General features: G+C 44.4%; 1 protein-coding gene across 1 annotated transcript; it reads right to left on the reverse strand.

Moving 5' to 3' along the window:
• Nucleotides 1–56,828: 56,828 nt before the first annotated feature.
• Nucleotides 56,829–231,509, reverse strand: Wdfy2 (WD repeat and FYVE domain containing 2). The gene is made up of 12 exons (XM_004660042.2): nucleotides 231,373–231,509; nucleotides 155,824–155,891; nucleotides 140,305–140,378; nucleotides 111,147–111,201; nucleotides 98,703–98,853; nucleotides 87,703–87,815; nucleotides 77,614–77,740; nucleotides 64,701–64,806; nucleotides 62,111–62,212; nucleotides 61,228–61,358; nucleotides 59,437–59,545; nucleotides 56,829–58,193 (listed from the first exon to the last, which is right to left on the reverse strand). Exons 1-12 carry the CDS (start codon nucleotides 231,507–231,509, stop codon nucleotides 58,164–58,166), a joined length of 1,203 nt encoding a protein of 400 aa, XP_004660099.1. The 3' UTR covers nucleotides 56,829–58,163.
• Nucleotides 231,510–288,358: the final 56,849 nt, after the last annotated feature.

The raw sequence follows: 288,358 nt of genomic DNA on the forward strand, positions 1-288,358 counted from the left end.
TGTTTCCTGTCGGAGCCCGGGGGGGGCTCGCTCCCGGCTCCGGGCTTCGAAGCGTGAGGATGGGTTACTAGTCGAGGCTCAGCGCTCTGTGATGTCCCCAATGTGCTTTCTCCCTAAGAAGATGCGGCGCGTGGACTGTGACTGCCCCGAGTGCGGGTTTCAGGGCCGGTGCCGCCTGGGCACGCAGCATGTGCGCCGGGGCTCGTGTGTTTGATGGGACGGTTCCTCCAGCTCGGGACCGGCCGCTGCGCTGTTCCCTAGTGGCTCCACAGCCTTGTGGGCGTAAGGGGTGACAAATTCCGGTGGAGACATGGAGGGCTTTTTTTTTGTTGTTATTGTTTTTATCTGAACTCAGTTAAAGGAGGGATTTCCATCCAACTTTCCGCAGGCAGAATCACTGGCAGAGTTTAAAATTCTGCGTGAGAATGAAAATACTTAGTAGCAGAGGCCAGTAAGTTAAAAAGGAGACATAAAGGGAAGAGAAAGGAAGGGAGGAGGATACTTAATAGGTTGATATTGTATATATGTAATTACAATGATTGTAATGGGGAGGTAATATGATGGAGAATGGAATTTCAAATGGGGAAGTGTGGGGGTGGGGAGGGAGGGAATTACCATGGGATATATTTTATAATCATGGAAAATGTTAATAAAAATAAATAAATAAAAAAAAATTTTTAAAAATACCACTTTTGGACTCCCCCCCCTCCCCAGAAACTATACACTGGAGCCTAGAAGGGGCAATTCGCAGGCATCTGAAGTGATTTTTTTTTTCATCGCTGGGAGATGTCATTTTCCTTTCTGAGCTAGGGTTTTATCAGTTCCTAGGGCGACCTGGGCAAGCTTTCTTCCTACCAAGAAAAGCAGTGAGGCCGAACTTGTAGGAGGCAGGCCCACTGCTTCCTTCTCTCCATCCTCAGCTATTGGAAACAAACACAGAGTGGTGGAAGTGTAGCCTTCAGCTCGGCTTCTCAGGTGGTCCCTCAGTCCTGTTCCACTGGATTTGGGAGAATCTTGCAACCACTTTCTTTCAAAGAGGAAATCCCTGGCAGGAGCCGTTACTTGCTGGATCTTTCCATGTCTCCCCCAGAAGGCAGTGTGGACACTCTAGTGAGCTTGCCATCTTGGAACCAGTCCCAAAGAAAACAGACTTGTAAAAGTCTCTCCCTCAGACTCTGCACTGTCTGGATATTGCCACCTTGAAGTTAGGAGTCAGTTGAAGGCAACCTGTCGTGGTTTGATTCAGGTGTCCCCCATAAACTTAGGTGTTCTGAATGCTAGTCTCCCCAGCTGATTGAGATTTGGGAATTAATGCCTCCTGGAGGGAGTGTATTGTTGGGGGCGGGCTTATGGGTGTTATAGCCAGTTTCCCCTTGCCACTGCTTAGCACTCTCCTGGTGTTACTGTCCACCTGATGTTGGCCAGGGGGTAACGTCCACCCTCTGCTCATGTTGTTGTTGGAACTTTCCCTCGAGCCTGTAAGCCAAAATAAACCTCTCTTTCCCTCAATCTGCTTTTGTTTGGGTGATTTCTACCAGCAATGTGAACCGGACTGCAACAGAGCCCAACCACAACAAGTTGAAGGAGGGGAGGAAGTGGAGGGAAAGGCAACTTGATTTGATCTCAGTATAAGAGCTGGTAGTTGAACTTAATGTTTGTCTTCCACACCAAGATTTTTACGATGTTTCCCTGTGTTGGCCTCTGGCCGCACAATCTAGTCACCGTTTCCTACACTTGTCAGAACCTAATAATTCCCTGGTGCACTTTTAAGAGGATTCCTTAGTTCCCAGCTCTTGGGTGGGACCTAAGCCACTGCTGTATTTGGGAAAGCAGGGGACGCAGATGCCTGCAAATTTGCCTCTTGTCATCTGGGATGCAGGAAGCACATGACTCTGCACAGAGAGACTTTTCTAGCAGGTTTCCAGGTGAAGCTGCTTGCTGCTGGTGGTCTGGGAGCCCACCCTTTCAGTGCCCTGGCTGGGGGTGAGATGTGTGGGAGACCTTCGGTTTTATCGAAACCTGTCATCTGAATGCAGAGACCCCTAACTGGTCAACTGCTGAAACTAAGTAACAGGTTGCTCAGCTCTGTATGGATCATCTGTGCCCTCCCCTGCCCTCCAAGATTCAGAGAACATCATGGAAGATGGGCTTGGAAGGATGCTTAAGAGCTGGAGGGGTTGGGAAGAGTTCTGTAGAACCCGGCTCTGGACAGGGCAAGGCCACTGGGTTCATAAACTCAAAGCAACTGTGGTTATCTGCCCAAGTCCTGCCCAAGATAAGGGCCAGTCAGCCCTCCACCATGGATGGAAAAGAGGCCTGTCTCTCAGGAGCTAATGGCAGTCAATGATTGCTAGGGAAAGTGGAGGGGTGGGGTTCATTCTCTGCTGGTGTTCCTACCACTGGCAAGTGGTAGAAAAAAGGGGATTCAGTGGAGGTAAGAGGGGAACAAGTCAGGATAGTAGTTGGTGGGGGGAGGCGTCTACTAAGCAAGTCATTTGCAACCTTCTACTGTGATGTGCAAAATAGAGACTGTATCAGTAGTTTCTGAAGAAAACTGCCTCCCCGAAAAGGGGCAGAATGTATGAAAGCCAAGTTTTACTATTAACAACAGGCAGGAGTAGAATGGAATTCTGGTGTGGAAGGCAAAGATCCAAGGTAGAGGACAGAGGGCGGGAAGGACACATCCTGCCAGCCAGCCTGGCACTGCCAGCTTGGCAAGGCTCCCAGATTTGAGTTTGAAGAATAGGACCTGCCCTTGGCCATATTAGTCACTAGTATGTGATAGCCTAGAAGTAATGTCTCCTATAGCTAGGTGCTCCTGACAGGGGAAATCTTGTGGGCCAGTTTCCAGAATGTTCCCCTGGCCTGCTCCTTTTCTACCTACTGTGATTTGAGAACCTCTTACTCATTCCCACAACACCTTCTGGTCAGGCCCTGATGTATTGACTTGGGTCCTTTGCCTCTTCCGGAAAAGCCTTGCCTGTGAAAGACTATCACCAGCCTCCATTAGCAGGGGAAAAGTCACTTTCCTGCTTCATCTTTGTTTATAATTTAAAATGCTCCGGAATTTCCCTCTGATTTGAAGGGCTTGATTTTAAGTTATTTTACTTTCTTTATGAGAGAGAGAAAGAGAAGAGATCCACTAGCCACTACAAACAAACTCCAGACACGTGGCATCACCATGTGCATCTGGCTTATATGAGTCCTGGGGAATTGAACCTAGGTCCTTAGGATTTGCTGGCAAGCACCTTAACCTCTAAGCTATCCCTCCACTCCCCAAAAGGGCTCAATTTTAAACTTGAAAGTTATTGCCATTACTAATAGTAATAATGACTACTGTTTTTTGAGCACTCACTGTGTTTGGAATGCTGGGCTGAGTGCCTCACACACCCGATCTTGTTCAGACTATCCAAGAGGAAGCTTTTAGCCCCTTTCTGCAGATGAGAAGTGGACCTCAGAAAGGTTTTGTCAACACACAAGGATAATATAGCTTTTTAAACGGCAGGGCTGTAATTTAAGCCCAGGTTGTTCAGTCTGAGCTTTGTTTAGTTTCACTTGATCTTAGCCAAAAGGCTGAGAAGCAATTTTGTTTAGTTTCAATTCAGATTTTCTGGAAGGGTTTGGAATAAGTCTTATTTGTCTCACCAACTGGCCACTCAAAACACTGAGCTGCCCTGTATGTTCCAGTGAACGGTAAATGGTTGGACTGAGACAATAGGCCAAGCCTGTTCTGTGACTTCCAGACAACCAAACCAAGTTGTTTTTTTCTTTTTTTTTCCTCCCCGAGGTAGGGTCTCACTCTAGCTCAGGCTGACCTGGAATTCATTATGTAGCCTCAGGGTGGCATCGAACTCGTGGTGATCCTCCTGCCTCTGCCTCTCAAGTGCTGGGATTAAAGGTGTGCGCCACCACACCCAGCTCCAATCCCAGTTCTTAAATTTTTCTGGCCTTATCTGAGTGTCTAGGGTAATAACAGTAGTTGTGCTGGGCTGGGGTTTAAGGCAGAAAGCCAGGTGCTGGCGGTGTGTGTCAGCAGGGCTGATGGCATGCTCTCAGCCTCTTGTGGAAAGCCTTCAGTTTAGAAGCCTGTTCTCCATTCTGTGGAGAACTCACTTGGTTCTGTGGGTGAAACATGCAAGCTCTCAGATGTGTTGGCCGCCCGGGCAGGGAAAGAGTCCACCGTCATGGCTACCTCCCCTCATTCTGCCTCCACTGACTCCAGCCAGGAAGTAGCAGGGAGGTCAAGGTAGAGGACTCTAAGGCAGGGAGGGAGAAACAGCTAAGGTGATCAGGGTTGCAGTTACCTAAGCTGACACCTTTGTGTAAATTAGAAAAAGCAGCCCTGGGCTGGAGAGATGGCTTAGCAGTTAAAGCACTTGCCTGCAAAGCCTAAGGACCTAGGTTCAGTTCTCCTTTACCCACATAAGCCAGATGCACATGGTGGTGCACGTGTCTGGAGGCCCTGGCACACCCATTCTCTCTCTCTCTCATATAAATAAATGAATAAATAAATAAATAAATGAAAAAAGCAGCCCTTCCTTAGCCTGCATTGCTGCCATCTGCCACCACTGACCCCTGGGCAGTTCATATCAGGTAGCTTCCAAAGAGCTTTGTCTTCCTCTGAGGAGGCACAGAGCTCAGTAACTCCAGCTTCTATCTTCCTTCCCTGCTTACAAACCCCCACTTCTTTAACTATGTGCACATAAGTGCTGTGATGTAATAAGCATGAAGCCAATGGTCCCCCGACTTTCCTGTCCAGAGGACACAAGTCTGTTTTGAAAGTTTTTTTATTTTTACTTTGTGCCACTTCCCCGTGTTAGAGATAATCAGTGAAAGATAGCAGAGATGCTGAAATGTTGGAACTCACAACTATTTTCATTATTTATTTATTTATTTATTTGAGAGCGATGGACAGAGAGAAAAACAGAGAGAAAGAGAATGGGCGTGCCAGGGCCTCCAGCCACTGCAAACAAACTCCAGATGCACGTGCCCCCTTGTGCATCTGGCTAACGTGGATCCTGGGGAATCGAGCCTTGAACTGGGGTCCTTGGGCTTCACAGGCAAGCGCTTAACCTCTAAGCCATCTCTCCAACCCTCACAACTATTTTCAAAAGTTCAGGAAGATAGTAGGTCAGGAAATATATGCTCTGAGAGGATGTTGTAGTTTAGAGATTGGCAGAGAAGCAGAGAGGCCAAAGATGGCGGTGTGAGATGCACTGAGACAGAGAGCAAGAAAGTAGACCCCAGAATTAAGCTTTCTCCCCAAAGAGGTTATATTTCAGACCACTACAGCTGTCCTTTCTATGGACCTATTGTTTTCAGAAGTGACTGTGGATTTTCACCTAAACACTATGTCGTCACCCCCCGCCCCCATTTCTTGGAGGCCAGGTCCTGGAAGAGGTAAGAGTGGCACTGGAAAAGAAACTGTCATTGAAATGGCCAGGTATGGTGAGCAACCTGCTAATCCACGTGTCCACTGTGTCACGCGGCCAGTCTACACTGGGAAGAGTCAACAAGTCCTGCATAGTGACCCTATGGTGACGGGCACAGTTGCTGGCTTTCTGAGCCTCATGCAGAGCTAGACATGGATCGAGCAGGTAACTGGAATTCCTCAACCATTAACAGGAAAGCTTGGGTTCTGTCCACATGCCACCGTGTTTTGTTAAAAGCAGGAAGGGGCTCCAGCTGATGCAGGTCATCAGAATTATCAAAGACATTTTAAAATGTATTACCCAGGCCCCAGTTTGTGTCTTTTCAATGAGAATATCTGATAGGGGAATTAAGGGAGATAGGTGTTGGAAGTTCAATGCAAATTGGAAGTGAACCCTTGTTAAAAATAGTGCTGGAGAAAGAAAGCGAAACGTCCCCCTTTGCTGGTGACTGGCCTCCAGCCTCCGAGCAGCCACCCATCTGCAGAACAGACTCTAGGGGACCTGTGATTGTTCCATCAGCAGAAATCTTGCTCCTGGGAAGCGCCAGAATTTCCTGCAGGAACTCACTGCCCTGGGTCAGCAAGTGGTGCCGTGCTGGCTGGAAAAGTTTGCTATGCCTCTCAGGACCTCTTCTCCAGGAAAAACTGATGTTCCCATAGAAGTTGGAGGACCAGGTTAGGAATTCATCATTTTATTTTTATTTTTAATTTATTTGAGAGAAAGAGGGAAGGAGGGAGAGAGAGAGGGAGGGAGGGAGAGAGAATGGGCATTCCAGGGCATCCAGTTGCTGTAAACAAACTCCAGACACATGTGCCCCCTTGTGCATTTGGCTTATGTGGGTCCTGGAGCATCAAACCTGGGTCCTTTGACTTTGCAGGTAAGCACCTTAACTGCTAAGCCATTTTTCCAGCCCAGGGATTTGGCTCCTTGGTTTAGGTACTTTCCCGCAAAGCCTAATGACCCAGGTTTGATTCCCCAGGACTCATGTAAAGCCATATGCACAAAGTGGCACATGCATCTAGAGTTTATTTGCAGTGGTTAGAAGGCCCTGGTGTGCCCATTCTCTGTGTCTTTGGCTTTTCACTCTCTCTCTGTGCAAATAAATAAATCAATATTAAAAATAAAATAGGGCTAGAGAGATGGTTTAGCAGTTAAGGTCCTTGCCTGTGAAACCTAAAGATTCAGGTTTGATTTCCCCAAACCCACATAAGCCAGATGTACACGGTGGCACATGCATCTGGAATTTGCTTGCAGTGGCTGGAGGCCCTGGCATGCTCATTCTCTCTCTCTTCAATAAATAAATAAAACATTAACAATTTTTTAAAGTTTTTTTTTTAAATGACACTTTTAAGGATGTTCTCTGTCCTTTCTAGTCTCTACAACCAAGGTAGGCGTTTTCCAGCGGAAAGCCCTATCATTTGGAGCCTTATTTAATTATGCACCTAGTCTACTAGAAGATTAGTTGGATCTCAGCAACTGGGCATCACAGAAGAATTGTGGAGAAGAGGAGCCGGGAGGGGGCTGGTTTTCTGGGCCAGCCTGGATTCTCCCATGAAATAGGTCCAGTTTATAAAGTGAGCTCTCTCAGCATTCAGAAGGCTGACCCAAAAGGGGGATTGTAAGCACGAGGCCAGCCTAGTTTACATACATGATGAACTTCTGTCTCAAAAACAAAAACCCAAACAATAAAAAGCAACAGATAAATAAAGTCATCTCTTTTTAGTGAAGAAAGCTAACTCTAACAATGACACAATGACTTCTGAGCTCCCAGGGCCATAGCAATCCCCTTTGATGAATTTAATTAATGAAAGTATGACATCTGACAGAGAAAGCATGAGGGCCACTTAGGCACTCAGCATCCAATAACTGTTTTTTATTAATTTATTTTAGGGAAGAGAGAGAGAGACAGAGAGAGCATGCCAGGACCTCCAGCTGCCGCAAATGAACTCCAGATGCATGTGCCACCTTGTGCATCTGGTTGACATGGGTCCTGGGGAATTGAACCTGCATCCTTAGCTTTGCAGGCAAGTGCCTTAACCATTAAGCCATCTCTCCAGCCCCCAATAACTGTTTCTTGAGTCCCTTTACATGCTAGGCCAGTGGTTCTCCACCTTGCCTAAACATTGGCTCACAGGGGGCCTGGTCCATCTTCCAGGCTGTTAAAAGACAGCTCTACAGCACAGCCATGGTCGCACCCTCTGAATCAGCGTGTACTGGAGATGCAGAAATGCTCAGACATGGCTTAGCCTTCCTTGACACACTAGGACCCTTATCAAAATCAGGATCTGGTCCCAGATGCACTTAGTCAACCCAGAAGAGAGGGTCCCAGTGCCACCCTCAATATTACCCTTACCTCTCTAACTATGGGGACCATCTGGATTTTTCTAGAATACTTGCAATCTTAGATGTTCTTTTTCTGATCCATATGTCAGTCTTTCATTTGGATGAGCTGGTTTCTGAGCTCCGGTATAATTCATAGATGGTTTCACCGAGTTCCACCAGGTGGCACAGTTCACTTGGTTTGTGGTCATGAACATGGAGAAGGTACCAAACGTGAGATCACCAATGAGCTGTCACCAGGCGCCTGCTCTGCGCACTTGCTGCTTGGTTTCTTGCTGTGGTCAGCTTCAAGGAGGCTGGACTCTGGCCTGCATTCTCTGTGCTTATGTTTGAGCTTCATACCTGTTATGTTTGGAGGCAGCTTCAGCCCACTTAGAACGCACCCCTTCTCTCTCTCTCTCTCTCTGTCTCTCTCTCACCTTTTGAGGTAGGGTTTTGCTCTAGCCCAAGCTGACCTGGAATTCATGATATAGTCTCAGGCTGGCCTTGAACTCACAGCGATCCTCCTACCTCTACCTTCCAAGTGCTGGGATTAAAGGCGTGCGCCACCATGCCTGGCTTCATCCCTTGTTTTCATCTTGGGTTTGACCCCATAATCCTGGGATGCCCAGGGAGCCCCAGAAGCTGATAGGCAAGGGCCAATACTTGCTGCAAGGGCAGAATGTTGGGCAATGGCCCAGTTGACTTTTTTGTTGTTGTTGTTGTTTTACTTCAGAAGGAGGTAGTGAGACACATCAAGGATGACACAGGTACCACTGAGCTGAGCCGTACATTGACTGACCCAGTGCCCCTCTGATGTTGAGGAACAACCAACAGCGTTTTGGTCTCAATAACAGTCACTTTCTAGTGAGAGCTTTCAGACCTGGCTCACATCTCTCTTCTGAGAGCATGGGAACCAGGACTAACTGTAGAATTTCCAGGGCTCAGTGCAAAAGGAAAATGTAAAATGTGGGGCTCTGTGTAAAAGTTATTAAGAAGTTCCAAATGGAGAAAGCAGAGTACTAGTGAATGTGGGGCCTGGGTAGCTGTGTGGATGGATCCTGGATGGAAAACTCTCGCCCTCACTGTGAAGTTGAGCAAAGGACCCCCAGGAACAACTCTCGGTCACCATGGACGGTCACTCATCACTCCAGTGCCCTCATTCAATCCCCACTTCTCTCCTGTGAGCCTCCTATAGAACCTGTGGGAAGGAAACTGCGGAGGGACAGAGAGCACCCCCAAACCTGGACAGATGCCGAAAAAGAAGATGCCTTAATCTGCAATGAAATATTTTGCATTGGCTCCTGAATTGATTTTTCTTTCCAATAAACCATTTCAAAGCTGGTGGCTCTTCCTCTACCCTTCCCACAGAAACCCTAACGTCATACCATTAAGGCCCTAGAAGATGTGCCACCTTGTGACAGTGGTGAGGAGGAGGAGGAGGTCTCTCAACCTCCCTCTAACGCCTACAAGGGCTGCCGGGCTCTGCGGGCCGCAGTTCTTGAAGCTGGCTGCCTGCCTGTGCTAACTTTCATCTGGGCAGCCGCAGATGCACAGGGAATACTAATCTCAGGCTGTACACAGAAGGCTTGCCTGGATTCTAGCTCGCTGAGGTTTGGGCAGCATGGATTTTTTTTTTTTTTTTAGTGGGTTTACATGGAAAATGACGATAGTATTGGTCTGCTTATAGTATGGAGCCATTCTTATATCCGACTCCATCTTTGGAAGAGATGTAGAGCTGAAAAGGGAGCCAGCATCTTCCCCTGGGGAACAAAAGAAGAACGCTCTTCTTTTTGTGCCCATCCCACCAACCCCCACTTTGTGTCTGTAAGTGGCCTCCAGTGCCCCAACTCTAGGGATTCCATGACTGAGGACTAAGGGTGGCCGTCTGTTTATATGCAAGTGTGAAGCGTCCCTGACTCAGTGTCTCCACCAGGCTGTGCCAGGAATTGGCATGCCTCCTCCCTCCACAGCTTTATCTGGCTTCCCACTGGTAGGCAACACTCCTACACAAAGCATGGTGCGCGGGACGGAGCTACGCTTTGTTGAGTCCCACATGCTGTCTGCATCTCATCACCTAGCAGCCTTCTCAGCCTCTCTAAACTTCAGTCTTCTTTGACCCCATGATGCATGTTTCCTCAACTCCTACACCAGCCAGAGTTTGGCCAGTGGCTGTTATGAGAGAAAAGTTGATAGGTGGAAGGAAAGAGAAAATGGACTATTGGTTTTTCTGGGTAATGGCTGAATATCTCTGGCTTCTTCTTCTGGTTCCTGGGCTCTGGTCCCACTGCATTCTCCCATTTTTCCTTGAACCTAAGGCTGGTGGTAGCTTCCTGTTGGTACTAATTTCTGGGTTGCTTCAGAAATCCTCATTGAGTTCTCACCCTTCATCTTCACCTGCGAAAGCAATCCTTGGACTCAGCTCTTTCGGCTGAAAGGGACCTCTGTTACCCCCTGACTGAAGCATAGTAAACCCACATGAAGTTCGGGGTCACCCAAGAACACATCCCTCTCAGTCAAAGGAGTAACTAATTATTTCAAGTCACATATCCCTTGTCCTGCATGCCTGGGACAAGACATATTTTGGATTTCAGAATTTTTAAAATATGTTTTATTTATTTATTTGAGGGAACTAGAGAGAAAGAGGCAGGGAGAGACAGAGAGAGAGGGAGTGAGGGAGGGAGAAAGAGAATGGGTGTACCAGGTCCTCTAGCCACTGCAAATGAACTCCAGACACATGTACCATCATGTGTGTCTGGCTTATGTGGGCACTGGGGAATCAAACCTGAGTCCTTAGACTTTGTAGGCAAGTGCATTAACTGCTTAGCCATCTCTCCTGTCTCAGATTTCAGAATTTTTGACTTTAAAAAATTTTTTTAAAATTATTTTTATTTCAGAGAGAGAGAGAGAAAGAATAGGGGTGCCAGGGCCTCAGCCACTGCAATTAAATTCCAGACACTTGTGCCACCTAATGGGCTCATGTGACCTTGCGCTTACCTCACCTTTGTGCATCCGGCTTACATGGAATCTGAAGAGTTGAACATGCATCCTTAGTCTTACAGGCCAAGTCCCTTACCTGCTAAGCCATCTCTCCAGCCCAATTTTTTATTTAAAAAATATTCTTTCTGAATACAACCCCAATTGCTCAGGCAATAAAACCACAGATTAACCACTGGGACCTAATGAAATTACAAAGATTTTGCACTGCAAAGGACACAGTGAAAAAAGCAAAGAGGCAACCTACAGAATGGGAAAAAATCTTCGCCAGCTATATATCTGATAGAGGATTAATATCTAGGATATACAAAGAACTCAAAAAGTTAACTAATAAGGAATCAAACAGGCCAATCAAAAAATGGGCTAAGGAGCTAAATAGAGAGTTCTCAAAGGAAGAAATACGAATGGCATATAAGCACCTAAAAAAATGTTCTACGTCACTAGTCATCAGGGAAATGCAGATTAAAACTACATTGAGATTCCATCTCACTCCTGTCAGATTGGCCACCATCATGAAAACAAATGATCATAAATGTTGGCGGGGATGTGGAAAAAAAGGAACCCTTCTGCACTGCTGGTGGGAATGCAATCTGGTCCAGCCATTGTGGAAAACAGTGTGGAGGTTCCTAAAGCAGCTAGAGATTGATCTACCATATGACCCAGCTATAGCACTCCTAGGCATATATCCAAAGGACTCATCTCATTTCCTTAGAAGTACATGCTCAACCATGTTTATTGCTGCTCAATTTATAATAGCTGGGAAATGGAACCAGCCTAGATGTCCCTCAACAGATGAGTGGATAATGAAGATGTGGTACATTTATACAATGGAGTTCTACTCAGCGGTAAAGAAAAATGAAGTTATGAAATTTGCAGAAAAATGGATGGACCTGGAAAGTATTATACTAAGTCAGGTAACCCAGGCCCAGAAAGCCAAGCGCCACATGTTCTCCCTCATATGGGGATCCTAGCTACAGATGACTGGGCATCTGTGTGAGAATGAAAATACTTAGTAGCAGAGGCCAGTAAGTTGAAAAGGAGACATAAAGGGTAGAGAAAGGAAGGGAGGAGGATACTTAATAGGTTGATATTGTATATATGTAATTACAATGATTGTAATGGGGAGGTAATATGATTGAGAATGGAATTTCAAACGGGAAAGTGTGGGGGTGGGGAGGGAGGGAATTACCATGGGATATATTTTATAATCATGGAAAATGTTAATAAAAATTTAAAAAAAAAATATTCATATATGAGAACTTGAGAAAAATTGAATTTCAAGTAATATCCTGACGTGCTTGACAGAAAGTGTTGAATAGAAAAAGATAAGAAAGATATACAGTTTATCACAAAAGGCAATTCAAGAAAGTTTGAAGTTACCAGCACAGAGACTGGTTTTAGGTTACTTAAGCTGCAATCGTTAAGGAGAGTACCACCATTAAAGGTGGACCAATTGTCTTGCATTAGGACAATGATAAAGATGCCCTGAGGATGAAACCCTCTCATGGAAGTCTCAAGCTAGTAGGAATGCAGATTCTTTTGCAAGAAGGGGCTTGAAGAAATAATTCTAAGGGAGTATGCTGGGGGCTGGAGAGATGATTTGCAGTGGCTGGAGGCCCTTATATGCCCATTCTCTCTCTCTCTGCCTCTTTCTCTCTCTGTCTGTTGCTCTCAAATAAATAAATAAAAATAAAGGAGCATGCCACTGTTTAAGATCAAGCTTTATTCCCTCCTGGATTTACAAATTTGGCTATGCTGTCCACCTGGTATTAGTTTTGGAAGCATGAACAATACTGGGGACAGGTAATGAAGTCCATGTGGTTCCAATAGCTATTAAGATGCAGCAAAGTGAAACAGGGTTGAAATCCTTGTACAGAGACCCAGGAAGGCCATGGTACGGAGCTGTGAAGATACACCATGGGTTGCAATGGACACCCAAGGAATATGGAGGTGCCAGCTGCTGAAGAGGACTGCCAGCTCGAGATGGAGTTTTCCCCAGGCTGGGAGCAGCCAGCCCAGCTGGAGGGACACAAAGGGAAATTAGAGACTTCACCACTGGCTACAGATGCCAGATTTGGATCTGCAGATGTTTGATATTTGCCTGCTGGTTATTGATCTCACATTGGTCCAGTCTCTCCTTATTATACCTTCTTTTTGCAATGGGCATGTTTACTCTGTGACATTATGTGTTGGAAGTATATAACTTGTGTTTTGATTTTACAGAGCTCACAGTTAAGAGACATTCTTGAACCTCAGATGAGACTTTGGACTTTTCAACAGTGTTGAAGTTGATAAAGACTATAGAGACCTTTGAAGTTGTACTGAGTGCAATTTGCATTGTGAGATGATCATGAGTCTATGGGGGCCAGGGGCGGAGTGTGATGAATATAAATGGTCACATAGCCTTAGGTATTTTACAAAAGTTATTTTCACTTATTTATATGAGAGAGAAAGAGGGAGAGAGAAAGAGAGTGAGAATGGGTGTGGCAGGGCCTCCAGCCACTGCAAAGGAACTCTACATGTGCCACCTTGAGCATCTGGGTTACGTGGGTCCTGGAGAACCAAACCTGTGTGCCTTGGTTTTGCAGGCAAGCACCTTAACCACTAAGCCATCTCCCCAGCCTGCCTCAGGTATTTTTGATTAAGCTTTCTATTTAGTCTCCAGCAGGTGGTGTCCTGCGGAGGACATGGTGTATCTATCTAGATGGTGTATCTGGACTTTGAGTCCAGTCCCAGGAGTGAGTTCAGAGTCCGCTCATACTTGCTGGTGCTGACTGTTGTCTCTCTGCTGTGGTTGTATGATGAAACTCCCCCTGGAATCTGAAACCTGAACTAGACCCTTTCCTCCCATAAGCTGCTTCTGGTCAGATGCTTGTCCCAGCAATGAGATGGTAACTGCAACAGGGGTGCTCAACCTGCATTACCAATGTCATTGCTATCATCTCTGTGACTATTATTGCCAGTTACAACCTGACACTCTCTAATTTAAAGCCCTCTATTCTCTTTAATGAGTTCTCACGCCCTGTTCTGTGGGAGCTGGTAGGCAGGAAATGTGTAACAGAGCAGTGAGGGATTGGAGAGCTGATCCTGGATGCACAGTTAGGCAGATGTCAAAGACTGGAGGTCCTAGAATGGGAATATGCAGCAAGCCAGCTGATTCAGGTGCCCACAGGGAAGCTGAGCACCAGGTAAGGTTCCTGGGTCATGTGGGAATCTCAGTTTCTAGCATACAGTGGCTTGGTAAAGCAAGGTAGGTGGACATATGGTGAGATAACTACCATGCCAAGGTGATGGCTGTATGAGACCCAAGCTTGGGGGAAGGACTGCTGCTGATGGACAACAAAGTCCCTGCTCTCTGTCAAGTCAGCATGATGAAGAAGACCTGGGAGAGAAGGCCAGGTGGACCTCCCTTCTTAGGTTTCTGAGTAAATTTCACCAGTTTCTTGCTGCCTGTACTAAAGGGCGTCAGACTGTTGTTTGAAAGTTCCCTTCCTGAGTAATATTTTGTTTGTTTTGAGACAAGGTCTCACTATGTTGCCCAGATGAGCCTAGAACTCACAGTCTTGCCTCAGCCTCCTGAGTGCTGGGATTAAAGGCATGAACTACCATGTCCAGCTAACATTTATATATATGTGTGTGTGTGTGTGTGTGTGTGTGTGTGTGTTTGTGTGTGTAATTTATTTGAGAACAAGAAAGAGGCATAGAAAGGGAGAGAGAGAGAGAGAATGGGTGCACCAGGGTATCCAGCCACTGCAAATGAACTCCAGATGCTTGCACCACTTTGTGCATCTGGCTTATGTGGGTCCTAGGGAATCGAACCTGGGTCCTTTGGTTTTGCAGGAAAATGCCTTAACCACTAAGCCCTAAGGGTGGTTTTTAAATAACCATTTTTAAATTTTAGAATAGTTTTCAAGGTACTGAGAAGTGAGAACAGTATAGAGTTCCCATGTACCACACAGCCAGCTTGTCCTTTGTCAGTGTCTGACATAAGTATACTCCACCTACCACAACCAATGACAAGTACTGATAGGGTAGTGTTAACTTCACTTGTCATTCAGATTTCCTCAGTTTCCCCTAATGTCCTGCCTCTGCTCCCAGATCCTATCCAGGATCCCACATTGCATTTAGTTTATGTGTGTTTGGTTCCTTTTAGTTTTGACAGCTTCTCAGACTTCATAAGTTTCTAGGGTATTGCCAGTTCTGAGGAGTGTCAGGTACTGTGTAGAATGTTTCCCAATTAAAATCTGCTGTATGTCCTTTTATGATGAAACTGGGTTTTAGAAGGAAAGCTCATAGAAGTACAGGTGCCTGGGCAGCACTTTAACTCCTGCCATTCCTTCATGTGGCTGGAAGGTGCTGTCACAGTGCCATATGGCTCTTGGAAGACTGACTCCACCAACAGCAAACACCAGGATGGAAAACAGCCTTGTACTCTACGTTTGTTCTCTGTCAGCATAATTTCCACACCTTCCCCAGAATGCTTGCTTTAGTCTCCCAAGTGGTCACCATTAAAACTAAATAAGACCTTGTCCCTGCACAGTGATTTCTAGTTCTTAAGAATATATTCATCCACTGTTTACATTTGCTTACCATGAGCTGGGTGACTTTCTGGCACTGTGACAAAGTATCTGGCATAATCAGCTAATTGAGGGAAAAGGTTTATTTTGGCTGACAGTTTTAAAGATTCCGGTGTATGACCTGTTGGTCTCATTGCTTTGAACACGTAGCACATGATGATAGGACCACATGGCTCACCTTGTAGTTGGGAAGCAAAAGAAAAATCCAGGAAGAGGTCAAGGTTCCACAATCCCTTTTGAGGTCATGCTCCCAAATGATTCAAAGACCTCCCAAAGGAGCCCCTTGCTTAACAGCCCAACCACCTCCCATTAGTGACACTCTGGGGTCCTAGCCTTCACACGTGGGCCTTTGGGGACATTCAAGATCCAGATTATGCCAACATGGGATCTGCTGTGACATAAGTTGATCAGTATCCATGATGTCACCTAGATAGTTGCTCAATCACAGGAAGGGTCCTAGTTGAGTTTTGTCCATTCCAATAACCCCTACCTGGATCCCAGGACTTCTTGGAGGAGCCTTTTGACTGTGTGAGTTTTCAGATTGAGATTTCTCCATGAAGACACGTGTTCTCAGTGCCTTCTCCTGCTCCCAGCAGAAGAGTGGCCTCTTTTGGGAGCTTCCTGACTTCCTCTTTTGTTCCCAGAGGGACATACATGGGCTCCTTCAGCTTTCCATGATACTTCATTTCCCTGGGCACCATGATTGTTTGGCTAGGACATGGATACTCTCTTGCTGCTCCCTTTTCATTCTCAGGCAGCTTCTGGAAAGCTCCGGGAGCTTGTGGAATGTTCAAGACAAGGTGATTTCACTCACTTGAATCATGTGGTGGTGGTTTCCAACCCAGACTTTGGATGAGTGCTGCGCATCACTGTGGGAAGAGAGTCGAGGGTGGTCTCAAAAGGGAAGGTTTCCTTGTCTAGACACAGGGTGAAATCAATGGCTCAGGCTCACACCTGCCCCGGGGATAAATCAGCAGCTTTGTGTCTGCTCTGGCTGGGTGAGGTCCTACATGGGCATTCCTTTTTCTTTTTAATTGACGCATAACAGTCGTATATATCTATGACACAGACAGTTTAAAGGGCCCAGTCCTGTGCAGACAATACACAGCCAGTCTTTGAAGGTAGAGAAATATGCAACACTATCAGCCTGCAGCTGAACTGGTAGTTAAGCTGACTGCAGACTTTCTGAATCATGAAAATATAGGCTTGCTTCTGCTTTGTTTTTCCCTGGGCCTTTGTCTCGGGGTGAGAAAACAGAGTATCTTAAGATCAGTAGAAAGGAGTGCTGTCCCCAGCCTTGTGTTCTATGGCTCAAATAATGAGAAAACTGAATGCTTTACTAAAGGAACAGTGGCATTTTGCTTAGCTTCAATGTTCTGGTCTCCTGTTGCAGCAGAAAGCTCAACACTGGGTGGGTGATGCGTCACATGTATCTGCTGACGTTCAGAGGATAGTCTTGTTTACTTTGGTGTCTTAGATGCAAGTTTTGATTCATGTACTAGGCACAAAGTAAAAGGTTTAGACAAACTAGGTACATTAATAATTTACCATGATGTAGGTGGACCCCCTTCGGGGAGAAGGGGACACTAGACACTTTTCCTCTAGCAAGGACTTCCATACTTCTTATCTGTATGGAGCAATGCTCATAATATAAGGCATCATAAACAAGACTGAAGGTCATCTTACGTTTGGGATGTGTCTAAAGTACTGTTTTAATGGTGGCAAAACCCCTAAATGATTGAGAGCAGGAAATGATGGCATAGTCACGCAAAGGTATGTTATGTAGCTATTAACAAAGAATAAGGTAGATTTAACTGCAACAAAACATCTCTGAGGCCTATTGTCAATTCAATAATTCAATAGTAAAAACCCAACCAAAACAAAACAACACCCCCTCACCACCAAAATCAAATTTAAAAATGGTCTAGAGGCTAAGAGATGGCTCAGTGGGTAAGATCACTTGCTGTGTAAGCATGAGGGCCTGATTCTCCCTGGAGTTTGACTCCCAGCACCCTTATAAACAGCTGGGCATGAGCACACACATGTGTACCCCAATCCTGTGGGGAGCACAGACAAAAGAATTGATTGAAAATGGCAGCTCCAGGTTCAGTGAGAGACTGTCTTAAGGAAACATCCAGATGAATGGTCGAAGCGGTCACCTGAAAGAAACTCTTTCTTTTTATCTTATTTTATTTTTTATTTTTTTAAATTTTTATTAGCATTTTCCATGATTATAAAAAAAATCACATGGTAATTCCCTCCCTCCCAAGAAACTCTTTCCACTGGTGTACACACACACACACACACACACACGGGATGAATGCATCTGCATGCACACACATGCATGCCAACTATGGTGTAATAATTTGAACAGATATTTGCAGCCATCACCTTCTCATTGTCTTTCAGTTTCAAGAGGAAACATCATTTTGGCAGAGAAAGCGTGGCAAAAGCAGACTGACTGCCAGTGCTACATCTATCTCCACAGCAGCAGCCACGAAGCAGAGGGAGTGAGCCAGCTGTCACTGGCGAGTGGGGCTGCACTATAAAATCCCAATGCTGGCCTTCTGGGACTCAGCTCCTCCAGCAAGGCTCCACCTCCCAAAGGATCCATCAGCTGGGGAGTAAGAGTGAGACTTAATTACCCATCTATATATTTTTAGAGATATGTTGTGGTGGTTTGAATGTAAACTGTCACCCATAGCCTCGCATGTGGGTAATTCAGAACACCTAAGTTTATGGGGGACACCTGAATCAAACTACCACAACCTCCTTCCCTCTTTCTCTCAAATAAATAAATTAATTATTTTTTAAAAAAGAAAATGTCATGGAAAATGTCAATAAAAATTAAAAAAAAAAAAAGAAAATGAATATTTTGTTTTTAGGGCATTAGAGGAGTTGGTGAGTTGTGTTTTACCTTTTCAAACATAGGGTTTTTTTCTATTTTTTTTAAACTAGTTTATACCTTATATTTTATATAGGAGTTATACCTTTTTGTTTTTAAAAGTTCTTCATGTTTCAGGTTTTTTTTTTTTTTTTTTTTTTTTTTTTTTTTTTTTACTTTTTAGTTTAAAACATGTTACTGTGCATTGGTGACTTGTCTGGTCCTAAGAAATATCTAGAAATGTGTTGAAATTTCAGGCAGGAATATAAACTCACTGTGTGATAAGCTTCATAAACGTAAGTTGTTTGTACACTTGTTATCCACATAGGCACACAGTAAACATGTAAGCTCGTGTATTTAGGCAAGAATCTCAGAATCTTCTGGAGTCACTTGTGCTCAATGTATCAGGTTGACTTATTGGATTCAAGAGGAGGCCGAGCATGTGGGTTAGATTTGTAGGGAAAGAACCTGGATAGGTCGCACAAGAGAAGGAAGACGTTCTGTTTTTCATGAGTAGTAATTTGTATATCTATATTCCTCTGTTCTGTTGATGTGGGGCTTGGTGTACAAGTTAAAGGCTAAGGGAAAAATAAAAATATTAGTCTAGGGCTGGAGAGATGGCTTAGCAGTTAAGGCGTTTGCCTGCAAAGCCAGAGGATCCCGGTTTGACTCTCCAGGACCCACGTAAACCACACGCACAAGGGGGCGCATGCATCTGTTGTTAGTTTACAGTGGCTGAAGGCCCTGGCATGCTCTCTCTCTCTCTCTCTCTCTCTCTCTCTCTCTCTCCTTCTTTCTCCCTTTCAAATAAATAAATAAAACTATATTTAAAAAATCTTAGTCCAGAAGATTGCCTCTTGCCAATAAACAAATCTTTTTGGACCGTCATCTGCATGAAGCCGCACGGAGAGCCTGCAAGGACTCAGGTGGTTCCCAAATACTCTGCTAAGTGACCCTCCTTTCCCTGCATATGGTTTCTAGTGGTGCCTGGGTCTGGACCTGTGCGGTCCATAATGGCTATGGAACAAAGTGTAGCTCGTCCAAATTGAGATGCACTGTAAACATAAAAGCCGGAAGATTTTTAAAGACTTAGGATGAAAGAAATAATATGTTACCTCATTCATATTTTACTTTGGTTGCAGGTTGAAATGATGCCGTTTTGGATATGTTTGGTTAGATATGTGTAGGTGTGTGTAGTGTTGGGGTTCCAACCTAGGCTCTTGCACGTGCTGAGCAAGCGTTCCACTCCTGAGCTATACCCCAGGGCCCTTTTTCTGTTTTAATTTTTCATTTTGAGACTGAGTTTCACTAATTTGTCTAGGCTGGCCTCAAGCTTGCAATCTTGCCTCAGCCTCCTGAGTAGCTATTATTATAGATGCATGCCACTGTGCTTGGCTTGAAAAAATATTAAAATTAGGCCGGGTGGAGCAGGGTGTGATGGTGCACGCCTTTAATGTGAGCACTTGGGAGGCAGAGGTAGGAGGATGGCCGCGAGTTCAAGGCCACCCTGAGACTACATAGTTAATTCCAGGTCAGCCTGGACCAGAGTAAGACCTTACCTCAAAAAAAAAAAAAAAAAAAAAAAAGGCCAGGTGTGGTGGCACGTGCCTTTAAATCTCAGCACTCGAGAGGCAGAGGTAGGTGGATCACTGTGAGTTCAAGGCCAACCTGAGAGTACATGGTGAATTCTAGGTCAGCCTGGGCTACAGAGTGAGACCCTACCTCGAAAAACCAAAACAACAACAAAAGTATTAAAATTAATTTCACCTGTTTCCCTTTTTTTACTTCTTTATTTCTTTTCCTTCTCTTTTCTCTTGTGTAATGGCATTGGAGACAAGCCCATGGCCTCACACATGCTAGGAAAACACTCTACCACTGAGCTGTAACACCAGCCCCTCTTTTTTTTTTATTAAAAACATATTTTGTATAGATACATCATGTGTTGGTACCATCTTTAAAAAATTATGCAGAGGGCCCTAGCCTCTCTTCTTACCTTTTGAACATGGCACTATAAAATTGACAGGTGATTCTATTGAACAGTATGGGTCTAGAGGAATTCCCCGAGCACTTTCCTGTGAATTGGGTCGCCCAGATATGCCCTGTTCACTGGAGATCTTTGCACATTTCTGTGACTGAGCCAACTCCACTACTGCTTTTTTACTGCAAGGGGTTTGAAATGAAGGGTCAACTGAGCAGGACCATCCTTTCACTTATATGTCAGCCCTCAGGGCTGGGGCTGGAAGTTTGGCAACAGGCCACGCAGCCCTAGTTTTCTTTGTTCTGAAATGGGCGCGAATGGGGTTTCTAAGACCAATGATACACGTTGCATGGTCAATAAAAGAAGTGGACTTGGGAAAACTAACTTTGCTATTCAAACTATACAAGTAGTTTCCTTGTTTCTTTTTAGCAAAATAAGTACAGACATGGATGAACCAGAAAAGGGTAAAAAAGTGAAAAATAACATTGACCCACTTTTTGGAATCTTGAGCCTGTGCTCAATTACATTTGCTTTAAGCCTGTCCTTTTGGGGGCAGTTGGTGTGTGTGTGTGTGTGTGTGTGTGTGTGTGTGTGTGTGTGCATGTGTACCCTTTGTTCTTTGAGACAAGGTCTCATGTAGTCCAGAGTGGCTTTGAACTTGTAATCCTCCTGTCTCCACCTCCAAAGTGCTGGGTTTACAGGTATGCAGCACCATACCTGGCTTAAACTCATCCGCAGTTACATTTATTTTTCCTCATAACACATTTCTTTTTATATTTCTGATAATGTATGTCAGTGCCAGAAATTCTTAGCATGGTTAAAGTGGATTTTAAAAATTAATTAATTAATTTTTTTTTTTAAGGAAGCTTAAGGCTCAATGCAGACAATGTTTTGAAGGGAGCAAGTTCAGCTCCAGTGAGGAGAATGAAGATAAAAGAGCTGCAGTGCAGGCACCTTCAGCCAGGACTGAGGCAGGCAAGACTGTGAGACAGGAGGATGGCATTCTACTGGAGCACAGGGCGCTGGCACTCTGTTTCCTGCTCTGGAATAACGGGCTGAAATCCTTTTACGTCACACTAGTGTTTCCTAAACAGGGTGGTCCCAGACCAGCAACGTCATCATCACCCAGGGCCTGGGTAGAAATGCGCATTATTGAGTTCTTCTCCCGGATCAACTGAACCTAGACCTCGGGGATGGGGCTGAGAGTTAAATCCATCTTAATTCACCTCCCAGGTGATTCTGATGCTCTCTAAAGCTGGAGAACAAATTCACCTTTACGTTTTTTCTCTCTCTTTAAAAATATTTTTATTTTGTTTATTTATTTGAGAGAGAGAGAGAGAGAGACAGAGAGAGAATGGGCATGCTAGGGCATTCTCCAGACACATGCACCACCATGTACTTCTGGCTTACCTGTATTCTGGGGAATCAAATCTGGGTCTTTAGGCTTCACATGGAAGCATCTTAACCACCAAACCATCTCGCCAGCCCCTGAAGTGTACTTTTGGGCCTGGGGCTATCCAGGGGTTTGGATTTATCATGCTAGGGATGACAAAGATTCTAGGGAGTCACGGCTGGCCTCTGAGGTGACCTCTTAGCAGGAGTGGCTGTGTACTAGCAGAGCCCAGTGCCTAAGGAAAATAGAGTGTTCCATGTGACAGTGCCATAAAGGTTTTGGATGCAAGGACAAGTGCAGGGCTTTGGGTGACTGTCCCCACACACGTCACACAGCAAGCCCCGCTGTGTGTGTGTCCTGTGTGCCATGTCTAGTGGTTGTTGTCTGTCAGCACACTGCATCATTTGACGCTCATGCACCCCTGAAGGTATTCCTACCCCTATGGAACAGACAAGGAAACTGGGATAGGGAGAGGTTATATAGCTTGGCCACGGTCAAAGTGGAGGGCCAAAACTGGAACCTAAGTCCATCTGCCTCCACAGCCCATGTTGACAGCCGTGTACAGTGTTGCCAACCCTAGGAGCACTCACCCATCACTGTGTCACCCCTAAGTAAGTGCTAAGGAGTACCAGGAGAGAGGGGGTCAGCCTTGGCAGGACAGGCTGGGACTTGGGGGTTCTTCTCAGGGTTTTGAAGATGAAGAGGAGGTTCATTGAAGGATTTCTGTATTACTTGGAAACATGGGTAGACATGACAGACTCTGCGGGGCTTGCCTTCTTTTTTTTTAAATTAATTAATTTATTTATTTATTTGAGAGCGACAGACACAGAGAGAAAGACAGATAGAGGGAGAGAGAGAGAATGGGCGCGCCAGGGCTTCCAGCCCCTGCAAACGAACTCCAGACACGTGCACCCCCTTGTGCATCTGGCTAACGTGGGACCTGGGGAACCGAGCCTCGAACTGGGGTCCTTAGGCTTCACAGGCAAGCGCTTAATGGCTAAGCCATCTCTCCAGCCCAGGCTTCCTTCTTGATTCGATCGCTGTCCTACTGCATCTCTTTGTGGGGTTGTATTTTTCTCATTGCTGGGACAAAACACCCAAAAGAAGCAACTTAAGGGAGGAAGGGTTTGCACTGGCTCACAGTGTAAGAGGATACAGTCTACCACATACGGAAGACATGGGAGCAGGACAATGGTAGTGACTTGGGATGTGGCAGTGGGACCATGAGGCAGCTGGTTATATCAACCCAGGAGTCAGGAAGCAGAGAGATCACAGGAAGTTGGATTAACTTTTAAAACCCTAAGGCCCACCCACCAATGCTCCACTTCCTCTGGCTAGTCCCTCAGCTTTCCAAACAAAGCCACCAGCTGAGGGCCACGTGTTCAATGCGAGAGCCTCCAAAAGACATTGAACATCCAAACCATAACAGTAGTTGTTATTTGGCTTTTTTTTTTTTGTTTTGTAAATATGTGTATTTGTGGGCACATATGTGTATGTATATGCATGTTGGCCAGAGGACAACTTCAAGTGTCCTCAAGAACACCGTCCACCTTTCTCTTCCGGCACATGTGCATGTGTGTGTGCATGGGCGTGTGTGGCATGCGTGCTTTCTGTTTGGTGTATGCATGTGGGTGTGCAGGAGGAGAACTCAGTACTTCCTTGAGATAGGGTCTCTTCCTCAACCCAGGCCAAGCGGCCGTTTTCGGTCAGTGAGCCCCAGCAATTCTCCAGTCTTCGCCCCTCTTCCCTCACCATCCTTGTGGGTTAGGGTTATATATATGTGGGGCCATACTCATGGTTTTTAAAAAATATATTTTAATTAATTAATATATATATATATTTGAAAGAGGGAAAGAGGGAGAGAGAATGGGTGCACCAAGACATTCAGCCACTGTAAACAAACTCTAGACACATGTGCCCCCTTGTGCATCTGGCTTACGTGGGTGCTGGAGAATTGAACCGGGATCCTTTGGCTTTGCAGGCAAACACCTTGACCGCTAAGCCATCTCTCCAGCCCCATACTCATCTTTTTATTTGGTTTCTGGGAAGCTGAACTAGACGGTTTCAGTCTCTCCCAGGTCCTCACGATAAAGCAGCAAGCACTCTTAACTGCAGAGCTTCTCCTGAGTGCCTACCTTTTAGTTTTCATTTTAAGATGTTTTATTATTATTATTTATTAAGAGCATAATTTGTGTGGACACATCATGTGTCGATACCATCTTTTCCCTCCTCCCTGCCCCCATTCCACAGGGGGCCCTCCTCAGTGGGGTTGCTGGTATTCCCCATGGGGTTGTGGGTTATGTATTGTGGGAGAAGCAGTCAGTTATTTTGGGGAAGAGGGACTGCCTCTGGGCATGACATCGCAACCTATGGCTCTTACAATCTTTCTGCCCCCTCTTCTGCCAAATTCCCTGAGCCATGGTGGGTGAGTTGTAAGTGTACTTCAATGATGAGCAGATCTTAGAGGCCTCTGGATCTCTGCTCTGGTAAGTGTTGAGTGTCCTCAGCGTCTGTCTCCTTCACCCTGGCACTGATTGTCAGGCTCACCGTGGAAGCAGCACTCTCCCCACTTCCTCTGTGGTTTCTTCTGGGTCTTGAATGAGATGTGAAGGGTGGCTCATTTCTTTGGGTCTCCTTACCTTCTGTCTAAAAAGGAAAAACAGATTTCTGCATGTGTACCCTCTGGAGCAGGGAATGCTAGCCCCTACCTTTGTTGAGAGAGGGGCTCTCCCTGGCCCGGAGCTCACTGACTCCACGAGACGGGCTGGTCAGCAGGTCCCAGGGATCCTCCTGACTCTGCTTCCCCAGCGCTGGGATTACAACTGTGTGCCATCATGCCTGACATTTTCACATAGATCCTGGTGATCAAACTCAGTCATGCTTGGGAGAAACGTGCTTTATTGACGGAGCTATTCCCCCAGGACTTTTGTTGTTGTTTGTTTGTTTGTTCTGAGACATGTCTGACGGTCTAGCCCAGGCTGCCACAGAACATAGACATCCTCCTGCCTCAGCCTCTTGAGGGTTGGCATTACAGGCCTGTGCTTGGCTATGTTGTATGTGTGTACGGGGCCCACAAGCTGCTATGAACCTTCATATCTCTTCATTTTCATTGCCTATTTATTTATTTATTTATTTATTTGAGAGTGACAGACACAGAGAGAAAGACAGTAGAGGGAAAGAGAGAGAGAATGGGCGTGACAGGGCTTCCAGCCTCTGCAAACGAACTCCAGACGCGTGCGCCCCCTTGTGCATCTGGCTAACGTGGGACCTGGGGAACCGAGCCTTGAACCGGGGTCCTTAGGCTTCACAGGCAAGCGCTTAACTGCTAAGCCATCTCTCCAGCCCTTCATTGCCTATTTATGTTACAAAGACATTTCATTAATTTTGCCAGCCTCTCAGAGAAGCACAATTCTTGTGCTTTGATACCGTGAAAGGCATAGTGCAGAACACAGGGGCATGCGAGTCATGGAGGGAGGGGCAGCTTAGTGTGTCTTTGCAGAGAGGTTAAGACACTGTCATTCTCAAGTACGTACAAGCCAAGTGAAAAACCCACATCCGAGACTTGGGTAATGCTGGCTGCGGCTCTGATACGAAACATGTTTTCCTGTCCGATTATGTAATATGGGGCAGGTTGTTTTCTGTTTTCCAAGATTCCGCTGGGCCTCTAGGAACAATTTCAGTCCCCAGCCAGGAACCAGTAATTCCTCCTATTCTGAGGGGCTGTCACAGAGCAGTGCTTGCTGGATCCATCACAAGAAGCCCAAGGCTTGGCAAGCTGGCACATTAGATAAATGCATGGTATCCCTAGAGCCCATGCCTCACCGGTGGAGTGCAGTGCATGCATTAGATGAAGTGTGAGAAGAATTCTTAACATCTTATGGGGGTGTAGGGATGGGGAGATGTTTGTGGTTCATTCTACTGGAGGATGCGGATGAGCTGTCCCGAGTAAGTGGAGGTTAATGCAGCCGCAGGGGAAGGAAGGAGGTCGTATGAGGGAGATTGCGTTTGGTTGCTGGGCTTCTCCTGGGATGTGAGTCCTCTCCATTCACCTACACTGACCTGCCATCGTTCAGTGGCATTAAGTGTGTGAGGACGGCAGACAGCTAAGTGTCTGGTGGCGTGTCACAGGCTGGACTTGCAGATCAGAACTCCCTCGCGCATCTTGGCTTCTGTCACACCACAGGACACGAGATGAGGACACAAATTCCACCTCTACCAAGGCAGAAGCAGAGCTAATTAATTGACTGCAGGCTCCTCGCTCTTCGGCAGGTGAGGAAGTTCACGTTAGGCCATTTGAGAAGGACGCGCGTCAGGAAGGGGTCTCCTCTTGGCCATAGCCTAGCTGTCTGCTGTTTCGGTTACCTGAAGTCAACTGTGGTCTGAAAGTGTTAACATCTGTCTTTATTCTTTTAAGAAAGTGCTCATTCATATAACCTTCATCACAGTATATTGTTCTGATTGTTCTGTTTTTAAATATATTATTTATTTATTTATTTGAGAGAGGCAAAGAGGGAGAGGGAGAGAATGGGTGCACCAGGGCCTTCAGCTACTGCAAACAAACTCCAGATGCATGCGCCCCCCCCCCCCACTTGTGCATCTGGCTTAAGTGGGTCCTGGGGAATCGAACTGGGATTCTTTGGCTTTGCAGGCAAACACTTTAACCACTAAGCCATCTCTCCAACCCCAATTGTTCTACTACTGTTGTTAACTTCTTACTTGTCTAATTTATAAATTCAATTTTCTTATAGTTTTATGTATAGGGAAGAAACGTAGCGTATATAAGACCTGTTACCTTCCACAGTTTCCGGCATAATTTAGGGTCTTGGAATGCATCATTGTCACAGGTAAGGGAGGACTTTGGAATACAGCGAATGTGATCACTTGGCATTCTGTCACGCAGAGCTCCTCCCTCTGGCATATCCCCACACCCAGTGACAGCTGCTAGGAGCCAACACAGGGGCCCGAGGTCTGGAAGCAAACACTGAGAGCTTTTCAGGTGCCACACACAGTGCTTTTCAGACTTTTTAAGTTTGATTATTACAACAATTTTATAGTTCCTTTATTTTTTCTTTCCAAGGTAGGGATTTGCTCTAGCCCAGGCTGGCCCGGAATTCACCCTGTAGTCTTAGGCTGACCTTGAACTCAGTGATCCTCCTACCTCTGCTTCCTGGGTACTTGGATTAAAGGTATATACCACAACACCTGGCTAATTTTAAAATTTTATTTATTTATTTATTTATTTGAGAGAGAGAAAGAGGCAGACAGACATACAGAGAGAAAGAGAGAGAGAGAGAGAGAGAGAGAGAGAGAGAGAATGGGCGTGCCAGGGCCTCTAGCCACTGCAAATGAACTCCAGACGCATGTGCCACCTTGTGCATCTGGCTTATGTGGGTCCTGGGGAATTGAACCAAGGTCCTTTGGATTTGCAAACAAACGCCTTAACCGCTAAGCCATCTCTCCAGCCCAATACCTGCCTGATTTTATAGTTCTTAGAAGCAAAGGAACTGGGGATCAGAGATAGTCTGAAACCAGAACTTTGCTTTCCCTTCTGAAACAAAGGACAACTAAATTATAGTTGGGCCTTTTCAGTCTAGGGTCATATCTGTCAGCTGTTACTCTACAACAAACACCTCCCAGGGGAGCATGCAGTACTGAGCAGTAACTTTGCCATATAGGTTTTCTGGGCTCATTTCATTTCTTCTGGGCTCAGCTGGGTGTATCTGACCAGGTGGTTAGATCTGGTGTATGCTCCAAGTATCTTGTATCCTCTTTGGGCATTTTGTCATGGTAGGTACAATCCCCAGAATACAAGAAAGTCCAGACCACTACCTGCTGCACATCTGCCTGTTAACCTGTGCATGGCTCATGCAGGTCACTTCACAGAGCTCACAATCGAGTCACAAGGAAGCACGTGTCGCTGGTGTAAGTGTCAGAGGCGGTATAAACACTACAGAACAGTAAGCTACCACAGGCACTTATTCTTTTTAAAAAATTTTTAAATTTATTTTTATTTATTTACTTGAGAGTGACAGGCATAGAGAGAAAGAGGCAGATAGAGGAGAGAATGGGCACGCCAGGACCTCCAGCCTCTGCAAACGAACTCCAGATGTGTGCACCCCATTGTGCATCTGGCTAACGTGGGTCCTGGGGAATTGAGCCTTGAACCAGGGTCCTTAGGCTTCACAGGCAAGCACTTAACTGCTAAGCCATATCTCCAGCCCAATTCTTTCTTTTCTAAAAAATATTTTAATTTTTATTTATTTATTAGAGTCAGAGAGAGAGGGAGTGAGAGAGAGAATGGGTGTACCAGGGCCTCCAGCCACTGCAAACAAACTCCAGACATGTGCGCTCCCTTATGCATCTGGCTAATGTGGGCCCCTGGGGAATTGAACCTGGGTCCTCTGGCTTTGCAGGCAAGCACTTTAACTGCTAAGCCATCCCTCCAGCCCCATTTATTCTTTTAGACCCTAATCTGCTGGAAGTCAGCTTCCCGAGTTCATTGTGATATCTATTAAACAAAATATGTACTGAACAAGAACAGCTGACTTGTTCTATAAATATTTACAAAGGGCCTGCTCTGTGCCAGACATCATGACCAGTGATTGGGGAGTCAAAAATTAAGGGGACTCCTGACTTGGCAGGGGAGTATACCAATCAAAGATTTCAGGACCAATGTGTAAGTTACCTTTGCACCCACGAAGGGAGCTAGGGTATGAAGTCTCAGAGGGAAGCAGGGCTCGGCACTCTCAAGGTAGAAGACATCCTTAGTCACGGGATGAGTTTCATCTAGGCATCTTTGCTCATGAGTAATTTTCACCTGGGCCTTTGTCCACAAGCCATTTTCCTCTTCAGACCTCCTTTTAGTCCATACAACCAGAGAAGCCTAGTGCCTAGGACATAGTAAGTGCAGCCAAGGATGAACCGCATATAATCCCCTATGAGCCCAGCAGAGCTGAAGATTTCCTACAGCCTTGTACTTTTCCACTGCTTTTCTACGTTTAGATATGCCTAGATCCAAAAGCACTTGCCACTGTGTTACAGATGCCAAGGGCGGTAACACTCTGTGGGGTTGTAGCCTGGGAACGACAGGGCATATATGCCACATAGCCCAGGTCTCCAGTAGGTGTGGAGTGTGTGCGTGCGTGCTCCATGATGCTACCTGGATGATGAAATCACGTAACATGTTTCTCAGGTCCTGATGGCTCAGCATCATCGCAGCGCTGCAGAAACGAAAGCTTCTAAACCTAGACTTTAAGTCCCTTGTCACCAAACAGTCCCAATGCATTTCCCATTGTTTCCCTGACATGTACCTTCTATCTAGCAAGCAGTCCGTTAGCCCTGGAACATTCTGCCAGTAGCACCACCTCTGTGCTTCTGGCCCTGCTGCTTCTTTGCTGGGAACAGCCTCACCAGGTGAGCTCCCGTTGCTCCTCCGGGCGCTGGATAGGTATGCTGCCCTGCCCACAGCTGGCTCAGGGGCTCTTCCGCTGGGCTCCCACTGCGACTTCTGTGTCCACTGCCAAAAGGCTGGTTTCTTGCACATGGCCTGGGTCCTCTCAGGAGAGTACAGGGTCTCTGGTCAGCTTCTTCAGGTAGGTGAGTTAATTGCTTAAACCTTCCCAAGCTTTCCTTGCCCAGCCAATGAAACAGGAATAATGACACTTGCATGGGTCACAGGTGAGGATTAAAGAGCTGTGCAGAAACAACGTGTGTTTTTACAAAAACATGCACCCCAGTGTTACAGCAGCTGTATTTGTAATTGGCCCAAAGTGGAAACAGCCTCCCAGATGTCCTTCCATTGGCGAATGAGACTATTTCCATACAACTGAATGCTATTCATCAACACAAAAGAACAAAGCATGGGTATACAAAACAACGTGGGTGAATCGTAAGGGAATCAACAAATGTCAGGCTGGACTCAGAAGGGTGGAGATCATATGGTTCCATTATATGATGTTCTGGAAAAGAGCAGATTCCACGGATGCCCAGTTGGGATGTTTGGAGGGCGTGGCTCCAAAGGGAATGTGACTATGAGGAGGGGCTTGGGCGGTGGCATTGTTCAGAATTGTGCCGCTGCCCAGTGCACGGAGCTACCCAACGCTATACATTTGTCAGAACGAGTAGAATGGTGTCCACATGCATGTGGGATTTTACATTACGTCATCAGTGTCTACAGGAAGAACAATGCTAAAAGAAAGTGTGATCTCAGCGGCTGGCCCACAAGTCCTTTCTCAGTAAGAAATGGGGTTATTTATCATGATCATTTCTTGGTAACTCTCCTGCTAACAAATTCTGAATTTCTGTTTTGTTAATTTTTAAAAAAAATATTTTATGAGCTGGAGAGATGGCTTAGCGGTTAAAGCGCTTGCCTGTGAAGCCTAAGGACCCCAGTTCGAGGCTCGATTCCTCAGGACCCACGTAACCAGATGCACAAGGGGGCGCACGCGTCTGGAGTTGGTTTGCAGTGGCTGGAAGCCCTGGCGCGCCCATTCTCTCTCTCTCTCTCTCTCTTTCTGCCTCTTCCTTTGCTTCTTTCTCTATGTCACTCTCAAATAAATAAATTAAAATTAAAATTAAATTAAAAATATGTTTTATTTATTTGAGTGACAGAGAGAGACAGAGAGAGAGAGAGGCAGATAGAGAGAGAATGGGCACACCAAGGCTTCTAGCCACTGCAAACAAACTCCAGATGCACGCACCACCTTGTGCATCTGGCTTATGTGGGTACTGGGGAATCAGACCTGGGTCCATAAACTTCGCAGACAAGTGCCTCAACCACTAAGCCATCTCTCCAGCTCCCCCCCCCCCACCCCGGGGTCTCTTTAGAGGGATTAAAAAGCTGTGTGGGGCTGTGTGCTCTTCAGTTTAGGGGAGGATGGGTGAAGTGTGGAGTTCCTCAAATGATAAGTAGGTGTCCCTTGGCTCCCTCGGGCCTCCCATGAAGCTAACAAACTCAAAGGTCATTGCCTTTGGCTTTCTGCCAGCCTTCAAGACTGCTTTGATATGGCTCCACATCCTCAAGTTGATCTCCCAACCATGCAATGCATGCTCCTCTCTGTCTAGTTCCTGAGCGGATCCGGCCTCTCCCTGAGCTCCGTGGGATAGCTTTTCTTCACCCAATAAGTTATTCCATGGCAGGGACCTTGTCTGATTATGTGGCTGGAACTTGAAGTGTGTGTGGGGCTTTTTGTTTTGTTTTGTTTTTCAAGGTAGGGTTTCACTCTATCCCAGGCTGACCTGGAATTCACTATGTCGTCTCAGGGTGGCCTCGAACTCACGGTGATCCTCCTACCTCTGCTTCCCGAGTGCGCCACCACGCCCGGCTGAAGTGTGTTTTCAAAGGAGTGCCGGGTGGGCTTACAAAGTTCCCCCGGCTGAGGCCCACATGCCCTCCCAGGGTTGCCTCACTCCTTCTTGGATCCAAGTGTAGGCCGCAGAAGACCCCCCAACCAGGGTGCAATCCGATCACCTGACACCAGAAATGGGCTCGCCAGCCACTGCAAGGCCGATGCCCTAGGCGGCCGCAAGGACAGCCACCGTGCTTCCAGCGCAGCCTCTTGCTTGCCCGGCAAGGCCGACTTCCCATGGACGCTGCTGCTGCAGCCTGGTTCTCTTGCTGACCCTTGTCCACTCTTGCTGAGGACCCCGTGCCCCTGATGTTTCAGATCCCTCCCCATTGTCACCTTCCCTGTCCCCTTAGCAGTGCTGCTGGCTCCCTCGGGGCCTCCCTCTGCGCACCCTTCGGGGCCCAGCTTCTTAAACTGTGGGCCAAAGCTGTATGTGACTGACTGAATGTGCTAAAAAAAAAAAAAAAAAAAGGTCTTCAAATGTGCCACGGCCAAAGATTAATTCGAAATCAAACACGTGACGGGTCAGAGGTGTTTCTGGCAGATGCTCACCTGTTCTGAATCACGTGACTTCACGGCAGCCTGGGTTCTGAGCACACAGTACACGCCCATCACACAGTGTCAACGAACACCGCCTGACACGCCCTGGCTCACATTCAAGTCCTACGCTGGGAACCGCAGGGTTTTTACTGTCTACATGTTTTCTACTCTTCTACAAATGTAATGTTTAATTATAGAAACCAGAAACGTTCAATATTTCCCTACTACCATTCCTTAGCATGTGAGTATCAAGTTAGACTATCTTTTGATTACACTGTGTTTGAAAATTTATTTTAAAAATCGGTGTTTGATGGGCTGGAGAGATGGCTTAGTGGTTAAGGTGCTTGCCTATGAAACCTAAGGGCACAGGTTCGATTCCCCAGAACCCACATAAGCCAGATGCACATGATGGCGCATGCATCTGGAGTTCGTTTGCAGTGGTTAGAGGCCCTGGTGTGCCCATTATCTCTCTTTCTCTCTATCATAAATGAATAAATAAACAAATAAATAAAAAAGAGAGAAAAGAACAATGATTTAAAAAAGATTGTTTGAGGGGCCAGGCGTGGTGGTGCATGCCTTTAATCCTAGCACTTGGGAGGAAGAGATAGGAAGATCACTGTGAGTTCAAGGCCACCCTGAGACTACATAGTGAGTTCCAGAGGTCAGCCTGGGCTAGAGTGAGACCCTACCTTGAAAAAACAACAACAAAAAATGTTTGAGGGGACTTGAGATTGATACTACAGACCTAAATTCAATCCTCCTCAATGTCCACATAAAAGCCAGGTTCAAAGTGGCCCAATTCACATACAGCAATGAGAGGCAGAGCCAGGGGAATCTAGAAGCTCACAAGCAGCAGTGGCAAGAGAAACCCTGTTTCAAAAGCAGGCAGAAGGAGAGGAGAAACACCTCAAAGTTGTTCTCCAATCTCCACACACACACTGGGGCATGCACTTGACCATATGTGCACGTATCATGCACACACATATAAATACACACACATGTGAAAAAAAATAGAATAATGCTATTTGAGTTGCTGAGTTGAATTTCATAAAAATTTGTTCAGAGAATTTTGGTTTTGGAATAGGACAGAATTTCCAACGATTTCTGAAATGGCCCTAAACATACTTCTGCATAATCCTATGCATATTTGTGAAGCAGCATTTTCTGCACTGATGATCATAAAATCAAAACACTGATAACTTGGACAAGCACTGAAGATGCTCTGTATCCTGAAGTGGTTTAGCCAAGCTCGAATTCTTTGTGTAAAGATGAAAAAAGCCCGGGCTGGAGAAATGGATTAGCAGTTAGGTGCTTGCTGGCGAAGCCCCAAAACTCATGTTTGAATATCCAGATCCCGCCTATGCCAGACGCACAGTGACGCAAGCGTGCAATGTTGCACATGAACACAAGGGGGCGCATGCACCCGGAGTTTGTTGGAAGTGTCCATTCCCCTCCCTCCCTCCCTCTGTCTCTCAGAATAAATTAAAATAAATAAGTAAACAAGCACGTCCATCTCAGTGTGAGATCTACTTTCGTCTTTAACGAATGGTAAAATTGTTACGTACGCCGAATAATTGTTTTAAAATAAATTTATGTGTGGTGTATTGTCAGTAAATGTTTGATTTGTATTACACCGCTCCTCCCCTCCTGATCTCCCACACTCCATCAGTGATCATACCTTTTAGTGGCCTCCAAACCTTGACTCTAATCTGCCCCTTCCCTTTAGCTTCACTGGTCCCACTCTGCCCGGGCCACCTGAGTCACCATGATGTAAGGTAATAGGAGGCCTCTTTGCCCTCTTGTGCTCGCTCCCACCAGAGGCGTCTTCCACGAAGCTCACAAAGGGACCACGAGCACAGAATCATTTCGCTTCAGTTCACCTCCTGGGTTCATACAAGTTGGGAGTCTTTGCTGGTCAACAACCTTGGAGGCTCCACCTTATGTGCTGCTTTTTTTTTTTTTTAATTTATTTATTTGAGAGCGACAGACACAGAGAGAAAGACAGATAGAGGGAGAGAGAGAGAATGGGCGCGCCAGGGCTTCCAGCCTCTGCAAACGAACTCCAGACACGTGCGCCCCCTTGTGCATCTGGCTAACGTGGGACCTGGGGAACCGAGCCTCGAACCGGGGTCCTTAGGCTTCACAGGCAAGCGCTTAACCGCTAAGCCATCTCTCCAGCCCTGTGCTGCTTTTTTGGCAGCAGCCCCGGCTGAAATCTCCTTTTTCACACTTCTTCCCCTGCAAGCCTTCCACCTGCTTATTCTTGCCTCTCCTCTACGACTTAGCTGAAATGTCACTTCCTTGCTAGCGAGAGCTCTGCCCTCCCCCCGCTCGCCTCCAGGAGTCCCTCACTCCGGGTCCTTGGTACCCAGCACTGGGTCGGGCATTTAGCAGGGCTGAGGCCGGGGGTTAAAAGGAGGACCTCACTGTCCCCCCATCACTCTGATCCTATACCCCGAATCCAGAATGGGAAGCTGGCGCCTCCAATGTCTGTGCACAGATGTGAAAGAGCAAGTTCCTCCAAACCGCAAGATTCCCTTCGCGAAGAGAGGAAGAAGGCTCAGGAGACTCAGGTCAAACCCACCTGGGGAAGCCCGGCGTGGTGGCTCACGCCTTTAATCCCAGCACTCGGGAGGCAGAGGTAGGAGGATCCCTGTGAGTTCGAAACCACCCTGAAAGTACATAGTGAATTTGTGAGACCTTACCTTAAAAAAAAAATCTGGGGAAAAGGTTGCAAGGCTCCTCTGTAAGGTTATATGAAGGTCAAACAACTGCTTGAGAGAGACGCTCCAACTTGCCAGGCTGAGCTGCCTGCAGGTGTGTGCTTGGGGCATGGGGGATCTGAGCCCTATCTGGGAAGAATAGCTGTGAGTTCTAATCTCCTCAGGGAAGAAGTTTCAAGTGACAGTGCGCTTTCTAGTGAGACACAGTCCTCTCCTGCTGGCTTTCCAGGTAAGATGATCTTTGAAATCATCTGTTTATGGTTTGTAAGTCTGTGAGTGCCCAAATGGTGTTAGCCAGTGCAGCCATCTGTCCTTTAGGTCAATAACAGTAACTTCCATCTGTCCGTTAGGTCAATACCAGTAACTTCTCAGAGGCAGAAGGACAGTACTTTCCTCCTGCCAACAGTAGAATTTGGGGAGTGCAAAATCCTTTAGCCAATAGCCAAAGTGAATTTTAATTCAAAATAGCTTTGAATTTTCTTATGAAACTTTCTTTGAAGTTTCTTATGAGAAGTTCCAATGTTAAATTTAAAAATTGCATTATATATATTTTTTTTTGTAGAAATTTGCTTTAGCAGGGCATGGTGGTGCACGCCTTTAATCCAAGCACTCGGGAGGCAGAGGTAGGAGGGCTGCTATGAGTTCCAGGCCAGCCTAGGACTACACAGTGAATTCCAGGTCAGCCTGGGCTCGAGCAAAACCCTACCTCAAAACAACACAAAACAAAAATGAAAAAAAATGCTTTAATACTATTAAAATTGAACATGCCCAAGATAATATATAGTTTGCTGAGTATTGTGAATTTAGTGTTTGCAGGATGCGTCTGTGGTTTCAGAATTGTTTTAAGAACATTTCCAGGGCTTGACACAGTTTCACATCTCTTCTGAATCAGTTTATTGAGAGAGACTCGCTCCAAGTCATGTACCCATGTAATAAAAGCCCTTATAGCCATGTTTAGAAGGCTGTGTCCAACATAAATTTTACTTTCAAATCTCTTTCTTATAATGAACCTCCATTGGCATAATGAGTTCCTCAGAAGGAAGGCGTTGTGTAAATTAAAAATACTAATGAGTCATAATGCTGAATGAATTATTTTCCTTATTACTGGGAACAGGGCTAGCCTTGGGCAAATTTTCCAGTAGCTGAAGGTACCTTCCATACTCCAGGCATGCCCTCCCTTGGGAGCTTATACCCTAAATATCCTTTATCCCCTCTCTTGAAATCCTCCAAGATTACTTGGAAGTCTTGGGGGAAAGGAAGTTCCTCGGCTGGTTTGTCCTAAGATAGGAATGAATGAACACAATCAGCCATGTCCAATCATTCCAGACCCATGTCTTTTCTTTTTTGTTAATTTAATTTTTTTTCTCAATTTTAAAAACATTTTCCATGATTATAAAAAATATCCCATGGTAATACCCTGCAATTCCATTCTCCATCGTATCAGGCCCATGTCTTTTCATTTGGAAAAGTAACAGACTATTTCAGAAGGACTCACAGATGTTCTAAAACAAGCAGCCAAGTATCTTAGGGATTGTTTGGTTTCAAATAGCAGGAACCCACTCAAGTAGAATGAATGTTATTAATTTATCAGTGAGGGGTAGAAGAGAGGCCTCAGAGGCACAGCTGGCCTTGGGGAGGGTCAGGCCTGCACAGGAAGGAAGTCAGCAACTGGGGACAAATTCTGCTTCTCTGAGACTGTTGTCCATTCTTTTATCAAACTGCTTTATCATCTCTCTCTTGGGAGGAGGCTTCTGAACATTTCCAGGTCGATTCCCATGTCAGTCCAAGGGTCTCATTTCTACAGTCTTGTGAGAAAGTTCAATGGATACAGCTTGGATTAGGTGTCGTTCCCGGCTTAGTGCCCTGTGCCTGTGGGGGTCAAGGCCACATGGGACAGACACAGCCTCTGATCCAGGATAACACGTCCGATACGTAGAGGTTATGAGTAAGATGTGGGGTCAGGATGAGTCACTTTGGCAAAGGAAGTCGGGCTGAGGGAGTTTCCTCGCTTAATTCACGGAGGAAGCAGTGTCGAAGGACTCTGGTGGCAGGAGAGTGACCGGAGCTCATATGCTAATGACTGGCTGCAGTTGGAGCTTAGGAGCTGAGCAGGAAGTAGTAAATGACAGCGGGCTCACACAGGGAACAATGACTTGCAAGCCATGGGACAAATCCCTACTCTCAGCCATGGTGGAAGTCTACTGGTTATTGACTCAAGGAAAAGGAGGTTAGACATCTGTTTTCCACCCTGTGGGCACTTGTGGGTATCTCAAGTCACTGTCCTCTGAGATTCTAGGATTGCCATGCTTTTAGTAACAGATTATCTATACAAACATGAATTTATCTTCCTTTTTTTTCTTTCTGGCCCAGGCTGACCTGGAATTCACTATGTAGTCTCAGGGTGGCCTCGAACTCACGGTGACCCTCCTACCTTGCCTCCCGGGTGCTGGGATTAAAGGCGTGTGCCACCACGCCTGGCTATCTTACATATTGTTAATTTTTAAAAAATTTATTAAAGAGGAAGAGAGAGGAGGAAAATGGACATGTCAGGGACTCTAGCTGCTGCAAATGAACTCCACCTTGTACCTCTGACTTTATGCGGGCACCGGGGAATCGAACCCCACTCCCTAAGCTTTGCAGGCGAGTTTGTTAACCACTGAGCTATCTCTCCAGCCCATATCTTGCATCTTTTTAATCTTTTTTTTTTTTTTTTTTTTTTTTTGAGGTAGGGTCTCACTGTAGCCCAGGCTGACCTGGAATTCACTCTGTAGTCTCAGGGTGACCTTGAACTCATGGCGATTCTCCTACCTCTGCCATGTTTTAAATCTTATTTCAGCAGGTTATTGTTTCCCTTGTTTTGCCTGAAAAGTCTCCAAGAAAGGGCCTCCAAAGGAGGCTGGCAGGTGGATGCTTGAGCTGAATAGGAGCTGCTGGCTCTCCTTAGGGAGGGGCAGCCCCTGTCTGGGGGCAGCAGGCATTCCACGGGCCTGTCTTTCCGGGAGGCAAAAGGCAGACAGAAACTTGTGCCATCATGAGCTGCGGTGCAATTCAGTGATAGAGTACTTGCCTGCATTTACGAAGCCCTGATTTCTGTCCCTGGCACCAAAATTATTTTTCTAATAATAATAGTCCAAAAAAGAAACAAGCTCTCCTGACTCTGAAGGTATAGAAGGGTCCTTTTATGGACTTAAGATTTAATTTTTTTTTTTATAATTATAGCTGGGCCTGGTGGAACACTCTTTAAAATTTTTTTTTGTTGTTCATTTCAATTTATTTATTTGAAAATGACAGACAGAAGGAGACAGAGAAAGAGAGAGAGAGAATGGGCGCGCCAGGGCTTCCAGCCACTGCAAACGAAATCCAGACGTGTGCGCCACTTTGTGCATCTGGCTAACGTGGGTCCTGAGGAACCGAGCCTCGAACCGGGGTCCTTAGGCTTCACAGGCAAGCACTTAACCGCTAAGCCATCTCTCCAGCCCAGATTTTAAATTTTTGTATATATATCACATTATTTTTTTTTAAGACAGGTTTTTACTATCTAGCCCAGGATGGCCTGAAGGTCATGTCTTCCTGTCTTGGATGCCTGAGGGCTGGGCTCACAAGGGTGTGCCACCATGCCTGGCCTGGGCATGAGAGAAGGGAGATCTGGAGGGCTTTCTGCCAGCACCTTTGCTTCTTCCCCAGGGGTTTAAAGGCACCTGTGACTTTGGCTTGCCCTCCTGCGGTGTTTGGCAGGGAGGAACTGCCCAGCCAATCCTCCTACAGGGACTCAGCATGCGAACTGGGACAGGTACAGGCCCCACCAAGGAGGAGGGGAAACACAATTGCAGCGTTGTCTCCTAGGCAAGGAAGAGAACAGGTTGTTCATCCCAGCTCTCCCAAGCCTGCCTTTGTAAAGAGGGCAGGGAAGCTAGCCCAGGCAGGCAAGGAGAGCCAGCCCTGCCTGCTGGCCTTCACTTCCCTTCTTTAAAGGTTTCATTTATGGTGGCCAGTGGAAGTCTCTTCTAAGTCTTTCAGCTTAAATCACTGAGAAGCCCACCAGCAACAAAGATAAAAACATATCCAAGACCACCGAATAGAGATTGAGAGCTGTTAGAGATCATAGGTCCAGGAGGAGTTAAAAACCCACAGTGAGGGCTGGAGAGATGGCTTTGTGGTTAAGGTGCTTGCCTGTGAAGCCTCAAGTTTGAATCTCCCGGTCCCACATAGCCAGACACACAGTGACACAAAGCACACCATGTTTCACATGTGCCACAAGGAGGTGCATGTGTCTAGAATTTGTTTGCAGTGGCTGAAGTCCCCAGTGTGCCCGTTCTCTCTCTCTCTCAAAAATAAATAATAAAAAAATTATTTAAAAAATCCACAATGGAGCCGGACATGGTGGCACATGCCTTTAATCCCAGCACTCAGGAGGCAGAGGCAGGAGGCTCGCTGTGAGTTCGAGGCCACCCTGAGACTACATAGTGAATTCCAGGTCAGCCTGAGCTAGAGTGAGACCCTACCTCAAAAAAAAAAAAAAAAAATCCACAATGGGGCTGGAGAAATGGCTTAATGGTTAAGGCACTTGCCTGCAAAGCCAAAGGACCTGGGTTCAATTCCCCAGGACCCATGTAAGCAAGATAAACAAGGTGGTACATGCATCTGGAGTGTGTTTGCAGTGGCTGGAGGCCCTGGCTTGACCATTCTCTCTCTCTCTGCCTCTTTCTCTCTATCTTTCAAATAAATAAAGATAAAACATTTTTTAAAAGTCTACAATGGACAAGGCAGGCCCCTCCAAAGCTAAACTGGGTCTGGGCTACTTACACTGGTCTAGGAAGAAAGTTCCAACCCAGGTACAGTGATAAAACAACCATGCAAATGACATCCGACCTGCCCGGAGAACTTTTCAGAACTTGCAGTATATAGATATGTTTTTATTTCACCACAAACCCCTCTGTTTTGTGAGGTGGGCTGTCTGACTATGAGTTCCCTTTCATTAGTAAAGAACCTAGGCTAAAAGTGCTTGCAATATTATTGGGGGCTGGGCTGCAGGTCCAGCATAGCAGGAGAGCGCTTGTCTTGATTTCCTACAGTCCTGGGTTCAGTTCCTAGACACACACACTGCTTGTCTATAGTCACTGCTGGTAGTTGCCGGAACCAGGGCTCAAATATCAGCCCCTGGTTCCTCCTCCAGCCCTGAGCTAGGTGCAGCTTCACTGATAGCAGGTGATTCATGAAGCCATGCTAGAAGCTAGAGTCCAAAGTCACAGTCTGCAAACAGCCCAGCTCTGCCTCCAACCCCTCAGCTGACTCTGCCTCATCTTGGGCAAGAGGATTTCATTCCCACTACTATAAAAACAAGGCAATATGGTAATGTCATTAATTGTTAAAAAAAAATCACAGAGTGGGCTGGACAGATAGCTTAGCTGTTAAGGTGCTTGCTTGCAAAGCCAAAGGACCCAGGTTTGATTCCTCAGGATCCACATAAAGCCAGATGCACAAGGTGATGCATGCATCTGAAGTTCATTTACAGTGGCTAGAGACCCTGGCATGCCCATTCTCTCTCCCTCTCTCTCTCTTTCTGCCTGTTTCTCTCTCTCAAAAATAAATAAATATTTTTAAAAAAATCACAGTGTCTAAGAAGAACATAAAAGTAATCCTACAACCCATAGATAAGCATTTTTAAGTAAGTGCACCAATATATCCTCTTTTAGGTATTTTCCTTCATTTTGACTCTTTTTTCCTTAAAAAAAAAATAGAATCATGTTATTCCCATTGTTTTGAAACTTTGTACTCCGTATAATATAATGGATAGCATCCTATGTTGAATACACTACAGCATTTTCTTCATTCCATTAAAAATGTTAAATGTAAATTTCATTAAAAAACATTTTATTTATTTATTTGAGAGGGAGGGAGACAGAAAATGGGCATGCCAGGGCTTTCAGCCACTACAAACCAACTCCGGATGCATGCGCCACCTTGCACATCTGGTTTACATGGGTCCTGGGGAATCGAACCTGGGTCCTTTGGCTTTGCAGGCAAGCGCCTTAACCGCCAAGGCATCTCTCCAGCCCTATATGTACATTTTTTGATTGTAGAAACAATCATAGAATGAACTGCTCACTGTAAGAATACTCAAATCCAGTCAGCATAGAAATGCATATGAAAAAAAGAAATGCAAGTTTACTTAATCCAACCCTTGAGATAAGCAGTGTCGCTGCATTTCATATTTTTCTATGCATGGACCAGATGCATACCTATACATTTGCTTTGCACAACATGAGCTGCTGTGCAGCTTGCTTCTCCTCTCCTGGTGTTAATGAGTATGGCCACCTCCTCCTCTTAGCACATGAGGCTCAGAGCATCTTTCCTGGTATTAGGAAAAGAAAAGCGATGTGACGGGAGAGGAATCAAAACGTATGCCACAGCCCACAACTCATTCCTACGCTGATGGAGAAGCCTTGGGGGGCGGGGGAGGGAGGGAGGGAGGGAGGGAGGGAGGGAGGGTGGGCGGCCGCAGCTCAGCCTGCTGCATGCTTCTGCTCCAAGATGCTCATATTCTAATGTCTGCAACCTGTGTCCACATCTGTGATGCGGGCCAAATGGACCTGGTGGTGGTGGGGGGGAGGGGTTAAGGACCCTGAGATGGGGAGGGCATCCTGGATGCCCCAGAAGGACCTGATGCAACCACAGGGGTCCTCCTACTAGAGAGGATGAGGGTCTGGACCGGACAAGGAGAAATGATACGTAGAGAGCTCTGCCAGGAGTGATGTGGCCACAAGCTGGGGGCGGGGGAGTTCTGTAGATTCTAGGAGCTGGGGAGGAGCTTTGATGACATTTGAATTTTATCCCATAACCCTCATCTTAGACTTCCAGGAGAATACATCTTTCTTTCCTTTTTTTTAAAATTTATTTATTTTATTTTGTATGTGGTGTGCATGCATATCTAACCTATGTCTGGGTCTACACATAGAACAAGGCAAGGGAAGTGGTTTTCCCATGACTGCATTTTATTGTTTATTTTTATTTATTTATTTGAGAGTGACAGACACAGAGAGAAAGAGGCAGACAGGGAGAGAGAGAGAAAGAGAGAGAGAGAGAGAGAATGGGCGTGCCAGGGCCTCCAACCACTGCAAATGAACTCCAGACACATGCGCCCCCTTGTGCATCTGGCTAACATGGGTCCTGGGGAATCAAGCCTCGAACCAGGGTCCTTAGGCTTCACAGGCAAGCACTTAACTGCTAAGCCATCTTTCCAGCACCAACCCCCCCCCCCCCCCCACTGCATTTTGTTAAACTCTTTCTTGTGCAAGAAAGGTGGGCTCTTGGATGTGGACCTGGATAGGTCACAGAGGTACCTGAACAGAGGCCCAGGCCAAGAGGGAAGTCTGTCCTTGCACCCCGGGGGGTATTCAGCTTTCTGGAACAGCCATGGAGACTGCTGCCTCTCTTCTCAGTGTTTCTCACCCACACAGTCGTGAGGACGCTGGAAACCCTGTGGCAGCCTCGTGGGGGAATCCATTGTCTGTAGCTCATTGGGAATGGGGCTCAGTGGCTGGACAGATGCCTCAGAAACCTCTCTGGGCTCTCACTGTGAGGGGCATACACACTTAGTATGAAGAACTGAAAATCCAGATCTTATGTCTGTTATTAATGGCAGTAGAGCTACATATTGCAAAAACCTGATATACTCATTCCTCTTGTCAATAGAAGATCTGCCCCAAGGCCCCCAGCAGTAGCCCCGAACAGTGGGTAGTACCAGCGCCATACAAACTCCTTTCCCTATGTGCCCTGCAACGCTGCACATGCTACCCTAGTTAATCTGTCTCTCCGACTTATGCGCTGTCTCCAGTGCCTTGCCGTCCTTGGGCTTGGGAGACATTGCTAAGTAAAACAGGGGTTATTCAGCATAGGTATTGCAACATGACAACAGTCGAGCTGATAACCAAGATGGTGACTGACTAGAGGGTAGGGAGCAAATTACAGCAGTTATATGCTGAACCAGCAGGTAATTCACATCTGATGAAGGTGGAGTGGAATGGCATACGATTTCTTTTTGCTACTCACAGTTCGAAGTATATGAATTATTTCTGGAATTTTCTATTCAATACTCTTGGACTGCAGCTGACCTCGGCTAACTGAAACTACAGAAAGCACAAGCCGTATGTCATGGCCACACTTCCCGTTCTTGACCTTACGTTGTTGCTGTGTGTCCTATGCAGGTTGTCCTGACCACCTCCATCCCTTATCTGCACTGTGGGTGCCACACTTTTGCTCACTGACCAGGCACATGGTATTTCTTATCTTGAGGTTGGAAAGACCATAGTCGCAGTTACTTTCTGGTTGCTGGAACAAACACCCAACCAGAAGCAGCCTATGGGAGGAAAGGGTTTATTTTAGGCTGACAGAATCCAGGGCAAGCTCCATTAGGGTAGGAGATGCTGGCTCACTTCCAAAGATCCACAGCAGAGAGAAATGCCAGCAAACACAGACAGCCTGATCTCAAACCGGCTCTGAACACACCTTAGGGCTGGACAAGATCCGCCCCAGGGTCACCTACTCTAGCAGGCTGCTGGAGGCTTAAGCAGGAAGCTTAACCTTAATCCAAAAAAAAAAAAAAAAAAAATCCCTGAGGATATGAGAGAACATACATTCACATTCAAACCACGACAGCCATATTGCTTAAATTTTCCCAGAAAGAACATGGATACATCAGTCGGTCCTCACAGTAAAGTCCAGAGCTGGACTTCTCTGCAAAGCATGGTCAGCTGCCCTGGGACAGGACAGTCACGTGAATACAGCTGAGGTCTCCTGAAGCAGGTGGGGAGCGCTTGATGACGTGTTGTTTGTGACTGGAGTCTTCTCTGAGTGTCTCCGGGCTGTTGGCTGCCCTACAGAGAAGGAGCAAACTCCCATGTTAGTTGGCCACCTGCTCCATGCCAGCCCTTAGGAAAGACAGCAGCCAGGCCAGACACCACCCTGCCCTCCTTGAGCAGCAAAAAATAGTCACAGAAGTGATTGAGAACGAAGATGTGGGCGCTGAGGGATGTACCTTCATCCAGGCAAGTGGGGCTGGGGAGGTCCCCAGTGTGCAGTAGGCAGTTTGCCTGTTTTGCTCACTGATTATTCTTGCCTCTTACAAAGGCAAAATCCAGCACTGTGTCCAGCAACCTTGGTGGGTGTATTAGTTAAGTTTCTCATTGCTATGATGAAATACCTGACATGAGCAGCTTATAGGAGGATGGCTGATTTTGGCTCACGATCTGAGGGGTTACATGCCACCATGGGTGGACAGCTTATGGAAGCAGGTGGTCACATTATGTCTGTAGTCCAGAACCAGCAACGAATGCTTGCGCTCAGCTCATTTTCTCCCTTTGATTCAATCCAGGACCCCAGCCCATAGAATGGAGCTGCCCGCTTTTAGGGCAGGTCTTCCTATTTCACTCCATCTAGAAACTGCCTCACAGACATGCCTTCAGGTTTATATCCCAGGCAAGTCCATGAAGTTGACAATATTAACCATTACACTGGGCAAAGTGTACCAGTCCTTGCCAGGCTGGGTGAGAGGATGCCCCATGCCAGCTACCTGCTACCAGCCTCCTGGTCCTGCCCCTCCGGGAGCTTTCAGTCTCCTGTTCAGCCCTGGCTCTGGACAAAGTACGGACCTGAGCGTCCTTGGCCAGCCGTCTCTCCTTGCGCTCCCCAGCTGGTTGACGCTCTAAATGTTTGCAATTGCCAAACTGCTAATGTTTTATCTAAAAATATTTGAGCAGCAGCAGCAGGATTCAGTCTCCCCAGGAATGACCTAAAACCAGCGTAATGAGGACTGGGGAGCTGCTCCACTCCAATCTGAGTGGGAGCCCGCTGGGACAAGGTGGGGGACCCTCATCCTCACACAGACACTCGCCCCTAGTTTCCCTGTAAAGCCAAGAGGGGATACGTGGAGTGTGACAGAAAGCTCCTTCCTCCCACGGCCTCCTTACTCAAAGCAGTGGCCCCTGAGAGAGGGAGTTGGTGAACGCTGTCACTCTTAGAATGAATGACCAGGGTCTGTGGTCAAGTCAGCAGGGGAGAAAAGGGGTCACGCTCAAGTCACCTAGGTCACCTCAAATGCCAGGATTTTGTAAATGATGAACGCACAGATGTAAATGCAACAGCCAGAATTCTCTGGAAGCACCTGGAAGGCTGTTGGAACAGCAGTGAAGGACAGTGAAGGATCTCTTTTGGATGTGCCCACCAGCTGTGGCATCTCGGGGGACTCGCTGGGGATCCCTGAGGTACTTTTCTCCTCTGTAAAAGGAATGAAACCCAGCAGCAGATGCCATGAAAATCCCCTGCTGGTCTCAGTGGAGCCCATAACTCAGGCATTCTCCCAGCCCGTGCGCTGGGCACCACTGTCTGGCATCGCACTGCAGATGAAGAAACTAAGGTACGAGAGGCTGCCATCTCGCAGCTGGCACTGCCACAGCTGTGGGAAAGCCCGAGATTTGACAGTCCTTATGTTAGCAGCCTTAATGCCTGCAGAGACATTTTGGAATTCATCCTCAGAGATGGAGGTGTGGAAGATGGAGATGAAATTATCATGTTATGGAGTACAGAAGAAATCTGTTTAGTCCTGAATATTTTGTCACTGATAAATCTCAATGGCAAAATAAAATTACTATACTATTAAATGAACATACCAGGTTCCAATCTCTCTCTCTCTCTCTCATCTATCTAATCATCTATTTATTTGAGAAGAGGTGGCCAAGTAGCCCTGGCTGGTCACATATCTGTGAGGATCCTGCCTCAGCCTCCTAAGTGCTGAGATTGCCAATGACAGCTGTCAGATGTTGCCAGGTGCAGTCAGACATCAGGTTTCAATAGTCTTAGGATCTTCTTTTTGCTCCAATCACACGCCTCTGTGGAGGAAGACATGCCCATTGGTGCTGTTGGCATCCCGTGGAGATCTGGTGCCCTGCGATTTTTTTTTTTTCCCCTGGGAAGACATGAACAAACATTTACCTCTGAGAGGGAACAGACCACAAGCAGAACTAATTCCACTCCAGCCACGTTAGTGAAGTGGTGGTTTGTGGTCACTTACAGGAGCACGGGTGACTCGAAGGCAGCCGCATCACCAGAAAGCTCACCAGGGGGGATGACTAAGGAAAGCTGCAACCTCGGAGTGCCCAGAACAACCCGTGGGCAGCTCAGCCAATAGGAGGTCTTCTCTCCCCAGCAATTATGGCTTTTGTACACTTGGGGAGAGGCCTCGTGAATCATGACTCGCTGAGCATCTTGAGCCTGTAAATTGCATGAGCTTATCTCCGTCCCCCAGGAAGAAATGCTTCAGGAAATAGCTACATCTGGTTTAGGGACAAGACAGAGACTCACTGCTGCACAGACCCAAGGTGTTGGTAATCTCCCGTGGCATGTACAAAGAGGGAATTCTTGCCAGTCAGGGAGACATGTCCTCTGGGCATGTCATTACTGTTGCCATCTTGAAATCAGAGTATCTGCCATTTACCTGTGTGAGAGCCTCACAAGATTGGGAAGGAGGGAAGGGCTCATGCGGCATCACCCCAGGATCTAGAGGCTGTTAACAGTTGCTGGTGGGGGAAGGCAGGCGGCTCCTTGATGGCCTAAGTGCCCAGCATGTTGCAATGCTCCTGTAAGCTAACCCCCCATGAACTTACTGGTTCGCCAAGCTGGGTTTGGGTATTTTCTAGAAAATGACAGCAAAGCTGGGGCTTTTTGGGACTGTGGGGTTCTCAGTTCTTGCCATTTTTCTAGTGGGAAACCTGCTTGGTTCCTACTATTCATGTCCCCTGCCTTTTATGCTCCCCAATTTACCACCCCGAAAATGCCAACATCAACTCATGTGTTTACATGCTCTGTATCTAGCCTTGCCAGGATGTAAGGTATGGGTTAAGGTGCACATGACCACTTGCCCTCCCTCAGCTAGCAGAGTAGCTGACGTTTTTGGTGTAGGTGGCCTGTTTGTGGCCAGATGCCCCAAATGACTGGGTAAGCCTGAGCATGTGGCCAGCTGTGGTCTGAGGGGTCAGGCAGAAAGTTTCAGATTCCTTCTTCTGTTTTTTTTTTTTTTGTACTCACTAACATATGTCTATTTTTTTCACAGCAAACAAGTATTTTTCCTTTAGTTTTAATTTATAAAACAAGGGCCTCAGCTTGGAGTCCTTCTCTCAAGTCCTTTGATCTCTATCGGGCCCTTAAAAAGTATTGTCCTTGGTTCTCTTGTGTCTTGCCTTCATGTGAGAACTATTTTTTATTTCATTTTTATTTTTTATTTTTTGGTTTTAGGAGGTAAGGTCTCACTCTAGCTCAGACTGACTTGAAATTCACTATGTAGTCTCAGGGTGGCCCTTGAACTGTAATCCTCCTACCTCTGCCTCCCAGATGCCACCACGCCCGGCTCATGAGAAAACTTTTTTGTTTCCAAACATGCTCCAGGTAGAGATACTGTGCTCTGAGGGGGAAAGGTGTCACTGGCAGCCAGAGGACAGCCAGGTCCCTCGAGCATGCAGGCAGGGGGCGGGTGGGTCCCTTGGGTCTCAGTGGTATAGCCATGGGTACAAGGCCAGATGAGGGAGGCACAGTCAGGTAAGGGTTGCCTCTGAGAAGCCATGGGGCACAGGTGCGCAGAGGGAAAGGCAGAGGAAATGAAAAATTCTTTTCCTTCTTACTACATTGCTCTGTGAAAAAAAGAATAAGATACGAAAACCGTCCAAGAAGCCCACAGGTAGGACCCTAAGGAGGTTGGGGCATTAGAGATGGCTGAAGCAGGGACCCCAGTGTGACTCCCACACAGTACAGCCCCATTCAAGCTTGGCGAGTCACTGGCAGTTCCAGGAATAGGGGGTGGTCACGCCCAGACAGGCTGATGCAGGTGCCTTGGAACGTGGGGGACGCAGGACACACTCTCAGGCTCTGACACGCAACATTTTCCACCTAGCAACACCTCAGGAGCTTAGAATGGGGCTCTTTAGAGTCCGCTGTGAACAGCTTGGACAAATGCTACTTTGAAGTAGAAAGAGCAGCTTATGATCTCACTTCATTTTCTGTCTTTTTTTTTTTTGGTATTGAAAAGAAGTCAACCATGCGAAACCCCTTCATCTGAGGACAGATCCTTATGAGATCACCTTCTCCTTCTCCCAGATGGGGGGCAGTGGGCCCATGCCAGGCACAGGGGTGGCTCCCCTTTTCCTGAGGCAGCCTCACAGTGGCTTCCTCCTGCCTATGAAAGTAGTTAAGGCAGGGCTGGGGCAGCGGCCTGACCTTCTCCCCCCGCCCACAACCCACAGTGGAAGTGTGACTGTACCTAGGCTCCATTGGAGAGGACTCCTTCATCTCTTGGGGTTTAGTCTGAGGAAGTGCTTCATCCCTTCATTCAAAAGGGATTCTGAGTGCAGTTTAAAAAGATTTTTAATTTCTTTATGAGAGAGAGAATGGGCACACTAGACCTCTAGCCCCTGCAAGCAAACTCCAGACACATGCGCCACCTTGTGCATCTGGCTTATGTGGGCTCTGGGGAATCGAACCTGGGTCCTTAGGCTTCGCAGGCAAGCAACTTTAACTGCTAAATCTCTCCAGCCTTGGATCCATTTTTCACTTCTCATGATGAGCTCGGTGGGTCCCTTGAAGGCTTGTGTTACCTCTGATTCCTACTTGTAGTGGAGGCGGTCTGGGAAGCTTACGGAGACCCAGGGGAGTGGGAAGTGGCCAGAGGAGCAACTCCTGTTTTGGAGGCATTTGTCTATTCTAAGCCTAGCGCTTTTCCTCAGGGAGTCCTAAGGAGGCAGGTTCAGGACAGGCAGGAGGGAGGACACAGAGTCACAAGAGCACACTTGGCCTCAGGCGTAAGCCAGCCCCTTCTCCCTGGGGCTCAGCCCATTACTGGCAATGGCCATCTGTGTGAGAATGCTTGGAGGTGCCAGGAGGGTAATGAGGCCTTTCAGTGGCAACCTATAGTCCCACCCGGCCCTAGCTGCCACCTACCGATCCTCAAACCCCATTGTTGCAGTCAGGTTCGCATGGCTGGCAGAAAACACCTGGCCAAGAGCAGCTTGTGGGACAAAGGGCTTATTTTAGCTTACAGACTCGAGGGGAAGCTCCATGATGGCAGGGAAACGATGGCATGAGCAGAGGGTGGACATCACCAACATAAGGTGGACAACAGCAACAGGAGAGTGTGCCAATCACTGGCATGAGGAAACTAGCCATAACAACCCATAAGCCTCCAGGAGGTGTTAATTCTCAAATCTCCATCAGCTGGGAACCCAGCATTCAGAACCCCTAAGTTTATGGGGGACACCTGAATCAAACCACCACACCCACTCAGCTATGGCGCTGTCTGGAGAACGTCTGGAATCCCCCTCTGCCATTCCTTCTTCCTCCCGGGGGGGGGGGGGGGGCCCTCTCCTGTAGGCTTCACACAGTGATCCTGGTTCCTACCGTGGGATGGCATCTGACGCCCCGGTGGGCCTCTCCACGGGTCTTCATGAGTCACATGGTGGAAGGAGCCCCATACGCAGCAGCCCCCACACCTCTGCATTTCTCTCCCTTAGACCTGAAGTGAATTTCTACACACTTCTTGCGAGAACATCCTCAAGGGTGAAAGAGGAAGCATTCACTGAAATCCTGGTTCAGCTCAGAGTCTGAGAGAAGCCAGGCCACCTCCAGCGTGGTGCCATAAACACTTGCAAAAATGCCGGAAGTGGGCTGGAGAGATGGCTTAGTGGTTAAGCGCTTGCCTGTGAAGCCTAAGAACCCCGGTTCGAGGCTCGGTTCCCCAGGTCCCACGTTAGCCAGATGCACAAGGGAGCGCACGCGTCTGGAGTTCGTTTGCAGAGGCTGGAAGCCCTGGCGCACCCATTCTCTCTCTCTCCCTCTATCTGTCTTTCTCTCTGTGTCTGTCGCTCTCAAATAAATAAATAAATAAATAAATAAATTTTTAAAAAATGCCAGAAGTGTGGATTAGGGGCTCGTGAACAGGTTCCTACCTGCAAGGCCACCACAATGTGGTACCTACAAGGCATGGGCATTTTTATTTGAACACTGGTTCTCTGAGTAAGCTAACCTTGATGGTCTGATGCAGGGTTTTCTTTATGCTGAGTGTAACACTACCCAACACTGTTGGTTTAGGCAAACTCAGGGACAGGGCAAATGCACTTCCTGTGGACTTCTCCCCTCTGGATTCCCAAGTGTACAGACTGACATTAGGCAGCTGCTGTGTGCCCAGGAACAGGTGTGCACACTGCCTCGGGATGCATACTTACATAGACAACTTCTTTGTATGTGGAGTGCATGCATGTGCTGTGTCTGTGTGTGTGTGTGGGGGGGGGCACACACGTGTGGGTGCACATAGGCAAGAGAACAACCTTGAGACAGGGTTTCTCACTGGCCTGGCCAGGGATGCTGCTGTCTCTGCCTCTCCAGGGCTGGTGTCACAGGTATACACCAGCACCCCTGACGTTTCGTGTGGGTTCTGGGGATCGAACTCATCCCTTCATGCTTGTGAGGCTAGCACTTTACTGACAGATAACTGAGTCTTCCATGCCCTTTTACAGACAATTTCGATAAGGTCTAGCTTGCATGAGCATAAGGTATAGCTTCAAGAAAACACCTGGAGTCCAGGGGCTCCACTCCACATTACACTAGCCGATCTCAGCGACTCCAGAGTCGTAATAAAACCAATGGATGGATCAGTTATCCACACAAGTTCAAGGTGAATTGAACATGAGTACTCATCCTCCACCACAGAAGAGAACCCGGATGGCACTGGCTCCTCAGTGGCGTTTAAAACATTCAAAGCCAAGGATCACGAGCTAAGGACCTAACTGGAGGGGCACAGTTTGAAAGTAGGCTCTGTTTTTCTGTCTCATTCTGTTTGCTTTTTTTTTTTTTTTTTTTAAGGAGGAAGGTGGGACTTTGTGTGGTTGTGGACGTGGGTGAGGCTGTGTTAGCAAGATCCAGAATAGAAGCCTTGGAAAGCTGGGCTATTCCATATCCGAGAAGTCAGTTACCTTTTGTATGTACTCTTTTCCATAGAGCGAACCACATGGATTTGTTTGTTTGTTTTTCCGAGGCAGAGTCTCATTCCAGCCCAGGCTGACCTGGAATTCACTATGTAGTCTCAGGTGGCCTTGAACTCATGGTGATCCTCCTACCTCTGCCTCCCGAGTGCTGGGATTAAAGGTGAGTGCCACCACGCCCGGCTATTATTTTGTTGGGGGGGGGGGAGCCACATGAATTTTGAAAAAGTCACTTTGTCTCTATTTCCCTGAAGTGCGTTGTCTTCCCTTGGAAAGTTTACCAGGCATGGAAAAGTCAGACTTACGAAAAAGGACCCTAAAGAGGACCATGCAATTGCAGCCTGTGTGTGTGTGTGTGTGTGTGTGTGTGTGTGTGTGTGTGTGTGCGGCCCATGAACCGTGTGTCTCTAGATAGCAGCTTTCCGTGGGGTCTACACAACCAGGGTCAGGGTGATCTGGAAACTTCCCCACTCGTCTCTGACGGGTCAGAACCCAGAAAGGTACGCACCAAGCACAGTAACATAACTGATTGTATGTAGTGAAATGTGACAGTAATGGGACCACAATTGTAGGCAGGTGTTCACAGACATTTATTGAGGCCACCGTACTGAGAGCCCGGCACTGGAAGTGGCTACGTGTACATTAGAGGTCAGAGAACAATACAGTGGGAAGATGAGCACTGAAAACATTCACGGGGCTCAGCAGCGTTTGGACGGAGGACAGGAGACAGACGTCTTCATGTCAGAGGACGGTTTTGCTCAGTGCCACCTTATCACATTCAGGAGGTCAACGTCAAGACTGGCGGGTCTGGTTGGTGGAACGCAGTGGCATACAGCATGACAAATGCCAGACGGCTTTGGCGAGAACCACCCTGGAGGGACCTGTTCCCGCTTCAGGCTTATGAGAGTCTAGAGCTGAGCCTTACAGGATCTCCTCATGCTGGATTTTGCTGGAGATAGGAACCGATCCATTGCATCGCATCTAGGTGTGGGCCGCAGGCGGCCACTGGGCCACTGTGCAGAAGGGAAGAGCCTGTGTCCCTGGCTATGAGCGGGCACAGACGTGGGCCCAACACCGTCCCTGCTATCCAGTTAAGTAAGAGGTTTTTTTTTTTTATACTTGTCAGATATTTTCTTTTTTCAAAGTGATAGTACCTTGAAAAACAAAGCCACTTAAAAAGCAAGGCAAGTGGCATAAGACACAAACATACACAGAACAATGGTAACAGTAACACAGCCGTGTTGGTCCATACTATGTAGTGGCACATGCTACCAGCAAAAGGCTGCCATCCACTTAAATGACAAAGAGTGCACATGAGCAAGGGACTCTTTAACCACTCCCCCTCCCCCCCTTTTTTTTTTTTTTTGAGTTACAACTCACCCACATATCCCAAGGAGCCAGGAAAAAGTATCATAAACATCAAGGTAACAACACAGCAATCTAACCTTTGATCTAACACGGTAACTCCCAGACATTTCATCTCCCAAGAAAGTTGGGTACTTTTGACTCCAAAGGGTGAACTGTTTGAGGTATCTTTGATATGAGATGGTTATATGGTAAAATTCCACTTTCAGCATCTTTTTCTAAAGTCATAAGCCCTAAATGGAAAAACCCAGAGAGTAATTACTTGTAGCAGAAACCAAAAAAGGTAAGGCAGTGTGCTCTCATTTGTCTGAGTAAAGACAGTCATGTGACTGGTGACCATTTGGGTTGGTCCAGTAGTAATCATGGAATCATAGAGTCACAAATCTTAGAAGGGATCTTGGGCCTACCAAAGTCATTGCTCAAACTCTATTCTCCTTGTCAACACCTTTTACAAATTTTTTATGTATCTGAGAGAGAGAGAGAGAGACAGAGACTGAGAAAGAGAGAATGGAGGCACCAGGGCTTCCAACCACTGCAAATGAACTCCAGGTGCATGTGCCACCTTGTGCAGCTGGCTAACGTGCGTACTGGGGAATTGAACCTGGGTCCTTAGGCTTCAAAGACAAGCACCTTAACCACTGAGCCATTTCTCCAGCCCCATCAGCATCTATGATAATAGGCTCTGTCTTGTCTATTGAGAAAGGTCCCAGGCATGGGAAATCCAGAAGGGCTCCAGTCCAGTGTGGGGCCGTCTGATTGACAATGCAGCCACATGTCAGACCTACAGGCTTCTCGTTGGACAGCAATGTAAGCAGGTGAAAATGCATGCTTAAATCCCTGAAGGCCGGTACGTGTTCTTGCTTGTTAGCTGAGCTTCAGTTTACACAAACACACAGGTGTTCGTGAAGTCAGGATTTGGGTTTTGAGAAAAAGGTAAGTAATTTAACAGCAAATCACGTGCTTCCAAATCTTGCCAGGTGGGGTTCTTGCCTTGGCACAACCACATCTCCTGGATGGTGGATGCCTAGAGCTCTTTTTAATCTAACTGCATTAAAAAAACAAACAAACAAACAAAAAAAACCAAAAAGCTTTCCCTTTCACTTGGCAAGTGGCCTTGTGACAAGGGCTCACCACAGTTACCACCTTGTACTGGAATGCTCTGTTACTTTTCACAATGCTCCAAGGCCAGGGAGGACAGGGACAGCAGCGGCTGCCTAAGTGCGGTGTGAGTCTCGAGCAGAAAATTCTCCTCCGGCTCCATGTACAGCCTCCAGCTAAAGATGGTGTACTCAGGAAGACCCCAAAATTAGGAGCTGGGGGTTTGGCTCAGTGCTTGCCACGCAAGTATGAGGAAACTGATTTCTGATCGCCAACACCCACGTAGAAAGCTGGGTGTGGTGGCACATGCCTGTAATCCTGGCACTGGGGAGACGTAGACAGGAGGATCCTTGGCGTTTGCTGGCTAGTCTAGCCAAATTGGCGAGTCCTGAGTTTAGTGTGAGAAGCTGTCTCAAAGAAAAAAAAACAAAAACAAAAACAAAAACCAAAAAGGAAGAGCCATTGAGGATGAGAAAGATACTTGAACTCTGGCTTACACACATACACACCTGCACACTCACGTGCACCCACATATGAGCACATGCACACATAAACACATGCAAAAAATTAGATACTGGGGGCCATTTTCAGAAGTGAATTCTTGGGATTTTTTTTTTTTTCTTTTGAAGAAAAAGAAACACTGGTATTGGTTACAGTAAATGTCTGATAAATCTGTCACAGGGAACTGTGTGCATCCTCTCTGAGGGACACTGTGGTCCCTCAACGTCTGATGGCTGCAGGGACTGGAGCTGCAGATCTTTAGCTGAGCCACGTGATATCTCTTGGCAACAGCAGCCCTCTTGAAGTCCTCAGGCACGGACTGCAGCCAGATCACAGCTGCCAGCTTGTATGTCCTGCTTCTGTCTGGATTTCCTTTTGTCCTAGTACGCCACTCACTTGTCATCCTGTCACTCAGCCCAGAAGTCCTCTCCTTGGCCAAATCCCTTCTGCCTAGTTTAGGGACACCCTGGGGGGTGGGGGGAAGAGTCCAGGTGACATTCCAAGGAGGCGTCTATTATTACTTTAATCATACGGTCCTGAAATGGCCTATCTGCTCATCTGGGTGGCTGTGCAGAGCTGGAGAGCGATCTCAGGACCCAGTCCAAGGCCAGGCAGATGGTGGGCCCTCAACAAGAGCTGCGTGCAGCTGAGCTCAAGTGGGGGTGCACATTTGCAATCTCGGCACTCAAGAGGCTGAGGCAGGAGAATTGTAAGTTCCAGACCACCTGGGCTACATGGTGAATCTAGGTCTCAAAAACAAACATGAAAACAAAAGGCAAGGAGCTGTTTGACCTGGACTAGAATCTGAAGGATCATGCAGATAACAGCGTCAACATGAGCTTTCGTTTGTAGCTCATTTTGGGTTCTAGTTGGCCTTTAGAGATTGTGGGGATCACTCATTCTGGCATTTTCAAATGTGATTTGTTTGTGTTGACTTCCATTCCCCCTCTTATGTCTCTTCTGTCTCATCAAGTTGCTAGCTATCCATCCACTTTCACACTAGGTAAGACTGAACCTAACATTATTATTTTTTTGGGGGGGGGAGTTTGAGGTAGAGTCTCACTCTAGCCCAGGCTGACCTGGAATTCACTATGTAGTCTCAGGGTGGCCCCGAACTCACGGAGATCCTCCTACCTCTGCCTCCTGAATGCTGGGATTAAAGGTGTGTGCCACCACGCCTGGAAAACCTAACCTTATTTTAAGAGAAAGAAGCAGGAACATTTTGCCAAAATGCTCTTTCACATAGAAATATAGATCTAAGTGAACAAGCTCACTTACATACAATTAACTACTATGAAAAGGCAAAACCAAAAACTCTCATTTAATGAATATTTATGTCTACTAATTGTGACGCACTGTTTAGAGTGATTCTTTTGCTTCGAAGCCAAAAATCAAGCTTTAAGGATGGATGTTAAACAAAAATATATTATGCTTCTTAAAATGGAGCCTGAGAAGATGAAAACACAACGTCCCACAAGGATGGCAACAGCCCTAAGCTCTGGACTTTGCTTCAATTCTGTTGCTGGGGAATGGTCAGGAGGGAACAGTGTGGGAAGGAGTTTATGAGCTGAGGAACTGCAACAATTGCCTCCTGATGTAGCAAGACCCACTCATAAGTGCAGGCAGGGGCCAGGAGTGATGTCAAACCCCTCAGAGCAAGAGGATCAACTTGGTTCCAGAGACTCCCTGTCCCCAGGCAAGGGAGCAGTTCCTCCTGCCTGTTCATGCTGTTACTAGGTAATAGTCACAAACAGTTGTTCCTTGAATATTCTTTTGAGATTCTGTTTATACCTCAGCTCTATTTAACTGTCTGGTATGACTCATGTGTTTTCTGCCTGGAACATTCTAGATTTTAAAATCCCTTCCAGTTTTATGATTTTATGATTCCATGAATAATTCAAAAAAATCAAATGAGAAACACATTATGGTTGATTGATTTCAAATAAAAATCACACAAAATTCCAAGTTCTTATTCCTAAAACTACTTTTGCTGCCATGGAGACACACCCAGGCAGTTCACTACTCTGCTAATGTCATTCCTTTGGAGGAACCAAGAGCATGACAATGGGCTTCTCTCACCAGACAGGGAGCAAGTCTGTGCACATGTGCAGGTTGGCTATTTCCCAACCTAGCCACATCAAGCACCACTAGAACTATTGTGTGCTGGAGTAACAGAGCAGAAGCCTAAGCAACGTGCAAATCCAGCACGGTGGAACGAGACCTGTGATTTTTCTGCCTAGAGAAAAGTCTAGCCATGGGCTGGTGCCGTCTCTCAGGCCTGATGGACGAAGCCTCTATTTCCACACAGTTGGGAGACACTCAGCACCAGCATGTGTTTCTCTATATTACCAAATGGGTGGGGACACTTCACGCAAAATGCAGGAATTCACAGTATTACAAACACAGCTATTCTGCTAAATTCCTTTCCCCAAATTCAAGCATCCACACAGGCAAGGAGGAAGAGTACCTTAGTGTTTCTGTCATTGTCAATCATGATTCTTATCACCGGTGAGGTGAGGTTTCAACCCAAGAGGTTCTGTGGGCAGGGCGCTGTAATAATACTGGGGGGGAGATGGACGGAGCAAAGTGTAGAGCCGTCCGACAGAGTGACATAATGTACACATGTGATCTCATGGAACAACCGGCTCTCCCAGTGAGGTCTGAACTCATGTATGTATAACCGGGAATCCACGTCAGGCTTGCAGGGTGCCTGGGCTCCTGCTTCCCTAATATTGTGTTTCTTCTCCATGTAAGTGCTGAACTCTGAAGTTCAGAGTGACTCATTTCTGTTACTTCCAACACACAATTGTCTATCACATGCAGCGTATTAAGTGGCTGCAGGTTATAGCAATCAATGAAAGGTAGATTATTTGACTAGTTGAACTCTAATTCCCCCCTCAAAGCTCTGCCACAGGGCAGGCATGCAAAAGAGCGAATGCAGGCAGACATTCTGTGGATGGGGGCAGTTAGGGGACAATAGAGTGGGCCTCCTGGTGCATGTGGATTGAGGTGTGTGCATATCCCTGGAGCGCAAAGGATGTACACATTGGCCCTGCACCCCAGTGCCGGCCAGCAGGACCAGCTTCAAGAAGTCCCATTCTGGGAAGCACTCTTGACCAGGTTAGTGTTAGGGCTTCTAGTACTTTCCACAGCAACAAAATGATCATGGGAGTAAAAATATTTTCTAGGAAAAGAAGACAAATACTATGAAGGACTACAGTTTCATTCAGCTACTACCTGGCATCAAAACTTGTTGTCAGAGGAGAACAAGACATCATGGAGGTATGACATGGACAGGGCAGGGCAAGCAACTGGCCCTCTTACCTGTCAAACTTTATTGATCTGGTGATCCTCAAGAGTCTGGGTGACCCCCCCCCCAATCCCTGAAAGGTGAGGATTGAATGAGGCAAAATAAAGTGCATAGAGTGGCAATCTCAGCACATGCTCTCTGCTCACTAATTCTATTTTGATGGGTGAAAAGATTAAAATTTCTAAAAATCTTTATTTATTTGAGAGTGAAAAGGAGGCAGGGGAGAGGGAGAGAGACAGAGAAAGCATAAGAGAGAGAGAGAGAGAGAGAGAGAGAGAGAGAGAGAGAGAGAATATGGACATGTCAGGGCCTCTAGCCATTGCAAACAAACTCCAGATGCATGCACCACCTTGTGCATCTGGCTTATGTGGGTCCTGGGGAATTGAACCTGGGTCCTATGGCTTTGCAGGCAAATGGCTTAACTGCTAAGCCATCTCTGCAGCCCGAAAAGAAGATTTTTAAAAAAGGTCTTCAATATCCTGAGGAGTCACTTATTTTCATCTCATCAAGCTTGATTAGAGTTCCTCAGAAGGAAGAATTCTTCAGGCTTGTTCTCTAAAACACTCTTTGAGGTTCCCCACAGAAACACAGCATGAACTGCAGGATTTAGTACCTTTGTGTCTCAGATCACATGCTGGCTGAACACAGAACTGTGCAAAAAGTTCTGATGTAGACATTAAGATAGAGATGTTTAAATACCTGGTTTTTTGAGGGCGAGAAACTACAGACTGTCATCTTAAAGTAATAAATGTTCAAGTCCCGAGAAGCACACATGGGAAGAAACATCTTTAAAGACATTTTGGGAAGCTTTCCTTTGTTCTTTATGTAAGAGAGCTATGCAAAAACCAGCCAAACAACCAACCAGACTGTCCCCCCCCCCCCGCCAAATCTAAAACCTAAAAGGCTTGGGCAACCCCAAGTGAATTCTAGAAGATCCAGGCACTGATGGTCGAAGCTCTGAGTTACATCACCTATGTGTAGGCTGGAGATGGTAGAAACCATTTCTCACATTTTCTAACGTGGGAAGACAGAAAACTGAGGCAGGAACGCAGTAACTTTCTACTCAGGAAGAACATGTATGCGTTGGACAATACAATTGGATCATTCCTCTCACGATTCAAGAATTCAGCAACAAACAAATGGTTTTCCAACTCCCTCCACTGAGGCCATGAAATCAGAAACACTGGGAATAAATGGGGTGATGGTGGATTCTCTGCTGCGAAGCGGGCGGTACGGCAGATGAAGGCTGAAGAGCAGAAAACGATGCTGGCCCCATGGAGTGAAGCCAGCATGGAGGGGACCACTGAGAATGATCAAAATACCCTGAGCGGGTCTTTCTCTCACTCTTCTGACACGCAAAACAAGAACAATGGAAGGCTGAAAAATAGAAAATCAAACATCCCACACAGACTAGTATTTTTTTAGCATACTCAAAACGACATCGCATAGCCAGACTATATAAACCATTTGATAAAAAAATATCTTCTCTTATGTTGTCAGGACAGGTTAAGAGTCCTTGCGGGTGCTCTTCTACCGGCTCACCGGGGACTGCTCGGGAAGACGCAGGTTCACCTCAAGGCTTGGGTTTCTCCTCCAGCTCTCCAGTCTGCGGAACTTCTCCAGTAAGGGTTCAAACTCGAGCAGCGTTAGTGAGATGGATCTTTCTGACTCCTGGGAGTGGCGTCATGACACTACTGGGGTCATGTCCCACAACTGAAAGGGAGAAGCAGAAGATACGGGCTGAACAAAACCAGGCTGTGCTGAGAGACACACGCCTTATGGAGGTCGCGCGAATGGTGTTTTCATTAACAAGCAACTGCAAAGTCCACCAACCGCATTTCTAACCCTAGAAAGCCCAGAAACTCCACATTCTGCTCCAGTTGAGGAGTATAAAGGCAGGTCAGATCCATTTAGCAGGGAAGGGCACAACACACCCCAAGAACGAGCTGCTCAATCGTCCAAATTTCTCAATCGTCCAAATCTACAAGATGTCAAATACGAAGGAACCAAGGCTCCTGGAGTTTAGTTTGCCTGCTCCAACACACAACGGGGACTTCAAATGGGGGTCACTAACCACTTCATCCTACTACCTCCAAGAACAGGATGGCATGTCTCCGTGGTGGCCTCTTCTAGTCCTGGGCCTTTGCTATGGCCCTGAATCCATGCGGTCTACCATAGTCTTCAGAGGCCTGAATGAATGCTCTTAAAAGACCTTGTTTCTGACCTGCTGGCTTATTCAGGTCTGTTTTTTCATCCCGTGCCCAGCTCAACCCCACCTGCTTCCTGAGGCCTTCTCCAGAAGCAGCGCCGCCTCCCTCTGCCTCCCTTGCCTGTTAGTTACTTCTGTCGGCAGCACATGGGACCTAGTATCATCTTTCGAAGATCAGGTCCCAAACATTACTTTGTAGGCTGGAGCTGTGAGTTCACCAGGCTCTCAAATATGCTCACTGCCAAGGATAAGTTTCTTTTTCAGCAAACTGAGAGTTCTGCCCCCTTCTTCTTCCTTGAGCATTTGAGGGCATGGTAGAGATGTCTCATTTAGTGCTGAACTCTCAACAGCCTCTCATTTCTGCACTTTGGTGAGTTTTGAGTCTCCTCAGTGTCTATTGCCATCTCCATGGAGAAGCTTCCCTGGCTCATAATGAGAGCAGCACTCATATACCCTCTCTCCATCTCCCTGCAGTGGTCCCTGAGCCCTGGTGGGCACGTTAGACGTGACTCATGTAGTGCTAAGTCCTGGACTTCTCTTCTTTTCACCTTCGTGAGTCTTGTTTCTACCATCTGCAGAAAGAAGCTTCTCTAAAACCAGACATAAGCTATGAGCAGAACCATAGTCATCTGGGGGGGGGGCGCAACTTGATGGGCAAAATGTCAGGGGTGAACTTCTAAATGCAGGCTCACAGCTCATGGCCTGCCTGTGAGTTTATTTATAAGGCTTCATAAGATAGCATCTTACCTTAATCACTTTGTCAGTTCCAGAGGTCAACAACCACCCCCTGGTTGCATCAAAATGCACATGCACGATGTTGTGCTTACTGTCGTGGAAGGTGGCTGTAGGCGCTCGTCTGGAAGGAGCAAGACAATAGTAAAAGGCGAGCATGTGAGCGGCCAACAGCCAGGGAGACACTAAGCTCTAATGTTGAGTCTAATGGCTGGAAATGCTGCCTAGGCCTGCCTTCATTCCCTGGTGATCTGGGATATGACTTTGAAAAGAGAATAAGGCAACAGCACCCTTCTAGTCTCCAAAATAGGCAAGAGATGGGATCTCCCAAGGTTCCTTCAGGAGCATCTGCTGCTCTGATGGAGTTTATGACAGTCTCTCCCTGTGCTTTGGTGAAAACTTTTGAAAAACCCACAGTGACTGTGCCAAGTTTGCTCTCAGAAGCACTTGCCAGGAACACAATCTACACTGGCCTATTTAATTAAAAACAACAACAACAAACATGCTTGTTAAATGCCTAAAATACTGCTGTCATTCTAAATGAAGACCATGTATTTTTTTCCAGTTCTCAATGCTCTAACTGCAAATGTGAGTTTGTTGTATCAGTCTGTAGCTTTAGTGAGCAATACACACCACACACACACACACACACACACACACAAACACACACACACAGACACACAGACTCTCTCTCTCTCTCTCTCTCATCATCATCACTTGCTTTGCGTTTTTGGCTTATAGATTTGTTGTTGTTATTGCTGTGTTTAGTACAGAGGGCCTGGGTGGCTGCCCAGGTGCTCTCAAGGCAATGTGAGTCTTTCTATAAGAGAAGAGGTGGAAAACTAAGGGAGGCGGTGAAATGCTCTCCCATCGTGCCTCACTGCGGTGGGCTCACAGCAGACAGTTTCTTTTTTTTCCTACAGCTAGATTTTAGAGAAGATTTTCAGCGTATGAAGAATGCTCACTGTAAATATCCAGAACTAAGGATTTAGGCTTCACTTGCCAGTGCCTTTGGCTCTCTGATCTGTCTCTATAAACGAAGTCTTGAACTTGACTATTTCCAAGGTCCTTTGCAGCTCTCTTCTGTGATTACAACTCTCATTAATATCACCATGTCTGGTGAGTGGAAAATAATCAATGAACATGAACGCCTACTTAGGCAAGAGCATCTTAATTTGTGTTTGACGGGGACAAACAAGAGCACCTGACCTGACGTGACAGTACAAGGTCTTGGGAGGACAAGGGAGGCAGTTATTCTCCTGTAGCTCACGGAAGGGGAAATGTTTCAGAGTATTCATTCTGCTGGCTTCTGGGGTAGTTTTCAATCGGCTAACAGTAAAGAGACCATATAGACTCACTCCCCCTTCCAAAAACCCATCAAAGGTCTCAAAGACACTGGGCAGAGGGACCATTGGCCAGGAGAGTAGGGGCGTGTGGGACCATTTGGGTGTGAGGTATAAGGGGTAAGTCCAGAAAATGAAGCCTTCCAGAGCCCTCAAGCTGATTCTTCAGTAAAGACTAACAGCCCCTGGTTCCAAGTCAAGCCCTAGGCTCCTGCCCTCGTGGCCAGTCCTCAGTGAATGGGCAAGCGGGTTTATTTGTAGGAAATTCCTGTGAATAAGAAGAGTGCTCACACGAGTTCTTTGAGTGTGCCCTCGCTTTATACCCACCATGATCACACAAGCCTAATGGCAAGGGCTTTTGCCACCCAGTCTATACTTGGCTCTGGCAAGCCAGGGCTGTGGGAGCCGCTGCTGACGGGGCTCTCTCTGTAACCTGGAGGACCTACAACGCTCGAGAACTTACTCTTCATCTGTGATGGCCTCGTGGCAGCTGTCACAGACCCTCACTTCGAACTCGAAGCCCATCAGCGGGATGGAGGAGCGCTTGGAGCTGCACTTGCCGCAGACGGCCTTCCCACACTTCCGGCAGTGGTGCTGGGGAAGGAGAGCGGAGACAGACCGTGACGCAGGCTGCCCCTGGGCAGACTCAAGGGGAGGCATCAGGCAGGGGTTCCCTGGAGCTGAGCGTGGGGGCACGTGCCTACTGTCAGCACTGGGGAGGCCGAGGCGGGAGGATCACAGATTCCTATCCACTGACCTCTTCTACCCTCACTGAGCTACACTCACAGGAAGCATGTGGTGGGCAGATTTTACAGCCTGGTGAGCTGAGGCAGTGCCACCTCTAGACACGATGCTTCTGGGTGACGGAGAAGGTGGGCAAAACCCGATTCAACCCATTGGGTCTAACTTTGGCCACGTTGACCTGAATTTCCTTGGGGAAGACCAAACCAAGCCATAGAACCAGACTTTGAAAAATGTCGAAGTACAAGCAAATCTAAAATAAGTTAAAAACAAAGCAGAAGGAGAGGATGTACAATAATTAAGGAGAAGGAATAAATATCGTTCATGGACTCAGTGTGAGCCAATGTGATGGCCCTCATGATAAGGTATATTTCAATAGACGCCATTAGAATTTTAAAGCTGTGTCTCTCGAATGCTTTCTGAGAGCAAACCGCTGCGGAAGTGGGACTTAGCAGGAATGCACTGCGCTGCACCAAGGGCGCATTACGGTAGCTACGTGGCACTATGGTACAGCCACTCACTCCGCGACACCGGCCCGGGTGTGCGACTCTACAGATCAGTTACTTCCAAGCGTGACACTGTCACGAAGCACTCATACCGCCCACCTGTCTCAGGCCAATTTTCTTGCTGTCCCACATTTGCTTGAAGTTCCAGAAGAAAGGCTGATCACACTTTTGGCAGGAATCACTGTCCAACCACTCCGGGGTCTTGTCAAATAGAGCACACAACAGGTGACAGTGAGCAGGGGTGTGGACCAAGGAGCCACTGACGTGGGGACTCATGAAATCACGGCGTCTTTATCAGAAAGAGAGGTCGGATTTCGGGCTGGAGAGATGGCTTAGCGGTTAAGTGCTTGCCTGTGAAGCCTAAGGACCCCAGTTCGAGGCTCGGTTCCCCAGGTCCCACGTTAGCCAGATGCACGAGGGGGCGCACGTGTCTGGAGTTCGTTTGCAGAGGCCGGAAGCCCTGGCGCGCCCATTCTCTCTCTCTCCCTCTATCTGTCTTTCTCTCTGTGTCTGTCACTCTCAAATAAATAAATAAAAAATTAAAAAAAAAAAGAGAGGTCGGATTTCTCAGCCATTAGGCAAGTATTACTGAATCATTAAGCAAGTATTTCAGGCCCTGGGGATGGAGAGAGTGATGAATGAAATTCTAGCACCCTGGGGCTTATAATTTATTAGGGAGACCTGAGCATGAAAATATTCATCAATAACTATTAATTAAGCATCAAGACATTAATAACCATTGCACGTGTCTTGAGAGTGCGAAGGCTGAGGGGGAGGAGAGAGCTCTGGTGGGGCATCTGACCCAGGCTGACGTTCTCTGCAGAGGGCCAGTCAGCAAAAACCCAAGGATGGACAGGAAGAAACCAGGCAGTGGGGAAGGGAGCCAAGGATAGCTCAGGATGGTTGGAGGGAGGGCAAAGGAGGAGGGATGACGTTCTTGACAACCATGCAGAGGATTTAGACCTTAACTCGCTACCCGCTAATTACGTACAGTGATATTTAACTGTGCATTATTACATATACATGTAGCCTACCATGGGTAGTTACATTACGTCAGTCAGGTCTTGAAAGTATGATCTGCTCAAACGTATTCTTTAGCCAATTCTCTCTCTCTCTCTGTCTCTTGATCTGTGTGTGTATAGGGGGTGGCGGGGACCGAATCTAGGGTTCTGTGCATGCTAGGCAAACACCCTACCAGCTAAGTTATATCCCCAGCCATCCCCACTGCTTATTAGAGCTCTGACTTAACATTTTAAATTCATCAACAAGTACTGAGTACCCATAGATGTGACATCAAGAAGCATGACTTAAGCAAGAAGGGGCAAGATGGCTCAAAGGACTGCCCCCAAACACTGTTTTCACCTTTGAAAACAACACTGTTATTTTCCTTTGGGTTTCTCTTTCGTCAAACAGTGATAACCACCACAGAATCCCAGCCAGACTAAGCGTGACTGCCTCCAACCCAGAGCAAACCACTGTGTAGTACCCCAGAGGTCCCAGCAGAGCCTGATTGACATGACCGGCACCAACTGTACTGATCCCCTGCCTGGACATGGATGGTGCCAAATGTATTGCTTTTCAAAAGCAATATTCTACAATTCCCCACTTCCATCCAGAGACAATCATTTTAATTAGTTACTAATGGGGGGGGGGTTCTGTGGACTTATTGTTTCAGCAAATAAAGCCTTAATCTTCTTAAGCAATTAATTACTGGCATTTGAAAGACATTACATTGTGGGTAACAACTTCACTCTGGAAATGAGACTGGGGGTGAGGGCATGGTAAAAAAAAAATTGGGAAACTGCTTTTGTCTTTGTAAAGTGTTCGCTTTCTATCTAATCCTTACATCCTGCACAAAATAAGAAACAGGGGCTGGAGAGAGATGGCTTAGTGGTAAAGCGCTTGCCTGTGGAGCTTAAGGATCCCGGTTTGTGGCTTGATTCCCCAGGACCCACAAAAGCCAGATGCACAAGGTGGTGCATGTGTCTGGAGTTTGTTTGCAGTGGCTGGAGGCCCTGGTGCGCCCATTCTCTCTTTCTCTCTCTCTGCCTCTTTCTCTCTCTGTTACTCTCAAATAAATAAATAAAAATAAACCAAAAAGAAAATAGGAAACGACAAATTATTCTAGGGCAATAGGAAAATGTCTAACTTCAAAGTGCTTGTCAAAGGGGATAATCAGTAAAAATATTAGCCATTAAAATGCTTGAAGAATAAAAGCAAAACTCATTTTAAATTTAAATATGTGTTTAAAAACAGGCAAAATATGCCTATCTGGGGGAACTTCTTAGAACACGACAACCACAAATTCATTATTTCTAGTATTTCTATTAATAACAAACTAAGGATTCTTATTCCTTCATACCAAGCATGAGAGTTTAGCTTTCACAGTATATTACACACCAAAGGGCTAACTGCCAGAAAATACACAGGTACTTTTGCTAAGAATGTATATAACATATATAAAGTCTAAACAGTTTAGTTTCTGTCAAAATCCTCACCAAATCTTATTACATCACTGTCACTCTCCACCTTATGATGGGTAAAAAAAACCCACGAAAACTCCTTTTTACTAAAATTTTAAACTTTCTGAGACAAGGCAACTTATTTCATCATTAAAGAAATAAGAAATTAGTAGGAGGGCAGGTAGGGCCAGCATGCAGGGCCCAACCCAGCCTGCTGCGACACCCACCTCCTGCCTCTCCACATCCATGTTCCAGATGACGATGCCGCCGTCCCCACCACACGAGATGAGCTGGCGCGTGTGCTGCGCGTAGGAGAGGGCTTGGACTTTGTCGCTGCGAAAGAAACCAAGGGTTGGGTCCAGTTCAAGACAGCAAAACACAGGCCCAATGGCAGAAAGCCCACCCCAGTCAGCCAGTGACTGAGTCCCCAGTGGAGATCTCAGAAACGCAAGGACTCTTCGACATGCTAATGGTCAGATCTATGGTGAGTCTAACTGCTGTTTTAACCCATTCAGGCCCACGAGAAAGTGGTCTCTGTCAGCCAGTGACAATTAAAGAAAAGCTGACTGCTGACCTGGTTTTAACATCTTATTGATTCCCTCTTAGTGGAATTAAAACCTGTGGCGCACGTTGATTTCAGATTTTTTCAAAAATCATGATTTTATCTTAAGTAAGCATTGCCCTATGAATTTCAGAGCACACCCAATGGGATGCCTACTGGGAGCAGCTGACAGAGCCTGGCCATGGCACTACCAGATACATCCCTCTCGGTGGGGCTCATGCCCAGGCCTAGGTTTTTTGGCCCTTAGGGTGACACAAAGTGTTAACAACACTAACTCTTGTTTCTCTGGTTTTTATTTCCTCTTGACTTTTTGTTTTCTTTCTAGTTTGTACGTGGCTGACAAGTTATTCCTCCTTGGTGGTAAAAATGATGACAAATTCAGTTTTATGGCTTGACATTTGGTGATGACTATCAATGACTTATTGAGCTCCATTCTCCTTTGAGTGAAGGAAAACAGGATATCTGGATTCTTGGTCATTTTTTGTTATACATATATTTTAATAATTTATCATTTATTTACTTGAGAGAGAGAGGAGAGAGACAGACAGACAGAGAGACACTATGTGAATGGGTACATCAGGGCCTCCAGCCACTGCAAAAGAATTCCAGACGCATGCGCCCCCATATATATCTGGTTTACGTGGGTTCTACCTTGGTCCTTTTGGCTTTGCAGGCAAGTACCTTAACCATTAAGCCTTCTCTCCAGCTATCTAGTCTAGTGTAGTCTAGTCTATTTGACCTCAAGTCAATTAGATATCTACACTGGTAACATAAAAGTAATACAGGTCACAGTGGGAATATTGGCATGTGTGTTTGCATGTTTTGTTAGTCTGCTAAAAATACTTGCACTTGACATGTCTCAATTATCTGTGTGTGGTGGCATACACTTTTAATCCCAGCACTTGGGAGGCAGAGGTAGGAGGATCACCATGAGTTCAAGGCCACCCTGAGACTACAGAGTGAATTCCAGGTCAGCCTGAGCTAGAGTGAGACCCTACCTTGAAAAACCAAAAAAGAATGAAAGAGAAATACAAGTGTGTATGCAATTTTATTTTATTTTATTCATTTTTAAATATTTTATTTATCTGAAGAGAGAGACAGCATGGGCATTCCAGGGCCTCTAGCTACTAAAAACAAACTCCAGACCCATGAGCCACATTGTGCATCTGGATTTATGTGGGTACTAGGGAATTGAACCTGGGGTCCTTAGGCTTCACAAGCAAGTGCCTTAACCACTAAGCCATCTCTCTAGCCCTGCAATTTTATTTTTGAAAGAAAAAAATGATTTTTTCTTAAATTGGTAGTTACTAAATTTTTGGTCTCAAGAATGTTTGTTTACTTTTAAAATTTGAGGACACCAAATAACTTTGGTTTAAATGGATGCTAACTATCAAGATTGACTGCATTTTAAATTGAAAATGAGAATAAAAAGTTAATTCATTTGAAAACTGCAACAATAGGTCCATTCCATTTGAATATCACACATATTGTATGAAACTTTCCCAAACAGAAAAATGTCACTGCTTAGTGTCTTTCTATGTCTGTCTTAATAGGATATTCACAGCCTTCTGCATCTACTAAAATATCCCCGAAGCTGGGCGTGGTAGCACATGCCTCTAATCCCAGCACTCGGGAGGCAGAGGTAGGAGGATTACTGTGAGTTCAAGGCCATCCTGAGACTACATAGTGAACTCCAGGTCAGCCTGAGCTAGAGTGAGACCCTACCTTGAACCCCCCTACACACCAAAAAAAATCACCAAACACTTAGCCTGTGGAAAATTCCATTGCATTATTTTCTTTCTTTTTCTTAAAAAAAAAACATTTTATTTTATTTATTTGAGAGAGAGATAGAAAGAAACAGAGAGAGAGAGAGAGAGAGAGAGAGAGACAGACAGACAGACAGACAGACAGACAGACAGCATGCGAATGGGCACACCAGGCCTTCAGCCACTGTAGGCAAACTTCAAATGAATGCGCCATCTTGTGCATTTGGCCTATGTAGGTCCTGGGGAATCAAACCTGGGTCTTTTGGCTTCACAGGCAAATGCCCTACCACTAAGTAATCTCTGCCCTACCACTAAGTAATCTCTCCAGCCCTCCACTGCATACTTTTGAGGAAGAAGATGCAAATACAAATTTGTCCAGGATATGAAAGGGCAACGTGAAGGACACATTTGGAAAGAAGTCTGCTTTGCTTTGCTTTGCAATATCTGCAAAAAGCCTGGAGAAAGTACAATGGCCGATGGCCCTCAGCTATGGCTGCCTCTGAGGTCCACTCATTGCCAGCTCTGACCACATGGAACAGGATCCTCTACTCTTTCGTGTGTTATCAGAATCATTTTCAGTGCTTTATGTTAACTTTACTAATGTTCTTGATTATTTAAAGGAAGGAGAAACAAAGAACACTCCTTGTGAAAAAGAGTCTTTAAATTCATTAAAACTGTGTTATTTTCAATGGTCACTTAAAAAATATTCACTACTGCTTTGTGCAAGGCAGTGTTCCTGTCTTAAGCAGCTACCCCAGACTCCTTGACCATATGAGTTTTGAACAGAACAAAATGCGATTTAGGATGCGTTTTGTACCAAAAATCTCTTAAGGCTTCCTAGAGAGGACTTGGAAGACTATTAAGAGCTGCTCTATACACAATTGCTCCCCACGTGTTACTATTTTACGAGTTAAGGCTGGGGCTGGGGCTTGGGGACAACCCTTGCCTGGCATGTGTGAGGCTATGGGTTCAACACCCAATGCTACAAAAAGAGAAAGAAGGCCCAGGCATGGTGGCTCATGCCTATAATTCTAGCACTTAGAAGGCAGAGGCAGGAGGACTACCATGGGTTCGAGGCCAGTCTGGGCTATAGTATGAGGCCTTCCCCTTCTCTCTCTTTCCCTCTCTCTCTCTCTCTCTCTCACACACACACACATACACACACACACATACACACCAGAGTTTTTTCCAAGGTTACACTGGCACTGGTAAAATGGTATTAATATATTTCAGAAATTTATTTTTTATGGCCGACCTTGGGGACTTGCTAATGCCCTCCCTCATGTTTATTAGGAAACAGTATCTCAATAGAGAATTCACTTTCATCCTGATATTATTGGTTATAGTGATGTGTTAATAATGAAGTCACCAAGTCTCTGTAAGACACAAATATCCTATGCATTACTCTGACGCTCGCCTGAAGGCTCTGCGAGAATAAACTCAGGGAGGGTTTGTGATTTCGATGAAGGACAGCCCTGGTGTTTTATGGAAAGGACTGATCACATGTCCAGGTATTTGAAAACACTGATTTTTTTAAAGAACAGACTCTTAGCCACAGGCAACCGAGAGTCCCAGCATTCTCAGACAAGGCTTACGCTGCGCAGTGGACGGAGTTAGGGTTCTCTGGGTGTGGGGCTTGTTCTGTTGCAGGCCACACACACACTAAATTAAGGATTAATTACAGCTCACATCTAGGATGAAATGAATGGAAGAGGGAAACTGAATATCTGTTTGGCTGATTTTTAAAAAATGCTCTATTTCTCTATTTGCTGGATATGTAAGGATGCCTTTTCTCTTTCTAAGCCATCTCTAACCTACAGTCTAGTAAGCTCTACTTTTATAATTTAAATCAAAGCATTTTAAAAAACAATAGCCAATTTTCATAGATTGCCCATAATTCAAAACTGTTTCCTGGGCCGGAGAGATGGCTTAGCAGTTAAGGTGCTTGCCTGCAAGGCCAAAGGATCCTGGTTCAATTCTCCAGGACCCATGTAAGCCACATGCACAAGGGGGAGCATGCATGTGGAGTTCGTTTGGCATGCCCATTCTCTCTCTCAAATAAATAAATAAAATATATTTTTAAAAACTATTTCCTTAGTTATCATAGCAATATAGTTATTTACATGGATTCAGCAATAAATGCCCATAATATTTGACTGAATGAACTAATTGCCCAAAGCCCTCGTCATATTTGAGAATGATGTTCACTGAATAAAAAAAAAGACTTGTCATTTTTCAGAATTCATAAAGCCAAGGCCTGCAAAGCTATCATGGAAAATATGACCTGGTACCTGGTGTGTGTGTGTGTGTGTGTGTGTGTGTGTGTGTATGGTCCATAAAGGTGCAAAGGGATATAGCAGACCAGAAGCCTAGCAAATGCTGGGAACTTCCAGCAATTCACTCATGGACAGTCTTAAGTGCTTCTGGAGATTTGAAGGTGAACTGCCCTCACTGGCTCAAGTGTTTGTGATTAAACCTCCTACTTGTTGCCCAGCTGGTGGAGCTTTGGGGAGGTGCAGCCTTGCTGGAGGAGGCATGTTGGTGAGGGGGGACCTTGGGGCTGCTTAGTGTGGCCTCCTGGCTGTTTGGAGCCAGTTCATGCTTGCCGTTCTCTCTCTGCGCCTGATGCATGGGCAAGTGATGCACCAGCCGTCCACTCCGTCATGTTGAGCCTTCCCCTGGAAACTATAAATCTGAAATAAGCCCTTTCCTCCCACAAGCTGCTTTGGGTGTTTTGTCCCAGCAGCAAGAAGCTAACTGCTACAGTGCTGTGGGTGAACAATTTAAAAAACACTTTTTGTTCATTATTTATTTATTTATTTGAGAGCTATAGACAGAGAAAGAGGCAGATAGAAAGAGAGGGAGAATGGGCGTGCCAGGGCCTCTAGCCACTGTGAACTGAACTCCAGACCCGTGCGCCCCTTTGTACATCTGGCTAATGTGGGTCCTGGGGAATCAAGCCTCGAATTGGGGTCCTTAGGCTTCACAGGCAAGCGCTTAACTGCTTAACTCTCCAGCCCTGAAGAATTTTTCATACTTGCTTTCCTAGTCTTGGGAAAAGCAAACAGAGGTTCTGAAAAGCCCAATCCGACAACTTTGTAATGATTTTTAGGCAGAGGTTAACTCTGAGGGTGTGACCAGAATACTGTGTGGTTCAAGCTATGGAGAATCATGCGGTTCACTGACACTTTCACTGCCCCAGTGTAAATTAGGCCAAACCTTGTGAGAACAGCCCCGTGTGCGTGCGTGCGTGCGTGCGTGTGTGTGTGTAATAAAAAAATAATCCTCAGCACCAGGATTGTGGCATACAACTGAAATCCCAGCACTAGGCAGCCTGAGGTGTGAAGATCTTGAGTTTGATAGGCTACATAGCAAGACTATTTTGTTTAAACAAACAGCTTTAGGATTTTTAAATGAATTACTATAATCACATGGTGGAGGGGGAAATAAATGCCATGTAGATAGTGGTAATGTTGAAATAGGTAAGAACAGATGGCTGGGTAATCTCTTCCATGTAGCATTAGCTGTTATCTAGCACAGCCTTCTGGGCTGTATGCCGCCACTAGGTCTGTACTATTCCATACCTTTGTAACTGAGCTACTTCAGCTCTGTGCTTTGGAAAACTAGCAGTACTGAAGTTAAATCTTGTTTGATGAACACACTTCTCTCTCCAGCTCCCGCTCCAGCCATGGAAGACGCCAACTGTGCACATACTTGGAATTTCACTAGCATGGTCTACCTGTGTTTGGATCCAATGCGGATTTTCCTTTGACTAGCTGTAGTATGTAACTGCTTCTCTTACAATTTGATGAGTGAGATAGTGATGTAGTCACTGAAAAATAATCATGCTTTATAAAGCATGGAGTGCCATCGCTCTGACATTCAAGGGCAAGAAGGGAGATTTATCGAGTTGAACAGCCTCAGAACTGATTTGAACCACATTTCATTCATTAAGTGTCCTGATATGTCAATGATCTTGTAAAACCAAAATGTGCTTCAGAAGGAAGCGCCTCGCCACTCATGGCTGGCAGCAACATCCAGCAACAAACAGATTATTTATGGGACTCCAGGACTGTTCATATTTCCAACACAGAAGCGTGGGACAGTGATGAATGCTGCCTTCCAAGCATTATCATAAACCTGCTCAGGGACTTCCTGATTTAAGAATTCAAAATACAACCACCTCACAGTTAAGAACTAGGTGAGGGATTGTCCCCAGGCTCCTAAATTGAAAAAGACACCTTCCTACGTTCATGTTTCACCTGCCACCACTGTAGCGTTTATACTAGGAAGTATTTCAGAGCTGACTGCGACTTCACGGGTGAGTGCATTCCACGTGCCGCACTGCAAGTGCTCTGGGGAGTGGGGCGACCCTCCCTGTCCAAAGCTGGGGGCTGTCACCCCAAGACTATGCTTGGAGGAACGGCTTCACGCTCTCTCAGGTGCACAGCAACAGAGATCAGATCAGGCCCAGCTCTGGAATTTGGGAGTACGAGCACAAAGTACAACTATGGAGCCCCTTGTTAAGAATTCATTAAGAATTACAAGGTGGGGCTGGAGAGATGGCTCAGCGGTTAAGCACTTGCCTGTGAAGCCTAAGGACCCCGGTTCGAGGCTCGGTTCCCCAGGACCTATGTTAGCCAGATGCACAAGGGGGCGCACGCGTCTGGAGTTCGTTTGCAGTGGCTGGAGGCCCTGGTGCACCTATTCTCTCTCTCTTTCTCTGTCAAATAAATAAGGAAGAAAAAGAAAAAAAGAACTACAAGGCAGTAACAGCACAGCATTAAATTAAGTATGAGCCCTTCAAAGAATGAGGCCTTGCGTGACAGTACAGGGCCACACAGCCATGTCTGAATGCTTTCTGGGGAAGGGTAGAGAAGCCTTTACCCACTACAGAAACAGACTTTTGGTCATAGGCCAATGTCAGCCCAAGGGTCATTAGTCCTTGAGAGTAGGAGGCACTTACACAATAAAAAGTCCAGGTGGCATCAAAAATTGAATTACAAGCCGGGTGTAGTTGGGCGTGGTGGCACACGCCTTAAATCCCAGCACTCAGGAGGCAGAGGTAGGAGGATCGCTGTGAGTTTGAGGCCACCCTGAGACTACATGGTGAATCCAGGTCAGCTTTGACTAGAGTGAAACCGCACCTTGCAAACCACTCCCCCCTAAAAAACAATTGAATTAAGCTAGGTGGTATACACCTTTAATCCCAGTACTTGGGAGGCAGATGGAAGAGGACTGCTGTGAGTTTGAGGCCACCCTGAGAATAGTGAATTCCAGGTCAGCGTGGGGTACAGCGAGACCCTACCTCGAAAAACCAAAAAAAAAAAAAAAAAAAAAGCAGACAAACAAAAAACGGTTAATTGTTTACACATTTGCTACCAGAGAGCTCACTCTCCTGCAGTTGTAACTCTTCCAACCACCCAGATAAGAGAAGGCTGCTAAGCTCTGCAAAGTCTCCTGGATGTAGCAATCACATCACAGAGACTCTACAGACGCTTTGTTTCCCAGGGAGCTGTAGGCCACAGGCGGTGGGCACTGGGGCTCAAGGAGAGTCACCAAGGGTGATGGTGACGGCTGCAGGAGGAAGTTAGCTCAGGTGCGGCTCCTCTGCCTTTGAAGCCACAGCCCTGGTCTAATGCAGGTCTGTCTTGGAAACCTCCTGATCCTGAGAATGATGAGAAGCGCCTCACCTCCCCAGGTCCAAACTGAGGCTGACTTCTCCTTTGTCTCTGCTGCGGCCGTCATCCTTCAAGAAAACTGCCCAACGAACGGTCCAGCCTTTCCAGTTTCTACTCCCAGCACAGCTCTGTGAGGGTAGGGGCTGTTTTCTTCCTCACTTTTGTGCCTTAAGTGCCTAACAGAATCTGGCTTTTAGCAGGACACAGTGCATCTACAGTCCATTTGGTACACAAATTCTGAATACAGGGTTAAACATATGGCAACATCTCCCTGGAATATGCTATAAACATTAGCATGAAACACAGTTTTACCCAAGTATGATTCTTGACTCATACTTTTTTTTTTTGAGGTAGGGTCTCACTCTAGCTCAGGCTAACCTGGCATTCACTATGTAGTCTCAGGCCTTGAAATTATGATGATCCTCCTACCTCTGCCTCCTAAGTGCTGGGATTAAAGGAGTGTGCCACCACGCCCAGCCTTGACTCATACTTTTTATTGACAAGGGCACTTTTAGTTTTTTTTTAAAATTTATTTATTTCAGACAGAGAAGGAAAGGCAGATAGAGACGGATAGAGAATGGACACGCCAGGACCTCTAGCCACTGCAAATGAACTCCAGATGCATGCACCACCTTGTGCATGTGGCTTATGTGAGGAGTCTTGAGGAATTAAGCCTGAGTCCTTTGGCTTTGTAGGCAAGCGCCTTAACTGCTAAGCCATCTCTCCAGCCCAGACAAGGCCAGTTTTAACTGGTCTTTCTTTAGACATCTACTCCTGGCTGAATTACTTTACATGTGCTATATTATTTGCATATTGAGTAAGTTTTGAGGGGGTCTTCCTGCCAATACTACTCTTGTTTTCAAGGTGAGGAAACTGAGGAACAGAGAAGTATTTTGTTTCAGACTACAAGGCTGCTAGCAGAAAGGCTGGCACAAGGATAATAATCTGCTCTGCATAAAAGCCCATGACCTAAAGGGACACATTATACTGATGCACACAGTCCCATTCTCTACAGCCAGGCTTTATCCTCCATGGAAACTCTCGTATGTAGTATTTTAACCTATTATGTGTCTGGCCAAATAGTTAGAAATAAGAGACATCTATTTCTTTCCCTCTATCTTATTGTTCCTTAGCACCAAAGTGGGAAATGTTCCTAAATCCCAGATTTGCACAAGAGGAAACTGTTGTGCACGGTGGCCTTGCATCTTTGTCTCCTCTAAACTCCAAATGCAGTGCAAGAATCCCCTTCATAGCTTCAAGTGCAATTCACTTGATATGTTCAAACCCTTAATGCATACTTACTTGCAAATAGCCCATTTCTTTACAAAAGGGGTGAGTGGGTATGTATGTATTTAATTTTTTTTTTTTTTGCTTATTTTTATTTATTTGAGAGCAAAAGACACAGAAAGATAGAGAGAGAATGGGCACGCCAGGGTCTCCAGCCATTGCAAGTGAACTCCAGACGCATGTGCCCCCTTGTGCATCTGGCTAATGTGGGTCCTGGGGAATTGAGACTCGAACCAGGGCCCTTAGGCTTCCCAGGTAAGTGCTTAACCACTAAGCCATCTCTGCAGCACGCATGTATGTATTTTTGAGACAGAGTTTCATGTAGCTCAGGCTGACTTCAAACTTGCTTTGTAGTCTATGATTCTTCTGCCTCCACCTTTGAAGTGCTGTGATTACAGGTGTGTTCCACCACACCTGACTTCAAATGGTTTACAGGATGCTCATAGCAAAAGTCTCACACCTGGTAAGAGAAGTAGTAAAGAATATCGAGCTGGAATTCTGCAAAGGGAGAGCACACAAGCCGAGGGAAGGCGTCGTGGTTGTGATCCACACTCATCCAGCCTACTGGTTCGTCTCTGCAGAGCGTCTCACATAAGGTACAGCACAGATCTTTACCAGTGCCGTAAGTCAAGTTATATTCAATTGCCCAAAAGTTTTATGTCTAATAAAAAAAGAATCTATCCAGGCATGGCAGTGCTGTAATCCCAGCACTTGGGAAATCGAGGTAGGAAGATCAATGTTGAGTTTGAGGACAGCATGGGCTCCACACTGAGTTTCTGGTCAGTTTAGGCTAGAGTGAGACTCTGTCTCAAACCAACAAAACCCCAACAACAACAAACTTCAACAATATAATATATAAAAAAAAATCTATAAAGACAAGTGCCAGTCAGGCCTAGTGGCATACACCTGTAATCCTAGAATTCAGGAGTTGAGGCAGGAGGACTGCTAAGAATTTGAGGCCATTCAGGGCTACATAGTGAGTACCAGGCTATATGTAGCAAGACCTTGTCTCAAACAACAAAGAGTAAACATGCAAAAAAAAAAAAAAAAAAAAAAAAAAGGTGGCCTGATTAAATATGATGTGGTGGGCACCACACAGTACATGTCCAGCTTCTGCGCCTATAATGTCTACAACACATGGCTGACACCTGGAAACAGGACTGGCCCCCCTGAACTCAGCGTTTTCTTTGTTTTTCTTCCCACAGAGCTAGCCTGGCACACAATTGCATTCTGTGTGCCACAGTGAACCAAAACACCAAAATGGGAGGCTCTTCTCTGAGAAGCACACATGATGCTCTTGGCGTGTCTCGCTTCACAGCCCCTCACCAAGTGCCTCTCTCTTAACCCTTGGGCTCCTAGCCCACTAACCAGTCTGCCCGCTTGCCCACCTGTGTGCTTGTGTAAGTTTGCAGGATGGGATCAGACCAGCAAGGCCACAAGTAGGGTCTGCTTGCCCACCCTTCCTCCCTCTTTCTTCTGCTTTTTTTTGTTTTTTTTTTTTTTGAAGTAGGGTCTCACTTCTGGCCCAGGCTGACCTGGAATTCACTATGGAGTCCCAGGGTGGCCTTGAACTCACGGCGATCCACCTACCTCTGCCTCCCGAGTGCTGGGATTAAAGGTGTGCACCACACCAGGCTTCTTTCTTAAATTTAGAAAGATTATAGAGCAATACAGGGCTCTGGCCCAAGTAGGGACAGGAGTGGGGTTCCTGGGAAATGGGAACGCTCCAAGTAGGGTCTATTTTATAAAGCACAAGTGTGTTTGTTTTAGAATTTGGAAGATGTATTTTTTTTTCTTTGTCGGATTGACACACTGTACCCCAAACTTTGTTACTTCAATTTTCTCAACAAATCAGAGGTAGAAGTTTCCCAGAACCACGTGGCATGCCAGCCAGGGGTCTTTTGCACACTAGTGACGCTCAGGCTGAGCACTGCCACGCTTAATGATCTTGTGGATGAAATCATAACCACTGCTTGCAGTCTTACCACATGTGAACATAGTAACAGAAGCCAAACAGAGTAAATCCAACAAATGTTATTAACCTTACTCAAAATCTGCATCTGCTTTCTCTGAGAGAAGCCAGGTTGGCAAGGAGTCCCTGGCTGATTAGACGATTGGTGAGTTATTAAACAGAACCATGTCTGGCTTCTCTTTTTCTCTACTTTATATGGCTGATGTCAACACCTTTTATGTGTCCCGGAAGCTGTCATGGAGATAAAGTTAAGGGAACAACTCCTCTATAGAGTGGACAAGGCTCTTATGGTCTTCGGACCTCTGTGCCAGGAGAGGCTCCAGATTACCATGTGTTCTCTAAGGAGGGAAGCAGGACTTAAATAGGTATTCATGCTAGACCTTAACTGATCATTCTGCCTGAAGCCTTACTGACTGAGCGACTACTGGAATCCAGCATTTTCAGGCAGATCTACAGAAACTTGTTTGCTCCTGGAAGCAGTACTGGCATTTAATGGGTGCCCATAATTACTTGTACCCAAGTAAAACTCAATTCAGAGACGCTCTGGCATTGTGAGACAGGTCTAGCATCACTTTCTTCTCTAGGCACAGTGGCAGCAGATGCTGGGCAGCTCGGAGTGAGGTCTGGGCATCACCGACAGTTGCCTAGGTGGCTTTATCACAACATAGGTTCCCACAGCTCCAGACCAGCAACGAGACTCCTAGTCTGGAATTTGCATTTTAATAAGTTCCTCAGTGACTCTTTATGCAGAGCAAAGTTTGAGAACTGCTCCAAGGAAACACCAGGCTTCCTCTGCTCTCCTCAGCCCCTCTGCCCACCCCTGTGGAGGAAGAGACTGGTGAGAATGAAGGTAAGGAAACAATAAATGTGTGGTGAGGTACAAAATATACTATTTGTTCAAAATGTACTTCCCAGCAGGGTGTGGTGGCGCACGTCTTTAATCCCAGCACTCGGGAGGCAGAAGTAGGAGGATCGCCGTGAGTTCGATGCCACCCTGAGACCACATAGTGAATTCCAGGTCAGCCTGAGCTAGAGAGAGACCCTACCTCAAAAAACAAAAACAAAAACAAACAAACAAACAAACAGTACTTCTCCACTCCCTATAGCAGCCAGGAAGTGAGAAATCATATTTGAATCAAAGAGATTTTATAAGTCTTCCTGGCTTGTCTTTTTAGTTCATTTTTTTTCTCTTACTATCAAATTTTCACTTCTAATACTCTGGTTTTTCTTCAGATCATATAAGTCTTTCGCCTTTTCAAAACATTCACTTATATTCTTGCTTTCCTTTTCACACGCGTACATGTGTAGTGTGGGCGGTGTGGCGTGTGCGCATGCGTGTGGAGATCAGAGACCATCAGGTGTCCTCTGCTGTCACTCATTTGCATATTGACTCGAGACAAGTCTCTCTCTGAACCTGGAACTGCAGTTTTCATAATCCCCAGTGATTCTCCTGTACCCTGCCCCCCCCAACAAGGACTGGGTTCACAGGTGCCTGTGGTCACACCCAGCTGTTTATGAGTGCTGGGAAAGAGAACTCAGGTGGTCTCAGGGCCTCTTAAATTCTCATGTCTGTACAGCAAGTATTCTCACAAGCTGAGCTCCGCCCCCTTCTATCTTATATTCCCCATGGCTCTAAGTTTTACCCTTTATTTACTCACTGCCATTATTTTGCTTTATGGTTTTTGGAAGCACTCTGAGATCCCCAGTGGAGTACAGCAACACACTTTTTTATGGACATAAATCAAGATGGCCATCACTGTTAAGTTCCCACCATGTTCTTTCTGGTGGAAAGCTCCTCCCAGAGGCTCCCCTGCCTGCCTCTCAGCTGGGTGTCTGTTCTCAGAGATTTTATTGAAGTACCAGCAGGCTTACTTGTGTCCTTGAAGCTCGATGGCCGTTCCTTTTCTTCCGCCAATGTCCCACATGATGACAGAGTGGTCTGAGCTGCCGGAGAACAGCACCCTCTGGACTGGGTCCCAACAGAGTGCCGTCACCCCTCCTGAGAGAGCAGACAGAGGGACGGACTTTAGTCACAGGACAGATTCCTTGCCATGAAACGGAACACGAGGCATCAGGATCCATACACTTCCTGGATTACAATAAATGTAGGTTGAAAGAACAAATGAATAAACCTCAGAAAGAAAAGTCTATTCCAAAAGTAAACATGCCACCCTTAAGTATCTTTCCCACTTAAGGTGCCATAAAGTCTATTACAGAGACTAGAGAAATAAAAACAGGCAATTCACTGACCTTCAAAAGTAAAGCATAATTCTAAGAATGGGAGATTTTTTATTATTTGGAAATATGAACCATATTTTCTTCACTGCTACCTACTTCCCACTCCAAAAATAAAAGATGAGAAGTAAATGGTTTTTTTCTTATTTCTTAACCATAAAACTGTACATATTTATGGGGTACAATGTGATGCTCTGATTGAGGTATACATTGTGTAATGATCAAGTCAAAGAAATAATTAGCATATTTATCCCATCAAACATTCATCATTTCTTTGTGTGGAAGCCTTCAAAATTCTCTTTCTCTTCCTCTCAAATAAACAATTTAAAAAATATTAAAAGTATATGCTAAGGGAGATGGAGAGATGGCTTAGCGGTTACGGTGCTTGCCTGCAAAACCAAAGGACCCAGGTTCAATTCCCCAGGACCCATGTAAACCAGATGCACAAGATGGCACATGTGTCTGGAGTTTGTTTACAGTGGCTAATGGCCCTGGTGTGCTCATTCTCTGTATGTGCCCCTCTCACTCTGTCCCTCTCTTTGTCAAATAAATAAATAAATAAATTTAAAATATATATTCTGGGGCTGTACAGATAGCGTAGCTGTTAAGGTGCTTGCCTGCAAAGCCTAAGGACCCGTGCTTGACTCCCCAGACTCTATGTTCGCCAGATGCACAAGGTGTTGCATTTACAAGGTTGCAATGTGCACAAGGTGACGCGCACATCTGGAGGTCAATTATAGTGACTGGAGGCCCTGGCATACCAGCTCTCTCTCTCTCTCTCTCTATCTCTCTCTCTCTCTCTCTCTCTCTCACTCTCATAGAAAAGGCCAGTCTGATGGGTTTGCCTCAAAAAATATACATCTTCTGAGGACATAAAATATATTATTTGTTGGAATCTGACATTTAAAAATTTTAGATTATCAGCCTTTTTCTTTTTTGGTTTTTAGAGGTAGGGTCTCACTCTGGTCCAGGCTGACCTGCAATGCACTATATAGTCTCAGGATGGCCTTGAACTCACGGCGATCCTCCTACCTCTGCCTCCTGAGTGCTGAGATTAAAGGCGTGTGCCACCACTCCCGGCTTCAACCTATTTTAATGAAGTTGTACTTTACAAGCTTTCAGGGCTGTTTCTCTGATAAGAAGGTTTTTGTTTCCTAAAATAATAGGAATACAGTCCTCCACTCTTGTTCTGGATTGTGCCAACTAGCTCCCTCCTGTCCCTGCCCACCACGCTGCTTGTCCTGCTCCTGTTCTTGGCAGATAAACCTCACTTCCTCTAGTACCCATGTACCCATGTGGTCAGCAGCCTTGCAGCTCCCGGACCACAGTCCTCGACAGCACTGTGCTGGGCAAGCACAGCACGAGGCAGATAGGCTCTGGGATCAACTGGTCAATGAAAGAGGAACGCAGATGAATGGAGACAAAAACTCTTTTAGTCTCTACTTCACAGAAATCCTTGCCGAAATGCTGCCCAAGTGGAAACCCTCCTTCACTGCTCTCAGCATACACGCTCTTATTCCTCTCCCAAACTAGTTGGTTGATCACTATCCTAATAGACTACAAGCCGTAGGAGGGCCAGAGCTATAGCTTGTTTAAGTGTCCCCAGGATGGAAAATTCTGTTTTCAGTAGGTATTCAATACGCACAGACAAACGAGGAAGTGACTGAGTAATGAGTAAGAAGGGGGCAGCAAGGTAGGTTTTTTTTAAAAATTTTTTTAATTTTTATTAACATTTTCCATGATTATAAAAAAATATCCCATTGTAATTCCCTCCCTCCCCCCAACACTTTCCCCTTTGAAATTCCATTCTCCATCATATTACTTCCCCATCTCAATCATTGTACTTACATATATACAATATCAACCTATTAAGTACCCTCCTCCCTTTAGTTTTTTTTTTTTTTTTAATAGATAATCAGCTAGGGGCATGTGGTAGTTTGAATCTGAATGTATGAAAGGGGACCAGCTTCTGCTGCCATCGATGAAACTTCCCCTGGATTTGTAAACTGAAATAAGCTTCTTCCTCCCATAAGCTGTGTATGGTTGGATATTCGTCCCAGCAACGTGAATCTGACCATGTGGATTTTGGTATTTTGGAACTTGTGTGCTGCAGGAATGTGCATGGTCTTCGCACTTGAGACTTGGGCTATTCTTGTGAGAGTCTGAAAATGCTAGATGCAGAGAGCATTGTGTTGGCTTGTGAACTTTCAAATAGGAAGGAAAGACAGCGGAGAATCTTGTTGGTACTGGGTTACTAGCATAAAGGCTGGCTGTGTTCTGCTGCCTATGCCCAGAGAGTTTGATCAAGGTTGCGCTTAGAAGTAATGGACTGGTTGCTTGGCAGCAAATATGGAACTGACAAGATGTTTATCCCAGGAAAAATTCAAACAAATTTAAATTTACTGGCACAGAGACTGGCTTTAGGTTGCTGAAGCTACCCTGAGACCACGTCGTGAATTACAGGTCAGCCTGAGCTAGACTGAGACCCTACCTTGAAAAACCAAAATCAAAAATCAAAACAAAACAAAACAACAGAAAAACACTGCTGAGGGGCAGCATGTGAAGTAGCGTGATGTTTGCCTGTAGAGAGGCCACTGTCAGGTGGACTGTGGTTTGTAGTGGAGACCTGGAGAAATTTTGGATATACCAGGACTATACAAAGGCTACCATGAAGCACTGTTGGCTCAGGAGGAAGGTCTTCCCTTGGCTACTCAGCCCAGCTAGAGTGGTGGAAATAGGAACTCCAGAGACTATCTTCACTGGTTATGGATGACGGACTTGAACTAGTCTCTCTTTGTGTGCCTTTTGGCATGGAAATAGTTACTCTGTGCCACTATGCGTTGCAAGTATGTAACCTTTTTTTTTTTTTTTTTTTTTAAACAGGACTCACAGTTAAGAGACAGTCTTGAATCTCAAATGAAACTTGGGAACAATCATAAAGTTGGTAAAGGTTATAGGGACCGTTTAAGTTGGGTTGAATGCAATTTGCATTGTGAAATGGTCTCAAGTCTATGGGGCTAGGGGTAGAATATGGTGGCTTGAATGTGAATGTATGTCACCCATAGTCTCAGGCTTTTTAAAATCTTTTTTTTTTAAAAAAAATATTTTATTTATTTATTTATTTGAGAGAGAAAGAGAGAATGGGCATGCCATGGCATTCTCACCATGTTCTCAGAAGCATCCCCACCATCTTGTCATGATGTGTCTGTGGTGGGAAGGGTCTGGGTCCTGTTTGATCTCATCCACAGAACCCATGTTGGCCCTGCTACACAGAAGGTACTCAGTACCTACTGGCTGAACTGATTTGAAATTAACACTGTAGCTTTCCATGCAATAGACATGTTAGGACCTTTGCATAGAGCTGGCCTATCACTTCAGAGTTGTTTCCATCCCTATTTCATGCTGTCCTTTTTTAAAAAAAATACAACAAACAAAAAAACCCCTTTATTTATTTGGGAGAGAGGCAGACACAGAGAGAATTAGTTTGGGTACACCAGGGCCTCCTGCCGCTGCAAACAAACTCTAGACGTATATACCACTTTGTGCATCTAGCTTTATATGGGTACTAGGGAATCGAACCCAGGCCATCAGGCTTTGTAAGCAAGCACCTTTAACCGTGGAGCCATCTCTTCAACTCCTGTCCTTTTTATGACTTCCGTCTTTTATAATCTAAGTCCTGGGACACTGGTAAATATGCCCGCAGCACTTGCTTTAACTGGGTTGCTGATTTTCCTTTTCCTAACTCCTGTTACTGATCATTCCCCCTCCCATCGCTGGCCCTTGCAGTCTACTGGGATGTGGTAAATTGGAGACTGGCTTATACAACATCCCTTGATTTCATAGTGGATGCCATGACCTCTGACACGCTGGTCACCGCCTTAAAGCTGACTCCACCGAGGATGCAGGATGCGCTGTCACAGAGATTGTGAAGGTGAGGTCCCCAGTGCGCTGATCTGTTTACTGTGAGCCTCCCATGTGCTGGGTGCTTATCATCAACCCACTGAATTCCCCCACCAAACTGTATATACGATCACCATCCCTGTTTACTTAGAAAAGAATCTCAAAGATGAAACTGGGTCAAAAATTATTAATTTTTTTGGAAATTTAATACCTATTACCAAAATGCTTAATGAACTAAAATTTCTGGAGACTTCTATAACATACTTTCCAAAAGTGATGGACGTCACAGAATACTGTGAAGTCAGATTTGCAAAGTACTGGATTTGTCCTCTCCAGAGTGACAACGCACTCATCCAGGGTGAGTTGGCTAAGCTGACAAGCAGCTAAAGGAGGGCCCAGGTCAGTGCTGAAACCATGAGGGAGCTTCCAAATGTTTCATTGAGTTTCTCCATGTTACTCTGGGTTGAAGAGATGAGGGTTTGCAAGCTCCGTGTCCTGGCTCCTTGCCTTCTTCTTCGGTGCTGTTGATACTGCCATGGGAGCCTCTCACACTATACAAGAAGCCTCTCCTCTGCTTCCAAGCAGCTCACGAGCATCAGCACTGCCCTTGCCATGTCTGCTGAGTTTTCTGTAATGACTGGTCCATTGCTTTCTCCCAGGCTGGACTGGAAGGTGAGGGCAGGGATGATGTTTGCTTGATTCACCAAAACACGAGCCAGCATCCGTCACAGAGAGCGAGCCAGTGTGGACGGGCTTGTTGGCCACGTGCACACACTGACTTGCACATCACAGGAAATGGACCTGGGTGCAAGTGTCCATTGTAAATGATTTAAGCTTGCATATTTTGCAAGAATTTTATTGGTATGCTTAGTTATTTTGTATAGTTCCTTTAGAGCCTCGTAACAGGTAACAAATAAGGCTGAGTTAAACCTTTCATTAATTAGAAGGCCTTGGCTGATTTAGATTCAAGCTCTCTCATTTCTAGTATGTTCATGTTAATCAAAAAAGTTTTTGATTGGGCATACTGGCTCATGCCTGTAAATCTCAGCATACTTAGGAGGCTGAGGCAGAACAACCGCCATGAATTTGAGGCCTGTATGGGCTACATATCAAGATGCTGTCTCAAAAATAAAAACATGTTAGGGCTGGAGGGATAGCTAGGCAGTTAAGGCATTTGCCTGCAAAGCCAAAGGATCCTGGTTCGATTCTCCAGAACCCATGTAAGCCAGATGCACAATGGGGTACATGTGTCTGGAGTTCGTCTGCAGTGGCTGGATGGCCTGGTGTGTCCATTCTCTCTCTCTCTCTCCCCTTCCCTCTTTCTCTCTCTCAAATAAATAAATAAAGTGTGTTAAAAAAAAAAAAACAGGGCTGGAGAGATGGCTCAGCGGTTAAGCGCTTGCCTGTGAAGCCAAAGGATCCCGGTTCGAGGCTCCATTCCCCAGGACCCATGTTAGCCAGATGCACAAGGGGGTGCACGCATCTGGAGTTTGTTTGCAGCGGCTGGAGGCCCTGGTGCGCCCATTCTCTCTCTCTCTCTCTGCCTGTAACTCTCAAATAAATAAATTTTTTTAGAAAAAGATGGAATGCTAGGAACTCCTCTCCGGTGTCGGTCAAATATGTCTGTCACCAGGCCTGCTGAGCTTGTCTTTTTATTTTAGTTTTTGGTGTGTGTCTCAATCAGACCCAGGCCCTCACTAGCACCAGGCAAGGATTCTGGCACCGAGCTTTACCCTCTGTCCCCACTGGGATTTTATTTTGGCTTTCTATGTTTTACCTGGAATCTATCCACTCCTTGCTTTTCTTCCTCCAGTGTCCCATCTCAAGGGTCAGTTTCCTACTGGCTTTCCAATTACTCCCTACTGCCGGGTGGGGGGGGGGCACTTTTACAATCAAATGTTAACTTCTTGCTGTTTCACTGTTTAATGGTTTCTCACAGACAGCAGAGTAACACTTGGGACGAGCTCCAGGGATCAGAAGAGACTATGGCTGCCTCTCCATGACTGCTCCCCTTCAGAAACAGCCTGAAAGAGCCAACCTGAAAAGAGTGGCAGAGCCTGAGATTCCCCCCTCGCTCCAGCACATCTCCAAGCCTCGAACCATGCTCGTTTTCTCTGCCTGGATGGCGCTTCTCACTCGTCTTCTGTGAACTCACACTTACTGTTCCCACACATCTCCTGTAAAGCATCTCCTGCCCTGGGAGACCTTCTTTCCATCCCTGTCCCCCTCTTGCCATCTTCCAGGTCAGCTGTGTGCAGCCCTGGGTGCTTCCTTCTGCCACCAGGCACCACAACCACAGTTTAGCTTGTCTGCCACTGGACTGCTGACTGCCCGTTATTTCTGGGACTGGGCAATGGCCGAGGAAACACGGGAACCCAGAGGGCAAAGAGAGGAGGACCCAGAGCAGACCTGGGGGTCCTGAGAACCGACCAGCGGAGGCCTAAAAGGAAAACAAGAACGGCTACTTCCCAGAAGCGCAAGGGAGGGCAGTGACAGGGGAGAAATGGCCACGATGCTGAAAAATTAAGTGTGACAGGGTCTCAAACATGTCCTAGCAGGCCATGGGTCACCTCAGTGAGAGCAGTCCTAGTGGAGTAACAGAGGAAAATGAGACTGCACCGGGCGGGGAGCCAGTGGATGGTGAAGAGGTTGGAGCAGCTGGAGAACTCTTACTAAGTGGCACTGTTAGCCGGGCGTGGTGGCGCACGCCTTTAATCCCAGCACTCGGGAGGCAGAGGTAGGAGGAGGATCGCCATGAGTTCGAGGCCACCCTGAGCCCACAGAGCGAATTCCAGATCAGCCTGGGCTAGAGCGAGACCCTACCTCGAAAAACCAAATCCCCCCCCCAAAAAAAGAGTAACTCAAAAAGGAGACAGGAGCAGTCCATTTGGGAACTTGTGTGGAGGTTCTAGCAGGGGCAGAACAGCTATTGTATACCCTTGACAGAAAATGGGTCCTTCCCTACTGGGGGAAAGTCATCTTTGACCAAGCATGCAGCTTTGAGAGGGACACACATGGAGTGGTAAGGGAGGAAGAGGACACCTGCCTAGCTAGCTAGATCAGCTGAATCAACCCTGGTGACCCATGGGGTGACAGATGTCATAGCCAGATCACTCTCATATCCAAGGGAGTCTATTTGGGGATGTGGTTCCTGGGGCCTGAGGAAAAGGACCAAAAGAAAACTTTTGTTTAGGCGTGTGTTGGGAGTGGAGGGTTGGGGAGAGTGAGCAAGCAATAAATACATTTTTTTTCTGTTTTGGTTTTAGTTTGTGTGTGATGTGTCCAGATGCGCGTGCCCTGTGCAAGCATGCATCGAGGTCAGAGGAGGTGGGTGTCCTCTATCATTGTCCTGCTTTATTTCCTCGAAACAGCAACTGTCACTAAACCTGGAGCGCCACTTAGTGATTCTCCCATCTCTGCCCACCATAGCACTGGGGTTTCAGGAATGCATAGCCTATACCTGGATGTTTATGGGGATTAAACTCACCATCACATGTGACACAAAAAGTGCTCTTGCCACTGAGCTATCTCCCCAGGCCAGAAATAAGTTTTTGTTTTATTCATTTATTTTTATTCTTTTTAAAAATTTTTTTAAATTTATTTATTTGAGAGCGACAGACACAGAGAGAAAGACAGATAGAGAGAGAGAGAGAGAATGGGCGCGCCAGGGCTTCCAGCCTCTGCAAACGAACTCCAGACGCGTGCGCCCCCTTGTGCATCTGGCTAACGTGGGACCTGGGGAACCGAGCCTCAAACCGGGGTCCTTAGGCTTCACAGGCAAGCGCTTAACCGCTAAGCCATCTCTCCAGCCCTATTTTTATTCTTTTCTAAGTAGGGTCTCACTCTAGTCCAGGTTGAGCTTCATACTTCAGTCTCCTGAGTGCTGGAATAAACATTGGCACCCTTATGACTGGCTCACAGATTAAAAAAAAAAATTAAACTGTTCATCTGACAGCTTTTGGAGGAGGACGAAGTTGAGTGTAGGGGACGGGAGAGGGAAGGGGAGCGTGTTAAAGTTCTGGGACTGGCAACATGAGTGTGCTGAGCACAGGGAGAGGGAAGAACAGGGAACTCTGCCCCTGGCTGGGAGATCGCCACTGCGCAGGCAGCCTGAATCACAGACCCCCCCTCCCCCCCCCCGCCCGCCGGCCCCCAGATTGCCAGGAGGAAGAATGCTCCAATCACAGAGCCCGTATGTCAGCAGCCACGTGGCAATGGAAAGAGATCCTGGGCTGAGGCACTGGGGACATGGAGGACTGGCATTAGCGACGAGTGAGGACAAGTGGAGGGCAGTGAAGGGTTTAGGGACTGCAAGGTGAGGAGGCCCAAGTCACTGGTGACGCACAAGTGTAACCTTTCTGAGCTGGGACAATTCTGGTCCCTACCAAGCCCTCCAGGTTGCAGGTGGCTAAAACAGATGCCAGTAAAGAGAGACTGGAGTCTTACCCATCCACAGGGGAGGTTTCTTGTGCTCTTTCTCCCAATGGCATAATTAGGATGATCTTTTATGAATCCTTCTTCTCGGATTAATTTTCTCTTTCCTGTGCGTTTCTTATGCCAGCTATGGATGGTTAAATAATGTCAACTTGAGCACATTAGGAACCAAGTCAGAGACACACCTTTTGGACAAGTCTGTGAGGGTGTTTCCAGGAAGGATTAAAGAAGAAAGAAGTCTTTCCTCCATGGTGGGCAGCTGCTCCAGTGGTGGAGTCTATGTGAAGGGGCTCCGAGGGCCACATGCCTGGCTGTGCATGCCACGTGCTCATGTGTACATCTACCCTGCTGCTGTCCTTGGTGGGCGCTGAAACCCGGCTTTATCAGCCTTCCAGCACGGACTGAAGACCAGTGGCTTTCCAGGAATTGCCCAGGCCTTCCATGCCAGAGACTGCTGAGGCACCCTGCCCTGTACACTGAGCAGCTACTGAGTTCCAGCCTGCAGACAGCCATTGTTGGATTGCCCAGCCTGGATCGCGTAAGCCGATCTAATAAATCCCCTTTATAACACATATCCAGCCTATCAGTTCTGTTCCTCTAGAGAACCCCGATTAGTAAACCACGGCCTGCCTTGTATTTCCTTCTTTAGGAGACCCTTTATGACTGGATCGGCGCTACCCAGTGAAAACACCCTTTCCCAGCTACTTTTATTCTGATGTGACACTCAAACTGAGTATCAACCCTGTTCTACCCTAAATCATGGGGTACTGGTTTATAAGAAAACATAAAGGGCATTAACAACCATGAAAATAGGCAGTGGTGGCTCGCTTCCCAGGGTCAGTGTTTTCTGGAGCCAGTGCCTCTAGTAAAACATCAATCATTAACTATTCAGTGATCCTAAACAGACCAGTGATGGAAGGGGAACCTTGGGTTATAAACTACAGGGCCAAAAAGAAGGGAAAGATAAACCTGTCTGTCCCTTCTTCTAGTCCAGCTTCCCATGACCAAAACCGTTCCTTTGTGGACAGTGTCTTGCATTTCTTGCATACCACATTATTAACTCCAGAGTGCCAAGCACAGACTGAGGCAGCCATCCTTTGAATTTTCTGGGGTCCGAGCAGTTGCCAAATTGTCTAAGACATTTTATCAACACATGCTAACCATAGTTTTCTCTAGAGATAGTATGAAAACTAAACTCCAACATTTTCAATATAGACTGGTTCCTCTTTGGTTTGGATTATAGAGAAGAACCATTCTGGAACTGGTAAATCTATCACATGCATCTTTGCCCAAACACGGGCTGTTCTCTGTCACTTTCAAGCATTTAAGCACAGGAATAGCTGCGGGCAACAGAGCATGGTGGCCAGCACGTGACTTTGCCACAACTCCTACCTGTGTGTCCTCTGAAGGTTGTGACCAACGTGCAGTTTTCTTGCTCCAGTTTGAGGATGGTTACTTGGCCTGAGTGATCACCAATAAACACGTGCCGGGTTTCAACATCAAATCTGTCATGCATGCATTAAGGAATGTTTCTCAAATTAGAGGGGGGATTTACAGGAAAACAAGCACACACACACACAAAAAGATTAGTTATCTACTTAATCCTATCTCAAGGGTCATTTTAAACAATCAGAGACAAACTGGAAAAATAAGTTGTTGATTATCCATTGTTCACTAGAACAAAAGCTTAAGCCTTGGGACCTTGGATAGAATGGATTTTAATTCAGCCCACTCAGTGGCTGGCAGTGTACCATTGGTCTGCCCTTACTTACCCCCCCCCCCCACAAAGAATTGTGAGATGCATTTGAAAACTGTCTACCTTATCTCACTGGGGTCACCCACATAGTCAAGCACACTCAAGTTCTATAGTAAACTATTTAACTTCGTTGAAAAAAGAAGAGGGGGAATTATATAGAAAAAAATGCATGAATTTATCAAGTAATGTGTAGTGTCGTACCAGGAAAACTTGCAGACAGGCGCTTAAAGACAAAAAAAAAAGTGTACTTAAGAAAATGAAGGACACACCACATTGCTGGAGAGTCAGACTCGGCCTGGCTAAGATGTCATTTCTTAGCACATTTATAAGTTTAACATAATCTCCATAAATCGCAACATTTTCTAGAGCTACTTGTGTTCATCTTAAGCCCACATGGAAAAATAAATAAGTAGTTTCCAGAAACCACAGGTTATTACATTGTTAGTGAGCCTCATGCTACTGGGATGAGCCTCCAAAGATGACGGTTTATGGGGAGAGCGGGATTTATTTCAGGCTTACACATAGAGGGGGAGTTTCATAACAGCGAAAAAGAAGGAAGCTGGCTCCCATGAACAGAGAGAGAGAGAGAGAGAGAAAGAGGAGCCCCACCCAGCACCCCACCCAAGCAAGCATCAAAAGCTAATAGCAAAACAGCAGGGACCCGGGCAGAGCTTATTCTGCATAATTTAGGCTGGAATTCAGATCCTCCCCCAAACACACCTTTGGGCTGAACCCCAGGATCTGCGCCCCAATGACACCTCTTCCAGCCCGGCTGCTGAAGTCCAAGTTACAAACTTTCTTAAAACTCAATTGTCGGTATTGGGCTACTTTCCTAGAAGTGGTTGGTCAGAGAGGCCTTTGAGCCCCGCCCCCCAAAACAGTACAGTTATTTGCCATGGCTATTGGCTGCCCTTTAGAACTGTATGGTAAGATCCTATTGCTGAAGATACTATGTACTTTAGTCACAGGGCAAACAGAAATCAAGCTGGAACCAGGATGGAAGCCTCCTTGCTGGCTAGTTCTCATACAGAAGGTATGGTGCAGGCTGCTGAGGGAGAAGTGTCATCAAAAGTCTTACTCAGGCCTGGAGGGATGGCTTAATGGTTAAGGCATTTGCCTGCAAAGCCAAAGGACCCAGGTTCAAGTCCCCAGGACCCACGTTAGCCAGATGCACAAGGGGTGTATGCATCTGGAGGCCCTACCGTGCCCATTCTCTCTCTGTTTCTCTGTCAAATAAATAAATAAATAAAATAAAAATATTTAAAAGTCTTACTCAGCTATGGAGTCTGTGTGCTACAATACCATCAGTAATTGGAGCAATCAACCACTTTAACGTGATTTGCAGCAATCCAAATCTGGTATTGTAAACCTAGTCAAAAGGCTGTGGCCGGGAAGGTCATAGGCTCTAGTGGGAAAGCTACTGTTGTTTTGATGAATGGACATCGTGTGCCCATCAAATTGCTTTCTATGTTTATGCCCATAGATTAGCGTTGCTGTCAGCTTTGATCAGAGAAGCTCCTTTTGGCAGTGGGGAGTGTTAACTTCAGACACTTGTAACTGGCCAACGTACTGAGTATAAGGGACTGTTGCATGCTAAGCCATAAGTGACTGGACATCTCTATCAGGGCCTCCAAGACTCAGGAACTATCATGGAAGAGGGGGCGGAAAGGATGTAAGAGCCAGAGGAAGGAGTGAGGTGAGGTGTCTTTGGAGCAGGCCATTGCTCACGGACCACACTGATGTCATAACTGGCACACGACTTGTGCAAGATGGCCCGTCAACATGCTGTCATGGGGTGGGAGCGGAGTTCACAAAGCCTCACTCCGCTCCAAGGCTATAGGTAGATTCCTAGCTGGGTGGGGTCAGGGGAAGAGACAATTCACAAGGCTCCACATCTCCCTGCGGCTGTTGGTGAGGAGCTCATGCTCCTGTAAATAATCCTTCACCCAGGATCCTGTAAAAAGCTCACTGGTTTATCAAATAAATTCATCCACAAGGACATGAAGGTAGGAGAGGGACTGGCTGGAAAGGGAAGAAGCAGGGTGGAAGGGGTGAATATGGTAAAATAATACATTACATACATGTATGAAAATGCCATAATGAAACCCATTATTTTTTTTGAAAGTTTTTTTTTAATTTTTATTTATTTGAGAACAGACAGAGAAAGAGGCAGAGAGAGAGAGGGAGAGACAGAGAGAGAGAGAATGGGTGTGCCAGGGCCTCCAGCCACTGCAAATGAACCCCAGACGTGTGTGTCCCTTGTGCTAACATGGGTCCTGGGGAATTAAGCCTCGAACCAGAGTCCTTAGGCTTCACAGGCAAGCGCTTAACTGCTAAGCCATCTCTCCAGCCCATGAAACCCATTATTATACATAATTATATGTGGTAATAAAATAAGTAAATAAGCAAGAAGATCCAGGAATATACTGAAAATAAGAATATGGAGCCGGGCGTGGTGGTGCACACCTTTAATCCCAGCACTTGGGAGGCAGAGATAGGAGGATCGCCATCAGTTCAAGACCACCCTGAGACGATATAGAGAATTCCAGGTCAGCCTGGGCTAGAGTGAGACCCTACCTCAAAGAAAAAAAAGAATATGTGTTAGGGGGAGGTCAAACCTACCAGACATTAGAATGTTAAAAAGGGCTTTTTTGGGGGGAAGGGCTTTACAATAACCTTAATGACAATACCTTCTCAATATATCTTTAAATAAAAAGGACCTGCGTCTTTAAGGCTTAGTCTGCTGTAGCCCCAGCACTATTTCCTGACCGTGGACTCTCCGACTCATGCTCCGAAGGCACATCACAGGGTGTTCTCTGTTTGCAAGACCTTGGGGCAACTAGACTCTCGTGCTTGCTTAGCCGGGTCACTTTCGCATTCGCCAGTGGCATGTTGAATTTGAGGGCATGGGCTTGATCTAGCTGTAGCATATTTCTTGTATCTTCTCTCCCCACAGAGATACCTTAGATGCTTTTCATTCTGCTGCGTGTAGTTTAGGGGGGCGCTATGGATCAATATAGGGTGGAGGGATCATATTTTTCATCATTTGCAGGTGAAGGATGGAAGTGTTGATTTGGTAAATATGGGAGGAGTTTCATCAGTCCAGATGAGATGCAGTGCTTTCTGTCACAGTCTGTAGTCTCCCTGGAGACTTAAGTCTTAAGAGCATCTTAAGTCTAGTGATTGTTCCCTTTACAGGCAAAAAATAAAAAAAATCCCTAAAATGTGCTACTGGTGCATAAATAAACAGACGAATGAACACAAGGTCCAGAAACAGACCCCGAAGCACACACAATTCTACCATATATCCCTTATAAAGGTAGCTCATTGGGCTGGAGAGATGGCTTAGCGGTTAAGCGCTTGCCTGTGAAGCCTAAGGACCCTGGTTCGAGGCTCGATTCCCCAGGACCCACGTTAGCCAGATGCACAAGGGGGCACATGTGTCTGGAGTTCGTTTGCAATGGCTGGAGGCCCTAGTGTGCCCATTCTCTCTCTCTCTCTCTCTCTCTGTCTGCTTATTGCTCTCAAATAAATAAAAAATAAAATAAAAAAAGATTATTTAAAATGTAGCTCTTCAAAATAGTAAGGACACAATATATTCAAAAAGTTGTTTGGGGCTGGGTAGATAGCTTTCAGGAAAGTACTTTCCTCACAAGCATGTGGATTTGAGTTCAGTCCCTAGAACCTGCAAAAATGCCAGGTATGGTGGCGTGTCTGTAAGCCCATACTGGGGAAATGGAGACTAGGACTTACTGGCCAGCCAGTCTAACCTAATTGGTGAGCTCCAGACCAATGAGAAACCCTGTCTCAAACTGGTGGACAGCATTCCTGAAGATGACACTCAGGGTTGTCCTCCAACCTTCACATGCACACATACGCATATGAACATGCATTTAAAATTATGCAGCAGGGTAGGGTGGGGCTGGAGAGGTGGCTCAGCAATGAAGGTGCTTCCCTGCAAAGCCAAAGGACCCAGGTTTGATTCCCCAGGACCCATGTAAGCCAGATGCACAAGATGGCACATGTGTCTGGAGTTCCTTTGCAGTGGCTGGAGGCCCTGGCGTGACCCTTCTCTCTCCCCCCACCAAATAAATAAAAATTTAAAAAAATTTAAAAAATTATGGGGCTAGTGAAATATCTCTATCATACTTCCAAGGCTCAGGGTCCATTGCGGAAGAGGTGGCACAAAAAGAAGGGCAGGACTGCTTACGATGCACTCTTCCAGACACAAAATGACCTCGATATCCATGACCTCTCAGTGCCTGGCACTACCTACACAAGACCCTCATAATAGGAGGAAAAGATGATGACATCAAAATAAAAGAGACACCGATTGAGAGGGGACACTAGAAAAACTGATAATATGTGCCCACATTGATTCCATTTTAATAGCTACACTTTGAAAATAGCCCAAAGGTTCATCAATAGGAGACCCACTGAATGAACTATGCTGTGTCCACGCAATAGAATACTAAGTAAGCAGGACAAAAAAATTGACATAAACATGGAGGTCAGATATAGAATTACTCCTAGGATCTCTTATAAAGTGTGTGAGTGAGCTAAACTACCTTTATGTAAGAAAGGAGGGATAAAAATGCGTGTCAGTGGCCGGGCGTGGTGACGCATGCCTTTAATCCCAGCACTTGGGAGGCAGAGGTAGGAGGATCGCTGTGAGTTCAAGGCCACCCTGAGACTCCATAGTGAATTCCAGGTCAGCCTGGGCTAGAGTGAGACCCTACCTCGAAAAACCAAAAAAAAAAAAAAAAAAAAAAAAAATGCGTGTCAGCATTTAGAAAAGGAAGCACTTGGAAGGATTAAGATCCAACAAAAATGGCTGCTCATGGAGAAGGGAGAAGCGAATGAGGAGGCAATGAAAGAAGTTAGAATTAATAACTGTTTCTGTTTTGGAATCTTGCAGTTGTTTTACATATTTAAAAGATAAAATTGTAAAAGATAAAGCCCTCAAAATTGGAAACCCAGTAAAATGAAGGCATCTAATCATCAATTGGCAATATACTACATATACTTTTTTTTTTTTTTTTTTTGGTTTTTCGAGGTAGGGTCTCACTCTGGCCCAAGCTGACCTGGGATTCACTAGGGAGTCTCAGGATGGCCTTGAACTCATGGCAATCCTCCTACCTCTGCCTCCCGAGTGCTGGGAATAAAGGCGTGCGCCACCACGCCTGGCTACTACATATACTTTTAAGTGACTTTCAACACAAAATACCTTTACCAGGCATGGAGGAATGCAACTGTGCTACCAGGTACTTGGGAGGATTAATTAACCTGTGAGTTCAAGCCCAGTCTGGAAACACAGCGGGACCATGTCTCAAAAACAAACAGCAATGAAAACAAATTTTTTAAAAAGGGTAAGTTCCAGAAGTAGAGAAAAGTAACATTCTTTGTCTTGAAAAAGTTACACTATTTTGGGAGATGTAAAAAGTAACTAGACTTGTGATATGTATATAATCAAATCCAAATATTGGTCAAGAAGAAAGACATCAATTATGCAAACGTAGAGGGAGACAATTCTATGGAAATAGAATAATATGAAAATTGATAATTGAAAAAACCCTAAACTCACAACATTTGGAATGTTTATCCATAGTAAAATATACTCTAAGAATAAAGAAAATTAAGAAAAATTCCTACAACCTTATTCTATAGCAATACTATTATTATGATATTTATTAATTTAAAACCATTTAGGTTTACTATAGAATAAAGCAAATAAGGAGTTATGTTAATGACCTAGAACCAAGATTTTAAAAAATATTTTATTTTTATTTATTTGTTTGACAGAGAAAGAGGAAGAGAAAGAGAGAGAGAGAATGGGCACACCAGGGTCTCCAGCCACTGCAAATGAACTCTAGACGCATGCTGCCCCTTGTGCATCTCGCTAACATGGGTCCTGGGGAATGGAACCTGGGTCCTTTGGCTTTGCAGGAAAGCACCTTATCTGCTATGCCATCCCTCCAGCCCTAGAACCAAGATACTTTTTTTGTTTGGTTTTTCCAGGTAGGGTCTCAGTCTAGGCCAGGCTGACCTGGAGTTCACTATGGAGTTTCAGGGTGGCCTTGAACTTACAGCAATCCTCCTGCCTCTGTCTCCTGAGCACTGGGATTAAAGGTGTGCACCACCATGCCCGGCTAGAACCAAGATTTTTAACCCAAGATAAAACACATACAGGAAGTGAAAGCTCTATGCTAAAACTGAATTAGAAATGTATTTGTAACTCATTAAAAAAATCACACACACATATGTGTATACATACAGACATTTGGAGTGATAATGACATGCCAGTGTAGGCTCATAATGCATACACATATGCTTTTGTGTGGGAATGTTACCAACATGTCTTTGAATACTATTCTTCACTAAAGGAACATCTTGATTCCAGGAATGACACATACATGGTCAAGATGAGCTAACAAGAAAGGTAAGGAAGTGGGCTCATAGACAGCAAGGCGTGAGGGTGTGAAAGATCAAAGGAGTTGCAGGGCAGTGAAATCCCTTTGTATGATCCTACAATGGCAGACACATGCCATTAGGCTTTTGTTTGAATCCACATAAAATGTAACACCAGAAGTGACCCTAACATTAGCTGGGGATTCTGGGCAGTAACAACTTGCCAGGGCAGCTTTATCAATTATAATCTCTTGGGGAGAAGGATAGAGGCAGGGTATATATGGGAAACCCTCGCACTTAATTTTGAACTTAAGGTTTCTGTGAACCAAAAGCTGTTCTAGGGTCTGGGGAGATGGCAAAGTGGTTAAAGATGCTTGCTTGCAAAGCCTGTTGGGTCTAACTCCCCAACCACCTACATAATACAGCCAGAGGGGCGTTCATTTACAGCAAGAAACCCTGGAGTGTACAGTACACACACACACACACACATATATACATATGAGTCAGTATGGTTCTTACTAGCCAAAGATAGGACAATTTTATTATAAAAATTGCATTGACTGAAATATCTTATTTTTTTAAAAAAACTAAACAACAAACTCCTAACAGTTCATAATACTGTCAAAAAAAAATGAAAGAAAACATGTGTACTGGAAGAAGGTTGGGTGCTAAATTTCTATCTGAAAATTAGCAGCTAAGGAAGAACTGGCCAGGCGTGGTGGTTAGACCTGTAACCCCGCCACTTGAAAGCAGGAAGATCACAATTTGGACCAGTCTGGGTTACACAGTGAGTTCTAAGGGAGGCCATGGCAGTGAGACCCTGACACAAACAAGTGCAAGCCAAAACCACAAAATGACAAAAATTAGGGCTGGAGAGATGGCTTAATGGTTAAGGCTCTTACCTGTGAAGCCTACGGACCCAGGTTTGATTCCCCAGGACCCATATAAGGCAGATGCACATGGTGGCGCATGTGTCTAGAGTTCTTCATTTGTGGTGGCTGGAGGCCCTGGTGTGCCCATTCTCTATCTGCCTCTCTCTCCTTCCCTCCCTATTTCTCTCAAATAATAAAATATTTTTTAGAAAATTAAAAATATCCCTTTTGTATAGCACTTATATAAGGGCAAACAAGTATTCCTAATGAGGGAGATCTTTTAGTTTATAAAGATGTCCAACTAATGTAGGTGGCAAAATATGACAGAATTAAAAAATAGCTCCTTTGCAACCTTACTGAAGGAACCCATGCAAGCAAAGCTCATGTACTGGGTGGAGCCAGGAACAGGCTGGTGGGAGGTGGCATTGTGAGGGCCTGACTGTCCCAAGTCACTGATGCTCTCAGGATGGCTGGAAGGGCAACAAGCCAACTCATGTGCCGCCTGGTGGGACCAGCATGAAGTGTACAGAAAGTTACCACCCTTATTACTACAAGCAGAATGTCCAGATGCCAGCCCCACAGCAAATTATAGGCTGCCATTAGTTCTGGTATCAAAGAGCTAATGCAGAAAAATGGGGGGGGGGGGTGCGGGGAAAGAGGGCTCTGTGACCAAAGACCTGGGGACTGACTGGTGGTCACTTTTCTACTGACTAGCTGGGTAGTGTCGATGGTACCTTTTCTGGGCTTTTAGCTGGCTCATCTGAAAACTGAGAGTGAATTTTTGAAAAAATATATCATTGAAAAACAAAACTTACATATTTTCAAGGTTCATTGCATGATAATTTGGCTATGTGTACCTTATGCAATGATCCCCATAATCATTTAATATAGCCATTACCACCTATAATTACATTTGTGTGTGTGCTTGTTAAGGAAGACTGAATGTCAGCTTTCCTCCCATACTCCTATGATGAAATCTCATCCCTGTTGTGACGGCATTAAATGAGTCCTGTGGGAAGTGCTGAGGTCATGTGGGTGGTGGCCTCACGAACAGCAATTGTGCTCTTTTTATAAAAAGGCCACAGAGAGCTGCCCTGCCTCTTCTACATGAGACACAGCAAGTTTGTCTATAAACCTGTTATCTGGCTCTCAGCAGACATTTTTGGATTCTGTTGGCACCTTGATCTTATATTTCACAGCTTCTAGAACTGTGAGAAATAAATTTCTGTAATTTACAGTAATACACTGAAACTTAAAACACACTCGGATGAGAGTGGAATAAAAAACCTTTTGAGTTCTAATACTATAAGAATTCATTAACCCATCAGCAAGAGAACTCACTTTTTTTTTTTTTTTTTTTTTGGTTTTACAAGGTAGGGTTTTACTCTAGTCTAGGCTGACCTGGAATACACTCTGTATTCTCAGGGTGGCCTCGAACTCACGGCGATCCTCCTACCTCTGCCTCCTGAGTGCTGGGATTAAAGGCGTGCGCCACCACGCCTGGCGAGAACTCACATATTTAATTGAAGCATTATGCTCATCTGAACTGGCTTTCAGAGGTCTGTGGTCTCCTGTGTGCACCGACAGTAGTGTCCCCTCAAAGATAAGGTGCTCTTGCTCCCCTCTCCTGTCAGCTTTGCCTCTGGCCTTGGTAATTCTCTACTTTTACATTCTTTCACAACTGTCATTTTAGTCTCTTCATCTCGCCTTTCCAGTGAGGAAAAAAATAACATGGCATGAGTCAACAAACAAACAGAATTCATCCACTGCTACACACTGGCATAGAAACCACAGCATTTTCAATGTTAACATTAAAAATCAGTGACTAGACATTGTAAATCCAGAGATAAGCCCTCCAAGGCTCACTGCAGAAGAGGAGGTGGAGAGAACGTAGGGCCACAGGATGGGGAGGAGTGCTGTGGAATGCTGCCTTATGACACGACATGGCTGTCACATTCATGACCTCGTGGCCACGTTGTTACCTGCACAACACTGGACCTATTAAAATTCCGTCATGTGGGTTGCAGAGATGGCTCAGCGGTCAAGGTGCTCGCCTGTGAAGGCTACAGACCCAGGTTTGATTCCCTAGTACCCACATGAAGCCAGATGCACAAGATGGTCCATGCGTCTAGAGTTTGTTTGCAGTGACTAGAAACCCTGGTACACCCATTCTCTCTCTCTCTCTCTCTGATTAAAAAAAATAAAGCCATCATGGATGACGGAGGAGGGCTTGAAGCTCCTACACCTCCCTGAGAAGTTACTGGTAGGTGAGTAATGGTTTCTGGGGGAGTGGGAGACGTTTTCTGCAGTGGTGTAGCCACTGGCAAGTTGCATGGGCTCTGGTAAATAGTCCCCTACTCACGCTCAGGCGGGCAAACCTAATTAAACTCGGTGGGGCACATAAACCTGCAAACAAACAACAAAAAGACATCAGAGCAGAAGAACTAGTTGGGAAGAAGGGGCCAGTGGAAGGGGATGGGCAGGAGGTACTAGAGAAGATAACAGGAGGGGATTATGACCAAGCTACACTATGTACACGAAAAAGGTTGTCAATTAAAATTTTTTTAAGAAAAATAAATAAATATGGAGATGAAAACTAAAGCGCAGGCCTCACCACTGCTTCCTGCTTTTTTCAGATAAGTGGTCTGCCTCCACACACTCCCTCATTTGCCAGAAACTGGACAGAGTCCAATTTATTAAACGAAGAACCTCAAGGTCCTGTGGTCTTTGCAGTGGGAGAGACATGCTATGCAACCACGGACGCCGTGCTTGCTGGAACTCAGCCAGCCAGGAACGATGAGAACTCGGCAGGAGCAGGGATTCCCCCCGAACACACGGACCCGGACAACCTGGGAGACGAGAATATACTCTGTGACTCCTCACGAGGTCTTACTCCTAAGACAGAGTGTGCAGGATTGCGATGTAAAGACCAGCTAGCCCTGTCTGGTCCTGGTAAGGCAGCCTGTCAAAAAATACTAACAAAAAACGAACAGGAATTTTATGGTTCTTTCAGCAAGCACCAATGAGGTATTTACGACCCTAATGCCTGTTGGGGGAAATTACTTGTGCACACAACCATATATTGTACTTTGATGATGGTTTTATCTCCGTGAACCATATTGTTTTTCCTGACAGCTGAGGCTCACACATCTGAACTGTGTCTTGTCTAGGTGTCAGAGTTATGTCACAGCCAGGTCCATTGTGTCAGGTGACATTTCTTCAAGAAAGTCTCTGAGTGTCTTATTCACAAAGGCCAAATGACCAAGCGACAACATAGGAACCTCTTAAGTTGTACACACTCTCAGTTTTTTCACGCATCAGAGGTCAAGTGCTAAGTCCCCACCAGCAAAGGATACTGCAGACCCGAGGCCACGGCGCTGGTGCGATAACCTCCCAGGCGCTGCCCGCTCTCAGAGCAGTGCCAGGCAAACTGCTTGTCCTGTCCTGTGCTCAGCACCCACTCCAGCTCCAGGACAAACAGGATCATCGTCACTCTGCTCTGGTGCGCTGAAAATCAAGAGACAAGAAAACAATCTGTAAAGAAAGCATCCCGGAGAGGCTGGGAAAGTGTAGTCCACAGAGGTGTATTGTCTTTTCCCCACCTCCGAAAGGCTCACGGTGTGTGATGTTCGGATGTAACAGTGGCTCTCAGAAGGGTGCTGGAAGATGGCCTTGTAGACAATCTTTCTTGATGATCCATCTCCCCTCAGCACTCACCTCATACGCACTCACGCAACAATTACTGGGAGTTCCTTTCCCAAGGGCCTGATCCGCCTCAATGCAATGATGCTGCTGGACCAGTGTGACCACCAGATTAGGGGCCATAATCAAAATGTGGTCAGTTTATGTACATTTCTCCTTAAGTAACAGGCATGCTATTCTTTTGTTGAAGTCTACTTCCTAAGCTTATAACAAAATTCTAGATGAATAGCCCTCTATCAGAAATCAATGCTTATAAAGAATTATGTTATAGCTGGGCGTGGTGGCGCACGCATTTAATCCCAGCACTCAGGAGGCAGAGGTAGGAGGATTGCCATGAGTTCGAGGCCACCCTGAGACTCCATAGTGAATCCCAGGCTAGAGTGAGACCCTACCTTGAAAAACAAAAAACAACAACAACAAAAAAGAATTATGTTATGCCAAAGGTGCACATATATGAAACAATGAAAGCAATTCCCTTAGACTAACTACACATGAGGGTGACATCAGTAGAGCTTTTGTATCACACTTCAGATGAGAAGAAACTACTCATGCCATCCAGCTAGCTCCCTCTTGCTCTTCTAGGAAAAGTGAAGAAGCGCATGAGCTATCTGGCCAGGGTTTCATGGTTTGGTAGTTTGAATGGTTGGCCCCCAATATATTCAGGAGTTTATTAAGGTTTGTAATTTAGATCTGCAGCCACCTGGCTGGAGGAGGTGTAACTGTGGGTGGATCCTAGAGTCCGGCTTTTGGTCAGGTGTTTGGTCTCAGCAACAAGAAAGTAAATACAACAGAAAATTGGTACTAGAGGAGTGAGGTTCTTGCTAGAAAGCTGTGTGGCTTCAGGTCTTTTGGAACTGATTTGCCAAAGGAATGTGGAAAGATTTGAAACCTCCCACTAAAAGACCTATTGCAATGCTTTAAGTACAGGTTGAGAAACCATTCTTGTGAGAACTGAAAGAACTAGGTGAAGAAAGGGCTGTGGACTGGAGGCTTGGCTTATGAAGGGAAGTACTTTGTCAGGACTGGGCTAGAGGCAGTTTATGTGCGAGACTAGCTGAGAACTTGGGCAGGATTGAGTTTAGAAGAAATGGACTGGTGCGATAAGAAGGATATGACACTGAAAGAAAGGAAAGTTTGGGTCAGAGACTGTAGCCGACTTCAGCTGCGACCGACTGAGAGATTATATTGACATTAGGCCAGCTGTTTTGTGTTGGGACAGAAGAAGAATGCGGACACTTCTGAATGGAGGAAGCTTGAAGTTTCTGGAACACCAGAAACTGTCATGGGTCTCAGATGTCAGACATGGAGCTACAGAAATTGACGTTGTGTCCTGTTTGTTTTATATCTTGCACTGGTTCAATTTTTCTTTGTCTGCTTTTGCAGCGGGATTGTTTTCTGTGCCACTGTGTCTATATGACTTATATTAAATTAGAAGTTAAAATATATCTACATATATATATATACAAATAAACTTATAACTTTCCAACTTATAGTTAAGAGACTATTTTGATTAGATGAGATGTTGGACTTTGAGCTTCTGAACAGTGTTGAGATTGATAAAATTAAAAAAAAAAACACCCATGGGGACATTTAAAGTCGAATGTTATTGCATTTTTACATCTTGAGATGGTTGTGATTCTATGGGGGTCAGGGGTAGGATGTGGTGATATGAATCATATAACCCCCATCAACTCATGTGTTTTGAACACTTGGTCCTCAGCTGGTGGCAGATGGGGAAGTGGAGCCTTGCTGGAGGAGGCAGGTTGCTGGGAGTGGTCTTTGGGGTATTACAGCCAATTCCTCCTGGCCAGAGATCTGCTCACTCTCCTGCTGCTGTTTTTCACCTGCTGTGGCAAGGAGGTGATGTCCAGCTTCGGCTCTCCCATCTCCTCCCAGCCATCATGAAACTGTTCCCCTTGAGACTGCAAGCTAAAATAAACCCATGAGCTGCTTTTGGTTGGGGGTTTTGTCCCAGCAACCCGAAGGTAACTACAACATGTCGCCTGACTGTGAGTCTGGTGGGGCAGAGGTGCCACTCTGAGTGTGGTGATATGGCACAGAAGACCTACGTTTCCCACCAGGATCGCCAAGCAGCACTAGTGTGGACAGCTAAACACAGCCTCTCTGGCAGCAACACTATCCACTGACATCAGCGCGTCAGACACGCATCAGGCTCTCAGATGCATTCTCTCAAGCACCGCAGGGGTGCCGCAAGGTGGGTAAGTCCCTGACTTTAACAGTAAGTTTGTTCTTGGTAGGATGTTCTCTACTATTTTTTTCTTTTTCACTTGGCAGGGTCTCAATCCTGGCCTCAGATTTGGAGTAGTTCTCCTGCCTCAGCCTCCTGGGTTGGGATTACAGGTGTGAGCCAGTATACCCAGTTAAGGTGGCCCTTTCAGACTGGCTATCATACAAAACAGACAGAACCCCTGCAAAAACCCACAGGAAAGTCATTTCAACAAATACTGGATATTTTAGAAGCCTTACAAATGAAGCATGGAGAATCCGTGGAAATAATAGTACCATACCCACTCGATAACACAATATTTGCCTTTTGGAGTACCAGCCATCACCAAGGTCAAAATGTAGTGCTTAACTGAAAAATGTAATTTCTTGGGCAAACTCCTGAAGTCCTTTTCCTCTGTCACAACTATTCAATTCAACTCCCATCAGTGATGGGATAAAAACAAATTCTTTAAAGATTCAAGTATATCCAAGTCTATTTCAAGCAAAAAAAAAACAAACCAAAAACCCACCCCCGGCACCTCATCCTTTCTCTTGAATGGCTTTGGTCTTCAGTCTCATTTTCTGAGATCAAGAGAATGAGCATCACATGTGAAGACAAGGAGGCTTAGGAGCTCCTGGGTGGCTTTCTTGTACCAGAGGAGACAGGGGCTACACATGTAACTTGGCTTGTTCAAGGCTACTAACTGAATGACAGAGCTAGAATCAAAACACTCGTCTCCATGGTGAAGTCAGTTATCTTTCTCAACGTCAAGCTGTGACTAGTGGGGGAAAAAAAAATCTAAAAAACTCAAAACATATATCCTATGTGACAGAATTCTTTTACTCAAAAGGAAATCCTTCATATACACATACTTACCACGAAGCTTAAGCAACCCACACACAAACGTGGGCTGGACACCTGGCTTCTTGGCTAGGGGGAGGGAGGAGGCTTCTCTGCCTGTATCCTGGTGTTGGGTGTCTATCTGTTTCTTACCACCAAATATGGTGCTAGCTACAGATTTTGTGTGTGCTTGACAAGAGCTTTATTTATTTTTTTTTTTTAATTTGAGAGCGACAGACACAGAGAGAAAGACAGAGAGAGGGAGAGAGAGAGAATGGGCGCGCCAGGGCTTCCAGCCTCTGCAAACGACCTCCAGACGCGTGCGCCCCCTTGTGCATCTGGCTAACGTGGGACCTGGGGAACCGAGCCTCGAACCGGGGTCCTTAGGCTTCACAGGCAAGCGCTTAACCGCTAAGCCATCTCTCCAGCCCAAGAGCTTTAATAATTAATTGGATTTCACTAAATACTTTTTTTCCCCAATGATTTTTATTTTTGGTGGTGCTGAAGATGTAACTAGGATCGATTGCATGCTAACAAGCACTCTGCCATTGAGTTACTTATAGATGAATGATTTCTCTTTTGTGGACTACTGACGTGACAGATTGCCTTAATTTTGTTGAACAGCTTCACATAGCTGGGATAAATCTCATTTGGTCATTTGCATAGTGTTGTATGTGATTTTTTTTTTTTTTTTTTGGTGTGTGTGGGTGGGTGGGATATTTCTATCTATTTTCATGAGAGATAGAGGTCTATAGTTTTCCTGTCTAGAAACATTGTTGGTTTTAGTATCACTTTTTTTTTTCTAATTTACTGAGATAAAGTTCATCACTTTAATCATTTTAGAATATACTAACTCACTGGCTTATAATATACCCACAAATTATTCGGTCACAAGTATTTATTTCCAGAACATTTCCATGACACCAAAATGACTATTCAATTCTCTCTTCCCTCATCCTTATTCAACTACAAATCTACTCTTTGTCACTATTTCATTCTCCTATCTTGACATTTCACCTTATGCAATCATATGACAAGTGACTTTTTTTTTTTTTTTTTGGTCTGCCTTTTTACACTTGCTATATAGCCTACAGCCTTGAATTCACAATCCTTCTGCCTCTGCCTCCCAAGTGCTGGGATTATAAGCACACATCACCAAGCCCAGCCTAGTTTTGGAGAGGAACTAATGTTTATAAGCCATTCTGCTATGTTTCAGGCACTGCGTCAATGAACTTATAGAAGCAATCTCTCCGTAACTCATTGTTGACGTGTGTATGGTTGAGTGGAGGTAAAGGAGAACTCTGGGTGTTCGTCCCTGCCTTCTACCCCAAGGCAGGGTCTCCTGTTCACCCCTGCAGTCACCGGGTCTGTGGTTTCCTCCTCCCTTCTCACTGTAGGTGTGCTGAGAGGACAAACACCCACCGCAGTGTATGGCTTTAATGTGGATTCTGGGAACCTGAATTAAGGAAACGCAGGCTTGTCCATCAAGCACGTTAGCCTCTGAGAATTATCTCCAGACCCCAAATGTTTATTTTTTATTGTGATAAAAATATATTTACTATTTTAACCATTTAAAAAATCTTTTTATTTGTTGATTTGCAGAGGGATAGAGAGAGAGAGAGAGAGAGAGAGAGAGAGAGAGAGAGAGAGAGAGAGAGAGGGAGAGGGAGGGAGAAAGGTGGGGGGGGTGAAAAAAGAAAGAGGAGAGAATGGACTGAAAATAAACTCCAGATGTATGAGCCATTTTGTGCAACTGGCTTTTCATGGGCACTGGGGAATCAAACCCTGGCTGCCAGACTTTGCAAGCAAATGCCTTTAACTGCTGAGCCATCTCTCCAGCTCCCCATTTTTTTAAAATTTTTTTTTTTTTATTTGAGAGAGACAGACACAGAGAGAAAGACAGATAGAGGGAGAGAGAGAGAGAATGGGCGCGCCAGGGCTTCATTTTAAGTATACCATTTGTACCATTAGGTATACTCACAATATTTGGCAGTAATCACCATATCTCTAGAACTTTCACACTATTCCAAACATGGACACTGAACGCACTGAATACTCACTAATTACAGTTTTTCTTTCTTCTCAGCCCATGACAACCACCATTCTATTTTCTGTCTCTATGAATTTGTAAGTACCTCCCATACCGATTTAAAACATGCTCTTTTGTGAATGACTGTTTCACTTAACATATTGTCTTCAAGGCTCATTCATGTTGTAGCATGTGCCTGAACTGCCCTTTGAAGGTTCAACAATTTGCCATTGTACGTATATCCATATTTTGCCTGTCCATTCATTTATGATGACATTTAGTGGCATGCATCTTGTGCCTCCTGTGAATAACAATGTTGGGAGCAAAGGCATTCAAACTTTTGAGAATTCACTTGCTTTATCTGGGCACACGTCTGTTATAGATACTCTCTCATTGCTGGGATAAAGCACCTGACCAAAAAGAGCTGATGAAAGTTTTTATTTTGGCTTACAGCCTGGAGGGGGAGCTTCATGATGCAAGGGAAAGAAAGCATGGCATGAGCAAAGGCTGGACATTACTTCTGCCCAGCAGGTAGAAAACGGCAGCAGGAGAGTGAGCTGAATTCTGGCAATGGGGAGCCGGCTAAAACACACCAAAGTCTGCCCCCAGCAACAAGCCTCCCAAATTTTCACCAGCTGAGGACCAAGTATACAAAACACATGAGTTTACAGGAGGCATCTGATCCAAACCATCACAACGCCACTCATTAGTTTTTTATTTAATTAATTTACTTTATTTATTTGAGAGAAAATGGAAGAGAGAGAGAGAGAATGGGTGCTCCAGGGCCTCTAGCCAATGCAAACGAACACCAAATGTGTGTGCCCCCTTGCGCATCTGGCTTACATGGGTCCTGCAGAACTGAACCAGGATTCTTTGGCTTTGCAGGAAAATGCCTTAACTGATAAACCATCTCTCCAGTCCCCCCCGCCTTGTTTTTAGGCAAGCCCAACAGACTGGCCTTTTTTTTTCATGTGAGAGAGTTAAGAGTGAGAACGTGTGTGAAAGACAATTGGTGTGCCATGGCCTCCAACCACTGCAATCAAACTCCAGAAGTGTGTGCCACTTTATGTGCATGTGTGACCCTGTGTGCTTGTGTCACCTTGTGCGACTGGCTTACCTGGGGCCTGGAGAGTCGAACATGGGTCCTTAGGCTTCACAGGCAAGTGCCTTAACCACTAAGCCACCTCTCCAGCCCTTATTAGTTTTTTAATGTCAATCCAACATTACAATCCTGGGATACCTCACTCTATCACAACGTATCCTCTTTTTTATATACTGCTGGCAAGATTTAATTTATGACTCTGCATCTACTTTCGTGATAATGATGGTCTAGTTTTCTTATATTCGTTTTATATAGCATCAGTATCAGAAAATGTTTATTACCTAAAATGAGTTATAAAATCATTTCATTTTCCTAATTTCATACTGACTTTGTATCGTTTAGTACTGTTTCTTCCTTGAGTGTTCCCTAAAATTCATCAGTAAAACCATCTGGTCCAGGATCTTTGTGGGAGTGTATTATTTAAGAAGTCAACTTCTTTGGTAAACATAAACTTCTTAGGAGCTGGTGTTTTTCATCACTTCACTGCCATATTTGTTAGCACAGAGTTATTATAGCACTCATTATCCTTTTAATATGTGGTTTGTGCAATCATGTCACATGACTCTCTCCTAATACTGGTAATTCCAATCTTTCTCTCCCTTGATAAGTCTGGCTTATCACTTTAAAAAAATTATTATTTATTTGAGATAGAGAAAGAGAGAGAGAGAAAGAGAGGGAGAGGGAGAGGGAGAGAATGGGCACACCAGGGCCTCCAGCCATTGCAAACGAACTCCAGATGCATGCGCCACCTTGTGCATCTGCCTTATGTGGGTCCTGGAGAATCGAACCTGGGTCCTTTGGCTTTGCAGGGAAATGCCTTAACAGCTAAGCCATCTCTCCTGTCCATGGCTTATTACCTTTTTTAAAAAAAATTCTTTTTGAGGCAAGCCCAACAGAATGGCATTTTGATGAGAGAGAGAGAGAGAGAGAGAGAGAGAGAGAGAGAGAGGGAGAGAATTGGTGCACCAGGGTCTCCAGCTGCTGCAACTGAACTCCAGACAGTGCCACCTTGTATGCATGTGTGACTTTGTGCACTTGCATTACCTTGTGTGTCTGGCTTACACGGGACTTGGAGAGTTGAACATGGGTCCATAGGCATCGCAGGCAAGTACCTTAACTGCTAATCCATCTCTCCAGCCCTCATAAATAGTTCTTGGTTCACTGATATTTCTGTAGTTTCTATTTTCTACTTCATGAACTTCTGCTATAATCTTTCCTTTCTTCTTCCTAGCTTAGGTTTCTTTTTTTTTCTTTCTTTCTTCCTGTTTTCTTTCCTCTATTTTTTTCAAGGTGAAAGCCAAGCTCACTGAGGAGGGACCTTACTTCTTTTCTAGTATAGTTGCTTACAGCTATAAGTTCCCCTTGTGTTCAGCAGAATTTCACAGATTCTAGTACATTCCTTTTATTCAGCTCAAAATACTTTCTGCTTTCTTTTTGACTTCTTCCTTGACCCATGGACTATTCAGATTTTCCAAGGATCTTCCTGCTATTGACTCCTAGTTTGACACCCTATATGATTTAAATGCCTCTAAACTTTCTGAGACTTATGGCTTCAGCTCTGCTGCGAGTTCTGCATGTACTTGAATATTGTGCCCCTGGTAGATGTGATTTCTTCAGAGGACAATTACAGCAAAATCACTGTGTTGTTCAATTCTTTTGTACTCTATGATTTCCTGCCTACCTGTTCTATCAATTACTGGGAGGAGAATACTAAAATTTCTTTGGAGCCATTTTCTCCCCTAAAGATTCATCAGGGTTTGTGAAACATAATTAAAAATATGCTATTAGGTACAAATACTTAATATTGTTACGGCTTTCTGCTGGATGACTTTATGAAATGATGAGCTAGTCTTTGTTCTGAGCTCTATTTTCACAGTAATAATACCACCCCGGCTTCATTTTGATTAGTGTTCTCTCTGTTTGTCTCTTTTGTCCTCTACTATCAACTCGTTTACATGTCAGGTGCTGGACTGCTTCTTCTGGACAGGTTTGGTTTGGGTGTCAAATTTCCACTCACCCTGATAGTCTCTGACTTTTAAGTAGCTTTGGATCATTTATATTTAATGTGTTACTGTCACTGTTGGGTTCAAATCCATCATTGTGCTATTTGTTGTCTATTCCCCATGTTCTTTCATTGTGCCTTTTTAATTTCATTTTTATTCTGCATGCACACAAGGGTGGAGTAGGCCAATGGTGTGGTGTATGTACATGTGTATGCAAAGGCAGGAACCCCATACGTACATGCGTGTGGAGGCCAGAGTTGAATGTCAGTTGTCATTCTCTTATTGTTCCTGTGTATTTCTTTGAAACAGGGTCTTTCCCTAACTCAGAGCTACTGTCTACTCATGAGCCCCAAAGATTCCATGGGAAACTTTTCCTCTTCATAGACAGTTTAGAACAAGGAATAAATTTCTCTGTATTTTTTGGGAGTCAACAAGAGGCCAGGGCTTGGTCCTTTCATTTTCATGTGGACATGGTCCTTTATGGACTTCCAATGGAAACCTCAGGTCCAATTTTCCACAGCACTTAGGCCCCAGGCTGTGTCACTTGTCCCCAAGTGTATGTCTCCATATGAAAAGCTAGCTATTACTGGCTTTCTATCTCCCCAACACAGCTAGTGTCGGTTCATGCCGGATCACTGGGAGATTTACTTCTCTCTTTGCTCGGCTAAGTGGGAAATTCTGTCTCGTGAGCTTAGCAGTGCATTAAGGGAAACAGCAAAAACAAACAAAGATGTGTCATTTTACCAATAGCTCTAGGCACCCATAAGAACCTAGCTATCAATGTTTTATAATTCTCTGGTAGACAAATGTAAATATGTGAGCTATATTAAGAAAGCCACAAAATGATAGCACTGAAACAATGGTGCACTTATCACACAAGCCTCTGTGAGGCTGATCAGTGTTTTTATTGAATTAATGGGTGTGTGTGTGTGTGTGTGTGTGTGTGTGTGTGTGTGTGTGTGTACAGGCACACCATGGTCTCTGCCACTGCAAACACCCAGCTGGCTTTATGTGGGTGGCCAGGGAATTGAATCCAAGCAGAGAGAGGTCTTGTACACAGACACTTAACTGATAAGCCATCTTCTGAGGCTCCATGATCAATATATATATATTTTTTAACAAAAATGCATGAAACCTCATAGTCTATGTGTGAATACCTAAGAAAAATACAAAACTAAGTGGGGGTTAATATATTGAATGGCAACTGGTATTTTACAATATCTTGATAACATGAGGTGATGTGCTAAATAAGATGAGATTGTGGATGAGTAAAAGAAAGAGAAGGGCTGGAGAGATGGCTTAGCGGTTAAGCGCTTGCCTGTGAAGCCTAAGGACCCCGGTTCGAGGCTCGGTTCCCCAGGTCCCATGTTAGCCAGATGCACAAGGGGGCGCACGCATCTGGAGTTCGTTTGCAGAGGCTGGAAGCCCTGGCGCGCCCATTCTCTCTCTCCCTCTATCTGTCTTTCTCTCTATGTCTGTTGCTCTCAAATAAATAAATAAATAAATAAAAATTAAAAAAAATGTTTAAAAAAAAAAGAAAGAGAAGTTCAAGATTTAGAATAAAAAACAGAAATAAAAGATAACACAAACCTAACAAAACCCCCCGTAATGTATAGGATATAGCCTTAAAATAACTCAAGGAAGAACCTCTGAGGTGTTAGCTGCTCTACATGAGTCACAGTATGAAGTGGCTGCCAGAAAACCCATCCTTTGTATTAGAAAAACAGCACCCAGGCGAGGAGAGGAAGGGGATAGGATTGTATTGCCTACTCAACACATTACATGGATGAATAGTCACCTATGGCTGCATAACAAATTCTTCAAAATTGGTGGCTCAAAATAGTAAGTACTTATTATTTCAGGATTTCTGTGGGTCAGAAATCTTGGTGCCAATGATCTGGGTCCTTCATAGGGGGAAATTAAGGTATGGAGTGGTGTTATGTGCTCATCTGAAAGCTTAGCTGACAGAGGTCTTGTTCACATAGTCACTGGCTGGGTCCAGTTCCCTGTAGGCTGCTGAACTGAACAGTTGTTCCTCACTGGCTGGTGATGAGATGTCTCTCAGCTCCTTAGCACACAGGCTTCCATTGGACATGCCCGCCAGAGCATGGGAGGCCAGCATCAAGGTCTCTCTCTAAACTAATCTTGGAAGTGACCTTCACCACTTTCCTTGTTCTGCGCCCAGCTCACAATTAAGGGAAAGAGATCTTTAGGAAGCATATTGGAGACCACCTGCTACAGCATGTCATATTTTTAATCAGTTCTAAAGGTACAATGTGGTACCCCAGGTCTGTGAATAAGGCAGCTAAAAATGATTTTAGGGAACAAAAGTTTAGAGCATGAAAAGCAGGAGTTCAGATATAAAATACCTAAGGTGGAACTGGGCGTGGTGGCGCACGCCTTTAATCCCAGCACTCAGGAGGCAGAGGTAGGAGGATCGCCATGAGTTCGAGGCCACCCTGAGACTACACAGTGAATTCCAGGTCAGCCTGGGCTAGAGTGAAACCCTACCTCAAAAAACAAACAAACAAACAAACAAAAAATTATCTAAGGTGGAAAAGAAGTGCAAACAGGAGAGGAGTGGGACCTTCCAGTTCTTGTAGCTCCAACAGGCTACGCAAAGACCAGCAGAACAGTCTAACACTTTTCACATAACAGTTCAACAAACCGTTTACCTGCTTGTATCCTCCACACTAAGTATAAGCTACTTCCAGACAGATCTTATGTATGTCTTATTTACTATGACAATCCTGAGCAACTAGAACACAGTAGGCACTCAGTAAATATCTGATGAGTTACATGAGAAAAAAACTGAAGACCACAGGGATATAAATTTAGATTTAAAATCTTAAAATATAGCTGAGCGTGGTAGCACACACCTTTAATTCCAGCATTTGGGAGGCAGTAGAGCTCCATGAATTCAAGACTACATAGTGAATTCCAGATCAGCCTGGACTAGAGTGAAACCCTACCTCTAAAAACAAAAACAAAAAAACCCCAAAAAACAAAAAACAAAAAAAAAATTAAAATAATGGGCTTAAATGCTTAGAACTTCCTAAAGACAGAATGGGTTGCCACATCTTTGGGGTGCTAGAGGAGAGGCTGAATTATCACACAGAATGACTGAGGTCAGGGTATCTGTATGAAATGACCTCTCAGTCTTGAAAGCCTAATGTCCTGATTGCATGACATTATTGGTCTAGACAAAGAATCCCTTCTACATAGTGCTCCTAATCTATAGTATGAAGCTATCCAACATGCCAATGTTGAAGACACAATAAAAACTGTGATCCTATGGGCTGGAGGGTGGCTTAGCGGTCAAGGCTCTTGCTTGTGAAGCCTACGGACCTATGTTCGACTCTCCAGATCCCATGTTAGCCAGATTCACAAAGGTGACATAAGTGCAAGGTCGCACATGCCCACTAGGTGGTGCTAGTGTCTGGAGTTCCATTGCAATGGCTGAGGCCCTGGTGCACCAATTCTCTCTCTCTGCAGTAAAATTAATTAATTCAAAACAACCTGTGATCCTATCCCCTGGACAATACGAATATTCTGAGCATTTTAAAGCAAGTCACAACACGCAGTGAGCCTCATGTGAAGCAGCTTTAGCTGAGGCCCACTTTCCCAAGTTTGCTCTGTGCTGCAGGAAGACAGAGGCCGCGGGCTTGGGCGTCACTCTGACCCAGTGTGGCTCTGCACTTGACCTGCTTAGGACCACAGGCCAGTGAGATCAAGCCTTCTGGCCTCAGCAACTCGGTTCACAAAGTGGGACAGTATTCCCCTCGCAGGGGTTTTCTCTTTATTTCCCTACGCACAGTAAGTGTTCTCTTGTGGCAATGCCAAACACCCAGACATAGTTTAGAAGCCAGGTAATCAAAACATCCCCTGGCTCCCTACCTTGATAGTTCTTCACAGGCGTCATCTTATTATAATCTTCAGACAAAATAAATTCCTGCAAAACAAAACACAAATCTTAAGCAAAATGAAGCTCTTTAGGTGAAACCAGACACCATCACAGAATCACCACTACCATTAGGGTGTGGCTAAGAAATCTGGCATTGTTTAAATCTTTGGGTGTCACGTATGTGTGTGTGGGGTGGGGCATGGGTGTGGTGTGGGTAGGGGTGTGGGAGTGTGAGGGAGTGTGTGTGGTGTGGGTGGCAATGTGTGCTGTGGTCGGTGAGCAAGGATAATGGGTTCTGCCTTGCCAGGGTAGTTGGCGGTTCTCCCGGCATGCCCACAATAAGATGAAAGGTGAAAAGTGAACTCAAGTCATCTCCCCTACCCTCACCTAATTAATTAATTAATTAACCTAATTAATTTGAAAATGTTGAAGCTTACCATACCACATCAAACAACACAGGATATGTAAGAGAAAAGTTGCACCTTCAGTCTCACCTTTTTTAAGCAACCAGTGTTAAAAGTCTGGTCTATCCTTCCACACCTTTTTTTTTTAAAAAAAAAAAAATACAGCACTTTTATAAACACACACGCATAGGGTTTTGTTGTATTTGGTTGTACAAGAGCAGGATAACATTAGAGACATTACTCTAACTTGTTCATTGTGTCTGGTTGTGGAAGAACAGGAATAAAGACCTCATAATATAACTTGTTTTCATTTAAAATATATCAGAACCCTCCCCCCAAAAACCCACCATGGTGGCACATGCCTATAATCTCAGCATTTGGGAGGCTGAGGTAAGAGATCACTGTGAATTCAAGGCCAGCCTGGAACTCCAGAGTGAGTTCCAAATAAGACTGCGTTAGAGTAAAACCCTACCTTGGAAAATAAAACAAACAAACAAATAAATAAATAAAATAAAAATGAAATAAATTTAAATAAAATAAAATGTATCAGAACTATTGTTCCAGGATTTACTTGGCTCTAACTTATTTTTCTCATGGCTCTATTATACTCCATAAAATAGATACACCATGTCATTTTTCCAAGTACTTCCCTCTTTAAATGGACTTATGTGCTATTTTCTATTAACAACAGGACAGCAAGGAGAGTGTCTACAAGTGCTAGGTTACTCTCTGTGAAGTAAGTGGGCAGCCATTCGCTCTGCAACCCACCTTCTTACCACACTGTAGTGCTTCCCCACATTTTGTTAACATTTCATGTCAATCTATTCAATCTTTCTTTGAGGCAGGGTCTCTCTGTAGCCCAGGATGACCTGGAACTCATTCTGTAGCCCAGGCTGGCCTCACATTCATGGCAACCCCCATACCTCAGCCTTCTGAGTGCTGGGATTAAAGGTGTGACTCACTACAGCTAGCTTTCATCTTTACAGGGTTTGCCAAATGGATGTGCAAAAAAAAAAAAAAAAAAAAAAAAAAAAAAAGCATATCATTTTGGTTTACAATGAATTATGGTTTTTACACCAGAGTATTTTTTGTTATGTTCATTTGGCATTTTCATTTCTTGTGTGATGTTTCTGTTCCGATCTTGCTTTAGACTGGCTCCCTAAAAATCTGGTCTTGAGCAAAGCCTTAAACCTGATGCTAACACCACAGGTGTGATCTCAGCACTGCAGGTGAAGGGGAATGGGGCAGGATGCGTGGTATGACACTTCCAGTCCCCCCCTTTCCCCACCAAGGAGTTGGACAGGGAGGCAATTTATCTGTCTCTTCTCTTCCACCTCCTTCTGAATTTTAAAGATAGTTCCACGAAACTATAGTTTCTCCTTCCTTTGGGAAAATAGCCCAGCCCCTTTGCAGCTACTGGGAAAGTGAGATCTTGGGCCCAGCCGGCTATGCTTCTATAGGCGAGCAAGTGGCCGGGTAACCAGAGACTCTGGACTAGAATACCTGAAGGGGACAGGGTGGAGATATGGTGTGGGCCATGCCATGTTATGTACATTTCTAATTTTCTTACTGAATCATAAGGTTTTGACTTAGATTTAGTACGCTGTTGCTTCATATATAAATAAATTAGCAATATTTTCTCTCCTGAAAACGTGTCCTTAAAATTTCATGCACTGAATCTTTATTGAATTTAGTATTGAAAATCTTTCTGTAAATAAAAAAAAATCAATCCTGGCACTCTAAGTTAAAGATACTTTCAACTAATACTTTTAAGGCTTTAATTCATAAAAATATTTCAATTGAAATATATCTTCCATGAGGAATATACTCCTATCTTTAAATATATTCTTTCTTTAAATAGTTTGAATGGGAATTTTTCTATTCCAAATTTTAATGAGCTATTGCTTATGTATACTAAAATGAGCTTTTGGTTTTGGTATATACATGCATTTTAGTTTTAGTACATTTCCATAATATGTAATATTGTATTTGCTGCTCACTTTGTCAATCATGACCAAGTACAAGCAGTCACTTCTATTTTAGTTCTACCTGGGGTTTTGAAAATGTTTTTATTTACTTACTTGCGAGATAGAAAGAGAGGGCAAAAAAGGTACACCAGGACTTCCTGCCTCTGCCAATAAACTGAAGATGCATGTGCCACTTTGTGCATCTGCTTTTATGTGGGCACTGGGGAATTGAACCTGGACCATCAGGCTTTGCAAGCAAGTACCTTTAACCACTGAGTTATCTCCCCAGCCCCTATCTGAAGTTATTATTGAGAGTAGCTGTCAAATGTAATTAAATGTCTTGGTACCTGTCATGGTTTGATTCAGGTGTCCCCCATAAACTTAGGTGTTCTGAATGCTAGGTTCCCAGCTGATGAAGATTTGGGAATTAACATCTCCTGGAGGCACTGTATTGTTGGGGGCAGGCTTATGGGTGTTATAGCCAGTGCCTCCTTGCCAGTGTTTGGCACACTCTCCTGTTCTTGTTGCCACTTGATGTTGGCCAGGGGGTGATGTTCACCCTCTGCTTATGCCATTGTTTTCCCTGCCATTGTGGAGCTTCCCCCTGGAGCCTGTAAGCCAAAATCTTTTTTCACCCTGCAAGCTGCTCTTGGCTATGTGATTTCTTTTCTTTTCTTTCTTTTTAATTAATTTATTTATTTGAGAGCAACAGACACAGAGAGAAAGACAGATAGAGGGAGAGAGAGAGAATGGGCGCACCAGGGCTTCCAGCCTCTGCAAACGAACTCCAGACGCGTGCGCCCCCTTGTGCATCTGGCTAACGTGGGACCTGGGGAACCGAGCCTCGAACCGGGGGTCCTTAGGTTTCACAGGCAAGCGCTTAACCGCTATGCCATCTCTCCAGCCCAGCTGTGTGATTTCTGTCAGCAGTGCAAACCTGACTGCAACAGTATAGATGGTTCCAGGAGTTGGGTTGCTGTTAGATACCTGACTGTGTGGCTTTGACCTCTTGAAGCTGATTTTCAAGAGGAATGTGGAAGGATTTTTAACCTTGACCTAAGAGATACCTTGCAGTGCTGTAAGTACAGCTTGATGGACTATTCAGGTCCGAGTTGAAAGACCTGAATTCAGTAATGACTAAGGACTGTGAGGTTTGGCTTGTGAGGGTGAGAAAGAGCTTTGCTTGGACTGAGCTAGAAGCATTTGTGTGAGAGGCTTGCTCTTGTGCCCATGTCCTGAGAATTTGTGCAGGGTTGCTTTGCATGGAAACAGACTGGTGTGTACAGAGGGATATGGCACAAAAAGAAGTCTTTGGGCCAAAACTTCTGTCTGTTCAGCTGCAATTGCATGAGAGATTACAATCATTGAGATTGGGCGAGCTGATCTGCATTGTGACAATAGAAAGAATGTAGACTCTTTTGAAGGGGCCTGAACGCTCAAGGAGTGTCCTGTTCTTCAAAGTCTGCTTTATTCCCCCTGGATTAACAAACTGGCACTCTACCTGGTATTAGAGAGTATAAGAAATGCAGGAAAAAGAGGGTTATTGAAGTTGTAACATGGTCTTGTGTTTTGGAAATGGCCATGGGCAGTGTGAAGCAGATTTGCTGGATGCCTGCATGGAGACCCGACGGAGTTGTGAGGATGGACCGTGGGTTGCAGTGGAGACCCAGCCGAGACGCCGGGATCATGAGATAGCTGCCAAGGAGAACTGCTGGCTCCAGATAAGGTTTTCCAGGACTGTGAGTAGCCTAGCTGGAGGGGCAGAAATGGAACTCCAGAGACTTGTTGCTGGTTAGAATTATCGGACTTGGAGATTCGTCACCAACTAGAGCTGTTGGACTTGGAGCTACAGAGTCCGATGTTTTTCCTGTTTTGTTTTTTTCTTTAAGGTAGGGTCTTGCTCTAGCTCAGGCTGACCTGGAATTCACTATGTAGTCTCTGGATGGCCTCAAACTCACCACAATTCTAACTACCTCTGCCTTCCGAGTGCTGGGATTAAAGGCGTGTACCACTATGCCTGGCCATTACATGATTTTTGATTAGCCATTTACATCTCTGGGCTCCATATCCAGTCTATGACAGCCCATAGATTGCAGGGAGGGTTCAGTCAGTGCTTAGAAAAAGTAAGAAGTATCCCCATGAGAGTGGAATAAAATAAGCATGACCTTTTGCAAGATGAAATAAGGAATTTTCCTCTCAAAAAAAAAAAAAAAAATGGAGCTGAGCCAGGCATGGTGGCGCATGCCTTTAATCCAGCACTCAGGAGGCAGAGGTAGGAGGGTCACCATGAGTTTGAGACCACCCTGAGACTACATAGTGAATTCCAGGTCAACTTGGACCACAGTGAGACACTACTTCAAAAAACCAAAAAAAAAAAAAAAAAAAAAAAAATCTGGGGCTGGAAAGATGGCTTAGTGGTTAAGGCCCTTGCCTATGAAGCTTAAGGACCCAGGTTCGATTCTCCAGGTCCCACGTAAACCAGATGTACATGGTGGCACATGCATCTGGAGTTTGGTTATAGTGGCTAGAGGCCCTGGCATGCTCATTCTCTCTCTCTTTGTCTCTAATGAATAAATAAAAATAAATAAATCATTTAAAAAAATCTGCTGAAATTTACTGAGCAACTCTGAGTTATAGAGAACTCAGCTTTTTAGCCCTTCCCCTTACACAGAGAGACCACCATCCCATCTATGCTGCTGGGGGGCTCTCCCTATCCGCGTGCCAATGTCACAGGGACACTTTCTGCACCCCAAAAGTCTTCTGAAAACAGAAGTGTCAGCGGCTACCTAACAATCTCACTGCAAGACTCTATAGAGGATTTGGGCATAACTCATCTCTATTACATCTAGGATGTTTCATTGTTCTAAAGTATTTTATTATTAAATGCTTAGTTATTTAAAAAAAAATGAGGTAGGCCTGTAGGCAGATGCCTCTACACTCAAGAAGCTGAGGCAGGAAGACAGCAAGTTCAAGGTCTACCTCAGCTACAGTTTCGGTTTAAGCCAGCTTGGGCACTAACTTGTGAAGCTCTGTTTCAAATAAAAAAAAAAAAAACTAAAAGGGCTTGGAATATAGCTTTGCTCTTAAGAGGTAGCACTTGTCAAAAGGGTGTGAAACCCTAGGTTTAATCACCAGCACAGGAAAAGGAGAAGGCGAGATGTTTAGTAATCATATGTCTGTTGTTTTCTCTGACTGGTTTTCTAGAAACACCACTGTTCATGAAAAAGTATAATTCTTCTAAGGCTTTGGATAAATATCACCAATATTGTTTATAAGTCATTTATGCCAACTGATTTCCCTTCATCAATATATAAAAGGACCTATTTTCTTCTTATTAATAATCAGTATTATTTTGGTTTTTTGAGGAAGGGTCTTGCTCTGTGTAGTCTCAGACTGGCCTTGAACTCACAGGGATCCTCCTACCTCTGCCTCCCACTGAGTCCCAGGATGAAAGGTATGTGCCACCACGCCTCATCACTTCTACTTACTTTGGGGGCAGGGTCTCACTCTATCCCAGGCTGACATAGAAGTCACTCTGTATCCCAGGCTGGCCTTGAACTCACAGTGACCCTCCTTCCTCAGTCTCATGAATCCTGAGATTAAAGGCATGAGCCACCATCCCCAACATTAAAAAAAAATTTCCTCCCACTATTCCCCCTTTCCTGAACCCTTCCCTCCCTCCGAACAGTCCCTCCTTCTACTTCAATGTATCTTTCTTCCCCTCCTCCATCACCCATGTTGATGTGTCGAGGGCCCCAACACTGCGGGCCTTGTGCAGGTACTGGTATCTGCTGTGAGGTCATGAAGCTAACGGCCACCTTCTATGCAATGGTCCCTGGCACTGGACGGTGGAATAGAGATGTCTCATTTAGTGCTGGGCACTCAACTGTCACTTCTCAGCACCCCAATGAGTCCCAAGTCTCCCCAATAGTCACTACAAGAAAGTCTAGTTTCTTCAACTCAAGTTATAACCCAAGATTAAAACAATTTAAAAAAGAAGTTTAAAATATTACGTCCTTTTATTTTATTTTGTGACTCTTTTCTGCTACCTAGTATTGTAGTGGTTCATTGTCATAGATCGAGGGAATCATCTTTTCTTTTTCGTATCTCTAGCATCCATTTTCTGCCTAATTTCAGTTGCATTTAAGTCACTTTGCTTAATGCTGAGAAGTTTCATATTTCATATTGTGAAATATATGTTCCATTGTGATGTCCACTGTCTCACACTCATGTTCTTCTTGGCAGAGATTTTTCTTTAAACAACTCTGTTTTCAGTTTGTGGTTTTTTTTTTTTTCTTTTTCTTTTTCAAGACTTACTTTGTACACCTAAAGCTACTTAATGCTCCTGGAATTTATTTTGGTATAAAACAAGAGGTGAGAATTAAAGCCGATCTTTTTCTTAAAAGGAAACCAATTACCTTACACTGCTTATTTAGTAATTCTTTTACAACTATGGTGATTTGGATGTAAGATGTCTCCCACAGCCTAATGGGTTTGAAGACTTGATCCCCAGTTGGTTGTGCTGTTTGGGAAGCTGGTGGATGGTTGGGAGGTGGGGACCTGCTGGAAGAGGTGTGTCACTTGGGGGTAGACCTCAAGGTGATACAGCCCAGCCTCAATTGCTACTGACTCTCTCTCTCTCTAACTCCTTGCTGCCGTGATGATGTGATACCAGCTTCCTGCTCTGCCGCACTTTTCTTGCCATGACGAATTTCCCCTCAAAACTAAGCCAAAATAAATCCTTTCCTTTTCTAAGCTGCTCCTGGCCAGGTGTTCTGTCCCAGCAATGATACAACTGACTTAAGATACCTTCTTTACTTTGTTTGTACTCTTACACACATGTGGGTCTGTTTGGAGGTTCTTCAACTCTGCTCTTCTAATCTACTAATCTCTTCCTGTTCTAGAACCAAAATGATCCAGTTAGTATAAAAACAACTATGCATCACCATAAACTCAGGTGCTTCTTAATTGTTCTGATTAAAATGGGGTTAGATGATCAGTATAATAATAATTTTATGTGAGCAAAGAAAAATTACATTAAGCATTTTGTTCCCCCTGGGGTAGGGTCTGATCTAGTCCAGGCTGACTTGGAATTCACTATGTAATCCTCCTACCTCTGCTTCCCAAGTGCTGGAATTAAAGGCATGTGCTACCATGGCTGGCCATTTTGTTTTTATTATATTAGGGCTGGAGAAATGGCTTAGTGGTTAGGGCATTTGCTTTCCAAGCTAGAGGACCCAGGTTAGATTCCCTAGGACCCAAATAAGCCAGATGCACCAGGTGGCACATGCATCTGGAGTTTGTCTGCAGTGGCTGGAGGCCCTGGTGCACCCACTCTCTCTCTTGCACTCATTGCTTATCTCTCTCTGTCTCCCTCTTTCTGTCAAATAAATAAATATTTAAAATTATATTAATCCTATAAATTGGATAAGAATTAAGATTTAAAGGTTTTCTTCTATGTATATTAGTAAATATTTATGATTTTCTTCAACTAAGGTTCTACATATTTTTAGAAATTTACTTCCAGATTTTACTTTGTTGTTAACTTTTGTTAATGGGATCATTTTTCTATCATTTGGTAAACCGTTTTAAAAAAAATTGTAGCGGGTGGTGATTCTTGGGTCAAACTAAGAAACAGTAGTGCCATAGCTCTGAGAAGGCACAGTGTACCAACCTACCCAGTGTCTGGATTTGTGGCAATTCAAGGGGCTGGAGAAGGCTTGCGAGGGGCACTGGGAAACAAGGATAACTGGCGCACTTGGTGCTCCTCAGGTAAATGAAGCGCCGTTAGACACTGAGGAAGAAAGAAAGAAGACTTTTCTTTGTGCTGTTTCAGATCAAGTTGATGAAAGACAAGAAATGAAAACAGAAAAATGGAAAGACTGTCTAAGCTACAATGTTGGGGGCTGGAGAGATGGCTTGGTGGTTAAGGCTCTTGCCTGTGAAGTCTAAGGACTCATGTTCTACTCTGCAGATCCCGCATTAGCCAGACGCACAAAGGTGAGGCAAGCACAAGGTTGCACATGCCCACTAGGTGGAGCAAGTGCCTGGAGTTCGACTTCAGTGGCTGAGGCCCTGGTGTGCCAATTCTCTTTCTCTCTCACTCTAAAAAAGAAAAAAGAATAAAAACTACAATGTTATTTGTTTGGGTTTGGGATTGCAGAAGAAGAGATATGGAGTAAGCTATTAAGCTTCTTTGAACATTTTCCAACACTGTTTTACTGTTTGTATCCTGGAATTCCTACAAAAACTAAACTCACAGAATTAGTCAATCAGATTGTAAATTAGTTGGGCAGCAGTGAATTTTATTTTATTTTTATTCATTTCTTTGGGAGAAAGAAGAAGAGGGAGAGGGAGAATGCAGGGCCTCCAGCCACTGCAAACAAACTCCAGACGCATGTCACCTGGTGCATCTGGCTTATGTGGGTCCTGGGGAATCGAACCTGGGTCCTTTGGCTTTGCAGGCAAGCACCTTAACCACTAGGCAATCTTTCTAGCCCCTTTTAAAAGTTTTTATTTATTTGAGAGAGAGAAAGAAGGAGAGAGAGAGAGAGAGAGAGAATTTTTAAAAATTTGCTAACACGCCTAGTAATTTTTTTTTAAAGTACAAAAAGCTCCATGTCTACCATTCACTTGTTGATCACAATCCTCTTGTGGATTTTCACCAGAACTGTCATTATTTTTCATCTGCTTATAAAACACATTTGTCAAATAAACACCAAGGCTTCTTTTGGGTAACTGAGGTCACGTCATCCAAGTAAATTGTTACTGAGCTTTTATCAGTCTAAGGAAGATGTCTGCAAACAGTACTTTGAGAAGGTCTGATTCTGTTTCCTGGTCATCTACATATCACAAGTCCTTGGGGATGTTGCAGGTCATTCTGTGAAAGGTCGGAGGGGACAGAGTCAGCATACACAGGCCATCCTGCAGCATCTCATCCCAGCCAGGGGACTAGGCTCAGCACACGCAAGTTAAAGTCTTGGTGCTAGGATCTGAAGGTGTGTCCTCAACAAAATTTACATTGTATACACAGATTGCTAGTGTGTTAGTACTAGGAAACACAGCCTTAGGGGACTGAGTGATTAAGTTATGAAGGCACAGTCTTCCTAAGTGAGATCAGGGTCCTTAAACATAGGTACAAGGGAGCATCCACTCCTTTTGCCCCTCCCTGTTCCAGAGGACAGCGTGTGTCTCTTTTGGAGAGTGCAGACTTCAAGGTGCTATCTTAGAAGCACAGACCAGGCCCTCATCAGATACTGAAATTGCCCAGCCTTGGACTTCCTGGCTCCAGAACGGTGAGAAATAGATTTCTGTTGTTATACATTGCCCAATCTCCAGCATTTTGTTACCATAGTAGAGTGTGCCTGACACTGGCTAGGGAAAGCTGGCTATGACACCCATAAGCCCTCCCCCAACAACACACTTGTTCTGGAGACCCCAATTCCCAAACTACCATCAACTGGGGACTTAGCATACAGAACATATGATTTCACGGGGTACTCCTAATTCAACCCACCACATTCTGCCCTGTGTTTTCTTTTCAAAAACAAAACAAAACTCAGACCAATCTGCAAAGTCACTCCCAACCAAATGTTAAAAAAAAAAAAGAAGGGAAAAATACTGTCATTTGCTTAATTGCCACACATGTGTTACATAAAAGCTCTCAGCTTCTGGTAATCTTCTGTGTACTCTATGCACAGCCATTATGGAAAAGAGAAGATAACACATTAAAAGGCTGATGGAAGCTGGGCGTGGTGGCGCACGCCTTTAATCTCGGCACTCAGGAGGCAGAGGTAGGAGGATCGCCATGAGTTTGAGGCCACCCTGAGACTACAAAGTGAGTTCCAGGTCAGCCTGGACTAGAGAGAAAGAGACAGAGAAAGGCAGAGAGAGAGAGAATGGGCGCGCCAGGGCCTCCAGCTGCTGCAAATGAACTGCAGACACATGTGCCCCCTTGTCCATCTGGCTAACGTGGGTCCTGGGGAATCGAGCCTCGAACCGGGGTCCTCAAGCTTCACAGGCAAGCGCTTAACCGCTAAGCCATCTCTCCAGCCCCGACCACATGTATTTTAACAAGTAGGTGTCAGGAACGCTTTCGCGGCAAACCCCCCAGCCTCAGCTCCCAACTTTCTAAGAAACCTCTAGTCGCATGTTCTGGTTGATAAAGAAGCGTAAGAAGTAAGTGAAGACAGTGGGATGTGTGCAATAACAAGATCCCTTTAGCCCCTCCATATGAAAAATATCACCTACAAGAAACAAAGTTAGGTTTACAAGTTGCTAAGAGTTTGAATTTCAAGCATCATACAAAGGCTCATGTGTTGAAGGTTGTATTGGTGGGAGCTTTAGGCGATGGGTTCTAGTGAGAGGAAATTAAATCACTGTGGTGTGTCCACCCACAGACGCTTCCTGTCTTTCTGTTGATGTCCTGGCCTCTTTGAGGCAAAAAGGCCTCCTCTGCCATATGCGTCCATCATGTTGTAATGTGCCTTCACAGGTTCAAGGCGACAGGCAACCACAGACTGAAACTGAACCAAAAGATAACTCCTCATCATTTTAAGTTGATTCTCTCGGGTATTTTGTCACAATGACTGAAAGCAAACACACACACAGTTTTGCCTTACCAATGAGTTTTTAATCTTGGGTTTACACATAGTTTCCCAATGTGGCAGTTTTAAGGTCTTTCTATACATACAGTGCTTAAGTGGCTGTTTGCCTTGTAGCTTGCCTGGGAGAATGACAGATTATTTTGTCACCATATTTTCTCATCAGTGTTTCTGTGCTACCCCACCCCTAAGCATTCAGAGACCGTAAATATGAAGCTTCCCTTGGCTTTTTGCACTGTCTTCCTAAGGAACATTGGCTTGAGTGTTTGGACAACCACTCCAAGACTGCCTCTGGCCAACTTCTGACTCTTAAGGACACATGCTCTTGGAATGGGGAATATCCAAGTCAAGCCCCAAATCTGAAGCCAGAATACAGATGAATTACCCAAAGCAAGTCCAGAAAGGATTCAAGGCCTCTGTCTTACATGGGCACTGAAAGAAACTGGGTATTTTATTTTATTTTATTTTTTGCTTTATTTATTTATTTATTTTTATCTTTTCACAATTTTTATTAACATTTTCCATGATTATAAAAATTATCCCATGGTAATTCCCTCCCTCCCGCACTTTCCCCTTTGAAATTCCATTCTCCATCATATTACCTCCCCATCTCAATCATTCTACTTACATATATACAATACCAACCTATTAAGTACCCTCCTCCCTTCCTTTCTCTTCTCTTTATATCTCCTTTTTAACTTACTGGCCTCTGCTACTGAGTTTTTTCCTTCTCACGCAGAAGCCCAATCATCTGCAGCTAGGATCCACATATGAGGGAGAACATGTGGCACTTGGCTTTCTGGGCCTGGGTTACCTTACTTAGTATAATCCTTTCCAGGTCCATCCATTTTTCTGCAAATTTTATAACTTCATTTTTCTTTACCGCTGAGTAGAACTCCATTGTATAAATGTGCCACATCTTCATTATCCACTCATCAGTTGAGGGAAACTGGGTATTTTATTTTATTTTGGGAAAATGCCTCAGTAACGTGCACATATTTAATTAGCACAAACATTATAATTTATATTAAATTTGTTTACCATTGTTGAAACTGGGTATTTTAAATAACATTTGAATATAATAAAAGTTCGGCTGTACTACTGAATGGCAAATGACATTGAGAGATGAGTTTATATGTAGTTCAATTACTGGTGGGCGGTTAAGTGCTGGCTCACCTCCCATAATTCTAGCACTGGAGAGGCCGAGGTAGAAGGACCACCATGAGTTCAAGGCCAGCTTCGGGCTGCATAGTGAGTTCCAAGTCAGTCTGGGCTAGAATGAGACTCTGCCTCAAAAAAGCTAAGGAATTTAAAACTTTTTTACAAATTCAAAACTTGAGAAAATCATTCTGAATAATAATTAAACAAAGCTTCCCTCGTGAAATTGGAAACTGTTTTTAACTGATAGCATGGTATCTAGCCTGAAAATTAAGGCTAGTGTCTATTATTCCCACTTATAAGCAGCTGGTGAAAGGAATGCAGATCTTTTGTTAAGTTTTGGATTTCTTGGAATTTGAGTTTGAAAAGGATCTTGGAAATGACCTAGTACAATGATTCATACTGTAGATGGAGAAACTAGTTTAGACATAACTCAGGGACTTCTCCCAAGGTTACAGGATCACATGGTTCCAACAGCCCAGGCTGAAACTTGGGTCTGTCTCTGGTTTTATCCACTGATCTTCTTTTTGATTCCTACAAAGCTCAAAGAGTCCCGCAGAACAGCATTGAAGCGAGGGAGGCGTCTCACTGAATGTTCACAGGCAGAGGTAAACTGCACAGTGCTCAGTCTGCAGTCACCTCCCCGCCACCTCCAGAGTCCAGAGCACAGTATGTCACAACACAGGAGCACAGAGCACAGCACAGGGCCAACACCTCACCTGGCACCTATGCAAGTCTGATGCCCGGGATGCTGACCAAGCAGGACCGGTGACAGGTATAGGCTGCAGACAGGAGCAGTTGACTCTGTCATTGGATCCGGCCACCCATACCCTACCATACCATATACCATATACCATATACCATATACCATACCATACCATATACCATATACCATACCATACCATATACCATATACCATATACCATACCATACCATACCATATACCATATACCATACCATATACCATATACCATACCATACCATATACCATATACCATACCATACCATATACCATATACCATACCATACCATACCATATACCATATACCATATACCATATACCATACCATATACCATACCATAAGCAGATTCCTGGATTACAATCTGCATCAAACCAGAGTATTACCAGATCCTTTATCTGTTTTTTATCGTTTTATTTATGAGATACAGAGGGACAGGGCGGGGGAGGGTCGGGGGAGAATGAATGGGCGTGCCAGGGCCACCAGCCACTGCAAACAAACTCCAGATGCGTACACCACAATGTGCATCTGGCTAACGTGGGACCCGGAGAATGGAACTCGGTTCCTTAGGCTTGGCAGGCAAGCACCTTAACCCCTAAGCCACCTCTCCAGCCCCCTTTCTCTTTTCTTATATAGACTTTAAGCTGAAAGGCATGGTGTCTTTGTGTGCGTGTGTGTCGTGTGCGTGTGTGTACGCGCATCTGGAGGGCACAGGACAACCTCAAGTATCACTCTAGGAGTACTGTCCACCTCTTTTGAGACAAGGTTGCTCATTGGCCTAGAGCTCAACAATTAGGCCAGATGCGATGGCCAGCGAGCCCTAGGGATCCTCCTGTCCTCACCTCCTCAGCACTAGGGCTGCGTGTGCATGACGTCATGCCTGTCCTTTTACGTGGGCGCCGGAGATCAAACTCAGGTCCTCGCAATTGCGAAGCAAGCCCTTTACTGACTAAGCTAGCTCCCTAGCCCTGAGGTTTTGTTTTTCTAACATGTGTTTCTGTGACACATCCAGCATTTTTCTGAGCAAATAATGTGAGATAATCATGTTGAATATCCCTTATCTGATGTGTTTGAAACCAACAGTATTTTTGGTGACAGATGTCTCAATCTTCACATGTGCCTAATGAGATGCCTCGGGAAGGTGACTCAGGTTGAACCATGAATTATATTTCACATATACTTTATATACATACTCTGATAGACATCTTATACAGTATTCTTAGTATGTTATTTAGTATGCCATTTATTAGTGAGAAAAAAAGAGAGAAGGAATGAGCAAATCAGGGCCTTCTGCTGCTGCAAACAAACACCAAACATACATGCCATTTTGTGCATCTGGCATTACATGGGTACTGGGGAATAAACCCAGGCCATCGGGCTTTACAAGCAGGCACTTTTAATCGCTGAGCCATCTCTCCAGCTCCGTGTCTGTGTTTTGACTACAACATGTCATACAAGGTCAGGGGTAGAATTTTCACTTGCAATGTTTATGTCGGAGCTCAAAAAGTTTCTGATTCTGGAGCATTTCAGAGTTTGGACTTGGGAGTTTGGCAAGTTCAACCTGAACTCTTATAAACACGGCTGCCTCTCACCCTGCCTCAGTCTTTACTCTCCCTCCGATATTAGCCTATCTTACTCCTCTAGCTTTCAGTTCTACTCGGATGAGAGCTTCTCAGTGAGTCCTAACCTATGCATATTTTAAAAACTGAAATTAGGAGCTGGGCGTGGTGGTGCACGCCTTTAATCCCAGCACTCGGGAGGCAGAGGAAGGAGGATCACTGTGAGTTTGAGGCCACCCTGAGACTACATAGTGAATTCCAGGTCAGTCTGGGCCAGAGTGAGACCCTACCTTGAAAAACCAAAAAAAGAAAAAATATTGAAATTGAAATTAGACTGGAGAGATGTCTTAGCAGTGAAAGCACTTGCCTGAAAAGCCAAAGGACCCAAGTTCGATTCCCCAAGACCCACATAAGCCAGATGCACAAGTGGGTGAAGTTCATTTGTGGTGGCTAGAGGCCCTAGCATACCCATTCTCTCTCTCAAATAAATAAATAAAATATTAAAAGCATTGAAATCACCCTCACAGTCCCTCCTCCCTCTGTTGCTTCTCCCCACAGCACATTTCACTCGACGATCTTCTAACATACTACATTATATACATTATAGTTTCTTATTTATATAGTTTACAAGTGGAAGACTTTGGTGGGATGGCAGGGTCTATTTTGTTTATACTGTCTAACATATACAGTGTATGTTCAATCTGCATTCATGTGTGTCAAAAGAAGTGAATGGATAAAAATGCTAATGCAAGTACTCTATTAACAGACTTACAGCAGCTCTCCATAAACATATTTTGAAGTATATAAAAAGGTAGTCGGGTGGGGTGGCACATGTCCTAGATCAGTAGAAAACACTCTTTTCCAGGTTGTTTCCTACTGTAGTCTCCATCCTAAGGTGTTTCATCTTTTTCTGGCTTTAAATTCACAGATTTTGCCATTAACACTATTCAAATAAATAAATATGGACATAGTATATAGGGAACAAAAAAGCCAGTCACTTCTACATATAAAGCCAACTCTTATTAGTCAACATGTGCTCACACAGAAGCAAACTAGTTTATCGGACACACAGGTACATGCCCATAATCCCAGAGGCTGGGGGATGGCTGTGTTTGAGGTCAGCCTGGTTGATATAGTAAGTTCCAGGACAGCCAGTGCTGCTTAGAAAGATCCTATTTCAGAAAAACAAAACTCAAACCAAAACCAAACAAAAGAATAAGGAAGAGGAGGAGGAGGAAAGAAGGAGGAGGAGGAGATGGAGAAAAAGAAGAATTAGAAGAGGGAGGAGGAGGAAGAGAAGCAGCAGGAACAATAACAGTTTTAAAATGATGAGCTTCAAACAATTATCCTTCAACTCAAGGTGACAATATGTAAAGGGTAATTCTCAATTTCACATTAATCAAGTTTATCAAAAAGTAAAATATTTAACAACTTAAAACCTGAAGAATTAGGATGGGTGTGGTGGCGCACGCCTTTAATCCCAGCACTCGGGAGGCAGAGGTAGGAGGATCGCCGTGAGTTTGAGGCCACCCTGAGGATACAGAGTGAATTCCAGGTCAGACTGGGCTAGAGTGAGACCCTACCTTGAACAACCAAAACAAACAAACAAACAAACAAACAAAAGAGGTAAAATTTACTACTGCTGAAATGAGAAGAATCCCTGTCATCTAAGGAATTTTTACTACTTAAGGAGAAATCACTTGAGTGTCAAGGCCTTTACATAAATTACTCACATAACATAATAATCTCACATGTGATTTTCCTCAACCAACAATAAGTAAATAGGCTTATGCAGTTAGCCACGACCACCCAGCACAAAAATGCAGAGCTGGAAACCGGACACACATCTCCCTGGCAGCGCAGGTCAGCTTCAACCACCCGGCCTGACCCTGCTGAGGGCAGAGCGTCTGCATGGATTTCTCCCAGGAAGACCCACTCAGCTCCACCTGGCAGAAGCAGGAGGGTCAGGTGAGGGAGCAACCCTTCCCCTCCACAGGGTTGGCAGGAAACCACCTCTCTGTCCCAGATGACTGAACTGGAAAAAGGTAAAAGGACTGAGAACTGGGCATGGAAACAAAAGTTTGAGAAAAGTCTAGTGACACAGACCCAGAGATAGTGTGGAGACAGTGCTGATGGAGGCTGCGGGAGATGTGGGTCAGGTTTCTGGCTGGGGCTCCGCGGTGATGCCAGCCATTGAAGGAACAGAGGACACGGGGCGTATCATAGGGAAAAGAGAATCACGCCTCGTTAGAATCTGCTAAGTGGAAGGTGTCCGTCTTGAAGATGTTCAGGTAGGATGCCAAGTCAGCAGCTGCAGTCGGAGTGTGAAGCTCAGAAGAGCAGAAGTCAGCAGCTGTGGGAAGAGGAGGTGAAGGACAGAGTGCAGCAAGGGAAGGATCTCCAGGGAAGAGCAGGGGAAGGAAGAACGTGGAGGTACAGCGCCTTAAGAGACTTCAGGGGGAAACCGGAGGGGACTCAGACATTGGAAATCCTATCAAATACCAGCCACGATTTCACTCAGTCCTCTGAAGGTACCCTTCCCTTTACATGGCAAATAGGAAGCTGGAGGCTAAAGAGCTCTCGCCCCTTTTTATATTATTTTATTTTACTTTATTTATGCTGGGGGTGAGGTGTGTGTGGCAGGACAACCTCAGGGTGTTTGTCCTCTATGTATTCATTCATTCACTTATTTATAAGCAGAGGCAGACACACAGAGCAAGAGAGAGAGAGAGAGAGAGAGAGAGAGAGAGAGAGAGAGAGAGAGAGAGAGAACGCGAGCACCAGGGCCTCCAGCCACTGTAATTGAGCTCCAGATGCATGTGCTACTTTGTGTATCTGGCTTTATGTGGTACTGGGGAATCAAACCTTAGTCGTTAGGCTTTGCAGACAAGCAGCTTAACCACTGAGCCATCTCTCCAGCCCTGTCCTCTACTCTTTCAGACAGGGTTTATTGTTGTATTGCCTCTGGATTCTCCTACTTCACCTCCCATTGACAGAGATGAATGTGTGGGTGCTACTTTGCATCTGGGTTTTATATGGATTCTGAGGAACAGAACTCTGGCTGGAAGGCTAGCAAGCAGGCTCCCCTGAACCACTGAGCTATCTCCCTAGCCCTTCTCTCCCCCTTTTTGGAGATGTATCATGTAGCCTTGAACTCACAACCCTCCCATCTCGGCCTCCCAATTAGCTGGGATTATAGGCATAAACATATGCCTGACTCACGCGAATGGTTCTGTCTTCTCTCTACTTCAGGGAACCAGGTGGACCTGTGTGATGGCTGCTAACAGTAAAGCTGTGCTATTCTTTGTGTCAGTATAGTTAGCAGTCTTTTTGCAATTTCCTCTGAAACTAAGGTCCCATCATGACAGTTTTCTCCGTGCATGGGTATAGGCACGGGTTTAAAAAGAGCGGAATCCACTGGGATGCAGAGAAAAGAGTTACTCGTCTGTGATGGGTTGAAGTGGGAGATGACAGGTGTGGAGCCAGAATTCGAGGTCCAGGGCGAGGGGAGTATGAGAACAGGGAAGGCATGCAACTGGGAAATAAATACTCCAGGGGTTACCACCACCCCAGGACACGGCGCCACTGGAGCACAGTCAAAAAATGCACAAACCCAGCACCGAACCCAGAGACTTCAGCAGACTTGCTACCACTCACTCCTCTGCTAGCATAAGCTTCCAGCCTGCCGGAGGACCGGGTTCTCCAGGGTTCTCGGGGACATGCGTCATGGCGTCGCTGTTGTCAAGGTACTGCCCTTCAGAAAGCGATGTCTTTGCATGTGACTAACGCGGAAATGCCAGGCCGGTCCATCTGGACTGTGAACCATGCAAATGAAATGGCAGTGACATGAGAACTATGGCGTGACTCTGGTTTCTGTGAGAGAGTAGTAACGCAAAGCAACAACCAGCGAAGTATTTGCGCATACAGAGTATGTTTTTCCAATCTGGATGGATATGGTGAAGGAAAGATTTTTAAATCCTAATACTGAGAAACACCGTAGAGCCACAGCCTGCTTTCTGGACACTGGCCTTTAAAAGCCAGCTCTCTGGGGACAGAAAGCAAAAAGACCTTGATGGCTAGAAACCATGCCCTGCTATCTCTCTTAACACACCAAACCAAACCAAAACAACGAAAAAGCATCCTTGTGACCAGAAATTTGAACCACCCTGTGCCGCCACTGAGACATTTCTTCCCCAGTACATGGCCTGCTAAATCCCCAGGACATAGATTTTGAGACTTTCCAGATATTGACAAGATCTCAGAATGCTGGTACTATTGACAGTGGCATTTGACAAGAACCAACAGTTATGACTTGGTAAGTACCTGAGAAGTTTTCCATGCATTATGTGAGATCATCCTGGATGGATACAATATTATTCCCATTCTACAGGCAGAGACAGAGACAGCAAACATTTTGCTGGGCACGGCTGAGCTTGCGGAAAGAGTGCCATGACTGGTTTCTATAAATTGTCAACTCATTGGATTAATCTTAGGAATTCACTCCTTCACCCATTAATTCAATCTCTAAATATTTCTGGGCACTCTTCTGAGAGCCAAGCAGGCACAGGCCCTGGTCCTGAACACATGCCTGAATCAAGCAGCCACACCAACGATGGTAAGAGGGCACTGTGGCCACCACTGTGAGGAGAAGGACTCAGTGAGGAACACTTACAGTCCATGGCCTTGACTTTGGGAGATGGGAGAAGCCTTTCCAAAGGGCATGAGAATTAAACTGAAAGCTGCAAACTAAAAATTACGTACGCAGAGGGAAGAGGAAGCCCAAGGCAGGCAGGGGGAATGGCAACACTGGCGGCCCTGGACAAGAGGGAACCTGGGAGCAGACAGACTGCAAACCGGGCTGCGTGGTGAAATGCTGGAGACAGAAAGACTACTACAGAATGCGGCTGCAGAGCGGGGCCGAGCCAGCCCCTGCAGGGCCGCACCGGACCAGTGGACAGTTCTGGACGGTCTCCTAAGGAGAAGCCATTAAGGAGGTTTCACTGAGAGAGCGGATAGACACTCTTCTTTTGTTTGAGTTCTAATAAGGAAAACAGACTGGAAGGGTCAGATGACATGTGAGATCACTGTGAGAGGGACAACTGAGGAATGCACGACAGTCATGGTGAGGAGGAGGAAGAGGAGGAGGGAAGGAAGCAGGGAGGGGAATCTAGCAGATATTTAGGAGGAATGGTGGTTTGATTCAGGTGTCCCCCATAAACTGAGGTATTCTAAATGCTAGTCTCCCCAGCTGATGACAATTGGATATTAAAGGCTCCTGGAGGCAGTGTATTGTTGGGGGCGGGCCTATCATTTGGAGCCCAGCTTCAGCACGGGGACAGTACAGTAAATCCTGTGTTACATGTAGCTGATTTCATGACGAGACTATTGAAGCAACTGTATCCTCTTTAGATTCTGGAAATTGTGAAAAATAAGCTGATTTTACAGAAGACATTGGTTTGGATTTATGATATTTCTCAACAACTTAACTCATTCCCATAAACACGTTACACTGATATTAAACTGGACAATTGCTTTAAAAAAATAAAAATAAAAATAAAGGAGCAGGACAGTCAGCAGTTCGAGCCCATCCTCCATGGCACAGTGAGTTCAGGGCCAGCCTGAGCTATGTGATCACAAGGAACAAATTGGGTTGTTTTAAGTCATAAAGCTATGAAACTTTGTTATAACAGCCCTAAGAAAATAACATAGAATATTAATGTTCCAGTATATTACTACTGGTCGCGATCCATCTTGCTTCCATAGAAATACAGTAGTCCTCTTTATTTGCAAAGGATAACTTCCAAGACGACCAGGATGCGTATAATCCATGGCACAGTGAGTTCAGGGCCAGCCTGAGCTATGTGATCACAAGGAACAAATTGGGTTGTTTTAAGTCATAAAGCTTATAGCACTTTGTTATAACAGCCCTAGGAAAATAACATAGAATATTAATGTTCCGGTATATTACTACTGGTTGTGATCCATCTTGCTTCCATAGAAATACAGTAGTCCTCTTTATTTGCAAAGGATAACTTCCAAGACAACCAGGATGCGTATAATCACAGACGGTTTGAACCCTATATCACTATGTTTTTTCCCCCTATGTATGCATACCTATGATCAAGTTTTATTTTATAAATTAGGCACAGTAAGTGGCTAACAATAGCCAGTAATAAAATAGAGTAACTATAACAATGCACTATAATTAAAGATATTTAAAACTTAGGAATTATTTGGTTATGGGATGTCTACTTAATAGTTTCACCTCATAACTCATCACATGTAACTGGAACTACAGAAAGGGAGACCGTAGATAAGAGAAGGGAACACAGCATATGAGGGTTATGATAATTATTATAGCACCTTTTAACAAACATTTTTATCTTTTTAAATTTTTATTTATTTATTAGATACAGCGGGGGAGAGAGAGAGAAAGAGAAAATGGGCGCGCCAGGGCCTCCAGCCACTGCAAATGCACTCCAGAAGCATGCGCCACCTTGTGCATCTGGCTAACATGGGACCGGGAGAATTGAAACTGGGTCCCTAGGGTTTGCAGGCAAGTGCCTTAACCACTAAGCCATCTCTCCAGTCCTATTGTAGTATCTTGAACCTTCTGAGTGTAATAGAACACTTCAACAAAAATTCTGGTCTTAGGTGGTAAAAAAAAAAAAAAAATCCCTGAAGATACTAGAATTACCTTCTAGATGATTTTTTTTTTTTTTTTTTTTTTTTTTGGCTTTCCGAGGTAGGGTTTTACTCAAGCCCAGGTTGACCTGGAATTCACTACATAGTGTCAGGGTGGCCTCGAACTCATGGCAATCCTCATACCTCTGCCTCCCAAGTGCTGGGATTAAAGGCATGCACCACCACTCCTGGCTCAATATTGTATTTTTAAAGAAGCAATTTCTCCTTAGAAGCTTCAGTAGTGGGGGCACAAGAAGTCTGCCCGAGTATCTTTTGGGATTCAAGTTCCCATCCCCGGGTTCTGCAGAGACACACACCACTGTGAGCTCCAATGTCTGACACAATCTCAGGCCACGTCATCTAAAGAACTCCACTGATGACACTGACAAAAGCAGAGGGATACTCTTATTAAGGTGCTCACTGAGGACTGAAGAAATGGCTTAGCGGTTAAGGTGCTTGCGTGCAAAGCCTAAGGACCCAGGTTCAATTCCCCAGAACCCAAGTAAGCCAGAAGCACAAGGGGGCACATGCATCTGGAGTTTGTTTGCAGTGGCTAGAGGCCCTGCTGTGCCCATTCTCTCTCTCTCTCTCTCTCTCTCTCTCTCTCTCTCTCTCTCTCCCTCTTTCTGTCTCTAATAAATAAATAGATAATAAATCTTAAAAAAAAGATGCGCATTGAATTTGCAAAACATGAATCCCTAAGTAATGGCAAATGACCCCAAATGTTCATCAGATTTCCCTCATACAAGAAAAAGCAGCAATGAAGCTGGGTATGGTGGTGCACACCTTTAATCCCAGCACTTGGGAGGAAGAGGAAGGAGGATCGCCATGAGTTCGAGGCCACCCTGAGACTCCATAGTGAATTCCAGGTCAGCCTGGGCTAGAGCGAGACCCTACATCAGAAAACCAAAAACGAGGCAATGAAAATCTTATTAACAGCATATTTTAAACTCCTGCAAACTGTTGGGAACACATTATATTTCTGTTTAGTCACCTCTCTCTCTCCTTTTTTCTTTTCTCCTCTCTTTCCCCCTCTATCCCTCCTCCCCTAACCTCTCTTGGGAATGAGCCCAGGCCCTGTATGTGTTCAGCAAGTGTTTGATCCCTGAGCTAACTGCCAGCCCCACTTAGTTTTCTTATTTGACTGTTGACGAGATCTCAGAGGAAGGACGGTGAGAAGCAGTCTGGATGACAAGGGTCCTACCTGGTGCAGCCAGTCCTTGAAACACAGGCCCTGCTGACCAACTGCCCGCTCTGAGCATGCGGACACTGACGCCAGAGCGCAGAGCTCCTCCAGGGCCTGGCCTTCTCTCCTTTACTCAGCTAACAAGGAGAGGACACAAAATAAGCAGACAAGGTCTTTACTTTTCATAGGCTAGGAAAGACACAGAGTGGGAACTGAAGAGCATGCGTAGGCTTCTAGGCATGTGGATGGCGTCTCCCTGTCAGCTGGCTGCTCCTTATCTGAGACGTGTGAGCAGTACTACACAGCCCTGGAGTAACCCAAAGCTGGAATGAGGCCATGCTAGCAAAGCTTAGTGTCTTATACATGGGAGAAAGTCATTAAGTTTCGTGTTCTTTTTTCATCTCCGTAAACAACCCGTGTGAAATAATAATATGTATGAAAATTACAAAACTACCAAGACAAATCCATACATGATCAATAACAATCATCTTACACAGCAATAACTGTAATATAGTTCAATCTTTTCCTCTCATCCCAGCCAATCTTCTTCTAACATATAGATGATTAATCTGCAGAGAGGTTTGTGCTGTTTTGTTTTGTTTGAGAAGGGGTCTTATGTAGCCCAGACTAGCCTCGAACTTGTTATATAGCAGAGGATAGCCCTGAGCTCTTAATTTTCCTGTCTCTACCTCCTGAGCACTGGGATAACAGGTGTGCATTACCACAACTGGTTCCAAAGAAAAGATTTTCTCATTTTAAGGATTTGTTCCAAAACTCTTCAAAGACTTGAATTTATATGGGTAAGACATTAATAAAAACTTAAGATTCCCTACCAGTTTTGATGAAGATGTTGTATTCATAAAGAGGAATATTCAGGGCTGGAGAGATGGCTTAGCTGTTAAGTGCTTGCCTGTGAAGCCTAAGGACCCTGGTTCAAGGCTCGATTCCCCAGGACCCCCATTAGCCAGATGCACAAGAGGGTGCACACATCTGGAGTTCGTTTGCAATGGCTGGAAGTCCTGGTGCGCCCATTCTCTCTCTCTGCCTCTTTCTCTCTCTCTGTCTGTTGCTCTCAAATAAATAAATAAAAATAAACTAAACTTTTTTTTAAAAAAAGGAGGCATATGCATACATCTATCTCTATTCTATCCTGCTGTCATGAATCGGTAGGGTTGGTGAAAATCCCTTGACAGGGAAGCTCTCTATTTTCATGCTGGCATTTCCCCTCCATCATCCCATCAGTCCCCTTTAAACCCAGGAGAAAGTCTGGGGTGGATGGAGGACTCTTCCGTGTTAGGATCCAGCTCCTTACACAATGCCAACTCCTTGTCCTCAATTAAAAGCTTGCATAATATTCATTCACCCTCCTTCCACAGTGTTGGATTTCTCTCCATTTCTTGTTCTTATCTTTACGCTTTTCTCCCATTACTCATTCTGCTTGAATAAGTTTCCTGCCTTTGGCTAAATGAAAGTCCAGCTCCCATCAAGTCTTCATAGCACTCCCTTCCCAACTTCAGCCCACCCAACTCCCTTCTGTCTGTCAACATCAACACTGTGATTTTGCTGCTGTTCATTTACTTTATGTTACTTAATCACCCTTCATTTTGCATGGTCTCTCAACTGTGTTATAAACTCACAAGCCACACTACATTAGAGCCAAACACAATCTTTTGCACACAACTGGTAGTTAGATATGTACTGGGTGGCTACAATGCATGAGGAATAACAACTGAAAAAGTTAAAGTCCTACTTGAGCATGAACATCAGTCATCAAGGTCTGATTTCTAGCCAGGTGTGGTGGCACACGCCTTTAATCCCAGCACTCAGGAGGCAGAGATAGGAGGATCGTCATAAGTTCAAGGCCACCCTGAGAATACATAGTGAATTCCAGGTCAGCCTGGGCTAGAATGAGACCTTACCATAAAAAGAAAAAAATTTAAATCTGATTTCCTCCATCAACACTAAAAGAGAAGACATTTCTGAAAACCTAAGATGAATTAAACTTTTCCCTATAAAAGGCAATACTATTGGAAAAAAGAGTTTGAATAGTAAGTAATAGGACAGCAATAAAACACCTCAAAATTGAAGAAGTGCTGGCTGTAACCAGTTAAATTAGATAATCAAAGTGCTGGAAATTTAGTCCAACAGACTTAATTAAGCAATTATTCATTGAGTCTCTAATGTGTATAAGGAATCACTTATAGTCTCCTGGGAGAAGAGATGAGTAAAAAGGCTAGTCACTTAACTCCTTAACATTCAGCACTTTAATAGAAGACAGATAAGATTAAAACACTTTATGAAGCAAAAGTTAAAGAAACAATGCAACATGGCAAGACTCCTGAGCACTGTGGGTAATCAGAATAAAGTGGCAAAGGGAACATTGGAGCCAAGCCACCCCTGAACGATAATCACAACTTCACACGCCAAGATGGGGGAAGGTATCCTGGACCTGAGCAGGAAGAGCAAAGGCCCAGGTATGAAAATAGATTCTGCCCATCCTGAGCTTCTCTCAGCAGGTGAGCTCTTCTGCTATTTCAGAGGAAAAAATAAAAGACGTCTCTCTTCTGCATCTCAAAACCAAATAATGGTTCTGTCTCTTTCTCTTCTACCTCAAAGTGTCCCCATTATTTCCAGCCACTGAATTCTGTTCTTAATTCTCGTACTGCCTGGCCTCCTATCCTCTCGTGGGTCCACTGCTCACTTGCTCTCTGTGGCTAATTTTTTAAATTATTTTTTAAAACATTTTTTATTTATTCATTTGAGTGAGGGGAGAAAGAGGTGTGTGTGTTTGTGTGTGTGTGTGTATGTGTATATATATATATATGTGTGTGTGTGTGTGTGTGTGTGTGTGTGTGTATGTATGTATATGTATATGTGTGTGTGTGTGTGTGTGTGTGTGTGTGTGTGTGTGTGGAGAGAGAGAGAGAGAGAGAGAGATGGCAGAGCCTCTAGCCACTGCAAATGAATCCCCCAGATGCATGTGCCACTTTGTGCATCTGGCTTACATGGGTACTGAGGAATTAAACCTGGGTCCTTAGGCTTTGCAGGCAAGTGCCTTAACCACTAAGCCATCTCTCCAACCCTGTGGCTAAATTTTTTTTTAAAGAGAGGTCTTCTCTAACTCATTATGCAGGACTGTAAGCTTAACTGTTTTAAGTGCTTCAAGTGGTGGTTTTTGTTCAGTGAAATGAGGACTTTCTCTCTCACTCTGTGTGTGTGTGTGTGTGTGTGTGTGTGTGTGTGTGTGTGTGTACATGCATGTAGTGGCCAGAGGACAACCTCAGGTGCTGTTCTCAGGCACGCCAGCCATGTCTTCTTCACGGCACGGAGCTCTCCAATTAAGCTAAACTTGCTGGCCAACAAGCTCCAGGGACCTGCCCGTCTCTCCCTCTCCAGCGCTGGGATTACAGGCGCGTGCCATCACTCTCTGGATTTACACAGTACTGGGAATCAAACTTGGATCCTCATGCTAGAGAGGCAAGCCCTTCACTAGATGAGCCATGTCCTTAGGCAGGACTTACTACCTGATTTCATCCTTTCTTTGTTCTAAAATTCTGGACAAGGATTTCTTCTTAAAGCTTATTTGGGATAGTCAAGGAACAGAAAATGAATAGCCTCTAAAATGAGATGGTTTTTTTTTTTCCATGTCTATTAAACAGAACTATTAAACAGAAGAGACACTCAACATTTACCCAAGAACCTATTATGGTGGTGGATAAAAATCCTAAACCTTCAACATGCTGGTCTCTCAACACACGTTTCCCTAACTTTTAATAATCCTTCAGTGGTGAGAACACAGAGACGAGATTCATTTCCTCAATGAGGTAAAGGATATGCTTTAAAGGAAATTATTTCATGCAGGTCAAGATCCTCAATCCTTTAGAGTAAAGTATAGGTTATCATCTTTTTTTTGTTGTTGTTTTTTTTTGTTGTTGTTTTTTTGAGGTAGGGTCTTACTCTAGCCCAGGCTGACCTGGAATTCACTTTTTACTAAGAGGGCTAATGGGCAGGGCAGTTTCTCTTCTTCTATTCAATAAATAGCTACACTAGCCATAACTTAGTGTGCTTACCTTTCTTGCTCCAAGTAAAATTATCAGTACAGATTAGTCATCTATATTGATTTCAAAAGTGCAAAAAAAAAAAAACCCACTCATATGTAACATACATGTTTCCAGGGACAGTGACTGTAATATACATATTCTATGAATTGTTGGGGGAATATGTGAATCTCAGCTTATGTTTTCATTTCCTTTGTAATGAACATTTCACCTCTCTGAATAATATAATTAGCTTTTAGAAATAATTTATCTTATTAATATCCACCTTTTAAATTAAAAATATTTTTATTTATTAAAGAGAGAGAGAGCAAGGAAGATATAGACAGAAAGAATGACTTTGAGCATGCCAGGGCCTCTTGCCACTGCAAACAAGCTCTAGACACATATGCCACTTTGTTCAGCTGGCTTTACGTGGGTACTGGGGAATTAAACCCAGCTATCAGGCTTTGCAAGTAAGTGCCTTTAACTTAACTGCTGAGCCATCTTGCCAGCTCTACCCTTCCTTTTTGAAATGGCTCTTCTTAAAATAGACAAGGATCAGAGTTATAAACTTGTCTTTCTAAGCAGTTGGCCTACCAGATGCACTTTGCAAATCCTACCAAGTATGGATATTATAAAAATTCCATAAATATTTTAATAAGATGATTTATATTTGGTAGTATTTTTGAAAAATATGTCTTTATTTATTTATTTTGGTTTTTCAAGGTAGGGTTTCACTCTAGTCCAGGCTGACCTGGAATTCACTATGTAGTCTCAGGATGGCCTCAAACTCATGGTGATCCTCCTACCTCTGTCTCCCAAGTGCTGGGATTAAAGGCATGTGCCACCATGCCCGGCTTATTTGTTTATTTTTAATTACAAAAAAACTTTATTTTTATTTATTTGAGAGAGAGAATGAGGCAGAGAGAGGGAGAGAGAGAATGGGCGTGCCAGGGCCTCTAGCCACTGCAAACGAACTCCAGATCCATGTGTTCCCTGTGCATCTGGCTTACATGGGCCCTGGAGAGTTGAACTGGGATCCTTTGGCTTTGCAGGCAAACACCTTTACCGCTAAGCCATCTCTCCAGCCCAAACAGAGGGGGTTGTTATTTTGTTGTTGTTGTTTTGTTTTGGTTTTGGTTTTTCGAGGTAGGGTCTCACTCTAGCACAGGATGACCTGGAATTCACTATGTAGTCTCAGGGTGGCCTCGAACTCAAGGCAATCCTCCTACCTCTGCCTCCCAAGTGCTGGGATTAAAGGCATGCACCACGACAGAGAGAGAGGGAGAGACAGAGAGAGAGAGAGAGAGAGAGAGAGAGAGAGAGAGAGAGAGAGAGAGGGGGGGGGAGAGAGGGAGAGAGAGAGGGAGAGGGAGAGGGAGAGGGAGAGGGAGAGGGAGAGGGAGAGGGAGAGGGAGAGGGAGAGGGAGAGGGAGAGGGAGAGGGAGAGGGAATACAAGCACACATATGGCTTTGCATGGGTACTAGGTAATGGAACATGGGTAGTTAGGTTTAACCAGCAGGTGCCTTAACTGCTGAGCCATCTCTCCAGCCCAGTAGTATTGTTATCATTTCCATAAAGAGCATTAAAAACACATTTTGACTGAAGATCAGAAAATTCTAGGCCGACCTCTAATAGTTATAGGGGATGAGGTAATGCTAAATGGAGGTATATACTCCATGCGTAAGTATTTAAAAGTTACAAGTTTAGCAATACTAGCAAATAAGATGTGTCCTTATAGTCCCCACAAATAACACCATCAGTGTTCTAGAAGGACACATTCTTAGATTCCCTGAAGTTCCACATCAGTGCCACAGAGGGTTTTCCCATCCCATTCTCTTCTAATTCCCCAGTCCTGTCAACAACTCGAGGGGCCTGCACACTGTGGACTGCCTACCCACCTCAAACTGCTACCTTTCAGGCACGGCTCATGCCTCTGTTTCCCCCCACACACTCCTTCCTGCCCTCTCCTCCTGCTTCTCATCTTCTCTCCCTCTTCCCTCCCCTCCCGTCTCCTCCTTGACAGGGCCCAGCTACAGTGCTCACCCTGGACTTGAACACAATCTCCTGGCTCAGCCTCTATTAAGCAGAGGATGATCAGTGTGCACACAGCTCACAAAGGGTCAGTGTAGAACCTTCTAGTCCACAAGTCCCAAAGCATGGCCTCTTTCCCAGGACTGAAGGCAACACTGGCCCACACTGAACGTATACTAGATGGAACTCCATAATGTAAGCCCATCAGCCCCCTCAAGACCTGTAATGAAAGGGTCCAACACCTAGCTAGATCTCAAAGGCACATTCTGCTCTTGTTTTTCACAACTGCATCCAAGTTGACAGGATTCTGTGATATTCCAGAGGGGGTTGGGAAGATAAGCATCAGCAGATGGCACAGAACGCAGTGTGTCAAACACAAGCTCAGACATGACGGAAGGGAAACCAGCTGCCCCGGGGGTCTGTGGCAATCCCACAAGTACGCATCTGCTCCTGGTCCAGCGAGGGCACGATCTCTGCCAGTCACACTAACACCGACTCACACAGTCAGTTTTTGCCTGCTGGTGTCCCAAGCCCAGCCACCACCTACACAGGAAGCAGGTCACGCTGAACCTCAGCACGTCAGTTACCGCACATGGCTCTCCTGTCACGGGATTTCCTCTCAACATAACGACTGCACTGCACGCCCAATTCACTTAGCAAGAAAGTGATTCTGGTAATTTGAAAAGACTTCAATAAGTAACTGGTGATCACAACACATACACATACTCCACAGGAGGGGAAGTTATTTCAACTGGAAATCTTAGTTATGAGTACTTACTGAGATTGTACCATTGTCTAGACCTATGGACAGTCTTCTTGTTTCCGGGTTAAAAGACATGCATGAACATGGAGCTGAAAGAAATGAACATGTTGATGAAATTAACAAAACGATGGTGCTCATGGGTTCAGGAGTGCCTAACAAGCTCAAAGTACGTGGCTAGTTTTCCCCCATTTTATGAAATAGCTCATTTAAATCCCACTGCCCCCAAAATAAAAACAGCAATTCCACAACCAACACCTAGTTTTTAAAGTTATTCTCTTATTAAATATAACAAATTTAAACATCCTCAAACTGGGCAGTTTCCAGGACTGTGATCTTGGCTTGTGCTCGCTGTAAGTCTGAATCTAAGCTTGCTTGGCTAGAGTGACAATCCTTAGTGCTGTTTAAGCCTATCATTACTTCTAAATATTTTATTTATTTGAGACTGAGAGAAAGAAGAAGGGAGATAGAGAGAGAATGGGCATGCCAGGAACTCCAGACGCATGTGCCACCTTGTGCATCTGTCTTACATGGGTCCTGGGGAATTGAACCGAGGTCCTTTGGCTTTGTGGGCAAGTGCCTTAACTGCTAAGCCATCTCTCCAGCCCTATCATTACCCTTTCTTCCACCCATACCCCAGCTGAAATAGAAATAACAAACTATTCTTTCTGTACTAGGGAGAAAAAAATTTTACCCACCCTCTGCCTCAACACACACACACACACACACACACACACATATATAAAAATGTCAACTGAGGGCTGGAGAGATGGCTTAGCCGTTAAGGCACTCACTTGCAAAGCTAAAAGACCTATGTTCAAAACTCTCCAGATCCCACATAAGCCAGACGCAAAAGGGGATGCAAGCGTGCACAGTCGCACATGCACACAAGGTGGCACACACATCTGGAGTTTGATTGCAGTGGCTAGAAGCCCTGGCATGCAAATTCTCTCTCTCTTATTAAAAAAAAAAAAATTGTGGGCTGGAGAGATGGCTTAGAGGTTAAGATGTTTGTCTGCAAAGCCAAAGGACCCTGGCTCGATTCCCCAGGACCCATGTTAGCCAGATGCACAAGGGGGTGCACATGTCTGGAGTTTGTTTTCAGTGGCTGGAGGCCCTGGTGTACCCATTCTCCCTCTCTCTCCCTCTCTCTCAAGTTATTAAATAAATATAATTCTTCAATAATTATTTTTTAAAAAACAAGAAAAAAGTTACTAACATTTTTAAAAAATTGCAAAAAAAAAAGCATCTATTGATACAGAATTGATAGGGCACAAGTGAGCCAACAGAAGTCTTTGACTCTTGGTATTTAAGTATGCTGGGAGCCTCTGTTGAAAATGTCTATGGATTTGCAAATACCAAGACAGGGGCAGGCTGTGAGGAAGAGACTAGGTGAGTCAGTAAACCTGGTCCTGGGCTGGACCTCGTGTCTCATGTTCGAATGAAGTCCTATGCTCAGAAGCGACTTATGAACAGCCGGTACTTACTACAGAGTCTGCTTCCAGGACCCTGCCTCCATTTCTATCTCTACTTGCTTGAAGAATTGGGGGCCTTGAGCTGAGCATGGTGGTGCCTGACGCCCTTAATCCCAGCACTTGGGAGGCAGGGGTGGGAGGATGGCCACGGATTTGAGACCAGGCTGTGTGTGTGTACGCAGGGAGAGATGCATGTACCTATCTTCCTTTCTCTCTAGTGGAGACACTATTAGAATTCAAAATCAAAAGATTTTTCCTATAAAGAGACTTAAAAAACATTGTCACAGAAATCCTGCTATTCTGTGACTCACACTTTAACCCAAATGTCCTAAATATCTGGGGTATGCTAGAATTACACAGCATTACTTCAAGTGTCCTCAAATGCATGATTACCCTTCACAAAAGCATTATGGAAATATACAAAAAAAAAAAAAAAAGAGCCCCCTGAAAACCCACCCCACTCTCTCCTCATGCAAAGACTTTTGATAGTAGAGCCTTCTCCTCCTTCTAGCAGACAGCTTCGGGTCCCTGACATGAACTTCCAGAATTCCAGAGGTATGGAGGAAGGGATATTTATTGAAGCTACAGATCCAGGGGAAGTTGGCCTTGCTTTCATAGGGCCAAGGAGAGAGAGAGAGAGAGAATAAGAAAGAGAGAGAGACATGCCCCACGCCAAAAGCCACACTTCAGGCACTTCGCATATCTTTATATTGGAATGTCAAATCCACCACCACACTTTAGGGCTGGACTGACACCTCTTCCAGCCAGGTGGCTGGAAATCCAAGGAGTTTTAATAAACCCATGGATCTATTGAGGAGGCATTTATTCAAACAACCACACTCCTGAAACCATTTCCCAAGTGACACTCCAACAGACCCAGATCTTGGGTTAGTTCGTCACAGAGAATTCTGATGCCCAGAATAGTTGCTACAGAAAATCTTCTCGCTGGAGATGGAAGGTGCAGACCACCACAGAGCTTTCTACCCTCAACTTGGGAGCTTGTCTGGAGGTTCTAGCAGGGCAGCGGGCCACTCGGACACCCTTGGCGAGTCCTCCTCTATTTGGGAAGGTCGTCCTCTTCGAGCAAGGGCGCAGCTTCGGGAGGGACACGCACAGAGCGGTGGGGGAGGAAGGAGACACCCGCCTAGCCAGCCACATCAGCCGAATCAACCCTGGCGATAAATGGGGTGACAGATTTCGCAGCCAGATAGTTCGCCCTCACATCCTCTAACCTCAACATGGAAAACGTGTTGTCATACAATATGGGCTCCTAACCATGAAAGACAAGTGTCAGAGTAACAATATTGCCTGCGGAGGGATAAGGACACACAGTCAATGGCCAGTTAGCAAAGGGAAACCGCTGGCCAGAAGAATGGAGGAGACACACAGACAATTAAGTATCGGAGTTGTCACTGGCTTGCAAACGTGGTATTTCACAAATAAAATCTCTGCTTTCATTAAATACTATAAAATTACTCCTTCATAAAGCAATAAGCAAGCGATTGTGACAAGGCTAAATGTGGCAGTTAGACATTCAACTGGCTGAACGAGTAACCGCTCTCTTTTCCCACCTTGAGACTGTTTTAGCCGGAGTGATTAAAGTGGCTGGCCAGAAATATAAAAACTACAGTGTACTGTCCCCTCACCTGATTTCCTCTATCAAAACTGCACCTGAGGGCTGGAGAGATGGCTTAGCGGTTAAGCACTTGCCTGTGAAGCCTAAGGACCCCAGTTTGAGGCTCGGTTCCCCAGGTCCCACGTTAGCCAGATGCACAAAGGGGAGCACGCGTCTGGAGTTCGTTTGCAGAGGCTGGAAGCCCTGGCGCGCCCATTCTCTCTCTCTCTCCATCTGTCTTTCTCTCTGTGTCTGTCGCTCTCAAATAAATAAATTAAAAAAAATTTTTAAAAGAAAATAAAATAATAGAAAGCCAGGAATGATGGCACATGCCTTTAATAATCCCAGCACTCAGAAGGCAGAGGTAGGAGGAGCACCATGAGTTCGAGGCCACTCAGACTACATAGTGAATTCCAGGTCAGCCTGAGCTAGCATAAAACCCAACCTCAACCCCCCCCCAAAAGAAGAAAAAAATATAGAATTCATTTCTCACATTATCTGAATAAAATTTTCTGTTGGGATGGATGACAAAGAAAGTATATTGGTGAAATTTTAGGAAGAGAGATACTGAAAAGTACAAGTTAGGTGGAACAGAACTTGTGTGTGGAGCTACCGGTAATGGGCCCTCTTGCAGATTTGTGCTAGTAGCAGCTTAGATTGGGGGGGTCGTGGATTACACGCAGGGCCCCAAGGGGGAAACCTGAAGAGACTGGAGTAGACAGAGACTCAGGAGACCAACACCAGCCTCCACAGTCCATAATCAAATGGATCAGTGAAAAAGCACCTACCTATATTTCCAATTACTGTTACACCATGTTTGGTATAAAAGGTCACCATCCATTCTTTAAAAAAAAAAATGTGGTTGAGAGGAAATATTTTCAGAATATTGTTTGGAGCAGTTTCCTAATTTTTATTATTTGTACCTACAATTCTTTTCATTTTGTGACTGATTTACTTTTTGTCCTTTGCTGACCAGCTGAACTCTGCTCAAACAAACCTAAGTTTCACTGAAGGCTAAAGCCAGCTTTTCAATCGCACTGCCTGCTTTACAATGCTAAGGGCATTACTGGGCAGGAGACACTAATCTTCCAGATGAAATGTTCTGGTTGGAACTTGAAACTAAATAAACAGTACTTTTGTGAAGGAAAAAAACAAAACAAAACAAACTTGAGGTGTTAAAGGCATCATATTGCAGTTAAATGTCAGGATCCCACAATGAGAAAAAGGAAACCTTCAACAGAATTTCCAGAGTGTAAAATACTCCCAACAAAGCAGATTTGACTCGTAGGCATGAATATTCAGACTGATCTGACCCAGGGTGACGTTGATGAGATTTGCAGCACTTAGCACATTAAAAAATAAAAAAGTTTACTTTTATTTATTTATTTATTTTAGAAAGAGAGAGAGAGAGAGAGAGAGACAGAGAGAGGGAGGTAGAGAATGGGCGCACCAGGGCCTCCAAGCACTGCAAATGAACTCCAGACACGTGCTCCCCCCATGCATCTGGCTAACGTGGGTTCCGGGGAGTCCAACCGTGCTGCTTTGGCTTTGTAGGCAAGCGCCTTAACCGTTAATCTATCTCTCCAGCCCTTAAGACATGTTTTTTTTTAAGCCTACATATGTAGAAGAGACATCAACTGACTAATATTAAAAGTGATTTTCATTTAGATCAAATATATGTATTCTACTGAAGTTTGTCCTTTTGTTTTCCTTTCACCAAAGCTGAGTAATACCAGCAAAGTCATCAGGAACTAGAGTGATCACTTTTTCCTCAAACAAGTTGCTTTGTTTCATTTTGTGACAAGATCTGCTATGTTGCCCAGGCTCACCTCAAACTCCTAGACCCAAGAGATCCTCCAGTTTAATCTTGTGTGCAGACTAGGAATGGGTGACTCTACCTACCTACAGAAGTCTTAAGTCACAATCAAGTGATCGAAACACAGTAATTTTTTTTTTAGGCAAGCCCAACAGACTGGCCCTTTTTTAATGCAAGAGAGCAAGAGAGAAAGAGAGAGGGAGAGAGAGGAAGAGAGAGAGAATTGGCACACCAGGGCCTCCTGCCACTGCAATCAAATCACAGACACATGCGCCCCCTTGTGTGCATGTGCGACCTTGCATCCTGTATCACTGTGCATCTGGCTTTCATGGGGCCTAGAGAATCCAACATGAGTTCTTAGGCTTCAAAGGCAAGCGCCTGAACCACTAAGCCATATCTCTAGCCCACTACAGTAATTCTTAAAATGTATTATCAGGTGAAAATCAAGCAAGGGTATGCTAAACAAATGCTATACTTATGAAATTGATTAATAACTGATATTTTTCATGTGGATAATTTTTCCCCTTAATTTCTATCAGGTTCCCTGGGTATACTTTTTCCTTAGTAAATAAAGAATTCATCATATCACATCACATTTGTTTAAAAGGCAAAATGTAAATATGAATTTTTTACATTTATAAATTATTTTTACATGTGGTTTCCTAATATAATCTATAAAAAAGAAACCAGTGAAACTGGGTATGGTGGTGCACCCCATGGGAGGCTGAGGTATGAGGATTGCTGTGAGTTTAAAGCACACCTGAGCTACAGAATATCAAGTCAGCCTGGGCTACAGAGAGCGCCTCAAAAAAAAGAAAAAAAGATAAGGCTGGAGAGATGGCTTAGTGGTTAAAAGGCACTTGCCTGCAAAACCAAAGGACCTAGGTTCAATTCCCCAGGACCCACACAAGCTAGATGCACAAGGTGATGCACGCATCTGGAGTTTTTTTTGCAGTGGCTGGAAGTCCTGGTGCATCCATATTCTCTCTCTATGCTTCCTTCCCTCAAATAAATAAAATAAAAAGTGAAAAAGGAGCTGGGCATGGTGATGCACTCCTTTAATCCCAGCACACGGGATGCAGAGGTAGGAGGATCACCGTGAGTTCGGGCCAGCCTGAGACTACATAGTGAGTCCTAAGTCAGCCTGAGCTAGAGTGAAACCCTACCTCCACAAAAAAAAAAAAAAAAGTATAAAAGGGCTGGAGAGATGGTTTAGCAGTTAAGGTGCTTGCTTGTGAAGCCTAAAGACCTAGGTTCCATTCTCCAAGTCCCAGGTAAGCCACATGCACATGGTGGCACATGCATCTGGAGTTTGTTTGCAGTGGCTAAAGGCCCTGGCACACCAATTCTTTCTTTCTTTCTCTCTCTCTCTCTCTTTCACACAAACACTTTCTCTCTGTCTCTAATAAATAAATAAAAATAAATTTTAAAATACTCTTTAAAACATTTTTTAAAGTTAAAAAAAAGGAAGGGAGAGAGAGAGAAGAAGGGAAGAAAGGAAAGAAAGGAGAGAAAATAAGCCAAAGAAGGGAGCAATATACTTTCCAATCAGGAACCTAGTAGTATTTGAATTACAGCCCAACTAAAACAACAGGATGAACATTGCTAATCATAACCAAACTCCCTACACTGTCACTGAAAGTTTCTCAACTAAGTTAAAGATGTTTAAAAATAACTAAGACAGTATGACCTTATAAAAACAGATCTAGCAAGTTCATCATTTAAAATATTTTTCTAGGACTGGAGAGATGGCTTAGAGGTTAATCGTTTGCCTGTGAAGCCTAAGGACCCCGGTTCGAGGCTCAGTTCCCCAGAACCCATGTAGCCAGATGCACAAAGGGGCGCACGTGTCTGGAGTTCGTTTGCAGTGGCTGGAGGCCCCGGCACGCCCACCCTCTCCCTCTCTCTCTCCCTCTCTCCCCCCTCCCTCTTTCTCTCTCTGTCTGTCACTCTCAAATAAATAAATAAAAGTAACAAAAAAAATTAAAAAAAAAAAACAAACTTTTCTAGGGCTAGCAAGAGGGCCCAGCGGTGGAGGCGCTTGTCTGAGTTGGAGTCCCCAGTACCCACATAAAGCCAGAAACACAATGTGCAACATGCATCTGGAGATCATTTGCAGTGGCTACAGTCCCTGGTGCACCCATTCTGTCTCTGCCTCTGTCTCTCTCTCTCTCTCTCTGCTTACAAATAAATAAATAAAAATATTTTAAAACATTTTTCTACCACTAACCTAACTTCCTAAAGAGTCCAATCAATCTAGCAGGAGAGGCTGTGCAAACACAGGACCCACCTCTATCACTCTGAATTATCACAGTGACAAAATTAACACTTGCAACTTACATTCAATGGAATTGATTTGGCGAGATGGCTAAGTGGTTAGGAACTTGCTTGTAAAGCCTGTTGGCCAGGCCAGATTCAATTCCCCAGTACCCACGTAAAGCCAGATGCACAAAGTGGCACATGCATGTGGAGTTTGCAGCAGCAAGGGGTCCTGGCACACCCATTCTCTTTCTTTCTCTCTCTTTCTCTCCTCTCCCTCCCTCCCCCTGAAAATAAAATATTTTTTAAACAAAGAATTGATTTGCACTTCAGATGTTGAGCAAATAAACATTTTAATTTTTCAAACCCTCGCTTTCAAGGTATTTGCTGTTTTCCGATTGGTTTCAACGAATGTAAAAAGAAAATTAACCTAGCACTACTCACAAATTAGCCAATTTTTCTAATAACTCTGGGTTAGTATTAGGTACAACAGCATATATTGTTAAACACAAAGACTCTGAAAGTGCTGTATAAACAGTTCTTTGCGATATTTAATAACCTAAATGTTTTCGCAAATCTGAGAACAAAGAAAATGGCAGTTGACCGTTGGGCCTGAAAGCACAGCAAATGCAAAGGACCTGTGCAAGATCCCTGAGCATGTTTGCAGCAAAAACGAACATCAAATTCCTGTTCCATGTAGACCCAGGTTCTAGCCCATTAACTATCTGAAATGTTCTAACGTCAAACAGTGCATCTTGGGAAAGAGGGAGAGTTTCATTTTAAGATACACATAGGCTCCACCATGTTCAAGCGTCATTTCCCTCTTAACTAGGGTAATTAATGTACACCCCACCTCATTTCACAAAAGATTTGAAATAAAAAGTGGATACAATAGGAGAAAGGAGACAAAATAGCAGAGAGTCGGGACGCGGGGAAGCGTGCATAAGAACCAACCAGTCAGTGCCAGGTTCCATGGTGCCCACTGTCCTCAAAGCTATTGCTCCCAGCCTTTCTTTCTGTGCCTCGTGATATGTGGAAAATGTTATTTGTTCAGCCACTGGGGTCAGGGAAACTATTCTTGCTCCCCTCCAGCACTTCCCACTGCCCTGCTGAGTGGATCAGCGCTCAGCATCTGTGGTCCACACCGGAAGTGGTGCCTTAGCAAAGCCTCCTGACCCTCACGTCTGAGGATCCTCCCCTCGGTGCTCTGCGTGGAAGGGTGCTGTTGCCCGCAGTAGACGCAATCACTGCGAGAACGTGCACTTACGAGTAAGCCAAGGGCACACCAAACGAAGGTGTTTAAGCAGAGGGCTAGAAAAGTGCCAGGCTTGGGATCTGGGTACCATTCATTCTTCCCACCACAAAAAGCCTTTCTCCCAACTGGATCTCTGATCAGATCTAGCAATCAGGTGGTTCAAAATACATGTTTTAGTGAGGAATCAAGTTCCTGAAAATTAGCTGCCCAGACAATGGTAAGATGGTCGTGCTTATGAGGAAACAAGAATGGACTGACTTGGGCTGGAGAGATGGCTTAGCGGTTAAGCGCCTGCCTGTGGAGCCTAAGGACCCCGGTTTGAGGCTCGATTCCCCAGGACCCGCATTAGCCAGATGCACAAGTGGGCGCATGTGTCTGGAGTTCGTTTGCAGTGGCTGGAGGCCCTAGCACGCCCATTCTCTTTCTCTCTCTCTATCTGCCTCTTTCTCTCTCTGTTGCTCTCAAATAAATAAAAATAAATGAGAAAAAAAAATTAAATAAATAAAAGAATGGCCTGACTGGACAGACAACTAAACAAGTCAGCTCACTGCTTTAGGTGACGTGTCTGTGTCACTGTCTTTGAAGCAACAATGCCTTCTTCTGTTTTGCTTTGTGGACAAATTCACATGCATTCAGGAGCTAAAGTAAATTTCACCGGCCTGGCCTAAAAATAGACCTCACCAGAAGTTTCTAGTTCTCCAATTACCTCCAGCCCAAGGTGTTCATCACCCCCGGCAGCCTCCTGGTCTCTGTTTTTGGCAGCCAGGGCAATTTACCTGGCCTCCACACCCCGGGGAGACGTTGGCACTGAAGGCCCAGCGTGACACCCGGTCATCTGATAGGATAAAAACAATCTCTACCACCTGCCACCCTGGCTGCCTCTGCTCCCCACCTTTCCTGGGTCGGACCTCAAGAATGGCACAGCTAACCTGGGAAAGTAGATCTCGGGAGCTCGTCCATGAGAACAGGAGTGCCCACGTGGCCTTTTCTTGGTGGTGTGGTGCCAATGTGGCGGTTAAAATTGTCCCCATCAGCAGCCTGGGGCATGTTAATCACATGTGTGGCGAAATCTCCACCCTGGCCCTGGGGATGGCCCCTCTCCAGTGGACAAGCTTAGGCGGGGAGGGTCCCAGATGGGCTAGGCAGTAAATGGATAGTGCCACAGGCAATTAGCAGCTACTGCAAGGATACACCCAGGGGACAGATACTGTTTCTGAAAGAGGGCTTGGGGAAGCGCTCACACACAGTTATCAACTAGCTTTAGAGAACTATGGAACAAGTCAGCAGCCACCTCAAAGGCTCTCCAGAGGTGCTAGGGCCACTGATCAGTAGGAGTGTGTACAACAGGCATGCACGAGCTCCTCAGTTCAGTTCCCAGTTTGCACACGTGCGCGCGCACGCACGCACGCGCACACACACACACACAGGAGTCTCTATTGAGAACAGGGTTTAAATGGACTTATTTTAGGAAGTGCTGGTGAGCATACCCCATCACATGATTTTCCCTGTCATAACCATCACCACACATCATGGTTAGCACACATTTCATGTCTGCCTTATACACCAGGCTGTAAGCACCATAAATGTAGGGACCTGTGCCACACTTACGCACCACCTTCCCTCTCTACAGGAAACTTAACGTTTGCTGGATAAACCATCCAAAGAAATTAAAGGGAAGAAGATCAAACTATTGCGATCTGACTTGCTCTTGAGTCAGTCCTTTCTCTTTGAAGAGAGATCCAGGGGGAAGTGAACAGGGAGAAACTAAGAGGTGTACAATCGATGCTGGATTTCGATGGCTATGTGCCGCTGCCGGGGCCTGAGGAGATGGAGCTTTTTATGAGAAGCCTGCCAATCTGAGGCCCTCCCCAGTGCCCATGTCAAGGGGCACATGCACCTGTGATCTCAAGGCAACTATGGCAATGAGAGGCAGAGCCAGGAGAATCCAAAGCTTGTGGGCTACTGAGACCGGTGTTCATTTGCAGTGTAAGGGACCCTGTCTCAAAAAAGATAAAAGAGGGTCGAAGAGATGGCTCAGCGATTGAAGGTGTTGGTTTGCAAAGCCTGCTGGCCTGGATTCAGCTCCCCAGTACCCACACACAGACAGATGTACAAGTAGCACATGCATCTGGAGTTCGTTTGCAGCAGCAAGAAGCCCTGATGCACCTGTTTCTTTCTCCCTTCTCTCTCTGCCCACAAATAGGTAAGTGAAAAAAATATTTTTAAAAAGGTAGGAGAAGCCGAGCGTGGTGGTGCATGCCTTTAATCCCAGCACTTGGGAGGCAGAGGCAAAGGCAAGAGGATCTCCATGAGTTCGAGGCCACCCTGAGACTCCATAGTGAATTCCAGGTCAGCTTGAGCTAGAGTGAGACCCTACCTCTAAAAACCAAAAAGAAAAAAAAAAGTAAGCGAGCACAGATTCTACTAGGATAGACCTCCACACACATGCTATGTTACATGCAAGCCCCCTCCACATGTGTGCATGCATACACACACACACACAAGTCATGCATAAACACAAAATTTTAAATTATCTAAAAAACTTGTAGCAACAGCACAGGGAAACCCACTGGTGCCAATGGCACACGCAGTAGGCGAGGAAAGATCTCTTGACTTTTCTGTGGATTGGGAGGATGAGGAGGGAAACCTTCAAGAGGCCCTGTCTGGGCTTCCTCTTCACAAAGAGCCAGAAGTCCTCCTCCAGGTTCAGCCCTTATGTTCTGCAAGTCAATTTTTATTGTTGCTCCAGGCCTGAATGTCTCACAGCTCTTGGGTATGTAGACAGCCCGTTCAAGGGAACAGCATGTCCTAGTCAAAGTGCTCAATTCCTGGGAAACCCACGTGGGCCAGGCAAAGAGCCTTAATCAAGGCACATCTGGATTCTCCTGGCTTCCTTCATCTCACTGAAGGGGGAAAGTCTGAGCTGGGAGTGCAGGGACTCCAGGACAGGGCTCAGGTTTGACCATGATCATCTGCAATTCATCTTGCTCCTGCTGGGTCACTCCCCAAGTCTCACAGCCTTATCACACGCTGCCTGCCTTCCTTTTTTTCTTCTCACACTGCCTTTCTATATGCGATCTGCTTCAAACTTCACCTTCCCTAGTCACTCACCTAGGGCCTCCTGCACCTTTCCTCTGTTTAACTTCAGATTCTCAAAGCTACAGAACACCTTTTCTCTTGCGCAGAACATGACAAGTGCTATAGCTAAAAGGGATTTCCAAGGACAGAATACGCCATCTTTTAATGTACTGCCTGCTTCCTTCTGTATTTGGAACCCTACTTGTTTGATAGTAGCATGAACACAGAATGTGGCCATGCTGCCTTATGGTGTACGTTTTAAAGCCACGGAATGTAATCTGCTTCTTTTTATCTATTTTGTAACTAATACCACACAAGCATTAATTAAAGATACTTCTGTGTAATCTCTTTTTTAAAGAAAATCTTTCAATAGGAAAGGATGCAAAGTAATCACTTAGAAACTCAAAATCTATTTCAAGTTCTCTATCTGATCAAATGGTAGCTTATTTCGTTATGCAATAATATCCTGCCTCTCTTCAGTTAAACAAAGCTTACATTTTTAAAAATATATACATATTTTATCTATTCTTTTTTTGCAAGGAGAGAAGGAGGGAAAGGGGGAGAGAGAAAGAGAAAATAAGATAGATGAGAGAGAAAGAGAGAATGGGTTTGCCAGGGTGTCTAGCTGCTGCAAGTAAAGTCCAGATTTATGCACCACTTTGTGCATCTGGCCTTATGTGGGTACTGGGGAATCGAACTTTGGTCCTTTGGCTTTGCAAGCAAGTGCCTTAACTACTAAGTCATCTCTCCAGTCCCCAAAGCTTACATTTGTAACCAGTGGTCAGTTACTCTGTCACCTGAATACATAAGAGTCCCAGGAACATAAAGCCAATTTCTTAAAATTAATTTTTTAAGTTAGCATGCAAAACAATAGGTTTCATTATGTTAATAAAAGCCAACTTCTTACCAACTGTGAAGGGCATGGCCTTTTGTTTTTCTTTTACCCTATGTACAACAGAAATCATCTTGCCACATGTACCTTGTTTGCCTGCAAATCTCTGGTTCCTGCATCAATGGTCTGTCTACAGTAACTATGAAGTAAATGTTTGACTAACATAGACACTTATATGTTTATAAGTCAATATTGTATATGCATGAGGCTTTACCTGTGTTCATTTAAAATGCACATAATTAATTGTGGTAGTTTGAATGTCCCCCAGTAGACTCAGGTGTTTCCATTAAAAAGCTTGTCTCCAGAGGCCTGGCTGGAGGAGGAGGGGTCACTCTGGGCAGGTCTGGTTTGCAGCCCAAAGGCAGGCAGAGTGCTTGAGCTCTGCCTGGGCTCCCTGCTGTTTGGCTGTCAGTTATTTTGCTCTTGCTGGTGGTTTCCCTCTTTACTTGAATCTGTGAAAGGAGTCAACTTCTTCTGCTATTAGGGAACTTCCCCTGGAGCTGTTAGCTTCACATAAATCCTGTTCCTCCCACAAACTGTGTCTGCTTTGAAAGATCATCTCAGCAGTGTGGAGCTGTCTACAACATCAACCAATAACACTTTGACTATAATGTCACAAGACCATCTTCTCAAACTCTGATAGACACTGAAACTCTCTAGGGCTTTTACTAAAATGCAGATCTGATTCAGTGGCTTTGGATGTACAATCCCAGCGACTTCCTCTTCGGGGGATACTGATTCGGCTGACATCAGACAGCGCTCTGAAGAGCACTTATCATAGGCAAATATGCAAGTACTTGGAGGGCTCTGTTTCTTAAAGTTCATGTTTAATCACTAAAAAATAGATGATGCTGTACTTGAGGAAACCATCTTTCTTTTTAAATTTTTTTTGTTCAATTTTTATTTATTTATTTGAGAGTGACAGAGAGGAAAAAAAGGCAGACAGAGAGAGAGAGAGAATGGGTGCGCCAGGGCCTCCAGCCACTGCAAAAGAACTCCAGACACGTGCGCCCCCTTGTGCATCTGACTAACGTGGGCCTCAGGGAATTGAGCCTCGAACCGGGGTCCTTAGGCTTCACAGGCGAGCGCTTAACCACTAAGCCATGTCTCCTGCCCGAGGAAATCGTCTTTATCATTAGAGTCAATCCTTCCATAAGTACTACTGAGTACCTAAGTCAACTATAAAAGCTACAACACATTTTAGCCATCCTTGAATTAATGATGAGCAGGCACTGAGACACTTTCTAGGTACTCAGCAGTGGCCTGATGGAGGAGTGTAAGAGAGTGACACCGTATGTGTATGAGGAAGGGATGGGCGAGCAAGTGTCACACCCTGTGCCTTCCTAAGGTCCCTCCCTGCTCATGGCAAGAAGACTCCCTGCTTGCTACCGCCAGCTCTCCATGACTTTGCCTAGGTGAATTTCATCTCGTACTCCATTTCTGCAACATCAACGTGCTACATTACAGCCCTTCCTCATCTCCCCCTGGAAGCTAAGAAGCAAGTCTAATGAAGAGGAAAGACTGCTTATATCACTTAAAATTGGGAAAAGCAATCTGAATTTCTTATTTTCCCATCACTGCCATGGCTTAACGGGTTCATCTTGGTGGGAGGGGGGAGAAATACTCTCTAAAGATGTCTACTGGAGGGCTGGAGCGATGGCATAGCAGTTAAAGCATTTGCCTACAAAGCCAAAGGACCCAGGTTTGATTCCCCAGGACCCACATTAGCCAGATGCACAAGGGGGTGCACATGTCTGGAGTTCATTTGTAGTGGCTGGAGGCCCTGGCGTGACCATTCTCTCTCTCTCTCTCTGTCAAATAAATAACTAAATAAAAATACTTTTTAAAAAAAGATGTCTACTGGAAACACAATAGGTGAGATACAGAAATCCAAGATGTTTCTTCTCCACAGAAAACGAGTTGAGTATTTGGTTCAGTGTTGTGTTTACTATCTAAGTACTACATAATTCTTGAACCATGCAAAACCTCAAAGATAATTTGAAAGCCACTGAAAATCATTATATCCTTAATAATTCATTTGTTCATAAACAGGCAAAATTACATTACAGTATTTTGCCAAAGGCATTGGCTTAGTCACATGTATAATTCAGTATGACGTCATTTTACTTGTGCATAGTGGCATGCACTTTTAGAGCTGGCATCTGTGCCTGAATAGATGAAATATATACTCCGCACTCAGCTTGAGGGCACATGAGCCCAAGCAACAAGCCTGGAAAGTTCTTCCACAACACCAGGATATTTTTTTTTTTTTTTGTGGGGGATTGGTTTTCAAGGTAGGGTCTCGCTGTAGCCCAGGCTGACCTGGAATTCACTATGTAGTGTCAGGGCAGCCTCGAACTCAAGGTGATCAGCCTACCTCTGCCTCCCTAGTACTGGGATTAAAGGCATGCGTCACCATGCCCGGCTTACACAACACCAATTTTAATTAAGCTTTGAAGAAGGGGATTGATAGAAGGGGAAATATCTAATATAGATGATAATGTATCTAAACCATCATTTTATACCAAAAGCAATATAAAATAAGATATCCAAACTTTATTAATTTTAAGGAAAAAAACGTGGAACAATCTAAGAAACATTTTTTTTTCTTTTGTAGTTTGGTTTTTGTTTTTTTTTTTTAGTCTATTTGGAAGTACAAGGACATATTTCTCAGATAATATCTTGGGGAAATGAATTCCACTTCTAATTAGAATGTCATAATCCTAAGCAAGTTCTTTTGAGAACTGAATTTCAATGCTGAATATCTTGAATTTGAATAAATGCTACAACAATAATACAAGGACAAATTTACCTCACAAGTGTAATCACTGAACAAAATTTTCAGTTGTCTAAGTACATACGTTTCAAAATAGTTAAACAAAAAGGTTGACAACAAGAAGAGGTCTGATGCAATCAGAGAGTCTGTGTGCAATAGTCCTTTCATTACTTATTCAGAACCCATGAATATACAGTCAATTTCCGAACAATTTCCTTACTTTTCTTAGTGACATCCTTACAATCTAAAATGATTTAATAACATATTTTTCATTATGATGAGATTCCAGCTTTCAGCCTTCCCTACAAAAGGAAAAGGAAGGAGAGCTGGAGTACTGATCTGGTATTTCAAGACAGAGACCAGATACTTACAAGGCATTGCATGGTATATGCTTGGCCAATATTGTCCGCTGTCTCTCTTTAACCAAACACGAACTGTCCTACAAGAGAAGAAAATGCATACATGAAAACGCAGTAGTTTTTAGTCATGGCAAAATGGTGACGCACAGAAACCAAGCTTCTTTTTTGTTTTCTGAGGTAGGGTCTTATCCTAGCCCAGGCTGACCTGGAATTCACTCTTTATTCTCAGGGTGGCCTTGAACTCATGGCGATCCTCCTACCTCTGCCTCCTAAGTGCTGGGTTTAAAGGCGTGTGCCACCATGCCCGGCTCAAACTTCTTAATACTATATGCATATCATATATAAGCTTCACCGTGCAAATAAAACTTATCTGTACACACTACACAGATCTCTCTAAAACTTGTTAAGTTTAAGGTTTCTCTACCTACTCAGAATTACGTGGGTCTTTAAACATCACCATCATCATGATAGCACTTGAAAATTATTTTCATTTTGCTGTTGTGCCTTTCCAAGTGCTTGCCTTTTTCTTACATGCGTGCTAGAAGCTTCCATCACCCTAGGGTACTAGTGGACTTTACTAGTAGAACCACAGGGAACCTACTCTGTGAAGGAAGTGCAACATGATCAAATAACATAAAACACAATGCTGGAGTGAGGGCTCAACAGTCAAAGGTACTTACTTGCTAAGCCTACCAACCTGAGTTCAATTCCCCAACACCCATGGAAGGCTGGACTAAGTTGTAAGTTATGTTGATTACACACGCCTCAGCTAATCAATGAGGCGTCTATCAATGAGTGGCAGGAGAAAGAATACAACAGTGACAGGAACAGTGACAAAATGCTTCTTCTTTTTTTTTTTTGCACAGCTGCAAGTTATGATGTATTGCTATGAGTGAAATCATTTCATATACCTGTAAAATTCTGTCTTTCTGGTCAATGACCCCAGTCTGTGGGGTGGAGAGCTATAAGAAGTAACTCGTTTTAATCCCAGCACTTGGGAGGCAGAGATAGGAGGATCGCTGTGAGTTCGAGGCCACCCTGAGACTCCATAGTGAATTCCAGGTCAGCCTGGGCTAGAGTGAGACCCTACCTTGAAAAACCAAAAAAAAAAAAAAGTAACTCGGCACCCACACTGCTCACACACGTATCGGTGATCACTATTCTCTTAAGCAAGTCCTTTTCACCACCTACGGTAGTACAAACGTGCAATACTAGTGCTCTTTCTTTTCTTTTCTTTCCTTTTCTTCCTTCTTTCTTTCTTTTTGTGGTTTTTCAAGGTAGGGTCTCGCTCTATCCCAGGCTGCCCTGGAATTCACTCTGTAGTCTCAGGGTGGCCTCGAACTCTCGGCGATCCTCCTACCTCTGCCTCCTCGAGTGCTGGGATTAAAGGTGTGCGCCACCATGCCTGGCTAGTGCTCTTTCAATAAGAGTAAATAAGGCAGTGACGTCGAGAAGGTGGCAGAACAGAACAGTGTGCGGATCAGGACTACAACTTCAAGTTTTTCAAACTCTGATGTTTACTTAATAATGTTCACAATGTCTAGGGAAGTTCAGAATTAAAAAGAAAGCGGGACATTTCAGTGAGTGGCACTTAACAGAGCTAATCATCATACCCTGCTAGCCATGGGAAGAGTGACTTGTGTTCCTAGGGTACCCTTCTGGTTCTAAGGTGGGAACCGTGTCCTCTACAACTTTAAGATGTGTGCTTTGATTTCCCTGGCAGTTTTCTGAGTGACTACAATAGAGTCTAACTATTGTTTCAATCACCTTAGGATTAAAGGACTTCCTTGACAGAGTCTTTCAAAAGAAGTTCATGACAAAGAAACTCCTTTCCATTATTGGGACCCGATATTTAAGGAAACAAAGATTTCAATAATTACATACAAGGAAAACAGTCTTTGAAAAATCATTAAATACATGGGCAGTACAGAATTTCAGAGTGTGATTTTCAAGGTTACTACATGACTAAACTTGTGAGCATGCAGTTCTCAGTAGAAGATTGCAAAGGATGCAAAGAAATGAGAAGTATAAAGCACTCAGAGAAAAAAAGAAAAAGAAACTGACAGAGACCATCTACATAGAAGTCCCAACATCGTGCTTGCTAGACAAAGACTCTAAGTCAACAGTCCTCAGTATGCCCAGAGGGCCACAGGACCACACACCTCAGAAGAAAGGACATCAAGACAAGACTGTATAAGCAAATAGGGAATATCAATCTTGAAACTGTAGAAGAACAGTAAGTAAAGAAAAATTTACAGGAGAGATCCCATAATGGCTTTGGGTAGAAAGGAGAAAGAATAAACAATTTGGAATTTGGAATTAAAGGACATTGAACTTGAGTAACTGAAACGAACGACTATAAAAATGAGACAAAGAAGCATTGCCTAGGAGACCTGGAAGCCATTCTTAACGTGTACCGACACACACCATACGGGAATCCTACAGGAAAACGTACAAAGGCAGAGAAAAGTGCTTCGAGAAAAATGCACAAAATTTTACAAATCTGATGAAGGATATGAATGCACACATCTAACAAACTCAAAGAACTCTAGCGAAGATAAACTAAAAACAAAACAAAACTTGACACACATATTAAAATCAAGCTGCCAAAGTCCAAAGAGAAAAATCTTAAAAGCAGGTAGGGAAAAGTGACTTGCCACAGACAATAGGTCGCCAATAATACTAACAGCCAATTTCTCATAAAAACCATAGAGACCAGAAAGCAGTGAGCTGCTATATTTAGTGCTGACAGAAATAAACTGTCAACCAAGAACTCTCTATCTGGGTGACCTACACTTTAAAATGGAGAAAATTCCAAAAGGGGAGGGGGAAGGAGACTGGGATAGGAGGATTGCTGAGAATTTGAGGCCAGCCTGAGACTAGAGAGTGAATTCCTTATCAAACTGAGCTAGTGCAAGACCCTACCTCAAAAGAGAAAAAAAAAAAAAAGGAAAAAATTAACATATTTCCAGATAAATAAAGCTAATAGAATGTATCAGTATGTTACTCTCAATAATGTATAGGATATAGACAGGTGACACTATGATGTGGGCCTCCCGCTAATGCCACACTTTCCCTGGCATGATGAACTCGCTTCTGGATCTGTGAGTCAAAATCAACTCTGTCCTTGCCTAAGCTGCCCCTGGTCGTGAATTAGTCCCAACAATAAGAAAGAAATGGAAGCAGAGAACTGGGACCTAGAAGTGGGACCAGTGCTGTAAGAAACTTGACAGTGTGGTTCTTAGGTTTTTGGAACTAGCTCATAGGAAGAATGTGGAGAAACTTGCAGCTTTGTTCTAGAGAAGTCTTATAACGTAAGCAGAGTTTAATCAGCCATTTTGGTGGGAATCTGAAAGATCAAGAGAATAGGCCAGGGCTGGAGAGATGGCTTAGCGGTTAAGGCACATGCCTGCAAAGCTAAGGACCCTGGTTAGATTCTCCAGGTCTCATGTAAGCCAGACGCACATACATGGTGGAGCATGTGTCTGGAGTTCATTTGCAGTGGCTAAAGGCCCTGGCATGCCCATTCTCTCTCTCTCTCTCTCTCTCTCTCTCTGTCTCTAATAAATAAATAAATTTCCTTTTTAAAAAAAGAGAGGGCTAGAGAGATGGCTTAGCGGTTAAGCGCTTGCCTGTGAAGCCTAAAGGCCCCAGTTCAAGGCTTGATTCCCCAGGACCCACATTAGCCAGATGCACAAGGGGGCACACGCGTCTAGAGTTTGTTTGTAGTGGCTGGAGGCCATGGCATGCCCATTCTCTCCCCCACCCCTCTCTATCTGCCTCTTTGTCTATTGCTCTCAAATAAATAAAATATAAACAAAAAAATTTTATAAAAGAGAGAGAAAAGGCCAAAATAAATAAATAAATAAATAAATAAATAAATAAATAAATAAATAAATAAATAAATAAAAGTGAACTACAGAGACTTTATTCATGTGGTTCCAGAGAAGAAAAATGACTTTATCAGGAACTGTCCTAAAGGCAGCTCAAGTGACATCCTGGCAAAGTAACTGGTTACATTCTACCTATGACCTTTTAATGTGGATGATGTTGAATTAAAAAATAATGGACTAATGTGTTTGGTGAAAAAAAAAATCTCAAGGCAGAATAACATTCAGTCTGTGGTATGTATTCTCTTAGTTCCTCTTACTCAGACCTATAACGAAAGAGAACAAAATAGATAGGTGAAAGATACAAAAAATGTGAATTCCCAGGCATAGAAACCGCAGCTGCTTAGGCAGTGACTTAAAGAAATTGCCATTATTGAATGTAAGCCAACTGCTTTGCACTGGGACAATAGAAAAGATGCCTTGAGCCAGGTGTGGTGGTACATGCCTTTAATCCCAGCATTGGGGAGGCAAAGGTAGAAGGATGGCCATGAGTTTGAGGCCACCCTTGAGAGGCTACTACGAGACTATATAATGAATTCCAGGTCAGCACCTGAGCTAGAGCAAGACCCTACCTCAAGAAAACAAAACAAAGCAAAAACAAACAAACGAAAATACTGCATACCAGAAATTAAAAAGGGCACTTTAGATGATTAGAAATTTCCTAAGTATACATTTCACTATATAAAGTTTTGAAGTTTTATTTTTTCTAAAAAAAAATTATATTTTAAAAGCAACACAAAAACCTTCTAATAGTTAAGTACAAAACCTTTTTCCTTAATTTTTTTTCATAACATATCAACTGTGGCCAGGAGTGGCAGAGCTCATTGCTTGGCATATATGCAAGGCCCCAGGTTTAAGCTCCAACAGTATTAAAAAAGAAAAGCACTGAGGCTGGAGAGATGACTTAGCAATTAAAGTGTTTGCCTACAAAGCCAAAGGATCCTGGTTCGATTCCCTAGGACCCACGTAAGGCAGATGCACAAGGGGTCATATGCATCTGGAATTCATTTGCAGCGGATGGAGGCCCTGGCGTGCCCATTCTCTCTCTCTCAAAAAATAAATACAAAATATGTTTAAAAAGCTCAAGTTGGAAATTCCACTTAAAGTGTGATTCCATTTGAAAAAAAGAACTGCACTGAAAATAAAGGGGAGGGAAGAGAGAGGGAAAGCATTGAATGTGATTAAGAAATGCTCAACAATTATGAAGTTTCAGTCATTCGGCCTTACAGGATTCTTCACAGGTGTGGCTCCCTTTCCCTCTACAAACACACAACTTCAGTTTATAGCAGGCAAAAATATGGCACAGCTCAGTGGCAGAGGAGAATGCACTGAGAACGGCGTTCAGATCACTCAGAAAGTAGACACCCTGGACTGGGGCCGACGGACTTCATCTCCTGGTGATTTTTGTGGAAGGCAATGTGAAGTTTATCTTGTAGCATGTTCAGTTTGGGGACTATTCACTCAATGCTGCTATGCTGTGAACTGCCTACCTGGCATTCACAGAAAGACTTGAGCTGAAAACGGAGGCTTGGGAATCGCAGCACGTGCTAGCTGCCATCCGAAATTAAGAGAAAAAGCACACCAGTGAATGTCCCCGGGTCACACCAACAGCGAAGACGTGGAGAAAGAAAACTGCGTGCAGAGATCTCACAGCTGTCCACCGTGAAGGATGGGCAATCCTTTGGACAGAGTGCGTCCTGGTTTGTGGTCCACAGAGGAAAGTTGTCACCATAAACTAAGCACTAAATCAAATCCACAGTGAAAACATACTTAGAATCAATTACTATCTATGTAGGTTACTTTTCTGGGGAAGAAAAGGCGGAGGGGAGCTGGGAGTGACAACAAACACTATAGACAGGTTGCTAAGCTACTGAATAAAATAAGACAGAGAGTTTATCCATGCTAAAATCCAGGCTTTTAAAAATGTGCCCTAGAATGATGCAACCTTCATTAGTTACCATAGCAATGAGCTTCATTTCCCTGGGGACAATTGTTATTTTTGCCATCAATAAAGGAATTTGGGGTGAGGGCTGTGGAGCAAATCCCACCGTGTGTGGCAAGACAGGGGTCTTCTCTGGCAGATCACACACAGCTGTAGCAGTACAAATTGGGCCCTGGTGATCTGCAAACTTAACAGAAAAAGTTTAAGCAAGAGGATATGTCAATCAGCGTCTTCTGGGTAGTTTTTATAGTGACTTGTTTAAAGGATATGAAATGTTTCAAATGCAGAGAATGTTGCAGAGACTCTTAAGAAATATATGTGGAAGATTAACCAAAGTGGGGAATAAAGGTATTTCTCCATGGTCATGAAATTCTGGTTATTGTGTTGGTCCCGATATATACATGCAAGTCACATACAGAAATTGAACCCAATCTTCCACAGTGCCCTGTGCATTACTGATATCCAGGGTCTCTCCTTGGTTAGACAGAAGTGGCCCTGGGAGACGGCCAGCACGCAAAAACAGCCAGGGGTTTAAACTACAGGGATCCAGGCTGAGTGGTCTCTGGTCCCTGAACCCCTCTCCCATGCAGCTCAATTCCTCACATCGAGGACCTTACTACAAAAGACCTAGCCAAGTTTGTTAACTCACAGAAACCTGCTTTTATTTCTCTCTCTCTCTCTTTCATTTTCTGAGCTGCAGCAACCCAGAGTCAGCATAACCAGTGTCTGACAGAGGAGTAATTAAGTCTCTAATGCAAAGGCTGAGAGCTGCACAGTACACAATCAAGCAACATTATTATCACTATTTTTTTATTTTTTTTTTAGAGAGAGGGAGAGTGAGACAGAGGGAAAGAGAAAGAATTGGTGCACTAGGGCCTCAGCCACTGAAATCCAACTCCAGACACTTGTGCCACCTAGTGGGCATATGCGACCTTACACTTGCCTCAAATTTGTGTGCCTGGCTTATGTGGGATCTGGAGAGTTGAACATAGGTCTTAAGGCTTTGCAGGCAAGCGCCTTAACTGCTAAGCCATCTCTCCAGCCCACTGGCAGTTTTCTTGAGGAGGGACAGGGTCTCACTGTAGCCCAAGCTGACCTGGAAATCAAATCTGTAGTCACAGGCTGGCCTCAAACGCACAGTGCTGGGATTAAAAGCATGTGCTACTACGCCTGGCTTCATTTAGGCTTAATTTTATCCCTTGGGAGGCAGAGGTAGGAAGATCACTACATAGTGAATTCCAAGTCAGTCTGGGCTAGAACGAGAACCTACCTTGAAAACAAAAACAACAAAACAATAACAACAACAACAACAAAAACCAGTGAGGGCTGGAGAGATGGCTTAGCGGTTAAGTGCTTGACTGTGAAGCCTAAGGACCCCGGTTCGAGGCTCGATTCTCCAGGAACCACGTTAGCCAGATGCACAGGCAGGTGCACGCGTCTGGAGTTCATTTGCAGTGGCTGGAAGCCCTGGCATGCCCATTCATTCTCTCTTTCTCTCTCTCTCCCTCTTTCTGTCTCTGTCATTCTCAAATAAATAAATAAATAAATAAATGAACAAATAAATTAAAAAAAAGGAAAACTGCCAAAAATTGAGCCTAAAATGAAGATAAATGGACCTATATAGCAGATGCGCAAACACAAGCAAAACTACAACTGCTTTACCCAACAGTAGTAATATGATGGGGCCCTAGGGGTAGGATTCCTACAGGAAATACCATGCTGGGAGTCAAAAATGACCCTGGTGTGCCCATGCTCACTATCTGCCTCTCCCTCCCCCCGCCCATATATATATATTGGTTTTTCAAAGTAGGGTCTCACACTAGCCCAGGTTGACCTGCAATTCACTATGGAGTCTCAGGGTGGCCTTGAACTCACAGCAATCCTCCTACCTCTGCCTCCTGAGTGCTGGGATTAAAGGCGTGCACCACCACGCCCAGCAATAAAAATATTTTTAAGTGACAATTCTCTTCCAGTTCTGATAGTTGGAACCAACAGCTAAATGTGCTTATAAATATTTCCTGACCCTTGTTTCATCTTTGAATATAAATTGCTTACTGTTCTGAACAAGGCAGACACAGCCTAAGACTTTCCAGCTACCCAGGTATGGCCAAGACTGTGAATAAATTCATTTTTCTGTTTCTACATTATGTCCTTTTTGCTTAACATGGGCAAGCATTGGGATGCAGAGCAAGGCTTGAACACAGGGGTCTCAAGTAACAGTGAGAGCCTTCGGAGAACAAAAGCCCTCCCTCTCTTCCTCCACCAGCCTTCTTTATATTAGAAGTAAGCTCCATAGACATCTGCAAAGTGTGCCCTTGCACTGTAGGCTTGCATTGGTGTGTTTCGTTTACCTGAGTTGTCATTTAATTCTTTTTTTTAATTTTTTTTTAATTTATCTATTGGAGAGAGACAAACACAGAGAGAAAGGCAGAGAGAGAGAGAGAGAGAGAGAGAGAATGGGCGCGCCGGGGCTTCCAGCCACCGCGAACAAACTCCAGACGCGTGCATCCCCTTGTGCATCTGGCTAATGTGGGTCCTGGGGAACCGAGCCTCGAACCGGGGTCCTTAGGCTTCACAGGCAAGCGCTTAACCGCTAAGCCATCTCTCCAGCCCTAATTCTTGGTGAAGAGTGGCTCAGCACAGCTTCCTGGCCTGCACAGCTGGGTGCTTTAAACTTCCCAAGCTCCCTCCCTTCGGATCAAAACCCTGTTCAGATCAAAAATCTGTGAGGCCTTCAGGACTAAGACTAAGTTCCAGGATCCCACTGTACCCAGCACAGGCCTTTGCGAGGACATTCCACATTAACTGTCAACGCTGGTTAACAAGCCTGGCCTCCTAGTCCTTTGAGAACTTTTATTCTTGAATATTTTTATCTTTGATTTTTAGAAATAAATCCCGTATTTCTATTTTTAATGCCATAGAGTATTTAGCACAGAGGAGTTACTTTAAAAGGTCCCATAGGTGCACAAATGAATAAAAGGAACAGGAAATAAAAGAAAACTGAACACATTCTTGATACCTTGGACGAGGGAAACGGTAAAGGAAGGAGTGACACAGGGGAAGATCACAAGCTGACAGGGTCCTGGCTGTCAGCCTCGACAGCCTCGGGACACTACCTGCCCTCGCAGGCAAAAGAAACGAGAGGATTAACCTCCCTCTGAGTGACCCTGAGCCATTCCACAATGTGGGGGTGTTTCTCACTGTCACCTAGAAGCAGGGATCTGGATGATGTCACCAAAGGAATGATATAGATTTAAATATTGTTAAACTGAAGGAATGATATAGATTTAAACGTTGTTACTGGCTTTGACCACACAGTGCTAGGTAGGGCGCGGTCTGTGTTCCTAGGGCCCGTGGCCATGAGGAGCATGGACTGACTACTCAGAGAAGCCTCAAGAAGCAGCAGCAGGAGGAGCAGGGGTCAGAGCTGCCCTTCACTGTTGCTGGGCCAAATCGGCAGGCGGCATCATGGCTTTCCTTGGGGTCTTCACCTTTTTATCACAGCAGAGTTGAGAGGAGGGGAATGGGTTCTTATGGTTTAACAGGATAGTTTCTTTTGAGGTGATTAAAAAATTTGCAAATGTATAGTATTAACAGCTGTCCAACACATTACATGCAGGTATATACTGAAAGACACATGAAATGCACATTTAAAATAGTGAATTTGGGGCTGGAGAGATGACTTAGTGGTTAAGCGCTTGCCTGTGAAGCCTAAGGACCCTGGTTCGAGGCTCGATTCCCCAGGACCCACGTAAGCCAGATGCACAAGGGGGCACATGCATCTGGAGTTCGTTTGCAGTGGCTGGAGGCCCTAGTGCACCCATTCTCTTTTGCTCTCTCTCTCTCCCTCTCTCTCTCTCTCTCTCTCTCTCTCTCTTTCTCTCTCTCTCTCTGTTGCTCTCAACTAAATAAATAAAAATGAACAAAATTTTTTTAAATGGTGAATTTTATGTTTATATATATATATATGTATAATTTTATACATATGTAGCCACAAAGCATCTTTTAAAAAAAATAAATAGGGCTGGAGAGATGGCTTAGCGGTTAAGCGCTTGCCTGTGAAGCCTAAGGACCCCGGTTCGAGGCTCGACTCCCCAGGACCCACGTTAGCCAGATGCACAAGAGGGCACACGCATCTAGAACTCGTTTGCAGTGGCTGGAGGCCCTGGTGTGCCCATTCTCTCTCCCTCTCTCTATCTGCCTCTTTCTCTGTCTGTCACTCTCAACTAAATAAATAATTTTTTTAAAAAAATAAATAAATAAATAAATAAGCAGGTATAGTGGTATATGCCTATAATCCCAGTATTTAATGGGCAGAAGCAAGATGACTGTCCTAAGTTCAGAGCCAGCTTGGTAGGACTGGGCAGAAGAGCAATGGAATGAGACACCCACCTTTCCACTCCAGCCACCACAATCGAGCATATGGGGTACTCACACACGACACACACACACACACACACACTCTGTAGTTTTCACAGAGTTGCCAAAGACACAATTTGAAGATAGCAGAGACAGACTGTCCCAAGCCATCCTGGCTGGGAATGTCTCAATGGAATTAACTTGTTTATGGCAGCACCTTGGGACAGTATTCAAATACAACTGGGCTGGAGGAACTGTACTTGGTATCTTAAGAAAGAACTAATAAGTTCTAAACATATTAACATAGGTTGCATCGCAAAAGGTGATGCTTTGAAAAGACACTTTGACAGTAGTGAACAACTGAGCTTTCAACAGAAGAAGGAATCAAAGGAAAGACAGGGAAGGAGTCAGAACTACCTGGCATCTTCCTAGTCTAGAAGCTCACTGCAAAAGGTGCTATTAACCATGTTTTTTTTTTTTTTAAAGAAGACCTCACAAAGTCAAATTGCTTTTTAAAGAGAGTAAAATTAGAAAATCTCATTGATTTACAGCAGTGAAAATAGACATTGAATGACCTTTTGTACTGAAGTAATCAAAATGCCATGGACAGGACTGGAGAGATGGCTTAGCAGTTAAGCACTTGCCTGTGAAGCCTAAGGACCCTGGTTCAAGGCTTGATTCCCCAGGACCCACGTAAGCCAGATGCACAAGGGGGCGCATGCATCTGGAGTTCGTTTGCAGTGGCTGAAAGCCCTGGCACGCCCATTCCCTATCTATCTACCTCTTTCTCTCTCTGTCTGTGGCTCTCAAATAAATAAATAAAAATAAAAATAAGTGCCATGGACAATGGAGTGGAATTTGTTTCTGTTATTCTTAAAACACTGCCAACTTACTTGAAAATCTGTAAATCTACAAAATTTTAGGTAATAAAAGGGTTTTATAATGTTTTATGAGGCATGTTTACGTGTGTAGTATCTTTGTCTCTTTAATATCATATACTATTAAAAAATAAAGTTTCGGGCTGGAGAGATGGCTTAGCGGTTAAGTGCTTGCCTGTGAAGCCTAAGGACAATGGTTCGAGGCTCGGTTCCCCAGGTCCCACGTTAGCCAGATGCACAAGGGGGCGCACGCGTCTGGAGTTTGTTTGCAGAGGCTGGAAGCCCTGGCGCGCCCATTCTCTCCCTCTCCCTCTATGTGTCTTTCTCTCTGTGTCTGTCGCTCTCAAATAAATAAATAAATAATGAACAAAAAATAATTTAAAAAAAATAAAATAAAGTTTCTAGCCGGGCATGGCGATGCATGCCTTTAATCCCAGTACTTGGGAGGCAGAGGTAGGAGGATCACCATGAGTTTGAGGCCACCCTGAGACTCCATAGTGAATTCCAGGTCAGCCTGAGCTAGAGTGAGACCCTACCTCAAAACAAAACAAAAAATAAAAATAAAACTTCAGAAAATAAAGCCTGGTGTGATGGTGCATGCATGTGATCCCTGTACTTAGGGGCTGAGGCAAGATGTCCACAAGTTCAAGGCCAGCTTGTGCCTAAGCTATATGGTGAGAACCTGTCTCAAAGAGATTGAGAGAGAGCTGAAGAGATTCCTCAGTGGTTAAAAGTACTGGCTTGAAAACCTGATGGCCTGGGCTTGATTCCCTGGAACCCACATAAAGCCAGATGCACAAGGTGGTATATGCATTAAGAGTTTATTTGCAGGGGTAAGAGGCTCTGACACACCTATTCTCTCTCCCTCTCTCTGCTTGCAAATAAATAAATAAAATATTTTTTTAACTTGCAAATAAAAAAGCACTTTTTTTAAAAAAGAGAGAAAAAGAAAACAACAACAAAAAATAGGGCTTTTAAATGAAACTATAGGACTAGAGAGATTGCTTAGTGGTTAAGGCCTGAGAAGCCTAAGACCTAGGTTCAATTCTCTGGTACCCATGTAATCCAGATGCACAAGGTGGCTTTTGCAATGGCTGGATGCCCTGGTGTATCCATTCTCTCTCTCTCCCTCTCCCTCTCTATTTTCTCCTTTATAAATAAACAAATAAATGAAACTATAACATAAGAAATCTCAGGGGACTATTAAAGAGAGAATTGGCAAGCTAAATGTCATATGAAAAGCAATCTAGGGCTGGAGGACTGGCTTAGAAGTTAAGGCATTTGTCTGCAAAGCCAAGGTTCAATTCCTCAGGACCCATGTTAGCCTGATGCACAAGGTGGTACATGCATCTGGACTTCATTTGTAGTGGCTAGTGGCCCTGGTGCACCCATTCTCTCTCTCTCCCTATTTCTCTCTCAAATAAATAAATAAATAATTTTTAAAAAAGCAATCTAGTATATATTTTCATAGAGACAAATATATAGAAAATGTGAAAGGTTAAAAATATTAAAGCCAGAGTAAAAAAGATCAGAATGAGAAGGTTTGCTATATATAAAGAATAAATAAGTACTACAGAAGCCTACTTCTTTGTTAGTTAATTGCAAGATACAGATACAGCTTCCTTACGAGACCAAGTTTGGAATCTTCTCTCTGACTAGCTGAGAGCCCAGCTCAGTAAGGGAACTCATGCCTGGCACTGAGAACCCAGTCAAAATCCCATGGCTTGGGAGGTCATAAACCCTACAGAGTAGCTTTCCACTGTTCTTTGGTTAAAGTTACAACCCATCAAAAAGCCTTCTAGGGCTGGAGAGATGGCTTAGCGGTTAAGCGCTTGCCTGTGAAGCCTAAGGATCTCGGTTCAAGGCTCGATTCTCCAGGACCCACGTTAGCCAGATGCACAGGGGGGCGCATGCGTCTGGAGTTCGTTTGCAGAGGCTGGAAGCCCTGGCGCGCCCATTCTCTCTCTCTCCCTCTATCTGTCTTTCTCTCTGTGTCTGTTGCTCTCAAATAAATAAATAAAATAAAATAAAATGTTTTTAAAAAAAGAAAATTGCAATACCCGAGTTGCCGTGGGTTCGGGACCACATTGGTGGCTCTGGAGGAAAGCGAGCCATATGGAGGGTACCCCGAGGACGCCCACACCATGGGCTTCCAGGCTGCCTTCTCAGGGGCCAGGGACTTGGTGCTGTGGCCCAGAGAGGCCATCATGGGGTGTTCATATTAGCACCCATCCTGTATCTTACCCAGCTCTGCTGGGTTCCTACTACACTTTTCCAGCAGACTTTAAAAAAAAATTTTTTTTGTTTATTTTTATTTATTTATTTGAGAGCAACAGATAGAGAGAGAAAGAGGCAGAGAGAGAGAGAATGGGTGCACCAGGGCCTCCAGCCACTGCAAATGAACTCCAGACACATGCGCCCCCCCTTGTGCATCTGGCTAATGTGGGTACTGGGGAATTGAGCCTTGAACCGGGGTCCTTAGGCTTTAAAGGCAAGCGCTTAACCACTAAGCCATCTCTCCAGCCCTCCAGCAGACTTTTAAAATGTGCTTTCACTAGTAGCTGTGGGATGTTCCTCTCCTGCACTGGTCGTTAGGATGTTTGAAACTTTTTGTTAAAATCTGTTTTACTTCTGATTAGGAAGTCAATATTAGATAGAGTTGTCCACTAGCCAAAATGTGTCTATGTAAATTTAGAATTAAAATAAATACAATTTCAAAGAAAACTGCAGTACCCTTAACTGAACAAGGGGTGGCGAGGGCAAACAGGAAACAAGACTGGCAAACACTGATTAGTGAAGTGGGCCGAGGACTATATCTGAATGTTGTGCATGTTTGAAATTGTCCACAATAAATTACTTTCAAAAATCTTGAGTTTTTCTATTAAATTCCCTCTAAAAGAATAATGGTCATCCCATTTATCCAGTGCTGACTTCCCTCTCGGTTGGAGAATCTGCTTCTCTTTTTCAGATAGATGCAGATCCTAGGACAGATTCAGCCCATCACACCTCACCAGGGCCCCAGCTGAAACCATAGAGTAATTGGGGAAATGAGCAAGAGTGCTGCTTTCATGGTGAACCTGGTATCAGCACAAGGGTGAAGGAGATAGACACAGAGAACACTCAGCTCCTACCAAACCAGAGATCCAGAGACACAGAGGCTCCCAAGACCTCATCACTGAAGTAGTCCGAAAATGAATCCAACATGGCTCAGGGAAATTCACAGAAGAGGGGGCAGAAAGATTGTCAGAACCACAAACTGGGACAGTATGCACAGAGAAATTGCCTCTTCCCCATAGCTGATGGCTAGCCCCACAATGCATGACCCACATTCCCCAATGAGGAGGGTCCCTTCAGAGGGGGAAGATAGGGAGGAGGCTAATGATGGTACCAACATGGCTGTTTACAAACTGAGTATGTACATAATTAATAAAGAGGAAAAAAGATTGTAAATTTAACAAAGAAAATCTTGAGTTCTTAATGCCTATCAACAACTGTTTATAACTTTGTAAACAGCCTTCTTGGGAGCACATATTGTGAATAGAGAATTTGCAGTAGATATTAATTCATGTAGTGCTAAATATTTGTCACTCATGTAGCAATGTAAATTGGCTTCATATCTTTTGGATATTAATATAAAGTTAGATAAAACATCTTTACACTTAATGAATTCTGTGCCTCCAAAAGGAATGAACAATGTTGGATAGGTTATGTTTTAATATCTCGGAACAGTTAAATCTAATTATATATCATATACAGCAAAATGTTAAGAAATTTGTATACAGTACCAGAATAATTCTACCAAAAAATTTTTCAATATTTTTATTTGTTTATTTATAAGCAGAGGCAGATAATAGACAGGTGATACTCGAGAGAGGGAAGGAGAAAGAAGGGAGGGGATGGCACATGGGGCCTCCTACCACTGCAAACAAACTCCAGACACACGATGCTTTGTGAATGTGGCTTCATGTGGGTACTGGGAAATTGAATCCAGGCCACTAGGCTTTGCAAGCAAGCACCTATAACCACTGAGCTATCTCTGTAGCACCCAGAAAAAAAATTAAGTTCTCACATAAACTACCCTAAATATATTTATATGCCAGTAGGAAATGTCACTGATAAAGCAGACAATAACATGTGAACTTCTCTGAAGTTGGTAGAGTACACATGAAAATGTCTATTTTTTAATGCATACACACTTTTCCTTAGTAGAATAAATTCTCACTACTGACAAACATTAAATGGCATAAAATAACTTGAGTCAATATTAAATAACCTACATTATTTTGAACATCCACCTTTTATGATAAAGAGACATACTGAGTGTCTGTCCAGAATCAAAAAGCTCTTATAATTCAGCCTGTTTTAAAAAGTAACTAAAGCTAATCACATGCATCTGATGTGCTCTGAGTAGCACAAAGGAAGTACAAAATGGAAGATCAAAACGGACAATGACACTTCTTTACTCTGCCAGAGAAAGTAAACATACAAGAGTGGCTACTGTCCTCTATAATTCAGAATGATATAAAATGATGAATTAGAATGAATGGTGGAAAAAAGTCTCATGTTACCTTTTAAAACCACAGCATTCAGATATCCCCTCCTCCTATTATCAATTTCCTTCCTACGGATTTATAAGATAATATATATTCATGAATGGTAATAAAACCTGTGAATCAAATCACATTAACTTTTCTTCTACACTGAACCTTTCCTGTATCTTGCACAGAATTGTTCATCCTTGTTCCTTATGTGTCAAAATACACATTATAAAGGAGTGGAGATGGATGCCACAGTAAAATTTCTCTTGTGTGCTGCCTGGAAAAATAACTATTAACAGAGGTAATCAGTACGCCTTGGCCTCCCTTGGTTTTAATTTGTGCTTACAGAAAAGCACAAGAAGCCGCAGGCCCGGAACCTGCTCTGTCTTAGCGAACTTCTATTTTTTTGGTTTTTCGAGGTAGGGTCTCACTCTGGCCCAGGCTGTCCTGGAATTCACTATGTAGTCCCAGGGTGGCCTCGAACTCGTGGCAATCCTCCTACCTCTGCATCCCGAGTGCTGGGATTAAAGGCGTGCACCCCCACGCCCAGTTTAGTGAACTTCTATGTGTGCATGAGGCTAGAGGGTAAAAGAATAGCTGCAATTAAACTATGTCCCAAAATCCTCTCCAAAAATGCATTCCACAGGAAAATGATTTTGAAATTCCCAAGACTCCTGAACTAAGGTCGAGAAACCACATAATCCCATGCCACCAAAGGCTATTCTGTTAGGCAAGCTTGATATGTGAGATATATTACTCTACAAATATGCACCAGTATCAAAGTGAATCCTGTGAAATGGGAAGTGTGAGAAGCTTAGCAGTAGCCAATATTTCACTAGCACGCATTCTCCCAAGGAGTTATGTTTGCAATATAATGAATGAAATCAGCATTTTTCTGACTCACACAGCAGAGCTTTGCATGAATGAGCACCAAGTGTAGAGATGGATTAACTCTCTGATCTCACTTAATGAACTTCTCCTGGTCTTTCATAGAGTCCGCTGCTCAAAGCTCAATCACTCCGGACATTTAAATCAATCTACCAGTTTTGAGCAATGCTTTGACTTGCACTTATTTGAGCTTATTAGCTGACCAAAATTTCAAGTCGGAGGATAATTTAAACAACATAAAGTTACTTCTTTCATCCAGTAAGCTACCCACCTCTGTAATTCCTCCTTGTGAACTTAACAGGAACAAGTCCTATGCTGCCTTGCTTCACAGGGTGGCTGCTCTCTCAGAGGCCCCTTAGCTGGACTCCTAACTTCTGTTTCACCGTTCTCCCATTCCTTGAGCACTTTTCAAAGTTCTCGTGGCCTTCTAGTGCAATCCCACCCCACGATTCCAGGTTCCTGCTTGCGGCTCCTGCCCCACCCAACCCAGCTCCCAGTGTACCCTTCTCTGCTGATCTACTCCTAGCTCTCTAGTTCACTGCCAAACTGTTGGGTTTCATAGGACAGGTAAGGCAATAACAAAAAACCAGCTGAATGGGTGAGTTACCATTTTCATTTGCAAAGAAAAAGATTTCAGGGCTGGCGAGATGGCTTAGCGTTTAAGCGCTTGCCTGTGAAGCCTAAGGACCCTGGTTCAAGGCTCAGTTCCCCAGGACCCACGTTAGCCGGATGCACAGGGGGGCACACGCATCTGGAGGTCCTTTGCAGTGGCTGGAGACCCTGGCAAGCCCATTCTTTCTCTCTCTCTCTAACTGCCTCTTTCTCTCTCTGTCACTCTCAAATAAATCAATAAAAATAAACAAAATGTTAAAAGAGAAAAAAAGAAAAAGATTTCAAACAAAAACAAAACTAAGCCATGAGCACGGTAGCTCACATCTTTAATCCCAGCACTCAGGAGGCAGAGGTAGAAGGACAGATGTGAGTTCGAGGCCACCCTGAGATTACATAGTGAATTTCAGGTCAGCCTGGGTTAGAGTGAGACCCTACCTGGAAAAGCCAAAAAGGAAAACAAACAAACAAAAAAAATAAATTTGTTGGCACTTTCATTTTATAAGTTATGAAAGACATCTTAAAATTTGCAAAACTGGAGCTGGAGAGATGGCATAGCCATTAAAGCATTTGCCTGCAAAGCCAAAGGATCCCAGTTTGATTCTCCAGGACCCACGTAAGCCAGATGCTCAAGGGGACACATGCGTCTGGAGTTTGTAGTGGCTGCAGGTCCTGGTGCAACCATTCTCTCTCTCTCTCTCAAATAAAGAAATAAAGAATACTCTTTTAAAAAACACTTGCAAAACTTTAATTTTAAAATAAAACGTTCAATACTTTCTGTGCCTCTGCGTGTATTTGTTCATGTGTGTATGTGGGATGTGTGCACATGTGTCTGGAGACCAGACAACAACCTCAGGTGACATTTCCTCAGGAAAGGCATCCACCTTTCCTGAGACAGAGTCTCTCGCTGTCCCAGAGCTTACCAATCAGATTAGATTGGCTGGCCAGCGAGCCCCGGGGATCTGTCTATCTCGACATCCCCAGTTCCTGCCAGGACTACAAGGGCACGCCATCACGTGAGCCTGGCATTTTTACATGGGCTCTGGGGATCGAACTCAGAGCCTCCTCCTCCTTGCAAGGCTTGCCAGCACTTTATTGACTGAGCCAACCACCAGCCTCTGCATTGCTGCTTTTGTTTGTTTGTTTTTAATTTCACTGTGAAATTGTAAAACCTTCTGTGTAAATTTAAATTTGTTCAATTCAGTATTGCCCACACTCAGCATTCTTATTTCTATACCTAAGATATTTGACAAATTTCATACATATGCATAATGTATTTTGATCATAAGCCCCCTCCCATTACTTTTTTTTGCTCCCTTCCCTTTCCAACATCCACTGAACCCCTTTTTGTTCCCAATAGCCCCTCTTCTGTGTTCGCATCATTTTTATGCCTTCCTTCATCATCGCTGATGATACGCTGATGGACCCAACAAGGTATGGGTCTTGCTGTGTGCTTATGAATGCAACGCCACTTCATATCCAGAAGACAGCACTCCAAAGCACTCCTCCCTGTCTTTGGGCTTCTTATACTTTTTTCTGCTTCCCCTTTTGCAATACTCCCTGGGCCTTGGCGGGTGTATAGAGTTATCTCCTGTAGTGTTAAACACTCAGCCATCACCATGTTGTATGTCCTTGCCCTCTGCTGAAACAATGCGTCCTCCCAACCATCCTCCTCTGCTTCATCTGGCGCATCCCTGGATGATCTTTTCCAGTTATAACACACAGAAAGATAACCAGAGCCTCTTGATAAAAATGCAGATTTGGGGCTGGAGAGATGGCTTAGTGGTTAAGACACTTGCTTGTGAACCCTAAGAATGCATGTTTGAATCTCCAGGTCCCACATAGCCAGATGCACAGTAAGGCACACATGCGATGTCACGCATGCGCACAAGGGGGCACACGGCATCTGTAGCTCATTCACAGTGGCTGAAAGGCCCTGGCGCTCGTGTGCGCTCTCTCTCTCTCTCTCCCTCTCTCTCTCTCTCTCTCTCTCTCTCTGCCTCTTTGTCTGTCTCTCTCTCAAAAATAATTTTTAATGCAGATTTTGTGTATGTGCATGTTGCTAGCACTCCCACTCAGAAGTGAGGGTGAATCTTGATTGTCACCTTCAAAGGAAGAAGAATCCCCATGGAAGCATATTGCTAGGTGTTTCAAAGAGTGTTTTTAGGGGGGTTGAGCTCAAGGGGGAAGACCCAACCTGAATGTGGGCAGCACCATTCCCATGGGCAGGGGCCCAGGAGTGAATAAAAAGAAGAAAGTGAGGGCTGGAGAGATGGCTTAGCGGTTAAGCGCTTGCCTGTGAAGCCTAAGGACCCCAGTTCGAGGCTCGGTTCCCCAGGTCCCACGTTAGCCAGATGCACAAGGGGGCGCACGCGTCTGGAGTTCGTTTGCAGAGGCTGGAAGCCCTGGCGCGCCCATTCTCTCTCTCTCTCCCTCTATCTGTCTTTCTCTGTGTCTGTCACTCTCAAATAAATAAATAAAAATTTAAAAAAAAAAAAAAAGAAGAAAGTGAGCGGAGGGCTGGGATGCCACTCTGTCTGCTTCTTGCCTGCAGATGCAATGTGACCAGGCCTGACACCCCTGCTGCCGCCCCGAACTGTACCCTTAAACCATGGGCCAAACCAACCCACGCTGTCTTAAGGTGTTCTGTCAGGATTTGTCACAGAAATGGGAGAAGTAATTAATGCACCAAAGCTCTGCCCATACTAGGCAAGTGCTTTACCACAAAGCTAAATATCCCCAGCCCTTAGATTGTTGTTTTTTTTTTTAAACAAAGGGGACTACTTTTTATTTGTTTCTTTGAGAGATAGTGGGAGAGAAAGGGCACGCCAGGGCCTCTAGCCACTGCAAATGAACTCTAGATGCATGCGCCCTTTGTTATCTGGCTCATGTGGGTCCTGGAGAGTCAAACTTGAGTCCTTAGGCTTTGCAGACAAGCACCTTAACTGCTAAGACATCTCTCCAGCCCGAGCCCTTAGATGTTTGAGGGACAGGGTTGATTAGTTTAACTCCTTTAGTCCAGACTAACCCAAAACATGCTATCCTCCTACCTCAGCCTCCTAGAATGTTGGAATTACAGACATGAGCACTGCATCTGACTTGTATCACAAATGTTTTGGCCAGTATTTCTTTTAATTTTTTTTTTTTTTGGAGGTAGGGTCTCGCTTTAGCCCAGGCTAACCTGGAATGGTAGCCTTGAACTCACCAGCAAACTTCCTCTTATCTCTATCTTCCAAGTGCTGGAATTAAAGGTGTGCACTACTACACCAGGCTCTTTTCAATGTTTTGAATTTAAGTTTAGAACGTAAATCTATTATCTGATTTGTGTTCACTTCTGCATGTGGTGGGAGATATGTGGATTGAAGTTCATTTTCTCACATGTAGGATATCCAACTGATCCAGCATCTTTTGTTAAATAAACAGTTTATCCTTTCTCTACTACATTGGGGACCTTTAACTCACACCACTCATTAAAACAAAAATTCTGGTAGTTTAAGAGAATTACACATGAGTTATTTGGAACCAAGACAATGTCTATGACCCTCTCTCTCTCTCTCTCTCATCACTTCTTGATCAATAGAATTTGTTTCCCTAATTTAATAGAGAAATTTATCCACCAACTTATCAAGATCTCTGTCCAGAAACTTAAATCCTTGAGAAGAGCCGGCAAGAAAAAAGACCATGGCCAGTGGAAAGACCAGTCAGCAGCCAGAACTTTGACAAAAAATAATTATTATTATTGTCAATTATGGAGATCCAGACACTCTAGTATGAGCCCTAGGCCATTAACAAATTTCAGTACTACTGTGCATGAGGAAAACTGTTGCTCAGAGGTGAAACAAATGACCAATGAGATATACAGCTAGTAAGAACTAGGAAAGCCACGAATGGAATGCATCAAGCTGAAGCTATCCATCACTCCATTGTCCACTGAGGGCCACGTCCCCTTTGGGAGTCTTTGGACAGCTCCTGGGTGGGATGGGGGGCTGGAAAACCAGCTGTGCTGGCACTTCTACCCAGGAGATGGGAACCGATCCCGGCAGGCCTCCAGTGGCCCCGGGGACACAAAGGGACACTGTTTCTGGACAAAGGCACAGTCTGCCCCGCAGCTGTCTCCCACGGCTGCTTCAGCTCCATGCCCACCCCACACAAACTATCTGAACTCTAAGCTGCCAGTGAGAAATGACAATCTATCTAACTTAGTCCTGATTTATGCTGGGAAAGAGCTAAACGGTGGTTTGCACAATCTGACAAAGCGTTCCTCATTTCCAGTACTGGACCAACTGCCCCTCAGTCATCAGAGGAGTGCACGGAGAAGCTGGCGAACCAGTGAGGAGAAAAGACGCTACTTTAGAGAAGCGGAAAACTGAACAATCAGAGCAGCTAGGAAACAAACATGCTTTCAATTTTCAAAACTAACGTTCTCCATGAGATCCCCAAGTTAACTGCAGCACTGGTGAGGAGTGAGCAAGAGGAAATGGTAGAAGGCGGTGCCTGCAGGAGGCCTGAGCTATGACAACCTGCCTCGAGGGCATCGCACACACAGGAAAGCAACAGAAAACACACAATTACTTGATGAAAAGACCTGAATGATGATGATCAGATACATGTGGGCCTTAGTCTGTTTCATGCTGCTAATGGAACATCAGAGTTGGGCTGGTTTATGACGAGGAGAAATGCACTGGCTCACATTTCTGGAGACTGGGAAGTCCAGGGTCAAGAGCACAGAGCTGGGCAAGGGCCTTGCTGGTCATTCCACAATGGGGGGGATTTTTTGTTGTTGTTGCTGCTGCTGCTGTTGCGGTTTGCTTTTTAGACAAGGTCTTGCTACACAGCCAGACTAGCCTGAGAGTTACAATTCTGCCTCAGCCTCCCGAGCTCTTTTATAACCAGCATTAGTCAATCCTTGAGGATGGAGTTCTTATCACCAAAACAGCTCTTCACAGTACTTCCTCTTAATTCTCTTATAATTGCAATTCGTTTCACCCAACATTTTAAGGGGATGTTTATCTACGGCATTGTATAGCAAGGATTTCAGAAAGAAAAAAAAAACAAAACAGAAGGGAGAATTAATGACTGGGTAGAATAACACTTCCACAGATGACGGGTAAAGGAGAGCTCAAAACTTGAGTTTTTCAAGCAGCTGGGCGTGGTGGCGCACGCCTTTGATCCCAGCACTTGGGAGGCAGAGGTAGGAGGATTGCTATGAGTTCGAGGCCACCCTGAGACTACAGAGTGACTTCCAGGTCAGCCTGAGCTAGAGTGAGACCCTACCTCAAAAAACAAAAACAAAACAAAACAAAAGCCTTTGGCCAAGAAGGTCATGAGGTCATGAGCCCTAGGGGAATAACGAGGGCTGTTATCTGGCTAAGTGGATATTACGCCCACCAAACTGCCCTCTATGCACTTGTTTATTCCCATATATGAATGCTACTCTCACTTTTGGTCAGAGAAAATAGGGTGATTCAAACTCACTAAAGTGTTAAGAACTGACAGTGGAATGTTCAGCAGTAAGAAAGACCTCTATCACACCCTCCAAGGTTCAGGGTCCGTTGTGAGAGAGGCGGCAAGGAGAATGTAAGCACCATGTTGCTGGCTAAGGGTACTGCAATATTCTGTTCTTTAATTTGGAATTTTACACAAATACTTGACACTTAAGACTATGAACATGGGTATTTGCCACAATCAATAAATGACGCACATCTTATGTAAGCCAATTTCATTTCAGCCCATCATAAACCATGGGTGTGCACATTAAGACAATTCTTAGAGGTTTTTGTAAGCTTACATGTTACGCTCTGTTGCCTAAGAAAATGGATTGTAACTTTGCAAACCAAAATGCCCATATTTTGTTCCTGTATTTTTTTATTTCATTTTGTAAAATGAAGGAGAGAAAGAAGAATGTCAGCACCAAAAGAAAAAATTAAAAAAAAAAAACTTGAGTTTTTCAAACTGAAATATTCACAAAGGTTGGCAGTCATTGTAAAAAATCTGAACATCCTAGGATAACTTTTGAATGGCAGAAGGAGGAGAAGTCCAATAAACATCTGGACTTCTACCCACACTAAAATAAATAAGTAAATAAACGGCTAGAGAGATGGCTTAGCAGTTAAGATACTTGCCTGCAAAGCCTAAGGACCCAAGTTTGACTCTCCGGGTCCCATATGTTAGCCAGACACACAAGGTGATGCAAGCGTACAAGGTCACACATGCGCACAAGGTGATGCACACATCTGGAGTTCTACTGAAGTGGCTGGAGGCCCTGGTGCGCCAATTCTTCCCCTGCCCCATATTAAAAAAAATTACAAAAAATAAAAATGAAATAAATGAGAAGGATATGAATCTGGAGTTCGTTTGCAGAGGCTGGAAGCCCTGGCGCGCCCATTCTCTCTCTCTCCCTCTATCTGTCTTTCTCTCTGTGTCTGTCGCTCTCAAATAAAAAAAAAATTAAAAAAAAAATAAATGAAATAAAATAAAAGAAAGAAACAGCAGTGAGCAACGAAGCAAACAAAACTAGGGTAGCCCATATTATAGTGTGAGTATTCAGAAAACATTACTATTACTAAAAAAATTACTAAAATAGTGGGCTGGAGAGATGGCTTAGCAGTTAAGTGCTTGACTGTGAAGCCTAAGGACCCTGGTTCGAGGCTCGATTCTCCAGGACTCATGTTAGCCAGATGCACAAGGGGGCGCACGCATCTGGAGTTCATTTGCAGTGGCCCAAGGCCCTGGCATGCCGACTCTCTCTCCCGATCTGCCTCTTTCTCTCTCTCTCTGTACATCGCTTTCAAATAAATTAAAATAAACAGAAAATTTTTAAAAATTACTAAAATAGTGTGAAATACTTCTCATTATCTCAACAAAATTTACGAGATGAGAAGGAAGAGAATAACACCCTGAAGTGTTCATGTCACTTCGAACTCCTCAGACACTGTTGAAATGAGAAATAAGTTCAAAATGTTTGTGTTTTGTTTTGATTGTTTTTTTTTTTTTTTCCTTTTGAGACAGGTTCTTATGAAACCTAGGATGGCCCTGAACTCTAGATCTTCCTATCTTTATCTCCCAAGGGATAGGATTAGAAGCATGCACCACCACACCTGGCTTTTTAGCAAGTTCAAAATTTTAATGTACCTATAATAAGATCAAAAACTAACAGTCCTAAGTCATAAAGAGAATTGTTTTCCTTTTAATATTTATTTTTATTAATATTTTATTTATTTGAGAGGGGGGAGATAGAGAGATAGCAAGAATGGGAGCGCCAGGTCCATCAGCCACTGCAAATAAACTCCAGACACATGCACACCTAGTGCATCTGGCTTACATGGGTCCTGGGGAATCAAACCTGGGTCTTTTGTCTTTGCAGGAAAGTGCCTTATGACTGAGCCATCCATCTCTCCAGCCCTTATAATTAAGGCACCACAAAAATCTGAAAAATACAAAAAAAATAGCCAGGCATGGTGGTACATGCCTTTAATCTCAGCACTCGGGAGGCAGAGGCAGGAGGATCACCAAGAGTTCGAGGTCACCCTGAAACTACGTAGTGAATTCTAGGTCAGCCTGGGCTAGAATGAGACCCTACCTCAAAAAACAAAAACAAAAAACACACACACAAAAAAAAAAAAAAAAAGAATAGCAATTTGAAGATCCAGCACAATAGGCCAAGAATAAGTCTAAGCACTGGTAAACACGGACAGGGATATCATCCTTAGAAAACAGGAACCCTGGGTGGGAAACAGTGATACACTCCTGCAATCCCAGCACTCGGGAGGGTGAGGCAGGAGGGTCATGAGTTTGAGGCCAGCCTGGGCTATACAGAGTTCAACACTGAGGAGCCCTAACTAGTCTGTCTTTAAAAGAAGATGGGGTAGATAAACGGGGAGGAGGCAGCCATTGCCGCTGCCACCGCCTCACAACTGGGGGAAAAAAGCAGGACAGCGCTGTTTTCCTGGGTTTAATTATATATACTCACACACATATATGTGTGAGTACATATTCAAATTGCATATATGAAGCCAGGTGTGTTGGCTCATCACCCTAGAACTCAGGAGGCTGAGACAGGGTACTGCTATGAAACCAACCAAAGCCACACAGTGAGTACCCAGAAGCCCATCCTAGGTTACAGTGAGAACCTGTCTCAAATAAACTAACAAACAAACACCACATATGATCTCGAGTCTGTAAGGTCAAAAAACCCAGTCACGGCTGGAGAGATGGCTTAGCAGTTAAGGCACTTAATTGTGAAGCCTATGGACCTAGGTTCAACTCCCCAGTACCCACGTAGGACAGATGCACAAGATGGTGCATGCATCTGGAAGTTTGTTTGCAGGAGCTAGAGGACCTGGCATGTGCTCCCCCCCTTCTCTCTCTCTCTCTCTCTCTCTCTAATAAGTAAATTGTGTGTGTGTGTTTGATTTTTGAGGTAGGGGCTCACTCTAGTTCAGGCTGACCTAGAATTCACCATGTAGTCTCAGGGTGGCCTCGAACTCACGGCGATCCTCCTACCTCTGCCTCCTGAGTGCTGAGATTAAAGGCATGCACCACCACGCCTGGCTAAATAAAATATTTTTTAAAAAAAAGACAAAGGAACCTTCTAACAGTTGTTGCTATGATGAGGCTGGGCATGAGTGGTTACTATCTCTTGCTTCTTACACTTTCTAAAACCTTTTCATATTTTTCTTAAGAATATAATACATGTATAAGCCAAAAAAGAAAAGTATGTTCAAATACGTGTGCTCAAATTGTGAGCCAAAAATAAACCTCCCTTAAATTGCTTCTTGTCAGGTACTTGGTCACAGTAGCGAGAAAATCAACTAATACATAAGGAAAATAAGTAAACAGACTGCCTGGCAGTGAGAAACTTGGCAATGCTCATCATTCCAGAGCCTATCCCACAGATGCATTAAACTGAGGAGCTTAAATGCAATTACCCCAAAGAGCACTCTTTTTTTTTTTTTTTTATGAGCCACACTTCAGAAAGATAATATGAAAACAAATCACTCTGGGAAGATGGCTCAGCTGTTAAAGGCACATGTTTGCAAAGCCTGCAGCCTGGGTTTGATTCCCACGTGAGGCCAGAGTCACAAAGGGCCACATGTGTCTGCAGTTGTTTGCAGTGGCAAGAGGTCCTGGCGTCCTCCCGTTTCTCTCTGTCTCTGTCTGTCTGTCCCCCTCTCATGTCTCTCCTTGGCAAATAAATAACAATTTTAATGTACTAAAAACAATTCCATAGTTATATTAATTGCAAGGAGCTCAAATTCCTGAGTCTACTGTAGACAAAATGAATGTTGAGAGATCAGGCTAGGAGAGGCTCACATTCTCCATTTGTTAGTATTCCCCATAAAGGAGCCAAAACAGCCCTATGACTTCCCATGGGCAGACTAGAAACCACTGGCTTCACAGTTTCCAGGACTTTCTTCTCCATACCATAAAACTAAAAATTTGGGTTTCTAATTTCCAGTCTCAAAGCAAGCCAAGAAAGGAAATAATAGATTCAAACTCACTTTAGACAGAAGGAAATTGTAATTGTACAGTTTAAAGCCATCAAAAGAAATCACAAATTATAAGCAGAAAGAAATGTTTCATGGAGGACTGGAGAGATGGCTTAGCTGTTAAGGCACTTGCCTGCAAATGCCAAAGGACCCAGGTTCCATTCCCCAGTACCCAGGTAAGCCAGATACACAAGGCAGCACACGCATCTATAGTTCGTATGCAGTGGCTGGAGGCCCTGGCACTTCCATTCTCTACCTGCTTCTTTCTTTCCTTCACTCTCTCTCAAATAAATATTTAAAAGAGAAAGAAAGAAAAGAAACGTTTTGCTGGGCATAGTGGTGCGCACCTTTAATCCCAGCACTCGGGAGGCAGAGGTAGGAGGATCGCCATGAGTTTGAGGCCACCCTGAGACTACATAGTGAATTCCAGGTTAGTCTGAGCTACAGTGAGACCCTACCTTGAAAAACAAAAAACAAAAAAAACAAAAAGAAAAGTTTCATGAAGTATACAAAGATGTCTTTAAAAGATGCCTAAGCTCTACCAGACTGTATGCTCTTGTTCAATTATGCAGTTATGATCCCAATTTTAAAATGTTGGTCAATCAGTGTCTAAGACCCTTTTTAGATATTATATCCTCAAGTAAGAAAATGGGTTAAGCTAGAGGTGGTGCACAGTGGTAGAGCACTTGCCTAGCATGCCTGGATGGGACCCTGGGTTCCACTGCCAGCACTGAAATGACCAAATGAATTTAAACATGGCATACAGAGCAAAGCAACTGCAGCAATGACCTTATGAGCTCATCCGCTTTCCTTCTCCTTCTCCTATAAGGAATGCTATTGCAGTGTCCTTACTAAATACATGTGGTGGGAGTATTAGACACAGGAATCTGTAAATACCAAGTTATAAACATGAGAATTATTAAAAGAAAATTTGGGGGACCAGGGAGATGGCTTAGTGGTTAATGAGCTTTGCCTGCAAAGCCTGAGGACCTAGGTTCTATTCCCCAGGACCCACATAGACCAGATGCACAAAGTGGCATGTGTATCTCGAGTTTGCCTGCAGTGGCTAGAGGCCCTGGTGCACCCATTCTCTCTGTCTCTCTCTTTATGTGTGTGTGTGTGTGTATCTCAAATAAACAAATAAATAAAAATTTTGTAAATTTGTTTCACTTTCTTTCAGGTCCTGTCACATTAACTACATAATTTATTAAATGCAATGTATGTCTTTTACAAAATTAAGCCATAAACGGTCTGAGCCTCACTGGTAGAAAAGAGAAGGAACACTTTTCATTTTGGGAGGGGTGGCTTTTTCTTTTCCCCCACTGCAGGCTCTAGGTTGACCTGGAACTCACTCTGTAGCCCAGGCTGGCCTCAAACTCACAGTGCTCCTCCTCCCTCTGCCTTCTGGGATTACAAATAAACACACTGTAGCAGACAGCTTCAGGCCCGCTGAGATGAACTTCCAGGCCAGGCACAGTTATGGAGGAAGAGATATTTATTGAAGCTTACAGATCCAGGGGAAGTTCCATAATGGCAGAAGAAACTGGCCTGCTTTCACAGGACCAAGCAGAGACAGAGAAGTACAAGCCAAAAGCCAAAAGCCAATAGCCAAACAGCACAGCACATTTTGCACATCTTTAGACTGAAATCTGAGACCCACCACCACACCTTAAGGTCACCCAGTGACATTGCCTCTAGCCAGGTGGCTACAGATGCAAACTACAAGCAATAAAAAACTGAATACATTGGGGGCCATATATTCTATCCAAACCACCACACACTCTGAGAAGGAAGTCTTGAATTGGACTTGGGGGTGGAGAAAATGCACCTGTGCCTCCACGCACTTATCCTGTACGATCACCCCAAACCCTGCCTTCCTGCTATAGTGCAAGAGCTGCCACTGGTCCTCAGGGACCAGGGAAAAAGATCTGTGCTTTATTCGGACATCACCTATGCTCTGAAGACAAAACTTGGACCTCATTTCTGCAATCAAGCGTTCCATACGCCAAGTGGAATTCCGAAACACTCCTCCTTCGGGATCCGTTCTGCTTCAAGCTTTGCAAGAAGCCAGTGGTTTGCGCAGGCCGTCTCAGTGGTCCAAGTGCTCTAAGACCCAGGGCTTGGCTGAAAACCCTCACCTCCACTAGCTTGACACTCTGTAAGGAAACTATGGCGACATTAATCCAACACAGTGGAAGCAACTCACTGGAGTTACTTCATAAATCCTGAGGTTTACACTGTAGCTGGTGACGGTCCCCCGGCTGCCATGGGTTTCCTTAGGGAAGGCCCAGCTGCCTCTCCTTGTGGCCAACAGCCCACCTTCACCCAGGGCTGCCGGCGCTTGAAGCTAGCTGAACTTGGCTGAATTCCACATGGCATTAGTCGAACTCAGTAATATTTCTGCTTAGCTTTCAAGTCCAGGGAGACTTTCTCTATAAATGACTGCTGTTTTTGTATTGGAACTCCTAGAAAAAATAAAAACATCCAATTGAGAAAGAATTTAATTGATTTGCTAAGAATAGGTTCTGAGGATCGAGATGTAGCTCAGTGGCAGAATGGTTACCTAGCAAATGTGAGGCCCTGGGCTCAACCTCCAAGCACTTGAAACAAAAATAACAAGATAAGTTACGATTTTTAGTAATGGTGGTCTTGGGGTTAGATAAGACAATTTTGCCCTTTCTCTGTAGGGTGTGTTAGTCTTAAGGCAGATGCACCTTTTCATTACATGACTCCAGCTTAAAACACCTTTAACTTTCTTTCACCTTTGTGGATGTGCACACGCACACGTGTGTGCCACAGTGGATATGGAAGTCAAAAGATACGTTCCTTAAACCAGGCATGGTGGCGTAAGAATCCTAGCACTCAGGAGGCAGAGGTAGGAGGATCACCATCAGTTCAAGGCCACCCTGAGACTACAGATGAATTCCAGGAAAGCCTGGGCTAGAGTGAGACCCTACCTTGAAAAACCAAAAAAACAAAACAAAACAAAAAGATATGGTCCTTGCCTTCCACCTCCTTTTGAGGCAAGGTCTCTTGTTCACGTGTTCGCTGCTGCCTACACCAGTCTAGACTAGACCAGGAGATTCTCCGGTCTCCCTCTTGCCACCAGCTGTTGGAATGAGTCTCCCCCTTATGTCATTAAGCTTTCAATGTAGGTTCTGGGGACCTACATTCAGACATTCACACTCGTACAGCAAGCGTGTGAGCTACCGGGCCATCTCAGCACGTGTCGCAGAAGCACAAGACGGATGGCTCATATCACAGACCAGGCACAGAAATTAGGAAAAGCCTGAGGCACCCAGTTCAAGTGTCACCCATCAAATCTGAATTCTTACTTTTAGCAAGTTCATTCTACCAGAATACAGGACTCCTTCAATAAGTGCTCCAAGAGAAATATGTGACCATGTTAGCCAAGGATTAAATGAAACAATTTCAATACACGGTTTCTCCCAACTTATTCCTTTTTCAACCTGACAGAGCCTCACTACGTTGCCCAGGCTGGCCTCATCTATTATCACATTGTCTCAAAACAGGATTTGATCACCACAGATAGCTCTTCAGAGGAATGCTGGACAACAGCAGTTTGAACAAGTTAAACTTGTATCTAAAATCAAGTTAAAATGTAACTTGGGGGCTGGAGAGATGGCTTAGTGGTTAAGTGTTTGCCTGTGAAGGCTAAAGACCCCGGTTCGAGGCTCAATTCCCCAGGACCCACGTTAGCCAGATGCACAAGGGGGCGCACGCGTCTGGAGCTCCTTTGCAGTGGCTGGAGGCCCTGGAGCATGCGCTTTCTCTCTCTGCCTCTTTCTCTCTGCCTCTTTCTTTCTCTGTCTATAGCTCTCAAATAAATACATTTTAAAAAAAATGTAACTTGGGTCCTCCAGCCATCTGGCTGGAGGGGTGTCACTGGGGGTAGGCCCTGGAGTCAAGCCCTAAGGTGTGCGGAAGGGTGTGAGCTCTGCTGCATCCCGGTCTGCCGCTGACGTGTACCAGCTGCTCTTTGGTTTTCACTGATTATTTGGTTGTTTCTCCCTGTGTGGATGTACAGAAGCAGCTTCTGCCACTAATGGGACTTCTCCTGGATCAGCAAGCTGGGAATAAACCCTTCCTCGTATAAACTGGCTGGATTGAGTGTTCATCCCAGCAATGTGGAAACTTAACTACAAGTGGGAACACAGTCTAATTATGTGTCTTTATTCTGGCCCTTTATTTTAAAGTAGGCATGGGGGGCTGGAGAGATGGCTTAGTGGTTAAGGTGCTTGCCTGCAAAGCCAAAGGACCTTGGCTCAACTCCCCAGGACCCACATAAGCCAGATGCACAAGGTAGACCATGCGTCTGGAGTTTGTTTGCAGTGGCTGGAGGCCCTGGCACGCCCATTCTCTCTCTCTCTCTCTCTCTGCCTCTCTCTCTCTCAAATAAACAAAATAAAATAAAGTAGGCATGGGCTTGAGATACTGAAAAAAATCACAAATACATTAAAAGGTCCATGTTGGAAGCCGAGCATGGTGGCACATGCCTTTAATCCCAGCACTCTAGAGGCAGAAGTAGGAAGAGTGCCATGAGTTCGAGGCCACCCTGAGACTACATAGTGAATTCCAAGTCAGCCAGGACTAGTGTGAGACCCTACCTCGAAAAACAAAAACAAAAGAACAAACAAAAAGGTGCATGTTGGGGCAGGGAGCATGGTTCAGTAGTAGAGAGCTTGCAATCACTTCCTGTTAGGGTAAGAAACGGTCACAAGACTGGAAGACATTTAGAGCACCCCAACTGCCTAGAGAGGAGCAGCAAAGGCTGGGTGTCGGCCCGCACCTCCACACTGGCTCCGTGTGTCAGCTGACGCCCGGGCGCACTGGCGGGGGCGCTGGCTGACGACTGAGTGCTGAGCTCTCAGAGGTGATGCGAGCCGTCACCCCGAGAAGCGGAACAACGAACCCGAGCACGAGACGCGGCATCGTCAACCAAGGCGCAGGACGAGGTCTGTGAAGCCTGCAGGCAGCACTCCAGGGCTCGCATTAAGTCAGGGACTCCACGAGCCTTGCTGTGCACGGTCATGCTGTGGTCACGCCACGATGGACCTGAGCACAGTAAGGTGCCGTGTCCTCCTCCCGCTCCTGTCTCGGCCCCTGCCATCTTTCCCATATGCTTACCTACCCCTCACCCCCTTTGCTCGGCACAGCCTCTAGCCTGGACTGAGTATTAATATTTTCATTTCAACATGAATATAAATATTTCAGTAACTGTGGTTAAAATAAAACCGTGCATAACATAAAATTCCTACTTGAATAGGTTCGGTGGTTCAACATAGCTTCACTTTTAAAAGCGTCTTGGTTTGGACTATACATTTTTCTTTTGTGAGTCAAGGTCTCACTGTGTTGCTCAAGCTGGCCTCAAACTACCAGGATCAGGACAATGTTCCCAACTTAGCCCCACGAAGAGCCGGGACCGCACGTGTGCCCGGAGTCCGCGCGGTGGCCTTCCTGCCCCGTCCCGCTTCCCCACAGCTCTTCTCTTACCCGCCTCCCTGGCCGGCGTGGGAGGAGAACGCTGCTGGAAGCCACGCTGGTGCCGGGGCTGCGGTTTGGCGCTGGCGATGGACCTCAGGGCCTCGCGCATGCGAAGCCCACCCTACCCCTGAGCCACACGCCCACCCCATAGCTTGTGTGTTCGCCGTCACAATCCAGTACGCGGCAAGGCACACCGTTAATAAGTGCTTTAATAAATCAACAAAATGAGTGCTATCCTCAAATCTCATTTTCATTGGATAGAAGGAATGTGTCCTCACTGGCTTCAAGGTTTCAATCGTGAAAACGGTTCTGTTTTATCAGAGATGGATTACGCAACTAGCAAAGGCAACAATGGTTGTGGTGGTTTGGTTCAGGCGTCCCCCATAAACTTAGGTGTTCTGAATGCTGGGTTCCCAGCTGATGGAGATTTGGAAATTAATGCCTCCTGGAAGGAGTGTATTGTTGGGGGCAGGCTTATGGGTGTTATAGCCAGTTTCCCTATGCCAGCGTTTGGCACACTCTCCTGTTGCTATGGTCCGCCTTACATGGGCCAGAGGATGATGTCCACCCTCTGCTCATGCCATTGTTTTCCCCTGCCATTGTGGAGCTCCCCTCGAGCCTGTAAGCCAAAATAAACCTCTCTTTCCCAGAAGCTGCTCTTGGTTGAGTGATTTCTACCAGCAATGCGAACCGGACTGCAACAGTAAAGTGGTACTGAGGAGTGGGATTGCTGCTAGACACCTGACTGTGTGGCTTTGGCCTTTTGGAGCTGATTTTCAAGAGGAATGTGGGAGGATTTGAAACCTTGGTCTAAGAGCTAAGTGCTGTAAGTACAGCTTGATGGACTATTCTGGCCAGAGTTGAAAGACCTGAATGCAGTAAGAACTATGGACTATGCGGTTTGGCTTATGAGGGTGAGAAAGCTTTGCTTGGACTGGGCTTGTAGTTTGTGTGAGGCTTGCTATTATACCCATGTCCTGAGAAGTTGTGCAGGGATGCTTTGAGTAGAAATGAAGTGGTGTGAGCAGAGGGATACGGCATAGAAAGAAAAATCATTGGGTGAACTGCTGCCTATTCAGCCACAATTGAGAGATTACAACCTTTGAGACTGGGCTAGCTGACCTGCACTGGGGCAACAAGAAGAATGTAGACTCTTTTGAAGGGGCCTGAGTGCTCAAGGAGTGTCCTATTCTTCAAAGTCTGCTTTATTCCCCCTGGATTAACCAATTGGTATACTACCTGGTATTGTGGAGTATAAGAAATGCTGGAAAGAGAAGGTCCCTGAGTTTGCAACACAGTCTTGTGTTTTGGAAATGGCCATGGACAGTGTGAAGCAGGTTTGCTGGTTGCCTGCATGGAGACCCCATGGAGCTGTGAGGATGAACCGTGGGTTTCAGTGTAGACCCAGTGGAGATGCCGGGACCATGAGATGGTGGCTAAGGAAAGATGCGGGCCCCGATGAAGTTTTCCAGGACTAGCCTAGCCGGAGGGGCAGAATTGGAATGCCAGAGACTTGTTGCTGGTTAGAATTATCGGTCTTGGAGATTTGTCACTGGCTAGAGTTGTTGAACTTGAGGCTGCAGAGGTTGATGTATGCCCTGGTTGTTTTAAATTTTGTATTGGCTGAATGTTTCTTTGCTATGCCAATGCCATCTTCTGCAGTATGAATGTTTATTCTGTGCCATTATGGGTTTTTTGAGGTTATTTTTTGGTATTATGGCTCAGTTGAAAGATCTTGGACTATGGGGATGCATGAACATCATTGGAATTGATAAAAACTATGGGGACTTTTAAAGTTAGATGAATGCATTACATTTTACATCATGTATGGCTATCAGTTTATGGGGGCCAGGCCAGGGGCGGAATGTGGTGATTTGATTCAGATGTCCCCCGTAAAGTTAGGTGTTCTGAATGCTAGGTTCCCAGCTGATAGAGATTTGGGAATTAACGCCTCCTGGAGGGAGAGTATTGCTGGGGGTGGGCTTATGGTTGTCATAGCCAGTTTCCCCTTGACAATGTTTGGCACCCTCTCCTGTTGCTATGGTCCACCTTGTGTTGGCCAGGGGGTGATGTCCACCCTCTGCTCATGCCATTGTTTCCCCCTGCCATCGTGGAGCTTCCCCTTGAGCCTGTAAGCCAAAATAAATCTCTTTCCCACAAGCTGCTCTTGGTTGGGTGATTTCTACCAGCAATGCGAACCTGAATGCCACAATGGCCGAGACAGGTATGTTACTGGCCAAGTAGAAGACAGTCACCCACCATGGTCTACCCCAAGGCTGGAAGGAAGTGTGAGGTGGGATTGTAGGTATCTGGGCGGATGCACAAGACTCCTGTCATAGCAAAAGCGCTGTGGGTGAGGTGAGGAGGACGAGGGGACAGCTGAACCCTAGACTTTGTCCAGATTAATCCCTTTAACATGAAATCTCTGCGGCCAACAGGACTGGGGGGAAAGAGAAGAGCCACAGGCAGGAGAGGACGCAGAACAAGTGTGTCCACCTCCCTCTTACAAGGTGGGTCTGCTCGCAGGGGGAGGGAAATTCTGGTGACAGGTGACCTGCTGCTTCCCACGTGAGAGTCGAGAGAAAGATCGCCTCCCGGGCGGCACCATCCCATCCCATCTCCATCCCAGCCATGTCAAGGGAAGCCTGGCGTTCCAGAAAACTCTGAACAGTGGCTGCAGCTTATGTATCTTCCCTTCTGCGGCCCTGACTCTGGTGTCCCCAAGACCAGGGAAAGCCTGGCAGGGGTCAGAGAGCACGTGAGCACGCAGCGCCCGCTGAGAGTCCCGGGGTGCCCGAGGCTCACAGCAGCACAAGGAGGGATGAAGCTATCCTAAAGGCTGTCGGGAGCCTGGGACAGGGTGGAGGGCAGAGACCCAGCAAGGAAGCAAGCCACAAGAGCCAGTAAAGCAGGACCCAGCCAAGACAGGCAAGGACTCCACGAGTCTCCAGCAGAGCCCAGAAAGGAGGGATGTCATCCCCACGCGGAGGCCAGCTCAGGCTACAGGAAGAGCAGCTGTCCCAGGTCCAAGCCAAACAGGATCCGAAGATCACTAAGGGGGTCTATGGATTCCCCCCACCCACACAGCCTCCCAGCCCCACTGCCCGCCTCACCCAGATACCATGCTAGTGAGGAACGTGGACAGAAATGAAATATGAGAATCTGGGCACTTGGCATTTTTAAACAGGAGTATTTACCCAATAGCTACTTAAAATGCTTGCATAACACTAATTTCCCTGACTGAATAGTATTACCTCTCTTCCTGCATTTTGAAACTAGAATAAACTTGTCGAAAAGATTATTAGATCATTCACTGTGTCTGTGTGTTCTACAAATAACGACCATTTCTTCTGTCCTTGGGTCGAAAGTCCACTGGGTTGGGTAAATTAGGAAACTGCCCATCATCATTTAGAGAGAGAGAGGGAGAGGGAGCGCTGGGGTTTCTTGCCACCACACAGGAACTCCAAAAGCATGCATTACCTTGTATATCTGGCTTTATGTGGGCACTGGAGAACTGAACCCAGGCCAACAGGCTTTGCAAGCAAGCACCTTTAACCACTGAGCCATGTCCTCAACTCTCATGCTCTTTTTTTGAAGGAACTCATTTTGGAAGGGGGTGGGGAGAATATTAAACACATTCTAGAGTTCTTCATTTCCTTGTGGAGGAAGTAGATCTTGTGACAAATGAGAGGAAAGTCACAGCTGAGGAAGGGCTATCAGAGGAAGTTGAGGCACAATTTTCTCTGTCCTACTTTGAGCTCTGCAGTTCACCATTATCGTAACAGGATTTCACAGCCGCCAATGGCATCATGTATTTGGTTCTCTCCTCTGGCCTCACCAAAACTGGATGCATTCCAGCAGTCTTGTGATAGATGTCGGATGAAAAGTATGAGGCATGCCCGTACCCCTTCAACACTCCCCTTCACACGCCGTGCAGAACTTACAATGCTACAGGCAGGAAGTAGGCATTAGCAAGCCTTCATCTTTTAGAACCTTGATGGTCTGTATTCAGGGAAATTCCAGCAATAATCCCTGAATATATGAGTTGGTTAGCCACAGTCTGGTGCTGTGCATTAACAATGAGCATTTTGGATGATGTTATGAATGGCAGAAACAGGTAGGCTCACTTGACACGGGGCAGAAACCACACTGTACATTAGGAACACGTAGAGAACATTGTCAAGATCGATTAGCTACTATTTATGGAATCATAAAGTTCTCCAGACCAAGGGCAAGGTGATTTTTCTCACTTTGAGTCCACTCATTTATCTGTCCAATCTCTACTCACACCAACATCCACTTAACCACAGATGGTCCCAGTTTACACTGTTTTGACTGAACGCTTTTTCAACTGCGTCGTGGTAGACACTCAGCTTTGAGCTTCGATCTTTTCCCAGGATAGTGACTTACAGTCCTCTCTCGGGCTGCTGGAGGGCCGGATGCGGTGGCACCCGCCTGTAATCCCCACACCACTCAGAAGACTGAGGTAGGGGGATCGCCATGGATTTGAGGACAGCCTGGGCTACAGTGAGACCCTGACTCAAAAAACAACAAAAACAGAACAGGATGCAGGGTGGCCACAAGATCATGAAGGCTAGCAGTCAGCACTCCGCAACGTGCATTGTTACACTCGAATAGCTTGGGTAAACCAAACCCAACTTCGACTCACTGTATTTCCCACTTATGATGGCCATGCTGAAGTTTCCTTTTCCTCTCTGATCTTTCCTTCGCTTTTCTCATAATCCTCCCAGATTTGATTCTTTCAGTCTCTAAGAACTCAGCTCTTACTCACATCAGTTCTACCTTATTTTCCCATAAGTGAGCATATTCCTACTCTAAATCAGGGGAGATCTGTAAATTGTGATTGTACACTATGCCACACAGCAGCAGACAGAGAGACACGGTAGAACAGGACATAGTCCTTGCACTCAAGAAGCGGGGAAGCTAGCAGTGGAGAGACTAAGGAAGCCCTGTCCTGCATTCTTAACTTCTTACCAACATAAATGCCACTAACGTGAAGAAGGCGGCCAGCTGCTAGCCAAAGAAACTTCGAATGAGGTAATGGGTAAAAACAGCACTGGCACATAGCGATCCACAAAAACAAGAGACAAAGAACAGCCGTATTAGTTCCTTTCTCCTTGCTGTGATAAAATCCCTGACAAAAGCAACTTCAGGAAAGAAGCGTTTGCTTTGGCCCACAGTTCCACAAGCCCCATTCCACATTCCATCATCCTGGGCAGCAGGAGCAGGAAGCTGGCTGATCACATTCAGGAAGCAGAAGGCAAACAGGAAATGGATTTAAGCTGTGAAACCTCAAGGTCCATCCCCAGTGACCCACTTCTCCCAGCAAGTCTGCTAAAAGTTCCACAACCTTCCCAAACTGCATCAAGTGTTCAGACATGGCAGCCAACGAGGGACATTTCACATTCGAACCATGATGATGACCAACTCTCTTTCCTGTCCACTCTAACGATCTGATGCTTCTGACGAAGCACTCCCAAGTGACACAGCAGTCTGTTAAATTTAGACAATGATCATGACTTCTACTTAACAGTCATCCCACATTTGGACATTAAAGTATATGCCTCGATCAACAAAGATGTGGCTGATTTCTTTATAGGACTTTGATTTCTGCTTTAAATTTATTTGTATTTTTTATGTGTAAGCACAGAGAGAGAAAAGAAAGACAGACACAGGGAGAGAGAGAATGGATGCAGCGGTACCTCCAGCCACTGCAAATGCACTCCAGATACATGCGTCACTTTGTGTATCTAGCTTTATGTGGGCACGGGGAAAATGAAATCAGGTTATTAAGCTTTGTGGGCAAGAAACTTAATTGCTGAGCCATCTCTCCAGCACTAGGACTTTGATTTCTATAGTTATACCATGACTGTTGAATAATAGGATGTAAAATTAACAGTAAATAGCAACATACTGGCAGCCTTAATTTAGAAACAAGATCAAGTGTGGTAAAGACATTTAATTTCAGTCTAAAGGTCTAATTAGTGTTGACTAGATTTAAAAAACAAAAAAACTCAGAGTGCTGAGAAAAAGTGATTATAGAGTGAGCCTGTGCTACATGGCACATTTCTATCACACCCTCCAAGGCTCAGGGAGCCTTGCAGAAGAAGAGGTAGAAAAAAATGTAAGAGCCATAGGAGGGAGAGATGTGCCCTGGAATGCTATCTTTTAGACCCAAAGTGGCCACTGCACTCATGACCTCACAGCCACTGGTTTCTCGGTACAAAACCTGCATAGCATTAAGTCCATCAACATTTTGTCGTGTGTAATTGGGGGTGAGGGGGAAACGACATCAAAATAGAAGATGGGCTTGTTGGAAAGAAGCGATTCACTGGAAGGGTGATAAGCAACAAAAAAGTAATCTGAGGGGATTATGATCAAATGCATAATGCACATTATGAAAATTGCGATACAAAGTTTTTAAAAGACATTTAAGAGCTTTTTCTATTTGATGGCTAATGAATGAAGAGAAAACCAGTATGTCAGACTTAACACGGAAAATTCAAGCCCCAGAAAGATAGGTTGCATTTCAGGAGCTGATGGCTACAGGCTTAGTTCTTGAGACTGTGCCCGCTATATTTTCAAGCGGCCGTTGAAATTATCTCCATGATCTTGGATTCTAGGAGAAAGCTCTGTCTTGTAACTGCTCCACTCTGAGGAATATAAGATCCTTAAGTGTTTGTTCCATTTATAGGAAAGAAGAACTGAACTGAATAAATACATTCCACAGCCTAGTTCTTGGGGACAGAAAGAATAAAAAGACTGAAAAGATTAGAGAGAAAGAAAGGAAAGAAGGCCAGAGAGGAAGGAGAAACTTCATGATATCTAAAGGACAACTTTCTCCTGGAAGACAGACTTACTTTTTAATTGTTTATTTATGACAAAGACAGAGAGAGAAAACGGGCATGCCAGGGCCTCCAACCACTGCCAACAAACTCCAGACACGTGTGCTACCATGTGCATCTGGCTTATGTGGGTAGCAGTGGGGAACCGAACCTGGGTCCTTAGGCTTGGCAGGCAAACTCTTTAACTGCTAATCATCTTTCCAGCCCAGAAGACAGAGCACTCTGTAGACTGTATGTACATAGGAACTGCCTAAAAAATTTCCTTTGTCCTAACGAAACATGGCCTTCCCAGTGAGCCAAACCCTGCAGGCAGAGCTCAGGAGGTACTGCTGAGAAATGCAGCGGGTGAAAGCCAGTGTAGGAACGGCTAAACCACTGTCTGCACCGAGGGTGGTGGGGCTCAGTGTGCAAGGCACATCCACCCATCAGCTCTGTTAAGAACCATCAGTGAGAAATAAATGTTGGCCACGTAAGCCCCTAAGACCCAGCACTAGTGTTATCGTAGAATAACTCTACTCCAGCCTGACGGATAGAAGTAAGAGGACTGGGCAAGGGAAGAAAAGACAGTCTTTCTCTTCCAATAATTTAAACTGTTCACTAATCCACCGTTTTCTGTCTACCGTGTCATTTGCTGCCCCTCATTTCTCCCAGAAAGCAAGTCAAAAATCACTGTATGTATTTTAGCATTTTGAGGATCAAGCTTACGGATTCTTTTATTTTTAACTTTTCTGCCTTAAAAAGTTATGAATAGCCAGGCGTGGTGGCACACAACTTTAAGCCCAGCACTCAGGAGACAGAGATAGGAGGATGGCGTGAGCTCGAGGCCACCCTGAGACTATAGAGTTCCAAGTCAGCCTGAGATAGAGTGAGACCCTGCCTTGGAAAAAACAAGAAGCTATTATTTAAAAAAAAAAAAATCAAATATCTAATCATGATAAGTGAACAATAGCCAGATCTCTTCCACTTTCATTTCTATACATTTTAAGCAGAGATGTCACAGAAACAATATATACATTATTTTGCAATCTTCATAGTTAATAATCTGTAGACAGCTTGGCAGTTAATAATTGTATAGTGTCGCCGTAACAGTTTAACTACCCCTGATCCTATTGATAGAGATCTTAGCAGAAATCTATACTTTAATTTAATTTCCATGAAAAACACTTTAAGTCATACTAAATCTGTCTAAAGGTTGCCCCAAGAAGTGGGCCTGCTGATTCAAAGGGTGTGTTCATTTCCAGTCAGCAGGTATTACAGAACTCCTCTCCAAATGATGGTACGTTCTCACAGGTCCAGAGTCAAAATTATTTGGGGCTTTTACATTAGCCAGCTTGTTATATGTTTTTCTGTATGTGACTTAATAGCTCGGTGACCAGTCATGACACCTGTTATTCTGCATTATAGTTCTAGACATATTTCTTAAAAAATATTTTATTTATTTGAGAGAGAGAGGACACACCAGGGACTCCAGCCACTGCAAACGAACTCCAGATGTGTGTGCCCCCTTGTGCATCTGGCTTACATGGGTCCTGGAGAGTTGAACCCGGATCCTTTGCTTTGCAGGCAAATGCCTTAGCCACTAAGCCATCTCTGTAGCCCCTAGACATACTCTTTTTAAGATAGACCTATGGAAGATGTTGCTTATTTTTTCGTAGGTAAGCCTCATTCTCTTATGTACCATAACTCCTTCACATTTATGAGATTTCTATGCTTTCCAATGTCATGAGTCAATCTTTCATTTGTACGGTTTGTTTCAGCAGCTCCAATTCCAAATGCTTCCAGAAATGTCTGGTTTAAGTTCCTCAAAAACCATTCTGATTCTTATATTCATAGGCTGCTCTCTACTCTTCACCTAATTTAAACCTTCCAGACCACTCCAGCATGTCACATGGACTTCCTTATCCTCCTGACGTGAGACTACAGAGACTTGACTCAGACACTTTAAAATAGGAGAGCCTCCATCTCAGCACAGCACCTAATTTCAGCCTGAAGCAGTTTGTGATGATCACACCATCAATCACCCTACAAGGCTTCCCCTCCCTCTCTTCTAAAACATGTCTATTTTTCAGCTGGGCGTGGTGGTGCACGCCTTTAACCCCAGCACTCGGGAGGAAGAGGTAGTCGGATCACCATGAGTTTGAGACCACCCTGAGAAAACATAGTGAATTCCAGGTCAGCCTGAGCCAGAGTGAGACCCTACCTGGAAACACCCCCCCACCAAAAAAAGGTCTATTTTTTAATATAAACAAGAATGCTAGAATGTTGGCCTCAGAGTTCTCTGCCCAGCCCTATCAACCTGGCTATGTTAACACTGGGACTGTGGAACTGCCTCATGGTATAGTCACTGGGTATACCTCTGAGCCAAGAGGAAGTGTGGCACCCTTACCACTGCATACCTCCCTCTCAGAGCAGTCTCCCCTTGCCCCATAAAACCTACTCCCTGGCTCACACTTGCTCTTTGCCAGATCTTCTGTTTCTCCAGTGCATGCAACTCACTCTTCTCTCTCTCTCTCCAATACACATATCCCGTTTATCTTTCTCATTCTCTTTCTCTCTCACTGTCTACCTGTCTGTCTCTGTACCCCTTCTCCCTCTCTCAATTATAATAAAGTCTTAGATACAAGAATCTTGGTCCTCCATTGCAAAATCTAACACTTAAAGCCCTACAAGCCTGAATAGTATCAATTTTTTATAATATTTGCCAAGATGGGAACCAAAACATAGTAATTCAGTGTTTAACTTTTTGATCTAATTAAATTAGCCCCTAACTTTTTTTTTCAAAATGGCTCAACATAATTTATTTATTTACTTTTTGGTTTTTCCAGGTAGGGTCTTACTCCAGCCCAGGCTGACCTGGAATTCACTATGGTGAATTCAGGGTGGCCTCGAACTCACGGCAATCCTCCTACCTCTGCCTCCCGAGTGCTGGGATTAAAGGCATGTGCCACCACGCCCGGCAATAATTTATTTTTTATGTTAAACTGTACAGAGTTCTTTCGAAAGTACTTGCTAGAAAGGGGAAAAAAGATATTATATACAAGGAGAGCAAGGGAGGCCGACTGGCCAGGAGCACGTGGCTAATTTTTTTCTAATGAGTTTTTTATTATTATTTATTTGTAGGGTTCTTTTATTTGAATATTTATACTTTTAATCTAAGTTCAAAATAGCCTTTCTACAAGCCTCAATTTATGAATATTGCCTTTAAACACATAGATTTTTTTTAAAGATGAATGTGGTTACATTTGTCAAGATTTCGCATCCTATGAAAACTAACTGCCTTCTAATTGGACTGGAGGCCTGCTCCATGGGAGGGAATGCATCTCTGATACTGAAAACTTAAAACAGGGGTAGTCATGAGCCCTAGGGGTATAATGTCTGCTGCTGTCTGGCTAAATGTATATACTATGCTTATCAAACTTCCCAGTAAGCACTTCTCTTAATGTTCATACCCAAGTATTAATGCTACTCTCACTTTTGGTAGAGAACCTTCTCTTTTCAGATGGCAGTGACCTTGGGATGACTCAGAAGGCATCATGGTGCTGGGAAGAAGTGACAGGAGCGCTCAGCACTGCAATACCTCTATCACACCTTCCAAGGCTCAGGGTCCATTGTGGAAGAGGTGGTGGAAAGAATGTAAGAGCCAAAGGAAGGGTAGGACTCCTTACAACGTGCTCCTCCAGACACAAAATAGCCTGGATATCCATGACCTCACAGTGCCTGACACTACCTATATAAGACCATCATAAGAGGAGAAAAAGATCATGACATCCAAATAAAAGAGAGACTGATTGAGAGGGGGAGGGAATATGATGGGGAATGGAGTTTCAAAGGGGAAAGTGGGGGAAGGTAGGGCATTACCATGGGATATTTTTTACAATCACGGAAGTTGTTAATAAAAAACATTTTTGAAAAGAAAAAAAAGATTTCCCACCCTGATTTCAGCATTTCAAGATATAGCCCTTTAAATTAATTGCAAGTGTATTATGTTGGCTGAGAGAACGTTTTCACAAATAATACAATTATTTCTGGCTTTTTTAGCTCTTGACACCATGAGCTGACTTTGTTCTTTTATGTAAGTGTGTATATGACGTCTCTCACAGTGCTAAGTCATTCAAAAGCAACTAGCACCGCGTCTACTGTAGAGGTTTTAATAAATGTTCAGTCATTTTATTGTTCTTTAGTCCCATCAGCTTGTAGACAACAAAATGGTAGACATTCGATTTCAGTTTCAATTATGTTCAGGGTGCCAATGTGCCTGGCCAAGAAAATTACATGTCCCAACCTGGGTGCAGCGAGGAGAGGCAGAAGGACAGTTCTGGTTACTGAGATGCAAGCGGCAGTCATGGGGCTGAGCATCCAGGAAGCGCTCTGAGCACAGGCGCAGCTCAGATGTGCCTTTTGCCACGGGGCCGCCTCCTTGCTGCCTGGAAAGCAGATGCAGGGTTAAGTGGAGAGCAGGCACTGAGAGAGTAAAGTGACAAGATCTCTACAGGGAGCTGAATGGCCAGAAATAGGTGACTTGGATCTTCCATGGCTTCTTTGAGCCATCCACTGCTGGGCTTTTTGTTTCAGGGGGAAAAGAACTCCTCCTCTTCTTGAAGATGCTGTTGGGAAGTTGGGTTTCCTGTCCTCTATGGCAGAGTGTCGTATCTAAACTGTGTGTCAAGATCAACAACTTCTTGTAACTCTCAGGGCTTGAGATCATTTCTTGAAGAAAAGCTATGTTGGTTTGAAGGGCAAGTTCTCCATTCACAGCCACATCTAATTTTAAAGGAGAAACCAAGTCACTAAGCATTCAAAGAGAAATTCAAGAGCCACCTTGAAAGGGAAGTCAGTAATCAGCAACACATGGTGTCACCTATGGTAATGTGAGCGTTAAATTACCCTCATCAGGACACCACATGGCTCGTTTGACTTAAATTTTAAGGGACATGAAATTTTTCAAATGAAAAAGAGTCCCAGCTGATGAAGGATTCTTAACAAATATGCAACACTGATTTTTTGGAATGGTCATTAATCATTCTGCAATTAAAATATTCAGGGGGCTGGGAGATAGCTCAGTTGGTAAGAGCACTTATTGTACATGCTGCATATGCCTGTAACCTCAGCTCTGAGCGAGGGGGGAAATCTCTGGGACTCTGGTCAGCCAGTCTAACTGAAAAACAGTGAACTCCAGCTTCAGTAAGCGGCTCATCACAAGGAAATAAGGGACAAGAGTGATAAAGGAGGGAGGGGAGAGGAGGGGAAGAGAGGAAAGGAGAAGAGAGGGGAAGAAACAGGGAGAGGGGCAGGGATGGGAGGGGAAGAGAGAGGAAGAGAAGGAAAGGGGGAAGAGAAGGGGAGAAGAGAAGAGAAGAGAAGAGAAGAGAAGAGAAGAGAAGAGAAGAGAAGAGAAGAGAAGAGAAGAGAAGAGAAGAGGAAAGGGAGAAGGAAAGGGAAGAAAATGGTTCAGGCAGTTCTTAGTCAGAGCCCTACTGATATGGATTAAGAACAAGATAGCTTTTGTCCTGATAGGCAGTTAGCTAGGGTTTGAATCACAGACATATGGATTCCACTTTGCCTGCTCTGGCAGAACTAGAACTCACATCTGATTAGTCTCATCTAAGAGGGCTGCAAACAAAACCGCAAACCCGATGCACAAGGTGGTGCACGCATCTGAAGCTTGTTTGCAGTGGCTGGAGGCCCTGATGCGCCCATTCTTTCTCTATCTGCCTCTTTCTCTCTCTCTCTCTCAAAAACAAATAAAAATAAAAAGTTTTTGGATTCTTTCTGATTTTCATGGCCTTGGCCTCTGTGGGTGGCCCCTTCCTAAGTCAGAGTTCCTCCTGGATGGGCCCAACAACCAATCAGCTTCCTTTCTACATACCTGAGCTTGGTGATGAGGCTCATTCTAATTGGATGTTGGATGACTGATTCATACAAACAGATGTGAGTGTGTGTGTGTCCCCAACCCCTGCCTCTTCCTTATGTGAAGGAGATTTTCTCAGTCTCCCCTCCCCCTCCCCCTCCCAAGCAACCTGGAATGAGGGAGAATTTTTTTGGCTTGGCTATTTTCCTGTTTTGCTTTCCCTCCATTTTAACTCTCCCTACCTAAAACAAACCCATAAGTTAATTCTTTGCTGATGTGGATAAGAACCTGAGATTTGCAAACTGCTGGCTTGGGAGTTATAATCCCACAGAGCTCTCTCCAGCATCATGACCACAGTGCAAGACACAATTCTTCAGTGTTTCACCAGAGGGGGGAGGGGAAGGACAAGGGGAGGGAACCACTGAGCCTCTCTGCCACCACCATGAGCTGTTTCAGGGTTAGTCATCTCATGATTGGGCTTCTGCCTGAGAAGGAAAATACTTGGTAGCAGAGGCCAGTAAGTTAAAAAGGAGACATAAAGGGAAGAGAAAGGAAGGGAGGAGGATACTTAATAGGTTGATATTGTATATATGTAAGTACAATGATTGTAATGGGGAGGTAATATGATGGAGAATGGAATTTCAAAGGGGAAAGTGTGGGGGTGGGGAGGGAGGGAATTACCATGGGATATTTTTTTATTGTCATGGAAAATGTTAATAAAAATTTTTAAAGTAAAAAAAAATAAAAATGAAAATAAAAGAAAGAGAAAAAAAGAAAAGAAACAGCAGAGAACAAAAAAAAAAAAAAAGATTAGTCATCTCAGCCTTCGCCTCAGTTAACCGCCCTCCGACAAACCTGCAAGCAGCAAAAAAGGGCCTGAAGAGAGGCACATCTTGCCTCCACTGGGGTCTTTTACCCACAGCTTCCAAAAGAGGGAAAGCTATGGCTCTCGTCTCTTTCCCACACTGGAAGCTCCGAGAGGCTGGGGCCTATCTTAGGTATCTCTGCAATTCCTTCATCAGCCACCACTGCCCAAACCAGGAATAATTTACTTGTCAAAAATACCTTCCCACACATGTCAAAGTGTCTTTCACGTGGCATTAGATATTTTTTAAATGAATGCTTCAACTTCCTTCCCCAGACAAAATACTGTCTTGATCTGTCTCTGCAGTAAGAAGGAATCACGATCTGATCTTGGTCACAGTCTCATGACTCTACCTGTAAAGTGGAAGCAAGATGGGGGGGGCAGAGAATACAAAGAACAAAGTCAACCAAAAATGGAGCACGCAGGGCCTTAGGAGTGCAGTCACCCATCAGCTTTCCATGTTAGCCAAGTTCAATTTAGCCTCCAGAGATGGACTTAAAAGGCCCTGTTCCCATCCAGTCCACTGGGTTAGGCAGTTATTATTTCATTTCTTCCTTTTACAAATGGGTAGTATCACTTCTTAGAAGCTAATACATGTTTTGACATACCCATCTACAATTTTAGGCAGAGTGTAACAAACATCAATTCTTTTAATGAATTTTTAAGATAAAGTTGTAAAAGCACTTCTCTCCGAAGTATTAATTTGTTTTAAAAAAAGAGACAGAAATTTGGGGGCTGGGGAAGATGACTTAGTGGTTAAGGTGCTTGCCTGTGAAGCCTAAGGACCCAGGTTCGATTCCCCAGATCCTGCATAAAACCAGATGCACAGCATGGCACATGTATCTGGAGTTCGTTTGCAGTGGCTGAAGGCCTTGAAGCACCCATTCATTCTCTCTTTCTCTCTCTCTCTCTCTCTCTCTCTCCCTCTTTCTCCCTCCCTCTCTCTCTCTCTCAAATAAATAAATGAATAAATAAATATTTTTTAAAAAGACAGAAACTTTTAGTTTACATCAGTCACGATTAGGTCATGAGATAGCAACAAGAAGTTCTGTTGTTGCTGCTATTGTTTTTATTTGTTTTGAGACAAGGTATTGATAAATAGTCCAGGCTGGTCTAGAACTCATTTTATAAACCAGACTAACCTTGAACTGCCGCTGGCACTGCCTAAACAGAGAGCAGAGCTAATCATGCCTTGTTGGTGCTTACAATGCACATTTATCCACATAACTGCTTTGAATGCAAGCATTCTTAATCACCAACAGAGGATAAATTAATCAAAATGACTTTGGTTTTTATTTATTTCTACTATTTATCCATAACACAAATGAAGTCTTGACTTGAAGTGGGGAAAAAATGACAGGTGCTTACTAGTAGCCTCCAATTCTGAGAAGATGCCAAAAAGCATAGCCACATTTTAACCATCATTTCTGAAAGTTGAGGCAGGACAGAAAGATAGGCAAAATTATGGGGACATTAAAAGAAAAAGAAACCCTCAACCCCCTCACCCCAGACCAGCTAAAGGCCCTGGTGCTAGCTGAAAAATCAAGAATACTGGCATAATTAACATGTGCTGACATAAAAACAGTATTTCTTTTAAGAATGTTAAAGTAACAATGAACCAAGCTTAAGGCCTGAGTGTGCATGGCCTCAGGTAATGCCACACTCCTGTATAGGATATTTTCTGGGAATCTCCTAAACAAAACTATTAACTTTTTTTTTTTTTTTTGCAATAAAGATATACTGACTTCCTACATTCCTGTAATCTAGTGTTATCGATTATATTCAGACACACCTCAGATACCACCTTGTGATCATTTAAATTCCCTGGCAACAACCCTTTGATGCTAAATTCAAGAATCACCAAAATCTGCAGCTGAACTGAAAACCTCCTGTGTATAGACCAGCTAACAAAAAGCAGGGAAGAGCTATGCTGCACGCAGCTCTGTGGCAGAGATGACAGGGAAATAAGAGCAGGGGACATGGCAAGTGTCACGTTGGGCCAGCCAGCCAAATGAGCCAGCAGCTACAGCAGAGCTATGTCTGTTATGGGGGAACCAACCACTCTCGAATTGGACTGGAGACCCACCTGACACGGAAAACCCATCACGGGGAAGTCATGAGCCCTAGGGGTGTAACGCGTGCTGGTGTCTGGCTAAATGCATATATTATGCTCACCAAAATGCCTGGTAATCACTTCTTTTAATGTCCATACCCATAAATCAATGCTAGTCTCATTTCTCTTTTCAGATGGCAGTGACCTCTGGGATAAGCAAGGCATCATAGTGCTGAGAAGTGACAGAGGAGTGCTCAGCACTGAAACATCTCTATCACACCTTCCAAGGCTTGGGGTCCATTGCGGAAGAGGTGGCAGAAAGAACGTAAGAGCCAAAGGAAGGGTAGGACTGCTTACAACGTGCTCCTCCAGACACAAAATGGCCTGAATATCCATGACCACACAGTGCCTGACACTACCTACACAAGACCATCATAATATGAGGAAAAGATGATGACATCAAAACAAAAGAGAGACTGACTGAGAGGGGAAGAGGATATGATGGAGAGTGGAGTTGTGAAGGGAAAAGTAGAAAGATGGAGGGAATTACCATGGTTTATTGTCTATAATTACGGAAATTGTCAATAATAAAAAATTAAAATAAAAAATCCTATATATGACTATTGTAAGGACAATGAAATGTGACTCTCCCTTGAGACGCTTACACCCATGTTCTTGGACATGTTTCACGTTCTTCTCAAGCATCTCTCTGTTTCTTAACTCTTGTGCCTAAAAAAAAATATACTTTTAAAATGTGTTTTAGGGTTTGAGGAGATAGCTCTGTGGTTAAAGGCAGTTGTTTGCAAAGCCTTCCAACCTGGATTCATTTCCCCAGCCACCCACATAAAGCCAGATAGGCATTCAATTGCAGTGGCAAGAGACTCTGATGAATATATACACACATGTACAAATAAGTAAATAAGTTTTTAAAATAAGTAAATAAAATGTCTTTTAATAAATTCAACTTGCCAGGCGTCATTGCGCACACCTTTAATCCCAGCACTCAAGAGGCAGAGGCAGGAGGATCATCGTGAGTTTGAGGCCACCCTGAAACTACAGAGTGAATTCCAGGTCAGCCTGAGCTAGAGTGAAACTCTACCTCGAAAAAAATAAAATAAAATAAATATATTCAACTGTTTCATACTGGCTCGTCCAGAAATTCTTCCTGGTGTGAAAGCCAAGCATGTCCCTGAGTGAGTTTCCACCCCACCCCCATTGACAAAAAGGATACTTGCAAATCCTCTTGAAAGCTATGCTCTAAAACACTCAAAGACACACAAAGTATAGAAAAACTGAGACAGTCATAAGAGCAAATCCCAGGGCATGTTTTTCATGACTATCCTCCATAGATAGTCAATGTGATACACTTTGATCTGGGAATCTTACAAGTGAACGTCATGTCCATGGCACCTTACCAAAGCCAGAGAAAGAACGAGTTACATGCAAACAGAGCTTTGCTATCGCTCCTCACATCTGCAAAATCAAATGTAAACGCCATGGAAGTCGCATAAATAAAAGTGGGAATGAAGCTAATGCACTTCAGCAAGCATTCATCACTTGGGTGCTAGCTAAGAGAAATGATCCTAGGAATTCCATACAATGAAGACAATACTTTTATTCAAGTATTTGGGAGGGGATCCTCAAATTTCCTAAGCAAAAGAGTGCTCAGCATGGATTTTTTTTTAAAAGTTTATTTATATGTTTGCTTATTTATTTGAGAGAAGAGAAAGAGGGAAAGAGAGAGAGACAGAGAGAGAATGGACATGCCAGGGCATCCAGCCACTGCAAACAAACTCCAGAGGTGTACGCCCCCTTGTGCATCTGGCTTACATGGGTACTGGGGAATCAAGCCTGGGTCCTTAGTCTTCACAGGCAAGAGCCTTAGCCACTAAACCATCTCTCAGCCCCTCAGCAGGGATTTTAAGAGATTCACTTAGCTGCTTCTGAAATATTCACAAGGTCATACCAACTTTTCTATTTTTATTCAGAAAGATAAACGATCTCCTATATTCGTTCTTACAAGACAGTGTAGTTGCATTACCTTTGTCAACACAGCTCTCCCTGTTTTCCATTGGCATTCACAGCATATTAAGCGGGAATCAAATGATAAACTCTTAACACATTTCCTATCAGTTTTCAATTTTAACCTGTTTTGTATTTCTCAAAATCCACATTCACCTCTAGCCCCAGGGGCTGAGGCAGGAGGATCATTTGAGCCAAAAAATTTAAAGCTAGTTTGAGCAATATAGAGAGACTCCACTTCAAAATTTAGTTAATAGAGGCTGGGAAATGGCTCAGTGATTAAAGGCACTTGCTTGCAAAGTCAATTCTCAATTCTTGAATGTGATTATAAATACCCTAAGTAGTTTTTTTCATACCTCTAATCTTTTGAGGGTTATGAAGCCAGATGATCAGGTTTGCTAGGTTTCTACCCAAAGCAAACAAAGTAAAAGTCAGACTAGTGATCCTCCTTGAAGGGGTGTGATCAGGGAGGGAACGCAAGTCCAGAGGTGTCAACAGTCTTTATCTACATTGACCTTGTCCTGTCTAACTCTCATCACTCTGCCTTCCTCTGACAAAAGACCCTTGCGGTAACATTGGGACCATCCCGATACTTCAGGGAAATCTCTCCAAATCAAGATCCTCTATCTCAAGAGCTTTTGTAATGGAAGACAGCATCATCAGAGGACCTGGGAACCAAGACGGAGGCATTCTTGGGAGGCCGTGATTCAGCCAACCATAGTAAGTGTGTGCCAAACCACTGTGCCTTTGGGTGTCTAGAGGTGGGAGGAGAGGGTACAGTGGCCCTTTCACTCTTTTCTCTATCATTTTAATTTCTTACCTGAATAATAGGAATTAAAAACCCATCAAACATACGTCACATTTTACCATACTAAGATGCCATCCATTCAAAAGAGAAAAACAACAACTAGAATCTTCATTGTAATATTATGGCAGGTAATTTGCAAAACTGTTGCCAGTTCGGCATGGAGTTCAATGGGAGAGAGAGAAACCAGCAGTGAAAATACTTAACAGTGGACACTGCAAGCATTATAGTTTGCCAGCCAGGTTAAATGAGCCAACAGGTGCAATAGTGGCATGTCTATCATGGTAGAAATCAACTGCACTCTAATTGGACTGGAGACCCGCTCCATGGGAGGGAATATATATCCCTGATACTGAAAACCTAAAACAGGGGTAGTCATGAGCCCTAGGGGTGTAATGTCTGTTGCTGTCTGGCTAAATGTATATACTATGCTTATCAAACTGCCCAGTAAGCACTTCTGTTAATGTTCATACCCTTATATTAATGCTACTCTCACTTTGGGTAGAGAATCTTCTCTTTTCAGATGGCAGTGACCTTGGGATGACTCAGAAGGTATCATGGTGATGGAAAGAAATGATTGCAGTGCTCAATACTGCAATATCTCTATCACACCTTCCAAGGCTCAGGGTCTAATGGGGAAGAGGTGGTGGAAAGAATGTAAGAGCCAAAGGAAGGGTAGGACTTCTTACAACATGCTCCCCCAGACACAAAATGGCCTGGATATCCATGACCTCACAGTGCCTGACACTACCTACACAAGACCATCATAAAAGGAGGTAAATATCATGACATCAAAATAAAAGAGAGGCTGATTGAGAGGGGGAGGGGATATGATGAAGAATGGAGTTTCAAAGGGGAAGGTGGGGGGGCGGCATTTCCATGGGATACTGTTCATAATCATGGAAGTTGTTAATTGAAAAAAGAAAAAAACTGTTCCCAGAAGTCTTCCTACCCCAGGATGTACAACCCTTGGCAGGAGATGGGACTTTTCTTCTTGACAAGAAGTGCAATCTATTTTTCCACTGCTTGACTCTGCCTGTGGCCTTGAAACTTACTTTGGCAAATGAGACATTAGCAAATATAACTCAAGCACAGGCTCTATAGAGAAGAGCTTACCCACCTGGGCTGGCATCTCTCCTGCCATGGGAACACACCAGGCTGGTCTACTGGAAAAGGAAACTGTGTGACCATACCAGTCACAGCCATCCCACCAACCCACTAAATCCTGCGTGAATGTTTATTATTATTTCAAGATGCTAATGCTAATTTCATAGACTTTCGAAGGCGAAAAATACAGGCTCCTAGAATCAATGAAATATGTCTTGTTATATTATCAGCAGATATGTAGGTATCTAAGGGGCACTGCTAGAAGGAAAGGACATGAATTTTACTGAGTTTTTAATGCTAAATTTTGTCTACTCAGGGGTTTTGTTTATTTCCTGGTTTTCAGATATATTATACTTTCAGACACCAAATAAATGATCACTTGCACAAAAGGGATATTGCTTTCTGCCATGGAATATTAGAATAGGTAAATTATTTTGCCCACTCTACAGGAAATAAAATAACAATCTCTGGAACTAAATGGTGAAATACTATTCCCTGGTTGTTCCGGTAAGTACTGTAAATCATAAATTAAGAATGACAGGGCTGACAAATGTCTTGCTGTGTTACCGTATGAAATACATATTGTCAAAAAAAAAAAACAAGAAAATGCAGTGACAGCATATGCACTCCATTATCGTTACACTTGTAATTTTTTTCAGCCAATATGATTTGAAATACAAAAGAGGTTCTGCTTCTAAATTCTGTATGTACAGGCACAATGGAACTTTCTTCCTGATGTCCCATAAATAAACACAAGACATAACTGTAAGCAAAGGGTCAAACGCCGGCTCCATTGTAAAAGGTGAATTTTCCATACTGCTATTTTAAATTCCAGTTTCTGGATTATTACACAGCTCCCATTTACAGTGTTTATTTTGTTTCCCAAACATTTAGCTGTAAAACAACACCTAACCTATGTACATTGTTAAGATAAACAAGCAATAAAAAATAATAGCCTTGTCCCCAGGCAATTTCTTCTCCAATATATGGACAGCAAATTCTTGGATTATTAACTTAAGGCATATCTATTGAGTGCTCACAGCAACATGCCCAATTCTGTACTTGGAGCCTGAGCTAAAATGAGACCCTGCCTCGAAAAACAAAAATAAATATATAAATGAATAAACAGGGGATGGAGAATAAACAGGCGTAATGGTTAAGGCACTTGCCTACAAAGCCAAAGGACCCAGGTTCAACTCCCCAGGACCAGCGTAGCCCAGAGGCACAATATGGCACATGTGTCTGGAATTTGTCTGCAGTGGCTGGAGGCCCTGGTATGCTCATATTCTCTCTCTCTCTCTCTCTCTCTCTCTCTCTCTCTCTCTCTCTCTGAAATAAATAAAAATATTAAAAAACAAACAGACAGGGTTGGAGAGGTGGCTTAGCAGTTAGGGCATTTGCCTGCAGAGCCAAAGGATCCCAGTTCATTTTTCCAGGACCCACGTAAGCCAGATGCACAAGGTAACATATGCATCTAGAGTTCGTTTGCAGTGGCTGGAGGCCCTGGCACACCCTTCCTCTCTCTTTCTTTCTTTCTCTTTCTCTCTCTCTCATATAAATAAATTAAATATTTTAAAAATCAAATAAACAAAGTAAGACAAATGAAACAAAAAGTGTTTGGGCTGGGCATGGTGATGCAATCCTTTAATCCCAGCACTCATTAGGCAGAAGAGAATCTCTGAGTTCAAGGCCAGCCTAGAACTACCAAGTGAGTTCCAGATCAGCGTGGGCTAGAGTGAGACCCAATTTAAAAAAAAAAAAAAGAAAAAAATGTTTAGTATGCAGGGTTTAAAACAAAATTATACTAACTTTACTAAGTGAGAGACTTCACATGAAACATTTCTGGGAAAAATCCAGGGATCTAGAGACACTAGGTCTATATTCCCACGTAGCAGCCACCAGCTAGAGAAGCAGCTGTCCTCTTTCACAGGGAATCCTGCTGTGGTAGCCACAGCCTCCACTTCTCCTTCTTCAGCGCTTGACACTGAGATTAACATCACACTCCCCGATGTTACCATTCTGTGACCCGTAATAAAGCTTAACAAACAACGTTCAGATCCATCATTTCATTTAATTCCTCTCACAATCCTATGAAGAAGGACACACTTATTCTATCTCCCTTTTTATAAAGGTGATCTTTAGAACACTTAAGAGTTATGTTAGGGGCTGGAGAGATGGCTTAGCGGTTAAGCGCTTGCCTGTGAAGCCTAAGGACCTGGGTTCAAGGCTCGACTCCCCAGGACCCACGTTAGCCAGATGCACAAGGGGGCGCATGCGTCTGGAGTTCGTTTGCAGTGGCTGGAGGCCCTGGTGCACTCGCTCGCTCTCTCTCTCTCTCTCTTTCTGTAGCTCTCAAATAAATAAACAAAATAAACAAAAAAAATTTTTAAAAGAGTTAAGTTAGAGAAACATGGTTTTACCTGGGGTCCTATGACTTCTTCTCCCATGCATTTTTACTTTTTAATTTTTATTATTTGCATGTGTACATAGGTATATATGGGGGGGCTGCATGCCATAGCACACAAGTAAAGGCCAAAGGAAAACTTCAAGGTCTCCGTGCTCTACCTGCTTTGAGACAGTGTCTCTGGCTGCTGCAAACAAGCTGCTAGAGGAACAAGCCCACAAGCTTCAGGTTCCGCTGGCTCCACCCCGCACTGTCATAGGAGTGTCGGGATTACAGATGCATGCGCCACTCTGCATCCACTTTTATGCAGGTACTAGGCATTTGAACCTCAGCTGGCAGGCTTTACAAGCAAGTGCCTTTAACCACTGAGCATCTGCTTGGCTCTCCCATGCTCTTTTGATCAAAGAACCATGTTTGCCAAGAAACCAAGAACAGGACTGGAGAAATGGTTTAGTGGTTAAGGTGCTTGTCTATGAAGCTTAGGGACCCAGGTTCGATTCTCCAGGTCCCACATTAAGCCACATGCACAAGGTAGAAGATGCATCTGGAATTTGTTTACAGTGGCTAGAGGCCCTGGCATGCCCATAATCTCTCCCTCTGTTTCAAACAAAAATAAATAAATGAGAATTTAAAAAAAAGAAAAGAAACCAAGAACAATGCTCTGATTAAAACTGTGGAGAAGTTTACCTTATAATGTAAAGAAAACATCCTTCGCTGTCTTGTTCAATATGTCACTTAAGGAGGATTACCTGCTTGTACAACATGAAAAGCAAGAGTGCCCGCAGAGACTGATTCCCAGCCTCAGACAGCTCCCCGGGATAACTAGACACTTTCCTCCCAGCCAGCAGCACTCAGCCCAGCAGGTGCTCCAGAAGCTACAGGCCTCCTAGGAGAATGTCAGGGTGAACACATCCCCACCCCATCACGTTAGGTCCCCACAAGGGAACTTCTGCTCCATACCTTCTGCAGTGAAAATAATACCAGAAAGCATACAGCGGCTGGCTCTTACAAAGTTCAACATCTGTTGTTCTTAAAGGCCGACCAGAATAGGTAAGCAGACAGGCCACAGTGTTGCATGTCTACAGCCTCAGCAGTGAGGAAGCAGAGGCAGGAGGATCGCAAACTCAAGAACAACCTGGAATACACAGCAAGTTCCGTCCCAGACTGGGTTCTGCAGTGAGACACCACGGAAACACACACATATACACAAAGAGGAGGGGGGAAAAAAGATGCCACAATTGACAAACTTTCTGGTAATTCTATTTTCCACATTAATTGATGAACATCAGGGCAGTCCTCAGCTAAAACATACAAATATATTACTACTCAAGTTCAAGGCCTATGGCTGTGAACCAAATAATACACAGGTGGCTCAATATAGTTTAGGCTGAAGCATTTTATCTCATCCAGGGATTCATGCAAGCAGCAAAGGTGATGCTACCAAATAAACAGAGTTGAGGTAAAGAGAAGGGTTATCACTTTTACAAAGTACAAAATCAAGTGGACCTGCATGGTGATGCACTCCATTAATCCCAGCACTCAGGAGGCAGATGTAGAAGGGTTGCTGTGAGTCCAAGGCCACCCTGAGACAACATAGTGAATTCCAGGTCAGCCTGAACTAGAACGAGACCCTACCTTGAAAAACTAAAGAAAAGAACTTTTTTTCGACTTTTATGCCGGGCGTGGTGGCACACGCCTTTAATCCCAGCACTCAGGAGGCAGAGGTAGGAATATCACTGTGGGGTCAAGGCCACCCTGAGACTACATAGGGAATTCCAGGTCCGCCTGGGCTAGAGCAAGACCCTACCTCAAAAAAAAAAGGGGGGTCTGTTGAGAAGGCTTAGTGGTTAAGGCATTTGCCTGCAAAGCCAAAGGATCCCAGTTTGATTCTCCAGGACCCACATAAGCCAGACGCACAAGGGAGCGCAAGCATCTGGAATTCGTTTGCAGTGGCTGGAGGCCCCGATGTGCCCATTCTCTCTCTCTCTCTCAAATAAATAAAATAAAAATATCTAAAAGAAAATAAAAATCAAGTGGAACCTATGTGAAAAAAGAGCTACTCCGACCGTGAAGCCAACATCGGTCCAACACACACAGAGGCGCCCCGCTGAGATGAAGCCTTATGAGAGATCACAATGTTGGTGCTCACAGCTAGACACCTGGTTGTAGCATAATAATCCCATGTGTGGTGAAAACACCAACAATCCAACATGCACTTAACACAGCTAGCCTACCTAAATACCCAGCCTACCTTAAACTTGCTCAGGACACTTACAGGAGCCTACACAAAGCCTGTTTAACAACCAATCACTGACGATCTCCTGGCCGGGACGCACGCATCCAAAGCACAGAGGCAGCAAGGCGCAGTCCGTTTGCCTCGTGATCACGTGGCTGCTGGAGCTGCCAAGCGCGCCGAGAAAGGTCTGGACTGCACAGTGAGCCCAGGAAATGGCCAACTTCAAATCCAAAGTGCAGCTTCTTCGGAATGCACATCCTTTCCCACCATTGTAAAACTCAGTCGTGGTCAGAGGCGGCTGTAGTTGTTTCTCTTGCCATCTGAAGTTGCTACTCATCAGTTCACTCAGCTTTTTACCAAATTGTTGACAACAAATAAACAGACGCTCCCTGGCAGGCAGGTGGCCTGTGACAGACACATTTATATGGTCAGACGTGAAGCTGAGGATCAGAGTCCTCTTCAGCCATGGGGTGGCATCTGGTGAAAGGTGCATGCTGGGGGTGGCAAAGCACAGAGAGAACAGGACCACCTGTTTCTAGGCATTTGGGCATGCATAAAAGCCTGCCCTGCCCTTAGACAGACGTGACTGATGGAGTTCTTGTGCCACCTGTGAGACCTTCCTCAGACACAGTCCCAATTGCCCAACAATAATCCACAGCCCCTTCTGATACAACTCAAAGATAAACCTAGAATTTTCTAACACTAGTCCTGCACTGACAGCCAGGAAACAAGGATGTAAAAGGAATATTTCCCAAGGAGGTCTACCCTCCAACTTAATTTGCATTGTCATTTATTGATTGGTTAGCTGACATGCTAGCTTCTTCTCTAAGAAACCAAATTCAAGCCACTGCGATTTCCACAAAGGCTCCACACCTGACTTCTTTCAAAGCCACGGGGAGAAGGGACACAGCAGAGCATAGCTGAAAGGAAGGGCTGTGGGGTCAGAAGAAGCAGGGTCCACTTCCCCACTCCACCTCATCCTCCTTGCATCTGTGTCCTCACCTTTACAATCAGAGTGAAATATTAGCTTCATAAAATCATTTTAAGGATTAAATAAAAGGCATATAAAGGGCTCAACTCTGCCTGGCTTATTACATGTACCCTGAAAAACTTAGCTACTATTAGTACTATGAATTTACCATGTCTTTGAGGCTTTTCTGCACTAAGTACAGTATGTGTGCATGCAAACGTACATGTGTGTGTGTGTGTGTGTGTTGCTAGGATAAAATGCAATTGAGTAAAGTCATTAGGAAAAAATCTTTTACTAAGCCATGTGTTCTAAGTTGTAGTTTGGGAAATACAGTTGTCATATAGGGTCTATTTAAGAGTGGTAGGGGGCTGGAGAGATGGCCTAGCGGTTAAGGCCTTTGCCTGCAAAGCCAAAGGATCCTGCTTCTATTCTCCAGGACCCATGTTAGCCAGATGCAGAAAAGACTGCATGCATCTGGAGTTTGTTTGCAGTGGCTGGAGGCTCTGGTGTGCCTTCTCTCTCTCTCTCAAATAAATAAATAAATAAAATATATGTTAAAAAAAAAAGAGTGGTAGAATCTGTTATGCAACAATAGCTTTTGCCACACACATTCACTGTAAGGTACCTATCCATCCCTACCTTATAATTTCTCCAGGAAACCAGCAGCCCAGATGTCAAATCAGCCCATGAAGTAGTAAGAAAAAATGGCTATCGGAACATCTCAAGTGCTTCACGAGCAGATTTCAAGGGGAACAGCAGCAAAACAAAACAAGGGTCAATATTCAGCATTCCATCGCTACTAGAGCGATAAACAAACAGTCATCTACAAGATCCCGGGCTCACCTCATACGCACACAGCCAACAGAGCACACCTGCTGGACTGTTGCCCTCACCGCCTCTTGTGAGGCCAGCACCCTCCACCCTCCCCTGGCTTCCCTCCTCGGCCACAGGCTGCAACACAGGGCTGCCATGACGCCACTGCTGGTCACAATCCAGAGCAGACAGCTGACCTTGGCCGGACCACTAAATCCTTTCACACACAGTTCTGGAACTAGGACTGGGGCACCTGACATCAGTCTCTCCCTACTGATCTAGACTATAACGAGCAAAATTCTAGAGCAGCTGGCAGCCATGTTCTGGACTAAGAAAGAAAAAAGGAAGCTAGTGTTATCAAGAGAGAAGAAGAAACCATTAAAGGGCATCGGATGAGCATCAGAGAGAGGGGTCTTCCTGGTTCTCTGTGAACTCCAGTCTTAGTGTGATCCCAAAAGTCCATATGCATTTCTGACCCTGGAGTTAACAAGATGCTTACATTTCTGCAAAAAGCACAAAAGCTGGCTTCTCTATCAAACTACGAGGCTCCATCACAACACACCTTGGAAGACAACAATTTTCCAGAATGACTGTCTTCCTCACTGGGACCTACACAATACAAGCCTATATTGCACCAATTTTGCCCACTATGTTATAAACCCTAAACTAGATGATTTGAGAGACATGGTGATAAAAAAACTGCAGGGATAGGCCCAGTGTGGTGGCACAGGCCTTTAATCCCAGCACTTGGGAGGCAGCAATAAGAGAATCACTGAGTTTGAGGCCACTCTAAGACTACATAGTGAATTCCAGGTCAGCGTGAGCTACATACAGTAAGACCCCACCTCAAAAAAAAAACACAAAAAAAAACAGACAAACAAACAAAAAAAAAATCTCCAAGGCAGAAGATAAATAATTTCAAGGCACATAAGGCCTTTAACAAATACATGAAGAGTGTTCTGAATGAGGGAAGGTAGCTGTGGTGGCTTGATTCAGGTGTCCCCAATAAACTTAGGTGTTCTGTAGTAGGGCTAGAATTCAATATCAGCCCCCAGTGACACCTCCTCCCCAGCAGGGCTCAGCCTACTGGAGACTCAAGTCACAAGATCAGTCATAATAATGGGGCACACACATTCACCTTCTAACCACCACACCTCTCTTGTTCCTGATTTTAAACTGATTTTAGATTAAGTATATTAGTGTGGACTTATCATCTATGGCCTTTATCATTTTCAGGTATATTCCTTCCATTTGTTCTAATTTGTTAAAAGCTTTTATGATAAAAAGATGACAAATTTGGGAAATTGCTTTTTATGTATTCATTGAGATGATTAAATAACTTTCTTAAGATGCTTGATCACATTGATTTGTATATATTGAACCATATGTAACATCTCATGGAAAAATATCACTTGATCATGGTTGATGAGCCTTTCAACATGCTGTTAAATTATATTTGCTAGTACTTTATCAAAACAACAACAACAACAACAAAAAAAAAAACTTAGGTGTTCTGGATGCTAGGTTCTCCAGCTGTTGGCAACTGGAAATTAACACCTCCAGGAGGTGGTGTGACAGGTGTGATAGCCAGTGTCCCCTTGCCAGTGTTTGGCACACTCTCCTGTTGCTGTTGTCCACCTTATATTGGCCAGGGGGTGATGTCCACCCTCTGCTCTTGTCGTCATTTTCTCTGCCATTGTGGAGCTTCCCCCTCAAGCCTGTAAGCCAAAAAAAATTTAAAATTTTTTTTAAAAAATCTTTTTTTCCATAAGCTGCTCTTGGTTGGGTGATTTCTACCAGCAATGCGGACTTGACTGCAACAGTAGCTGTCAGGAGATGAGGAAGGAAGGGAAAGGAGGGTAGGGGAAGTCGGACAAAATGTGGGGGGAAGGTTAAGAGGGAGAAGGGAGAGGGAAGTTACTGAAGGCTGACCTCTGACAAACACAGCGGATCCCCAGAGCAGCCACACTTACAAGAACTACAACTGCGAGAGCAGAAATGCCACACGCAGGTCTTGATTAGGGCTCATGCAAGTCCGTCACTTTTCCTTTCCTGGAATCTTAAAACTCATAGATGGGAGGAAGCTTCACTTTTCTCAGCACAGTCTTCTGAATTCGACATATGCATGGACCATCAACTTAAAAACATGTTACTGATTCTTTGGACATAATGGCTACTGTTTTTACCTGCTGTTTTGCATTATGGCGTGTATTAACTAGTCCCCATGGGAAATGAACAACCAAAGGAATAACTTCGTTTTTGACTTTAAAATCTTACTTTGTATTATGATTATTTAACTTTCAAATTTGGGCATCTCCTTGCTAAATTCCATACCAAGTAACTAAATGGTTTATGCCATTTTGAACACATTCTCTCTTAAATCCATGTAGGATATATCACCAGCATTAAACTCCTATTTTTCCATAAATACAACTCATTAACTAAAAGTTTTGGAAAAGAAAAAAAAAAACTAGCAATGCTGAACACTAACCATACTAACTACCAAAGCAACTGCAAAAGGACAAATGACATTGGAGCACAAAGCCTGTGCCTTGCTCCACGCCTTCAAGCTCAGATTTAATTCTTTAAGTTCAAGAACGGAATTTCTCAATAATTATTTAGCAATAAGAACTCAGAAGACCCTAGTGCAACATACAAAAACTTCAGTGACAGCTAAGACATTCACAGAAGTGTATGACTGCTGGAAACTATTCAAAGCACAGTAATCTTGGGAAACTCAGCGCTTTTTTTCATTTATCAATGAATCAGTGACTTGGAACATATATAATTTTTCTGGGTTCAATACTGATATTGATCTCTACTTTGATAAAAATTTGAAGCTTTTACAAATATTTTCATTTATTTATCTAGGAGTGAGATGGACAGTGAGAGAGAAGCGGACAAGGTGAGGATGGCTCCCATACATCACTCTGTGCATCCAGCTTTATTTACATGGGTACTGAGGAATCAAGCTGAGATCATCAGGCTTTACAAGCAAACACTTTTAACCACTGGACAATCCCTCCAGCCCAAGAATGCACTTCTTAAAGGTTAATAATTAGAAGTTATTAGCGCATAAGGTAGAATACCTTATAAAACAAAAAACTTAATGCTGGGCGTGATGGCACATGCCTTTACTCCCAGCACTTGGGAGGCAGAGGTAGGAGGATCATCATGAGTTCGAGGCCACCCTGAGACTACATAGTGAATTCCAGGTCAGCCTGGACTACAGTGAAACCTACTGAAAAAAAAAAAAATTAAAAAGAGTGGTATCTCACTTCACCCTGGAAAAGTATGATCTACATGCAGACAATTCCATGTTGGCTTCAGGAGCCTCAAGAGTACTTACTTGCTTGAGCGTCTTCAATCTTTGTCCAGTCCTACCCAGACAAGCTCAAAGGTCTAAATTAGGCACATCTGACATAACAGAGATGGCCCAAATACATTCTCAATAGAAAAATAAACCAAAGAAGTTACAGTGCAACTAAGACTCCAAACCAATATGACTCATCCAAACAACATGTTAATTCATTTAACTATTCAGATTAAGCATAAATAACCTCCCTCCCTAAATTAACCTTATCTTCTACAGAAAATTTACTTATTCTTCAAAGTTTTAGCAATCTAAGCTTTATAATTAGCCATTCAAATGTAAATTCAAAGTTACTTCCCCCCAAATGAGAACATAATGAAATGAATCATTCCCAATCCCAAACAAAATCAACACATAAAATATCTAACAGCTAGTATTTCCCAGGAGACATTAAAACATCATTTAAGAGCAAGCCATGGAATCCATTCTAGAAAAATAGTTAATACAGAACTACAAACTAAATTTTTGCTGTAATTTAAAATTTTCCTAAGACTAGAATTTAAATGTATTTAAGGATGGCATTTGCCTATTTTAAAGAAAAACAAAACTCTAAGCACAAAAACACAGTTTAGGGGCTGGAGGATTGGCTTAGCGGTTAGGGTTCTTGCCTGCAAAGCCAAAAGACCAAGGTTCAATTCCCCAGGACCCACATAAGCCAGATGCATAAAGTGGTCCATGCATCTGGAGTCCCTGGAGTGTCTATTCTCTCTCTCTCTCTGCCCCTCTTTCTCTCTCTCAAATAAATAAATAAAAATAAAATATAGAAAAATCTAAAAGTCATAGTTTCATGTTCTGTGTTTATGATAAGTGACATGACAACAACGCCTCACACTGACAGAACCTCATGGTTATTCAGAGCACATCCACGGATATTATGCAATAGATTTTGAGATGAAGGACAAACACTATCTTATCAGGTAAGAATGAGGAGACAAATGGAGGAAAGGGCAGGAGGAACTCAGGGACTGATCCAAAGACAGTATAAATCAAGAGTCAGAGAAGACGGTTGTTGAAGAATTAGAGGAACAAGAATTTGAAGGAAGAGGAATCCTAACCCTCACGAAGGAATGAGGAGCCTGGGGTCAACACTTTATGGCATCACCAGACCCTCAGAAGAACTCTCTGAGGTAGATATTATTTTAATTTCTACTTTATAACTGAAAAAGTTTAGAAATGAAAAATGTAGCCTATGATTACACAGCACATGGCATGGGTGAAATTCAAACCCTAGATGTCCTGGCTCCAGACCTTGGCCCAAACAAAACAGGAAGGGGTCAAGACCAGGTTTAATTAGCCAATACTCACACTTACTTGTAGGTTAACTGGGTACAGTATCAGGAACTGTTCGACAACTATCTTCATTTTTTTAAACATTTATTTTTATTTATTTATTAGAGACAGAGAGAGGGATAGGGGAGAGAAAGAGAGTGAGAATGAGCGTGTCAAGGCCTCTAGCCACTGCAAGCAAACTTCAGACGCATGCGCCACCATGTGCATCTGGCTTATGTGGGACCTGGAGAATCGAACTTGGGTCCTTAGGCTTTGCAGGCATGTGCCTTAACCACTAAGCCATCTCTCCAACCCCATCTTCATTTTGAATGTGTGTGTTGCTTCCACCTGTGCCCAAGTAATTTTGGAGGCTTTCTTTTTTAAAATTTTTTTTCATTTCCATGCACATGTACGTACGTGTGTGTGTGTGTGTGTGCATGTGTGTGTGTGTGCACGTGTGTGTGTGTATACCAGTGCCTCTTACCATTGCAAATGAACACCAGACACTTGCACCACTTTTTGCATCTGGCTTAGGTGGGTCACTTAGGAACGGAATCTGGACTGGCGGGCTTTGCAAGCAAGTGCCTCTAATGGCTGAGCCATCTTCCCAGCCCTGAAATAGGCTTTCTAAGTATCTTTCAATTTCCTTTTCCAAATACAAAAAAAAAAAAAAAGGAGGACTTGGAGAGATGGGTTAGCAATTAAGGTGTTTGCCTGCAAACTCAGACTCTGTTCTCCAATACCCATGTAAGCCAGATACACAAGGTGGCACATGTGTCTGGAGTTTGTTTGCAGTCGCTAGAGGCCCTGGGCCACCCAGTCTCATTGTTTTTTTTTTTTTAATTTTTGTTTATTTATTTATTTGAGAGTGACCGACAGAAAGAGGCAGATAGAGAGAGAGAATGGGCGCGCCAGGGCCTCCAGCCACTGAAGAAGAACTCCAGATACGTGCTCCCCCTTGTGCATCTGGCTAACGTGGGTCCTGGGGAATTGAGCCTTGAACTGAGGTCCTAAGGCTTCATAGGCAAGCGCTTAACCGATAAGCCATCTCTCCAGCCCCCATTCTCATTCTTATTCTTTCTCTCTCTCTCTCTCTCTCTCATGCACACACACACATATGTATGCCTCTTTCTCTATCTCTCAAATAAATAAATAAAAGAAAAGTTCTGCTTATGTAGTTTTAATAGGGAAAGTCTTTCGGATTGTAGAGAAGACTTCTGGCATCAGGCACTGTTTTCTTTTTTCAATTTTTATTTATTTATTGAAGAACACAGAGAAAGAATGGGCGCACCAGGGTCTCCAACCACTGCAAACAAACTCCAGATATATGTGCCGCCTTGTGCATCTGGCTTATGTGGGTCCTGGGAATTGAGCCTCAAACCAGGGTCCTTAGGCTTCACAGGCAAGTACCTTAACCGCTAAGCCATCTCTCCAGCCCCAGGCACTGTTTTCTGGCTAGCGGGCAACCAGCTAGACAGTGCCCAAACCTCTCCTCACTGCTCAGTCAGGTCAGCCTTACAGCACACTGGCCACGCAGAAGCACAGGGTCCTTAGAAGAGCATCTTGCCATCTCATTGCTACACCTTCCCATTTGTCAAGAGAAGCTGGCAATCTGGATTGTGTGTGTGTGTGTGTGTGTGTGTGTGTGAGAGAGAGAGAGAGAGAGAGATCGATCCTTACTTTTAAACCTTATCTACAAATTCAAGACTTCTAAAAATACTATGTATGGACCCAAAACTTAAGTTTGAGAGTAGACTTCAGTCACAGGTTACCAGTCACAATACCCAGGCTTCCATCTGAAGAATTTCCTTCAGAGCTTCATTCTTCCCCCCATCGGAGACACACCAGGTGCTGTCCAGGCGACAGTGGGGACAGTGACCACACCACCTCAGTATGGAGAAGGCTACGCAGAACACAGTGTCTCTCGTGACCACGCCCTCACCTCACAAGTTTGGAAAGTGATGAGTGATAAAAAGATGATGGACACCCCTAACTACCCCTCAGTGAACACCAACGACCCCACTGAGGGGAGAGACAAGGAAGGGGGGCGGGGGTGAAGAGATCTGAGACTATAACCTATGGAAATATGTAAATGTTAGATAGATAGACATAGAGATAACTTTAAAATGCCATCAGATGAACTTTAGAGCCAGCTTTAGCTATGAGGAAAATAAAACAATTCTAATGTCCAACAGATAACTTTTAAAAAAATGATGATGTCATCCTTACTTGTATATGACTAGAGAGGAGAAAGTGGCTCTCATTAAGACCTCAACAACAAAAAAGTCTACCTAAGAGCCGGGCATGGTGGTGCACGCCTTTAATCCCAGCAGAGTCAGAGGTAGGAGGGTCACAGAGAGTTCAAGGTCACCCTGAGACTACAGAGTGAATTGCAGGTCAGCCTGAGCTAGAGACCCTACCTGGAAAAACCAAACAAAAAAAAGAAAAAAAAATTTAAGGATAACTTAAAAGTAAATGTATTCTACCTAAAATATTAAAAGGCAAGAAAAGTTAAGATATTGATGCGATATAACTCAAGCAGAGGTTACTGTCTGACTCAAGAGTACAGAATCCATGTAGAGGAAAAGATTAGGAGCCAAGAGACTGCAATGGGGAAACGGTCAAGAACAAAAACAGACAATTCACAAGAGGAAAATAACTAGTAAACAAACAAACAGAAAAGTGCTCAGCCTCCCTTTTGTTTGTCTTGCTCCACATATGTGCATCCCCCCCAACTTTTCTCCCCCTCACTGTCCCTCCTTCTCCCCTCTCTCTCTGGCATAGGCACCCCTTTTTCTCTCTTCATCTCTGTCTCTCTCCCCTTCCTCTCTCCTGTCTGAGTTCTCCCTCGCCCCATCAAAATAAGAGAAGTGCTTAGTTGTCAGCCAAAAAACAGACATTAAACAGGAATGAAATGCCACCACATATCAATCTAATTATGAGGATGAATTCAAAAGTAAAAATGTTCAGAGCTGGTCAAGTGTGACTGAATGAATATTTTCAAGTATCCCCAGAAACATTTTAAAAGTTGTACAAATCTTTAGGAAACCATGGCATTCTTACAATCTTTCCAAGAGAAATGATCAAAACATATCTAGAGACACAGCAAAGTTCATCATAACATTTATAAAGCTCAGAATAACAGAGTAAGCCAACACTATGGGATGGGTGACTCCCATGAATGGGGGACCACCACGTTACCTAAGGAGGGGTGAACCAGCCCAGGCTGGAAACAGAACAGGTCAGAAATAGGAGAAAGGACAAAGAAATGTGACAACTACTGAAAATATATGAAAATCTCCAAGAAGCTCCATGTTATAGGTAAATCTGCCCAGCTAAAGAGAATTATCCTATTACAGAGCTTAGCCACAGCATTCGTAATTTAGATGAGATGGATCGTTTCTTCGGAAATAAAGGAACATACCACAGGAGGCCAAAATGAAGCCAAACAGTTGCTGTACTCCAGCTTTCTGTGAATTCTGCTTCGATCAGACTGAGTTATTCTACAGCCATAGTGGGAATTTCAGAAAGGCAGGGCCAGCCAGAGGTGGGGTCCTGCTGATGGGGTGCAGGTCCTGTGTGGTCTGAACATATGGCCCCATCGACTCGGGTGTTTTTAATTAATACTGAGCTTGCAACTTGAGTCTCCAGTAGGCAGAACCCTGCTGGGGAAGAGGTGTGCCACTGGGAGCGGATCTTGGGTCCAGCCCTAACGTGTGTTCAGAGCAGTTTGTTTGTTTCATTTTTTTTTTTAATTTATTTGAGAGCGACAGACACAGAGAGAAAGACAGATAGAGGGAGAGAGAGAGAATGGGCACACCAGGGCTTCCAGCCTCTGCAAACGAACTCCAGATGCATGCGCCCCCTTGTGCATCTAGCTAACGTGGGACCTCGGAACCGAGCCTCGAACCGGGGTCCTTAGGCTTCACAGGCAAGCACTTAACCGCTAAGCCATCTCTCCAGCCGTTTGTTTCATTTTTAAATTGTTTAGTTTTTTTTTGTTTTTGTTTTTGTTTTTGTTTTTCGAGGTAGGGTCTCGCTATAGCCCAGGCTCACCTGGAATTCCCTATGTAGTCTCAGGGTGATCTTGAACTCTTGGTGATCCTCCTACTTCTGCCTCCAGAGTGCTGGGGTTAAAGGTGTGCACCACCACGTCCGGCTCAGAGCCGTTTTGAGCTCCGGCAGTTTGTGTTTGCCTGCTGTTGGTGTTTGCTGGTGTTGGCTTTTTCTTCCCTCTGCTGTATCTACGGAAGGAAGCCAGCTTCTTCCACAATAATGATGCTCCCCTAGATACTTCTGTAAACCTGAAATAACCCCTTTCCTTCCGTAGGTTGCTTCTGATCGGGTGTTTGTCCCAACAATGAGAAAGTCACTGCAACAGGTCCCCAAGTTGAACTGCATTTTCACATTCTAAAAAAATTAAAATATAAAGACAAAAAAAAAAAAAAAAAGAGAGAGACAGAGAGAGAGAAGGGACAAATCTTGAGCAGTTCCTCTAAAACCCTGAATGGCAAAGTGCTGCTCTCAGTCCTTTAGCATTTATCAAACTGATGAAAAAGATTAAAACTAGGAGTCTGGAAGAACTACAACAGAAAAGAAACCAGCAGTGTGCACGTCACATGCACAGATTTTATTTTCATAACGTTTTTGTTTCAGGTGTATAGAAGTGCGAGAGATGGGGGAGAGGGGGAGAGAAAGAAAGACGGAGAATAAATGGGGCATTAAATAGGCACTAAATGCTATGATTTGTGGTCAGAAAGTTTCCAAAACATTCCTCTGGAGAACTCAGGGCCCTGAACCACCCAGAGCTAAAAATGCTCACTACTTGAAACAAAAGGACTCATCTAGAAACAGGAATGCAGTGAATCCAGTTAAGCTGAATATTAGGCACTGATACAAAACAAACACTTCTGGAAGATTCAGGAATAAACGACCACTGCCATCCAAAGGCTCCGAACAGGATTGCTGAACGCCGGCGCCGGGGAAGTGTTGACAGTCTCACACAGGCTGGCCACTTTCTCCAAACTGCACACCTCCCTTCACTGGAGACCAGGACAGTGTGATTGTGGGGACTTCACGGGCATCCTGTCACTGTGATGTGAAGGCACATCACAGCGCAGACGAAGGAGCTGAGGCTTAGCGTGACAACATGCCAAGGTCACACATGGCAAAGCTGACTGGATCCCACCCTCAGTCTCCATTGTTTTCCAAGAACTGTAAATTGCAGACACCAGGGCAAGCAGCATGCCCTGCCAAGGACACAGGACGGCTGTTTTTCTCTTTCCACATGGACTACCAGCTGATTGTCACAACTCTGAATTCATTTTTGCTAATGATTAACTAAATGACGCATATGAACTAAGGGGCCCCCCGATTCAAATTTAACAAAAAAGAAAAAAACAGAAAAGAAAAGAAAAACCCGAATGAGACTGCTTGCTCAAGTTGCACAGGGAGGTTATTCTTTCTGTGTTAGGGAATCTGGGCTTATTGTGGCACTCTCCTTGAGAGACCGATTCAAGTAGAAGTGAAGCGTTGCCTCTTTCCAAATTCCTTCTAGTCTAATCCTGTAGTTGAGATGAAAAGCTTGCTTCATTGTCATTTTCTTCTTAAGTATATGCAATTGAGTGTAATGTTATAGTAGGTTAATACTTCTAATAGCCTTAAATCAAATCACCATTTACTTATGGATTTCTAAATCCCACATCAAATTTTAATTTCCTCCAAACTTATTTTTAATGACATCAAGATGATTCTCAACAAAAAGCAGGAAAAAAAAAAAAAAAAGTCCCTCTCTCAAAGCCAAATAGCCAAGTGAAAACAGCCAGAGATGACATTGGGTAACTAAAAAGCAGGGCTGGCTCTCTTTGCCAAGTGGAGAGTTTGTTTACTTGGACAGGTCATTTCTCTAATATGTTCTCCGCATACTTAATATCTTTGCAACTCATACCCTGTGGCTTTCGCCTATTCTAAGTCGAACAGCACTTGAGGTGAATGACAGCATGTCACGATCTGAGAACCACCCATGTTAGGAGTGTCAGAATTGTCATCCTGGCATTTTCCCCAGTGTGGCAATATCCGTCTGAGTGTATGCTGATTAAGATCTATGAAGTCCTTCATAGAATCTGGTTTAACAACATAAAAGTAGGAAATTCAGAATAGTCAGCAGCTTTGAGGTCGCTTGAAGCTGTCTCCTCCAGACAGCCTCCTGAAGCAAGCTTTCCCACAGTGATCTTTACGATGTCACTCTGTTTCTGACCTCTGAGGCACATAGTAGCCTGTTTCCAGACAGATTCACTGGTCTGTCTTGAATTCACAGTAAAGGTCTAATTTTCTTTCTTTTTTTTTAAGCATTTAAATTTTTTTAAATTATTTATTTATTTGAGAGAGAGAGATAGAGAAAGAATGGGTGCACCAGGGCCTCCAGCCACTGCAAATGAACTCCAGACACATGTGCCCCCTTGTGCATCTTATGTGGGTCCTGGGGAATCGAACCTGGGTCCTTAGGCATCACAGGCAAAGCCTTAACTGCTAAGCCATTTCCCCAGCCCAAGGTATAATTTTCAACAATCATACAGGATAAATTCCTGCTTTGAGCCCTTGAAACAAGCCAAATTATGGCTCTCCAGTGCATAGTTGAAGGTTTATTAATTTTATGCCACTAAGTAGAAATTTCACACACTTAAAATTAGTTTTGATGGCTTCTCATTTTGCTGACTTCAGAGATCTTACTCCACCATTACAAGAAGTCCTCAACTTTCATAACTTTGATTTGCACTTCTTAAAAAATTATGCAAATCATGTAAAATACGTGGAACATAAACTCCATCAGAAGCTCAACTGAACTGAGCCACAGACTGTAATTATTAGTGAACTAGAGTCGATGCAGAGAACTAAGGTAGCACAATTTCAACATGGAAAGAATTAATGGCAAATGAGCCAACACTGCGAGGCTTTATAAAATGAAATAAGAGTCTACCATATCTTTTCAAGATAAAGTCAAGTAGTCATGGGCACGAATGGGGGAAAGGAGAGACCTTAAAGATAGAACATAATGCAATAATGTCCTAGGTCACTGTCACCTCCATCCTACGCAGTATAATTATTCTAGCCTAAAGCAAGCTGCTAAGCCTCTCTCAGGCTCAGTTTATGTACCTTTGCTCAAGGAATCCACAAACTCTGCAGGCTACTCCAACTTAAAACAGCCATGACTTGATTCACTCAAGGAACACACTCAACAACAATCTCTTTTGTGCTAAGCCTCAGATCTCCCTTTACCAGATAAAAACCTCACATTCTCTTATCTACCACCCTTACAGAGAACAACCGTTGCAAAAACTGATTTAGAACGGTCAGAGTGTTAGGGCCTTCACACCCCCACACACATTATACACACACCAAAAGAAGTCTTTCTGTCCAGAAAAAGAATTCCAAAGTCTTTCATGCAGCGGTTTGGGTAATTATTTCATCTCCATTACTCCTCTGGAGACCCTCATTTTCCGGATTCCTCGAAGTGTTGACAGCTCCCAGAGATCTGACTGGCTGGTTCTGGTCTCTTACCTATGGCATGCCAGGGCTGCTCAACATGTGGGCATTTTCTTTACCCCTTCATCTAGAATGCCCTTTCCTCTACCTCACATTCTGTTTCTGGCAGTGCTGGAGACAGAAGGGAGGACTCTGGTGTGCATACTAGGCAAGTTCTTCGCCACTGATTGATAGATATATCAGTAGCCCTGTGCTTTTTGTTTGTTTGTTTGTTTGTTTTTGTTTTTTTTTTTTTTTTTGGTTTTTCGAGGTAGGGTCTCACTCTAGCTCAGGCTGACCTGGAATTCATTATGGAGTCTCAGGGTGGCCTCGAACTCACGGTGATCCTCCTACCTCTGCCTCCCAGTGCTGGGATTAAAGGCACACGCCATGACAATGTCTCCCTAAATTGCTCAGGCTGGCCTTGAATTTGCAATCTTCTGCTTCAGTGTCTGAGATAGCTGGGATTACAGGCCTGGACCGTTAGGCTTGGCTTATCCAAGTTTTTTCTCAAGAGAATGCTGGTCTTCTCTAACCACCACCAGCCAAGGACAACATCTGTGCCTGTCTTCAGCACACTGTGATGATTCTGGATAGGAAAAAAAATTTCCAACTGTCTAAGCGGTGCATTGGTGGAAGAGCGGTGAGCACAGACACCTTCCGATAACTGTCTAACAGAAACTACTAGTTACTGACGTTCTATATTATGACGGTAAGACTGCAGTTCTGGGTTAAAAAAATATGTGTGTGTATATATATATACACACATACATACATACATACACACACACATACACACATACATACATAGACACATACACACACACAACAAAAGTATGAAAATAAAGCTTGGAATGGGGCTGGGTCCTAACTGGAGAGAACAGAGGTCCCTTCTGGCTTCTATCACCTGAGCTTCCACTAAATAAAGAGGCTCAAGTCTTGCCCAAAACAAAGATGTTGGAGAGGAAGCACTTATGCAAGGAATGTCCAAATGGCATTAGCTCAAAAACGGCAGTCCAAAAAGAAGCTGGGAAACGAGGAACCCCAAGTCCCAGAGTTTGGGGTGTCCTTTGAGAAAAGAACTCAGCTGTAGCCAAAGTGCACGTGACCAGGCCAGTGAGTTGTGGGCACAGGTTCCGCATTACGGTAGTGCCAGAAATCTTTACTGGCAATTCGGATTATTTTCATATTTCTTATATTTCATATGATTCCTCCTTTGATATAAAGTGCAGGGCTGTCCTAACAGTGCCACAGTGAACTTGAAAGCGAAGGGTTTTATCCACTCCTGGGCTTGAAGCTTCGACAGCCACCATCAGACTAATGAGGGCAGGTTGAGGGTGGAAAGGAGAATTCGAGTGGAATGATCCCACAAAGGAAGGTGGGAGCTGGAGGACAAAAAGGAAGGTGGAACCCAGCCATTCTTCCCCACATGAAAGTTGTCGTTTCTTTTCTTTTGGATAGATCTTAAACTTAGTGGTTTTGCATACTCCTTTAATCCCAGCAGTTGGGAGGCTGAGGCAGGAGGCTCATTATGAAGCCTGGAGCTTCAGAATAAGTTCCAGGTCAGCCTGGGCTAGAGTGAGACCCTACCTCAAAAAAAAAAAAAAAAAAAGAGCTGGCTTAGCAGTTAAGGCACTTTCCAGCAAAGCCAAAGGACCTGGGTTCTATTCCCCAGTACCCAGGTAAAAACAAATGTACAAGGTGGCGCATGTGTCGAGTTTGTTTGCAGTGGCTGATGGTCCTGGCATGACAATTCTCTCTCTCTCTCTCTCTCTCAAATAAATAAATGATTTAAAAAAAAAAAACATAGTGGTTTTGTTGTATTAAACAATATTCTTGGGCTGAAATTGAGGCTCAGTGTTAGAGCACTTACGCAGTCCACGCAAGGTCCAGGGCTCCATCCCGTGTACCACAGAAAAATACACAAAACAAAACCAACATTCTTCTAAAGCTTCTCCCACTCAGTCATGGGCACCATGAAAGGACGCTGTCATTTTCACCACTGTGACATACACATGTGATGGGAACACAATAGGAACTTAGCTGTTTATTGGATGAATGAAACAAATACATGAACTTTTCAGTTTGTTATGGTATTTGAAGCCAGTCAGTCATACATTTGTCTACATAAGACTGTCACATCACAAATCATCAAAATACTCACTCAAGCCAGGCGTGGGGCGTGGTGGCGCATGCCTTTAATCCCATCACTTGTAAAGCAGAGATAGGAGGATCACAGTGAGTTCAAGGCCATCCTGAGACTACACAGTGAATTCCCGGTCAGTCTGGACTAGAGCAAGACCTCAACTTGAAAAAAAAAAAATCATTTAACAAATATCAATTCAAAACAGTCAGGCTACTGTGTTTTCAGAAGCATGGCGGGGGGGGGGGGGGTGATCCTGCGTCAGTCCCTGATACAACAAATGTTTCCGTGTGCTGTGTGCTGGGCCCTAGGCAGAACTACACTACAGCAGATGTGACACACAGAGCTCTCTAGAGAACCCACAAAGGACAACATAAACATGAAGTTTCAATAAAACTGTCCAAAACAGAAAATGTTAAGTGGCTTCAAAGGAACAGACTGGAGGTCAAAAAGAGAAGCAGGGTTTTATAAGAACCATGGTATAGGATATTATCTGTAGTTTGCCCTGACAGTTAAGAATGAACTGGCCAAAACAGTTAATGGTAATGACTTTGAGGTTTTGATGAAAATCAATATTCTATCTTCCTATCTTTAGCATTATATTGAATGACAGTAACATCCAATGCTGAAAAGCAAAGGTACAGATCAGTTCTCTTAGTGAAAACTATAGTTGAAACTGAGCCCTAAGTTAGTTATTTTCACTGTTGACTGTCCAGCTTCTAGAAGTGCAGACTAATCTGAAAAAGAAAACATAGAAAAAGAATGACACTGATTCTCCATGTGGCCCTTATTTATTTAACAGTAACAAAAAGATAAAAACAATTGCTATCATTACATGCATTGTAAACTAGGAAAGTGAACATGAAGATGCAGCTACATGTTGTATTTCTTCTGTCATGCTCACATAAAATGTATTCCTAAGCTTCTGTCATGTGGACTTTAGCTTCTGGAGAGAGTCTGAAACATGCCTCCACTAAAGTTGTTTCCTTCAAGGGCAAGACAGTGGAACGGGAATGCCAAGTTTCAAAACTGATGGGAAACAAGCTGAAGTGTAACCACCTCTCTCCTCTTATTGATTCAATGAGCTTACATATGAATTGCCTACAAGTTAGAAATCAATTTCATCCTTCAAGTGAGTAGGAAAGGGGCCTATCAATATATTCTTTCTAAGAAATGACCGCAGTGCTCAGGACCGCAGTATCTCGATCACACCTTCCAAGGCTCAGGGTCTAATGCAGAAGAGGTGGCAGAAAGAATGTAAGAGCCAAAGGAAGGGTAGGACTCCTTACAACGTGCTCCCTCCAGACACAAAATGGCCTGGATATCCGTGACCTCACAGTGCCTGACACTACCTACACAAGACCATCATAAGAGGAGGAAAAGATCATGACATCAAAATTAAAAGAGAATGATTGAGATGGGGAGGGGGTATGATGGAGAATGGAGTTTCAAAGGGGAAAGTTGGGGGATGGAGGGTATTACCATGGGGTATTGTTTACAATCATGGAAGTTGTTAAAAATAAATAAATAAATTTAAACATATATATATATATATATATATATATATATATATATATATGTATGTATTCTTTCTATATATTTTATGGAATAGAATCCATAAGAAAAATTTATGATAAGAATCTCTAAGTCCAGAAGCAGTCTCTTTTTTTTTAATTTTTATTAACATTTTCCATGATTATAAAAAAATATCCCATGGTAATTCCCTCCCTCCCCCCCCCCCAAGAGAAGCAGTCTCTTTAAGTAGTGTTGCCTTTATGGAAAAATGTAAACATTCTCATAAGACTTCTTTGTGACTTTCAAAAGGCTTCTTCATTCACATGTTCCATTTCAAACACTGCATTTCTTCCGTTCATTGCAGACTGCCATTAGTATGTTTGCACTGTTTTCCTGTGGATCTGAGTAGGAAATGAATCTGGTACCATTTGCACCTCGCAGACAGACATGAACACATATAATACATGTACAAGACACTCTCCCTAGTTTTGTTCAAAAACCTCAGAAAGAGAGCCTGGCATGGTGGCGCACATCTTTAATCCCAGCACTTGGGAAGAAGAGGTAGGAGGATTGCCTTGAGTTTGAGGCCACCCTCAGACTACACAGTGAGTTCCAGGTCAGCCTGGACTAGAGTGAGACCCTACCTCGAAAGAAACCGATCTATCACGCAAGATGCTTAGGTTTACATTTTATATAATGTGCTGAAATGATTGTGAAGAAAGTAATGAACACTTTGTTGCCCTACCTCTGCAATTTTAGGAATCATCATGGAAGAAAATTCCTTACCTCAGCATGATTTGAACTTATATTAAACAAACCTAACTAGTGTTTAAGGTAAAAGTCCCGAGTCACATACCTCGACAGTGTTACATTTTTAAACAAATGCCTGTAGGTAATACGAAGGTAACAATTCCAGATATATTACCCTAACCCCTTTATTCAAGGACCATCCTAGAAATTGCCTTAGTCAGCCTTCCTTAAAGGACATAAAGCCAAAGTGAAAACGCAATGCAAGGGAGAATGCTAAAGGGAGGACAAGTAGGTTTGCTTCTGCAAATTAAGCAAAGTTGAGCAAAAAGAAAGGAAGCAAGCAAAGGGAAGGAACCCCGCAGAGTTAGAAGCAGGACTCCGCTCTTGCAAGTTCTTGGCGCTTCCCCTAGAGTTCCCACGACTGTAAGAAAGGGAGGAAGGCACTGCGCTGAAGCCCAAACTTACTCTTCTCACAAGTTGGACTATTCACTGAATTGGGTGTAAAATGTCCTGGATGAACAGATCAAGTGGGAACGTCTGCAGGAAATCAGTGGCATTTCGTCTCTCAGTTTGGGGCGCTAAGAAGTAACTGTACCACAGTAGCCCCACAGCCTTAGGTATCTTAGCTAAGATGGCTTAGAGCATCTTCCCGCAGACCACACACACCTGCAAGGTCGGGAGCCTCCTCCCTTTCCCTCTCCCCCACCATCCCCCTGGCTGGACCCAAGGTCTGGTGTCCCCAAGCACCCCGTTAGCCCAAGGGCCACTCGGATCCCCCAGGCGCCACCGGGACACGGACGAGGCCGGCGGCGCATCCCCGGGGATGCGCACGGGGGGTGGGGAGGGGACAAGTTGCGCGCGCACGTCTACAGGGGCCACAGCTCATCTGGACCACCGTGCGTACCTGTCCTCTGAGACACTGATGACGCCCTCCTCCTTGGGCACGATCACGGCCATATTCACCACCTCCTGGGACCCCTCGACCCGCTGCAGCAGGATGGGCTTGCGGGTCAGCGCTTTGGGCTGGATCTCCGCCGCCATCGGAGGAGGGGGGCGCGCCCGGGGCGCAGAGCGGCGCGCCGCGGGGCCGGGAGGAGGACAGCGCTCGGGCGGTTACGCTGGCTGAGACCCGGACGCCGGTGAGCCGCGGCGGGACACCGGGGACCGGCGATCATAGCCCGACCGGCTTCTCCCGGGGAACGACTCCGCGCTCCCGGCTACGGGCACCAACTCAGCCACGGGCAGCGAGCAGCAGCAGCAGCGGCGGCGGGGCAGTGCAACCCGGCGCCACGGCCAGGGAAGGGGGCGGAGGGCCGGGGAGGGGGGGCCGGGGGCGGGGCCTGCCGCAGGGGTGGCCGCTGGTGGGCGCCTGGGCGGCTCCACTTCCGGGAGGATGGAGTTGGGGGGGCGGTGGAAACCTGAGCAGGAGGCGGGGCGCTGGCGGCTAACACGCGTGCGTCAGCACAGCGGCCACTTCCGTACCTCCCGGATCCCTGCAGCACCTCCACGACGCATGCGCCTCTCTTCCACACCCCAATGTTTAGTTCCCACCCCAACCCTCTTTAAAAAAAAAAAAAATCTCCCGTGAATGCGCTTGCCCAGGGCCCAGCGCCCTACAGACTGGGCGGAGAAAAGGGTGCATTGGCGGGCCCGGAAGAGGCCTTCAGGAAGGAAAAAAGCAGACCCAGTTGGGACATTATTGGGCATGCGCATGAATTACCTGGTTTAGCAGGTTTTTTAACCCGGAGGCGTGCAGGGAGGTTTCTCTGTGCTCCCAACATGCACTAGGCCCAGGCCTCCGGGTGGCACCCTAACGCCTCCTGGGAATTGTAGTTTTCTGCAGTCTCCTCCTCCTTGTCCTGGAATACCCTGTCTCCCCCTTCTCGTTGAGAGGGTCCCTGGGGAAATCAGCGGCTTCTGAGGGTTGCTGGCGTAGTCGGGGATGGAATTCGCTTGTAGGATGACTCCTCTTCCTGCAGAGGTGTCAGGGGTGGGGAAAAAGAGAATCTCTATACAGAGGGAGCCTAGCAATCATCTTTATTATCAATCGCTCTTTATTATGACTAAGTGGCCAATAACTTGAACTCCGCCTGCTCTTTAGCAATCCAGCGTTTTACAGACAGTGGACAGGCACTGTTACAGTAGACTAGAATGACTAGAATAAAAAAGAAAGCTAAAACGCAAACAAGTAGCCAGGCATGTTAGCTCATGCCTTTAATCCCAGCATTTGGGAAGCAGAAGTAGGAGAATCACCGTGAGTTCGAGGCCAGCCTGAGACTACATGGTAAATTCCAGGATGGCGCGTGTGGCTTCTGGAAAACAATTTTGCACTTTTTCAAAAGGTAAACATGTCACCATGTGAACCACCAATTTCACTTCTCTGTATATACTCAAGGAAAATGGGCACATGCAAAAATTTGATCTGGGGCTGAAAAGATGGCTTAGTGGTTAAGGCACGTGCGTGCAAAGCCCAAGGACCCAGGTTGGATTCTCCAGGTCTCACGTAAGATGCATCTGCAGGGCTGGAGAAATGGCTTAGCGGTTAAGCGCTTGCCTGTGAAGCCTAAGGACCTGGGTTCGAGGCTTGATTCCCCAGGACCCACATTAGCCAGATGCACAAGGGGGCACACGCGTCTGGAGTTCATTTGCAGTGGCTGGAGGCCCTGGCGCGCCCATTGTCTCTCTATCTGCCTCTTTCTCTCTCTGTCTGTCACTCTCAAATAAATTAATAAAAACAAAAAAACATTTTTTTAAAGATGCATCTGCAGTTAGTGTGCAGTGGCTGGAGGCCCTGGTGCACCCATTCCCCCCCCCCTCTCTTTCTCTCTGTCTGTCTCTGTCTCCCCCTGTCTCTTTGTCTCAAATAAATAAACAAATCTTTAAAAATAAATAAATAAATCTGAAAGATCTACTGCAGCATTATTCATAATAGCCAAGAAGTATGTATAACCCAAATAGCCACCAACTGGCAAAATGTGCTATAAAATAGGATATTATTCAGCAATATAAAGAAATGAGCCAGGCATAGTGGCACAAACTTGTAATCTCAGCACTCAGGAGGCTAACGTGGGACCTGGGGAACCGAGCCTCGAACCGGGGTCCTTAGGCTTCACAGGCAAGTGCTTAACTGCTAAGCCATCTCTCCAGCCCTTTTAATTTTTTTTTATTTATTTTTATTTTTTATTTAAATAAAACTTTTTTTTTTAATGTATCCATTTTGACTTCCTTCTCCTTTTCCCTTCCCGGAAGTAGCTACAAGGGAGCTAGGAATATAGTTCAGTGGTAGGGTGCTTGCCTAGCGTACACAAGGCCCTGGTTTCAATCTACCACTAAAAGACATCTGTACACACATGCATGTGTGAGCGTGTATATGCGCAGGTAAATAGGGATAAGGTTTGGTGATTCTGAAGCTTCAGTTTCTATCAGAATATCTGGGGAACTTTGCAAATGCATGTTTCTGGACTCCCCCACCCCGGAACTACTGAAGTTTGCTTTTCGGGAGTACAGCCTGAGAATGTGAGTGTTTGGGGTTTTGCGGGGGGCGGGGGGGGGGTGGTTGTTTCTGGTCTTTTCTAGGTAGGGTGATCTGAAACTCACTCTGCGGTCCCAGGCAGGCATTGAACTCACTGTGATCCTCCTACCTCTGCTCCTGAGTGCTGGGGTTAAATGCGTGCGCCACCACCCCAAGCAATTTTAATGCGAGGAACACTTTACACGCAGTCGAATCTGAGAACACAGCCCTGAAAATTCAATGAAGGTGATAGAGTAAGAATGATCAGCAACGTAAGGGTGAGGCCTTCAGCTATGAAACTGCCTTTCATTATTTTCCCCCTCACTCTGAGTGAGTTTGTGTGTGTGTGTGTGTGTGTGTGTGTGTGTCCCACTAAACAACACACTGTGTCGAGGATATTTTGGGGTTTTGCTTGTTTATTTTTGTGACAGTGTCTTGCCATGTAGCTCAGGCTGACCTCAAATCATGATCCTCCTGCCTCAGCTTCTCACGTGCAGGAGCGCACCACCACACTGGCTGAGCATGGGTTATTTGGTAGGCTTTTCTCTTAATTTTCTCCATTACCTCAGACCTTCCCACCTCTAGCCTAACCTAGACCATAAGTGCTAGGAGCATTAATCTCCGCTCACAATTTGATAGGAATTAAAGTCACCATGGAAACAAGTTGATAGGCTTTCTGACAGTGATGCACTGTGACCAGCTCCCATGCCTTCCCCACCACGATTGACTGTGTGCCCTCAAATTATAAACCAAAATAAACCCTAACTTCATTCCTTCCTTAAGTTCTTTTTATTTATTTATTTTAGCTATTTAAGAGAGAAAGAGGTAGAGAGGGAGAGAGAGAGAGAATGGTCTCGCCAGGGCCTCCCAGACACTGCAAACAAACTTCAAATGCATGCGCTCCCTTGTGCATCTGGCTTATGTGGGTCCTGGAGGATCCAACCCCAGGGTCCTTAGGCTTTACAGGCAGACGCCTTAACCACTGAGCCATCTCTCCAGCCCTCCTTCCTTAAGTTCTTTTGTCAGGTATTCTTGCAGCAATGAGAAAAGCTGCTAATACTTAGGCCAGCAGTAGGGCTTCATACACACATGGAATGAAATTAGAGCCCCTACCTACATTCTGCCTCTGGACTTGGTTTTGAAAGTGAGGCACAAAGCACAGTGAGCTCTCAGGCGCTCTCTACTCTGACACACGCACAACCTCCCCCACCAGAATGGGGCGTTTGTTATAATCAGTGAATCTACAATGGCATGCCATTATTACTCAGAACCCAGAGTTGGCACCAGGGTTGGTGTTGTACATTCTACAGGTTTGGGCAAACATAGACACATGTCCACCAGTGTAGTATCAAGCAATATAGTTTCACTTGCCCCCAAATCCTCTGTTCTCCTACTTTTTTTATTGTTATTTTCTTTTAGCCACACAGGGGTCTAAACCCAAAGCCTTTCATATAATAGGCAAGAGATTTACCATTGAACCAGGTCCCCTGCCCTTCATAGTTTTTCTTCTGTTTTTTTTTTTTTAATTTTGTTTATTTATTTGAGAGTGACAGACAGAGAGAGAAAGAGGCAGAGAGAGAGAGAGAGAGAGAAAATGGGCACGTCAGGACCTCCAGCCACTGCAAACGAACTCCAGACGCATGTGCCCCCTTGTGCATCTAGCTAACGTGCGTCCTGGGGCATCAAGCCTCGAACAGGGGTCCTTAGGCTTCACAGGCAAGCGCTTAACCACTAAGCCATCTCTCCAGCCCTGTTTTGTTAATATTTTATTTTTATTCATTTATCTATTTGAGACAGAGAGAGGCAGGCAGAGAAAGAGAGAGAGAATGAGCAAATCAGGGCCTCTAGCTGGTGCAAACAAACTCCAGATGAATGTGCCACCCTGTGCATCTTGTCTTATATGGGTTCTAGGGTATCAAACCTGGATCATTTGGCTTTGCAGGCAAGCACCTTAACCACTAAGCCATCTCTCCTCAGCCCAGTTTTACTTTTTCTTGAATGTCTCATGGTTGCAAATATTAAATATATAACTTTTCAAACTAGCTTTTTTCACTTGCTAACATACGTATAAGGTTCTTTTGATTTTTTTCATGTTATGATTAACTTATTTCTGTTTTAAAAAAATGTTTTTGAGCCGGGCGTGGTGGCGCACGCCTTTAATCCCAGCACTCGGGAGGCAGAGGTAGGAGGGTTGCCGTGAGTTCGAGGCCACCCTGAGACTCCATAGTGAATTCCAGGTCAGTCTGAGCCAGAGTGAGACTGTACCTCAAAAAAAAAAAAAAAAAGTTTTTATTTTTATTTGCTTGCAAGGAGTGAGACAATGGGTACATCAGGGTCTCTTGCCACTGTAAACAAATTCCATATGCATTCACCACCTTGTGCACCTGGATTTCCCTGAGTACTGGGGAATCAAACTCAGGTTGTCAGGCTTTGCAAGCAAGCACCTGTAACTGCTGAACCATCATTTCTTTTTGTCATTGAATAATATCTGATTGCCTAGATGTCCCACAGTTTAGTTCTCCATTTGTTTACTGAAGAGCATCTTGGACCCTCTCACTGTTGACAGAATACTCTTACGAGGAAAACTGACAACAAATGCCAGTGAGGTTGTGGGGAAAAGAAACCCTTATTCGCTGTTGATGGGAAGAAAAACTAGTACAGCCTTTAAGGAACTAAGTATATAAGTTTCTCAAAAAATCAGAAATAGAGCTGGGCGTGGTGGCACATGCCTTTAACCCCAGCACTCAGGAGGCAGAGGTAGGAAGACTGCTGTGAGTTCAAGGCCACCCTGAGACTACATAGTGAATTCCAGGTCAGCCTGAGCCAGAGTGAGACCTGATCTTGAAAAACTAAAAACAATAAAAAAGTAAAAATTTTTAAAAATTAGAAATAAAACTGTCACATGACCCAGTCCTACAACTCTTGAGAAGTATCTTGGTTGTTTGAAAGCTTCAACAACTATGGACATGATAACTATAAACATTGGTGTGCAAACTTCTGTGCTGGTATAAGTTTTCAACTAATTTGGGTATCATGTTGTATGCTTGCTGGATCATAAGATAAATTTGTTTTGTAAGAAACTGGAAAACAATCTTCCAAAGTAGCTATACCAGTCTGCATTCCTACTAGCAACGAATTAGACATAGATTTGCCAGCATTTAGAGGAAAATGGTTCCCTACAAAAGAACTAGTAGCACACAGTAAAATGAAATGGGAGTGGAAAGCAACCTGAGGTCAGTGGTGGTGATAGGATGAAAATGAATGAAAACGAAGGAATGAAGGAGGTAGTTTTCATTTCCATTCCTCCTTAACTTTCTCTTCACTAATAACTTTCCTGTCACTACCAACCAACCAATGCTCTGACCCTGAGGTCGTTAAGTTCAACCTGAAGTGTAAGGCAAGGGCTGCGGTCAATGAGGTCTGCTTCTTAGAAGACGCACAGCATGGGAATTCCAAGTGCACTGGTTACGAAGAAGTGTCTGAAACATGGTGACCCTCAAAAATGTTGACTAACTTCCCGGCGTGGTGGCACACGCCTTTAATCCCAGCACTGGGAGGTAGAGGTGGGACAATTGCTGTGAGTTCGAGGCCACCCTGAGACTCCATAGTGAATTCCAGGTCAGCCTAGGCTAGAGTGAGACCCTACCTTGAAAAACCAAAAAAAAAAAAAGTTGACTGACTGAACGCAAGAATGCAAATCCCAGTTCACCGTTCAAAGGTCCAAAGTGCCCTTGGTTTAGCCCAGGGAAACTCAGCCCAACTCACCGTATTTCCTTAGACATTATATTCATTCATTGTGGGCGTTTTTGTGTGTGTATTTTCAGAAAAAAAAGGTTCAGTTTCTGCTATGTTCCAGGAAGTGAGCTGGGTGCTGGACATGAAACTGTCTTGTGAAATCGAGGGCAGAGCTCAAAGCAGCTCCTACTGAGAGTTTATCATTAGAAGGGCTCTCGCTCTAGGGCACAAGGAGCAAGTAAACAAGAGGAGTTGGGGTGATAGGCATTGAGTTTAAAAACAAAAGCAAGCTCATCAAAAATTGCAACTGTGGGGCTGGAGAGATGGCTTAGCAGTTAAGTGCTTGCCTGTGAAGCCAAAGGACCCCGGTTCGAGGCTCGGTTCCCCAGGTCCCACGTTAGCCAGATGCACAAGGGGCGCACGCGTCTGGAGTTCGTTTGCAGAGACTGGAAGCCCTGGCGCGCCCATTCTCTCTCTCTCCCTCTATCTGTCCTTCTCTCTGTGTCTGTCGCTCTCAAATAAATAAATAAAAAAATTTAAAAAAATTAAAAAACAAAAAAATAAAAAAAATTGCAACTGTGGCCAGGCGTAGTGGCACACGCCTTTAATGCCAGCACTTGGGAGGCAGAGGTAGGAGGATCGCCATGAGTTCAAGGCCACCCTGAGACTACAGAGTTAATTCCAGGTCAGCCTGGACCAGAGTGAGACCCTACCTCAAAGAACAAAAAAAATTGCAGTTGTGGGACTGGAGAGATGGCTTAGTGGTTAAGATGCTTGCCTGTGAAGCCTAAGGACCCAGGTTTGATTCTCCAGGACCCATGTTAGACAGATGCACAAGGGGGCACACACATCAGGAGTTTATTTACAGTGGCTAAAGGCCCTGGCATGCCCATTCTCTTTTTCTCTCTCTCTGTATGTGTCTCTCTCTCTGCCTCTTTCTATCTCTCTCAAATAAATAAGTGAATGGATAAATAAAATATTTTTTAAAAGTTGCAATTGTAAGCTAGGTTACAACTTATTACAACTGGAACAAGGTCTTTGTTAAGGCTTGTAGTTGTTCCTCCATAAAAAGTGTGTCCTATTTCTGAAAAAATGAGTCAAGCTCTTGCTGAAGTGCTAATGCACAATTATTTGGTCAGGGCGTCTCTAAATGTTCTATGTGAAACCACACTTAACAGAAAAGGGTAAGGGAATTATATGACACCTACAGCGAATGAAAATTGCCTATATGAATACTCAAATTTGAGTGGAATGAGCGTGTAACATATTTATTACTAGTTAGACAGAGTTATTTACTTGCTTGGAAGCACAAATATACTATAGTCCTTTGATTCAGGAATGGACAAGGTGGGCTGGTAAGATGCTCAGTGGTTAAAGGTGCTTGCTGGTAAAACCTGACGGGCTGGGTTCAATTCCCCAATACCCACATAAAGTCAAATGAACAAAGTGGCGCATGCTTCTGGTGTTTGTTTGCAACGGAAGGAGGCCCTGGCGTGCCCATGCCCACATTCTCTCTTACTCTCCTCTCTGCCACTTTCTCTCTCAAATAAATACATAAAATATTTTTTAAAAAAAATAGACAGGTTGTATCTTGTGACAACTTTTGGGATAACATATTTTTCAGTAAGTGCTACCTAAAATGACACATGTGAGGAAAGATAAGTGATTACAGGACTTAGTCGAAGATTAGTGGTTAATGATCAAAACTCTAATGCTGTTATCTGAAACTCTTGGGACATATATGTGATGAAAGTTAAAATTTTTTTTCCATTAGTTTCGAGGGTCAACAAAATATGCATAGCTCTCACTTCAGATGAACCAGCTGCTGTTGTATATAATTCATTCCCATCAACATGGTTTCAGGGAAAATATTTCCTACTCTTAGACTCTATACTATACTATAACCTCCTTTTAAAACAAGACTCACCTTTCCTCTCTTGTCCTGCAACTCATGAAGACGGAAGTCCACAATGACAACTGAGGTAGAGAGACTGATTGAGTCTTGGTGTTTTTGCAGAATAGTTTCCAGGAAAATGGAGTAGAGAAGTAACATGTGCCCAAGTTTCTAGTGCCAGTAGCATCTACTTGGAAGTTCATAATAGAGGTCAAAGAGATGGAAGAAAATGTTACCAGAGATGCCTCCTCCCCTTGAGTTAGGATCAGGTTAATTTACCTCAAGAGCAGCAAATATCAAAGGGAAAGGCTTTGTGCTAAAATACTTAATGTTATTCTTTCTCTGCAACTGCTATTATGCTTTTAGAGGGGGAGGGTAAAAATGAGGAAGAAAACACTAAATTCTGTGCTGAAATGTAAGTACAAAAGAACTCAGATAAAATACAGAAAAATGAGAAATTCTAAAGCAAAACAGAAAGACACCGAGATACTGATGCCCCAAATAATATAAGCCAAACATTGGGAAAAGTCTATGTTTCTAAAAACATACATCTTTCCTTTCAGAGCCTAAAATTCTAAAGAATTTATATGCTATATCATATGTTCATGGATTTTTTTTTTTTTTAAAGATAGTTCCTTTTTGGGAGTGATGGAAAAAGAGCTAGAAGTGGCACTTTTGGAGGAATGATAAAGGAAGTGGCGACATGACATGGGTTCATCACTGTCACTAGCCTTGCTCCCCCCCCCCCCCCACACACAAGCCATTCTCACCTGTTGCAATTACCTCCTTGTTGGGCCAAAACACCTGACCAGAAGCAGTTAATGTGACGACAGGGTTTATTTCAGCCTTACAATTTTTTTAAAAATTATTTATTTATTTATTTATTTATTTATTTATTTATTTATTTGAGATCAACAGACACAGAGAGAAAGACAGATAGAGGGAAAGAGAGAGAATGGGCACACCAGGGCTTCCAGCCTCTGCAAACGAACTCCAGATGCGTGCGCCCCCTTGTGCATCTGGCTAACGTGGGACCTGGGGAACCAAGCCTCGAACCGGGGTCCTTAGGCTTCACAGGCAAGTGCTTAACCTCAGCCTTACAATTTTGAAGGCTAGTTTTATCATAGTGGGGAAAGCATGGCTCATATCATCATATATCAGGAGAGAGAGAGAGAGAAGAAAGTTAGCTGTGAACACCCAAATAGACTGGACCAATAAACGTCACGGCCAGCCCCAGTGACATACCACCTTCAGCAAAGTTCCACTGCCCAAAGACTTCGCAAGCTGGGAGACTAATAGAAAGCTGAATCACAAACACTTGAGATTATAGAGAATATTTTAAAATATTTGTTATATATTGATTTGCAAGGAGAGAGAGAGAGAAAGGAGGAGGAGAGAGAGAGAGAGAGAGAGAGAATGGGCAGCGTGCCAGGGTCTTTTTTGCCATTGCAAACAGACTCCACATGCATGACTCACTTTGTGCATCTGGCTTTACGTGGTACTGGAGAATCGCACTTGGCATATCAGGCTTTGCAAGCAAGCACCATTAACTGCTGATCCATCTGTCCAGACCCTGGAGAACATTTTACATTCAATCCACCACATCACAGCTGCTAGAAACTCATATCCCATGTAAACTTCCAGAGCCTCTAGCATGGAACGTGCACGCATTGCCTGGGCTCAAGCCTCCCTCCGTGACCCCTCTCTCCATCTTCTACCCATTTGGACCAGGAACAGAGCACTGAGTACAGGGAAATTAGTTGCAGGTCATTCTATTGGTTCACTGCTGAAGACGAGCAGCCACCTCATCGGATTTTTGGTCAGGCCAATCACTGGCTCCATTTCTTCTCATGGGAGGGCAGGGTTTATATCAGCCTTTTTAAATTTATTTATGAGGCAGAGAGAGAGAGAGAGAGAGAGGGAATGGATGTGCCAGAGCCCCCAGCCACTGCAAACGAACTCCAGACAGTGCGTCCCCTTGTGCATCTGGCTAACATGGGACCTGGGGAACCGAGCCTTGAACCGGGGTCCTTAGGCTTCACAGGCAAGCGCTTGACCGCTAAGCCATCTCTCCATCCTTCAGCCTTACAGTTTTGAAGGTTAGTTTCATAAACATGGCTTATATCATCATATATCAGAAAAGAGAGAGAAGAAAGTTAGCTGTGAACACCCAAATAGACTGGACGAATAAACATTACGGCCAGCGGGAAACAGCACCTCCTAGGTTGGCATGCTTCTTCTTCCATGCCCAATACCAGCATAGACCTGTGTCTCCCACCAACCATCAGAATAAAGTCTTCAGTCTCTTTCTGATTGACCCAATCCTACACTGAACTAAAATGCCTGAGGAGGCCATGGCTCTCCAAGAACCAGCGAGGGCAAGAGAACGCTGACTTGTTCCGGCCAACCAGGACCCAGAGTGGAGCTAGGAATGAGCTCGGCCATCTTCAAATCCATGACTGGGAGATATGGGTGGAAAGAGAGGGCGGATGCTAAGAAAGCCACTGTGGAATCTGAACTGCTTGCAGAGCTTTCATTCGTGGTGCCCCTCCCTACCTTCAGCCTGCAGATGCCCCACCTCAATTCATCTGTCTGGAAAGTTCTTCCTTTAGCATCTCCCTTTGGCCTCTGTCCACCTGCACACAGTATACCAGTCCCATACCCACAGCAGACTTGAATTCTTGTCTTTGCCCACTGTTCATCACTTACAAAAAAAATCTCCTTTGTTTATTTTTATTTATTTATTGAGAGTGACAGACAGAGAGAAAGAGGCAGATAGAGCGTGACTGGGCGCACCAGGGCCTCCAGCCACTGCAAATGAACTCCAGACGTGTGCGTCACCTTGTGCATCTGGCTTCCATGGGTCCTGGGGAATTGATCCTCGAACCAGGGTCCTTAGGCCTCACAGGCAAGTGCTTAAGTGCTAAGCCATCTCTGCAGCCCCTGTTTATCACTTTTTTTTTGAAAGATTTGCCTCCCCAGTTATAATGCTAATTCTTTGGGGAGAACTCCTATCTTATTTTTCTTTTCTGTTGGTACTCATGAAGTTATCAGAGCATCTGTGAGGATCCCTTAAATAAATTCTGAGTTTCATGAAATCTACTGGAAGTACTGATTACCAAATTGTGTTTCACATGTAAAGGTGTGACCTCAGCTGGGCGTGGTGGCGCACGCCTTTAATCCCAGCACTCGGGAGGCAGAGGTAGGAGGATCACCATGAGTTCAAGGCCAGCCTGAGACTTCATAGTGAATTCCAGGTCAGCCTGAGCTAGAGTGAGTCCCTACCTCAAAAAAAAACCAAAACCAAAAAAATAAAAAAATAAAAAGGTGTGGCCTCTTCTGGCATCATGAACTCAAGAGGCAATCCTTGGCCAGGTGTGGTGGCGCATGCCTTTAATCCCAGCACTTGGGAGGGTGAAATAGGAGGATGGCTATGAGTTCGAGGCCAGCCTGAGACTACATAGTGAATTTCAGGTCAGCCTGAGCTATAGTGAGACTCTGCCTCAACAAACAAAACAAAATGGGGGGGGGGGGGGAGAATCCTCAAAAATTTAACTGTGGCTGGGGAAATGGCTTAGCAGTTAATGCGTTTGCCTGCAAAGCTTAAGGACCCCGGTTTGATTCCCCAGGACCCACGTAAACCAGGTGCACAAGGGGGCACATGCATCTGGGGTTCGTTTGCAGTGGCTGGAATCCCTGGCATGCCCATTCACCCTTTCTTTCTACCTACCTCCTTCTCTCTCTCTCAAATAAATAAATGAATAAATATTTTAAAAAATTAACTGGATACTAGAACATAGGCAGATGGGAAACAGAATGGCTGTTACTGGTCTTGATTCTCTTGGTCTAACTTTCTGGGGGCATAGAGCTTTAGTAAGTCACTAATAAATACAGAAACCAGGGATGAGGCTTTCTTTTAAGAAACTCAAGCTGGTCACTTGGCTAGCCAGATCCCTCACTTGTACATTTACATTCTGTGCCCACATTACGTTGATTACTCCTGATCAGAAGGGGGAGCAGGTCCTAGGAGATGGGTGAAGGGCTGTCTGTGTGAGCATGAGAACTTGAGTTTGGATCTGCAGATCCTGTGTACACGCTGGGCGTGGCGGTGCTTGCCTGTAATCCCAGTGCTGGGCAGGTGAAGAATGAAGGATCCCTGGAGTTCGCTGGCCAGCTTGTTGAGCCAAATCAGTGAGCTCTAGGTTCAGCAAGAGACCCTGCCTCAAAGAACAAGGTGAAGAGCAGTTGGGTAAGACAGTTAATGTTGACTTCTTGTCTACACACACACACACACACACACACACACACACACACGTGTGTATCACACCCACACACATATATACCCATGCACACATGCCATGTGCATATTCCAAATTCTACTTTCTCTCACTTCACAGCTCTGAGAAAGGCATCCCACTTTCAACCCTATTATCTTTTACCTTGATTAACAGTATCTAGGACTGTGGCGTTACTCAGTGGTAAGTGCTTGTATACAATGGACAAAGGCCTGGATTTCACTCCCAGAACTAGAAAAAAAAAAACCAAAAAACAGTATCTGAGGGTGGAGCAAAGAATCAAGCATGTTCAAAATGTGAAATAAAATTTTCATTGTTAACATATATTTTATTTATTTATTTATTTATTTATTTGAGATAGAGGCAGAAAGAGGGATCAAGAGATTGGGTGTGCCAGGGCCTTCAGCCTCTGCAAATGAACTTCAGATGGATGTGCCCCCTTATGCATCTGGCTTACCTGGGTCCTGGGGAATTGCACCTGAGTCCTTTGGCTTTGCAGATAAGTGTCTTAATAGAGAACTGCTAAATGAGCTGTGTTCTGCAAACACTAACGTTGATGATGATGTGAATATTTGAAAGGTTCCTGAGACTTGGCGATGAGATATGCATCCTGTTAGAGGCTCCTGTCATTACACTGAAAACAAGTGCCAGGGGCAGGAAAGATTGCTTAGTGGTTAAGGCATTTGCCTACAAAGGCTAAGGACCTAGGTTCGACTCCCCAGAACCCATATAAGTCAGATACACAAGGTGGCGCATGTGCACAAGGTGGCGTACACATCTCGAGTTTGATTACAGTGGCTAGAGACCTGGCACACCAATTCTCTCCCTCTCTCTCTCATTAAATAAAATAAAATAAAATAAAATAAAATAAAATAAAATAAAATAAAATAAAATAAAGGACTGGCTTGGCGGTTAAGGCACTTGCCTACAAAGCCAAAGGACCTCAGTTCGATTCCCCAGTACCCACGTAAGCCAGATGCACAAGGTGGCGCATGCATCTGGAATTCATTTGCAGTGGCTAAAAGCCCTGGCATGCCCACTCTCCCTCTCTCTCAAATAAATAAATAAATAAATAAATAAATAAATAAATAAATAAATAAATAAAATATTTAAAAAATAGCACAAATGGCCAAAGACAGCTGTGAGACCTCAGTGAAGTCATATATAAACGTAAGAGCTACATGCTGTTAAGAAGTGTAGGGCAGGGCTGGAGAGATGGCTTAGCGGTTAAGTGCTTGCCTGTGAAGCCTAAGGACCCCGGTTCAAGGCTTGATTCCCCAGGACCCACGTTTGCCAGATGCACAAAGGGGTGCAAGCGTCTGGAGTTCGTTTGCAGTGGCTAGAGGCCCTGGCACGCCTGTTCTCTCTCTCTCTCTCTCTCTTTCTCTCTCTGTGTCTGTTGATCTCAAATAAATAAATAAAAATTACCAAAAACAATTAAAAAAAGATAAAGAAGTGTAGGTCAGCGGAGTGTGAATTATAGGTCTGTGTGGACTTGGCGGCAGCATTATGTGACTGATTACCGAGGGAGTGATCAATATGGGATGGCACTGGTCAGGACAGGCTCTTGAAAGAGTGAGTCCCTGATTTTTGAATAAGAGGCTGGCATGAACTAGATGGTACTCAAAAAATGTTATTTTAGCAACCGGGTAGAGAAGGAGGTGAGGTGGGGGCCTGCAGAGCAGGGAGGCCAGGTCGGAGGTGGTAATGTGGGCAGGATGCTGGGAGCAAGGCTAGCGTGGGAGCTGCGGGAAATAGCCAGGACGGATTCCACAAAGCAACACAGCCAACCTCGGAACAGCAAGGGCCTTACAGGTAAGTTGCCTTGCACTCCAATTCTGGCTCCACCACTTACTACGCATGTTACTTGGGTGACTAACTCACCTACTCTTGAGTCTATTCTCTCATCTACAAAAATAAAAATAAAAATGCAGGAAATATTAGTACACTGGTGAGTGCTCATTGTGTCTGCACTCCGATCAGAATACCCTTCCTGATTTGAGTGAATTAAGCTGGTCTTCTGTCTTCCACAGACAGTGCCGAATGGCTACTCATCCCCACCCCCTCTGTACTTGAGGCCAGGAACACAAGGGCACCCTGACCAGGTTGAGTCTGCCAGGGTGCTGTGATAGGCACAAGAGCGCAAAGGCACGGGAGGACCTGTCCTGAGAAATTGTTACTGATGCCAAGCACGGCGGCACACGCTTATAATGCCAGCACTCGAGACAGAGAAGCAGTACGATGGAAAGCTTAAAGACAGCTTGAGCCGCAAAGCAAGTCCAGGGCCAGTCTGCGCTACACGGCGAGATTTCACTCAAAACAAAACACACATGGGCTGCAGAGATGGCCTAGTGGTTAAGGCACATGACTGTGAAGCCTAAGGACCCCGGTTCGATTCTCCACGTCCCACGTAAGCCAGATGCACATAGTGGCACATACGTCTGATGTTCGTTTGCAGTGGTTAGGGGACCTGGTGCACCCATTCTCTTTCTCTTTCTCCCTCTCTCTGTCTCAAATAAATAAAAATAAAATCTTTTTTAAAAAGATGGAATCAACCAAAGAGTCAGTTAAATAATAAATTTAAACACACACACACACATAAAACAACAATGGAAAGTTGTCACTGAGATGGGATCTGAACTTGGTGTTCTTCTTCTCCTCTTGGCTCTCACCTGTGGCTTGTCTTCTCCTTACCTTGAGATGCTGTGAGTTGTCTAAGAACTCCAGTTTTTTTTTTTAAGTATCTTATTTATTTATTTATTTGAAAGAGAGGGAGAGGCAGATAGAGAGAAAGAGAGAATGGGCATGCCAGGACCTTTAGCCACTGCAAGCAAACTCCAGACGCATGCATCTCGTTGTGCATCTGGCTTATGTGGGTCCTGGGGAATAGAACCAGGGTCCTTAGGCTTCGTAGGCAAACGCCTTAACCTCTAAGCCATTTTGCCAGCCCCGAACTCCAGTTTTGACTAAGTTACCTGCTGTTTGCAAGAATCTTGAGTAGAACACGACCTCCCAGGGCTGTCTTGAGGATCACATAGAGTGCACAGGAAGCCCTTACCTCTCACACCCTACCACAGATTTTGATAACTTGACATGGAAGAAGAAAAAGGGAGAGCGCAGGCTGTAGAGATGGCTTAACAGTTATGGCGCTTGCTGCGAAACCTAAGGAACCGTGTTCGACTCCCCAGACCCCATGTAAGCCAGAAGCACAAGGTGATGCACGTGCAAAGCTGCTCATGGGCACAAGGTGGCGCACATGTCTGGAGTTCAGTTACAGTGGCTGGAGGCCCTGGTGTACCAATTCTCTCTTCTCTCTCTCTCTCTTGCTTTCATTTTCTCTCTCTCATAAAAAAATGCCAGTCTGTTGGTCTTGTCTCAAAAAGAAAGAAAGAAAGAAAGAAAGAAAGAAAGAAGGAAGGAAGGAAGGAAGGAAGGAAGGAAGGAAGGAAGGAAGGAAAGAAAGAAAGAAAGAAAGAAAGAAAGAGGGGCTGGAGAGATTGCTTAGTACTCAAGGCACTTGCCTGAAAAGCTTAAGGATGCAGATTCAATTCTCCAGGTCCCACGCAAGCCAGCCAGATGCACAAGGTGGTGCATACGTCTGGAGTTCGTTTGCAGTGGCTGAAGGCACGGGAGCATCCATTATCTTTTTCTCTCCCCCTCTTTCTCTTTCTCTCCCAAATATATATATATATATATATATATATTTTTTTTTTTTTTTTTTTTTTTTTTACAAAACAGGAGGATGGGAAAGTTAACAACAAGTGTGCAGCCTTTCTTCCTTCCTTACCATTGATGCTTCAAACAGGACCACAGAGCAGACAGCAGTGTGCATTTGCAAAGCATTTGACGGTAATGGCAAAAGCAGGAGAACCCGAGGCTTCCGTGGAGAGTTCAGTGTTGGGCAAGAAAGACAAAGTGAAGCCTTGTTAGCCAGCTACATGAAGCCTTCTTAACCCTGTCCCAACCTGCTTCTCCAGCCTCATTCTTGTCACTCCGTGACAAACACCTGATGATGGTGTCAGATCGAGTTGTTGTATCATGAGCATGCCATGTTTTTATGCTTCACAGCTTTTGTACGGAGTCCTCTCGCTGACTGAAAGGCTTTTCTTTATTCCAGTGCGGGAGGTCAGACCCAGGACCTTACACGTGCAAGGCAAATGCTTGCTCTCCCACCAAGCAACACCTCTGGCTGGAATTTCCTCCCTACCTGCCCTCAGCTTCAACTCTTCATTGACATTTGTTTTACCTACATTTTTCCCATGAAGCCCTCCTAATGTCTTCCAGGGTGAGTTATCTCCTATCTTCTCTAGAGTCCCACAGAATTCTGCACATGCCTCTCTGATAGATCACATTTCATTCTAATTTTCTCCTTGTATCTGTTCTCTGTGGTCACGGACAACAGAGGCAAAGATTTAGTTGTCCCTGAACTGACATGCCTTAACATTATCTGGCCCCATTGACAGTACTTCCAGGCTCATTGCTGAATACTCAGGATATTTCATTAGAGATAAAGAGAAAGAACTGCAAGATAATGGATCTCTTTTAGATGTACACAAAAGCCAGTCTGGTTTATTAGTTATTAATACAGAAAGCAGTAATTAGTGTCTTTTGAACTTAGATCTGACAGGGAAGATGTTAATTCACCTTGTACCAACAGGTTTTGTATCAACAGATGCAATAAAGTAATTAGAATACGGTGTGAGTTGTTGCTTCTCTGTAACCAAAGCAATGGCTACTAATGCCAAAGAGGGGGCTGGGGACCCTGGTTATCATAGGCCAACCTAGCAGCCTTGGTTACATTTTTCTGTAGATATTGTTCTAGTCTCATCTCTATGGCTCAACACAGTCACCCTGCCAGAATAGAAGCCCCTACTGAAAAGAAATATTTCCCTTAATATCAATAACAAGGCTTCCAAGAACATAGCCATAAAATTAAAAGTTGGTTATTTAACTTTGCCCTCAGAAATTATAGCTTTAAATGTTTTATTTAAAAAATGTGTAGTGATTTTTTTAATTTTTAACATTCTTTCTTTTTTTTTTTTTAATAATAGCATCCATGATTGTGAACAATATCCCACGGTAATGCCCTCCCTCCACTTTCCCCTTTGAAACTCCACTCTCCATCATATCCCCACCCCCTCTCAATCAGTCTCTCTTTTATTCTGATGTCATGATCTTTTCCTCCTACTATGATGGTCTTGTGTAGTGTCAGGTACTGTGAGGTCATGAATATCCAGGCCATTTTGGGTCTGGGGGGAGCACATTGTAAGGAGTCCTACCCTTTCTTTGGCTCTTACATTCTTTCTGCTACCTCTTCCGCATTAGACCCTGAGCCTTGGAAGGTGTGGTAGAGATGTTACAGTATTGAGCACTCCTGTCACTTCTTTCCAGCACCATGGTGCCTTCTGAGTCATCCCAAGGTCACTGCCATCTGAAAAGAGAAGATTCTCTACCAAAAGTGAGAGTAGCATTAATATAAGGGTATGAACATTAGGAGAAGTGCTAATAAGGGAAGTTTGATAAGCATAGTATATAAGGTTTTTATATAAGTTTGATAAGCATAGTATATAAGGGTATGAACATTAAGAGAAGTGCTAATAAGGGAAGTTTGATAAGGATAGTATATACATTTAGCCAGACAAGCAGCAGATGTTAAACCCTTAGGGGCTCATGACTACCCCTGTTTTAGGGTTTCAGTATCAGGGATGTATTCCCTCCCATGGAGCGGGCCTCCAGTCCAATTAGAGGGCAGTTGGTTTCCACCATGACAGATGTGCCTCTAGTGCACCCATTGGCTCATTTGGCCTGGCTGGCAAAATATAAGGCTTGCAGTGTCCACTGTTGAGTATCTTCACTGTTGATTTCTCTCTCTCCCATTGAACTGCATGCAGACTTTCTTTCTTTCTTTATTATTATTATTATTTGTTGTTGTTGTTCTTCAATGTAGGGTCTCTCTGTAGCCCTGGCTGACCTGGAATTCACTATATAGTCCCAGGGAGGTCTCAAATTCATGGCAATCCTCCTACCTCTGCTTCCTGAGTGCTGGGGTTAATGGTGTGCACCACCATGCCAGGTTTAACATACTTTTGATTGTTTACTTGCTTGTTTGTTTCTCTTAGCTTTGAGGATTAAACCCAGGACCTTGAGCATGCTAAACAGTGAGCTATACCTCCAGTTACTATTTTTTTTTTGTACAGGGTCTTCTTCCTTATTAATAAGTAATATAGCCTTGTGATCTAAAATTCAGGTCTATAAAGTACAGTCTTCTGCTTCATCCTTCTTCCCTAGCCACCCAACTTCTTCCACCCAAGGGCCACCACCATTACTTGCCTATGTGTTTTCTTCCAGAGATATTTTCTGCATAGAGGGAGGTATTATTTTCCTCTGATGGCCTTTAACACAGAGCACAATAGCTTGGTAGACAGAGTCCTGCATTTTCTTTTTCTGCGAAACAATTTATATGTCACAGATATTTTCATGCCTTTCAGTCCACTGTGTGGGCAGACTGGAAGCTGTTCAACTGGTCCCCTATGGATGGGCCTTCATCTGGATTGTCCCGGTCCTTTCTATTTAATCAACAAGGCAGCAGCTTTTTAAAGCCTTTCTAACCAGCCTCTGCCTCCTTCATTCTCAAAAAATATTATCTCCCAAAGAAAGCAGATATCATTCAGATAGACATCTAGTCAATTTCCTGCCTCGTGTGCACCTTGTACCTCATGTTCCTTCATTGCCAAACAGCTCTAGTTCTCACACTGTGTCCTGCTCCCTCCTGCCTCTGTACCCCTCCCTATGCCATGCCCACTCCCACTCTCCCTGCTTTGCCCGAGAACTTCAACTAACCTTTCAAATCCGAGTATGGATATCATGCTAGAGGGAGTCAATCAGTCCTGCTGGTACAATGTCTGCGCTTTCATGTGCTTAGTGTCCCTCTCCCCCAACTGTGCTCATTATACTGGTTTGAAATTTGTGTACAGTGCTACATTTCCATAAGTCTGTGAGTTCATGGTGAGCCAGTTCATATTAGGACACCTAGCACTTACCATACAGTCTAGTACCAGAAGCTACCCAGTCAATATTTGTTGAATAAATGAATAAAAAATGTGCGAGAGCTGTAAGTATGTGCTGTAACGACAGAAGTTTGCAGAGCTATAGAAACGTGTCGTCAGCCTTGCATATGGGGTAGAAATAGCATTGGACTCAATTCTAGTCCATGGGAGTAGGAAACATCCAACAAATTTACCACTGCAGCCTCCTCAAGGGCTAGAGGAAATGGCTTGACTGATGCTGAGAAAGAAAAAGGCTTCTGTTGCATTTGTATTTAAATCTGCTAAAGGGTGTCCTTTCTTATTCTGCAAGGAAAATACGAGAACCAGGGGTCTGTAGCTTTCAGACTGACTACCTAATACCCAGTCATGGGGAAATGATCACATTGCCAGTGAACTTACTAACAGCCTAGGTTTGATTCCCCAGCACCCACAAAAAGCCAGATACACTAGGTGGCGCATGTGTCTGGAGTTCCTTTGCAGTGGCTAGAGGCTCTGGTACACACACTCTCTTTCCCTGTCTCTCTCAAATAAACAAACAAATAAATAAAATATTTTAAAAAATATATGTGATAAATTAAGTTAACATTCCTATAGTTTCCCAAGCTTGGTGTTAATCAAATGCTTAATCTTGGAAATGAGGGCTGGAGAGACGGTTTAGCGGTTAAGCGCTTGCCTGTGAAGCCTCAGAACCCGGGTTCGAGGCTCGGTTCCCCAGGACCCACGTTAGCCAGATGCACAAGAGGGCGCATGCATCTGGAGTTTGTTTGCAGTGGCTGGAGGCCCTGGCGCGCCCATTCTCTCTCTCTCTCTATCTGCCTCTTTCTCTCTCTGTCTGTTGCTCTCAAATAAATAAATAAAAATAAAAAAAAAACAAACAAAAAATTAAAAAAAAAAAAATTAAAAAAAAAAAATCTTGGAAATGAAGCAAAACCTCCAGTGTTATTGTTGGGTAAGCAGGGCTCTTGGCTCCTCAGTTATGAATACCAGTGAGAGCAATAATGTAGCAATCAAGGACAGAGCTAACAGAGATAGAAACTGAAAAGAGCTTTATGCCCGTCCAGTCTGCCTACCACCAGACTTTTAGTGCGTCTCTTTCTCCTGCAGTTGCAGGATGTATATATCCTCATGCGCTCTCTTCCTTGTTTCCCTGAACAATTGTATCAGTTCTCTTCTAGTTTATGAAAAGAACTTTCATCCCTCTGATCAGATTCTGTAAGTAATCCACAACATGCAGTATTTTTAAAGCAAAACTGAAACTCAAGACAATATCAAAGTTACAAAGTTTTTTTTTTTTCGCTCAGTGTCTAACACATATTTGTTGATTGACTAAATAATTAATTAGCTCTGCACTTTTGGACCAATTTCACCTAACTTTTCCAGGCCTCTTTATGTTTTTATATAGCTGAGTTTAAGTCATAATTTTCAAATTTTATATATATATATATATATATATATATATATATATATATATATATTTGACAGCAACAGGCAGAGAGAGAAAATGTGCACACCAGAGCTTCCAGCCACTGCGGATGAACTCCAGACGCATGCGCCACCTTGTGCATCTGGCTTACATGGGTCCTGGGGAATCGAGCCTCGAACCAGGGTCCTTAGGCTTCACAGGCAAGCACTTAACTGCTAAGCTCTCTCTCTAGCCCCCAAATTATTATATTTTTAAAAATGTTTTGTTTAATTTCCATTGGACATATAATAATGGTACATATTCATAGGGTTACATTCATTGTGACATATTCTCAAATTATTATTATCATTTATTTTATTTTATTTTATTTTGCTTTTTCGAGGTAGGGTTTTACCCTAGCTCAGGCTGACCTGGAATTCACTATGGAGTCTCAGGGTGGCCTCGAACTCATGGCGATCCTCCTACCTCTGCCTCCCGAGTGCTGAGATTAAAGGCGTGCGCCACCATGTCCACCTTCAAATCATTATTTTTTAAAAATTTATTTATTTATTTATTTATTTGAGAGCGACAGACACAGAGAGAAAGACAGATAGAGGGAAAGAGAGAGAATGGGCACACCAGGGCTTCCAGCCTCTGCAAACGAACTCCAGACGCCTGTACCCCCTTGTGCATCTGGCTAACGTGGGACCTGGGGAACCGAGCCTCCAACCAGGGTCCATAGGCATCACAGGCGAGCGCTTAACCGCTAAGCCATCTCTCCAGCCCCCTCAAATTATTTTTAATAGTTTAGACTTTTCAAGGAAAATATTCTGTGTGAGTGTATGTGTAATAGCATGTATGATACGGTGTGGTGTATGCACATGTGTGTATCCAGACATGTGTGCCTTGTTTCCTTGAGAAACTCTTGAACTGGACCTGAAGCTCACTGCCTTTCAGTTAGAGCGCCTGACCAGTGAGCAGCCATCCTGGCCCCTCTGTTCCCTCAGCTCTGGAGTTAGAGGCACACATGGCCCTCCCTGGCTTTTTATGTGGGTGCCAGGGATTAAACTCAGGTTCTCACGCAAGCACTCTTCCCACCGAGCCACCTCCCCAGCCCACTTCAAGGTGAATGGTAAGCCAAGATAGACACATAGTTCACAGAAAAGTAGAGCCATTCTACACAAAATAGGTTTGGGAGCCCTACGACTTCTTTTCTTCCCCCATTTCTGCTCCTGACCCACTTTACTGAGCCTTCAGGACTCTCTGAAACCATCTAAAAACCACTGGACTAGATAGAAATATAAATAATATAATTTAAATATAACTAACCTGGATTCTTACATTTGTTAGGAGATTTATAGGCAACTTAGTCCAGATATGTCCAATTTTAAGCCAGGCATGGAGGCGTACACCTTTAATCCCAGCATTCAGGAGGCAGAGGTAGGAGGATCGCTGTGAGTGTGAGGCCACCCTGAGACTACATAGTGAAATACAGGTCAGCCTGGGCTAGAGCGAGACCCTACTTTGAAAAAAAAAAAAAAAAAGAAGAGTGCTGTAGAAATGGCTTAGTGGTTAAAGCGTTTGCCTACAAAGCTAAAGGACCTTGGTTTGATTCCATAGAACCCATGCAAGCCAGATGCACAAGGGGGCGCATGCATCTGGAGTTCGTTTGCAGTAGCTGGAGGCCCTGGAGCACCCATTCTCTCTCTCTCCCTTCCTCCCTCTCTCTCTCTTTCTCAAATAAATAAATAAATAAAAATAATAAAAAAAAAGAAAACTAACATAAATGTCCAATTTCTTAGGGATTAAACAGCACATTTGCTTTTAATGGCATTAAATTACCTCAACCAATGTCACATGATTGTTTAAGGCTAGGCAGAATTAGGATTTTATATGCATATATCTTCAATAAATTAATAATATTAATCATGATAGCATAAGTAAATTACTAATGGATATAGTTTAGTATACAATCTTTTTCAACATACAAAAATAAAGGAAAAGGAGAACTTAAAAATTACAGAAAATGAAAAGGTTGATAATCACAATGAATTTAATTTTCTTCCTTTTCATAGAAATAGAAAAGTGGAAAGCAGAATGGCTTGCCTTACACCTCACAGCTTGCATTTAATGACAGATTCTGCTCCAAGACCCAGGACTCGTCATTTCCATCCTGTGTTCTTAACCTTGACCATGTTATCTTTCTGCATCTGGAATCCATGGTCACAGCGTGGACTGATTGTCTGCATTATCTGAATCTTTGAAGCTTGAAGCTGTACAGAAAACCGAAAGTATAACTGGTAATGTTTACTTATCAAATGACTGCCTATAAAACCCACTTACGGGGTAATTTCCATTGAACATTAGCAGTGCTTCCTCTCTTGTAGAATTAGCTTCTTTGTCAGGACTCTAGCTGATGACTGGGTTTTTCTATTGTGGTGGTTTGAATGTAAACTGTCCCCCATAGTCTCCTGGGGATTGGATAGTTGGCCCCCAGCAGGGTGCCAACGTGGAAGGTTGTGGAGCGTTTGGTTGGCGACTTGCGAGAAGGAGGAATGTCACTGGGGCAAGCCCTGAAGTGCGCTGGTGCAGCCCTGGGTACAGCTTGTTTGTTCACTTGCCACTTCCTGCTCTGCCACGCTCTCCCCACCGTGATGAAACGCCCCTCAAGACTGTAAACTGAAATAAACCCTTCCTTCCACGAGCAGTCCATGCAACGAGAAAGGAACTGCTACATAACCAAGGTTGAACTGGATTCACTATGTAGCCTCAGGCTGGCCTCGAACTCGTGGCGATCCTCCTACCTCTCCCTCCCAAGTGCTACCAGCAAAACGTTTGTGGCAATGGTGGGATCGTACCTAGTTTTTTAGAAAATCTTTTTATTGACAACTTTCATATACGTACGTAACATACTTTTATCATAATCCCCTCCAAACATTTTCTTTGGTGCCCGTCTCCTATTCCCCCTTCTACTAATCCCTCTCTTCTTTCCTACTAGTTCCTCTCCTATTTTGGTGCCTTTTTTTTTTTTTTGCCCTCCTCCATCATCCATGAGGGAATGTTGGTGAGCCCAATAACGTGCAGATCTTGTGCAGTAATGACAGCACAGTGAGGTCATGGATTCAATGGTCACTTCATGGCTGGAGGACAGTATTCCAAAGTACTCCCTGTCATCCTCTGGCTCTTACATTCTTTCCATCCTCTCTTCTGCAATGTTCCCTGAGCCTTTGAAGGCGTGATAGAGAAGGTGCGTTTAGCAGTGAGCGCTCAACAGCCACTTGTTCTCAGCACTTTGACAAATTTTGAGTCTCCCTGGTAGTTACCATCATCTGAGTTGCACTGTGCTATTCTATGGGCAAAAATGTTTAGAGAGCAATTTGTTGGGCACAATATATCCATTTAGTCCAATAATAGTACAAGCTTCCTCCTAGGGCCTAACACTTTCCAAGCCATAAGTTTCTGACTAAATTTGCAGTACCACGCATGAATTCCCTCCCATGGAGTGGGCCTCAGATCTGATCAGAGAACAATGGGTTGTTCCAATAGCAGTCATACCACTATTGCACGGGTGGTCACATCTTAACTGAGTAATTTGTCTTATAGCTTGTAGCATCCTCTTCTGGTTAGGACTGTTGATGGATTTCTCCCCTGGCAGTGTAAGCTATATCTGGAACATAGAAAGCAAACACATTCTATCTTTTAAGTACCTGTTGGTTATAAGTACAGTCAGAATATTTTAGTAGCCCCGAAAAAAAATTTTTTTTTCCAATTATTTTATCAATAACTTTAAACCAATTGATTTAACCTAGAAATTGTATGTCAGGAAAAGACAAGACAGCATAAAAACTTGGCATCTGTGTTTGAAAACAACTTTGGCCAGTCTACACATGGCATAAGCTTGAGAAATTCAATGTGAGATCAAAAAAAGTTGTTTTAAATCATATAGACTGCACAAAGCTGTCACGTCCTGCTTCTGTAAACCAGCTGCCCATTTGCTTGTATGAAAATTTATTTTCTGGGTCATCCTGGCTCGCCACTCTGATTACTGCCATCTCTGTGCTCATAATTCTGTTTCTTTTAGGACTGATTGTAGGCCCCTGCATTTTACAAAATGCTCTAATCAAGTCTATCCAACAGAGAATTTCCTCAGTAAAATTAATGGCTCTCAGGACCAAGTATGAGGCTATGGTAACTGATGAGTCTAAGATTTGACTCAGTTACTAAAACCAGTGGGGAATGAAACAACCTCTGCAGAGCAGACCTAAGGGAAGCCATCTTAGGTCACTGAGCCATCTTGGCATTCTCCGGGAGCCATAAGAGAGCAAAGACTAACCCAAAGCAGTGACTACAAGCCTGGGGGCTTGATTCCAGTAAAGACGTCCCGGGCTAGTCTTGCCCTGAGGTCAAGGTGGCCTGGTGCTGCCCACGAGCTTCCTCCGGTGGTTGGTCTTGCCCTGATCTGGAGCTCCCTCCGCCCCAGCTCTGCTTTTGTGACTTGCGCTTGCTTGCTCTTCCAAGAGATCACTGAGGTGGGGGAATGACTGTACACTAAGGGGCAGATCATTGTAAGCGAATGTGGTTTTTGCCTTTAAAAACTCACTGTCAAAGTAGGACGGGGCTGTTCTCCTCCTTACTATTGATGGGACAGACGCCGGCTGGATTAATAATGACTCACCTTTTTAATTTTTTTTTTTTTTTTTTTTAGTTTTTCAATGTAGGCTTTCATTCTGGTCCAGGCTGATCTGGAATTCACTATGTACACTAAGCAGTCTCAGGGTGGCCTCAAACTCATGGTGATCCTTCTACCTCTGCCTCCCAAGTGCTGGAATCAGAGGCGTGTACCACCACGCCTGGTTAGACTCTCCTTTTTAATTTTTCTTTGGGTGGTCTTCTGTTCTGATCTTTTTTTAAAGTTTTATTTGCAAGCAGAAAGAGAGTAAAGACACACAGAGAGAATGGGCACACCAGGGCCTCTAGCTGCGACAAATGTACTCTAGATGCATGTGCCACCTTGCGCATCACTTTATGTGGGTACTAAGGAATGGAACCTGGGTCATTAGGCTTTACAGGCAAGTACCTTAATTGCTGAGCCATCTCTCCAGGTCTAATTTTTTTTATTTTTCAAAGTTAGCAAATACTCCACAATATGACCCTGCAATCATATTTCTGTGATTCTATCCCATAGATACACCTCCACATGTATAAAATGATGCAAGTACAAAGTTATTCATTATAAAAATAAGCAAGAGAGCCAGGCATAGTGGCGCATGCCTTTAATCCCAGCACTTGGGAGGCAAAGGTAGCAGGATTGCCATGAGTTCGAGGCTGCCCTGACACCACATAGTGAATTCCAGGTCAGCCTGGGCTAGAGTGAGACCCTACCTCAATAAAAAACAAATCAAGCAAGCAAGATCTCTGGTATTAATATGTGACAAACTTTCTGACACTAATAATTGAAAAGAAAAGATATATAAAACAGTATATATAGAAGGCTACCTTTTGTGTAATAAGGTAGGAGAAAGCATATTTGTATAGGCTCATATAACAAAAATATACACTTAAGAATTATTCCGGGTGCTCTTTGGAGAGTAGACTACAGGGATTTAAGGATAGAGCTTCCTCCCCCATAACCCCCCCAAAACAATGAAAGAATAGCACTTCACAATAAACCCCAAGTTGGCCCCTGTGTTTTAAGTCATTGAAATTAAACTCAACATCAAGAATCTGAAGCAAGATAACTTGGACTTTGGTTAAGCTGATTAGGTAGAGTAGATAAAATAGGTCCTCTGGCTTTCCAAAAAGTTGAATTGCAATAAAAAGAAATTTTGATGTGTTGTGTTATTTTAATTTTCAGTATCAAATTAATGTGTTTATAGAAAAAAAGAGATAGATTAAAAAAAAAAAGTAGAAACTGGGAATGCCTTTAGGAAGCCACTGCAGAGGTTCAGGCAGACACTGAGAGCAGACGGAGCTGGCCCAGGAGGTAGCAGTGAAGGCAGCGAGAAGAAATACTGTAGTTGTTTTAGGGTGCAAAGTCAATAGCATTTGCTGATGGATTGTATGTCGTTTGTTATGTAGTGTGAGAGAGTAAAAGAAATTAAGGATAATTCCTAGACATTTGTCTTGAAAAGAGGAGAACATAAAAGAAATGTAGGTGGACAGTTCATGGAATACTTAGAATTGAGAAGTATATTTTGAACACATTAAGGCAGATGAGTGTGCTGGGAATGTAGCTCAGAGATAGAGCACTTGCCTAGCATGTACAAAAGTCCCAAGTTCTGTCTCCAGCACTCAGTAAAAAAGACTGGCAAGCCTCTTAGATGTCCAAATGGAGACTAGAAAGAAACAGTTAGAAAGACGATGACAAAAGAGACCTTTAAAAAGATAATGAGGGCTAGAGAGATGGCTTAGCAGTTAAGGTATTTGCCTGCAAAGCCAAAGGACCCAGAATCGATTCCCAAGGACCCATGTTAACCAGATGCATAAGGGGGTGCACACATCTGGAGTTCGTTTGCAGCAGCTGGAGGCCCTAGCACACCCATTCTCTCTCTCTCTCTCTCTGTGTCAAATAATTAAATAAATACATTTTTTTTTTAAAAAAAAAAGATGAGTGCCGGGTGTGGTGGTGCACACCTTTAATCTCAGCACTCGGGAGGCAGAGGTAGGAGGGCTGCCGTAAGTTCAAGGCCACCCTGAGACTACATAATGAATTCCAGGTCAGCCTGAGCTAGAATGAAACTCTGCCTCGAACCCACCCCCCCAAAATTATAATAATAATAAAAAGATAATGAGGACTGGAGGAATGGCTTCGTGGTTAAGGTATTTGCCTGCAAAGTCAAAGGACCCAGGTTCAATTTCCCAGGACCCATGTTATCTAGATGCACAAGGGGGCACACACGTCTGGAGTTTGTTTGCAGTGGCTGAAGGCCCTGGCACACCCATATTCCCTCTCTCTCTCTCTCTCTCCCTCCCTCTTTCTCTGTCACTAAATAATAATAAATTTTTTTTAGAAAAGGGAATGAGGTCAAGATTAAAAGAATGAGAAATGTTTAAAAAAGCAATAGGATTTTCACACTTTTTTTTTGTTAAAATGTCCATCTTTATTATCACACTGACCAAATAAAATAAATATAAGGTGGAGTGTGTAATTTGTGCTAGTATAAAATTTTGCTAGAGGGTTGGAGAGATTGCTTAGTAGTTAAGGTGCTTGCCTATGAAGCCTAAAGATCCACGTTTGATTGCCCAGGACCCAAATAAAGCCAGAAGCACAAGGTGGTGCAAGCATCTGGAGTTTGCTTACAGTTGCTAGAGACCCTGGCATGCCCATTCATCTTCTCTCTTTCTTTCTCTCTGACTGTCTCTCTTCCTCTCTGTCTCTCAATCTCAATCTCTCAATAAGTAAATTTAAAACTTTTTGCTGGAATAAAATACACCATCAAATTTTAATCATTTGGTTTGTTCCTAGTATAAAGAATGAAAATGTAGCTATCACTATAGCCTATGTTTTGTTCAATGTGAAGTATGCAATAGATTTTTTTTTTCACAGTTATTATTTCACTTTCCAAGTTAAAGTTTGAATCCAAGCTGTTTCAGTGGTGACTCTGCAAGGTGAGGCGCCTTCTCTCCTGGTCGCTTTGATACCTGAGCAAAGTGCAGAAGGAATATTGCAGCTTGAGTGTGTCGCTGCCAACATTCAGTTGTTGAAACCTAACAGCGAGTGTGCTAACATTAAGAGGAGGGGCATTTAAGAGGTGACTGGGGCTCCTCTTCCGTGAATGGAATTAAGCCTTTATAAAAGAGGCTTCCTGCAATGTTTTGACATCTGGCCCTTCCAGCTTCTGCCCTGTGAGGACACAGCACTCCTGACAGGCGCTTCTCATCTTAGAAGATGAAGCGACAAGGCTCCGTAGTTAAGGCAGAGAGCAGCCGGGAGTCAGAGCCTTGACCTTGGACTCTCAGCCTCCAGCCCTGGGAAACCAATGATCTTTATAAATGACCCAATCTGTCGAATGTTCTTAGAGTAGCACAAATGAACTCAGAACCGCTCAGTGGCACAAACACAGAGAAGCAGTTACAATACCGTATTGCTTAATGAATAGATAAATCTAAGCAGTGCATCATTAGGGGATCTTGTTGCGCAAGCGGTACGGTGCGTATGTCCACAAACTACATGGAATGGTCTATTTCATCTAGTACATGGCCAGGCTAAATGCTCCCAGACTACCAACTCTATGGCATGATTGATTGCCTCTTGTACAGTCTGTCAATCATCAAAATGAACTTTGCAAAGGGACTCAGGTGATGTTTGTGGTGTAACAAGATATAGGCACCCAAGAGTGAGCCTCCACTCAAATTCCCCGAAGATAGGAGGGTACATCTATATCCATAAATCTATGGGTAAATAATCTATATTTATGGGATTCAAATGTGTAGCAGGGCTGGGGAGAGGGTTCAGTGGGAAAAGAGCCCGTATGCAAGCATAAAAGACCCCAGCCTGGATTCCCAGTTCCCACTTACCATGCTGAGGTGGTGATATGAACCTACAACCTAAGCACTGGGGAGGTGGAGGGAGCCCAGGAATCCCTGGGGCCCACTGGCTAGCTAGTCTAGACAAACTGGAGAGCTCTAGATCCAATGAACAACCCTGTCTCAGAGAACAAAGTGGAAAGCTATTGAAGAAGATGTTAATCTCTGGCCTCCATATTCACACACACACACATACACACACACACGATTACACACAGACATAGACATTTACAAACACAAAAGTAGGATGATATAAGGTAGGGAGAACGATGGATGGAGGTTATGAGTGGTCTATACCTGTGTAACAAATCTCCATAGCTTACCATGGGACTTATGTTTGGAAAACAGTTAATGTCAGCATGATCTGAGGGTTGAGTGTTCAAGGCTACTGATATCAAAGGTCGTCTTCTAGACACTAACACAAGTGAAGGAGTCAGTGCTTTCAACAAAAGTGGCCTTCAATTCCTGAAAAGGTTACTAGGCAACTGCTATCATCCTGACCCACATATCAGAGGTGGTATCTTCAGCAAAACTCGTGGGAGATTAATGCTGCGTTGCTCAGTTGGATGGCCTCCAAAGTTGGTGATTTTTGGAGTCAACTGAAAACAAAAACCTAAAGGTAATAAAGCTCAAGGGTTTATTCAGATTTTTCCTCAGTTTATTACTTAATTGAATGTTATAGGCCATCATTACTTAACAGTATTTGTGTATTTAAACATAAAAAGGTCCAGTAAGGGGCTGGAGAGATGGCTCAGAGCTTAAGGCACTTGCCTGTCAAGCCTGAGGACCCAGATTTGATTCCACAAGGTGGCAAATACATCTGGAGTTTGATTGTAGTGGCTATAGGCTTTGATACACTCATTTTTTCTGTCTCTCTCTGTCTCCCCTCTCTCTCTCGAATAAATATATATATTTTTAAAAGGTCTAGTAAAAAATTTAGGCAGAGGCTTTCAGTTCCATGATGACCTTCTGGGACCACTGTTATAAACCTGCCATTAAACTACGTGTTATATGATGTATGGCTGTTTAATGTATTGTTTTAGTTTGGGCATTGAACTCACAACTTTAGTATTTTTTTTTCTTTTGTGACAGGACAGGTCTTGCTATGTAACTTAGACTAGACTTGAACTCAAAATCCTCCTGCCTGCCTCAGCTTACTAAGAGCTTACACTCACACACACACACACACACACACACAGAGAGAGAGAGAGAGAGAGAGAGAGAGAGAGAGAACAGTTTACATAAGAATTTTTTATCTTTAAGAAGGAAGCCGGGAGTGGTGGCGCATGCCTTTAATCCCAGCACTCAGGAGGCAGAGGTAGGAGGATCACCATGAGTTCGAGACCACCCTGAGAGCACAAAGTGAATTCCAGGTCAGCCTGGACTAGAATGAGATCCTACCTCGGAAAAACAAACAAACAAAACAACAACAACAAAAAAACAAATGAGTTCAGTGGAGAGGGCTGGGGGCAAGAGAAGGTAACTGGAGGTGAATATGATCAAACTACACTATATACATGTACAAAAATGTCAGTAAGTTGGGCATGGTGGCACACACCTTTAGTTTCAGCACTCAGAAGGCAGAGGTAGGAGGACTGCTGTGAGTTCAAGGCCAACCTGAGACTCCATAGTGAATTCCAGGTCAGCCTGGGCTAGCGTGAGACCCTACCTCGAAAAACCATGCCCTCATCTGAACCTAGTTACCATCTAAAGGCTCAATTTCCAAAAACTATCAAATTAGAATTAGAGCTTCAGCATGGGGGTTGGGAGGCTCACACAGATATTTAATTAGTCCATAGCACAGCATCTGGCCTGAACCAACCCCCTTCAGGTTGGACACTTGTATATATTGAGGTGACTAGAGTGTTGGCAACTGTCAGGTTACAACTGATTCATACCAAGGATTTGCTTGGCCAGAAAGAAGCCGTCCCCCAAAATTGAGTAAAGGAACTTCCCCCAAATTAGGAGCCCCCTTCCTTGTAGAATAAGTGCAGTATATTGGCCTGAGAGCAGAGTGAGAGGGACTCCATTTCCTTTGCCTCGATGACACTTAGATGAGACATCTCCCCCTCCGAGCTCCATGACTTCAGCCAGAAAGAAGCTGGGCCTCTGCACTGCCCCGCAAGACTCCTTTTACCACACTTGACAAAGTCCAGAATGTTTTTCTTATGGCACCAGAGTAGCCTAGCTTACATCCCATGCTTTAGACACAAGGGTATCTGCCTATAGGATTCCCTTCTTTTTTTCTTTTAAGAAGGAGGAACTAGGGCTGGAGAGATGGTTTAGTGGTTAACCTCACACTCCTCCTTCACAGTGAACTCTTTTAAAAGATGTTTTATATGGGCTGGAGAGATGGCTTAGCCGTTAAGTGCTTGCCTGTGAAGCCTAAGGACCCTGGTTCGAGGCTCGATTCCCCAGGGCCCATGTTAGCCAGATGCACAAGGGGGCGCACGCGTCTGGAGTTCGTTTGCAGAGGCTGGAAGCCCTGGCGCGCCCATTCTCTCTCTCTTACTCTCTCTCTGCCTCTTTCCCTCTCTGTCGCTCTCAAATAAATAAAAATAACAAAAAAATGTTGTATGTATTTATTTACTTGAGAGGGAGAAAGAGAGAGAGAGAGAGAATGGGCACACCAGGGCATCTAGCACTCCAGATGCATGTGCCACCTTGTGTATCTGGCTTTACATGGGTACTGGGGAATTGAACCTGCCTCATTTGGCTTTGTAGGCAAGCGCTTTAACCACTAAGCTGTCTCTCCAGCGCTACAATGAACTCTTATCTCTCACACTCTTCCCTGTGACAACATGCTCCTATCCCTCACATTCCTCTTTGACAATGAGCACCTCGATTGAATCTCTGTACACAAATATCTGCCTCAAAATCTATTTCCTGAGGTACCCTAAGCCACTAGATCTCATTAGTGGCATATTTAAATAATGACAAATCATACAGATTTCTCCATATTTTATATACAATGTCATATGATGGGTAGTGATCACAGTAGCACATATGATCCCTGCGTGCACTTTGCACATATCACCCACCCTTTTGTTGAGGAGAATAACTTCCGGGACGTCTCTGGAACGCCGCATATCTCTGATGACATATCACTGGCTTTGGTCTCCTTGACTATTACAAGTCTCTGGATGTGCTGTGATAAAAAGGAACCAAGTTTTCATCCCATTATGCTGGGATTTATTTATCTTTCTTAAAGATATGCAACAGCAGGAAGCTCAATTTCAGGCCAGGTAGTCTTGGAAGAATGCAAGGTAAGTAATAGGATGAAACAGCCATTTCAGCAGCATTCTAGAATTCTCCAGCAGGTTTTTGATACTGAGTTGATTTTGCAACCCCACAGATCATAGATCCTTTCTGTAATTTGTGTTCAACATCATAATTTACTTAGGCTCCACTTTTCAACATCCTTTGTAGCCATAAGAAAGACTTAAAATAGCACTGGGCAGCAGGAGTCTTCACTGAGGGAGCTGGAGTTCAGCACTTGACAAAGTCCAGAATGTTTTTCTTATGGCACCAGAGTAGCCTAGCTTACAGTCCATGCTTTAGACACAAGGGTATCTGCCTATAGGATTCCCTTCTTTTTTTCTTTTAAGAAGGAGGAACTAGGGCTGGAGAGATGGTTTAGTGGTTAAGTGCTTGCCTGTGAAACCTAAGGACCCCGGTTCGAGGCTCAATTCCCCAGGACCCATGTTAGCCAGATGCACAAGGGGGCGCACGTGTCTGGCATTCATCTGCAGTGGCTGGAGGCTCTGGCGCGCCCATTCTCTCTCTCTCTCTCTCTCTGCCTCTTTCTCTGTCTGTCACTCTCAAATAAATAAATAAAAATAAACCAAAAAACATTAAAAAAAAAAAGAGTGAGGAACTTGTGATGGTTTGACTTAGATGTCCTCCATAAACTCATGTGTTTTGTTTATTTTTATTTATTTATTTGAAAGTGACAGACAGACAAGAGAGAGAAAGAGGGAAAGAGAGAGAATGGGCACACCAGGGCCTCTAGCCACTGCAAAGGAACTCTAGATGCATGAGCCATGTGGTATGTGGGTCCTGGGGAATATGAGCCTCGAACCAGGGTCCTTAGGCTTCACAGGCAAGCGTTTAACCACTAAGCCATCTCTCCAGCCCTGGATTCCCTTGTTTTTCTAATCATTATTTCTCCATTTGTTTCTATGTTCATTTAAAAAATATTTTATTTATTTATCTAAGAGAGAGAGAGAGGCAGAGAGAGACAGAGAAAGAGAGAGAGAATGGGCACATCAGGGCCAGTGGTCATTGCAAAGGAACTCCAGATACATGCACCATTTTGTGTATATGGCTTACGTGGGTACTAGGGAATTGAGTCAAGTTCCTTAGACTTCGCAGGCAAGCACCTTAACTGCTAAGCAATCTTTCCAGCCTAATTTTCATTTTTGGAATTTATCATTTCTTATTAAAAACCATCCAGCCAAGCCAGGCATGGTGGCACAAGCCTTTAATCCCATCCCAGCACTCTGGAGGCAGGGGTAGGAGGATTGCTGTGAGTTTAAGGCCAGTCTGAGACTACAGAGTGAATTCCAGGTTAACCTGGGCTACAGCAAGACCCTACCTCAAAAAAAAAAAAAAATCATCTAGCCAGGTATGATGGTACATTCCTTTAATCCCAGCACTCAGAAGGCCAAGATAGGAGGATCACCGTGAGTTCCAGGGCAGCCTGAGACTATGTAGTGAATTCCAGGTCAACCTGTGCTAGAAAATCCAACCCTATCTTGAAAAAAAAAATCGTTGTATTAGGGCTGGAAAGATGGCTCAGCAGTTAAAGCACTTGCCTGCAAAGCCTAAGGACCTTGGTTCCCTACCACTCACATAGAGCCCGCTGCACAAAGTAGCACATGCGTTTGGAGTTTGTTTGCAGAGGCGAGAGGCCTTGATGTGCCCTTTTTTTTTTTCTCTCTCTCTCTCTCTTTCTCTCTGTCTCCTCTCCATTGGTTTCTCTCTTCTTGCAAATCAATTAATTAATTTCAAAAGTATAATTGTTTTTTTAAAAAAATCTTGGGACTGGAGAGATGGCTTAGCTGTTAAGGTACTTGCCTGTGAAGCCTAAGGTCCCAGGTTCAATTCCCCAGTATCTGCTTAAGCCAGATGCACAAGGTAGTACATGTGTCTGGACTTCGTTTGCAGTGGCCAGAGGCCCTGGCATGTGCTTTCTCTCTGTGTCTGTCTCTCAAATAAATAAACTAAACTAAATAATTTTAAAATCATCTTATTACATAATTAAAAAATGGAAATGACATATGTGCAAAAGAAAACATCCTTAACCCATAAATCAGATAGATATCATGGTTATTTATCTACATCCATACTGTTGCAAAATTGTATGCATAGTCTATATAGTTTTATTTATTTATTTTTAATATTTTATTTTTATTTATTTATTTCAGAGAGAGAAAGAGGAGGAGAAAGACAGAGAAAGAACGGGCATGTCAGGGTCTCTAGCCACTGCAAACATACTCTAGATGCATGCACCACCTTGTGCAACTGGCTTTACATGGATGCTGGGTAATTGAACCTAGGTCCTTTGGTTTTGCAGACAAATTCCTTAACTGCTAAGCCATTTCTCCAGCCCTTATATATTTTTAAAACCACTCATGTCACTTTAAAACTTGTTACAAATATGTAATAAATATTGTTCACGTCAATAAAATATGACATTAAAATAGCCATCAAGGTCAGTTGTGTTGATCAACCTGAAACCGCATCATTTGGGTTCCTGAAGCAGAAGGATTGTCAAGAGTTCAAGGGCAGCTTGGACTGCATAATGAGTTCCAGGCCAACCTGGGCTACAAAGTAAGACTTTCTCTTAAAAATCTTTATAGGGGGGCTGGAGAGATGGCTTAGCGGTTAAGCGCTTGCCTGTGAAGCCTAAGGACCCCGGTTCAAGGCTCGGTTCCCCAGGTCCCACGTTAGCCAGATGCACAAGGGGGCACACGCGTCTGGAGTTCGTTTGCAGAGGCTGGAAGCCCTGGCGCGCCCATTCTCTCTCTCTCCCTCTATCTGTCTTTCTCTCTGTGTCTGTCACTCTCAAATAAATAAATTAGAAAAAAACCTTTAAAAAACAAACAACAACAACAAAAAAACAGCAATCATTTATAAAAAAAAAAAAAATCTTTATAGGGGCAGGGGGATGGGGAAGAGAATGGACAGGGAAAGGTTAACCAAAACTAAAGATGTATGAATAAACCCTAGGAAAACACAGTACTTTGAAAGCTAATTATAAAGTATTATTTAAAAAAAAAAGCTTGAACCCTGCATCAGTGAATGAACCCTACGTGATTAAATGAAAATCCCAGTGCCAAGTGTGGGATACCCCCCTATGAGTTGATGGCCAGAGAGGCCCCCCCAAACAATAAAGGCTATTGTCCTTGGTCATCCCCCAGAACTACATAGTAAGATCTCGTTGCTGAAAACACTGTACACTTCAGTTGTAAGATATACAGAAATTAAGCTAAAAGCTACCTCCCTGCTGGCTAGCTTCCATAGTGTGAGAAGGTGCCAGGTATGCTTCTGGGAGACAGAGAGGATCAACAGTCTTACCCTGACTGCAAATTCTGTGTTCTACAAAACTCACCTGCCAGGCAAGATGGACACAGTAGTGGCATGATTATTATGGGGATACCAAACTGCTCTCTGATAGGATTTGAGGCCCACTCCTAGTTCATGCCTGATACTGTAAACCCGCTCCAACGCCCATGAATGTGGAGGATAGGCCTTTAGAGGGAGCCAACTACTATTGTTTCGCTAAATGGTCATGTTGCGAAATGGTTTTCTGAATATTTATGTTTCTACCTATAGCTGAGTGTTGCGTTCAGGCTTGGTCAGAGAACTTTCTTTTTGTAGTGAGTGGCATTATTGCTGAGATTCCTAACTCATCAAGTGCTGAGAATGCATGACTGTTGAGTGCTCAGCCTTACACAAGACATCTATCACCCCTTCCAAGGCTCAGGGGATATTGAGGAAAAGAGGGTGAAAAAACAATGTAAGAGTTGAAATAGATATATAATATTTAAACATATATTATTATATATTGTTATTATATTAATATTAATTAATAAATGGTTAATAAATATATATATTTTAAGAAGGGCCAAGAGATATCTCAGTGGTTAAGGTGCTTATCTGCAAAACCTGACAACCCTGGTTGGATTCCCCAGGACCCACATAAAGCAAGGTGCACAAAGTAGCACATGCATCTAAAGTTCATGTGCAGTGGCCAGAGGCCCTGGCATGCCCATTTTCTGTCTATCTCCCTCCTCTTCTCTGCTTGTAAATAAATAATAAAATATAAAACATAATGTAAGAGTTGGGGGATGGTGAGGAGAGCTATGACATGCTGTGTTGCAGTCAGGTTCGCATTGCTGGTAGAAATCACCCAACCAAGAGCAGCTTGTGGGACAAAGAGATTTATTTTGGCTTACAGGCTCGAGAGGAAGCTCCACGATGGCAGGGGAAAATGATGGCATGAACAGAGGGTGGACATCATCCCCTGGCCAACATAAGGTGGACAGTAACAATAGGAGAATGTGCCAAACGCTGGCATGGGAAAAATGGCTATAACACCCATAAGCCAATAACACACCACTTCCATGAGGCGTTAATTCCCAAATCTCCATCTGCTGGGAACCTAGCCTTCAGAACACCTAAGTTTATGGGGGACACCTGAATCAAACCACCACATTTCGCCCCTCGGCCCCATAAACTGATAACCATACATGATGTAAAATGCAATGCATTCATCTAACTTTAAAAGTCCCCATAGTTTTGATCAATTCCAAAGATGTTCATACATCCCCAAGGTCCAAGATCTTTTAACTGAGCCATAATACCAAAAAATAACCTCAAGAAAACCATAATGGCACAGAACAAACATTCACACTGCAAAAGATAGCATTGCGCATAGCAAAGAAATATTCAACCAATACAAGATTTAGAACAACCAGGACAAACATCAAACTCTGTAGCTTTGAGTCCAACATATCTAGTTAGTGAAAAATCTCCAAGTCTGATAATTCTAACCAGCAACAAGTCTCTGGAATTTCAATCCCCCCCCCCCTCCAGCTAGGCTACTCATAGTCCTGGAAAACTTCATCGGGGCCTGCAGCTTTCCTTAGCAGCCATCTCGTGGTCCTGTGGTCCTGATATCTCCACTGGATCTCCGCTGCAATCCACGGTTCATCCTCATGGCCCCATGGGGTCTCCATGAAGGCAACCAGCAAACCTGCTTCACATTGCCCATGGCCATGTCCAAAACACAAGTCCATGTTGCAAACTCAATGACTCTCTCTTTCCTGCATTTCTTATACTCCACCATACCAGGTAGGGTGATGATTTGTTAATCCAGGGGGGAATAAAGTAGACTTTGAAGAACAGGACACTCCTTGAGCACTCAGGCCCCTTCAAAAGAGTCCACATTCTTCCTGTTGCCCCAGTGCGGGTCAGCTCATCCAATCCCAAAGGTTGTAATCTCTCAATTGCAGCTGAACAGTCAGCAGTTTTGGCCTAAAGATTTTTTCTGTGCCATATCCCTCTGCTCACATCAGTCCATTTCTATGCAAAGCAACCCTGCACAATTTCTCAAGACACAGGCATAAGAGCAAGCTTCTCATACAAACTGCTAGCCCAGTCCAGGCAAAGCTCTTTCTCACCCTTATAAGCTAAACCTCACAGTCCATAGTTCTTACTGCAAGTCAGGTCTTTCAACTCTGGCCAGAATAGTCCATCAAGCTGTATTTACAACACTGCAAGACATCTCTTAGGCCAAGGTTTCAAATCCTCTCACATTCCTCTTGAAAATCAGCTCCAAAAGACCAAAAACACACAGTCAGGTGTCTAGCAGCAACCCCACTCCTGGTACCACTTTACTGTTGCAGTCAGGTTCTCATTGCTGGTAGAAATCACCCGACCAAGAGCAGCTTCTGGGAAAAACAGGCTTATTTTGGCTTACAGGCTTGAGGGAAAGCTCCATGATAGCAGGGAAAACAATGGCATGAGCAGAGGGTGGACATCACCCCATAGCCAACATAAGGTGGACAATAACAACAGGAGAGTGTGCCAAACACTGGCATGGGGAAACTGGCTATAACACCCATAAGCCTGCCCCCAACAATCTTCCATCTTCATGATGCATTAATGCCCAAATCTCCATCAGCTGGGAACCTAGCATTCAGAACATCTAAGTTTATGGGGGACACCTGAATCAAACCACCACATGCTGTTTCTGATTGCAACAGCCATTGCACTAGTGCACCCCCAGAAGTGGTGGTTACCCGAGCAAGCCCAGCACGCGACTGGGTACATCATGGGTGGGGGAAGGACGCATGATGCACAGCCCCTTCCGGGAGGAGCCATTGGAAACTGATGGTGAGTAGGAAAGGGGGAGTCATTTCAGTGGTGTAGCCCCCGGTAAATTGACCATGCTCCAGCTAATAATCCCTTACCCGTGCAATCTACCCTAATTGAACTCGATGGTGTCACACACACAAAAATAATAAAAAGGGCATGAAAGTAGGAGGGGGTTTTGGGACTCCATGGGAGTGGGAGATAAAAGAGTGAATTGTAGAGCCGGGCATGGTGGCACGTACCTTTAATCCCAGCACTTGGGAGGCAGAGGTAGGAGGATCTCCATGAGTTCGAGGCCACCCTGAGATTACACAGTTAATTCCAGGTCAGCAGGGCCAGAGTGAGACCCTACCTCGTAAAAAAAAAAAAAAAAAAAAAAAAAGCAAATTGTAGGTGAAAATGATCAAAATATATTATGTACATGTACAAAATTGACCAAAAAAATCAAAATCATTCAATGGATGCAAAAGATTGTATAGTATGGATATATCATAGCTCATGTAGTCAATACTCTAGTATTAAATATTTATATTGTTTCCTTTTCTTACAAATAAATCTTTATATAAATAGCTGTTTATTATTCTTTGTGGGAGTCCTAGATCAAATTCTTTGTATAATCTTTTTAATATTTTATTTATTTATTTATTTATTTGAGAGCAAGCAAGAGGCAGGGAGAATGGGCATGTCAGGGCTTTTAGCCACTGCAAATGAACTGCAGACACATGTGCCACCTTGTGCATCTGGCTTCATGTGGATAGTGGGGAGCTGAACTTGGGTTCTGAGGCTTCTCAGGTAAGTGCCTTAACAGCTGAGCCATCTCTCCAGCCCGCAATGTTTGTTCTTTTAGCAGGCTGGCCTGGAACTCACAGTCCTCCTGCCCCAGCATCCTGAATGCTGGGCTTGCAGGCATGTGCCAACATGCTTAGCTCATATTTAAGATTTTGGGTGGGGAGGGGGCTGGCTCGGCAGTTAAGAACGCTTGCCACACAAGCATGAGGGTGGCCTGAGTTTGATCCCCCAGTTACTTTCTTCTTGCTGGACAAAACACCCAACCAGAAGCAGCTTAGGGGAAGAAAGGGCTTATTTTGGTTTGACAGTCTTGAGGAGAGGGTTCATTATGGCATGGCAGAGCAGAGGCTGGGCACTAGGCCCCTGGGAGGCAGTGGCAAGAGTAAGCTGGTTTTGGCAAGGGGGAGCTAGGCCATGACACCCCAAAACTTGCCCCCAGCAACAGACTTTCCCATCAAGGCCCCACCTCTGAAATTGTCAGTAGGTAGGAATTGAAGCTTTGGCTTTAATCCCAAACACGTGAGGCTGTGTGGGACATTTCACATTCAAACTACCATGCCCAGCACCCAGATAAAAAGCTGCGAGTAGGGCTGGAGAGATGGCTTAGCGGTTAAGCGCTTGCCTGTGAAGGCTAAGGACCCCGGTTCGAGGCTCAAGTCCCCAGGACCCGCATTAGCCAGATGCACAAGGGGGCACACGCATTTGGAGTTCGTTTGCAGTGGCTGGAGGCCCTGGCGCGCCCATTCTCTCTCTCTTTCTCTCTCTCTGCCTCTTTCTCTCTCTGTCTGTTGCTCTCAAATAAATAAAATAATAATAATAATAATAATAATAATAATAAAACTGGGAGTAGCCAGGCCTGGGTCCTGTGGGGAACAGAGATGAGAGAGATTGGCAGAGGCTGACTAAAAACTGCAGTTCTGGGTTCAGTGAGACTACATCTCAAGGAAACATGCAGGTGAGCGACAGACAGGAAACCCTGCCTTCTCCTCTGACATGGGACACACACACACCTACACATACATGTGCGTACACCATCAGACACAAAATATTCTCAAAAGCTGTTTGGAGGGTCTAGGGAGACAACAGACAACTCCTGGTACAGCCTTGACACAAGCAGGCTCCTCCTTTGTCCCAGGGCAGCAGTTTGGGAAGTGCTACGCATGGAGTGGTGACGGAGGCAGGGACCACCCAGCCAGCCAGCCACGGCAACCTGATCAACCCTGGGGATCAACGGAGTGACAGCTGTTGTAGCTGGAGTACCCTCGTACCCAGAACTTTTTTTTTTTTTTTTTTTTTTAAATTTTTATTTATTTGAGAGCGACAGACACAGAAAGAAAGGCTGATAGAGGGAGAGAGAGAGAATGGGCGCGCCAGGGCTTCCAGGCTCTGCAAACGAACTCCAGACGCGTGCGCCCCCTTGTGCATCTGGCTAACGTGGGACCTGGGGAACCGAGCCTCGAACCGGGGTCCTTAGGCTTCACAGGCAAGCGCTTAACCGCTAAGCCATCTCTCCAGCCCCCCAGAACTTTTGAAAACACATTTTGTTACGTTGTTAGAATGCACATTCCCAGCAACAGAACAGTGATTGCTAATTCCAGCGCCCACATGCCCTTGTCACCCAGAGTACACTGTTCTTTAGCTTGGCTATTATTACAGGTGAAAAGCAGGATATTGTTCTCAGTTGTCTGTCTTTCACCTCTAGCAAACACGCACTTTTAAATCAGTATTTATATATATTGAGCCGGGCGTGGTGGCGCACGCCTTTAATCCCAGCATTCGGGAGGCAGAGGTAGGAGGATTGCTGTGAGTTCAAGGCCACCCTGAGACTACATAGTGAATTCCAGGTCAGCCTGGGCTAGACTGAGACCCTACCTCAAAAAAAAAAACAAAAACTATATATATATAATATTTTTTATTTTATTTTATATGTTTTTATATATTTTTTCCTCTGTGAACTTCCTGTTCATACACTGTAAGTATAAAATACTGAATTCTGATGTTTCTCTTGTTGAGTTTTACAAATCTAATGTCTAGCAGGGCGTGGTGGCACACAGCCTTGATCCCAGCACTGGGGGAGGCAGAGAGGTAGAAGGATCACTTTAAGTTCTCCTGAAGACTACAGGGTAAATTCCAGGTCATCCTGGCCTAGAGTGAGATCCTACCTCGAAAAACAAAAGAATAAAGAAGCAGAGAATCCAATGTTTATATCCATCATATGTAATACATGTTAAATATAGAATTACATATTTTATAGCTAGTTTTGTCCCTAGTTTGCCTTAATTTAAGTTGAAGTTTCTAGACCAAACTTTCTTTAATAAAAAACTTTATTTTTATTTATTTATTTGAGAGAAAAAGGAAGAGAGAGGGAGAGCAAGAATAGGTGCGCCCCCCCCCCCAAAAAAAAAGTGAAAAAAGCTGGGCGTGGTGGCGCACGCCTTTAATCCCAGCACTCGGGAGGCAGAGGTAGGAGGATTGCCATGAGTTCGAGGACACCCTGAGACTACAGAGTTAATTCCAGGTCAGCCTGGACCAGAGTGAGACCCTACCTCGAAAAACAAACAAACAAAAAAAAGAGTAGGCGCGCAAGAGCCTCCAACCATTGCAAATGAACTTCAGACTCATGCACCCCTTGGGCATCTGGCTTACTGGGGTCCTGGAGAGTCGAACTGGGGATCCTTTGGCTTTGCAGATAAATGCTTTAACCGCTGAGCCATCTTCTCCAGCTCTCAAAGTTTATTTACGTAATTGGATAGATAAAATGCTTTTTCTCTATACTTCTATGTTGCTTTGCTTAAAAAATGATAAAGACGGCTGGAGAGATGGCTTAGCGGGTAAGCGCTTGCCTGTGAAGCCTAAGGACGTCTGTTGGAGGCTCGATTCCGCAGGACTCATGTAAGCCAGATGCACAAGGTGGCGCACGCGTCTGTTTGTTTGCAGTGGCTGTGGGCCTTGGAGCGCCCATTCTCTATCTATCTGCCTCTTTTTCTCTCTGTCTCTCTCAAATAAATAAAATTAAAGTAAATGATAAAGAAAAAAATATCTAAGCTTATATAAGGAACCCAAGAAAAGTTGTCTTTTCTTTCAATAATATCTGCATTATTTTTTTAAACGTTTAACTCTTTAACCTACCAAACTCTAGTGTATGGTTCTGGGGCAGGACTCTGTTTTCTCCTGTTGTGTTGGTAACTATCTCAGCTGATGAGAAGTCATCCATTCTTTATTTCCTGTTTGAAATGCTGTCTTTAAGATAACACTAAATTTTTAAATAAACTTAGGTTAGCTGCTGGGCTTTTTAATTCTTGTTGCTTCTTTTGCCTGGGAGTCCTATATCTGTACTGTCTTGTTTTATAGCAATGGGGATCCAAATCTAGGGCCTTGCGCATATCAGGCAAGCAGCAGCCCCATGTCCTCTAACTCACTGTGCTAATATTGCTGCTATTCCTTTCTTATTCATTTTTAATATTTTATTTATTTATTTATTTGAGAGAGAGAAAGGCAGGTAGAGAGAGGGAATGGGCATGTCAGGGCCTCTGACCACTTCAAAGAACTCCAGCTGCATGCACCACTTTGTGCATCTGGCTTTGTGTGGACCCTGAGGAATTGAACTTGGGCCCCTAGGCTTTGCAGGCAAGCGATTTCACTGCCAAGTCATCTCTCCAGCCCAATTGATTTTGAAACAGGGACTCTATGTAGCACAGGTTGGTTTAGAACTTTCCATGCAGCTCAGGCTGACTTTAAACTAAAGATACTCCTAGCTGGGCATGGTGGCATGTGCCTTTAATCCTAGAACTAGGGAGAAAGAGGTGGGAGGATTGCTGGCTGCTGGTTGGTTTTTCTTATTTATGTATTTATGTATTTATGTATTTATTTATTTATTTATTTATTTATTTATTCATGACAGGATCTTTTGCCACTACAAACAGAATGCCTGATGCTTTTTGCCACTTCTTGCATCCTACTTTACATGGGTTACTAGGGATTTGAACCCAGGCCATCAGGTTTTGCAAGCAAATGCCTATAGGTACTGAGAAATCTCTCCAGCCCCACAATTGGTTTTTAAATGAAAGCTTGACAAATAACTCATATGCTATAAAATTAATCTGTCTAAACTGAATAATTCAGTGGTTTTTATGCTCACTTAGAATACTGACAAGTTGGGTATGGCGGCACACACCTTTAACCCCAGCACCTGGGAGGCAAAAGTAGGGAGATCACCATGAGTTCGAGGCCTCCCAGAGGCTACATAGTCAATTCCAGGCCAGCCTGGGCTAGGACAAGATCCCACCTTGAAAAACGAAAAGAGAAAGAGAGAGGGAGAGAATATTGACAAGGTTATGTAATAATTACCACTTTGACAACATTTTCACTACCCCCCCCCCCAAAGAAACCTTAGCTACTAGGAGTTACTATCTATTTGTGCTTTCCCCCAGTCCTGTATGTCTCTTCCTTAGCTATTCTTGATCTTTGGTTTGGGTGTTTTTGCTTTATTTGGAGACAAAGTCTCATGTAGTTTAGATTGGTCTCAGACTTGCTATGTGGCTGAGATTGGTTTTGAACTTTTTAAAAACTATATTTTATTTATTTATCTGAGAGAAAAAAGGAGGGAGAGAGAGCATGGGCGTATCAAGGCTTCCAGCCACTGCAAACGAACTCCAGATGCATGTGTCCCCTTGGGCATCTGGCTTACGTGGGTCCTGGAAAATTGAACCGGGGTCCTTTGGCTTTGCAGGCAAGTGCCTTAACTGCTAAGCCATCTCTCCAGCCCTGACCTCTTTTTTTTTCTGGTTTTTGGAGGTAGGGTCTCAATGTAATCCAGGCTGACTTGAAATTCACTATGTAGTCTCAGGCTGGCCTTGAACTCACGGTGATCCTCCTACCTCTGCCTCCCTAGTGCTGGGATTAAAGATGTGAGCCACCACACCTGGCTGGCTTTGAACTCTTGATCCCTCTGCCTCCCAAGTGATGGGTTACAGGAATGTACCACCATGCCTGGCCTGATCGTTATTCTTTTTAATGTACAATATTTTAGTGTATAATCCAGCATGTAGGGAAGGTTTGGTGGCAAGGCCATGTGTGGTGGAGCTCCTGGCATGGTGGCCAGACCAGGAAGCAGAGAATTGGGACTGTTAGTGAGGCCCTGGTGAAACCCTCAGTGATCAACTTCCACCAGCCAAGCTTCACTCCTTAAAGGTTCTACAACAACTAAACTAACATTTTTCACTTGGCCACAAGGTATTCAAACACAAAAGGCCTGTGTGTGGGTGTGTGTGGGGGGGTGCATTTCAGACCCAAACCGTAACCACCTGCTCCTGGCACCCATTGCCTCACGGCCATCTCGTAACACAAAATGCATTCGGTTCACCATCAAGAATCCTATTCGTGTGCGGTTGTAGAGACAATTCTGTTCGTGTGCAGTTGTAGAGATAGCTCAGTGGTATTTCCTGAGGGAGGAGGAGGACCTGAGGGGGCTTCAGACCAAACCCCCACAAACGGCTGGGAGTGGTTACACCTGTCTGTACCTGCAGTCCTGTGGGGCATAGAAACCAAAGAACTGCTGGGGCTCTTGAAAGGCAAGTTCTGGAATCAGCAAGCGACTCTCCATTGCAAGGAGCATCCAGGTAGGTGAGTGATGGAAGGGAACACTCAGCGTAGTGTAGCCATGACAGGTGATCCCACAGGGTTATCTTGGGCAAGACCACGGGTGCTGCCTCAGCACAAACACATGCACACACCTCACCCACCACATATGCTACACACATGTGCATGCATACTTGCATACGTGCACAGAAACACACACAACTGTCTTAGTCTTGACCGTGTCAGCATGGCTCAAGAGTTCAAAGTCCAAAATACCTTCTAAGACTCAAGACAAACTGTTAGCTGTGAGCGACTGTAAGATCAAAAAGAAAGTCAGAGCTTTCAGTATGTAATGGTGCTGAATAAAAATTTCCATTTCAAAGGGGAGAAACAAGAGGCTAGCAAGGAAAATCAGACCCAAGTAAAACTGAAAGCCAGCAGGGCAAATGTTAATTCTGATGGCTCCATGGCTGGCATCTGAGTCTCATGGTGGCACTGAGTTCCAATGGACTTGGGTGGGCCCACCTCTACTGCCCTGCCACTTGTAGCCTAAGTGGCCTTTCTTTTAGGTCAGCTACACTTGGTGTCTGCAGTTTTCCTCCGCAGACACCCCATGTTCCCAACATCCCTGCATCTCCGTTGCAGCATGGGCTTAGCTTCACAGTTCCATGCATTGGCCCCCCAAGGCTCCTTTGGCTTTCTCTTTTTTTTCCCCCTATACCTTCCATAGAAGCCTCCACGGCCCTATCACCCTTGACTTCTGCATGTCCCACACAGCACTAGTTAGTCCACACTGAGTCCTCTTGCTAGATGGCCACGGTGACTCCTGGCCCCCACCCCACAGCACAGAACCAGGCAGAGCACTTTCGGAGCTCCACCTGACCAGGCGCTCTTTGTAAAGGGAAGTCCTTAAGCGTGTTTGCATTCTTATGCCCTGGAGCCTTTGACAGGTGGGGTCTTGCCTTCAGGGCACCTTTCCTATGGTACTAAGTGCCCAGCTTTTCTTTTCTTTTTTTCTAGCTTTTCTTTTACAGCATCAATCTCTTTTGACAGCTACAGCTGTTCGTGAATGATGTTAAGTGCCTTTACATCTGATATCTCATGTCTATCTTTTTTTTTTTTTGTAAAGCAAAAGGTTTTATTTCAGCTTACAGTTTCAAGGGAGTCTCACCATGACAGGAAAATCATAGCAGGAGAAGAACAAGCCAGCATCACACATTCACATCAGCATGGAGGAAGTATAGACAGCAGCCCAGTGTAGTGAGCAGGGCTGGGCTCTAATGCCCCAAAGCCCACCCTCAGTGACAAACTTCCTCCAGCAAGGCTCCACCTTCCAAAGGCTCCACTAGCCCGGGGGTAAGTATGAGGCTTAATCGCAACACATGAGGCTGTGAGGGACATGACATATTCAAACCTTCACAGTCTCCAAAAGATGAGGATTAATTATCAGAAGGAATGATGAGTATACAAAGCAGGTGACTCTCTATGTAGGGTTAATATTCCCACTTTGGGGGTCAGGAGCCCATGCAAAGAGCCAAGTACATTGCTTGAGGTCTGATGATCAGGAAGCTGGAGCTGGACTTGAACCTGGGCAGTCTGACTGAGGAACACATGATCTCTCTATCACAGCTTTCTCACACACTGGCAGGGTTGGGGAGAGGATGGACCCACGACTTCTTCATGCAAGCATAGCCCTGGACCTTGGAACCGTGGCAAAAGGTGCATGTCTGAGTTATGGGCATTCTTTGTAAGATAACACTGTTCTGGGTCCTGGGCTGGTTGTCCTGTGTGTCTTTATCTCAGTTGTCCTTTGGTTTAGCTGTGTCACCTTGGGAAAGTCACTTTTCTTTCTCCGGGTCTCAGTGTGGCTCCTGCCAACTGGCACTAACCATCTCGGAGTTCCTCCCCTATGCATGGAGTGGAACGAATGAGATAATTCCATGAACGAGCTTTGGAAAGCTGAAAAGCCCACCCAGATGTGAGGATCATTCCTGTGATCCCGGGCCCCAGAGGATAAGCTTAAATTTATGGCCACAGGAGGGATGGGGGCTCACGGAAGCATCCAGATGTCTAATAGCCTTGTTTGACCTGCTTCGCAGAGTGGCTATCTTCTGATAAAGGTTTAATTTTCAGAATAGTACACCACTATAATGGTAGTCATTATACCATAATCATGTAAATATATATGTGTGTGTGTGTGTGTGTGTGTGTTGTTGTTGTTGTTGTTTTTGTAAACATTTATTTTCTGCCAAATTTATTATGCTGTTCTGTAATAATAGGAAAATTTTTCATTTCCCTTTTCCCAAGTGTTGAAGTTCAAAGAGCCAGGTCTTAACCATAGTCTCATCTTCATCTTTTCAATGACTTGCATGTTTCATATGTATTTATATTAGTTTTCCTCAGGGATTTATACATATGCTTTTGATCCTCATCTGACCACTTGACAATACAACTTTAAATATGTTTTACACAGTTGTTCCTTGGTCAAGGTCATTTGCAAGAGCAAGTCAGTTTCTGAAAAAAATCTTGTTTGGTGGCTGAAGGATCGATTGAGGGGCTCTCATTAGTTTTGTTCCCCTGTATTCTGATCCACTGGACTTTTGTTTTGTTTTGTTTTTTTGAGGTAGGGTCTTGCGCTAGCCAAGGCTGACCTGGAATTCCCTATGTAGTCTCAGGGTGGCCTCGAACTCAAGGCAATCCTCCTACCTCTGCCTCCCGAGTGCTGGGATTAAAGGCGTGCGCCACCACGCCCGGCTCATGGCGCACGCTTTTAATCCCAGCAGAGGTAGGAGGAATGTGACCACCCTGAGACGACATAGTGGATTCTAGATCAGCCTGAGCTAGAGTGAGACACTACCTCGATAAACAAAACAAGTAAACACAGAAGATTTTAACAGGATTAAAGGAGTAGGAAGATGGCTCAGCAGTTAAAGGTGCTTGCTCTATAAGCCTACCAGAGTTGATATCCCCACATCCACATGAAGCCAGATGCAAAGTGGCCGCGTATCTGTAATCGCAACATGCCTAAGGCAATGAGAAGTGGAATCAGGAGAATCCCAACTAGTCTGGGCTTGCCAGAGGGAAACAAGAGAGATCCTGTCTCAAACAATGGGCAGAACCAATACCCTGAGATTGTTCCCTGACCTCCCTAGATGCACAGTGGCACATGCAGGCATGCAAGCGCACCCCCCCAACCCCCAACACACAGCATTTATATATATATAAATATATACATATATATATATATATATGTATGTGTATATATATATATGTATATATATGTGTGTGTGTATGTATGTGTATATATATATATATATATATATATATATATATATATATATATATATATAAAGGTTGAGGGCCAGAGATTGGTTAAGGTGTTTGCCTGCAAAACCAAAGTTCCCAGGTTTGATTCCACAGGGTCCATGTAAGGCAGATACACAAGGGGGCACATGCATCTGGAGTTCATTTGCAATGGCTGAAGGCCCTGGCGCACTCATTCTCTCTCTTTCTCTCTCTGTGTCTATTTCTCTCTCTCTCTCTCTCAAATAAATAAATAAAAATAAAATAATAAAAGTAAAAAGGTTGAGATTCAAAGAAGTTTTTACATTTTTCACTCTGCATATGTGACACATTGCTTCTGAGTTTAAGTAAACGATGAATTTTCACATGAATTCAAATTGCTCTTTGCTTTGAGGGTCCATTCTTTAGCTATTACAAGTGATTTTTTAGACGTGAACAGTGGTACATGGAGCAGAATGCGGCTAAAGGCCTGCCTACTGAATTTCTGCTTTCCATTACCGCTGAGGACAAACAGGAACTGCTTATAAGCACAAATGTTTGGTTCCAGGCTGCAGTCTAATTTAACAGTGCGCTTGAAAAAGAAAAGTTGATGATTCATTCCAGAACCCCTGGGGAGGGAGGAGTGATTGTAAACAATTTGGAAAGGGGCAAGAAAGCCTAGTATGAATCCATTGCTGCGATCTTAAGCAATCACTGAAAAGTCTTGTCTAAACTTGACTAAAGGCTGGCTTTATTTTTCCAGGACAATTTTAGCTGGGCTAAATCTGTTAGGTTCAAAACTGTTTTCTCTTTACAATGCCTTGGGGAGTGGGTGGTACTAGTTTTTTTTTTTTTAATTAATTAATTAATTAACTTTTATTTTATTTTTTAAATTTATTTATTTATTTTTTTGGTTTTCTATTCAGCAAATATAGGCAGTTTGGTATCATTATTAGGCTCATCCATGACATACCCCCTCCAGATAGGGCTGGAGAGATGGCTTAGTAGTTAAGCACTGGCCTGTGAAGCCTAAGGACCCCCGTTCGAGGCTCAATTCCCCAGGACCCACGTTAGCCAGATGCACAAGAGGGCGCACGCGTTTGAGATTTGTTTGCAGTGGCTGGAGGCCTGGGAGAGCCCATTCTCTCTTTCTCTCTATGTAGCTCTCAAATAAATAAATAAAAATGAATAACAAAAATTTTTTTAAATAGTTTCAGATTTTTATTTTTTTATTTATCGAGAGCAACAGACACAGAGAGAAAGACAGATAGAGGGAGAGAGGGAGAATGGGCGCACCAGGGCTTCCAGCCTCTGCAAACGAACTCCAGACGCGTGCGCCCCCTTGTGCATCTGGCTAACATGAAACCTGGGGAACCGAGCCTCGAACCGGGGTCCTTAGGCTTCACAGGCAAGAGCTTAACCGCTAAGCCATCTCTCCAGCCCAGTTTCAGATATTATGAAGTAGTAGAATAAAGATTACCCGCGGTTTTCCTAACTGGTTTTTCTCAAAGCATTACATATGATTGTCATTTTTGAGGGCCACAACCTTAGTTGAATTTTTGTTTGTTTGCTTGCTTGCTTTTTGAGGTAGGGTTTCGCTCTAGCCCAGGCTGACCTGAAACTCACTCTGTAGTCACAGGCTGGCCTCGAATTCAAAGTAATCCTACCTCTGCCTCCTGAGTGCTGCATTCCTAGTCGAACATTCCCTCCCTCTCCCCCGCCTCAGGGTGGCCTCGAATGCTTGGCAATCCTCTACTTCTGATTCTGAAGTGCTGGGATGGAAGGTATGCACCACCATGCCTAGCCCCTAAAACTTACAATTGATTGTATTATATTATATTTATTTATTTTAAATATATTTTTAATTTTTTTGTTTACTTATTTATTTATTTGAGAGCAACAGATAGAAAGAGAGAATGGGCCCACCAGGGTCTCCAGCCACTGCAAATGAATTCCAGATACATGCGCCACCTTGTGCATCTGGCTTACGTGAATCCTGAGGAATCAAGCCCCGAACCGGGGTTCTTAGGCTTCATAGGCAAGTGCTTAACCGCTAAGCCATCTCTCCGGCCCCTGTTGTATTTATTTGTGTAAGTAGGGTCTAACTCTAGCCCAGGTTCATCTGGAAACTCACTCTGCAGTCCCAGGCTGTCCTCCAACTCACAGTGATCCTCCTACCTCTACCTCCCGAGAGCTGGGAATCAAACTTGTGAGCTACCACACCAGGATATCTATAGTTCATTTTAACTAAAGTAGAACACTAACTTAGAAATAGCTAATTTTTGGATGAGTGACATAAAAAAGTAGCCAGGGTGGTTGTTCATGCTATAATTCCAGCACTTGGAAGGCTGGGGCAGGAGGCTTGCATCAAGTTCCAGGCCAGCCTCCCTAGTTGAATTTTTACCTTATATATTTATTTACTTACTTACAAGGAGAGATAGAGAGAGAGAGGGAATAGGCACACCAGGGCTTCCAGCTACTGCAAAGGAACTCCAGATGCATGTGCTGCCTTATGCATTTAGCTGGTTGTGTGTACTGGGGAATCAAACTAGGGTTGTTAGGCTTTGCAGGCAAATAACTTAACTGCTGAACCATCTCTCCAGTGCCCTAGTTGAATTTAAAAACAAAAACAAAAACACCTAATGGTCCCACTCAGGATCATTGGCTAAACCCCCTTCCTTTTTTTTTTTTTTTTTTTTTCAAAGTAGGGTCTTTCTCTAGCCCCGGCTGACCTGGAATTCACTGTGGAGTCTCAGGGTGGTCTCAAACTCACGGAGATCCTCCTACCTCTGCCTCCCAAGTGCTGGGATGAAAGGTGTGCGCCACCACGCCTGGCTGTTCTTTTTTTTTTTTTTTTTACTAGTATATATGTGTACATGGAGTGCATGCATGTACACATACGTGTTCAAACGTGTCTGGATGCACATATGCGTGCAGGTGTGTGTGGACTTGTGGGCATGCATGTGGGGGCCAGAAGTCAATGTTGAGTGTCTTATCTGAGACAGAGTCTCCCGCTGAACCTAGAACTCAACTAAAACTAGGAACTAAAGTGGAAATTGGAGCGGAGATGCAGCACTCGTGAGGCAGAGGCAGGAGGGTCTCCAGGAGTGGGAGGTCAGGCTGGGGCTTCCGACTGGACTTGAGCTCACTGATGCGGCTAGGTTAGCTTGGCCAGTGAGCCCCGCCCCAGAAATTGCTGTCTCTGCCTCCCAAACACAGGGATTACCCGGGCGCATCACCGCTCCCCCGTAGTTTATGGGAGCTGAGCTCTGGTCCTCGTGATGGAGTGGCAAGCACTTTCCCATGGAGCTATCTCCCTAGCTCTCCGGCTACTTTCCCCTAAGGGGTGAGCCGGCTCGCACTAGTTAGTGCAGAGATAGCAAGTGGAACCTGGCAGAGGAGCGGAGGCCCCGGTGCGATGGGGCGGTTGGCTACAGACACCCAGTGAGCACCCAGGACCCTCAGAAGAGGAAGTGGAGCAGGGAAGTAAGTCCGAAACCTTTTCCCCCAGCGGGTATCATGTTGACTCACGCGCGTGCACATGGGCGTGCATGTGTGGATGCACCCATGCAGCGCGGGGCAAGCGTGCAGGAGCTCAGATGTTGGGCCTTGCCTTCTTCTACCTCACTTGAGGAAGGGCATCTCATTCACAGCTGTGTTTTCCTGGCTAGCTGAGCAAGCTTCCAGAAGCATCTCTTTTCTTTGCCTCCCTTCTTGCCTGAGGTGCCCTAGGGTGTCTTGTTTTTCCTTAATAGTCAGAGGCATTCTGATGTCATTTTAGAAATGTCCTAGCCAGGCGTGGTGGCGCACACCTTTAATCTTAGCACTTGGGAGACAGAGGTAGGAGGATTGCTGGCAGTTCAAGACCAGCCTGAGACTACATAGTGAATTGCAGGTCAGCCTGGGCTAGAGTGAGACCCTACCTTGAAAACAGCAACAACAAAATGCTGTAAGGGTGAGGGTGTGGCTCAATTGCTACAGCGTTTGCCTAGCATGCATGAAGCCCTAGATTCAAGTTCCTAACACCAACAGAACGGGGCATGGCAGTACATGCCTATAATTCTAGCACTCAGGAGGTGGAGGCAAGAGGATCAGAAGTTCAAGGTCAACCTCGACTGTATAGTGATTTGGAGGCCAATTTGGCCACATGAGTCTGCTAACTGCTAACACTCTTGCCAAGACTCGGAGAGACTTTCAGAGGACAGTGCACAGAGATTGTAAGAGCCACAGGGTGAGTAGAAATATTCTGAGGCGCAGCCTTCTCCCCAAGAGACTAACAGAAGCCCTAATTACCCTACAGTGAAGACCAAGGACCCTACTGAGGAGGACCCTCAGGGAAATAGAAATGGGGGATAAAGGGATACAAAACTATAAACTTATGTAAAATATATACTTGTATGTAAATTGAATATAAATATTCAATAATAATAAAATACAAATAATAATAAATAAAATAATAAAAACAAAATCAATTCAAAAATTTCAAACATTTTGGGCTGGAGAGATAGCTTAGTAGTTAAGGCATTTGCCTGTGAAGCCAAAGGACCCCGGTTTGATTCCCCAGGACCCATGTAAACCAGATACACAAGGTGGTACGTGTGTCTGGAGTTCATCTGCAGTGGCTGAAGGCCCTGGGGTGCCCATTCTCTCCCTCCACCCCTCTACGAAATAAATAAAATAAGTAAACATTTCAAACATTTAATGGGTAAATTAAATAGGCATAAAGTTAAAAAGCAAAACAACAACAAAAAACACAAGGTAGAAGAGAGATGGAGTGGGCCACCCAATGTTCCGCTCTGGCCACAGAAGGTGAACGCCCCTTGTGTGGGGGGTACCACACAATATACATACACAAGAAAAAAACAACAACCAAAAGAGTGGCATAAAGAGCTTGTAGAAATATGATATGATACAGGAATAAATCTGATGACTCTCAGCTTTAGTTGTCTGTTAAGCATTTTGAACTAGCGTTTCCAGCTCCATGGTTACCTCACCGAGAGGGCAGTAACACTTTGTTTTAACATCTTGCCATTTAACTTAGTTGTTACCTTTTATATAGCTTTTAAAGTACTTTGGTACCTAGGAAGATGGAAAGAGAGATTTAATAAGCTTTGGCTTATTACACCATTTAGAGGTAACGATTTGTGGCATCCTTTCTTCTCAAAGCAATTGTTACTAAGGTAAAACTTGTTCTATGAAGTGTGCTCAGAAAACCCCTGGAATGGGGCTGGAGAGATAGCTTAGCGGTTAAGGCACATGCCTGCGAAGCCTAAGGATCCAGGTTCGATTCTCCAGGTCCCACATAAATCAGATGCACAAGGTGGCACATATGTCTGGAGTTCGTTTTCAGTGGCTAAAGGTCCTGGTGCACCCATTTCTCCCCTATCCCTAATAAATAAATAACAGGGCTGGAGGGATGGCTTAGTAGTTAAGGCATTTTCTGTGGAGCCAAAGGACCCACGTTCGATTCCCCAGGACCCAGATTAGCCAGATGCACAAGGGGATGCATGCTGGAGTTGTTTGCAGTGGCTGGAGGCCCTGGTGTGCCCATTCTCTCTCTCTTTCTCTGTCAAATAAATTAAATAAAAATTAAAATTAAAAAAAGAAAAGAAAAGAAAACTCCTGGAAGCGCCTCAATGCCAGACTATCACAGCAGAATCACAGCCCCCTGGGGTGGGGGTGGGGGTAAATAAATCCTTTAGCTTAAGTAGTCCTTAGTTGACTTAAAGATCATGAATTTTGAAGGACATGAGATGGACAATACATTACTAGTTTCTCCTGGACTGCTGGAGATAGCATCTTCACTTTGTGGGTTACGATAACATTGTCTAGGTTACCTTTCAGCCTCCTTAGGGCTGTTTTGCTAAAAGCACTCACTCTTCCCTTGGATCTGTTGATGTCCCCAAGGCAGCAAGAACAGGGTAAGAAGGCGTGACATCCCTCCCTTCACACTGGGCTTGTCCCCTCTGCTGCGCTAACCTTTAGGTCAGCTTCTGCCCAGCTCTGTGTGAACATAACATGTTGAACATTTGGGGAATGATTTGTCCAGGACTATAATCAAGGTGCATCACTGACTTTCTCATCGTTGGGACAAAATACCTGACCCAAAGCAATTTAGGACAAAGAAGAGGTATATTTAATTTAATTAATTATTATTATTATTATTATTATTTTTGGTTTTTCGAGGTAGGGTCTCACTCTGGTCCAGGCTGACCTGGAATTAACTCTGTCATCTCAGGGTGGCCTTGAACTCATGGCGATCCTCCTACCTCTGCTTCCCGAGTGCTGGGATTAAAGGCGTGCACCACCACGCCCAGCTAAGAGGTATATTTTAGTTCACAGTTCCAGAGGATAAAGTCCATCCTGGTGGAGAAAGCAGGGCGGGAACAGGAAGCCAGCTGTCACATTGTCACAGGAGTGCAGCGAAGTAGAGAGAGAGGAATGCCACACTCAGCCTTTTTATACAATTCAGAACGTTGGCCTGTGGTGCTGCCCACAGTTGGGTGTGTCTTCCCACCTCAGTTAAGCTAATCAAGGACGCCTTTCCCTGATGACTCGAGGTCTAGAGAATTCATGTTGACAATCAATGTCGGCCATCACACAAGGTTAACTTCACTTATGCTTACGTACCTTCTTTCCCTACCTCAAGGCAAAATATACCTACCAGCCTCAACCAGAGTCTACTGAGATATTACCAAGTTCCTGGAAGAATTCTGCCTAGTCCCACAAAAGACAGGAATATTCCTCCCCTTTATGAGGCCATCTCTCCCCCTTATCATTCCTACTTTACCTGCTCAGCCCCTGGAGAAGCTGGCATCTGAGCCAAACTTCCTCTCCACAGAATGAAGCTTTTATCTCCTCACACTCATCTCCCAGACATGGGTTTTTCTGTGGGATGAACTGAATCTGGGCGTGGTAACACTACAACAGAGCTGTTTTAAAAATTCCTCCTAGGTTCTTCTCCATATATTGAGCACTTTGTGTAGTCAACGCTGTGTTAGGTACCAAGGCCCCGTTGCTGAGGCCCACCCTGCTGACCTTAAGTTGTGCAGTGGGTGCAAGGAGACAGACAAGTCACTGTCTGCTAAGAACACGGCGGGCATCTGTGGAAGATGGGGCAAGATCCCTTGCCTAGGCTGCAACATCTGGGAAGCTTTATAGAGATGTATTCTCCCAGATGAGATTAAAAAAAATTTATTTTATTCATTTATTTACCTACTTGACAGAGAAAGAAGGAGAGAGAGAGAGAAAAAACAAACAAACAAACAAACAATGGGCGTGCCAGGGCCTCCAGACACTGCAAACGAACTCCAGACACATGCACCCCCTTGTACATCTAGCTAATGTGGGTCCTGGGGAATTGAACCTGGGTCTTTTGGCTTTGCAGGCAAACACCTTAGCCTCTAAGCCATCCCTCCAGGAACTGACCAAAGTAGTGGTGGTGGGGTAGCATGGGTGGAAGCAGATGGGGAAATGAGAGGCAGAAGCAATATATATGCAAAGGGAAAACACATTTTCCCATCTGTCTTTGCTTCTTTAGGGCAGGACCCAATCTTACTCATCACAAGAAAACAAAAACTAGGCCGGGTATGGTGGTGCATACCTATAATTCCAGCAGTTGGGAGGTGGAGGCAGGAGTTTGGGCCAGCCTGAGCTATTTCTTATCTTTAAAAGTAAGAAAGAACTCATAAAAACAGCCCTAATCCCAACCCCACCCCCCAAAAAACTCTAACCACCCCCCCAGAAAAAACCTTTCTCATATGCCTGATGCCAGTAACAATTACTGATGACATGCCTCTTTCAGAGAGAGCTTAATTTCTCTTACGGCACCTGTCAAGAGGAGATTAATGCAAGTATCTTGGATACTTTTACAATGGCTACATCAGAAAACGTTACTTAAGAGAATACAAGACACTGCGGACTGAGACTCTTAAGTCTGAGAGTCATATAGCATACTTAGTTGGATAGATTTCATTTAGTAAATGAATGGCTATGATTTGTTTATATTGTCTTTATTAAATTATTTTAAGACATCCTTCCTCCTTTTCAAATTCCCCCTTAAGATCACTACTGAGTATCATTTGAGTCTGACATATCTGATTCCGGATGGTTCTACCAGCCATCTAAGAGACCATTGACCTGATTCCAGATGGTAATGAGATCTTTGAATGGATTTACCTGGTTCTTATAAGCACAGTGAAAAAATGCAATGAAAGCTGGGAGATTAGACACAGACTAGAGATGACTTTCTCCTTTTGTCAAATATATTTTTGAGGGGGGTGTCTCAAATTACAAAGCAGTTTAGGAAACAATTCAATTCGTTGAGTCTGACTCTGCATTTATTTCAGCAGACAGTAATTATAACTTTTAGAAGAACAAACCAGAGCTGGAGAAATGGCTTAGCAGTTAAGGCATTTGCCTGCAAAGCCAAAGGACCCAGGTTTGATTC

This window comes from Jaculus jaculus, chromosome 7 (genome assembly GCF_020740685.1).
Source record: "Jaculus jaculus isolate mJacJac1 chromosome 7, mJacJac1.mat.Y.cur, whole genome shotgun sequence".
Lineage (NCBI taxonomy): Eukaryota > Metazoa > Chordata > Mammalia > Rodentia > Dipodidae > Jaculus > Jaculus jaculus.

What these genes read in the sequence shown, in the direction of transcription:
- Wdfy2 (XM_004660042.2), bottom strand. Translation starts at nt 231,509, where the DNA reads ATGGCGGCGGAGATCCAGCCCAAAGCGCTGACCCGCAAGCCCATCCTG. An exon ending in TAGACAATGGTACAATCTCA is followed by an intron (nt 111,202 to 140,304) that starts GTAAGTACTCAT and finishes TTTGTTTTGCAG; the next exon opens with GAATTTATTTTGTCTGAAGA. An exon ending in GCCTGTGAAGAACTATCAAG is followed by an intron (nt 98,854 to 111,146) that starts GTAGGGAGCCAG and finishes CTTGATTTTCAG; the next exon opens with CGCACCAGAGCAGAGTGACG.